The 252,299-nt window shown below is 45.5% G+C and overlaps 1 protein-coding gene across 7 annotated transcripts; it reads left to right on the top strand.

Moving 5' to 3' along the window:
- The first annotated feature begins 109,865 nt into the window (after positions 1–109,865).
- On the top strand, positions 109,866–245,672 carry AP1S2 (adaptor related protein complex 1 subunit sigma 2). Of its 7 annotated transcripts, none has more exons than XM_029603235.1 (6): positions 109,866–110,055; positions 110,578–110,756; positions 150,905–151,013; positions 163,395–163,532; positions 213,864–214,071; positions 244,901–245,672. In XM_029603235.1, the coding sequence occupies exons 2-5, from the start codon at positions 110,578–110,580 to the stop codon at positions 214,026–214,028; spliced, it is 591 nt and encodes a 196-aa protein (XP_029459095.1). In that variant the 5' UTR covers positions 109,866–110,055; the 3' UTR covers positions 214,029–214,071; positions 244,901–245,672. The 7 variants fall into 7 exon arrangements, with proteins under 7 accessions (XP_029459095.1, XP_029459094.1, XP_029459099.1 ...); XM_029603234.1 differs by lacking the exon at positions 244,901–245,672 and adding an exon at positions 230,142–238,420; XM_029603239.1 differs by lacking the exon at positions 213,864–214,071 and adding an exon at positions 207,915–208,010 and having other exon boundaries at positions 109,877–110,055.
- Positions 245,673–252,299: the final 6,627 nt, after the last annotated feature.

Here is a 252,299-nt window from a genome sequence, read left to right as displayed (position 1 = left end):
GCCGCAGAGCTGGCACGCCACTGAAGCCGCATGCGCTTAAGGGGCACGCGAGACAGCAGGCTTGCCGGGCTTCACTGGATTCGCCGGACTTCGCTCTCAGACTCAAGTAAGACTGTTTCCCTATCCTTCTTATTTGGGGTCATCTAGTTTGAAAGTCTCTAGTATCTTGAGGTGACGCTTGTTTTCTTGTGTGTTTTGGGGCTAAAGGAATATGCCTCCAAAATGGAAGGGGAGGGTGAGAGTGTTTCCTGCCCTCCCATTACCATCTTCCCAGCAACAAGAAATTACGAACTTCATGACCTCACCTATACCGCAAGTGAAAGGTACCAAAGACTCTGGTGTGCTGGGAGGTCAGGGAGGACCCCCCGTGCCTGCAGAGGAGGCATCCTTACGCCCTAATATCGGGCTACCACCAGAGCAAAGGATACAGGAAGGTTTCCCTGAACATGTGATAAATAAGAACGGAGATTCTGGATTGTTCAAGGACATTTGCTAACAGCAGGTCCTTCACCAATAAGAGACAATCGTACTGTAGGGCGAGTTTCCCTTTCACATGGGGATCACAGACTGTGGCGAGCATGTATGTGTTCTGTTCTGTTAAAGGCCTTAATCTCTCTTTCACCTGCTGCTGCAAAACGTCCAGACAATGCAGCACCTCAACTGTCATTCCCTCTTCCTGTTTAAAGGCCTCCAAACATTCATCCAGGAGATGAACTATAGGGATGATGTCAGCCAAGGTGGCACTTCTGGAACTCAGCACCTCCGTGACATCCTTGAAGGGCTGCAGGATTTTTACCAGCTGACTCTGACTAACCAGTCCATGATGCCCTAGGGGATTCTGCACACCTATGTCCATTGTACCAGAAAGTTAATGAAGGGGGTGTCTGCAACTCACTAACCTCTCCAGCATCATAAAGGTGGAATTCCACTGGGTGGCAATGTCTTGAATGAGATGCTTGTGAGGCATCTCCAAATCAGTCTGCTTTTTCGGAGAACCTGCCCCGCCTTCACACTCTGTGGAAGTATGCTGCTATGTTCCTGCAATTGTGTATTAACCTATGCAGGTATTCATTCTCTTTGTTATGGAATCCAACCCCAGAGCTGACTTCACTACCAGGTGCAGAGTGTGTGCAAAACATCGGATGTTCTTAAGCGCCTGTCGTTTATTGCCTTAACCATGTTTGCGCCATTGTCTGTGACAAAGAACCCTGCCTGAGTTTTCCTGTCTCGCTGGTGTAGTTGCCAGCCCCTCCAGCATCTGTCTGATGCATGCTAGAATATTGCTGCGGTATGGGCCGGGTCCGTCAGGTGGATGTGCAGTAAAGCCCACCTCCACCCTGATACTTCTTCAGTAATAGAGCTGCTGGCTGCCCCTGCCTCAGCCATGTCCCACCAGTGTGCTATCAGAGTGAGGTAAGCGTGTGCAGCATGCATGGCGATTCAGATATCGCAGGTGAAATGCACTCTTCCCTTCTGCCTTAGCTAGCAGTGCTTGCATGCGGGACTGCGACACTGCTTGTACAGACTGGGATGTAGTTCTGGAGGGGACTTTGTAATTTGGAAGTATGACCTTTAGAAAACGCTTGAAACCCACATTCTCCACTAACTGCAAGGGCTGGTCTTCAAGGGCAATCATTTCCCCAATGGTCCTGGTTACAACTTTGAGGCTGCCTGCCTCCTACCCCGGGATAGCATTACCGCACTCCACCCCATTTCCTCCACATGTCAGGGGGTTGCTGGCCTGCCACATGACAGCTAGAAGGGGATGAGGGCATGGGCTGACTCTGCTGCTTTTCTACCACTGCACACTGCTTGGAAGGGGTCCCCCGACTGGTGCTGCCACCATCCCCAGATGGCAGTAATCTTGTTGGGTGTTGCCTCTTCATATGATGGTTCATGCCAAAATTAGATAGATGTCCCATTTGCTTGCCTCTGCTAATAGCCCTGACACAGTAATTACACCGAGCATAACGCGGGTCTTCCATCACTTTAAAGTGGCTCCAGATCGCAGATGTCTTTCGTGATCCTCCCCCTCTCTAAAGCCTTGGGGGGGAAGCTGCCACTGGAGCTGAGGTAGTGGGTGCACCCTGAGAAGCAATGCCAGGGGGGGCCTCAGTCACCCTCTGTGCCTGTGCTGACTGCTCTTCCTCCTCCTCATCATCACTTTCATTCCTCCCCTGCTGCACTGAAGTGGAGGCTAAGACAGGAATAACTGATCCTACCGAGAAGATTCTTCACCTATTACTTCTTCCGTTTCTGATGAGAATCCCACACAAGAATATTCTTCATCTGAATCAGAAGCAAACAGTGACTGCGCTACCTTGTCAACGCTAAGTGTTAGTCGAGACTTCTGTCCCCTGCTGATTTTGGGTGTCTACATTTTGTCTGGCATGTTTCTGCCTCCCCTTCCCTCACCTCCAAAACTACACGGCCCAGAAACATGTGGTGGCGATGGCGATGCATCATGGTGAGAATTTCATTTTTTTCGGAATGGAACTGCCAGCCCCTACAAAGAGTTTAGATTGCGACACGTGCCTTTTTAACTGTACTGGTGGTGTTTGCACTAGCGTCTTTTGAGGTGCCTCCTCGCCAGTCCCAATCACTCAACTACATCTATCTTTCCCTGAAATATGGATTTAATGTCACTGAGTAGTGCCTACCACTGCCCACTGTCACGGTGCCTGGCTGTGCACTAATGTTTGTGGTGTGCACACAGATGCTGCTTGCTTGTAAGCACAAAAGAGGCAGACTCCCCGGGCACTTGACTGCACAGACCCACCCAATAATAAGGTTCAGTCTGTTAAAAATACCCACTGCCCACTGTCACAGTGCCTGGCTGTGCACTAATGTGTGTGGTGTGCACACAGACGCTGCTTGCTTGTAAGCACAAAAGAGGCAGACTCCCTGGGCACTTGATTGCACATACCCACCCAATAGTGCGCACGTTGCCTACACTTATCAACACGTCATGGTGGGAACCTCAGGGGCGTCCCCATCGCATGATGTCAGTTAGAGGTGTGAATCGTGTAATCGATCGTCTTAACGATCGATTTTGGCTGGGGGGGAGGGAAATCTGATCGTCGAGTTTTTTTTTTCTAAAAATCGTTAAAAATCGTAAATCGGGGGAGGTCGGGAAAACCGGCACACCAAAAAAACCCTAAAACCCACCCGAACCTTTAAAAACAAATCCCCCACCCTCCTGAACCCCCCCCCCCCCCAAATGTTTTAAATTACCTGGGGTCCAGTGGGGGGGTCCCGACGCGATCTCCTCCCGCTCTCTGCCACCGCTGCGTTGAGAAAATGGCGCCGGTGGCCCTTTGCCCTTATCATCTGACAGGGCAAAGGTAGCGCCGGCGCCATTTGTTTCCTGGCTCCCAACGTCACGCGTGCGGGAGATCGCCCCCGGACCCCCGCTGGACCCCCAGGGACTTTTGGCCAGCTTGGGGGGGGCCTCCTGACCCCCACAAGACTTGCCAAAAGTCCAGCGGGGGTCCGGGAGCGACCTCCTGCACGCGGGCCGTATTGCCAATCTTCAAAATGGCGCCGGCGCTACCTTTGCCCTCACTGTGTCATACGGGCGACCCGGACCCCCGCTGGACTTTTGGCAAGTCTTGTGGGGGTCAGGAGGCCGATCGTCGCCCGTATGACATACTGAGGGCAAAGGTAGCACCAGCGCCATTTTGAATCGTGGCGCTACCTTTGCCCTCACTATGTCATACGGGCGACGGGTCGCCCGTATGACATAGTGAGGGCAAAGGTAGCGCCTGAAAAAAGAACCACGGCGACTGTGGCGATTTCCTGGTAAAAAAAAAACAGGCCGGGAAAGTGATAAAAAATGGCAAAAAAGTGGCAAAAAATGGAGCCGACGCTAGGCCGGAGCACCCAAGCCAAGAAAATACAACTTTACATTTTTTTTTTACCTGGTGGGAATAGGTCCCTCTGAGGGTGAGTGAGCCGGGACCCCCGGTATCACCCTCAGCCGGGGCAGTTCCAGGGTTTCCAACTCTCTGCTCTCCAGCCTCAAATACCAGGGGGGATGGTCCCACCAGGACCTGCCAACCCCCTGGGAGGCTAACTTCAATAATCCCTGTGAACTAACTTTTTTTTTAACTAATTTAAAGATAAAGGGACAGTTACCTAAACTTTCTTCTAAAAAATACCTGTGCCAACCAAACCAAAATCAGATAGATTCAAACCTAACACCAGAAAAATACTGGCAGACACTAGGTGGCACCTCAGGGGTATAGGACAGAGTCCACAAAGTCTTTTTCTGTCTCCATCTGCTGGAAGGGAGACAAAACCCAGCTGTCCTGGATTGATCCGGGTACGTACAGGGAACTAGGAATTTCAGACTGCCTAATTTACCCATAGCCTGCAGTCAAACAACATTGACAGATGCTTTGCTTTGGGTACGAAAATGCTTGATTATGTGACAAATATAACAGTGGTCTTTTAAATCCACTCATGACTCTTTATTGTCTTAAAGGATCAGGGTCTGGGAGAGGGCGTTATTAGTAATATAATGATTTTTAGTGGCGGACACCTGTTTACTAAAAGCTGGACTGAGGCAATGAACGTCATAAGCCATGGAATGACTTTCAGATAGTAGTAATTTCCACCACCTGAGTTAGACTACTACTAAACCTCCTGGAAGGAGAGAAATCTTAATTTTCGTGCATCAAGTTCTTTTTGGCATTAGGAGAGTTAGGCCATGATTTCTAGTACCTACATGACTGACAATTCTCATTACTAGAAACTGAAAACAAAGCTAGCCACTTTACAAATTGTTTTTGATCTTGTTCTTATGCTTAAATGGAGACTGACAGTCAGATGCACTGCAATCCTGCTTAACTTTACCACAAATTAATTTGAAATGGATGTTGTTTCATTGGCAAAGCTATGTCAGTAAATGTGTTTGAAAGCAAAACAGCATGCATTTCAACTCAGTTCAAGGACAATTCAATGAGTTGTACTGGAAAGTATATCTGTAAAGTGAACTAAAGCACTATCAGGTCGATGCAATATTGTGCGCTGAGTCTAATGCACAGGTTAACAAGTACTTGGATGCGCATATTGGACGCCGGAGCAGGCGATAAGCCTTGAGGAGCCCCTAAAGTTAACAGAAAAGCAGAAAATAAGTAAGGAGTAAGGTAAAAAAAAAAAAGTCTTGCCAGCGGTCAGGTTGGGAAATGGATGCTCAATTAAATTGCCCAATTTCCCCTAGCTCCTCCTTTTTAACACGTGGCTCATTTGCCTACTGCTTCATGATCCCGGGAGAGGTGGATGGGCGCACGTTAGGAAAGTGGGCGCCAAATTTGGACGCACAATTTTAGCACGTCCGTATTGCATCGGCCTGTTGTGAACCGTCTTGATTGGCTTTGTAAGCTTGGTATGTGCGGCATATAAATAAATGAAATGAAGTGAAAGTCATTTTAGTGCCTTCCTCTGCTGTGGCCATTCACAGCTATAGAACAAAATGCACCAGCCGCAACAGAGAAAGGTGCTGTCATTTTGGCATCATGACCAGGTGGACAGTACCATTTTTAAGTGCCAGGACATGGACAGAAGCAACTGGGCATTGCTCCTGCCCATTTCATTGCTGGATAAGGAAAGGGTTAAAAGGGAGCCAGGGTGAGAGCTCCCCGGGCATGGCATTTCTGAAGAATCTGGCCCAGACCTACTTTGATTGGCTGGGGGGCTAGGCTTTGGCACTGGGTCCCACTGCAAGGAAGTGGGACCCAGGGTCTAGTTCCTGCAGTAGGCCTGGCATCAGGCCTACTGCAGGAACTAGACCTAGGCCCTGGGATTAAACTTAGAAAACTTTTTGGCCCAGGAAGACCAGCTAGGGCCGCCAGAGGTCAATTTTTTAATTTTATTTTATTTTTGTAGTTCTTTTTAAGTATAATGGGTTTTTGGTTTTTTTTTTGTTTTGGCAAACAAACCGAACTGAAAATACATTAAACAAACTGATAAAAAAAAGCTGAAACAAAAAAAGCAAAACAAACATTTGGGGGCTACATATCCTACTTGGAATAGTGCAGACAGCTAACAATTCAGCTCTTGTGAGAAATATAGACACAATTTGAGTTTAAAAACTTAAAAAAACAAAGCCTAAAACACAAATATAAACAAAGTCATGGTGAAAAGCACTAGTTGAGGTAGCTGTTTATTTGAGCACATGATAGATGTGAAAACAAAGTGGTTCTTTGAGTTTGTGTGACTGTCGGGACCTGTTGTTTTATTGTGACTGCTGCTTTTTGCCATTCCTCAGTAGCTGCTGCCCTGTGTGGATACACAGTTTGCATACTAGGTCGAGCAGACTTTGAAGAGCTGACATGGCAAAATGGAAATATTCTTTGAGACATGACACCTCCTACATGGAGTAGTAAAACATGAAAAGAAAACTAATAAGATAAGACCTTTATGTTTCGAAATGAATGCTCACTAGTTATTAAAATTTATTTATTTATTTATTTGAATAGTTTTATATACCTTTATTCGGGAAGCCATCATAACGGTTTACAAAGTGAACAGAATTTTTTAACAAGGAGGTTTTGAGATATCATAACATATTGTAATTACAGTAATAAACATAACCAAATATGTTTGGGGCAAAGGTGGGGCAAAGGTTGTAGTAGAGGGATGACAGTAGGAGGAAGAGGAAGCAGTATGTGACTTCCTATGTTAAAATAAAAATGCTTAGTATCAGGTTTACAGTAAGTTTCAAACAAAAGTAGGGCAAAGAAGTCCATAAAGCTTACTAGTAGCTATGCTTGAGCAATTATGAAATACTGCATTTTTTGCCAAAGAATTTAATTGCCTGCAATTTCAGGAAGGGAAATAAATTCACAGAAAAAAATGTAACTGCTAAATTTAAGAGCTTGGCAAAAATCCCACAAGAGCTTTTCGTAGAAGATTTCGCTTGCATGATTTTTTTTTTAAGGTGGATTATTTTCCTGAAGTTCCTTGAGTAAAAGATGCACTATTTCAAAATTATGTAAAAGAAAACTTGACTTGCAGGCTTTTTGTCCAATCCTTAAACCTGGCCCATGGAGGCTCCAGTTTCATAAGAGTGGGGCTAAATGGGAGGAAATCTTTTAGGGAACAGATAAGAACATAAGAACATAAGAAATTGCCATGCTGGGTCAGACCAAGAGTCCATTTGGCCCAGCATCCTGTTTCCAACAGAGGCCAAACCAGGCCACAAGAACCTGGCAATTACCCAAACACTAAGAAGATCCCATGCTACTGATGCAATTAATAGCAGTGGCTATTCCCTAAGTAAACTTGATTAATAGCAGTTAATGGACTTCTCCTCCAAGAACTTATCCAAACCTTTTTTGAACCCAGCTACACTAACTGCACTAACCAAATCCTCTGGCAACAAATTCCAGAGCTTAATTGTGCGTTGAATGAAAAAGAATTTTCTCCGATTAGTCTTAAATGTGCTTCTTGATAACTTCATGGAATGCCCCTTAGTCCTTCTATTATTTGAAAATGTAAATAACCGATTCACATCTACTCGTTCAAGACCTCTCATGATCTTAAAGACCTCTATCATATTCCCCCCTCAGCCGTCTCTTCTCCAAGCTGAACAGCCCTAACCTCTTCAGTCTTTCCTCATAGGGGAGCTGTTCCATCCTGTTTATCATTTTGATTGCCCTTCTCTGTACCTTCTCCATCGCAATTATATCTTTTTTGAGATGCGGCGACCAGAATTGTACACAGTATTCAAAGTATGGTGTCACCATGGAGCGATACAGAGGCATTATGACATTTTCCGTTTTATTAACCATTCCCTTCCTAATAATTCCTAATTTTCTGTTTGCTTTTTTGACTGCTGCAGCACACTGAGCCGACAATTTTAAAGTATTATCCACTATGATGCCTAGATCTTTTTCCTGGGTGGTAGCTCCTAATATGGAACTTAACATCGTGTAACTACAGCAAGGGTTATTTTTCCCTATATGTCCACATTAAATTCCCTTGCACTTGTCCACATTAAATTTCATCTGCCATTTGGATGCCCAATCTTCCAATCTTGCAAGGTCCTCCTGTAATGTATCATAATCTGCTTGTGATTTAACTACTCTGAATAATTTTGTATCAACCGCAAATTTGATAACCTCACTTGTTGTATTCCTTTCCAGATCATTTATATATATATTGAAAAGCACCGGTCCAAGTACAGATCCCTGAGGCACTCCACTGTTTACCCTTTTCCACTGAGAAAATTGACCATTTAATCCTACTCTCTGTTTCCTGTCTTTTAACCAGTTTGTAATCCACGAAAGGACATCGCCTCCTATCCCATGACTTTTTAGTTTTCTTAGAAGCTTCTCATGAGTGACTTCACCTTCTGAAAATCCAAATACACTACATCTACTGGTTCACCTTTATCCACAAGTTTATTAACTCCTTCAAAAAAATGAAGCAGATTTGTTAGGCAAGACTTCCCTTGGGTAAATCCATATTGACTGTGTTCCATTATTAAACCATGTCTTTCTATATGCTCTACGATTTTGAGTTTAAGAATAGTTTCCACTATTTTTCCCGGCACTGAAGTCAGGCTCACTGGTCTATAGTGACCCGGATTGCCCCTAGAGCCCTTTTTAAATATTGGGGTTACATTGGCCACCCTCCAGTCTTCAGGAACAATGGATGATTTTAATGATAGGTTACAAATTTTAACTAATAGATCAGAAATTTTATTTTTTAGTTCCTTCAGTACCCTAGGATGCATACCATCCGGTCCAGGTGATTTGCTACTCTTTAGTTTGTCAATCTGGCCTACTACATCTTCCAGGTTCACAGTGATTTGGTTGAGTTCATCTGACTCATCACCCCTGAAAACCATCTCCGGAACTGGTATCTCCCCAACATCCTCATTAGTAAACATGGAAGCAAAGAATTCATTTAGTCTTTCTGCAATTGCCTTATCTTCCCTAAGAGCCCCTTTAACCCCTCGGTCATCTAATGGTCCAATTGACTCCCTCACAGGTTTCTTGCTTCAGATATATTTTTAAAAGTTTTTATTATGAGTTTTTGGCTCTATGGCCAACTTCATTTCAAATTCTCTCTTCGCCTGTCTTATCAATGTTTTACACTTAACTTGACAATGTTTATATTTTATCCTATTTTCTTCAGATGGATCATTCTTCCAATTTTTTAAGGATTTTTTTTGGCTAAAATAGCCTCTTTCACCTCACCTTTTAACCATGGCGGTAATCATTTTGCCTTCCTTCCACCTCTCTTAATGCGTGGAATACATATGGACTGCGCCTCTAGGATTTTTTAAGCAATGTCCATGCCTGTTGAACACGTTTAACCTTTGCAGCTGCACCTCTCAGTTTTTTTCTATTTTCCTCATTTTCCTCATTTCCTCTCAACTTAGAAAGTACCAAATCCAATTAACCTCGTTTCAATGTCCTCCCATCTCCTCTCTTTCACACCTCAACCCTCAGAATAATATTCACTCCTCTATTATCCCCCTTATAGTTTGACTTCAGTCATATCTATTGACCAATATCACTCTACAACATATTTCCCCAAGATTTCTTGTTACCATGTTCCCTGTTATTTTCTTTTTTGTAATCAGTTATAATACAAATAACAGTTATGAAAAAAATCCCTCCCTCCCCCCTCACCTAAGTTATTTGTTATAATGTATTCAATTGTTGCTCTGTTTTATGTAATAAATTGTTTCATCTGTAAACTGTTGTGAACGCTTGCTCCAAATAACGGTATATAAAAAAACCCCCGATAAATAAATAAATAAATACAAATTTGATCAAAGTTTCCCTTTTGAAAATTTAGTGTTAAGAACTGTAGATTTACTTATTGTCCCCCTTCCAGTTATTAGTTTAAATTTGATCATGTTATGATCACTATTGCCAAGTGGCCCCACCACCATTACTTCTCTCACCAAATCCTGCATTCCACTAAGAATTAAATCTAAAATATCTCTCTCGTTTGTTCCTGAACCAATTGCTCCATGAAGCAGTCATTTATTACATCCAGGAACTTTATGTCTCTAGCGAGTCCTGATGTTACATTTACCCAGTCAATAATGGGATAATTGAAATCTCCCATTATTATTGCACTGCCAAATTGGTTAGCTTCCCTGATTTCTCTTAGCATTTCATCATCTGTCTGACCATTTTGTTCAGGTGGACAGTGGTATACTCCTATCACTGTACTCTTACCCAACACACATGGGATTTCTACCCATATAGATTCTATTGAGCATTTAGTTTCTTGTATGCTCTTTATCCTGTTAGACTCTGTACCCTCCCGGACATAAAGTGCCACACACCCCCACCAAGTTGATCCTCCCTATCTTGCGATATAATTTGTACCCTGATATAGCACTGTCCCATTGGTTATCCTCCTTCCACCAAGTCTCTGTGATGCCAATTATGTAAATCTCATCATTTGCTGCTATACACTCTAACTCTCCCATCTTACTTCTGGCATTGGCATACAGACATTTCAAAGTGTGTTTTTTGTTTGTATTAACAACCTGCTTTTCAGTTCTTAGGGATAATTTGGAAATCATTAGCTTTGGTGATTTTTTACATATAGGCACATGGACTACATTTGCTTTTATTGGAACCTCTCTGTTGGGATGCCCTAACTCTCCTGTTTCATTAGTATCCTTCAAGGATACATTTCTCCAAACCATGCACTGCTGAGTGACTGTCGACTTTCCCCCTTGTTCTAGTTTAAAAAGCTGCTCTATCTCCTTTTTGAAAGTTAGTGCCAGCAGCTTGGTTCCACTTTGGTTAAGGTGGAGCCCATCCTTTTGGAAAAGTCTACCCCCTCTCCAAAAGTTTCCCCAGTTCCTTACAAAACTGAATCCCTCTTCCCTGCACCATTGTCTCATCCACACAGTGAAACTCTGGAGCTCTGCCTGCCTCTGGGGACCTGCATGTGGAACAGGAAGCATTTCAGATAATGCTACCCTGGAGGTTCTGGATTTCAGCTTCCTACCTAAAATCCTAAATTTGGCTTCCAGAACCTCTCTCCCACATTTTCCTATGTCATTGGTGCTCACATGTACCATGACAGCCGGCTCTTCCCCAGCACTGTCTATAATCCTATCTAGGTGACGCGTGAGGTCTGCCATCGCACCAAGCAGGCAAGTTACCAGGCGGTCCTCACGTCCACCAGCCACCCTGCTATCTACATTTCTAATAATTGAATCACCAACTATGATGGCCGGCCAAACCCTTCCCTCCTGGGCAGTAGCCCTGGGAGATTTGTCCTCAGTGCGAGAGGACAATACATCACCTGGAGAGCAGGTCCTTGCTACAGGATCACTTCCTGCTACACCAGGGTGATGTTCTCCTACTGGGAGACCTTTCTGATCCAAGGCAGCACTGGGGCTGCCAGACTGGATTTGGGGATTTCTTAGGGACTGCCTCTTTGAGATTACTGTTCAGTGAAGGAAATACAAGTCCACAGTACATCAATTACCACATAAAATGTATCCTTTGAAGATGTACAGTAAGATTACCCAGCTTCAGTACTGCTGTGACTTCACCAGTTAGAAACACCTTCTTATCAATTGTTCTGTAGAGCTAATTGGTATTATCAATTCTAAGCTAAAACTGATCAAAGGGATAGCAGGGCCCAATAAATAAACTTGATTATTTTATCATTCCCTATAAGTACAGGAGATCCCAGGGCATTTGTCTAGTGGAGGGTGCTGCTCCTTTAAAAATGCCACGCTGTAATTAAATGCTAGGTTTGTTGACTGCATACGCCAGTGAGCAAAGCACCCATTCTCAGCCACCTCTAAATAATTTAAGTGCTGAGGAGTGCTGTTCTTTCTGCCCACTGCCTCTTTCTGTTGCACTCGAAGGATGCCCTGGCCTTGACACTTAATTAACTGACAGGATTTTCAGTGGCATTGTACAGCCTCATTAATGCAGCCATGCTGTTTTGTTTTACTACGAGAATTTCCAACAAACAAAAGACCTATTAATGTTGTATAAATGAGAAATAAATGGTCACCTGACCATGTCTTCATCATTCAAAATATTAAAAGAAAAAAACCTAATTCAAACCATATTGCACATATATATATATATATATATATGACACACACACATATAAGATATATACACACATAAATATTAATGACTGCCAGCACAATGAATATCAATAAAGTCATTACAACCATTGTAAATATGTTTTCCATTATTTGGAAGAAATGGAGAAATACTGAACAAATGCAGCATATGATGACAAGTCTAGCATAGCACTTATCTTCATGAATAAAAGCTCTATTCATTAATATCGGAGCAACACCATCCTATTCCTTCTAAATATTTACCATCACAGAGCGTTCTCTTGACGAAGGAGTCACCAAATAAGTTATCTATTGCTTATTATTCAGTATATTGTATGGAATCATAAGTTATAACAATTTTGAGGAATATTTACTGGAATCCCATTGGAATTGCTGCATGACTGTATTCTCTCTGCTTACTGTAAATGACAGCTGACCTTGGTAATGTAGATTTACTTTCAGGAGAATCATAGATTGTTCTGCATCTCTGTTTGATAACAGATTGCCCTAGATAACAATTTTCATCTGCATCCAACATAGAAAACCGCATCAGGAATAGGGATAAGGTTAAAGGGTAAAAGTACTCCTGTAATTCTTGTTGACAAGAATGTTTGTGGTATCTCGCTGCTTTCATTCTCCTGAATGTCTCTGCGGATGCCCAGGAAAAAGCGCTGTGTGTGGTTCGAGTACTATTTCTACATCTGCTTGTGCTTTCCCCTTTCAGTTTGGGAGCTATTCTCGTTTTGTCTTCTGCCCTGTTGACATTCTTGATTAGTTGAGCCACGGTCCTTCTGACTAGTTTTGCTTTAGCCCTGGGACATTTGTTGCCATTGCAATGGCTCCTTGGATTTGTATTATGCTGCTACTTGAGTATGGTGCTGCCATAATCTCTTGGACTTGCTTTTGCATGATCCCTTCCACTTGTGCCTTCACATTTTATATTTATGTACATAATCTTCTTTCACTCTCAGAAAAGTTGCTAATTCCAGTTAATCATCAGCTAGAAAAATCCAGCACCTGAATAGTCTGTTCTGCTTAAACCGCCAATTAGTATCAGTAAAGATTTCAACTAGGACAGCGTTTGCATTCAAATATTCTAGTTTGAGCAAAGCTTTCTGAGGCACAATAAATAAGAATACATAGACAGAGGAGAATTAGTTTAATTGAATAAGTCCACAAAAATGGTGACAACTTTAAGAAACCACAAATCAATGGAAAATAAATTGGAGCATTTTAAGACCCGTTTATCTTGAATTTTGCTTTATGATAAAGACTTTGGGCCTCATTTTCCAATATCGCATTAGGGGGCGTTACCAATGCAAATGAGGCTTCTTTCGTGCAGTGGGGAAACATCGCGTGCGGCGATGTTTTCGCCATTTGCGAAAACATTAGCACCGCACACAATGTTTTCCCAGTGTGCAATGATTCTTTTGGTGTTTCATCACAGTGCACAATATTTGCTGGTTTTGCACTTCAATCATCGCAGGCCATGATAGTCCCAGACAGCCTGTTTCAGAGGAGAGAGAGAGAGAGAGAGAGAGAGAGAGAGAGAGAGAGAGAGAGAGAGAGAGAGAGAGAGAGAGGAGAGAGAGAGAGAGAGAGAGAGAGAGAGAGAGAGAGAGAGGAGAGAGAGAGACTTACTATAGTGCCTGTGCCCTAGACAGGTATTTTAATCCCTATGGGAGGGCCACCTACTAACTCGGGGTGGGGATTAGGTATCAGCGTCGGGGGTTGGGGGCCACTGTCGCATTCCACATGAGACCTACGGAAAGAACAGTGGTCTCTAGTGAAGATTTGCTGGCCGTCGAAGTGAGGAAACTCACTCCAAGAGGAGATTTGGGCAACGTTCTCTCCACCTAGCTTGTTGTTGCCCAGGTAGAGTGTCCAGCAAGCTAGGTAGAGAGAACGTTGCCCAAATCTCCTCTTGGAGTGAGTTTCCTCACTCCGACGGCCAGCAAATCTTCACTAGAGACCACTGTTCTTTCCGTAGGTCTCATGTGGAATGCGACAGTGGCCCCCAACCCCCGACGCTGATACCTAATCCCCACCCCGAGTTAGTAGGTGGCCCTCCCATAGGGATTAAAATACCTGTCTAGGGCATAGGCACTATAGTAAGGCTCTCTCTCTCGCTCTCGCTCTCTCTCCTCTGAAACGGGCTGTCCAGAACTATCATGGATGGCGATAATCCTTTTCTGGCCCGTAGCGCAGTCCATATCTGCGCTTTGCGAATTTATCGCACGCGGTAAAGTGCTTGGAAAATGAGGCCCTTTGTTAATTTTTCTTTCAACTTTTGATCCCTAATTTATTACCCATGAACTCCGTCATAGTATTGTGGTGACAAGACAGGCCAGCTTATTGCTTTTGGATTTCTCAAAAACAGAATTATATAGTAAGGCCACGACTGAGAAACATGAGAAATCACAATTGCTCTTTGGAAACAATTCTTTAATCTGTGCTTTATTGTCAATAAAAATGTGCATATGCTGTCCACATAAATCTGAAGAAGTAGATTATTGTACAAGACACAGGTATAAATTTAGCTTAAAATAAAGCAACCCAAAGGAAACCAACACACTGCAGTAGGGTTTCTTGCCCTGCTCTCTTTGTTTTTTGCAATCTGTGCACTTATGTATTATGTTCATATCTATGTGAACTGCCTTGAACATTTGGAGTAGGCGGTAATCAAAACTTTTAAAATAAATAAATCTATATTTAATTGTTGTCATTAACATATATCTTGACAAACATATATCAAAACCAACAAACATATATCAAAACCAACAAACATAATTTTTTTTATGTCTTATATAGCAAATGTTACTTACCTGATGTAACAGGTGTTCTCACAGGACAGCAGGATGTTAGTCCTCACAAATGGGTGACATCGAGGATGGAGCCCACCACGGAAAACTTCTGTCAAAGTTTAAACAGAACTTTGACTGGCCCCTACTGGGCATGCCCAGCAAGGCACTGACCCTGCAGCCAGCAGGGGTCTCCCTTCAGTCTGATTTTCAAAGCTACAGGCAGTGCCTAGAAAGTAAAAACAAAACAAACCCAACACCGCGGGGTGGCGGGCGGGTTTCGTGAGGACTAACATCCTGCTGTCCTGTGAGAACACCTGTTACATCAGGTAAGCAACATTTGCTTTCTCACAGGACAAGCAGGATGGGTGTCCTCACAAATGGGTGAGTACCGAGCTGAGGATGTCCTGACTTGCACCAAATGCACCCAATGACGTGCAACAGGCACTACAACTGGGGTGGAATTTGGTAAAGGGCATCCGCACCCTACCGGGAAGGTGGAAGGGTGTTGGTACATCACGTTGGAAAAAGGTTACGCAAGACAGATTGGCCGAAGATGGAGTCCTGTCTTCCAGCTTTGTCCAAACAATAGTGGGCTGCAAAGGTATGGAGAGAACTCCAGGTTGCAGCCCTGCAGATGTCAGGAAGCGGCACCGATCGAAGGTGTGCCACTGACGTCGCCATGGCCCTCACAGAGTGTGCTTTCACACGGTCTTGAAAGGGAATGCCAGCTTGCTGATAGCAAAAAGAAATGCAGTCCGCCAACCAGGAGGAAAGAGCCTGCTTACCCACAGGATGTCCTAACTTGTTAGGATGAAAAGAGACAAATAATTGAGTGCTCTTCCTGTGAGCAACTGTACGGTCTAGATAAAAAGCTAGAGCTCGTTTGCAGTCTAGGGTATGCAGAGTCTGTTCCCCGGAGTTGGAGTGGGGCCTGGGAAAAAAGATAGGTAGTATGACGGATTGATTAATATGAAACTCAGAAACTACCTTAGGTAAAAATTTAGGGTGAGTGCGGAGTACCGCCCGGTCCTGCAGGAGCTTAGTGTAAGGCGGATAGGTAACTAGGGCCTGCAATTCACTAACCCTGCGAGCTGAAGTGATAGCCAAAAGGAATAACACTTTCCATGTGAGATACTTTAACTCACAGGAGTGCAGAGGTTCGAAAGGAGGTTTCATTAGACGACCAAGAACCAGGTTAAGGTCCCAAGATGGGGCCGGAGGACGTAAGGGTGGCTTCAGATGGAGCAAGCCTTTAAGAAAACATGTTACTAGGGGTTGTACTGAAATAGGGACACCCTGTACACCTTTATGGAAGGCGGCTACCGCACTGACATGCATTCTGATAGAAGAGGTTTTAAGACCTGATTCAGAGAGATGCCATAAATAGTCCAAGAATTTGGAGATTGGACAGGAAAGGGGATCAAGGGACTGAGAAGTGCACCATGATGTGTACCTTTTCCATTTGTATGAGTAAGACTTTCTTGTGGAAGGCTTTCGTGAAGCTATCAGGACCCGAGAAACGGAATCTGAAAGGTTGAAAGGCTGAAGGACTAACCTTTCAACATCCATGCCGTCAGGGACAAGGCTTGGAGGTTGGGATGGAGGAGGCATCCGTCGTTTTGAGTGAGCAGATGCGGGTCCTTTCCCAGAGGAATGTGCCTGCGGATGGAGAGATCCTGGAGTATTGGAAACCATACTTGGCGTGGCCAGTAAGGTGCTATCAGGATCATGGTTCCCCCGTCCTGGCGTAGCTTCACGAGAGTCTTTGACACAAGAGGAAGTGGAGGGAATGCATAGAGCAGACCGGTTGTCCACTTGAGGGAGAATGCATCCCTCGGCCGAGAGTGCTGGCTCCGAATGAGAGAGCAGTAATCGTTCACTTTGTGGTTCTGAGGGGACGCAAAGAGGTCTATGCGGGGAGAACCCCACTTGTGAAACAGAGAGGTCGCTACCAGAGGATCGAGTGACCACTCGTGCGGTTGGAAGACACGGCTCAGCTGGTCTGCCAATACATTGTCTACTCCCGGCAGGTAAGTGGCCCTGAGGTACATGGAGTGGGAGAGGGCTTCCGCCCAGATCTGCGCAGCTTCCTGACACAGAAGGAAGGAGCCTGTGCCTCCCTGCTTGTTTATGTACCACATGGCCACTTGGTTGTCCATCTGGATTAAGATTATCTGATGAAAGAGATGATCTTTGAAAGTGCGGAGCGCATAGCGGATTGCTCGAAGTTCCAGGAAATTGATCTGGTGTTCGGCTTCCTCTTTGGACCATAACCCTTGGGTTTGAAAGTCGTCCACATGGGCTCCCCAACCGATGTGAGAAGCGTCGGTGGTTAGGATTACTTGCGGATCCGATGGAAGAAAGGGTAAGCCCTGAAGGAGGTTGACCTGAGTCGTCCACCAGGTTAAGGATAGGCGCAGCGCTTGTGTGACTGTGACTATGGAGGACAGAGGCTGAAAAGCTTGAATCCATTGGTGTCGTAGAGTCCATTGTGTTACTCTCATGGCTAGTCGGGTCATGGGAGTGACTTGAACCGAGGATGCCATGTGCCCTAGGAGAATGAGGAACTGGCGAGCCGTGGCAGTGTTCTGAGACTGGAGCTGGCGAGCCAGGGACATTAGGGTGTGGACCCTCTGAAGAGGAAGGTAAGCCTTTGCCTGTAAGGTGTCCAAGTCTGCCCCAATGAAGGATAAGGTTTGAGACGGGACTAAGCAAGATTTCTCGTAATTGACGAGAAACCCTAAGGAAAGGAGTGTTTGAATTGTCAATTTTAGGGAGGATTGAGCTATCTGTTGGGTGGAGGCCCTGATTAGCCAATCGTCCAGGTATGGGTAGACGTGGACACCTTCCTTCCTGAGGAATGCTGCTACCACTACGAGACATTTGGTAAAGACTCGTGGGGCAGAAGCTAGACCGAAAGGGAGGACACGGTATTGATAATGGTCGTGGCCAACTAGAAACCGCAGATATTTGCGATGGGATTGTGTGATCGCAATGTGGGTATAAGCGTCCTTGAGGTCGAGAGAGCACAGCCAATCCCCTTTTTGTAGCAGAGGGAGCAGCGCGCCTAGGGTTACCATTTTGAACTTCTCTTTTTGAAGGTATTTGTTGAGGGCTCGAAGGTCCAAAATGGGACGTAGTCCCCCCGATTTCTTTGGTATTAGGAAGTATCTGGAATAGAATCCCTTGCCTCGTTGAGAGGGAGGAACAGGTTCTATAGCATTTGATTGCAGAAGAAGGGATACTTCCTGTTGTAATTGAGCCAAATGGGTGGATAGACTCCACGCTTGAAGAGGCGGGGAGTCTGCCGGAAGAGTTATGAAGTTGAGGTGGTAACCCTGTGCGATAATTGTTAGCACCCACTGATCTGAGGTGATCTGCAACCAAGGTTGTAGAAAATGGTACAGTCGACCTCCTACAGGGATGTCCGGAAGAGGGGTTTGGCATGTGTTCCCTACAGGGGAGTCAAAGGCCAGCCGCAGGCCCAGGAGGAGGGGCTACAGTAGGCCTTTGTTTCCTAGGCTGATGCGGCTGAGGCCTAGTAGAGGATCGAGCTGGACGAGGCCTGGCCGATGGAGGGTAATAACGGCGTGGTCGAAAGAATGACTTCTTAGAGTCTTTCTTTTGCGGTTGCTTGGAGGTCAGCTCAGGTGGGACAGATGAGAGTTGTTTCAACGTCTCATGGTGGTCTTTCAACTCCGCCACAATCTGCTGAATTTGCTCTCCAAACAAATTATCGCCTCAGCAGGGTAAATCAGCAAGACGATCCTGAACCTCTGGGCGAAGGTTGGATGATTTTAACCAAGCCCAACGTCTGGCTGAGATGGCTGTGGCTGAAACTTTTGTGGAAGCATCGAATATGTCGTAGGCAGTCCTAATCTCGTGCTTCCCTGCCTCAAATCCCTTGTGAAGAAGGGCTTGAAGCTGCGGTTGGTATTGGTCTGGTAACGTGTCAGCATAGTCTTGCATCTGCTTAAGGATGGCTCTGTTGTACTGAGTCATATAAAGTTGATATGAAGCTATGCGTGAAATCAACATAGCTCCATGATAGACTTTCCGTCCAACACTATCTAGGAACTTGTTGTCCCTGGTAGGTGGGGTAGAAGAGTGTGGCTTAAGACGCTTGGCCTTCTTCTGCGCGGACTCAACCACAACAGAGCGATGATCCAGTTGAGGTTTTTGGAAACCTGGTGCTGACTGGACAAGGTAGGTGGAGTCAGCTTTTTTGTTAACTGGGGACACTGATGAAGGAGATTCCCAGTTTTTCTTGAGCAGATCCAAAAACACCTGGTGTATAGGGATGGAAGCGATGATTTTTGGAGCATCCAGAAATTGAAGGAGTTCCATCATCTGGTGTCTGTCATCAGCTTCAGATTGTAGTTGAAAAGGTACAACTTCTGACATCTCTTTCACAAAATTAATGAAAGATAGATCCTCAGGAGATCTTTTTCTACTCTCTGTAGGAGATGGAGGCGAAGGCAAATCCGTGTCAGAAGATGTATCATCATCATCACCCCAGGTATCGTAGGGATCAAGTGGGGCTTGTAACCCTGATGGACCTGGCTGAGGCTCTAAAGGCATCGATGGAAACCGAGGTGGAATCGGTGCCGTAGGTGGAACCAGAAATGGCATCGATGGCTTCAGTGCTGTCGATGGAATCGGTGCCTGGCGTGGAATGGATGGAACCGAAGGATATATCGGTGGAGATATACCAGAAGGCACCGATGGAACCACCCCGGAAGGGGGAATCCGGAACGGTGTTTCTCCTGCCGATGAAAATCCAGTCGGAGACGGTGGTGTTGTCGATGGCACTGGAATCACCGATGGAAGGGCCGTCATGAGCGCCTCCATGCGGCTCAGTAGCGGTGCTAGCGCTTGTATCAACGGCTCGGTGGTCGGTTCCCTCCTCGGTGGTGAAGCCGGTGCCGGTGTCGGTGCCGGGGGCGGCACTGGAACCGATGCCGGAGACGGTGCCGATGGAGGTTGCAATTTCTTCATCGCTTTCTCGATGGCCTCCTGGACCAGCCGGTCCAGTTCTGCCTGGAGACCAGGGGTAACCATACCCGGCTCGACGGGAGAGGGAGGCTGAGGCAGGGCCGGAGGGACCACCGTAACCGGTGGGATCACGGCCCCCGCACCCCGGGAGGGTGAGGGTTTCCTCGATGCCTGCGAACGAGACGTGGAGGGTGTCCGGTCTGTTCGCGGCTTCTTTGTCGGTGGCTCGGCTTGAGCAGAGGTCGATGGCTGTGGATCCTCGACAGGCCGAGATTTGTGCCGTCGATAGCGGTGCTTTTCCTTCCGATCCCCTCGCCCATCCGGGGAAGGGACGGGAGTCAACGGCCGAGAAGCGATCGATGGCGGACGGTCACCGGAGGGTTGACGATGATGGTACAACTTCGACGGTGCCGGTTCCGATGACGTCGATGCTATCGATGGCGTTGGGGTGGGTGCATGGAAGAGGAGCCCCATCTTCTCCATCCTGGCTTTGCGACCCTTGGGTGTCATTAAGGCACATTTGGTGCAAGTCAGGACATCATGCTCACTACCCAAACACATCACACAAACCCTGTGGGGGTCTGTGATGGACATAGTCCGGGTACAATCCGGACAACGGCGGAACCCCGTTGCCATGGCCTGAAGCCAAAATTTAGGCTGGGGATTGGTAAGTGCCAACAGGCCTCAAGGGCCAAATTCGACGGTAGTCGATGGAAAAAGGCAAAAAACTTACCGGGTTCCGTAAGATGACTAAAAATTTGTCGAAGGGAGACCCCTGAGGGGCAAATTTTCTTAGGAAATTAACTTCCAAATTCCTGTCAGGAACGTGGTTAGAGAGCTCCTTTCACCGCGTGGCAACTGCTGCGCGGAAAAAAGAAGACTGAAGGGAGACCCCTGCTGGCTGCAGGGTCAGTGCCTTGCTGGGCATGCCCAGTAGGGGCCAGTCAAAGTTCTGTTTAAACTTTGACAGAAGTTTTCCGTGGTGGGCTCCATCCTCGATGTCACCCATTTGTGAGGACAACCATCCTGCTTGTCCTGTGAGAATACACTTTACAGGATAGAAAAGATATATCTCTGCCTTCATTTTCTTCTTCTTTTTTATTGGCCCGTATTTTCTCCTTTCTCCTTTTTCTTCTAGCTCACTCTGAACCAGTCCTGGGATGCTGGCTCCATGAGTGTTATGCTCAGGCTGTGTTCTGGTGTTGTGAACACCACCCAGAAGGGGTGATGCAGCAGGCTTGGACCCCTCTTGGGGTGATGCAACAGGTTCAGACCCCTCTCGGGGTGATGCAGCAGGTTCAGACCCCTCTCGGGGTAATGCAGCAGGCTTGGGCCCCTCTTGGGGTGATGCAGCAGGCTTGGATGGCAGAGCAACAAGGTTAGAAGTAATGCGCAGGGAGGACAAAGATTGTACTGCCATGAGCTTGATACCTCGAGACAGAGTCTGAAGCTCCTGCTTTGGTTTGTGGAAGAGCAGTTTAGAGAAGGTTCAGGCAGTTCTAGGACGTCTAGGGAAGGTGCTCGTTAGTGTCTCAACAGCAGCTGTGGGAAGCAGAGCCCTGCTAGAGTTAATTACTTCCCTCAGCTTTCATTTCTGAGGTTCTAGTGTGGAAGTTATAGAAGCCTTCTTAACCAGGTGAGTCTTGAGTTTTTCTGAAATATCCCTTACTTCTTGGTGAGATGTTTTATGAAAAGATGTACTGGAATTCTTAGTTTGCAAACTGCCAACAGTGAAAACCTTCTTAGTAGGACCAGAAGCATGATATAGTGTAGTAGAATTAGCTGAGCTTTTTGGAGGAACAGATGGCCCATTAGCTTTGCAGCGGGGGCAGGGTTCGCCTGGAGGCAAAAGGCTCGGAAGGCAAGGGCAGGTCCACCATCCTGGTCTAGAAGTACTACAATTTAAACACTCCTGGTAGACAGAGACTTTCCTCTTGTGACAACTGCTACATACCCAGTGTTCTTGATCTGAGAGCTGACAATTAAGACAGTCCTGGTAACTGGGATAGTTTAAGGCCTGGCAACGAGCACAGATATAAAATCTTAAAGACTGAGGCATTTTGTAATAGTGGGAAAAAAAAAAAAGTTGACTCACCGATTTAGCACAAAGACCTATCTCTTCCCCTGGAAATTGATGGCTTCGGCATTCTGTTACGCTCGGGCTGTGTTCTGGTGTTGTGAACCCCACCCAGAAGGGTGGCTCCAGGTGGAGAGAGACAGGGATGGCTGGAAACAGTGTCAGAGTCCAGGCTGGGTCAGGGCAGGTGGCAGGTAACAGTGTCAGAGTCCAGACTGAGTCAGGGCAGGCGGCAGGTAACAGTGTCAGAGTCCAGGCTGAGACAGGGCAGGCGGCAGGTAACAGTGTCAGAGTCCAGGCTGGGTCAGGGTACCTAGTATTAAGGCAAAGAGCCCGAAGGCCACACACACACGTACGGCAGAGCAGAGAGCCCGAAGGCCACACACGCACACACGGCAGGGCAGAGGGCCCGTAGGCCACACATGGACACAGGGCAGAGGGCCCGTAGGCCACACACGGACACAGGGCAGAGGGCCCGAAGGCCACACACGGACACAGGGCAGAGGGCCCAAAGGCTACACACGGACACACACGGCAGGGCAGAGGGCCCGTAGGCCACACATGGACACAGGGCAGAGGGCCCGAAGGCCACACACGGACACAGGGCAGAGGACCCGAAGGCCACACACGGACACAGGGCAGAGGGCCCAAAGGCTACACACGGACACACACGGCAGGGCAGAGGGCCCGTAGGCCACACACGGACACAGGGCTGAGAGCCCGAAGGCCTCACACACACACACGGCAGAGCAGAGGGCCCGAAGGCCTCACTCACACGGCAGGGCAGAGGGCCCGAGGACCGCACGTGCAGTAAGCAAGGCCAGGCAGGGCAGAAGGCCCGAAGGTACACACAGCGCAAGGCAAGGCAAAGCAGGGTAGAAGGCCCGAAGGCACACACAGCGCAAAGCAAGGCAAAGCAGGGTAGAAGGCCCGAAGGCACACACAGCGCAAGGCAAAGCAGGGTAGAAGGCCCGAAGGCACACACAGCGCAAGGCAAGGTAAAGCAAAGCAGGGTCCAAGGACCATAGGCACAGCAAGCAAGGAAGGCTAGAGCAGGGAGCCCAGGCAAGCTTGATGCCGAAGCACCGAGGGAACTGTCATGCAGGGTTATAAAGGGAAGACCAGAACATAGAGTGAACAAGGGAGATGGACTGGGCCTGTCAGGAGAACCAGCTCTAGAGGGACCCTTGGTGGTGAGGCAGTTGCACAGCAGCCATAGCCGTAACAATGAGACCTCATTCACAGCTACCCGGGGCTTTTTCCCCTGTGTTAATAGACTCATCCTCCCACTATTCCGTCTGGTCATTGCAGCAACAGTTCTGAGACTGGGAGGCATGCACCAAGATGTCACTCTTGTTGATGACCACACCTCCTTCCCCCTAGCAGGGGCTGGGAACACTATATCCAGAGCATCCCCATGCCCAGCTTCCCTGGGATGCAGAAGACCAATATCTCAGGTCAATGCAATAACATACTTGCAGGAAATGCACACTGAAACAGAGCGCCCATTTTCTTAAAGTAAGTGCAGTCACGTCCCCTGTGCGTTCGATGAAGCATTCAAATTATATTGTAATTGGAGTGGCTTAAAAAAGAGCGCACTGAGGGAAAAATGTGCATTTGTGGCATTCAGGAGTTTATTGCATTAGTTGTCTTTATTGCATCAGGTGTCTAAATTGTGCATTTGTATCAAAAGTATGCTTCTTTTTGGTTAAATTGCTGAAGTTTACAGGTTTATGGATTTTAATATTGGAAAATGCATTTTGAAAGCCATGCTTTCACCCCCACATGGTACTGGGAGTCTGCAGGCTATATAATGGGTTGCAGATAGACAATATATCCTTTGTCTCTTTTGTGTTCAGTACATACTCGTGTACAGATTGTACGAATCATGGCAGATCCTAAGAAATCTTGACACAATGTTCAAAATCTTAAGATGTGCATCACACTCGACCTGGACATTCATAGAGTAGCAGTGCTTTCTACTGTGGAATGCATCTTCTGCTCTGATGGGCAGGTGAGAGCAATATGTATTCAATCTACAGCACTGATCACATTTGGCATTCAAGCAATGTCATAAAACATGCGTCTTATCTTGTGCAGTTGCGCTTGCTGCTCCATATTGATGTATTCCTTCATGATCTTCTCATTGCCCCTAGTACTTGACCAAAGTGTCTCGAGAAAGGGGACTGGTCCATCCTGCCCACTATGCCAACTATATTTTGGAAATTTCCAGTGCCAAAAAAAATGAATAGTACCAAGCAGTTTCACCAATCTGCGTATAGCATGGCTGTTAGCCATGAGGGGTCTATGCCATTATGAAGGTCCTCATAAAGGCATAATAATTGCTCTTGAGCTTAATCAATACCTTCACACCACATCAATCTCTGGCAATCCAAGGAGTGTTGTCTGCAGTCTAAATATACATTATCTGCAGGGTTTCCAGAATATGGCTCTAGCCTAGACCGCATGATCCTCTCTCCTTCTTCTTCTCTCTTCATTGTTCTCTTCACCAGACGTAGAGGGGCGGAAGAATCCCTTCGCAAGATTTTCTTGAATGTACTCCGTCATGGCCTTTGTCTTGGGAAGAGACAGAGGGTAGGAATGACCTCGGGGAGGCGTGGTCCTAGGTAAGAGGTCTATGGGACAATCAAACCTCTGAAGAAGAGGAAGAAGGTCTGCTTTTGCTTGCAAAATACGTCTTCGAAATCCTCATAGGGAGCGGGTATACCTGAAGAAGTGGCAGTCAGAGGAACCACAGGTGGCGGTACCACTTTACATAGACAGGACTGGTGGCAGGTGGAACCCCATTCCACCAGTTGAAGTAAACCCCAATCGAATTGGGGAGAGTGATGTTGGAGCCAGGGTAGTCCTAAGACCACTGGATGAATGGATTTCTCCAGTACTAGTAATTCAATTTCTTCCGTGTGGAGAGCGCCAGTGCATAATTGAACTGGCTCAGTGGTGAGGAATATTCGACCGGGTAACGGTTCCCCATAAATGGAAGCTATGCACAGGGAGGTCTCCAGAGGATGGGTCTTTATACCCAGGAGTTGAACTAGATCCTTGAGGATAAAATTACCTTCTGCTCCGGAATCCACCAGAGCAAGGACTGGATAGGACCGGGAATCCCACATCAGCTGAGGGACCGGAGACGTTGCGCCCAAGTTCAGGACCTCTACTGAACTTAGGCCAGGAAGTTTCCCGGATGGATAGGGCAGGTCTGTAGATGGTGGCCAGGTGCTCCACAATACACACACAGACTGGTTTGTCTCTGCTGGAGGCGCTCTTCTGGGGTCAGTCGCCCAAGGCCCAGCTGCATGGGCTCTTCCGTCTTGGCCACAATAGGGACCCTACTGGAGGCAGGGCTGGTGGTTGGTGGCGAACGGGATCGAACCCGAGAGGGCTTCTTGGGCATCTGAATCTCCCGGTGACGCTCTTGGAGACGATGATCAATTCGGCCCGTTAAGTCTATAAGGTCCTCAAGAGAGGAAAGGAGCTCCCATGCTGCCAGCTCATCCTTCAGCTGCAGGGAGAGTCCATCCAGGTAGATAGCTCGCAGGCAGTCTTCCTGCCAAGCAAGTTCAGAAGTCAAAGTCCGAAATTCAATAGTATAGTCAAAAAGACTTCTTTGACCTTGACAAAGGTGTAACAAACTAGTGCTTGCCACAGCATGCCACCCTGGATCATCACAGCCACAAACCGAGACAACTCCCTTAGAAGGAAGTCCGATCGTTCCCACAGGGGAGAAGCCTAGGCCAGCGCTTTCCCTTCAAGACAAGACAAGATAAAGGTGACCTTGGTTAAGTCGTCCTGGAAGATGGAGGGCTGCAGAGCGAACTGCATATAGCACTGGTTGATAAACCCTTTGCAGAGCTTGGAGTCACTGTTGAAGTGCAGGGGCGCTTGTAGGGCCAACATGGCTCGAGGCATAGAAAATGACGGCTGTGGATGAGGAGGGGCCGGTACTGGAACCGGATTGCTAGTAAGGGCATCAAGCCAGGCATGGAGACGCTCAATGGAGGAGGCCAGTGCCTCGAGAAACTGCTGCTGTTCTTGAACTTTGGATGCTAGGCCAGGGATGGCCTGGATGGTACACGGCTCCGCTGAGTCCATGGCCTTTGCAACCTGTTGCACCGGAGATGGATCCTTGGGCCGAGGTGGGGTTGACGCAACCCGTAGGTAGGGACCTATGGGTCCCCACCGTCGGCAGGCGGAGTGGGCCAATGAACAGAGGCCAGCTGGAGCTTCACCAATACCAGCCCTCATTCCCCACGGGTCGAGCCTTTGGGTGCTGGGGCCAGCTGGACTTAGGTGAGCCTCTGTGTGTAGTCGATGAGGAGATTGATGATCAGCCCAGAGACAGCAGAAGGGAGATGGTACAGTCTTACACTGGATAAGGTAGTGTCCTGAAGACTCAGGCACCAAAGGAACGTAGGCAGACAGGGGGCACCTGAGCAAGAGCAGGCCGAAGCCTGAATAGACCAAGTCCAGGAAGTAGGCTGAAGAGGCGTCGAGGAACAGGCTTGAGTAAGGGCAGGCGGCAATTAGGAAGCAGTGGCAAGCAAGGCTGAAGTCTAATCACGGAGATAGTCAAGCAAAGTCAAACGATGCTGAGGTCTGGGTCTGGAGAGAGGCAACAACGTAGTCAGGCAATGCAGAGGTCTGGGTTTGGAGAGAGTCAATGGCGTAGTCAGGCAATGCAGAGGTCTGGGTCTGGAGAGAGTCAACGGCGTAGTCAGGCAATGCAGAGGTCCAGGTCTGGAGAGAAGCAATGACGTGGTCAGGCGAAGCAAAGATCTGGGCTTAGAGAGAGTCAACGGCGTGGTCAGGCAAAGCAAGGTCAAAGTCCGTGTAGGCAATCTGAGGAAAGGTGTAAGGCAGGAACGTAGGAACAAGGAGTAAGGAACCAGCAACAGCGAGGAACAGGAACACGGGAGTGAGACGAATCTCTCAGGAGGCAACGAGTACTCGACCAGTGAGGAGACCTGTTGCAAAGGCAAAGCTGGGGAGCAGAGCCTGCGCTTAAATAGTGAAGCTCCGATGACGTCATCATCCGGGGCTGTGGCTCAGTTCCCGCCGCGGGCCCTACATAAGAACATAAGAACATAAGAAATTGCCATGCTGGGTTAGACCAAGGGTCCATCAAGCCCAGCATCCTGTTTTCAACAGAGGCCAAACCAGGCCACAAGAACCTGGCAATTACCCAAACACTAAGAAGATCCCATGCTACTGATGCAATTAAAAGCAATGGCTATTCCCTAAGTCAACTTGATTAATAGCAGTTAATGGACTTCTCCTCCAAGAGCTTATCCAAACCTTTTTTAAACCCAGCTACACTAATTTCACTAACCACATCCTCTGGCAACAAATTCCAGAGCTTTATTGTGCGTTGAGTGAAAAAGAATTTTCTCCGATTAGTCTTAAATGTGCTACTTGATAACTTCATGGAACTTCTATTATTCGAAAGTGTAAATAACCGAGTCACATCTACTCATTCAAGACCTCTCATGATCTTAAAGACCTCTATCATATCCCCCCTCAGCCGTCTCTTCTCCAAGCTGAACAGCCCTAACCTCTTCAGCCTTTCCTCATAGGGGAGCTGTTCCATCCCCTTTACCATTTTGGTTGCCCTTCTCTGTACCTTCTCCATCACAACTATATCTTTTTTGAGATCCGGCGAACAGAATTGTACACAGTATTCAAGGTGTGGTCTCACCATGGAGCGATATACAGGCATTATGACATTTGCTGTTTTATTAACCATTCCCTTCCTAATAATTCCTAATATTCTGTTTGCTTTTTTGATTGCTGCAGCACACTGAGCCGACGATTTTAAAGTATTATCCACTATGATGCCTAGATCTTTTTCCTGAGTGGTAGCTCCCAATATGGAGCCTAACATCGTGTAACTACAGCAAGGGTTATATTTTAGAGAAGTGAATCGAAACCGGAATTGGTTCGGATTCCGGATCCGATTCACATCGTGGGGTTTTTTTCGTCCGGCCCGATCGCGGTTTTGTTTATCGGCTGCGCCCAAGCCGATAAACAAAAAACCCACCCCGACCCTTTAAAACTAATCCCTTAGCTTCCTCCACCCTCCCGACCCCCCCCCCAAAACATTTTACAGGAACCTGGTGGTCCAGTGGGGGTCCTGGGAGCGATCTCCCGCTCTCGGGCCATCGGCTGCCACTAATAAAAATGGTGCCGATAGCCTTTGCCATCTTTAAAAATGGCGCGGGCCAGCCAGTGCTCCTACCATGTGACAGGGGCCGGCCATGGTAAGGGCAAAGGGCATTCGGTGCCATTTTGATACTTTCAATTGTCCGAAGCCCGATTCACATCCCTATTATTTTTCCCTTTATGCAACACCTTGCACTTGTTCACATTAAATTTCATCTGCCATTTGGATGCCCAATCTTCTAGTCTTGCAAGGTCCTCCTGTAATGTATCACAGTCTACTTGTGATTTAACTACTCTGAATAATTTTGTATCATCCGCAACTTTGATAACCTCACTCGTCGTATTCCTTTCCAGATCATTTATATATATATTGAAAAGCACCGGTCCAAGTACAGATCCATGAGGCACTCCACTGTTTACCCTTTTCCACTGAGAAAATTGACCATTTAATCCTATTCTCTGTTTCCTGTCTTTTAACCAGTTTGTAATCCACAAAAGGACATTGCCTCCTATCCCATGACTTTTTAGTTTTCGTAGAAGCCTCTCATGAGGGACTTTGTCAAACGCCTTCTGAAAATCCAAATATACTACATCTACCAGTTCACCTTTATCCACATGTTTATTAACCCCTTCAAAAAAATGAAGCAGATTTGTTAGGCACAATCCTTGTTGACTGTGTTCAATTAAACCATGTCTTTCTATATGCGCTACGATTTTGATCTTGAGAATAGTTTCCACTATTTTTCCCGGCACTGAAGTCAGGCTCACTGGTCTATAGTTACCCGGATCACCCCTGGAGCCTTTTTTAAATATTGGGGTTACATTGGCCACCCTCCAGTCTTCAGGTACAATGGATGATTTTAATGATAGGTTACAAATTTTAACTAATAGATCAGAAATTTCATTTTTTAGTTCCTTCAGTAACCTAGGATGCATACCATCCGGTCCAGGTGATTTGCTACTCTTTAGTTTATCAATCTGGCCTACTACATCTTCCAGGTTCACAGTGATTTGGTTCAGTTCGTCTGATTCATCACCCCTGAAAACCATCTCCGGAACTGGTATCTCCCCAACATCCTCATTAGTAAACATGGAAGCAAAGAATTAATTTAGTCTTTCTGCAATGGCCTTATCTTCCCTAAGAGCCCCTTTAACCCCTCGGTCATCTAATGGTCCAACCGACTCCTTCACAGTTTTCTTGCTTCAGATATATTTTTAAAAGTTTTTATTATTAGAGATGCGCGTGCGAGCAACTAGGGAGGGGCGTGGTGCCGAGTAGCAGCGTCTCTCTGCGCGCCATGCGGAGATGCCCGACATGGAGCAATAGAAGTGGTGGCTGGACCTGGAACGCTAGGTACTCTAGCTGAGCCGGAGGCACCAGGGAAGGAACCAGGAGTTGGAGTCACTGCAGAAAGGTGAGAGGGCTGTGCTGCGGGTCTGCCGTGGACGGCACGCATAACACTGTAGTTTCATGATGTTAGGTTCCATATTAGGAGCTACCACCCAGGAAAAAGATCTAAGCATCATAGTGGATAATACTTTAAAATCGTCTGCTCAGTGTGCTGCAGCAGTCAAAAAAGCAAACAAAATGTTAGGAATTATTAGGAAGGGAATGGTTAATAAAACGTAAAATGTCATAATGCCTTTGTACCGCTCCATTGTGAGACCACACCTTGAATACTGTGTACAATTCTGGTCGCCGCATCTCAAAAAAGATATAGTTGTGAAGGAGAAGGTACAGAGAAGGGCAACTAAAATGATAAAGGGGATGGAACAGCTCCCCTATGAGGAAAGGCTGAAGCTTGGAGAAGATATGGCTGAGGATATGATAGAGGTCTTTGAAATCATGAGAGGTCATGAACAAGTAGAAGTGAATCGATTATTTGCACTTTTGGATAATAGAAGGACTAGGGGGGGCAATCCATGAAGTTAGCAAGTAGCACATTTAAGACTAATTGGAGAAAATTATTTTTCATTCAACACACAATTAAGCTCTGGAATGTGTTGCCAGAGGATGTGGTTAGTGAAGTTAGTTTGGCTGGGTTTAAAAAAGGTTTGGATAAGTTCTTGGAGGAGAAGTCCATTAACTGCTATTAATCAAGTTGACTTGGGGAATGGCCTCTGCTATTACTGGCATCAGTAGCATGGGATCTTCTTGGTGTTTGGGTACTTGCCAGGTTCTTGTGGCCTAGTTTGGCCTCTGTTGGAAACAGGATGCTGGGCTTGATGGACCCTTGGTCTGACCCAGCATGGCAATTTCTTATGTTCTTATTGCATTGTCTATCTTCTGCCAACTGTTCTCCTGCATTAATTTATTATAGTTTTCTTGTTTCAATTTATCTGTCAAGATCTTGAGGAGGTATGACCAAGTACTTGTAATATCTAACAGTAGCCATATTAAGGCTATGCTCTATTTATTCTTATTTTGGGGCATTGTGGCATTGATAACAAATGACACCTTCTGTGATCACATCATGCTAAAGTTAAATACACACAATATTCTGTACTCAATAGGTTTCATTATGCCCTATCCTGTTTTCTGCAGATTACAAGAAAAATTCTTAACACAAACTAGATGGTCTGAAAATAAAGAAATCTGCCCTTCACACAAAAAGATCAAGACGTACACAGGCACATAAATTAAAGACTCATATAAACCTTTCACCTGGAATCCAGCATCTTCATTGCCAATTTTGTTACAGGTTCAGACCGTGCACACTGGTATCCTGCCCAGGGGTTCTGACCTGGGGGGAGCTAATTTCACTGAGGTTTACACTGGGGCTGCCTGAGGGGATTATCCCATATAAACAAACACAATTTCTGGGATTATACCTGGGGACTTGAACTCAGGAGCTTATTCCCAAGACACAGAGCCACACACAAATTTTGATTCAGTACATCAGGTATTTAGGAAAGTGAATTTATTTGAGCAATAGGAGGACAGAACAAATAAAATCAGATTACACAGAAGAAGTAATGGTAGATACTAACAATTGCTACATAGATATAAAAAGCTTACGTTTCCAAAGGATCAGGCTGTACCATCACGTCCTGAGCTCTTTCCCCTCTCTCTCTTTCTCTCTCTCTCTCTTGCTTTCTCTCCTTATACACTACACATGCTTGTGGAAAACAGTGGTGTTCCCTCCCTGTGGTTTCTTATCAAATTTTGGGCACAGCTGTGGCCTTCATTTTCTCTCTCAGGCTTTCTCATCATAGACCTAGTGGAATAACTAAATAAACAGACTCTTGCCTATTCGTAAACATTTCACAGTGCAAGACAGTAAATAGGAGTTCACTCAGAGGTTGGCGTGTGGCCTTCAAACTAGTCTGTGTTTGGGTGAGAATTCTGAATCCATACGGCCTACCCTCTACATACATCCTCAGAAAAAGTAAAAAATAACTCCAACAGCTGGGCATGCCAGAAGATGAAGTGATTAGAAGGTATTGCTTCAGCTCTCAGGTTATCCTGGAATTATATGAAGAAATTCGAGAGGATCTGGATCCAGTCACAAAAAGGTCCCACGCTATATCAGGGCTCACCAAATTATTGGCCACCATATATTTCCAGGCATCCGGTTGCTTCCAGGCTACAGCTGGGGTCGTCGGGAGAATGTCCCAAACCACTTGGCCAGGTCATAACAGCTATATCTGACCGCATTAATCGCTACATCAAATTTCCTCAGGATAAACAGGACTTGATGGAATTAAAGAGAGGCTTTTATGCCATAGCTCACTTTCCCAATGTTCTGGGAACTATTGACTGCACTCATGTAGCTATCATCCCATCCCGTGACAGGGAGGAGATCTTCCACAACAGAAAGCTCTTCCACTCCCTCAACGTTCAAGTGGTCTGTGTCATTTGACTGCACATCCTTGATGTGGTGGCCAGGTACTGTGCACAATTTCTTTATACTTAGGCAATCAGGCCTCTGAAAATGTTTAAGACGGCCTCTAACATAACGGTTGGTTCATAGGTAAAAGCAATTGCACAGGGTGGCACACGTGGTGGGGCGGTGATGGGAGCTGGAAGAGGCCTGTGTTGCCACTGGTGGACCCGTTACCACTGGCAGCGGAAGACGTGGAGGCCCTTGGTGCCACCGTTGAGCTCGGGTCTGTGTGGCCCCGGAAGAAAAATGTTGCTGGAGCCGCACAGGCAGAAAGAAGGAGGAGCATTGCAGCTGCTGCAGAAGAAGAGCAGCATTAGTGTCAGGGCTGCCATATTACACGGCCACCCGAGAAAAAGCCCGGCAACAGGGCCGCCGCGCATCCCACCTTGCGGCAGCCTGAGCAGAAGAAGCTCAGTAGCAGGGCCGCTGCAGATCCCATCTTGCAGCAGCCCGAGAAGATCAGGGACACCGCGGAGCCCATCCTGCAGTGATCCGTGAAGTGGAAGCTCAGAGGTGAGAGAGAGGCTGAGGCCCTGTAAAATGTGTATGTGTGTGTGTGAGTGTGAGAGAGTGAGTTGAGAGACTGAGTGTGTGAGAGAGAATTGAGACTGTGTGTGGGAGTGAGAGCTTGTATAATCGGAGAGACAACATATGAGAGCCTCTGTGTGTGTGAGAGAGACAGCATGCGAGAATGAGAGCCTGTTTTTGTGTGAGACAGCATGTGAGAGTGATAGAGCCTGTGTGTTTGTGTGAGACAGCATGTGGGAGTGAGAGTTTGTGTGTATGAGTGAGACAGCATTTGAAAGAAAAAGCATTTTAGAGTGAGGGCTGTGTGTATGTGTGTGTGTGTGTGTGTGACTGCATGTGAATGAGAGAGCCTGTGTATGTGTGAGAGAGAGAGAGAACAGAAAAAAAAAGAGACCCTGTAAAAGGAATTGACAAAAGACCAAGAAAGGGAAGGTGGAAAAAAAAGCCTTTGACCAACCAATTAGAAAACTAAGATCAGACAGCAAGGTAAAAAAAATCATTTTTTAATTTTTAATGATTGGGAGATTGCCTGGGATGGGTGGGGAAGTGTGTGTGTGTGTGTGTGTGAGCGCACACATGCATGCATGGGAGCCTTCCTGGGATGGGCAGGGAGTATGTGTGTGAGTGGAATTTGGGTGGAGGTGAATGCGAGCCTGCCTGGGGGGTGTGGGTGTAAATGGGAGCTTGTCTGGGGGTGTGTGTGTGTGTGTGTGTAAGAGAGAGATAGAGAATGGGAGCCTGCCGGGTTTGTGGGTGTGTGAGAGAGAGAAAATGCAAGCTGTCTGGGTTTTATGTGTGTGTGTGTGAAAGAGAGGGAGAATGGGTCTGCGGATGGATTCTAACCTGCCAGCAGCTGAAATGAAGTTGAGGGCCTGATGCTGCTGGTAGATCCCAACCAAAAAAGAGCTGGAGATGCCTGTGGGTTTGTCTGAGAGGGAGCATATGTGTGTATGAGCCTCTGTGTGTGTGTGTGTATGTATATGTGTATATATATATATATATATATATATATATATATATATATATATATATAAATAAGTAAGAGAGGAGAAAGTTTGTGCATCCCTCTCCCACTAATCCATGGCAATCTCAGGGTGACTGGAAATCAAAGTTACCAGGTATGGAGAGCATGAATTTTTAAAATCCTTCTTAGTATTATTTTTCAGGTGTATTTTATGCGTCTGCTATTTTGAAATATTTTATTGGTGTTTGGGGCATTTAAAAAAACTTGTCTTTGAGTTTTTAATTATTTGATCTTTTATTCATCAGCTTTTTTTGAAATAATATTAGTATGTTTTTAGTATTATGATTGTGTATTTATTTTATTTCTTGATTTTATTGTTTGATATTTGAGGAGTGGTGATGGTTCTATTTTTTCACTGTTGCACTGCATAGAGAGTCTGGCTTATTGCAGTTTCCAGTTTCGTTTTTGTCTGTGCATTTGTATTTCTACTTTATGGTTGCTGTATTCTGTATTTGGTGAGGGCTTGTTTATGTTCTGCTTGTGTGATTGAGGTGAGGCATTCTCCTAGTAGGAAGTGTATTAGTGTTTTAGGGCTTTTGGAGGCTCAAATCCACACCCAACACACATCACAATAGGCCTAATACCATATGGGTTCCAAATGTCTTTTTTTGCAGGGATTTATGGTTGACATCACAGCAGTGCATGTAAATATAATGTAAGTGATGTTTTTACCTCAGAATACTGTACTTTGATAATTTTAATGTAAAATATAAATGCATAACTCTTAATTCTGTGTGTGGAATGGGGCAGGGGGCATTGTGCAAGGCTATAAGGTTCTCCTGGGGCACCTCATACACTTGTACCAGCCATGGGTCCTGGGGGGGGGGGGGGGGGTGATGGTGCCAGTTTTTAAAGTTTGTATCACTGTAGGGAGCTGGGTGTATTTTTGGTGGACCAAGATAGAGAATGAATGAATGGCAAGGGAGGGAGGCAGCACAGTAATTGTTCGCACAGAGCAGCAAAAAAGCTAGCACCAGCCCTGGGTAAGAGAAATGTTTCTTTCTCTCTTCCCTCTCTGGCTATATGTTTACAACAAATGGCTTGGTTGTGAGGGGCTGCCACATATTTGGTGGAATCCCCAGATGTATTCGACTAAGGAATTTTTTCCTGCTTTTTCTGTTTCACTGTAAACCGGCATGATTTGCATTTAATGCAAGAATGTCGGTATATAAAAGTTAAAAAATAAATAAATAAAAATGTATTTTCCTAGTCTGTAAGATCAGATCCTGATTCATCTAGTGCTATAATGTTCGTTTAGTGTCACTGAAAAAGGTGGCATGGACTTAGGTAGGGAAATAGACTTTTAAGCTCATGCTAAGCTAGAGGATAGGTTCCACTGTCTTATAGCATGCTGTGGGTTGCCAGTCATATCTCAAAGTGACAGAGTTTGAATGATGGCTCCATTCTGTCTTTGCCACAAGAAATCCAGGATACAGTTGCAGGGCATGGCTTCTCATCCCTCTTGCTATTCCCAACACACCGGCAGAGACGAGATACAATGAGGCCTTATGTTCTACCCGCTGTGTCTAGAACGCACCTTTGGAGTTCTCAAAAGTAGATTTCGCGGTTTAGACAAAACTGGTGGAGCTTTAATGTATTCCCCACCCAGAGTAGCAAATATAGTGCTGCTCTGCTGTGTATTCAATAATCTCACTCTACATTATTAGATCCCAATGGAGATACTTCCTCCGGATCCCCCATGTACACCCGTAGAAGCCCAGGACACCACGCTGAGTGGCAGCCAGCTTTAGCAAAGCCTCATAGAATACAACTTTGCCTGTTATGCCTCAACTAACCTTTCCCCTTCCATGGAAGGGAGGCCAATAGAGTGTTTGCAGCGTTCTCCTTTCTATCATCTTTCTTTGACTCACTGCTCCTCTGTCTGTGTCAGTGTGTAACAGAAAACGCATATGCCAAGTTATGCTTCATCTTGACAATGCAGCAGTAGACCGTAGTGGAAAAATTGTAGTCAAAGTAAAGATAACACCAAATACATGTGGCTGGCCTAATGTTTTCTGACTGATAGTGAGTCTAAAAGATGCATGTGTTGCAATAGTGTTTGTGTAGGAGTGCCCACATAGCTTAAATAGCTTGGCCTAGCTTCCGGCGTTTTGCTTGACAGGCTATCCCCTAGGACCCTGTCCTAGCCGTCACATGTGGGTGAGATAGTGCCCTACATCTGATGGAACTCCAGCTGGGCCTTGAATTTGGAGAGCAACAGCTCTCGAAATCCTATAAATCACAAGTAGCTCTGAAGCTTAAAGGCACAGCCTAAAGCTACAGGCTGACAGTTTAAAGTATCATTCACAGAGTTGCCATTTTACAACCCCATCCGAAAGATGACAACCGTGTGCCTGTGAAGTTATGACCTGTGCTTGGGATGCTTTCTGTCACATGGGCCTGCAAAGACATGCTGGCAGCACTGCCTCAACTGCTTCAGAGTCAGTGCTGACTTCAGATTGCTCACCTAGCAGGTCTTAAGTTATAGGTTTTAGTAAAGTGCCTGTCAAAAATTGCTCACAGTTCATTGCAAGCTAGCATATCTCTTTGGGGTTGCATGCACCCAAACACAGATGAACCCTGTTGTACCTACGTAGGCAAAATGTCAGCACCCCTATTAGAGGTTCCCTTTTTCGAGACAGTGGCCTACTTACCCTCCTTTCTGAGAACAATTCCTACACACGCAACATAGTGGTTGCCACACCAGGCTACATCATTTGAGACTTACTCTGCCATACGTCTAAGCTGCCAGGTTAGGCCTCCAAACATTCTGCCATATGTAGCTCAATATGTTGGTTTTTTTTTTATATTCACACTTTATTAAGTTTTCAAAGTATACATAAATTATACTTTACAGGAAAATGAAAATACAGATAAGCATATAGAAATTAAAGAAATTAAACATTCATTTTCATATTTTCCCAATCTCAACATATATGCTATCTCAGGAAACAAAAATTGAGAGCATGGCCAGAAACTTTAAAGGGAGATACTAACAATATCTAACAAATAGAAACTGGCTTAACGTTTTTTAGTGGTGTATAACTTTAATGATTTATTTATTTATTTTTATTTATTTATTTATAACTTTTATATACCGGCATTCGTAAAAAAAAACATCATGTCGGTTTACAGACAACTGAGAAAGGAAATTACAATGATAGATGGAGGAAGGATAGGAAGTTAAAAGGTGACAACTTTGCTGTAGAGCCAACGGGCGCCACAGTTATTAAATGAGATTACATGTGGTTAACCAGGTTGGACATAAATTAATTATATACAAGAGACGACAAAGTGGGGGGTAGCGCGGGGGTGGGGGATGAAGCGCATAGGGGAGGCGGGGTGGGGTAGGAACTGTACAAGGGGGCAGGGGGTGGCGATGGGAAGGAGAGGTGGTGACTGAATATCAGGAAGCCATAAAATGGATGGGGTGGTGAGGGAGGGAGGGTGTGAAGGAGGGCGGGGGGACACTGTACTAGGGAGAGGGAAATAATGAGTGTTGTGGAGAAGTCAAATGCTAGGGTTGAGAGGCGTTGGGATAGGCCTGTTTAAATAACCAGGTCTTGATTCCTTTTTTGAATTGATTAAGTGAGGGTTCTAGTCGGAGCTCGGTGGGGAGGGAGTTCCAAAGGGTGGGGCCGGCGATGGAGAAGGCTCTCGCTCTGGTGTTTGTGAGGTGAGCAATTTTGAGTGAAGGGGTGTGGAGGGTGCCCGCAAGGGAGTTTCTGGTAGGACGGTTGGCCTGGTGGAAGTGTGGCATATCTTCGATCCATAATGATTGCCTAAGTTTCTTGCCGTGGAACTAAAGCCACGCTTCTTGCATTTAAGAAAGATTTAAGTTGTTCTACTGCTGTAAATGCAAAATTTTCACCTTTACCTTTAATGAGACACCTGCAAGGATATCTCAATAAAAACGTATACCCTAAGGCCACTACTTGTGGTCTTAGTTTAATAAATTCCTGCCTTCTTAATTGGGTAGGTCTAGAAAAGTCAGGGAAAATCTTGACCAATTGACCATAGAAATTTTCTGCAGCATTTTGAAAGTATGCCTTCATAACGTTACTGATATTCTTTTCCATGACAAATGATACTAATAAAGTACCCCTGCCCATTATCTCAATGGCAGAACTTTCTATAAATTGTGTAAGATTATCTAAGAGACCTAATTGGTTTTCAATGATTCTCCTTTCAATCTTAGTAAGAAAATAGGCTTTGTTGACTATTGGTAGATTAGATTCTCCAAATTTTAAATTCTCAAGGAAAAACTTTTTTAATGTGCTTTGTACATCCTCCCCTAAAGCACGCGGAAAGTTCAGAAATCTTAAGTTCAAATGTCTACTATAATTCTCCAATGATTCCAGTCTCTTTGACTGATATCCCAGATCTTTAATCATTTTAACATTCACTGTTTGAACTTGTATAGATGTTTTCTCAATGTCTGTTAGCCTTTTTCCAACATCTTTAATATGACCTTCCGTTTTAAGAGTCAGGGAATGCATTTCAGCTTCCACTTTCTTGTATCTGGTGTCTGCTTCTTTCACAAATTGACCAATGCTGGCCATTAGTTCCCACAGAACATCCAGAGTCACCGTTGCCGGTTTAGGGGGGATAAAAAACTCACCCCTTTCCCGTTCCCTCGACGACCCTGAAGAATCCACCGTCAAAACTTTCAGCAGCCTCTGTCGTTCCTCACTCGGGTCACCAGGAGACAGGGAAGGCTCCAAGTCTTCCAAGCCCGGCGTCACTGCTGTTCCTAGCAGGCTTGAGGAGAGTCTCGAGGGCAGCACTGCCTCCCGGTCTCGGCGTCCCCCATCCGGGGAATGAGTGATGTCATCGGGAGGCGCCACTTGCTGGAGGTCTACCCGCGACACGGGCGCCAGTGGAGGTCGACAATCCGGGGGACTGAGAGTGACTTCCCCAAGCGGTGCTGGAGCTCCCTCTCCAGCTACCGAAGCGGGGATTTCGTCGCCCGTTTTCGCCACTAAGGCAGTTGTTGTGTAGCTTGTAATACGCGTCTGAGCAGTAGGTAGGGACGGCTCGGGGGGGGGAAAACTCAAACCTTGCCCTTCCTTTTCGCCGACATCCTGTTTCGAAGTAGAACTAAATTCTAGAGCGGCTAACCCCACAACTGCTCACGCTGCCATCTTCAGCTCAATATGTTTTATGTGCATACATAGAAGTGGTGGCACATTTCTGCTGTTGATTTTAAGGGACAGGTTTAACTGCCAATTTTTGCCACATCACTTGTCTACTACACAACCTTTGCATTAGGCAACTCTGTCTACTTACAGGCTGCTCTAACACTGTGTCAGCAGCTGTGTGACAACTGAGGAGGAGTGAGGAAGTTGTGTAGGCTAGAGAATCCCCACAGTCCAAGAGCAGATAGCTATGAGGCCTGCTGTTGCTTGTGATCAGGTAGACCTCCACAGACTGGCTGTCCCCCCCGAACTGGCCTGGCGTGTGGATCTCTATAATACTTGTTCACTAACGATCATCCTTAGCGAACAGATACTATACTGATTCAAATGCCAAGTCAGCATGGGGGGGAGGGGTGCAGTCAGTCTATGGAGATCTGTCTGGTCCCAAGCAATATGCAGGCCTCATAGCTATCTGCTCTTGGGCTGTGGGGATTCTCTAACTTACACAACTTCCTCACTCCTCCTCAGTTATCACACACAGCTGCTGACACGGTGTTAGACCAGCCTGCAAGTAGAAGACATTTTGTTTAGTGTGAAAACTTAAAAGTATTTTGTCCAGATTGCCTTTTAAATGGAGTGAGGACCCAAGTAAGGGGCCCAATGTTAAGTCTTGTGGGATGCTTAGTGTAACTTCCTTTCTTTAAGATAAAACAAGCTTTAGAATCTACACGCCACCTGCAGCTGCACATTTATGCTCCCTAGAGATGAAACACACCTAGGCCTTTATGTCCTTTTCAAGTAGCCCTCTGACTAAAGACTTATGTCATGATAGCATTTGGTGCCAGAGCCAGAGAGAAGGCCATTGTTTGGTCAGAGGTGGTACAGCTTCATAATGGAAGAGGCCAATGGTTTGTTATAGTTGCACTATGACCTTCGCATAGCTGTGCAACCTATTGGGCCTCCAACAGAGTGAATACATAGCTACTGCACCTCTAACCAAGCATTTCTACATCTATTTCACAGACTGCATATGAAGGTTAACACTAGCTAGTTAGTGCCCATCTCACATACAGGCCCATGTCCCCAAGAGTTAGCTAAGAGTATGCTCTTTGGAGAAGGCAACTGGAGCTCACCGTAAGGAGCTTCTTGTGTAGCTCTTGCTGTCTTCCTTGGAAGCATACTGTTATGGTTGAGCGGTGTTTGGGTGGATCCTTGGGTACTGTGGTAGATGACCATGCCCACGGGGAGGAGCCCCGTGAGGCGCCACAGTACTAGGCTAGACTCAGAATGCACAAACACAGTTAGTTCTTTATTATACAACTTGAAGAGTACCACCAGAGATGGCAGTAGTGAGGCAGTCTGGTAGTTGCAGTCTCAGGGACCTCGGCAGAGGGAGCCCTTCTCACCCCTTTGGTATTGGAAGGTTCTGAAGCAGGTTTCCCAGCAAGGAAGTACTGTGGATGAGATAGACTAAGAGTTAGAGTACTCACTAGGTGTTTGCTGTAAGTATGCGATTCTACCAGGTTGTAGAAGAAAGTACAGGCACTGAGGCAGTGAGAGCAGGCCCTCGAGAAGCGAGTACCTGTTCCCTGTAAGGCACCTGAAATAAAGCAGAGGGCCCCCGAGGAGCGGGTACCCAGGTTAGCAGTTACCCCGTAGGGCAGAGAGAGAGCTTCCAGCGGCAGCACGGAAGCGGCAGAGTAGTGTAGACAGGAATGGATCGAGTCCAGGAACAGGTCCGAATCAAGTCCTTGCTAACTCAATGAGCTAGCAAATTAGAAGAGGTTATATATCCGGATGGCGTGACGTCAGCAAGGGGGAACGCCCCTGAGGTTCGTGCCAAGGTTGGAATAAAGACGTGGGTGAAGCACGCATGCGCGCACCCTGGTAGGTACTGGGAGGAGCATGGTGGGAGACTGCACCATAGCCGTTCCGGGGACGCCGGAGAGGTCGGCTTGTAGACGCGGCGGTAGCCATCTTTCCTAGGTAAGTGGGAGGAGCCGTGAATAAGGTGAGGCAAACGGGGCAAAGCCGTCTAGCACCGATGGACGCAACAGTGCCCTCCTTCAAAGGGCATCCACTCTGTTTCCTACCAGGTCTTGGTTTCTGAGGATGCAATCTAAGGAAGTCTTGTAGCATCTCTTTATTTATTTATTTAGAATTCTTATATACCGACATTCCTTAAAGTATACAGATCATACCGGTTTACAATGTAACAGAACTATTGCAAGGAGCGCGATTACATAGAACATAACACATATTAGCCAATGGATTCCAAGAGTTTTCTTCAGATCCATAGCCTTCCCATGATAAGAGGTATTCCCATACTCTGCCTCTCTTTCTCACATCAAGAACAGGTCTACTTTGTATTCAATGTCTTCTTCTGCAGCTATAGGTGTAGCTTCTGGTGTCTTGTTGGAGAACTCACTAAGGATCAATGGATTCAATAGTGAGACGTGGAACGCATTGTGGATCTTCAATGTAGATGGTAGCTTCAGACTATAGGTGAGATTGCCTAGCTGTCGGAGAATGGGAAATAGTCCAACGAAGCGAGGAGCGAAGCGAGTTGAAGGTAGTTTAAATCTCAAGTGCTTAGTGGATAGCCAGACTTTGTCACTAGGCTGGAACTCTGGAGCCTTGCAATGGTGAGCATCGTATCCTCTTTTAGCTCGAAGTCCTGCTTTAAGAAGCATCTCTTTTGTCTGAGTCCAAAGTTGTTGAATATCTTTTGCAGTAGATTGAGCTGCCGGGGACGACACTGATAATGGAAGTGGCAGTGGTGGCAGTGGTAGTCGTCCGTAAACCACTTGAATGGTGTTGATCCAGTGGATGTTGTGGATGAGAATTGATGGCAAATTCAGCCTAGGGCAACAGTTCACTCCAATCATTCTGGCGAGTGTTCACGTAGGCACGAATGAACTGCTTGAGTGTCCTGTTCATTCTCTCTGTTTGCCTGTTAGATTGTGGATGGTATGCTGAGGTGAAGTCGAGAGAAATATCAAACTTCTTGCATAGTGCCTTCCAGAACTTAGCTGTGAATTGGGCTCCTCAATCGGAGACTATGTGCTTAGGCATGCCGTGGAGGCGGAAGATGTGCTTGATGAAGAGCTTGGCGAGCTCCATGCCAGTGGGTAAGCCAGGGAGAGCCACAAAGTGAGCCATCTTTGGGAACCAATCTACAGTTACCCAAATTGTGTTGTTTCCTCCTGAAAGTGGTAAGTCCACCACGAAGTCTGTGGCGATGTGTGTCCATGGTTCGTCTGGTACTGGCAAGGGTTGGAGCAAACTCCAAGGACGACCGGGTGGCGTCTTCTGTCTGGAACAATTAGCGCAGGAAGCAACGTAGGAGAATGTGTCTTCCTTCATGGTGGGCCACCAATAAAAGTTTTGTAGCTTAGCCAGAGTTCTGCATTGGCCAGGGTGTCCTGCCAGTTTAGAGTCGTGAAACCATGCTAACAACGTCTTTCTGAGGTTCTTGGGTATGATGGTCTTTCCTGCAGGTACTGCGTGAGTAGCTGCCAAAATAATCCTTTCTGGATCAATGATGTGTTGCGCTTTCTCTGGAATGTCCTCTGAGAGGAATGAGCAAGACAAGGCATCTGCTCTGCTATTCTTATCTCCAGGGCGGTATTTTAGCACAAAGTTGAATCTGTTGAAAAACAGATTCAACCATCATTCAAAATCATAGACAACCATCGCACTTGTCTATGATTTAGGGGCTGTGCGTAGTGAAGGTATTCCAGATTCTTATGGTCTGTAAAGACAGTGACTTGATGTTGTACTCCTTCGAGCCAAGGACGCCATTCTTCAAATGCCATCTTTATAGCCAGGAGCTCTTTATCTCCTATTCCGTAATTTTTCTCTGCTGGAGAGAAGCGACGGGAGAAGAATGAGCATGGTTGTGGAACCTTTGAATTACCAACCTGGCTTAGCACGGCCCCTACGGCAACGTCTGAGGCATCAACCTCAATGATGGAGGGCTTGGTGGGATCCGGATGTCGGAGGCATGGCTTACTCGAAAAGGCATCCTTTAATTTCTGGAATGCAGCTATTGCCTCCGGAGACCAATTTGCAACATTGGCACCTTTCTCTGTCATAGCTGTAAGCGGAACTGTAAGTGAGGAGTAGTTCTTGATAGTTGGTGAAACCTAAGAAACGTCTGAGAGCCTTTAGACCGGTGGGTTATGCCCATTTCTTGATGCTCTCCAGCTTCTGTGGATCCATTTGAAAACCTTGGTTGGAAACAATGTAGCCCAAGAAAGGCACTGATTCCTTGTGGAATTCACATTTGGATAGCTTGGCGTAGAGATGGTTCTCACGGAGTCTTTGCAGTACTCTTTTGACATCCTCCAGATGAGTGGTCATGTCTTGAGAGAATATCAAGATGTCATCTAGCTATATAATGACACACTTATAGAGGAGATCCCGGAAAATGTCATTCATTAAATTTTGAAAGACAGCCAGGGCGTTGCACAGGCTGAAGGGCATCACTAAATACTCAAAGTGACCATCCCGGGTGCTGAAGGCTGTTTTCCACTTATCACCAGCTCGAATGCGAAGTAAGTTGTAGGCTCCTTTCAGATCAAGATTGGAGAAGATCTTGGCTCACTGTAGTCTGTCGAATAGCTCTGAGATCAGAGGCAGGGGATATCGATCTTTCACTGTTATCTCGTTGAGACCCCTGTAATCTATACATGGACGCAATGTTCCGTCCTTCTTCCCCACAAAGAAGAAGCCTGCACCAGCAGGAGACTTGGAGGGTCTTATGAAGCCCTTTTGGAGGTTTTCCTGAATATATTCGGACATGGCTTTATTCTCTGCCATGGAGAGAGGGTACACCCGTCCCTTGGGTGGTTCAGTGTTAGGCTTCAGATTAATAGTGCAGTCATAGGGTCTGTGAGGCGGTAGTACGTCTGCAGCTTCTTTTGAAAAGACATCTTGGAAAGATGCATATTGAGGCGGCAACCCCGGCATTACTGGGGTGATTGACATGCAGGGTATAGGAGCGACCTCCATCAGGCATTTACCATGGCAGTCTGGACCCCAACATGACAATTCCTATGTAGACCAACTGAATTGAGGCATATGCTCCTGCAGCCACGGTAATCCCAGTACTATAGGGTGCATGGCCTTCTCTAAACCAAAGAAGGAGATAGTTTCAGAATGGAGAGCACCGGTCCGTAGACATACTGGTTCGGTGAGTTGGGTTACTTCACCCGGTAAGGGCTCTCCATGAATGGACAAAAGAAGTAGTGGAGACTTCATAGTGGTAGTGGGGATCCGCAGGTGCTCCATTAATCATAGAAACATAGAAATGACAGCAGAAGAAGACCAAATGGTCCATCCAGTCTGCCCAGCAAGCTTTCACACTTTTTTTTTTCATACTTTTCTGTTACTCTTGTCCCTTTAAATAACTTTTTTGGTTCTATTTCCCTTCCACCCCCACCAAATCATTGTAGAATGAAATTGCCTCCTGCCCCTGAGACCACTAGGGCAAGAGTCTGGTACTCTAAGGGTCCGCAGATCAAGGATACAGGAAGAGAGAGCGGAGGAGAAGGAGCAGTAAGACCTAAGAAGAGTCCTACTGCAGGACTTAGGTCTGCCAGTTTCCTGGACAGATAGGGCATGTTTGAACAGCATGGCCAGCTTGTCCACAGTACATGCACAGCCCTAATTTCTTCTGTGTTCTTCTCTCTTTGGATGTCAGATGGCTGCGGCCTAATTGCTTAGGTTCCTCCTCGCCAGCAACTGGGACCGAGGAAACAGGCCTGGGTATGGACTTAACTCGTGCTTCACCCTGGCAGGGTTTCTACTCCCTACCACCAAAAGATAGGTCCCAGCGTTCCGTGGCGGTGTGGCTTTGTGACGTGCTGGCAAGGGTTTCTCCCTGCCAGCAAAAGAGGTCTCAACATCCCGTGACGGCACGGCTTTATGATGTATGGCAAGGTAACTCCCTGCCAGCAAAAGAAAGGTCACGCAGCAGTGCCGGCGCAGTGTGCAGCATGGCAGAGAGAGCGTGGGGCAGGGCGGTGGCTGCAGTACAGAGTGCAGCATGGTGGAGAGAGAGTGGGGCAGTGTGGTGACTGCAGCCCAGAGTCCCGGGGATTGAGGTGGGGTGGGGGTGTGTGTGTATAAGAGGGTGGTGGGGGTGAGGTGTGTGTCTGTGTGTATAAGAGGGTTTTTGTGTATGTATATGTGTATTGCTAAATTAATAGAAAAAAATCGTACAAAATCAATTAGCAGAACACTTAGAGGATAACAATATTCTGTACCCATCACAACATGGATTTCGCAAAAACTATAGCACTGAAACACTACTACTTACGCTAACAGACAACATCATGAGAGGCTACGACAAGGGTAAACATTACATTTTAGTAATGCTGGACCTATCAGCGGCATTTGATACAGTAAATCATGATATCCTATTACATAGAAACATAGAAACATAGAAACATAGAAATGACGGCAGAAGAAGACCAAACGGCCCATCCAGTCTGCCCAGCAAGCTTCACACATTTTTTCTCTCATACTTATCTGTTTCTTTTAGCTCTTGGTTCTATTTCCCTTCCTCCCCCACCATTAATGTAGAGAGCAGTGATGGAGCTGCATCCAAGTGAAATATCTAGCTTGATTAGTTAGGGGGTAGTAGGGGTAGTAACCGCCGCAATAAGCAAGCTACACCCATGCTTATTTGTTTTAACCCAGACTATGTTATACAGCCCTTATTGGTTGTTTTTCTTCTCCCCTGCCGTAGATTAGAAGAAATAGGTCTATGCAACACAACAATCAAATGGTTCAAATCATACCTAAATGACAGATATTTCCAAGTACAAATCAAAAAAACAATGTCAGAAAGAATAAACCTTCAAACAGGAGTTCCACAGGGATCAGCCCTATCTGCCACACTATTCAACATATACATGCTGCCTTTATGCCACCTGCTAGCTGGTCTGGGCATCTCACACTACATATATGCTGACAATATTCAATTAATACTTCCAATTAATGACTCAATTGAGGAAACATTAACCTTAGCCAACATGTATCTAGATATAATAAAACAGCTCTTAAACCAGATGGAATTAGTTTTTAACATAGAGAAAACAGAATTCCTACATCTTGAACGAAAAAACATCACAATCATTCAAAACCCAATCACAATCAATAACAACCAAAAAATACAACTAGCAGAGAAAGTACGAAACCTTGGTGTGATTATCGATACGGAACTAAGTATGAAACAACATATATCTCTAAAAGTAAGAGAAGGTTACGCCAAACTTATGACTCTCAGAAGACTTAAACCACTACTAACACCAAATGACTTCCGGTCAGTACTACAAGCATTAATTTTTTCAAGCACTGATTACTGTAATGCCCTTCTACTAGGATTACCCCACACCACGATAAGACCACTACAGGTATTACAAAACACAGCCGCAAGAATTTTAACTGGTAAAAGTAAAAGAGACCATATCACCAAAACCCTAATTGAACTACACTGGCTACCCATTGAACAAAGAATTCAATACAAGACTCTTTGCACCATACATAAATTAATACACGACGAAAAGGCAGAATGGCTGAACACAGCCCTTCACGTACACGTACCTAATAGAAACTTGAGATCAGCAAACAAAGCCCTACTAACTATTCCCTCAGTAAAAACAGCCAGACTAACTCAAGTAAGGGATAGGGCCCTATCCCTGGCTGGACCTATAATATGGAACACAATGCCTTTAGAAATCAGAACACAAAGAAACATCAAAGCATTCAAAAAAAGTTTAAAAACATGGCTATTTAAGCAAGCATACCACAAAGGGAATGAAGAGTAGAATCCAGGGAATTGTATGATGCAGTCCGAAGAACTCACACACACACACACATCAGCTTACTCGAATGGTGTGTGTGTGTGTATATTTTTATTTTTATTTTACTTTACCTCTATTAGATTGCGACAACAGACTTAAGTGTTAATTTATCTTACAGCTGATATATTTAAAATAGACATGACTTATCACAACCACTGAATACTATTTAATATGAAACTATGTTACAGTATTTGATGGCACCTGTTTAATATAACTCAACACATTTAAGTTTGAAATTATGTGCCTTATTGTGAACCGTTGTGACGCCAACTAGCTTAACGACGATATAGAAAAGATTTTAAATAAATAAAATAAATAAATGTGTATGTAGGTTCGTGCGTGTGAGAGAGTACCTGCTGAATATATGTGTGTGAGAGGTTAAAGTCTGTGCACCCTCCTATAATCTACAACAATGTCAGGAGGACTGGAAATCCAAAGTTCCCAGGTATGGAAAGTGGGAGATTTTTTTTTTTATCCTTCTAAGTTTTAATTATTGGATGTAATGTATCTGCTGTTCTGAAATATTTTATTAGTATTTGGTAATATTTTAAACATTTTTGTACATATTTTTAATTGGCTGAATTTATCAGCAGATTTGATATTCTTTTTATTGGTATGTTTAATGTTTTTTATTTTTTGATTGTGTTTGCATTGCTTACAGAGTTTAGCTTCTTGTGATTTCCAGTTCAGTTTTTGTCTGCACATTTCAATTTATATTTTATGATCTCTTTATTCTGTATTTGGTGAGAGTCTGTGTTCTGCTTGTGTGACTGAGGCTTTAGGTATTCTGCTAGCATGTAGTTTCTGTGTAGGGATTTACAACAACCTGGCTTTAATCTGTTTTCCTAATAGGTGGTGAATTGGTGTTTAGGGCCTGATGTAATATTTGCAGTATGGCTTTTTCATAGGTTGAGTGCTGGCAATTATGATATGGAAGGCTTAATATCTTGTAATTGTAGTTCAGTTTATTCCTGGCTTTTTGTGGGCCAAGTCCACACACCCAATGCACTTTACCATAAGGCTAATACCATATGGGATCCAGTAAACTGTCTTGATTACTATGAGGAAAGGTATTTTATTAAGTCTATTGAACTATTTGTTATGCTCAGGCTTGTGAAACCTTGGCCTGATGGGAGGATGGTATACCTTAGGAGGTGGATTCGTAGGTTCTCCCATCGGGTGCGAGGCAGAACAGAAGATGCGAGCAGCTGACCCTCGGCACTGGAGACTGAGGTGACTGTGGAGGCAGACGAGGAGTCGTGACGTCGAGGAGACAACTGAGTCTTCGCCACTAGAAGCCCGCGGTCCCCCCTGGGAGGAGCCCGTAGGGTCCCGGGCAGCTGGATTTAGGTGGGCCCTTGGAGACGATGGTCCAGAAGAAGTCCAAGGTCAAGTGCCAGAGGGTCATCGCTTACCAGTCCAAGGTCACACACCAAGGGATCGCCGCTTGCCAATCCAAAGTCACACACCAGGAATCACCGCTTGCCAGTCCGAAGTCAGGAACCAAGAAGCAAGGGTCCGAAGACTCACCGAAGCAAGCAGACTCGACTAACCCGAAAGTTGCCAAGTCAAGGAATGAGCAGAGGAAGCCTCCTTTTATACTTCCTCTGCTCTGGCTCATTGGAAACAGCTGTAGGTAGTTAAAGGGACCAGGTCCCTTTAAATCTGGTGAGGAGGCACGGCCTCATGCCTAAGATGGCTGCTGGATTTCGGCCGCGGAGGAGAAGCTGCCTGATGCTGCGCGGGAGGAGCAGGGACGGTTCCCAGCCCCGTGCTCAACCAAGAGGCCCGCGCCAATGCGCGGGAACAACGGGCACCAGACCATAGGCTTCTCTCCCGACGCTGCCGTGGCTGGTTGCCGTCGTGGTCAGATAGGGGGGCGTGACCACGGTTGTCCACGGCCATGGAACACAACAGTAGCCCCCTCTTTAGGGCACCTCCCTGGAGGCCTGGGTTTAGATGGATGGTCTCTGTGGAATTGCTCAAGTAAGCCCCGGTCTAGTATGTTGGCCAACGGCTCCCAAGTGTTTTCTTCGCGGCCGAACCCCTCCCAGGCGAGCAGATACTCCCATTTCTTTCTATGCTTCCGCACGTCCAACACCTCTCGGACCTGATAGGTGAGGTCGTCTTCGGAGGCGATAGGTTGGGGAGTCGGAGGCTACTGGAAGACCAAGATAATACCAGGGGCTTCAAGAGGGAGACATGGAACGTGTTGTGTATCTTGAGTGAAGGCGGTAGACGAAGCTGATTTGATACCGTACCAACCTGTCGAATGATGGGAAATGGCCCAGTAAATCGAGGGGCCAATCGCGCTGATGGCAGCTTCAGGCGGATGAACTGGGTGCTCAGCCATACCTTTTGACCCGGCCTCAGAGGTGGGTATGGTCTTCGTCGCTGATCGGCATACCTTTTTGCCACCTGACTGGCTTTGATCAATGCGCGCCATGTGGAAATCCACAGGCAGTGTAGCTCGTCTGCAGAGAGTTGGGCTACCGGAGACGTGACGGAAATGGAAACTGGCAGCAGCAGGCGTGGCTGCTTCCCATAGACTATTGTAAGGAGAAGAGCAACAGGCTCCTATCCCGGAGGGACAGTAAGCGGGTCTAAACTAAACAGTTGTCAAACTATCCCAAGGGGAAACAGCAGGGGGCGTTGAGACAACCTGTAAGGACTACAATACCCAGAGTTCCAGAGCAGCAGTGGAAGGCTCGTGACCAGGAGGAGGCTGAAGTGGCTGCTGAAGGTGATCTGGGGGAATTAGATTCAGCTGAGTCCATGCTGTGGGAAGGAGAGGGTGTGTCCCTGAGTGAGGAGGAAAAGGAAGAGAGCAGTTTCTCTGAGGAGGAGGAGGAGGAGGAGATGGACTGGGAGATATCCACAGAGGATTCGTCTGTGTCCAGCATGGAGATAGAGTAAGTGGGGAAGTATTGTAAAGCTGAACTGAGAAAAAAAACAAACCAAAACCTGCAGGGGAGCAGTGTTTGTCTCACCTGGTTTCCCAAAAGGCACTAACTAAGGACAATGCTGATTGTCTTGGGGGTTAGAGGTGAAGCATTGCTTATAGCACAACTATAGGGGAGAAGGGGCGAGTTGTGCTGGATCCCCAAACAGGGCTGTCATGGCTAGGATGGAAGCCTGACAGCAGACATTTGGCCACGGAAGTTGGGGAATGTAGTTTTCAGTGAAGAGATATTAGAAGAAAGGCTTCTGCACAACCCTAAGAAAAGGGGAATAGACTGGAACTAATAATAAACTGTTCTGTGTTTTTTTTTTTTTGTAAATCCCTGCTCGGAGGGGGAGGGGAAGAACTGCTATTTTCCCTACCTGTTGGAGCTTTGAAAAAAGGACTTGCTAGGGGGACTAGCCCGTTCCAAGATTTGAACTTGGCACAAAAGGCTTGCCAATAACTGTTTTGGAGAGCTGCCAGAGTTTCTGATATTGCGGCAGAGACCAGTGGTTTCAGCAGTGCTACGGTGCCTGGATGGTTTGCAGAGATCTGGGAGAAGAAATTACGCCCAGCCGGGGAGATAGCTGGAGGAGCCCATGACACTATCTAGAAAGGCGAGGATCCTGTAGCCATGGAAAGATGAGAATTGAGTGCAAATTCTGCCCATGGCAGCAGACTTGCCCAGTCGTCCTGTTTCTCATTTACATAGATACGGAGGAACTGCTTTAAAGTTTGGTTCGTTCTCTCCGCTAGACCGTTGGTCTGCGGGTGGTAAGCAGAAGTATAGTCCAGGGTGACGTCAAACTTCTGGTAGAGGGCCCTCCAGAATCTGGCAGTAAATTGAGGTCCTCGGTACGAGAGGATACTTCTTAGTAGACCATGTAGTCTAAAAATGTGCTGGACGAACAGCTGGGCCAGCTGTGGTGCGGACGGCAATCCTGCGAGTGGCACGAAGTGTGCCATTTTACTAAATGTTCCCACTGGATGACGGCAGATCAACCACGAAGTCCACTGCAAGATGGGTCCATGGTTCCGAGGGAGCTGGTAAAGGCTGAGCAAGCCTGGGGTCGAACCTGAGATCCTCTTATGACGAGCACATGACTGGCAGGACTCTACGTAAGACCGGACATCTTTGTTGACCTTAGGCCACCAATAGTATCGGCGGAGGTTCTGTAAGGTCCGAGATTGTCCCGGATGACCGGAGCAACGGGAATCATGAGCCCATGCCAGGACTTGTTTCCGCAAGTGCGTGGAACCAGAGTTTTCCCGGGAGGGATTGTCGTGGTGGCGGACAGTAGGACACGTGATGGCTCGATGATGAACTGAGGGTCATCAGAAGTCTGCGTAGCCTCGAAGACACGTGACAAGGCGTCGGCCTTGAGATTCTTCCCGGCAGGTCTATAGCGTAGGATAAAGTTAAATCGGGTGAAGAATAATGCCCAACGTGCCTGTCGAGAGTTGAGTTGTTGTGCCCGATGCAGGTATTCAAGGTTTTTATGGTCCGTGTAGACCGTAAACTGGTGTTGTGCCCCCTCTAGCCAAGGATGCCATTCTTCTAGGGCCACTTTTATGGCTAAGAGCTCCTTGTCGCCAATGGTGTAGTTCCGCTCTGCCGGAGAGAACTGACGAGAGAGGAAGGCACACGGGCGTAACTTGTGATTTTTGTAAGTCTGGCTCAGAACGGCCCCTACACCTTCTGAGGATGTGTCTACTTCGATGATAAACGGCTGTTGCGGATCCGGATGGCGTAGGCACGGTTGTTACAGGAACGCCACTTTGAGGCGATGGAAGGCGACCTCCGCTCCCGGAGGCCAGTTCTTGGGATCCGTGCCTTTCCGGGTCAAGGCTGTCATCGGGGCAACAATGGACGCATAATGAGGAATAAAGGATCGGTAATAGTTGGCGAAACCCAAAAACCATTGGAGTGCCTTCAGCCGGACGGCTGCGGCCATTCCCGAATGGCTTTTAGCTTCTGGGGGTCCATACGGAATCTCTCACTGGAGACAATATACCCCAGGAAGGGAAGGGACTCCTGCTCAAAAAGGCACTTTTCAAGTTTTGCATACAGTCTATGTTCTCTTAGACGTTGCAGTACTTGGACAACATGCTGGCGGTGAGTGGTCAGAGAGTCTGAGAATATCAAAATGTCGTCCAGGTACACGACCACACACCGATACAAGAGATCGCGGAGTATCTCGTTTATGGTGTTCTGAAACACCGCTGGAGTATTACAGAGCCCGAACGGCATCACCAGATACTCATAGTGGCCGTACTCCATTCGTCACCCTCCTTGATGCGGATCAGATTATAGGCCCCTTGGAGATCCAACTTGGTGAAGACCCTCGCACCTTGCAGACGATCGAAGAGCTCGAAGATGAGGGGCAAGGGGTAGCAGTCCTTGACCGTTATTGCATTCAGGCCCCGATAGTCGATGCAAGGGCGAAAGGTTCCGTCCTTCTTCCCGACAAAGAAGAACCCAGCCCCCGCTGGGGACATTGACTTCCGAATGAAGCCCCTCTCCAGGTTCTCTTTGATGTACTGAGTCATGGCTTGCATCTCCGCAGGTGATAGGGCATAGGTGCGCCCCCGAGGGGGCTATGTGCCCGAGAGGAGGTTGATAGTGCAGTCAAATGGTCGATGAGGTGGAAATATCTCGGCCTTTTGCTTTGAGAAGACATCCGCGTACGAGGCATAGGAGGCCGGCAGGCCCTGAAGACTGGTGAGGGCGGTGGAGCATGAGACTGGAATCAATGATTGGAGGCAATTGCCATGACAATTCGGCCCCCAGTGGGATAGTTGCAAGGTCTTCCAGTCGAACTGGGGACCGTGTTCCTGGAGCCAGGGGAGGCCCAAGATATGGAAGGGTAACTGCTCACGATGAAGGAGTCCAACCCTCAACTGGACGGGTTCCGTGATGTGTGTCACACATCCTGGGAGGGGTTTACCCTGGATCGATGAGACGACCAATGGAGCTGGAACACGGACCTGTAGAATCTTCAAGTGCTCCACCAGACTCTTCATAATGAAATTGCTGCCGGCGCCAGAGTCTACCAGAGCTAACGGATGGAATTCTCCGGCCGCAGACATTAGCGCCAGTGGTAGAGTTAGTGGAGGTGCAGGTGAGGTTAGACCCAGGAAGAGACCTCCTTCAGGTCCTAGGCCCGGGAGTTTCCCTTTCACGCCAGGCATGCGGCTATTTGGTGGCCCGCTGCTCCACAATAAAAACAGAGTCCTTCCTTCATTCACCGCTGACGCTCTTGCGTGGAAAGTCTCCCACGGCCCAATTCCATGGGCTCTTCGGCCGGTATTCGGGAGGTTCCCGATCTACCCTTGGGGGAAGGTGAGCGTTGAGGGTGCCTGGAAGGAGTTGCTGCTTTTGGTGTCATCTGGGCCTCTTGGCAGCGCCCTTGGTGGCTCCGATCTATACGCCCTGCCAGATCGATAAGGGCGTTCAAGGACCTAGGTAGCTCCCGGTCCGTGAGCTCATCCTTAAATCTGGGGCTAAGCCCCTGAAGGAAGAGAGTTCATAGACAGTCGGGGCCCCAGCCGAGCTCTGAAGAAAGAGTCTGGAAATCTATGGCGAATTCAGCCAATGTCCTTGAACCTTGGCGTACTTGAAGCAATTTGGGCCCAGCGAAAACCTCCTGCATGGGATCAACGAAGCTCATCCGGAAGAGCTCCCAGAACTCCCTCAGATTGCTCAGAACGGGATCATCCTGTTCCCACAGGGGGGAAGCCCACTTGAGGGCCTTCCCTTCGAGGAGAAAGAGAATGAAGGTGGTCTTGGTAGCGTCGTCGGGAAAAAGGGCCAACTGCAGGCGGAAGTGCATGTTGCACTGATTAATGAAACCCCTGCAGGCCCGGAGTTCCCCTGAGAAGCGTGATGGTATAGGCAGGCGGATTACTGGACGGCCCCCAGAAACCACAGGCGGGGACGGCAGAGTGGGGTTCATGGGCCCCAACGCCTCGAAATGCTGGTTCAGGCCCTCCACTGCAGAGACAAGGGCATCCAGGATCTTTTGCTGGTCCATCAGACGCTGGGCCATTCCCAGAATGACCTGGCGGGCGGATGCCTCTGCCAGGTTCATGGACTTGGCAATCTGTTATGCTCAGGCTTGTGAACCCTTGGACCGACGGGAGGATGGTATACCTTAGGAGGTGGATCCATAGGTTCTCCCGTCAGGTGGCGAGGCAGAACAGAAGATGCGAGCAGCTGACCCTCGGCACTGGAGACTGAGGTGACTGTGGAAGCAGACGAGGAGTCATGACATTGAGGAGACAACTGAGTCTTCGCCACTGGAAGCCCGCGGTCCCCCCGGGAGAAGCCCTTAGGGACCTGGGCTGCTGGGACTTAGGTGGACCTTTGAGAGGTCAAGGAGTCGTGAGATCGGTGCAAGGGCTAACTGGAGCTTCACCCCTGGAAGCCCGCGATCCCCCTGGGAGGAGCTCGTAGGGACCCGGGCCGCTGGGACTTAGGTGGGCCCTTGGAGACAATGGTCCAGAAGAAGTCCAAGGTCAAGTGCCAGAGGGTCGTCGCTTACCAGTGAGAGGTCACACACCAAGGGATCGCCGCTTGCCAGTCCAAAGTCACACACCAGGAATCACTAAGACGACACAGGAACCAAGAAGCAAGGATCCGAAGACTCACGAAGCAAGCAGACTCGACTAACCCGAAAGTTGCCAAGTCAAGGAATGAGCAGAGGAAGCCTCCTTTTATACTTCCTCTGCTCTGGCTCATTGGAAACAGCTGTAAGTAGTTAAAGGGACCAGGTCCCTTTAAATCTGGTGAGGAGGCGCGGCCTCATGCCTAAGATGGCGGCGGCCATCTTGGATTTCGGCCGCAGAGGAGAAGCTGCCTGATGCCGCATGGGAGGAGCAGGGACAGCTCCCAGCCCGGCGGTCAACCCAGAGGCTCGCACCGACAGGCAGGAACAACAGGCACCGGACCATAAGCTTCTCTCCCGACGCTGCCGCAGCGGGTCACCAATACGGTCAGGTAGGGGGGCACAGCTGCGAATGTCCGCGGAACACAGCACTATTATTATTGAAAGTGTGGGTTTTTTTGCATTGTATGCCTTTATACTGTATATGTTGTTGAAAATAATATTTTTACTTCAGAAGAATGCACTTTGAAGGTCTATTTTCCATTTGCAATCTGCCTTTTTAGGTTAGGGAAGTTAATACATTTTAAAATGGAAAGGAATGCATAAGTATTAATAATGTGGGGAGGGGAGGGAAGGAGGAATGAAAGGCTGTAAGTTTTGTCTAAGGCATCTAATACCCTTGTATCAGCTCTAACAGAGAGTATGTCACACACACAGACTCCCACCATTCACCAATCTCTCATACCACCAGGGGGCAGATCCTAGAGAAGGATGGGAGGCAGGCAATAGGAAATGAAGGAGTTCTATTTCTAGACCCAGGAGGTGGGGTGGCCTTTAAACATTTCTCCAGTGCCCCCTAGTGTGGATGCCAAAGACTGAGAACAAAAAAATAACAGCCCCAAAAACTGAGTGATTAGAGCAGTGAGCTGCAAACAAGGGAAGCCAGGGTTCAAATCCTTTGCCATTCCTTGTGACCTTGGGCAAGTCACTTCACCCTCCATTACCTTCCCCCTGCCTTGGCCCTCGGGGATTTCACCTACACTGGGTCATGGAGGAGGGAGCGCCATTTCATCCTTTGCCTCAGGCAGCAGATTGCCATGAGCCACCCTTGGGTGAGGACTCTTCAACTTGGAGAAGAGACAGCTGAGGGGAGATATGATAGAGATCTATAAAATAATGAGTGGAATGGAATGAGTAAACGTTAATCGGTTGTTTAATTTTTTGAAAAGTACAAAGACTAGGGGACACAAAATGAAGTTACTAGATAATACATTTAAAACTAATAAGAGAAAATATTTTTTTAGTCAATGCATAATTAAGTTCTGGAATTCGTTGTCAGAGGATATGGTGAAAGCTATTAGTGTAGCTGCATTTAAAAAAGGTTTGGACAAGAAACTATAGAAAATGTCCATTAACTCTTATTAAGGTAGATTTGCAGAAATCCACTGTTTATTGTTGGGATAAGCAGCTTGGAATCTATTTACCCCTGGAATCTATCTTCTTGGATTCTGCTAGGTACTTGTGATCTGGCTTGGCCACTATTGGAAATAGGATTCTGGGCTTGATGGACCTTCAGTCTAACCCAGAATGTCAAGTCTTATGTTCCTATATATATGTGAATTATAAAATAAACGTATCTTTCCCCCAGTGTAGATGTGTGTATGTAGCTTATGCATGAATACATGCAATGCACTGAACGCGAGTATTTCAATGCATTGAACTCATACTTTTCCTATTTTAAAAATATATGCGTGCATAATTTACACGCAAAAATTAAGTAGTTGTATAAACCCTATTTGTGGCCTAGATTCATCAAAATGCTAGAAATATAGCAGAAATAGCACCTGTGATAAAACATTGGTGTGGTTAAGCTAATTTCCTGTGTACCACATCGCATAGGCACACTGTGTTATCACGTCGTGCATTGAGTAAGCGCAACACACATTATTTTAAACAGTGCATGTTGGTTTATGCATGGTGCATTATTTTTCTGGTTTATATATACCAGCTTCCTGCAGCTGCCTCTTTGAGGGTGTGTCAGGCATTTGGAGAGAGGAGATGAGTTGATGGTAGTTGATTGGAGGTATTTAGCGAGTTCTGAGTGAGGTGTCTCATCTGTTTCCCTTTCCCTTTGTCTATTGTCTTGATCTATGTGTGAAAGTTTTTGTTAGTTTGTCCTGTTTGTCTGTCTTTCTTTGTGTTTTGGTGAGGTATGGTGAGGCGTAGTGATGAGATGGAGGAGGAGTGAGGTGTGGTGGTGAGGCATGGTGGTGAGGTGGAGGAGAAGTGGTGAGGCGGAGGAGGAGTGATGAGGCATGGTGGTGAGGCACAGGAGGAGTGGTGAGGTGTGGTGGTATTGAGGAGTGGAGAGGATGGAACATGAGAGGTGTGGGGAGAGAGGAGAGGACAGGCATCAGGAGAGGGGGGGAGGAGTGAGAGTAGGGATGGGAACAGGAGTACAGATAGGCAGGAGGGAAAGGATAAGAGGAGGCAGGAGGGGATAGGCAGGTGAATATGGAGTGAGAAGGATGGCAAGTTGGGGATAGATAGAGAGGGCAGAGGGGGGAAAGGAGTTTGTAGGGCATGGGCAGGAGGGGGAGGAAGGGAGGGGAGAGAGGAGTGGGATCAAGAGTGAGGAAATGGAGGACAACTTCCTTCTACCTTTTCTAATGTGTGGAATACATCTGGTCTGGGCTTCCAGGATGGTATTTTTAAACAACAACCACGCCTGACCTAAACTCTTAACCTTTGCAGTTGCTCCTTTTAGGTTTTTCCTAACCATTTTCCTCATTTTATCATAGTCACCTTTTTTAAAGTTAAATTTGTAATAGATTTCTTTTTTGCGCTCCCTCCAGTTATTAATCAAATTTGATAATGTTGTGATCACTATTGCCAAGTAGCTCCAACACTGTTACCTCTCGCACAGATTATAAAATGCCATATATTTGTGTATATGTCGCTGCTTCATAGTTATTTGAAAGTTACCCTCTTAGGTTCTTAAGTTTGGCTGAAAATAGGAGCCTAACTTACAGGGTCATTTATCATTTTACATTTGGTATGCAAGTGGGAGGAGTTTGGATGGAGTTAATGGTAATGAGCAGCTCTTAAAGTTAAATTCGATAAAGTAATACACATGAATGAGTGTTTTAACACTGGAAATAACTACATCTTTTTGGGGGGTTTTGGGGGACAGTTTTACATGCACAGTCAGAGGTACGAACAGCAAAGGTGCCATCAGTGAAGATTTTCTGTCATTTGGAGTGATGAAAGGTAAAAGAGGAGTTGATTTATATAGTGTACTCTTTACCTAGCTTGATGGACTCTCTACCTCCCCACTGCCCAAACCTCACCCTGAGGTAATAGTTACCCCTCTTAAAGGGGTGTAAATAACAAAATGACATATTGATCCCTATAGAGGCATTCTCTCTCACTAGTGTTTTTTGAATATTAGCCTATAAGTGAATCAGGCTCTTAGTCAGTTTTAAACTTTTATCTCTGTGAAAGCCACTACAGAGCAACAGAAACAATCAGTGTTGCCGTAACTACTATTTGTATTTGAATTCATTTATATTCTGCTTTTCAGGCACTTCAAAGCAGATTACATTCAGGTACTTTTGGCATTTCCCTAGTGAGCTCTCAATCTAAGGACCTCATTCACGAAGTATTTTTCTCATAGACACAGAATGGGAGAAAAGCCTTAGTAAATCAGGCCCTAAATTTGTAATCTGAGACAATGGAGGGTGAAATGACTTGCTCAAGATCACAAGGAGTGGCAGAGGAATTTGAATCCTGATTTCCCTGACTCGCAGCCCACTGCTCTAACCACTAAGCTACTCCTCTTCCACTACATTTGTTGATTTGTTTTCTTTTTCTTCTGTCTAAAATCTTTCCTTCTAAAGTCTTTTCAATCATAAACATGCTTATTATTTATTTATTTACAATCTTATATTCCGCTAAATTCCATACAACAGTGTGTTCAGTGCGGATTACACATATAAAAGCATAGATTAACAATACAACTAAACAATTAAAAGGCTAATCCATAATACTTAAAACATAGGGACGGTAACTTTTAAACCGACACCCAGGAACACACCATTTTATAACATATGCATGTATATGCGCACATGTTATAAAATATGTGTGCTCAATTTTAAGTGGACATGAATCTATGCATGCAAATGCCGCTTCTACCGCATAAATGGGAGAATTTTAAAAGACACGTTCACTGACGCCATTACCAGTTTTACCAGTTTGTTTCCAGTTCACGCAGGTAAGGAATAAGAACTTCCAAACCTCCCTAGTTTAATAGCCTCCTTTCTCCCCTGTTAGCATCGACCTTTAAAACCCTGATGATCTACCTAGAGGGGTGGATTTTAAAAGGATTACGTGCATAATATATGCGCGTAACCCTTCGAAACCCGCTCCTGCGTGAGCTGAGCCTATTTTGCATAGGCCCGGCGATGCTCGCAAGGCCCGGGACGCGCATAAGTCCCAGGGCTTGAAAAAAGGGGTGGGGAGTGGGTGGGGTGGTCCAGGAGCGGGGCAGGGGCGGGGCCGAGGCCTCCGGCAGAGCGACCGTGCCGGGGGATCGCGCAACCTACGCCTGCCCGGAGGCAGGCTTAAATAAAAAAATTAAGGGAGGGGGGGATTTAGGTAGGGCTGGGGGCGGGTTAGATAGGGGAAGGGAGGGGAAGGTGGGGGGGGGGGGGGCGGAAGGAAAGTTCCCTCCGAGGCCGCTCTGATTTTGGAGTGGCCTCGGAAGGAACGGGGAAAGCCATCGGGGCTCCCCTAGGGCTCGGCGAGTGCAAGGTACACAAGTGTGCACCCCCTTGCATGCGCCAACCCTGGATTTTATAATATGCGCGCGGCTGCGCGCGCATGTTATAAAATCGGGCGTAGATTTGTGCGCGCCGGGTTGCGTGCACAAATCTACGCCCGCGCATAATTCTTAAAATCCGGCTCAGAATGTTTTGTTTTACAATTTACATGTCATCCAGAGCAGAAGTAAAGTTACGTGGCAGGGGAACCCGGCACTCTCCTCTGCGCATAAGTATTTATGCGCTAATTTCAATGTGAAATCCAGGAACGTCCATGCCCTGCTCAGACCCCACCCATTCCCCGGCCCTTTTAAATTTTTATTTGTGCGCCTAGTGGCAAGTACAGGCATATCTAGGTGGCTTTAAAAATCCACTCAGCACGCGCCTGCCCAATTTGCACATGTATCTCCTGGTTTTGGTGCATGCTGGGATTTTAAAATTCACCTTTAAGACAATAGTACTATTACATAACATTAACCTCCTGCAACTGTCTTCTGGAAAACTGAAGCCTTAACACACTTCCTAAACATTTTGACATCAATCTCTTTCCCTAAATTTAAAGGGAGCGTATTACATAGGGTTGGAGCTGCACAGGAGAAAGCTCTGGTTCCAGTTAATTGATGCCTATAGTCTCTAATAGAGGGAAATCGCAACAAACATTGGTTTTCTGAATGGAACGACCTGACAGGAAATACCATTGTAACTTGTGTCGAACAAGGCAATTTAAAAATTGTAACTAACAACTGGAATCTCAATCTCAATTTCACTGGCAGCCAAAATAAGCCAGATAAGGCTGGGCTAATCCCAAAAGCATATGTGCTGCTACATTTTGAATCAGTTGAAGTACATGTATGTACTTATCAGGCAAACCAATAGACACAATGCCACAGTAATCTGAATGCCCCAAAACCAGGGCCTGAAGCACTGTTCGGAACATGTCCTGTGGGATCAACAACTTTAAAGGCTTAAGCATTTTAAGTTATTAAATATAACTTTGGTTTGATGATTGATATGTGGTTTCATGGTAAACTGAGAATCCAGAAAGACCCCCAGACATTTTATTTCAGACAAAATTGCTATGACCGCACCATCAAGATATACTGGAACAAAATTCAATGCCTGAGGGGTTTTACTTACCCAAAGTAGTCTGGTCTTGGAAACTTTTAAGAGCAAACTATTTATAGACAACCATAATTATACTGCATGCATTTTTTAACCATTATTTTCTGGAATGATGCCAGGGGTCTCTCTTGGAATAAAAGCTGAATATCAGCATGCAGAAAGTAAAGTACCCCCAGATCCTGAAGAACTGGACCTAAAGGTGCCAAATATAAATTAAAAAGTACAGAGGATAGTGCTGACCCCTGAGGAAGGCCAGCAAGAAAATTGGTTGTTAATCTGAATACGCTGTCTTCCGCTTTCCAAAAAGGCCTCCTGCTCCTTATTAACTTTGGGGCATGAACTGTGAGGGCAGCAGGGCTCAAGCCCCCTCTGGCATCTCTCATTCCTGACCCAGTCCATTCTTGAGTACAGGGGCTCACTGGGAGCATCATGGACCAGACATGGCCCCATGACCTCCCAGGGTTCCTGCAAGGGAGATGTGGGAGAAACCAATCTTTGAAAGTCCTGAGGGTTTTCTTTGTCAGGGGTTCTTTTGCACGTCAGTCCAGTCTCTCCACAAATCACAACACTTGATTGCAAGGGTGCTGGTCAAAAACAAAAAGTTCTTTACTGGCATTGATAGCAAGCAAAACAAGGTCCAGAATATTACACCATTGACTAATGCACAAACAGTTCAGAAAAAAATAAAGACCAAAGCACAATAAAAAATAATTCAGTTTCTCACAGTTTCCCACTGCTGCACCCTTCTCTCTTGGCTCTCTTCCCAATAGCTGTATTCAGATGCAGCTTTCCTTCCTTCTTTTTCCTGTTACTTCTCCCACTTCTCAAACTTAGATGAGCCTCTGGCTGATTCTTTTCTGTCAGTCGGGGACTTTGATGACCTTTCCCTGGAAGGCCTTTATAGAGTAAAAACCTATCTGGCTCAAGCATGGGGCGAACCCGGCTCAATCACATAGCTATTCCACCTGGACATAAAGTGAGAGTGCAGGAGATGAAACTTCACATTATAGCTAATGAGTTCATCCAGGCAACACAAATTGGAAAAAAATACATTCAGTGTGGAAGAATTCTAGCAGTGCAGAGACTGAATGTATCTCTTCTCACTGACGCTCTCTGTAGTTAGCTATTCTTCAGTGCCCCCTCTGGTTAACTATATTATGTTTAAAAAATTATGAATTTTCTTGATTTTTATTCTGGATTTTCAGCTTCAATTTACCGAGTGAAAACAAATACATTTTTAAAACCACATGATCAATTGTTTATGAAGAGTGATTTCTAGAAATATAAATAACAAATACATGTAGCTGAATAAACCTGTGCCTTTCCCAGGTTTACCCTGTGCCTCCTCCTTCCCCGGGGAAATTGAGCAGTCTGTGCTGCTGGTTTACTCTAGTTTATCCCATCATGCTTGATTTAAATGATTTCATATATGTGCTTTCATGTGAGAATTGTTCTTTTTTTCTAATCGATTTTAGTAAAGGGTCATATTTAATAGCCAGGGACTGGGCAAAACCTCAAAGGGGTTACCTAGTCCAGACCCCTGCCTGTGCCTTCATACATATTGTTTATTTGATTTATATTCCACTTTTCAGATAGTTCAAAGTGGATTACATACAACTACTAGTAGGTATTTTCCCTGTCCAGGGAGGGCTCACAATCTAAGTTTATACCTAAGGCAATGGAGGATAAAATGCCTTGCCCAAGGAGCAGCATTGAGATTTGACCCCTGGTGTAGGATAAACATGCTCTTGTTAAACAGGTTGTGCAGCTCAGCTTTCTGGCTCCCTGTCAGGAGTACGGCAGTCTGATCAACTGCCTACATGCCAGGGACAGGGTGAGTCCGACTGGGCAGTAGCAACTGTTGATACATAACATGGGGGGATAGTGATCAATCATTTCTCTCTCGCATGCACACTTGTTTACGGCATGGTATAAAAGAGCAGGACTTTCCAATGTCCGGCGGGAGTAGGAGATATTGCCTCTATAGACGTATAGAGTGCTGGACACTGAAAACCCCCTTCTCGCCTTTGCTGACCTCACGACTCCTCGATACAAGGCTGATGACACGAAGGGTGCTGGATGGCATATGCAAGCATGTGGTATGTAAATAACTTTCTGTAAATAACGTCTATTACCATGATGTCACATTAATAAATGATGTCATAGATATTGTGTCAGAGTACCTTACTCTCTCATTCCCTGCTGCTCTAATCACTGGGCTACTCCTCCATGTTCTAGCAACAGCCATCTCAAGAGTGTGGTTTACTGAACCTATCTTCCTGAGCAGCACTTCTGTTTATTCTCAGTATTTTACTTTTTTATTGTCTATGAGTTCCAATGACTTAGCTTTATTGATTTCTAACCAAATGGTAGAATTCTAAACTTAATCGTCTAGGATTTTTGTCTCAGACTTTATGTTCAAACTTAAGCCTGCTCTATAAAATCTAATCTTCTTTGAGTGTAAACTCAAGCTCTTGAATACTTGTTAATAACTGTGGTGGTGATTTTGTAACAACTTGCATAAATTAGATGGTGAAATACATGCATAAAATTACACCAGTTGTCAAAGGGACAGTGTACGCCTATGCATATGCAACTGTCCAAGAAAAACTACACCTCTTTTGTCTGCAAGTGGGAAAAAAGGGTATGGGGAGGGGGAGGTAGGCAAGCAGGTTTAAAATGTAAATCTGTGTATATATACTTTACTCCAACTTAAACATGAACCATTCTTCCCCCCCCCCCCCCCTTCCCACTCCCACCGGGACTGCTACTTATTATTGTGTCTAAAAAGGGCCTACATTCTGGAAACCCATGCATACTTCCTAGCCACTCTGAAAAGGACAATTTCCAGCCAGACCTATTCACCTACGTAAATGGCTTTGAGAATTTATTTTTTATTATTTATAAACATTTGATGTTGTACACATTTACCAAGCTGATCTCAAGGTGGATTACAATCAATATATAATAATTTCCAGTTGCATTAGAGTCATAGTATACAATTATAAGTGAATTTTTAAAGGACGCACACGCGTAAAAGTGGCACATAACAAAGCAATTTTCAAAAGCTAATTTACGCATGTGAAACCTTTTGAAAATTCAGCCCTATGGCCTGAATTTTCAAAAGAGTTACACCAGTAAAAGTAGTAATTTTTAAAAGCCGATTTTCACAAAAAAAAACTTTTGAAAATTACCTCCTATGTTAGTGTATTTCACAATAGCATAGGGGGGTATATAAGAGATGATTAGAGTTTCAAGGAGGGCTGTAGTGGTAACCTAAAGAGTTGCATAAGATTTGGTAGTATTCAGGGACTATTAGTTGCTTAGAGCAGCGCTTCTCAACCGGTGTGTCGCGACACACTAGTGTGTCACCAAACACCGGCAGGTGTGTCTCGTCTCTCGGTGTACCACTACCCTGTTCTACTTTCTTTTTGCCTTTTTCCACCCCCCGCTGGAATTGGAAGCCTCCTTTCTTCCTACCCCCATTGACCAATGGGAAGCCTCCTTCATTCTGCCTGCCCCCACGCAGGCCAATCGGAAACCTCCTCCCTTCTACCTACCAGTGGGAGTAGGAAAAAGGGAGGAAGCCTTTGATTGACCGGTGTGGCAGGCATCAGAATGCTCGGGGGTGGGGTGGAAGGAATAGAAGTTTTGAACTCAGACGAAGCAAGGCTGCCACGGGACCGTGGCGGCGAAGAGGAAACCCAACCCCGACCGTGGCCACCACAGGAGCCCATTCCCATGGTGGCGAAAAAAAGAAGGCCCGCCGGAGTAAAGCCGCAGCGGAACTGGAGCCCATCCCTGCAGTGAAGGAAGAAGTGTTTAGTGAGAGCCGGTGCATCTGTGTGTGAATGAGTGTCTGGCTGAGAGCTGGTGTGAATGGATGCCTGGGTGAGAGCTTGTGTGGGTGGGTGTGAATGGATGCCTGGGTGAGAGCTTGTGTGGGTGGGTGTGAATGGATGCCTGGGTGAGAACTTGTATGTGTAGGTGCCGGGGTGAGAGCTTGTGGGTGTGAATGGGTGCCAGAGTGAGAGCTTGTGGGTGTGAATGGGTGCTTGGGTGAGAGCTTGTGTATGTGGGTGTGAATGGGTGCCTGGGTGAGAGCTTGTGCCTGGGTGAGAGCTTGTGTGTGTGGGTGTGAATGGATGCCTGGGTGAGAGCTTGTGTGTGTGGGTATGAATGGATGCCTGGGTGAGAGCTTGTGTCTGTGGGTGTGAATGAAGCCTGGGTGAGAGCTTGTGTCTGTGGGTGTGAATGGAAGCCTGGGTGAGAGCTTGTGTGTGTGGGTGTGAATGGATGCCTGGGTGAGAGCTTGTGTGTGTGGGTCTGAATGGATGCCTGGGTGAGAGCTTGTGTGTGTGGGTCTGAATGGATGCCTGGGTGAGAGCTTGTGTCTGTGGGTGTGAATGGAAGCCTGGGTGAGAGCTTGTGTCTGTGGGTGTGAATGGAAGCCTGGGTGAGAGCTTGTGTGTGTGGGTGTGAATGGATGCCTGGGTGAGAGCTTGTGTGTGTGGGTGCCAGGGTGAGAGCTTGTGGGTGTGAATGGGTGCCAGAGTGAGAGCTTGTGTCTGTGGGTGTGAATGGAAGCCTGGGTGAGAGCTTGTGTCTGTGGGTGTGAATGGAAGCCTGGGTAAGAGCTGGTGTGAATGGGTGCGAGAGCATTTGTGTGTGATTGAGAGCTTGGATATAAGAGACCATGAGTGTGATTGAGAGAGAGACTGGTCAGGGTGGTGATGTGTTTCTGTGTGAGAGAAAGAGACTGGTCAGGAAGATGGTCGTGGGGACTGGTCAGAGAATGGTAAGAGACTGGTCGTGGGGTCTAATTGTGTGTGTGTGTGTGTGTGAGTGACTGGTTGTGGGTGCTAAGGAAGGGGACTTTGAGGACAGAGCTTCAACAGCCCTTGCTGCTTCTGGTGAGTGCTATTGGCCTGGAAGGGAAAGGAGTAGCAGAGTTGCTGGAGAGGGTGAGTAAAGGTAGCTTTTTAAATGTATTTTTCTTGATTGACTGCCATTTTAATTATTGGGTATTATGCGATGCCTGCTGTTTTGAAATATTTTATTGATATTTAGACATGTTTTAATAATTTTTATGAGTTTTCAATTGTTGGATATTATTCTGTTTAGCAGCTGTTTTGTAACATTTTTAGTATAGCTTTACAATTATTTCTGTGTGGGGCTCTATAGCAGCTTGGCTTATTCTGTTTTCCCAATAGGAAATGTATTAGTGTTTAGGGCCTGGTTTAATAATTTTATTTCTTAGATAGGATTGTTACATGGGCGGGTGGGTGGCCTCTTCCACGCGCAATGGGGGGGATTTTAGAAAACAACGCCTGGCAACGCAAGTAGGGTTTTCCCAGTTACCTCCCAGTGCACTCCAATTAAGGAGCAGACTGGGAGGGAACTTCCCTATCCCCTCTACCTACCCTTCCTCTCTTTTCCCATCTCCTCCCCAACCCCTAAACTAACCCTATGCACTCTAGAATTTTTTGTTTTGTAACTTACCCATTCCTCCAAGCTATTGTAAGTTCCACACGCCAGCCAGCTGCCGGTGTGCGCTTCCCTGGGGCAGGGCCTATTAGCCGTTGTCCCAGCCGGCACCCACCCAGACCATACACCCCCGGCACGCCTCTTTGAGACAGGCTGGCACTTCTGCATGTATGGGGGATACGTGCATGGCCGGGCCATTTTTAAAATGCACTCAGCACTCGTATGGCCCGGCCACTCGTGTATCCGGTTTTAGCTCGCACAGCACTTTGAAAGTTTTGGTGATACTGTGTATGTTTTTAGCTTATTAACCTTTCTGTTCTTTATTTGGAAGGATGGTATTTACAATTATATAAATAGATAGATAGATAGATGTGTCTACTAGGCATAGGGATAATGGAACCTTGTTCCATAGTTTAGGTGCAAAGCAGCTGAATGTGCGGAGTCTGGTGCAAGCTAATCTAGCGGAAGTTGGGAGGGGGATAGGAAAGGAGGGTCATTTGGGCGGAACTGTATTCTCTTGTGATAGTATAGGATAGCAGTGGTTGAGAAAAAAACTCCAGTGCCAAATTATTTGCACATCTAAAGACAAAGAGTTATGAATTATATCAGGTAGGGATGTGAATCGTGTCCTCGATCGTCTTAACGATCGATTTCGGCTGGGAGGGGGAGGGAATCGTATTGTTGCCGTTTGGGGGGTAAAATATCGTGAAAAATCGTGAAAAATCAAAAAAACATAAAATCGCAAAACCGGCACATTAAAACCCCCTAAAACCCACCCCCGACCCTTTAAATTAAATCCCCCACCCAAATGACTTAAATAACCTGCGGGTCCAGCGGCGGTCCGGAACGGCAGCGGTCCGGAACGGGCTCCTGCTACTGAATCTTGTTGTCTTCAGCCGGCGCCATTTTCCAAAATGGCGCCGAAAAATGGCGGCGGCCATAGACGAACACGATTGGACGGCAGGAGGTCCTTCCGGACCCCCGCTGGACTTTTGGCAAGTCTTGTGGGGGTCAGGAGGCCCCCCCCCAAGCTGGCCAAAAGTTCCTGGAGGTCCAGCGGGGGTCAGGGAGCGATTTCCCGCCGCGAATCGTTTTCGTACGGAAAATGGCGCCGGCAGGAGATCGACTGCAGGAGGTCGTTCAGCGAGGCGCCGGAACCCTCGCTGAACGACCTCCTGCAGTCGATCTCCTGCCGGCGCCATTTTCCGTACGAAAACGATTCGCGGCGGGAAATCGCTCCCTGACCCCCGCTGGACCTCCAGGAACTTTTGGCCAGCTTGGGGGGGGCCTCCTGACCCCCACAAGACTTGCCAAAAGTCCAGCGGGGGTCCGGAAGGACCTCCTGCCGTCCAATCGTGTTCGTCTATGGCCGCCGCCATTTTTCGGCGCCATTTTGGAAAATGGCGCCGGCTGAAGACAACAAGATTCAGTAGCAGGAGCCCGTTCCGGACCGCTGCCGTTCCGGACCGCCGCTGGACCCGCAGGTTATTTAAGTCATTGGGGGGGGGGGGGTTCGGGAGGGTGGGGGGTGTTAATTTAAAGGGTCGGGGGTGGGTTTTAGGGGGTTTTTAGTGTGCCGGCTCACGATTCTAACGATTTATAACGATAAATCGTTAGAATCTCTATTGTATTGTGTTCCATAACGGTTTAAGACGATATTAAAATTATCGGACGATAATTTTAATCGTCCTAAAACGATTCACATCCCTAATATCAGGTATTCAACTGGGAGCCAATGCAACTGACTTAAGATTAGTGTTGTGTGATCAGATGTTTTGGCCTTTACTAGAATTCTTGCAGCTGTACTTTACAATAGCTGGAGATGCTTAAGAAACTGAAAGTCACAGTAGCCTATGTGGCTGGTTAATAATGTGGAAATCACAGTGGCAAGATTTGTCCTCCTCTTGACAACTGGCTCATCACTGTCAGGCCAATTGAGTAAAAGTCGCGGGAGAGCGGGCGAGCACCAGGCCACTCTCCTGTGCGTGCAATTCAGTATTTAAATGAGGGCCCTAGCACCGTCCCTAGCGCCTCTTTTTTGACAGGAGCGGCGGCTGTCAGCGAGTTTGACAGCCGACGCTCAATTTTGCCGGCGTTGGTTCTTAAACCCGCTGATAGCCATGGGTTCAGAAACCGGACGCCGGCAAAATTGAGTGTCCGTTTTCAACCCGCGAGCCGATTTTAAATTATTATTTTTTTAATTTTAAATTATTTTTTACTTTGGGACCTCCGACTTAATATCACCATGATATTAAGTCAGAGGGTGTACATAAAAGCAGTTTTTACTGCTTTTCTGTACACTTTCCCGGTGCCAGCAGAAATTAACATCTACCTTTGGGTAGGCGCTAATTTCTGAAAGTAAATTGGCTGCACATTTTACTTAGTGAATCGCGCGGGAATAACTATAGGGCCAACAACATACATTTGCATGTTGCGGGCGCTATTAGTTTCGGGGGGGTTGGACGCACATTTTCGACGCGCTATTACCCCTTACTGAATAAGGGGTAAAGCTAGCGTGTCGAAAACATGGGTCCAAACGTGGGTTAACAGTGCGCTCCGCCAGAGCGCACTATACTGTATCAGCCTGTGTGTAAGCTCTGCAGGAAAAATTTCTTCTGATTGTCTGTATAGACAATAAGATTGCTATTAGGAAAATATAATTACATTTGAAAATAACTTTTGTATAGCACTTTGTTCTGCAACTCCCAATTTCTTTGACAATGGATATCAACTTGCATTGCAAATGTTCAGTTGCAGTCATCAGCTCTTCTTGTATGAAACACAATGGAATGAAGGCCAGTGAAGGATTTAGGATTTTGGCAACCCTAGGCACTGTAGGTGCTATCACCCCTCTGTTACCTCCTCTCCCATTTCCCTCCATTCCTCCCCTCATCCACCAAGGTTGGACAACAGAGAGCAGAAGTTCTAAGTCCCCAGGTTTCCTGTGGCAGATTAGGGATAGATCCTGTAGCAAAAATTTAAAAATTCTGAAGGAAATTGGAAAACATTTCCATATTTTAAGAACATTAGAACATAAGAAGTTGCCCTACTCGGTCAGACCAGTGGTCCACCAAGCCCAGCATCCTGTTTCCAACAGTGGCCAATCCAGGTTACAGGTACTTGGCAATTTGGCAAATACCCAAACACTAAATAGATTCCAGGCTACTAATGCCAGTAATAGCAGTAGCTATTCCCTAAGTCAACTTGATTAATAGCAGTTAATGGACTTCAAAAATGTATCCAAATCTTTTTTAAACACAGCTACACTAACTGCTCTAACCACATCCTTTGGCAACAAATTCCATAGCTTAATTGTGCATTGAGTGAAAAAGAATTTTCTCTGACTAGTTTTAAATGTGGTACTTTCTAACTTTATGGAGTGCACCCTAGTCCTTCTATTATCCAAAAGAGTATATAACCGATTCACATTTACCCGTTCTAGACCTCTCATGATTTTGTAGACCTCTATAATATCCCCCCTCAGCCGTCTGTTCTCCAAGCTGAATAGTCCTAACCTCTTCAGCCTTTCCTCACAGGGGAGCTGTTCCATCTGCTTAATCATTTTGGTCGCCCTTCTCTGTACCTTCTCCAGTGCAACTATATCTTTTTTGAGATGCAGGAACCAGAATTGTACACAGTTCTCAAGGTGCGGTCTCACAATGGAGCGATACAGAGGCATTATGACATTTTCCGTTTTATTAACCATTCCCTTCCTAATAATTCCTAACATTATGTTTGCTTTTTTGACTGCAGCAGCACACTAAGCCGATGATTTCAATGTATTATCCACTATGATGCTTAGATCTTTTTTCTAGGTGGTAGCTCCTAATGTGTAACCTAACAATCGCCTCCTATCCCATTACTTTTAGTTTTTTTAGAAGCCTCTTATGAAGGACTTTGTCAAACGCCTTCTGAAAATCAAAATACACTACATCTACTGGTTCAGTTTATCTACATGTTTAGTAACCCCTTCAAAAAATGAAGATTTGTGAGGCAAGACTTTTCTTGGGTAAATCCATGTCGACTGTGCTCCATTAAACTAAGTCTTTCTATGTGCTCTGTGATTTTGATCTTTAGAATAATTTCCACTATTTTTCCCAGCATTGAAGTCAGGCTTACCGGTCTATCGTTTCCCAGATCACCACTGGAGCCCTTTTTAAATAATGGGGTTACATTGGCCACTCTCCAGTTTTCAGGTACAATGAATGATTTTAATGATAGGTTACAAATTTTAAATAGATCTGAAATTTCATTTTTGAGTTCCTTCAGAAGCCTGAGGTGCATACCATCCAGTCCAGGTGATTTGCTACTCTTTAGTTTGTCAATCTGGCCTACTACATCTTCCAGGTTCACAGTGATTTGGTTCAGTTCATCTGACTCATCACCCTTGAAAACCATCTCCGGAACTGGTATCTCCCCAACATCCTCACATTATATCGCATTATAAATATAAAGTCATTGTACTCTATAATTACTAGTATAATTTTAATTTTTTTTTATTGAGTGAAAAAAAAACTGATCTCACGTATCAGGGATGGGGAGAGGAAGAGAGGGGGATCAGGAATGGGGGAGGAGAAAGGGGGAGGAGTATGAGAAGGTAAGAACTAGGGATGGGGAGAACTGAGAAGATTAGGAATCTGAGATGGAGAAGAGGAGGAGGAGAGAGGGAGATTCATGGATTGAGCAAGGGGAGGAGAGAGTAGGAAGGGTTAGGGAGTGGCTCCAGGATCAGGGAAGAAGGGAGAGGTAGGAAGGATAGAAGGAAGGGAGGTTCAAGGGTCTAGGGGATAGAATCTAAGATCAAGGGAGGGAGGATTTGAATTGCAGTGGGTGGGGAGAAAAGAAGGGAGGTGTCCCGACCATGCTCATGTCCTGCTTCTTCTTGCCTCCCCTTTCTAACATCCCACCCAATATGGAATATACATATATTTGGCATCAATCCCTTCTCTCTCACACACACAAACAGTGCCATCCTACCCTAGTTCTCATCTCATGCACACAGACATTTGCTCCCCACTCGCAGCTGATACCCCTCTCATCCCATCCTTCAATGATCTCTACTCAGCCCTTCTTAATCTCTCCAGAATGATCCTCTTTTGTTCTGTCTGCTACAGGCTGTCCTGTTACCTGAATGCTGCCTGGAGGAGAGGGGCTGGATCAGGAAACAGAGGGCTGTTTTCTGCTGAGTGAGATTCAGCCAGCCTGTTACTCCAAAGATTTCTGCTGCTCCCCAGATTTCTGCTGCCCTAGGCACAAACCTAGTATGCCTATTGACAAATCCAGGCCTGATGATGGCTCTGGAATATAGATGGTTAGCAAATCAAATGCACACTGAGAAGTGCAGCCCATACAGATTCATCCAGCACCAAGTCATCCTTTTAAATACAACATAATTACATGTTTTAGTCAATTCCCTTAATGCTTAAGCAAGTTCACCTTTTTGGGATAATGGAATAGTTTCAAATAGGTCATTTAATTAAATTAACCTTAACATGGTGAGATTTTACTATTACCCCCCACTAGGATGAAAAGGTAGCTAGCTATGGGTGTTGCTAATTAATAGATCTACCGTTACAATAATTATAAAGGAGCTGAATAACAAAACGTTGCTGCCTTAACCAAATGCAGAGTCAGTGCTTTAAGCTAGTAGGCTTATTCATGTCAGTAAGCTTTACATTCATTTTCAATCAATTCTAGCCTACTGCGTGCCCATTAGGAAAGGAGATTCATAGAAAAATAAATCCACATTAGTATATACTTCAGAAAATACCAGCTTTTGCTTAACTCTTAAAAAAAAAAAGAGGATGTTAAATGGCATGGTTGAACCTGAAAAGCCAGATAGAATCAGGGAATTTACAATCTTAATAGCTTTTATTAAAGGAAAATTAGTTCTTACCTGTTAATTTTCGTTCCTGTAGTACCACGGATCAGTCCAGACTGAGGGGTTGAGCCTCCTTTCCAGCAGGTAGAGACAGACTAAAACTGAAAGGATATCCTATATGAGGACAGAGCCTATCCTGTAACCCTTCGGTATAACCATTGTCAAAGCAGAAAACAACAAAACCAGAATAGGATCAAGCAGGTAACCAGAAAGCTCAATGGAGCAGATGTAGAACAATGTAAGAGATATGGTATGACTAACCGCTCTTGCATATACTTGGTGCTGAGCAACCAAGGTTTCCGGTGTATTTGCTCAGTATTCATGCACAAAAAAGATGTATGGAAATCTACGAATCTGCAAAAGAAACAAGCTTCGAGAGGACAGAAAAAAGACAAACAGGGAAGGGCGTCTGGACTGATCTGTGGTACTACAGGAACGAAAATTAACAGGTAAGAACTAATTTTCCTTTCCCTGTACTTACCCGGATCAGTCCAGACTGTGGGATGTACCAAAGCTTCCCTAAACCGAGTGGGACCGAGACAGTCCTGCTCGAAGCACTTGTAGCCCAAAAGAATCAAGAAGCGGAGCTTGCACATCCAGGCGGTAGTGTCGAGCAAAAGTATGCAAGGATGTCCAAGTGGCGGCACTGCAAATCTCCTGCATAGAGACCGATTGACTGTCCGCACAGGAAGTAGCTTGAGAACGCAGTGAATGAACCGTGAGGCCCTAGGGAACCGCCCGACCTTGACAAAGATAGGCCGAGGAGATCGCTTCCTTCAACCACCCCACTATAGTGGTCTTAGAAGCCGGCTTACCCCCGATTGGGTTCACTCCAGAGGACAAGGATGGACCGAGACCCGAAAGCCATTGGTAACCGGGAGATAGTGAAGTAGAACCCGTATGGCATCAAGTTTAAGGAGATCGTCCCCAGTCGCAGGGGAAAACGCAGGGAGTTCTGCCGACTGGTTGACATGGAGGTTAGAAGAACCTGCACTAAGAAGGAAGGGTCCGTCATGAGGGATACCCCGGAATCAGAAAATCGCAAAAAAGGTTCCCGACAGGACAGCGCTTGGATCTCCGAGATCCGACGAGCAGAAGAGATAGAGACCAAAAGACAGTCTTAAGCGTAAGAGCGTTCAAGGTAGCGCGACGAGAGAGGTTGAACATAACCGCACAGAGGGCCCGAAAAACCAGATTAAAACTCCCCGACGGGCAGGCGGCCGAGAAGGTGGACGTAGATGCTTGAAACACTTTAAGCACCAAATCACATCCGGGTGGCCCGTGCAGTGATGACCTTCTACCCGACCCAGGAGAGAGCCGAGAGGGGAGACCTGTACGCGCAGAGAACGAAAGGAAAGACCCTTGGAGAGACCTTCTTGGATAAGAGAGGACTAACGAGAATGGGACGGAGTGCGCTGAGATACCCGACTCCGCACAAACAGATTCAAACACGTTCCAGATATGCACGTACGCCAGGGAAGTCAACTGTTTCCGGGCCTGCAGCAAGGTGGAGATGACTTCCTCCTAATAGCCCTTGCACCTTAGGCATCGCCGTGCAAAAGCTAGGCCGCTAGACAGGAGCGATCTGCCTGGTCGAAAGATACAGGTCCTTGACGAAGGAGCCGAGGAAGATGGCATAGCCGCAGAGGTCCATCCGTCGCTAGGTTGAGAAAATCCGCGAACCATGGCCTGCGTGGCCACTCTGGTGCTACCAGAACCATGGGACCCCGGTGGAGTTCTATTCTTTTGAGAATTTTCCCGACCAGGGGCCACGGGGGGAACACGTACAGAAGGACGTCCGCCGGCCAAGGGAGAGCATCTACGCCCTCCGAGCCGTGTTCCCTCCAGCGGCGGAAGAACCAATTTGCCTTGGCATTGCGAAGGGTCGCCTTGAGGCCCAGGTGGGGGGGGGGGGGGGGTGGACCACCTGTCGAAGATGAGATTCATGGCTGCGTCAGAGAGTTCCCACTCCCCGGGATCGAGCGACTGACGACTGAGAAAATCAGCCTGAACATTTCCCTTGCCCGGGATGTGGGAGGCCGCGGGCACTGTAGATGTCACTCTGCCCAGACGAAGAGACGGCTGGTTTCCAGGGCCACCAGGGGACTGAGGGCGCCTCCTTGGCGATTGATGTAAGCCACGGTGTGGAGTTGTCGGACAAGACCCGTATCGCCTTGCCGGTGGATGATGGGGAGGAAACTCCAGAAGAACTAGTAACACTGCCCGAGCCTCCAAGCGAATGATGTGCCCAGCGAGACTGAGCTGCTGGCCAGATCCCCTGAGCGTACTGGAGAGGCAGACCGCAACCCCAGCCCAAGTGTCTGGCGTCCGTGGTTACTATCGTCCACTGAGGGACTTGGAGAGGCATTCCCTGTAGCAAATGAGGAAGGGAAAGCCACAACTGCAAGTCGGCGACGGTAGAACCCAAAAACGGGAGGACTGTGTGAAAACTGTTCCGTCACTGGCTGCCAACGGGACAGCAAAGCTTTCTGAAACGGTCGCATATGAGCAAAAGCCCAAGGGACTAGGTCGATGGTAGAAGCCAAGGAGCCCGAGACCTGCAGGTAGTCACAAGCCGTCGGAGAAGGCAGCAAGATCAGACTCTGAAACTGGCCGATCAACTTGAGAGACCGCGCGCGAGACAAGAAGACCTTGCCCACCTGGGTGTCGAAGTGGGCTCCCAGGAACTCTAACTTCTGGAGGGCTGAAGGTTGCTCTTGGAGAAATTCAGTATCCACCCGAGAGACGCGAGAAGAGCTAACACATGACCCACTGCCTAGCGGCAAAGAGCCTCTGCCTTGGCCCTGACGAGCCAGATGTCCAGGTAGGGGTGAACAAGGATTCCTTCCCGGCGGAGAGCTGCTGCCACCACCACCACCATGACTTTGGTGAAGGGTGCTGAGGTGCTGGTCGCGAGACCAAAGGGAAGCGCCCTGAACTGGAAGTCCCGGTGGAGGATGTGAACGCAAAGAGACTACGGTAGCCGCAATGAATCGGAATATGGAAATACGACTCTGTAAAATCGAGTGAGGCGAGGAACTCTCCGGGGCGAAACAGGCACGAGGACTGCTCGCAGAGTTTCCATGCAGAAAAGCGGAATCTTGAGAGCCCGGTTGACTCTCTTGAGGTCTAAGATCGGACGAAGACCCGTCCTGTTAGGGAACGACGAAGTAAATAGAATACTGGTCTGCGGCAAGGTCGCTGTCTGGAATCGGGGCCACCGCGTCCAGACACAGGAGCCTGGCGGGGGTTTGCTCCACCGCTTGCTGCTGGGACCGACCACACGAGAAAGATCCCGAAATTCTTGAGCAAAGCGCAGGCGTACCCGTCTCCGAAAACGTGGAGGACCCACAGGTCCAACATGATTTTGACCCATTCCACAAAAAACAGGGAAGAGGCGATCCGCCTAGGAAGGGGACCGAGGAATAAGTCAAGTGAACTTCATTGTGTGGCAGGCATAAGGATGGAGTGCGTGGGCTGGCCCTCGCGAAGGGACGGTGCCACGAGAAGGCTGCGACCAAGACTGCGATGAAGAAGGAAAAAACCCCTGAGGAGTCACCCTGCTCCGCGTGGGGTATACCGTCTCTGGCCCCGAAAACGTGGACGAGAGGGTGTAAAGGAACGGGATGGTTTCAGATGGTCCTCCAGAAGCTTATGGACCTTACTTTCCCCTAAGGAATCCATAGTTTCTCAAGGTCCTTGCCAAAGAGCAGCTTACCTTTGAACAGCAACGTGCCCAACCGGGCTTTGGAGGACGGATCGGCCGACCAATGGCACAGCCAGAGGAGCCGTTCGGCGGACATCGCCGAAGCCATCACCTTTGCCTGGACGCGGAGAAGGTCGTATGGGCAGCCTCTGCCCACGGGAGGTCCCGGGTGCAGAGCAACTGTTGAACCCACCTGAGACCTGCCCGCAGAATGAGACTGCTGCAAATAGTCGCATGCACCCCCAGCGCCAGGTCATCAAAAATGCGCTTCACATGAGCCTCGAGCATGCGGACCTGGGCGGCTTTAAAAGCCGGGAAACCTTCCTGTATCGTGACTGCATAAGTAGTCCACAGAGGGATTATTGTTTTTTGTTTTTTTTTTAAATCTAAGCATACCTCCGGGAGGGGAAGCTTGTCCAGTGCACGGCCCGCCCGGAGTCTCGCCTCGGGAGCGTTCCATTCCAGCAGGCGCAACAACTTGTGCGTGAGATGAAAGGGGAAGGCGCTTGCCGGATCCCTGATTCCCGCCAGGACCGGGTCCATATCCTTGGGCAAAGAGGCTGTAAGGGTGTCCGTAAGACCCTGGGGTCGTCCCCCTCCAGGGATGGAAAGGTATCCCTCCGCATCCGGATTGGCGGCAGGATCCGGGGGGTACCGGATCCACCGGGAGGTCAGGGGAAGGGGGTGTGCACCCCCGGGACCACCCGCGCCCCAAGGAACCCGGGGGCTCCGCAGCCGGTCTAAACCGTCAACGGTGCGGAGCGGGGAAATTTTTTGCCAGGGGGGGGGCAATGGGAGGGACCTTCTTCCTCCTCCTGCAGGCTAGCTAAATAAGATCTACGCAGGAGGAGGGCAAAAATCAGATAAAAAACGAGCCCTGGAAGTCCAGGGTGGGGAAGGGAGAGGCGAGAGGGTGCCATAAACCCATCCTGGGGGCCACGGGGCTGAAATCAGGGGGTAGCTTGCTGAAAAAATCGGCCCCCCCCCCCCATCCCCAGGGAGCTCCGAAATGGAGCTGATAAAAAATCCAAAATGGCCGCCCGGGAACGGCCTGGCCAAGCTCTGGGGAGATGATCCCCGGGCTAAATTTGCCTGCCCTGCCGAGGAGGGACCTTCCCCACCCGGCAGAGAGGCAGAGGAGAGGCCCCCTTGCAAAAAACACGAAGGGGGCTGGCAGAGAAGAGATAGGCTGCCTGCCGCGGCAGAGAGAGCCACACTGAAGAAAAAAAGCTGCAGAGAAAAAAAATTTGATTGACAGCCTGGAGGCCCGGAGTGAAGCAGGGGGGAAACCTGCTGATTCAAGCCCAGGTGGGAACAAAGATAAAGAATATTGGTCTGCTGCTGTAGGTAAGTAATAAAAGTACTGGAAATACTTTTAAACTTAAACCTGTTTCTGTGCCTCTGGTTTTTTTTTTTTTTTAAATAGACTGAGCACAGCAGCGTAAATTTAAGACCCTTCGGCAGCCGGGGGGGGGGAGATGAGCACTGGACTATCAGACTCGGTCCCCACACCTGGAAGCGGTAACGGACACAGGCTATGCACTGCCCAAGGGGCAAAGTCCCCCTGAGTCCAGCAAGAGCCAGGAGACGGAACCATCTCCTGAAGAAAAATTCTACAACTTCCTGACTAACCTTTTAATTTTATTTTAACAGGAAGAAAAAACCACAAAATCCCTAAGGAATAAGTACTTGCTTGTTCCCAGAAGAAAGGAAGAAAAAGAAGGCTGACTAGCCTAGATCAGGAGACCGAAGGGAGACGTGCTGCACCTACTGGAGACAGACAAATACTGAAGGGTTACAGGATAGGCTCTGTCCTCATATTGGATATCCTTTCAGTTTTAGTCTGTCACCACCTGCTGGAAAGGAGGCTCAACACCCACAGTCTGGACTGATCCGGGTACGTAACAGGGAATTTGCCTTTAAGACCATGACGAATAGTGGTTATGATAAACTTGCAGAAGCCCATATGGAGGTGTCATTTGAACTGTCAAAAGAGGGCATATCAGGACCACACACTGGGAAAAGATGTCAACGGCAGGTATTCTTTTTTGTAGTTTCTCTCTCTGTGCTATGCAAGAGTTTCAACTAATTGGGCCATGCAATTAAAAGTAGTGACAATGTGATTATGAAATACAGGAACCCCTCAGACTTAAGACACAATTGGTTCCTGAAAACTGTGCCTTAAGTCGAAACGATGCAAGTCAAAATCAATTATCCCATAAGAAAAATGTTACCAATACCCAAAATAATGTAATAATATATATTACTGTAAAAAGCACGTTTTCTTTTTTGACTGAAGAGGAAAATGCCAAGTCATGCCTACAGGACATTGCACTGGAGCTGTTTTGGGGAGAGGAAGTCTCTAATACTCTTCTTACTGATATCACCTCGCCATCTCATGGTCATCAACACACCAATGTGTACCTGTTGGGAGATGCTCAGGCATCTTAAAGTAGAAAAAGAGTGTTGTAAGTTGAATAATAGGTACATAGAAGCACTGTAATTCTTACTGATGCAACTGATGTTAGACCCATGCTGTCCTCATGTCTAGGATTCCCTAATGAGTCCAGTAGAACTCTCTGTACCAACCATGCAAAGGTGAGACTGACAAAGCAATTCTCATGAGGAAAATACTGAACTCACAATAAAATTTTATTTCTATTTATTTCAGGAAACATTTGTGTAAATTCCTTAAAGGGAAAGCATTTCGATTTATTGATAGCTATTTTATTTCTCCACTGTTTCCATATGCCTAATAGCAATAATATCAACTACTATAGCCTTTTTCCTAAGGCAAAAAGCACACGTGTACAAAAAGTGACAATAAAACAGCATCCAATGTATAGAGAAGTTCATTGCACTAACTAAACTTTGGTCTCAACACCAGTTTTGTTTTTCTAACCTATATTGTAAAATTCAGATTTTTATTCTGCAGTTTTTAAGCAGGGAAAGATGCAGAGAATGTTTAGAAGCAAAAATACAACATAATTTGTAAAATAAAAGCAGATTAGCTATGTGTTATCTGCTTTCCAGAAATAATAATGCAACATCTGTTGTCCAAAATGGGCCCTTGATAATCTGGATAAATACTCCCACAAGATTGTCTGGGTTTCATTATAGGGAAAGGGGCAATGGAATGACTTTTTGGATTGGGGGGGGGGGGAGAACCAAGCTCCACCTCTAGTTCCACCCCTACTCCACCCACAGCTCCGCCCCCACTGCCAGTATTTTGCTTGGTTTACAGTTAATGGCATTCTTTCTTATGTACATTCTTTGCATAAATCATAGATTATAATTATTAATTCCCAGATCTACCAATAAAATACTTGATGCTAAAAACTGCTAAGGTTTTCTTTCTGCTACGGGCAGGGATGGTCTGTCCTTGAGACAGCAAATGTTGATTTCCTGTAACAGGTGTTCTCACAGGACAGCAGGATGTTAGTCCTCACATATGGGTGACATCATCAGGATGGAGCCCAATCACGGAAAACTTCTATCAAAGTTTCCAGAACTTTGACTGGCCTCTACTGGGCATGCCCAGCATGGTACCAACCCTGCAGCCAGCAGGGGTCCCCCTTCAGTCTTATTTGATAATTACAGGCAGTGCCGAAAAAATAAAACAAGAAAACGTTACGAACCCAACACCGCAGGGCGGCAGGCGGGTTTCGTGAGGACTAACATCCTGCTGTCCTGTGAGAACACCTGTTACAGGTAAGCAACATTTGCTTTCTCACAGGACAAGCAGGATGGTAGTCCTCACATATGGGTGAGTACCAAGCTGAGGATGTCCGAACATGCACCAAATGTACCCAACGGTGTGCAACAGGCACAGCAACTGGGGTGGAATTTGGTAGAGGGCATACTGAACCCCACCGGGCAGGCGGTAGGGTGTTGGTACGTCACGTTGGAAATAGGTTACACAGGACAGATTGGCCGAAGATGGAATCCTGTCTTCCAGCTTTGTCCAAACAATAGTGGGCTGCGAAAGTGTGAAGAGAGCTCCAGGTGGCAGCCCTGCAAATGTCAGGAAGCAGCACCGATCGTAGGTGTGCTACTGAAGTCGCCATGGCCCTTACAGAGTGTGCTTTAACATGGTCTTGGAAAGGAATGCCTGCTTGCTGATAGCAAAAAGATATGCAGTCCGCCAACCAGGAGGAGAGAGTCTGCTTACCCACAGGTTGCCCTAATTTGTTGGGATGGAAAGAGACAAATAACTGAGTGCTCTTCCTGTGGGCAACTGTAAGGTCTAGGTAGAACGCTAGAGCCCGTTTACAGTCAAGGGTATGTAGAGCCTGTTCCCCTGGGTTGGAGTGGGACCTGTGAAAGAAGATTAGGTAGTATGATGGATTGATTAATGTGAAACTCCGATACTACCTTATGTAAAAATTTAGGGTGAGTGCGGAGTACTGCCCAGTCCTGCAGAAGTTTAGTGAAAGGCGGATACGTAACTAGGGCCTGTAACTCACTCACCCTGCGAGCTGAAGTGATAGCCAAAAGGAAAATCACTTTCCATGTGATATAATGAAGATTTTGATTCAGAACTTTGGTTCATTCAGCTAGTACCAGAATCCTTAGCGGTCTGCTTCAAAATGAATTTACTGGGATATATTGAACCTCTGACTGACCTCAGCTTCAAGAATGTGGAAAAGTCCTGGGAAACCTGTAAGTTCTGCAAAGCCTATAATTAAAGGCCAGGAGGTCATCAATGGCAATATCTAAACCATAATACAAGCTTGGTCCTCACAGAAACCATAATACAAGCTTGGTTCTCACAGATTCCTATCTCGACTGACAGAAGCCAGGTGAACTGGAGATTCCCGGAGGTCAAGACTGATTAAAGACACGTGAGATATTTTAGGTCACAGGAGTGAAGAAGTTCGAACGGTGGTTTCATGAGCCGCCCGAGAACCAGATTAAGGTCCCAAGAAGGGGCCGGAGGACGTAAAGGTGGCTTGATATGGAGCAAGCCTTTAAGAAAACGTGTTACGAGGGGTTGTACCGATATAGGGACATCCCCAACACCTTTATGGAAGGCGGCTACCGCAGTGACATGCATTCTGATTGAAGAGGTTTTTAAACCTGACTCAGACAAATGCCAGAGATAGTCCAAAAACCTTGGGATTGGACAGGAAAAGGGATCAAGGGACTGCGCAGTGCACCATGATGTGTACCTTTTCCATTTATAGGAGTAAGATTTCCTTGTGGAAGGCTTTCGCGAAGCAATCAGGACACGAGAAACCGAGTCTGAAAGGTTAAGTGGCTGAAGGATTAGCCTTTCAACATCCATTTATTTATTTTATTTATTTATTTATTTGTTAACTTTTATTTACCGACATTCGTGAAGCACATCATGCCGGTTTACAATGAACTCAGGCGGGAAATACAGTAAAACAATATAACATTAATAACAATAATACAATGAACCAAAGGAGCAATAAAATAGGGAGGATAGGGGAGGAGAGGTGGGGGAGGATAGGCAGGGTAGGCGGGACAAGGGGAGGGAGGGAGTGGTTGGGGGGTTAGGAGGGGTTGTGGGAGGGAGGGGATGAGGAGGGGAAGGGGAAAAAAGGCAGACAGATAGATGAAGTAAAAAACAAATTAAAATAAATAGAATAGAATAGAGGAACTATGTACAGTTGCAAGTATGTACAGGTACCATTAACTTAGTAGTTACTAGGAAGTGTTGAAAAACCGGCCGCATTAACTGGGCGACGGTATTCACTAGGATATAGTTTATTTAAGGGGTATACTGGAGGTGTACTGGGGGTAAGAGGAAATACTGGGGGAAATGGTGGCGGCTGGGTGGTAAAGGGATCGATGGGAGGCTAAGGGGGGGGGGGGAGAGGGGGTGGATGGCTGAGCAGTGAGGAGCTGAGAGGCGGGGGAGCAGGGGGTGGAAGGTCGAGCAGGGAGGAGCAGAGGGGGGGAGACATTAGGTTTGGTTTGTGTCGGGGTAGGCCTGTCGGAAAAGCCATGTCTTGACTCCTTTCTTGAAATTGTGGAGGGATGTCTCTTGGCGTAGGAGGGTGGGGAGGGAGTTCCAGAGGGTGGGGCCAGCGACGGAGAAAGCTCTCCCTCTGGAATGAGTTGAATGTGCTGATTTGAGGGATGGGGTGTGGAGAGTGCCTGTATGCCGTAAGGGTCAAGGCCTGAAGATTGGGATGGTGTAGACATCCGTCGTTCCGAGTGATCAGAAACGGGTCCTTTCCCAAGGGAATGTGCCTGCGGATGGAAAGATCCCGGAGTATTGGAAACCACACTTGGCATGGCCAGTGAGGTGCTATCAGGATCATGGTTCCCTTGTCCTGATGGAGCTTCACGAGAGTCTTCGAGAGAAGAGGAAGTGGAGGGAATGCATAAAGCAGACCGGTTGTCCACGAGAGGGAGAATGCATCTCTGGGCTGAGAGCGCTCGCTCCGAATGAGGGAGCAGTAATTGTCTACTTTGTGGTTCTGAGGGGACGCAAAGAGGTCTATTTGGGGATAACCCCATTGCTGGAAGAGAGAGGTCGCTACCGAGGGATTGAGAGACCACTCGTGCAGTTGGAAGACATGACTCAGTTTGTCTGCCAAGACATTGTGCACTCCCGGCAAGTAGGTGGCCCTGAGGTACATCGAGTGGGAGAGCGCTTCCGCCCAAATCTGCGCAGCTTCCTGACACAGAAGGAAGGAACCTGTGCCTCCCTGTTTGTTGATGTACCACATGGCCACCTGATTGTCCGTCTGAATTAGGATGACATGATTTGATAGGTAATCCTGAAAAGCTCTGAGAGCATATCGCATTGCTCGAAGCTCCAGGAAATTTATCTGGTGTTTGGCTTCCTCTGGAGACCAAGATCCTTGTGTCTGTAGATAATTCACATGAGCGCCCCAGCTGAGGTTGGAAGCATCGGTGGTGAGAATGTGTTGAGGATCTGGTAGATGAAAGGGCAGTCCCTGGAGGAGATTGTTCTGATCTTTCCACCAGGCGAGAGACAGACGGAGTATGTCGGTGATGTGGACAATGGTCAACAGAGGCTAAACAGCTTGAATCCATTGTGACCTCAGAGTCCAATGCATGAGCCTCATGCACAGGCGGGCCATTGGTGTGACATGGACTGAGGATGCCATGTGTCCTAAAAGGAAGAGGAATTGGCGAGCTGTTGCTGTATGCTGAGACTGCAATTGGTGAGCGAGAGACACGAGGGTTTGCATTCGTTGTTGAGGTAGAAAGGCTTTTGCCTGTAAAGTATCCAAGTCTGCCCCAATGAAAGACAAGGTTTGAGATGGGGATAAATAGGATTTCTCGTAATTGACGAGAAATCCTAGAGAGATTAGAGTGTGTAGGGTCAAATCCAGGGACGACCGAGTGGCTTGCTGGGTTGGGGCCCTGATTAACCAGTCGTCTAAATAGGGGTAGATGTGAACACCTTCTTTCCTGAGAAAAGCTGCGACAACTACGAGACATTTGGTAAAGACTCGTGGTGCCGATGCTAGGCCGAATGGAAGCACCCATTATTGATAGTGCCTTGGGCCTACTAAAAACCGGAGGTACTTGCGATAAGCTGGAGCTATCGCGATGTGGGTGTATGCGTCCTGGAGGTCCAGAGAGCAGAGCCAGTCTCCTCTTTGTAGAAGAGGTAGAAGCGAGCCCAAGGTTACCATTTTGAACTTTTCCCGCTGGAGGTATTTGTTGAGGGCACGTAGGTCCAGAACTGGACGAAGCCCCCCGGATTTTTTGGGGATCAAAAAGTAACGGGAATAGAACCCTAGGTCTTGTTGTGAAAGAGGAACGGGTTCTATTGCTCTTAACTGGAGAAGAAGAGAAACCTCCTGCTCCAGAAGGACAGAGTGGTCGGTTACTCTCCACGCTTGTAGAAGTGGGAAGTCTGGTAGAACAGCAAGAAAATTCAGATGGTAACCCTGAGCAATGATTGCCAGCACCCATTGGTCGGTTGTGATTGATTGCCATATTCCATGAAAGTGTCATAATCGGCCTCCCACTGGTATGCTTGGCAGAGGGATCAGGCTGCTACTCTCCAAGTGAAAGTCAAAAACCTGAAGCAGGCCCCAGCTGAGGAGCTGCTTGTGGCTTTTACTTCCGGGGCTGGCGAGGCTGAGATTTTTGATAAGGCCTCGTAACTCGGGACCTTGCCAGTGGGGGATAGTACTTCCTTGGACGGAAGAATGACTTTTGGAGTCCTTCTTGAAGGGCTGTCTAGAAGGGAAGTCAGAAGGCATCGATGAGAGCTGTTTGAGGGTCTCATGATGGTCCTTTAACTCAGCCACAATTTGCTGAATTTGTTCACTGAATAGATTATCTCCTATACAGGGCAGGTCAGAGATCCTGTCTTGTACTACTGGGCGAAGGTCAGAAGACTTGAGCCAGGCCCAGCGTCTTGCCGAAATGGCAGTTGCAGACACTCTAGTGGAGGTGTCAAAGATATCGTAAGCTGTTCGTATCTCATGCTTCCCTGCCTCAAAGCCCTTGTTGACAAGGGTTTGAAGATGTTGTTGGAATTGGTCAGGCAGGGTTTCAGAGAAGTCCTGTATTTGCTTGAAAATGACCCTATTGTATTGGGTCATGTACAGCTGATAAGAAGCAATTCTGGAGATGAGCATGGCCCCTTGGAACACTCGTCGACCAATATTGTCTAGGAACTTGTGTTCCTTGACAGGAGGGGTAGAGGAGTGTGGCTTCGTCCTTTTCGCTTTCTTTTGAGCTGATTCTACCACAACTGAGCGGTGGTCGAGCTGAGATTTCTGAAAGCCCGGGGCTGACTGTACTAGATAAGTAGTGTCAGCTTTTCTGTGTACTGGGGCAATAGATACAGGATTTTCCCAGTTCTTTTTGAGGAGGTCAAGAAGAACTTGATGAATGGGAATAGAAGTAATCACTTTAGGGGCATCCAGGAATTGGAGAAGCTCCATCATCTGGTGCCTATCATCTTGCTCTGTCTGAAGCTGAAAAGGGACCAATTCCGACATTTCCTTCACAAAGTTAATGAAAGAGAGGTCCTCAGGAGGAGAACGCTTTCTACTTTCAGTAGGAGAAGGAGGTGAAGGTAAATCATCGGTGTCTGTGGAAGTATCATCACCCCAGGTGTCATAAGGATCAGCAGGCTGACCTGCAGGATGAGAAGGGGGTTGGATACCCGAAGGGCCCGGCTGAGGCTCTGAGAAAATCGAAGGAATCGCTGGGGGCACCGCGGATGCCCTGGGGGGGCATCGGTGCCGGCATCGATGCCGCCGATGTGCATATCACCCCCGATGAATGAATCGGTGGCGAGGGACGACATGGCATCGATGGCTGAGGCAGTACCTCCGAAAGAGGAATGCGAAACGGTGTTTCTCCTCCCGATGAAGCAGTCATCAGGGAGCGCACCGGAGCCATCGGAGACCCGGGAATCACCAGTGGAAGGGCTGTCATGAGCGCCTCCATCCGGGATAGCAGCGGTGCCAGCGCTGCTGGAATCGGGTCGATGACCGGTTCCACTCTCGGTGCCGGTGTCGGTGCCGGAGGGACCTGGAGTCGTTGCATCGTCTTGTCGATGGCCTCCTGGACCAGCCGGTCCAGTTCTTCCCGGAGACCTGGGACAATCAGCTCCGGCTCCGTGACAGAAGAGGGAGGCTGAGGCACAGTCAGAGGGACCACCTTTACAGGCGGAATCGCGACTCCCAAATCCCGATCGGGTGAGGGTGGCCTCGATGTCCCGGTCGCAGGAGTGGTCGGTGCCGCTCCTGGACGGGGTTTCTTCGACGGTGTCTCGGATGGTGGCGAGGTCGATGATTTCACTCCCTCGACGGTCCGAGACTTTCGATGCCGATGGCAATGCTTCTCCCTACAATCCCCTCGATCCTGAGGGGGAGAAACGGGAGTCGATGGCCGTGAAGATGTTGATGGCGGGCGGTCACCGGACGGTTGTCGATGGTGGTGCGACTTCGACGGTGCTGGTTCCAAGGACGTCGATGCGAGGACGGCGTCGGGGTGTGAGCATGGAAAAGGAGTCCCATCTTCTCCATTCTGGCCTTGCGACCTTTCGGTGTCATAAGGGCACATCATGCTCACGGCCTAAACACATTACACAGACTCCATGAGGGTCTGTGATAGACATGGTGCGAGTACAGTCTGGGCACCGACGGAAACCTGACGCCATGGCCATAGAAAAATCGATGGGCCCAAAAAACAGCAGGGTAGGCAATCCAGTGAAGCCGTGAGGAAAAGACAAAATAGTGGATGCCACAAAATAGTCTTTTTCAATTTTTAATCATGGAGACGTAAAGAATCATATACAAATGCCCGACTCTGGCCAAGTTTCGCCACCAATGGTGGCTGCCTCAGGGGCTTGTTAATCACAGAACAGTGTTCAGGTGATGGTCCAGAAAAGGTCAAATATGTACCTACATCAGTCATATATGTACCAACACGGTTCGTCTCCTCTCGATAGATAGTCTCTATCCTCTATCTATCCTACCGGCCATCGACCGTGGTACGGTCGATGGCCGGTAGGCCGCAAGGGCCAAACTCGACAGTAATCGACGAAAAAATGGTGAAAAACTTACTGGAGTACCGCGGCTTGAGAAAAGTTAGAAGAGGGACCTCTGTGGGGCGAAGTAATTTTAATTAAGTCCTTGAGGAAAATTCCTGTTAGGAATCTCTTCAGAGCTCCTAAACCGCGAGGCTACTGCTGCACGGAAAAAAGAAGACTGAAGGGGGACCCCTGCTGGCTGCAGGGTTGGTGCCATGCTGGGCATGCCCAGTAAGGGCCAGTCAAAGTTCTGGAAACTTTGACAGAAGTTTTCCGTGATTGGGCTCCATCCTGATGATGTTACCCATATGTGAGGACTACCATCCTGCTTGTCCTGTGAGAAAAAGTTGGACGGACTATGGCCTTGGTGGCTTACCCCATTCTGACGCCTATGCAGTGCTGCCAACTCTTACTTGAAGAAAGTCACTAGATCTACTGTGTAAAGTCTCCAGATTGGATAAAAAGCAGCAGAAACCATTTTGTTGCACAGTGGCTGGTGGGGAGAGGTGGCTCACACTCATACATACTCTCTTGCTATCTTCAGAAACTGACACACCATACTTGCATTCTCTCAGTCGCACACACTTTCTGAAACATGCTCAGACACTAACACAGACACTCTTATGCTCTCTCAGACACACACACACACACACACACACACACTTTCTTAAACACTCTGACATATCCATACACTGTCTCGGGCATACACTCACATGTTTCTACTGCTGCTCCTGTGCTCACAGGGATGGTAATTTTGAAGGTGGCGCACAGGTGTACATGTGCACATATTTGTCGGCCCATGCCCAGGGACACATTCATTTTATAACTTACACCTGTATATGCGCGCATGTAATAAAATAGCCTGGATACGGTTACATGTGCACTCAATTTTAAATGGACACACGCATGTGCGAGCAAATCCTATATCTACCTCGTAAGTGGGGAAATTTCACAAGGGATATGCGCCAACGCCATTTTCCCAGTTCGCCCAGTTAAGGGATAGGACTTCCAAACCCCCTAGTTTAATAGCATCCCTTCCCCCCATTAGCCCCAACCCTTAAAACCCTGCTGATTTTCCTAATTTTTTTTTTGCTTTAAAGCTTACACATCATCCATAGCAGAAATAAAGTTATGGGGACCCCAGTACGCGCCAATGCACATATGTATTCCTGCGCTCATCTCTTGGTCAGTTCCAGATAAGCCCCACCCAGACCATGCCCATGCCTCACCTCTTTTTGTAAACTTTTTATTTGGGCACACAGAGATATGTGCGTACTTGGGCAGATTTAAAATCTGCTTGCTGTGTGCCGGCCTGACTTGTATATCTCCTGGTTTTGGCGCGCACCGGGCTTTTAAAATTCACCTATTAGTGAGTATCTCCTCATCTGGACTGGCTAACTTGTCCTTGTTGTCAGGCCTTACCCGGCCTACAGTAGCCACCTTTACACTTCATCCTCCCTTTTCAGGCACTTACTGTCTCCATTCGCTCTGTCAGTCGGTCAGTCATTGCCTTTCTCTGAGATTAACCCAGAAAGCTCATACAGAGACCTGACAAGTAGGACAGAGAATGAATCCCAGCAGCACAGCAGTAAAAAAAAAGATACTGTGTATGTTTTATTATGTAAACCGCCTAGATGGATAGACTACTACCCCATGGCGCGGGATATAAAAACTTTTAAATAAATAAAATAAAATAAATAAATAAATACTGATGATAAAACATAGCCCTCACCTTGTCTTCTGTTCTTGTGCTGCTGTCAGCCTGTCATAAGAAGATAATAAAGTTGCAGCTCCTGCTTTTTTTTTTCTTTGCTGATTGTGATTTGTTCTCCTTCCAGCAGAGAGAGCTCATCTGCGATTTCATCAGAGCTTCCAGAGTAAGGGTTGGAGAAGGGGGAAGCTGAATCAGCAGAGCCTGTTCTGAGGAGAGAGCAGGCAGGAGCTGCAAGCACAGCACTCTAGCCAAAGGTCTCACTCTCTTGCACTTTCCTGCAGCACTCCAGCCAGCGGAGGTCTCACTCTCTTGTATTTTTCGGCTTCTGTTGAGCCTCGGAGTGGTGACCTTAGCTATAGCTGACAGTTTTGCATTAACATTTGGTGATAAATTACTGGCTGCATTTCCAGTTGGCTCTCTATTACTGAAGTTTCCTTTTTCTTTTTTGGTAACAATATCACTTAGCAGCATTTTCGATGGAGTGTCTGGTCACTGCAGTATTTGCTTTACTTTTGCGTTGAAGTAATTAATACGTAAATCTCACATGGAGTGGCCTGTTGCCGCTCTGTCTGCGCAGGCACCAGAGATTATCATTGTTGTCTTTCTTCTTCTGAGCCTGCAAGTTACGAGAAGAAGCATCATTTGATTTCACACTGTGCCTAATGTCTTCCACTTTTTCGCTGCCCTTTATGTACACTGATGGAAGCATACAGCTTGGAATGCTCATTTTAGTTTGACAGCCCCTTTGTTTTCCTTTGATGTAACACCCTATTTAAATGTAAGTTACAGAAAAGAGTACTCAACACCTACTATTGTCTGTTTAAAAATTATAATAATACAAGGGGTGTGTTTATGTGCCACTCTTGATGCCCAACTCTTTTCGTTCTAATTACCACTTTCTCTGAGTTAATTGGTATGAGAGGGATATATCTCCTTTCTTAACTTAGGGTTCCACATCTTGCTGGTTCATGGAAAATTTGCTGGGACACATCCTAAGATGAGAAGTGGTAATGCTATTGTATGCGGTCCTTTTAAGAGCATTGGGGTTTGTTGTGAGATGGGGTACAGATGAGCAAATATTATGTGTATGGATGATGAGTGGGGAATATGATTGTGTGTGTTTGATGGAGACTTGAGCGAATTACAAATAAATATATACAGTGAAATGGAGGTGAAAATATGAGTCTTTTAAATTATTGGGAATACTACACTCCATTCTCAGGTCCTTTAGGGCTGGGGGCACCCGGGAGCTGGTAAAAGTTGCACCATGGTGGTTCCTGACATTGCAATCTATATTTATGTTTCTCTGTAATAGGGGGAGTTAATATTGTCACTATGAATGTTGACTGCATTCACTCACCAATAAAATGCAAAAAAATTACTCAATCTGTTTAAAAACTTAATTCCCACATAATAATGCTACAGGAAACCCATTTAATGGATGTAGAGCATGCCAAACTTGAAAGAGAATGGATTGGGCAATGCTTATATTCATCCTTCTCCAAACACCAAAGAGGTGTGGCCACTCTCATCCACAAACAATTTCCTTTCCAGCTAGACCATCAAATACAGGATGAAGAAGGCAGATATATTATTCCGTTGGGCTCACTGTTTAAGTGCAAACTGGCCATATGTAATATGTATGCCCCAAATGTATATTCACCTGAGTTTTTCACTACCATAATTACTAAACTGCTTCAATTTCCAGATTACCATTCTGTGGTTGGAGGGGACTTTAACATAGAGGCAGATAGGTTCTTTGATCACAAACCACCCATGGAGTCAAGGAAGGGGGACAAAGATAAAGATGTTAATTTTTGTTTATCGGGAATTCAGGCTGCTCAGCTCTTGGCCAGTATTGCAACCTGGGGAAGAGGGTTATACATTCTATTTTAATTCCCACAACAGCTGTCAGCTACTGAGGCTTGACTACTGATTGCAAAAGGGCTATTTTCCAACTTAAGAGAGATCTCTATTGGTGTGATCTCTGACTCTGACCATGCCCCATTATAACAAGGGTGGAATTGGGTATCTCAGAATTTAAAGCGTTTAACTGGAGGATGAGCCCTATCAATTCAGGATACCCAGTTTCATTCTTATCTGCAAGAAAAGTGGAGGAAGTACCTGTCTATGAACCAAAACTCTATGACCTCTACATCCCTTCTATGGGAGGCTGGCAAGGCCATAATGAGGGGACATATTATTGCCTATGTGGCCAAACGAAATAAATGTAGGTATGCCAAAATTCTTAAACAAACTACGACCTTACAGGCAGTGCAAACTGTACACCAAAATACCCTAACAGATGCTCATTGGCAATCCCTCACACATGTGAGCATGCTGCCCTTAATCAGCTGTTATTTCAGGGAATGCAGAAATCTTTGTCATACTTTAAGCGCAAACTATATAAAGTAGGCCAGTAAACTGGTAAATTTAGTGAAAGTAAAGGGCCAACACTCGGTTATAACAGGGCCAAGTCCACAGAGGAGCGATTTTTTTATTTTTATCAACAGCTTTATGACAAGACCCCAGAAGATGCGGAGTTGCAATGGGAGTTCTTTGCAGGCTTTCAGTGGCCCTCCATACCAGATCAGCAAATGGCCAAATTAAATATGCCAATTCGAAATTTGCCAATATAAAAGTTTTATTTTCAGTGTTATCCAAAAATTGAAGCTAGGGAAAGCGGCAGGTTTAGATGGGTTAGGAACAGTGTACTATAGTATTTTAAGATTCCCTATATTAATGGTCTTGACTAAGTTTTACATTGATCTCCTATTGCAGAATAAAATCTCTGTGGAAATGAATCAGTCTCTGATTATAGTCCTACCCAAAAAATATAAAGTCCTTTATGAAGCAGGCTCCTACCACCCTACTTCTTTAATTAATGTAGACCTGAAACTATTCACAGCTGTCTTGGCCAATCTGCTCAATATAGTGTTTCCACTGCTAGCTGCGCCGCATTAGACAGGCATTTTCAAAGGAAGGCAATGGGGTGCACAATCAAAAGCTGATCGCAATCCTACTGCGGGCTCAGTTGCTGCAGCAGCCAAAAAAGAAAACAGAATGTTAAGAATTATTAGGAAGGGAATGGTGAATAAAATGGAAAATGTCATAATGCCTCTGTATAGCTCCATGGTGAGACCGTACCTTGAGTGCTGTGTACAAGTTTGGTCGCCGCATCTCAAAAAAGATATAGTTGCACTGGAGAAGGTACAGAGAAGGGCAACCAAAATAATAAAGGGGATGGAATGGCTCCCCTATGAGGAAAGGCTAAAGAGGTTAGGGCTGTTCAGCTTGGAGAAGAGACAGCCGAGGGGGGATATGATAGAGGTGTTTAAAATCATGAGAGGTCTAGAACAGGTAAATGTGAATCGGTTATTATTTGGATAATAGAAGGACTAGGAGGCACTCCATGAAGTTAGCATGTAGCACATTTAAAACTAATTGGAGAAAATTCTTTTTCACTCAACGTACAATTAAACTCTGGAATTTGCTGCCAGGGGATGTGGTTAGTGCAGTTAGTGTAGCTGGGTTTAAAAAAGGTTTGGGTAAGTTCTTGGAGAAGTCCATTACCTGCTAATAATCAAGTTAACTTAGAAAATAGCCACTGCTATTACTAACATCAGTAGCATGGGATATAAGAAAATTATTCCTTACCTGCTAATTTTCGTTCCTGTAGTACCATGGATCAGTCCAGACGGTGGGTTATGTCCCCCGTCCAGCAGATGGAGTCAGAACAAAACTCGAGGGGAGGCACTATATAACCTCCCTTCCCTTGCCTCAATCCTCAGTAATCTAGACTAGCAAAGCCAATAAGAGAAGAGACAGAGGGATCAAGTAACTAAACGCCCAACAAGACAAAGATAAAGAATTTGAGAACTGCCTTAAAAACACCCCAATGGGAACTTGCAAACAGAACGGAGAAAACAAACAAACCCTGAGGACCCAGGGCGCAGAGAGATAAGGCAAAAAAGGCACTCGAGCGGAGGCGTATCCCAAGAAAACCCCCAAGATCAGGGAGGGCGTCTGGACTGATCCATGGTACTACAGGAACGAAAATAAGCAGGTAAGGAATAATTTTCTTTTCCCAGGATCAGTCCAGACGGTGGGATGTACCAAAGCTTCCCTACTATGGGTGGGCCGTAGACAGCCCCGCTCGAAGGACGCTATCCCCGAAGGAACCGAACACTGGCGCCCTTACATCCAGACGATAGTGACGCGCAAAAGTATGGAGAGACTTCCACGTGGCCGCCCTGCAGATCTCCTGCGAAGACACCGCAGAACTTTCCGCTCAGAAAGTAGCTTGAGAGCGAAGTGAGTGCGCTCTAATAGACATCGGAGGCTGCTTTCCGGCACTGATATATGCGGCTGCAATCGTCCCCTTCAGCCAACAGGCAATGGTCATTTTGGAGGCCATACAACCCTTCTTAGATCCCGACCAGAGGATGAACAGATGATCCGAAAGGCGAAACTCGTGACCGCCAGATATTGCAGCAAACATCGCTTAACATCAAGTTTGCGAAGGTTTCTGGGATCCGTCGGAGCAAAGGAAGGCAATTCGATGGACTGGTTGAGGTGAAAAGCCAAGACTACCTTAGGAAGAAATGATGGGACCGTGCACAAGGAAACTCCCTAATCGGTAAATTGGAGATATGGCTCTCGACAGGACAACGCCTGAAGCTCGGAGATGAGACGTGCAGAGCTGATCGCCACCAGGAAGATCGTCTTGAGGGTGATATTCTTGATGGTGGCCGACTGGAGAGGCTCGAAAGGCGGACCACCAAGAACACGGAGTACCAAGTTGAGATTCCAGGAAGGGCAAGGTGGTCTCAACTGCGGCTTCAGGTGCCTAACTCCCTGTAGGAAACGCAAGATATCCGGGTGAGCTGAGAGAGACTCGAGTCTCGCCCATTGTGGAGAAAAACTCCCAATGCCGCCACTTGTACCCGAATGGAGTTATAAGCGAGGCCCAAATCCAGACCGGCCTGCAAAAACGAAAGAACCTGTGCCACTGGGACGGCAGAATAGTACGTGCCTGGCACCATATCTCGAATACCTTCAAAACCTGCATGTAAGTGATGGAGGTGGACGTTTTTCACGCCCACAGAAGAGTAGAGATCACCTCCTCCGGGTATCCACGGCGTCTCAGCTTGCGCCTCTCAAAAGCCAAGCCGCAAGAAAGAAGCGATCTGCCTCTTCGAAAAATATGGGTCCTTGACGTAGGAGACTTGAGAGATGACTGAGCCGCACCGGCCCCTCCACCACCAGGTGAAGTAGGTCCGCGAACCACGGCCGACGGGGCCATTCCGGTGCCACCAGTATGACCGGAACCTGATGGTTCTCTATACGCCGGAGTACCTTGCCCACCAGGGGCCACGGAGGGAAGACATACAGTAGAATCCACCGTGGCCATGGGAGTACCAGGGCATCGACTCCTTCCGCTCCTTGCTCTCTTCTGCAGCTGAAGAAACGAGGGGCCTTTGCGTTTTTGACTGTGGCCATGAGGTCCATGTGGGGAGTCCCCCACCGTCTGACTATCAGGCGCATTGCTTCCTCCGAGAACTCCCACTCTCCGGGATCTATGCGCTGCCGGCTGAGAAAATCCGCTTGGACATTGTCCACGCCTGCAATGTGGGAGGCTGCCATACGGCTCAGGTGGAGTTCCGCCCACTGCATCAGCTTGTCCGCGTCCAACGAGACGTGACGGCTCCTCGTGCCCCCCTGGCGATTGATGTATGATACCGTGGTCGCGTTGTCCAAAAGGATTCTGACCGCCCGGTGACGGACCAGGGGAAGGAAGCCCTTCAACACTAAGCGTACCGCTCTTGACTCCAGGCGGTTGATTGGCCATCTTGACTGATCCACCGTCCAACGGCCCTGAATGGAGCTCGACCCACAGGCCACTCCCCAGCCGGCTAGGCTGGCATCCATGGTGACTACCACCCAGTTCGGAACTTCCAGAAAGACCCCCTGTGCTAAGTGGCGAGGGTCCAGCCACCAGCGGAGACTGAGTCTTGCAGCTGCCGGGATCGGTAGAACCACCTGAAACTCCCGCGACACTGGTTTCCAATGGGATAGCAACGCCCACTGAAGAGGGCACAGGTGCGCAAAGGCCCACAGTACCAGGTCGATGGTGGACGCCATGGTTCCCAGGACGCTGTGGGGGCCGGAAGTGCCAGGAAACGAAGAATCTGCTCGCGCAACGCTCGTGCCCGTTCCGGACGCAGGAACACCTTGCCCACCCTGGTGTCGAAGTGTGCTCCCAGAAAATCCAACGATTGAGATGGAGTGAGGTGGCTCTTGGAAAAGTTGATGATCCACCCCAGGGACCGAAGCAATTGTACCACCCTGTCGACCGCCTGAAACCCCTCAGTTTGAGATTTCGCCCGGATGAGCCAGTCGTCCAGGTACGGGTGCACCAGGACCCCTTCCCGACGTAGGGCTGCCGCCACCACTACCATAACTTTCGTGAAGACCCGTGGAGCTGTTGCCAAATCAAATGGAAGGGCTCTGAATTGAAAATGCTGCCCCAGAATCTTGAAGCAAAGATAGCTGTGGTGTGCCCGGAGGATCGGGATATGAAGGTATGCCTCCGTGAGATCCAGGGAGGCGAGGAATTCCCCTTGATGGACTTCTGCCAAAACCGAGCGCAGTGTTTCCATACAAAAGCGTGGAACCCTGAGGGACCGATTGACCGTCTTGAGGTCTAGGATGGGTCGGAAAGTGCCTTCCTTCTTGGGCACTACGAAATAAATGGAATAATGTCCCCGGCCCAGCTCGGAGGCAGACACCAGGACTATCGCCCTTAGGGAGAGTAGACGGTCGAGGGTCTGCCAAATGGCCCTTCGCTTGTGAAGGGAGCCGCATGGGGAGAAGAGGAATCTGTCCCTGGGCGGGCGGACAAAATCCAAGGCGTAGCCGTGTCTTAGAATATCCAAGACCCACTGATCCAACGTGATTCGGGCCCATTCTTCGTAGAAGAGGACAATGCGACCTCCTACCCGGGGAATCGGATCATGGGTCGGCCTGGCATCATTGAGCTGATTTCGAGGAGATACTCGGGCCCTGCCTTTCCCTGCTGGGCCTGCAGCCCCGAAAGGACCAGTTCCAGGTATGTGCGCGAGACGACGGAGTCCGGGACTGCTGTTGCTGCTGCCGCGGAGGGCGGTACTGGCGCTGATTGCGGGACCGGTACCTGGTGGAATTGAAGGATCTAGTAGAGCGCGGCCTGTCCTCAGGAAGCTTGTGCACCGCATTCTCGTTGAGGGACTTGATGATCTGGTCCAGATCCTCCCCGAAGAGAAACTTGCCTTTAAAGGGGAGTGAACCCAGGCGTGTCTTGGACAAGGCATCCGCCAACCAGTTCCGTAGCCACAGTAGACGATGGGCCGAGACCGCAGCCACCATTGATCAGGCCTGGACCCGAAGGAGATCATAAAGGGCGTCCACTCCATAAGCTATCACGGCCTCCAACCGATCCGCCTGCTGGGCCTCCGCCTCTGGTAGAGCCTGGGAAGTGAGTAACTGTCCGAAGACCAGCCGTTTGGGCTAGTGAAGTACAGATAGCCGCCCGAAGGCCCAGCGCCGAAACCTCAAAGATTCTCTTGAGGTAGACCTCCAACTTCCTGTCCTGAAGGTCCTTCAGCGCCGTGCCGCCTGTAACTGGAATGGTGGTACTCTTTGTGACTGCCGAAACAGCGGAATCTACTGCCGGGACCCTGAGCAGCTCCAGAAACTCCTCCGGCAGGGGTTAAAGCTTGTCCATTGCCCTATTGACCTTGAGAGAGGCCTCCGGTGAATCCCATTCCCTAGAAATTAGTTGTAAGAAGGTGGGATGAGTTGGGAAAGCTTTCGACAGCGGACGGAGACCTGCCAGCAGGGGATCCCCTTTCCTCCCCTGGGGGGTGGCCACCACCGGTTCCAGGGGGGCATCAATGTCCATCTCCTGCAGGATGTGGGGAATGAGGTCATCCAGCTCCTCGTACTGAAAAATGCGGAGGACCCTCGGATCGTCTCCCTCCACCTGGGAAGCCAAGACGGGGGTCATCCCCCGTCGTATCCTGGAGAGGGTCCGCCTCCGGAGTGGTGTTGGATCCACAAGCTGGTGCAGGGGGGGACCCGGGAGGGCCCCGGCGCTCCTCCGGCTGGTTGAGCACTACCCTGAGGGGGGGTCCCTCCAGGGGTGGTACCATGCGCGCCAGTTTGAGGGGAGGGGATCCCACAGGAAAATCCATAGGCTGAAACCTGCACTGCAGAAAAGCCCAGTGCATCAGCACAACAAATTCTGGAGAAAACGAGGGCGCCCCTGAGGGGGGGCAATCCGGGGCCTCCCCTTCCCGACCAACTGGCTCCGGTTCCGAAAACGGCGCTAAAACGGAAGGCGCCGAAGATATAGGTCCCTCCGTGTCCTCCTCAGAAATGCCTGCCTCCGAATTGAAGAATAAAATGGCCGCCGTTCCCGCGCTCAGAGGGAACGGGGCCTGCCGCTTTCTAGCCACGCGGTCCTCACAGCAAGGGCCTGCGGCGTCCCCCTGCCGAGAGCTGTCCTCCCCGTTGGGGAGGCAGCTCGCGCAGAGCCCCTCCCGCGACAGCCGACCTCCCTGCCTGCCGCATGAAGAACAATCCGACGAGTGCGGCATGGCGGGATCGGCAGGGGAGGGTTGTGATCAAGGATGGCGAAAGCCTCACTGCCGAGCTCTGAGGACACATGGACCCCCCCCACCACCACCGACCCGAGAGAAGCGCCGGGGAATGGGACCTCCCAGCATCCAGCGGCCCCGGGAAATGAAGCGTTGCGGGGCCGCGGGTCGGTAGCGGCAGAGACAAGAAGAGGGGGGAGGGGGAGAAACTAGCCCCACTAGTGTGCACCCCAGGTCCAGCCCCAAACACAGCGAAACGGAGAGGAGGTAAGCCTGGAAAAAGAACAAAACACACAACACCCCCCAAAAGACGGGGGGAGGGGGGGAATGAACAGACCTGTCAGCAAGCCCTTCTGTCCCTCTAAGACAGGAAACTCTCTGAGTCCCTCTTTTGTTTTTTGTTTTTTTTTTTCACTTGATCCCTATAGAAAAAAAGGATAGAGAAAGCCTAAGCTCCTATACTGGGGACTGCACAGTCCCCTGCTCACATCTGCTGGAGTCAGAAGATACTGAGGACTGAGGCAAGGGAAGGGAGGTTATATAGTGCCTCCCCTCGAGTTTTGTTCTGACTCCATCTGCTGGACGGGGGACATAACCCACCATCTGGACTGATCCTGGTACGTTCAGGAAATCTTAGTTTTTGGGTACTTGCCAGGTATTTGTAGCCTGGATTGGCCACTGTTGGAAACAGTATGCTGGGCTTGATGGACCCTTGATCTGACCCAGTATGGCATATCTTATGTTCTTAAGTTCTTAATCAGAAAGCTATGATTCTTAGTCTAGATGTTGAAAAGGCTTTTGATTTAATTTCTTGGAAATATTCATTATGGGCTCTTGGGCCCTCCGTTATGTGACTGGGATAAGGTCTGGGGATTGGACCAGGTCAGCGCCATTTTTCAAAATAGTGCCTACAGGACTCAAGGCTAGGGGGTGCCCTGGGCCCCATCGAGGGAGCTTTTTCAACTTTAGAAGATTTGGGGGAGGGAGGGAAGTTGGGGGTGTAAGGAGTGGGGGTTGGGTGCCCACTGAACGCCAATGATTTTATTTTATAGATTGGGGGAAGAGGGAGGGGGCAATATACCCCCCAACAATTTTAAAACAGTATTGGGGTGGGAGGAGGACATGGCCAGTGGCAGTATGTATGTATGTGGAAAGGGGGCACCATTTATTTTGTGAGGACAGGGTTGGACGTGTGGGGTCCATCCCCACGTGAAGTATACATTTTTATTTAACTTCGGGGTGTCAGGGCCACCACTCGAGGCTGCCCCGGATGAGCCAGGAGTCAGCGCAGACCCCTGCTCAACTCTCATTTTTTGCTGGGCTACTTTTAAACAGCCAGCCCTTTAAGGTCATGGTGGTCCCTTGAGGTTCGGACCGCCAATACACCTAAAGGGCTGCTAGTCACATTGTTTTGTCCTGCGGTGTTTGACCGTGAGACAAAACAAAGCGCCACAGAGCCGCAATGTTTTTTTGGGGGAGGGGCCCCACTATCACTGTGCAGCCCCTCCCGTGATAGTGGGACCCCTTCCATGAAAAAACATTGCGGCTTAGTGGCTCTGGGGATAGGGAAATAACTACAATAACTGAATGTAATCTGCTTTGAAATGCCAAAAAATAGAATATAAATCAAATAAATATATATATATATGCGTAGTACCCTTCTTCAGATGTGACTGGATCATAATTTTTATATAGATCCAATAAAAAATATTTCATTCTGCAATGATTCCACTTTTCTCTAGGACCAGTACAGCTAATAGAACTCTGCACATGGCAGAAGCTACTCAATGAAGGTTAGACTTGTTGGACCTCTTCTTATCTTCCAACCCAGCCAACCTTGTAACGTATCCCTGGGATGCGAAAACGAATCCTAAAAATACTGGAATGGTTTAGAATGGTTATTTCTCCTCTTAAGGGAGCCTGATGCCCAACGAAATGCTAATATCAGAGAGGAGAAATATACGTTTCAGTTAGATCAGACACATGAAGCTCTCCTGCTAAGGAATCCTACCCCCACCCTTTTCTTTAGCAGCCACTAAAAGAGGACCCCCAAGAATGTTTTAAAAAATTCAACATTGTATTATCATAATAAAAAATCAACAGCTCAATGAAGACTTGGATTTCACATATAGGATGACTTCTGAATCTTTTTGTTTCACAATGAACTATAATCTAATGTAAGGAGGCTGACCCTTCTCTCTCACCAAATCACTAATTGCCAAATAGATATCTGCTTTGTTGGATAATATTGTGTAAATATTATAACTTGACCTTGTATCATTCTTTTAAAACCCTAAACTCAGATGATACATGGGTTTAAACCACATTGAAAGTGAATGTGACTATTTATTACATATATATACCACGATTACTGAGGTACAAAGACAAATGTAGTTCAACATTTGTCCACAAGATGGTACTGAATAGATAGAAAAAGCTATTTCAAAATTTTTCTCAATTTGGAGGATCTGTTCAAATTGACCAAACAGAAATAAATACAAGTTCGATGTGCTTGCTATACTTTGGATGTGTATCACTAGTTTTTCATTTTCATACAAAACTTTGGTAGCCAAATCTGCTTAAGGTTTTAAACACAATTTAAAATGTTGATGAAACAAATTGAGGGCCAGATATACCAAAGGGTTTTTACCATTTTGTGTCTATGAGAAAAATGTTCATTGTATAGTCCCCTAAATCTGTTTTCCAGAGCCTTCGCCTATGAAATGATAGTTAGTGGTGGACTATAAATGTAAGCGAGGTCAAGGCATGCTGAGTTTTGTAAATAAACTGGGAACAAAGAAAAAGGCAGGGCCCATGTTCCCTGTGATTCCACAACTGTGGCATCTAATGCCAAATCTACCTTTTACTACAAAATCACAGGGAACTGTCCACTCACATTCTCTGCACTAATCTAAGCTGTTCACCTTGCTAACTTTCTTTAGCCACTGAGCTAGCCTTTTGCTGCATCAGCTCAGCTGTTAATATTGCTGCTTCCATCTTGCACTGAGACAGGCTGCCAGCTACCTCCTTCTTTTCCACCTCGCTGGGCAACCTCTCTCTCCCTGCAGCACTATTTCCTTTCTGCTGGCTTCCAATTCCAGCTACCTCCCTCCCATGACAGCATCAGCTGCCTTCTTTAGGTGCACCAGGCTAACTCCCTCTTACTATGCTGGCCTGCTGACTACCTGGACTACCTGGGCCAGCAGCTGCCTCTTCAGTTGCACTGGGCTGTTTCCTTCTCTTCGGTCACCTACCTCATGCCATACTGAGCTGCCAGTTGCCACCTCTTCAACTGCAGCAAGCTGCCACCTTTCTTCTCTCTGGGAACTAAAGATGTGAATCGTGTGCCAGATCGTCTTAACGATCAGATTCGGCTGGGGGGGGGCCGAATCTGGCCAAAAGTCCCTGGGGGTCCAGCGGGGGTCCGGGAGCGATCTCCTACGCTCGTGACGTCAGGGAACAGGAACCAAAATGGCGCCGGCCCTACCTTTGCCCTGTCATATGACAGGGCAAAGGTAGCGTCGGCGCCATTTTCTATCAACGCACCCGACGCCCGAGAGTGGAAGATCACAACGGGACCCCCCTACTGGACCCCAGGTAATTTAAGACATTTTGGGGGGGTTCGGGAGGGTGGGGGATTTATTTTAAAGGGTCGGGGTGGGTTTTAGGGATGTTTTAGTGTGCCGGTTTTCCCGCCCTCCCCCGATTTACGATTTACACGATATTTAAAAACACAAAACCGCGACGATCCGATTCCCTCCCCCCCCCCCCCAGCCGAAATTGATCGTTAAGACGATCGATCACACGATACACATCTCTAGTAGCCAAATCCTTGGAGAAGACAAGGATATCATCGAGGATTAAATAAAGGATTTCCTAGCGTGTAGCCAGATGGACTCAGAACAAGTGGGTATAGTGTGCGCGTGCTAGCAGTTGGAGACGGATCTGACGTCAGCACGGGTACATATACCCCCACAGGAAGTGAAGCAACTCAGTAATTTCCGTCTCCAAAGCAGTTTGGAGAGCCTGCACGCTCGCTGATCGTGTTTTCCAATACTACTTTCTACTTTCTACATTCTAACTTACCAAATTTCTACAGACGACGAGCCCCGCACTCCTGCGGTGATACCCTCGGGTCCCTCCCCCAGTTGAGTTTCCCGGGGTGATTTCCGTGATCCCTCGGAGGTCTAGGCCTCGGTCCCGGCGTGGACTTAGCCCCGAGCGAGACGAGTTCGGCGGCTTAGAGGCAGCGGGTGCATTTCCTCAAGCGCGGCGGTGAAGGTATTTCCCCTCTCCCCCCGCAGCCGGAGACCGCCCGGGTTCCAGCCGGGAAGCGCCGTGGATCAGGTAAGGCGTACATCTCTTATTTTTTGGTCTCCGAGGTACGAGGATCGGCGGCATTGACCGCATGCGGCACGCCGTGGAGGTCGCCATTTTGTCGGCCTTGTTCAGGTATTGAGCGCCCATGATAGGCGCCTGTTGATGAGCGTATATTGCTGACCGCATATTATTGAGCGCATATTGTATATTATTGAGCGTATATTGCTGACCGCATATTATTGAGCGCATATTGTATATTATTGAGCGTATATTGCTGACCGCATATTATTGAGCGCATATTGTATATTATTGTGCGTATATTGCTGACCGCATATTATTGAGCGCATATTGTATATTATTGAGCGTATATTGCTGACCGCATATTATTGAGCGCATATTATTGTGCGCATATTATTGAGCGCATATTATTGAGCGCATATTATTGAGCGTATATTACTGACCGCATATTATTGAGCGCGTATTATTGAGCGCATATTATTGAGCGCATATTGTTGAGCGCATATTATTATTGAGCGATATTCTTGGCTGCATAAGCGCCGGCGCCCTGCATTCGCAAGCCGCGATGGAACATTTAAACGCCCCGGCGTCTCCTGTGGTGGCGCGTCCTGATTCCGGCGTGAAAGCTCTCGGCCTCTGCTCAGCATGCCAGCTTAGAGCCACGCAGAGCGAGGAGCCAGACTCCCTTTGTTCCCAATGTGAGGAGGCCGTGGGAGCCTCGGGCCAGGACCAGTCTCAACCGAGGTTTGTCGACAGTTCCCCAGGGGCCACCCCGGACTTAGCGGGCAGTCTCGAACAACCAGGGATCCCGGGGGACCTGGTACCCAGATGGCTAGAGACCGCTTCCATTTCCTGGGTGGATTTGTTTAAAGGGATCCATGCCTTTGTACAGATGCAGTCAGCTTCCCGGCCAGGCCCTGCTGCTGCTCCGGCTGACCCTGCCCCTGGGCCTTCTCGCCCTTATCGCAAGCACCCGCCTCCGGGCAGCCCGGCTCATGCGGACCCTGATGTTTCAGAGGACGAGTCCGAACCCCCCGAGGAGGGGGAACTTCCCTCGGGGATTGAGCCATATCGAACTATGCGGCGGTTCTTTCCCAAGGAAGATCTCTCCGACCTGGTTTCTCAGTGCCTGACGGAGTTGGCTATTCCTGGCCCCAGCACTATGGAGGCAGCTACGAAGAACCCCATGCTGGAAGGTCTTCGTCCTACAGCCCGCCATTTTCCCTTCCTGCAAGCAGCACAACAACTGATAGATTTGGAGTGGACTGCACCAGAGGCCTCATTCAAAGGGGGTCAGGCCCTGACGGGCATGTACCCCCTGGACCCGGCAATCAAGGAGATGCTGGCGTGCCCTCAGGTGGACGCCTTGGTTAGCGCTGTGGTCAAGCGCACTACCATTCCAGTTGAAGGGGGGGCGGCCCTCAAGGAGCCTCATGACCGGCGACTGGACGCCATCCTGAAACAGACCTTGAGGTGGCAGCTCTATCTTTGCGGATCGCAACCTGCTGCACAGTGGTGACGCGTTCCTGTTTGTCACAGGTCAGGAACAATGCTCCGGCAGTGGACATGGAGTCAGCTCTCTCGTTCCTCATGGATGCCGCATCCGACCTAGTCCGTACAACAGCCAAGGGGGTCTCATCCTCAGTAGCAGCCGGGAGGCAGCTCTGGATTCGGAACTGGTCAGCCGATGCTCCTTCTAAGACACGCCTCACCAGAATGCCCTTTAAGGGCTCTCTCCTGTTCGGCAGCGACCTTGATAAACTGGCCAGTACATGGGGCGTCTCTCCAGTACCTCGACTGCCGGAAGCCAGGTTTAAAAGGAACCAGCGTGCCTTTCCGAGGCCATCCAGAGGCAGAAGCTCCCAACGCTTCATTCCCTATAGGACTCGCTACCAGGCACCTCGTCCTCAGGCCAGGAACCAGTCCTTTCGGACCAAGCAGCACAAGAAGGGAGCCGGCTCGGGTTCAGGTCCCGGCCGCGCCTCCCAATGAGAATCAGCCGATCCATCCGGGGGACGGAGCCATAGGGGGCAGGTTAACCCTCTTCTACCGCAGATGGGTCGAGATTACGTCGGACCAGTGGGTCCTCGCCATCATCCAAGAGGGCTATTATCTGGACTTCCATCACATCCCTCCGGACAGGTTTGTGGAATCCCGGTGTCCAATCCACAAGAAGGCAGCATTGGAAGCTACCCTGGCGAGGTTCCTGTCCTTGAAAGCCATAGTCCCAGTACCTGCATGGGAAATGGATTCTGGACACTACTCCATTTATTTCATGGTACCCAAGAAAGAGGGCACTTTCCGGCCCGTATTGGACCTCAGTCAGTCAACCGATACTTAAGGGTCCCGAGGTTTCGCATGGAAACTCTGCGCTCAGTCAAGACCGCAGTACAGCCAGGGGAATTCCTCACGGCCTTGAACTTGTCAGAAGCCTACCTGCATATCCCGATCCATCGGGATCATCAGCGCTACCTACGTTTCAAGGTTCTGGGACGACACTTGTCCATAATTTCTGGACTCAGGGCCAGAGCAACAAGAACACTCAGTCTCAGTACAATAGTACAAATTGAAATTTATTTGGCTTTACCAAGTGTTCCTGGGAGATGCGATATGCCCTCTATCTGTAATAACTAGCATCTCCCAGAATAACAGGAATGGCTCTCCTATATAGTCAAAAATACATCATTACGAAGTTTCTAGAATCACATGACTGCCCAAAAACTCATTTACAAAAAACACATGATGCTGTTGTCATGATAACCTAGTATGCATAGAAAATGCTTGTGAGGACACCCTTCATTCATTTGTAAAAATCATACTATTTACTTGTCTTCCCTGAAACCACCCTTCCACCATAAAAGTTCCTTTATCAACACGGCTTTGATGCACTCTGTTCTTCTGTTCTTCTCTTGATATTCTTTGTTGTGTAAACAAATCGCAAGTCTATGGCTTGAATAGGAAGCTCAGCATGAATTCGTTTTCTGGAGCCAGGACTTAATTAAAACTGTACCCTCAGGTGCATCTTCATTCACCTGGCTCCTGTCCGTTGAGATAGGCATTTGTAAGACAAAAGCTTGCATCCTGGTTTCATGCGAACCAAGTTTCCTTGTATTATGAAGTAAATGTTGCCATTGAATAGGCCTCTCTTGTTGGTGCCAGTAGGTCTATCTCAGGGACATTCTACAAGTCATGCTCAGAAAGGCACTCAGAGTTCATTCACCTCTGACAGGCCACAGTACAGCAGAGGCGTCTGGGTATTTTTCCTTCCTAATATTGTGTATCTGATCAATCATATTCTTCACACTTCCAATTCCGGGCTTTGCCCTTCGGGTTAGCCACGGCACCGCGGACCTTCACCAAGGTGATCGTAGTGGTAGCAGCGGCGCTCAGACGGGAGGGAATTCTTGTCCATCCCTACCTAGACGATTGGCTGATCAGGGCGAAATCACGAGAGGAGAGTCATCGGGCAAACAACAGAGTGATCGCCCTTATGGAAAGCCTGGGATGGGTAGTCAACCTAAACAAGGGGAATCCTGTTTTCACTATTTCATTGATCGTCAGTACACATATATCCATAACAGCTTTTGCAAGGAAGATTACTGAGTTGCTTCACTTCCTGTGGGGGTATATGTACCCGTGCTGACGTCAGATCCATCTCCAACTGCTAGCACGAGCACACTATACCCACTTGTTCTGAGTCCATCTGTCTACACTAAGGAAAACGAGATTATCAGGTAAGTAATCTCAACATTAAATGACAAATAAAAATGGATAATAGTAAATAATTAAAAGTGATAAATAAAAATTTAAAAATAAGAAGGTGGTGGGAGGGAGGCAAGGGTATTCAGGAAGGGGGAAGAGGGGAGAGGGGGAGGGAGGGGAAAGTTTTGCCATGGAGGTGGACCCTTGGCCTGGTGCGGGATTGGTACGGCCCTCTGGTCGGATCCAGAGAGCGCCTGCCACCAGGAGGCGGAGCACAGGAGGAGACAGAGGCTAGCTGGAGCTTCGCCAATAGCAACCCCGGGTTTCCGCAGGTTGAGCCCTTGGGTACCCGGGCTGCCTGGTCTTAGGTGGGCCTCGCAGGGTCTCCTAGAGAGGAAGCGCAGGGGAGTGCCCACCACAAACAAGGGTGCATGGTCGATGTCCAAGCAAGAATGTCCAGAGGTCGCAGGAGGCCAGAATAGAGTGTCCGAGTGGATAGCGAGGATCAAGGCCAGAGTATCAGTTCAGATTGGTCAGCCAAAGCAAGGGTCAGTACCTGTAGTCAGTCCAGGTGTAGTCAGATCAGGCAAAGGTCATGTTCCAGGAAGCAGTCAGGAGTGGTGTGGGTACAGGCAGAGGTCGGTAGGGATGTGAATCGTTTTTTGACGATTTAAAATATCGTCCGATATATTTTAAATTGTCAAAAATCGTTAGGGCCACGATACAATACCAATTCCCCCGATTTATCGTCAAAAAATCGTAAATCGGGGGAAGGGGGAGGGCAGGAAAACCGGCACACTAAAACCCCCTAAAACCCACCCCCGACCCTTTAAAACCCCCGCTGAACGACCTCCTGCAGTCGATCTCCTGCCAGCGCCATTTTCCGTACGGAAAACGATTCGCGGCAGATCGTTTTCCGGACCCCCGCTGGACCCCCAGGGACTTTTGGCCAGCTTGGGGGGGGCCTCCTGACCCCCACAAGACTTGCCAAAAGTCCAGCGGGGGTCCGGAACGACCTCCTGCAGTCGAATCGTGTTGGTCTATGGCCGCCGCCATTTTGCGCCGCCATTTTGAAAATGGCGCCGGCTGAAGACAACACGATTCAATTGCAGGAGGCCGTTCCGGACCGCTGCTGTTCCGGACCGCCGCTGGACCCCCAGGTAATTTAAGGCATTTGGGGGGGTTTGGGAGGGTGGGGGATTTAATTTAAAGGGTCGGGGGTGGGTTTTAGGGGGTTTTAGTGTGCCGGCTCACGATTTTCACGATACTTTAAACACCCAAACGGCAACAATACGATTCCCTCCCCCTCCCAGCCGAAATCGATCGTTAAGACGATCGAGGACACGATTCACATCTCTAGAGGTCGGTTCCAGGCAGCAATCAGGATTGGTCAGTGTACAGGCAGAAGTCAGTTCCAGGCGGCAATCAGGAGTGGTCAGTGTACAGGCAGAGGTTGGTTCCAGGCGGCAGACAGACAGACGTAGTCAAGAGCAAGCAAAGGTCAGAACCGTGAAATCAGTCCGAAGGGTACTACCAGGAGAGACGCTGGAACAGGAGACGCTGGAACAGGCAAACTAGAGAACACCTGAGTGTATGACCTGATTGCCAAGGCACTGGGTTAGGGGCTGAGCCCTTCTATATATACCGGGTTTAGGTGACGTCAGAATCGGGTGCCACCTGTGAGTTTCCCGTGCTTGGCCTTTAAAAGTTAGAAGAGCTCTCTGTGTGCGCGCTAGGGGGCGGGGCCGACACCAAGGAGGATGCCGAGCCCCAGCGTGAGAAGCACTGCGAGGGAGACGACCCCAATGGGCCTGGGGACGCTCTTGGAGGCCACGGCTGAGCAGCACAGGGACTGAGAGAAGAGCTGGTGGACGGTCGCGCCAGGTGAGCAGGCCGGTCGCGGCACCAACGCGGCCGGGAAGCATAACAGAAAGGGGATGGCGGTGGGGTTGGGGAAGGGGCGGGAGTGGAGATTAATCAAATATCTGTACAGTTTCATTTGTCATTTAATCCTTTAAAGGTCTAACTATACTGTAAATGCTCTATCCATACACCTTGATAGGCAGAGCGGGAGTAATACCTTCTTACAGCTGTTTCGCATATACACAGTAAGCATCTTGTTCTGTCCCCAGCAGTGGGTACATGTTTGTATCTGTACATTTTGTAGTTTAACCTTGTTTAGTGCAGTCCTCCCTTCTGAGGATTCTTAATACTGAAACACTTTTTGTAACCCATGATAAAGGTCTGTGAGCCTTTGCCTTTAAGAGGAGCCTTTGCCCTTAAGAGAAGCTCCCTCTCCCCTCCACTTTCTCTCACTGTCGGAAGAGCTTGAATGCCCCTCAATCTAACTTGAGTCTTCCTAGGTGCCTTATAGGCTCAAGGGACTGCCCTTCATGCTCCCCCTTCATGCATGGTTCTTAGGCTCGCTGCCATTGGACCTTGCCCCCCTGCCCCCAGCTTGTGGAGGCATTTCCTTCAGCAGCTCTCGACGAGAGTTCAGTCTTGCCCATGCTTGCTTCTGAGCCAGCAGCGCTCCGTAACACCCTGTGAAACGATCAGGTTTTTTACCTTCTTTCTTACTGCCTTCTTCTGAAGACTAAATCAGCCTCATATCCCTCATGCTTCCTACCTCTACCATAAACCAACTCCTGCAACACAAGAGACCTCCTTCTCTCTCCTGCTACCCTGTCTCCAGTTACCAAAGATATTTGCCTAGGAGCTCATGTTTGAAATGCAACAATTGTAAGTTGTAGGGAGGAGGAATAGCCTAGTGGTTAGAGCAGTGGACTATGAACCAGGAAACCATGGTTCAAGTCTTGCTGTCACTCCTTGTGACCTTGGGCAAGTCACTTTACTCTCCATTGCCTCAGCTACAAACTTAGATTGTAAGCCCTCTGGGGATAGAGAAATACCTACAGTCCCTGAATGTAAACTGGTGTGATATCTCAATTGAGATCAAATGTCAGTATATAAAAAAATAATAAATAAATAGGTAGAATTTACCTGTACAATAAATAATTTCAAACTTAAAGAATCTTTGTCTTGAGGACTGATTGGAAAGAAAGTTTAGCTGCCTGAATAGGAAAACACACAGATGTTTACCTGATTCAGAACATGTCTTTTTATAGTTTTTTATCACCTCCATGAGTATATAGACATGCTTTACATTGACATCAAGTTGTCCTGTGTTTCTCTAACAAGAGTTCTGTATACCACTGCAGCATAGCAATTAAAGTGACTTCTTTTAAGTGTTTCCTTTTAAGTCACACTAAGATTTGTTTTGTTTGACAAGTATCAAATACCACCTCATTTGTATTTATTTATTTATTTATTTAACAGCTTTTAATATACCGGTGTTCGTGCGAGCACATCGCGCCGGTTTACAATAAAACGAGAAAGGATGAGAAATTACAAAAAAACAGGGTGTGGGGGCTGGAGCAGGAGCGAAAAAAGGGGGGGGGGAGAGAGAGGGGGGAAAGGAAAAGGAGGAGAGGATAGCAGCCGAGAAAGGTAAAAGGAACGTAACATTACCCACACGGTGACTAATGTGGGTAATTTGCTACCAAATTTGCTACCCAAATTATTTATGAGATCGTGGGTAATTTGCTACCAAATTACAACACCCTACCCGTGCGCAAACCATTCTTGTCTTTTGTTGCTTCTTTTGTTTCCATTATGATGCCCACACACATATATTTATTCTTATTTTTATGTATTCACATAATAGCTCCTTTCTATTCATGTGTTGATTTATACCTTTTGGGGTAGATTTTCAGACCGCGCGAATAGGCGTACTTTTGCTGGCGCATCAGGCGCCAGCAAAAGTACGCGGGATTTTAGTAGATACGCGCGGAGCCGCGCGTATCCGCTAAAATCCGGGATCGGCGCACGCAAGGCTATGGATTCTGTATAGCCGGCGCGCGCCGAGCCGCGCAGCCTACCTCCGTTCCCTCCGAGGCCGCTCCGAAATCGGAGCGGCCTCGGAGGGAACTTTCTTTTGCCCTCCCCTCACCTTCCCCTCCCTTCCCCTACCTAACCCACCCGCCCGGGAGGCGTAAATCCCCGCGCGCCAGCGGGTCGCTAGCGCGCCGGGACGCGACCTGGGGGCGGGTCCGGAGGGCGCGGCCACGCCCCCGGACCCGCCCCCAAAACGGCGCTGCGCTCGGTCCCGCCCCCAACACGCCCCCCTCCGTAAACCCCGGGACTTACGCGAGTCCCGGGGCTCTGCGCGCGCCGGTAGGCCTATGTAAAATAGGCTCACCGGCGCGCAGGGCCCTGCTCGCCTAAATCCGCCCGGATTTGGGCGGATTTAGGCGAGCAGGGCTCTTAAAATCCGCCCCTTTATGTTTTCTGTTATATGTAATCTTTAAACCTACATATATGTGTTACATTGTTTTCTATGTGTGCTTTAATTTCAATATTTATTTTAATTTTAATAGCCCCTGAGGCAGCTCTTCATATAGAGAGAAACTTGGCCAGAGTCGGGCTTGCATTTTGTCAGAATAACGGCTCGTTTACATACACCGATCCTGTTCTCCTGTTTTCTGGCACTAGTATACAGACATTTCAAAGTATGTTTTTTGTTGATATTAACACTATGCTTATCAGTTGATGGAGTAATTTAGAATTTTTTTTAACTCAGGTGGTCTTTACTTCTTCTCCTGACTCCTTTTTTGGTTCTCATTTCCATTTTATCTTTCATTCAGAACTTACCTTTCTTCTGATACTTCACCAGATGTGATGGCTGTTGTGGTTCTTATAGACTCATTTGTGCTTTCTTCAGTAGTGGAAACAGGGTTGTGTCAGTCAGGTGTTATCATCTTCTCATATCCTCTGGCACTGGCCTAAGTTTCTTTCATCTGGCTGCCCTGATGCTGCCTGTTGGGAGTGTTTGTGCAGGATGCAGTTACCTTTCTCTGCTTTCTATCCACTGACGTCTTCAGAATGGAGTTGAGGATGAGTGGTGGAGAGACGATGCTGAAAGATTGGATGATGAGTCTTGGAAAATAGGGAGAGATGGGTTGGGCCTATTGTGGGTTGGAAGTTATCAGATTGAGACCTCTCCTGTAGAGACTGCATAAAGTGCCTGACAGTCCAGAGAGACTTGCTGGACAGAGTCTAGGTGAGTAGAAAAATGTACTTGGCACTTCTGCTCTTATCATTTTCCTGACAATTTTGAAGGTAATTTTATTATTAGAAAAAACTGTAGTCCTTCAAAGTCAGAATTTTGCAATGTCTTTTTCTTGGAGGAGGAATATTTTAACTTGATTGTACTTTAGTACATTGCTATTCTGATTTTTATTTGTCCAGATAGGTTATCATTTTTGTAAGTAAAATGACTTTCTGAGCTGAATCTTGTATCTAGTTCTCTAGATCTCATAAATAATATTATTGAAACATTTCCTAAGCAGCCGCCCCCATCTTTTTTGCAATTACCTGTTTGAAAAAGCGCAAACTTCAGTTTTCCGTGCTGTTAATTTGACATCTTTCGAATGGCACAAAAGACAATTAACAGCCATGTATTTGCATATTTGAGCTCACTGTGACCAGCTCAAGCGGCTGTCCCTTGCACATTCTTTCACCAGATATAAAGAATCAAAAGCTATTCCCCTGCCAGACATCAGCTGGACTTAAATTTTAAGATGGAAGAAACGTTTAGAAGCAGACCCAAGCGATGTGGTTGAGAGCGGGAAGAGACATTTGGCGTTGGTGGTGTTACTCCTTTTTCACCTCACACCTTCTTCCCGCCTTTTTTCGGTCCTTGCCCCCACCGAACTAATCCTCCACTCTCCTCTCTTCAACTCAGCGCTTCATCAAAGAGACACGGTTCGCCAGCGTGCCTTTACGCGGTGACATCACGACGACGTGACGCGGCACGCCGTAATACGCCGAGAAGCAGGCGCCTGAGAGGAGGAGGGAATTTGGTAGGGCCGCTGCAGCTGAAGTAACGGATAAGTCGCGTGCGGTCGACGATATCTTACCTCTTCGTCACAACCGCCGGGACGGTGAGTTCCCGCGGCTCGGTGCTCCTTCTTGGGGATCTTGCCATTTCATGGCTCCTCTCCAACCTCCAGTTAGGACTCGTGTCTGTGGTCTCGCCGGGAACTCGTTCCCTTGCTCCTTGTTTCTCCCTGTGCGAGCTCAGGTCACGGGGGATGGTGAAGGATCGGAGGTGCTGTGTGAGCAGAGGCCGAGTTCATGGATTCGGTGATGTGCTGTGCAGTGCAGGGAAAGAGGGGAGGGGAGGGGGAGAATGGTTGGTGCTGTCTCTGACCTCCAGAACACCACCTTCCCGAGGCGGATCGGTGTGATCTCCCGGCCCTTCCCCTCGTCCTCACAGACCGGGGAGAGAGGATCTGTAGGAGTCAGATAAATACATCCATGCCATATCGAGCAAAAGAAAAAAGATTTACTGCATTATTGAAGCCACTTATTTTGGGCTTGAGACCCCCGCCTCTTGTTTTTTTTTTTTTTCCCTCCTGACGTGTCCCCCCCCCCCCCCCCCCCCCCACTTGCCCCTCTTGCAGATGCAGTTCATGCTGCTCTTCAGTCGCCAGGGGAAGCTGCGGCTTCAGAAGTGGTACGTGCCCTTGTCGGACAAGGAGAAGAAGAAGATCACCCGGGAGCTGGTCCAAACGGTGTTAGCTCGCAAGCCCAAAATGTGCAGCTTCCTCGAGTGGAGGGATCTCAAAATCGTCTACAAAAGGTTGGCATGTACAAAATTAAATGAACTCTGGGTTGGTACCTTCCTGGGTTTTTATTCTCTGGTCGCTTGTTACCCTGCATTCATGTGGGGCGGATTTAGTTATATTGGTTTTTTTTAAATGTTTGATAAATTGGTTGATACTGTATTTTTAAATGTCTGCTACTATAACATCTGACGCGTTTTATATCCTGTTTTCACATGTATCTGTTGACATAATGAAACGGTTTGATCCTGATGTCTTAAGCATTTTTTGCCACCGAGTTACATTTTAATCATACCGGTTTCGATCGAGTGTTCACAGAAGCACTTTGCCGACTGTTTTCTTCGGCTGTGTTGGAAAAAGTGTGAATCTCTGTAGAAAATGTCATGATTACTTCAAATCTGCTGTACTCAATGTATGTGGTGAATCCCTGTCTTTTCACCTTCACTTGCTTCTCTTCCATAGTATGAATGTAACAAAGATCTCTAGCACATTACTTATGGTAACTTAAAGGTCAAAAGTAGACACAATGGTTGATGTATTGAATATCCTCCTATTTTGCTATAGTATATAATCAACACAAATTATAGGCCACTTAGTCATGATACTAGCTTAAAATATTACAGGATTGTGGAGTGCAGCATTGTAATTGAAAGCAATATAGGAAGGGAAAGAAATTTTAGTTTGGACTGTTCTGTTGCAAGATGTGTACTGAACCATGACAGTTGAGTAATGGCAAGGTTACTGATCAAATCCCGGAGTTGGTTACTTATAAGGGAAAGCTGCAAACTTTGAACTTCCTGGTAAAGTTGGTACTTTTAACATTTCTGAACAATCCAAAACATCAGTATTTTTATACAGTGGCATTTTAGCTTTAGACTAAAAATGTCAGTGAAGCTGGATAGCCCCATGATGGCGGAGTAGGGCTATCTCCTTGGCCAGCTGAGGGTGTAGGGTCTTGGGGTTCCACAGCGTGAGATGGGGAATCTGGGGCTGGTGGACAAACTGAATTTGGTAACCATTATGCACTATTTCCAATACCCACTGATCTGAGGTTATGGACTTCCAGGCTGAGAAGCGAGCTGTGATTCTGCCCGGAGGTGCGTCCATTAACCATGGTGGTGGCCTGATCCTTAAGACTGTGCAGTCTTCCCTGTAGTCGCTGTTTGTTGCTGTCTCTGCCCTCGTGGTTTCCCTCTCCACTGCTGGTGTTGTGGAAGAGGTTGGGTCTGTTGTCTTTGGAATGCCAGATAAGACGGTTGTCGAAAGGGCTGATAATTCCGGTATGGACGTCTAGCGAATGGTTGTCGCCGATTTGACGGATAGTAGCATTTGGCTGATGTTGGTGTGGTTAAGGACTGCACTGCCAGGGCTTAATCCTTCAGTTTACTGACGGTATCGTGGAATCGGTCTCCAAATAAATAATCTCCCAGACATGGGAGATTAGCCAACTTTTCATGTAAGTCATCACGAATGGCACTGGCTTTCAACCATGCTATTCTGCGTGCTGCTATAGCTGTGGCTGATGCCAGAGAGGAGTTCTCAAATCCTTCGTATACCGCTCGCAGAAGATGGCGCGAACATTCCTCCATGTCTAAGATGGGCGTCGGAATGTTGTCCCCCGTCGAGGTAAACATGCCCTTTGTTGCTTGAATGCACCCATACATGTATTGCACCATGTAGAACTGATGATGGTGAATACGAGCGGCCAGCATAGCATTCTGGTAGACTCGCTTGGTGAAATCATCCAAGCATTTATTGTCCTTACCCAGTGGGTTGGAGGCATGCGTTTTTGACCTCTTTGACTTCTGTAACGCTGATTCCACTACGACGGATTCGTGCGGTAACTGCGGCATGGAGTATGTAGAAGGTTTCTGTAGTTTAAACTTTAGGTCTGTTTTCCTAGTCACTGCTGACACTGCGAAAGGTGTTTCCCCACGATTTTTGCAGAACTCCATGTAATACATTGTGTAGAGGAAGCGACGTCGGTTCCCCCGGTGTATCAAAAATTTTTAGGAGGCCGAAGGTTTCAGCCCTGGGCTCCGGCAATTTTTGCACCTCTATCTTCAAAATGGCTCCCATCTGTTCTACGAATTTCGGGTAAGAGAGGTCTTCCGGGGGAGAGTATGGCTCCACAGGTTGTTCCGGCAGGTCTGAAGGGTATCCTGTGGATGAGGAATGAGAAGATCGTGACTCCAGCGATTCACTCCTTGACCGGTGGGATGGTGCTGGTGAGGGTGGTCGCAGTCGGGTAGGAGTCAGTGCTGGTTCTCCCGGCAACGATGGCGGTTGTTCCATTGGTTGTGGAGGGTCCGATTTGGCCTCTGGCGGCAAAGTAAAAGACGACTGCAATGTCTCGAAGAATCCCGCCAGTGATTGGGAGAGATCCCAAAAAACTTTTTGTGTTTGTGGCAGCATTGATGGGCGGTCCTGGGAAGTGCCCCCGGGTCCTGAGTTGAGTGGTGACCGCCCAGGCCTTGCTTCGTCAGGTATAGATTTTGCGTGTCCTGTCGGGCTCCCTGTCGAGGCTTTTGAACAGGAACTCGACGACATAAAGGAGGAGATCGGAATTACTCGTATTCCTGATTGATCAGAGTCTATATCCTGACTAGAGGATGTGGAAAGTGTCGTTTATGTCTCCGTTCATGTCTATCATAGGAAGGGCTTTCTTTATGATGCCTGGATCGCTTCCTGGTGTGGGAGTGTAGGCTACTCGACGCGGAGTTGGATGTGGCCAGCATGTCAGACTTGCGAGCCCTATCCGTCGAGTGCTGCGCCCTATGACTCGAACTGGGCTCTCCTTGATGCTTGCGTTGCCCACCAATGTGAGTACGTCGATGCCTGTGGTCGGATTCCTGCCTTGAAGTGCTCTGAGCGCGCACCTTATCCTGCGGTGTGTGTTTGGCGCCGGTCTCTGTGTTACATGGCTTGTCGGGTGCCGGGTTAGCGTCCGCCCCCAGCCTCTCGGCACCGAGTCTCTCGAAACCGAGTCCCGTTCCCAGTCTTTCGGCACCGGTCCCAGCGCTCAGTGTTCCTGCGCTCGACCCGATCCTTTCAGCACTGATCTTCCCTCCGGCGCCGGCTCCCGTGTCTGTCGAGTTGGCGCCGACGGTGTATGAACCAGAGCCGGAACTGTTGGCGCCGATTGCAACGTGGGTATCAGTTGCTCCGGACTCCTCAGGCCTGTCGAGCGATGTTTCATTTTTGAAACCCCTGGCTCCGGCCTGGTCTTTCGCTCGGCACGCACGTCTGCTCTGTGTGTCGTCCAAGTGCGCTTGAGGGATCTGTGGTGGCGTCGTTTGCGGCCCAGTGGTGAGGGTTCACGTGGGCCTCTATGTACCAATACCGGTGGAGCCTTACCTCCAGTCCCGGAGGGTTGTTGGTCACATGATGAGGCTCTTCTTTTTTTGCATTGGCGGTCTTGACTCCTGTCCTGGGGAGGAATGAGTAGTGGAAGGCCTGTTTGTTAATGTGAGCTCCATCATCCAGTAGGCTCGGTGCCGCCTAGCTCGCGGGGACATGCGAGCGCAAAATTGACAGTCGGATTGCCTATGATTCAGTCCCAGGCAGTGGTAGCATCGATGATGTCTGTCGGTGACGGACATGATCTTACCGCAGGGACACGGCTTAAATCCGGAAGGTTTTTTGGACATTTCTTCGAAAAATAACGATGTCTGCTGAGGAGAAATAGAGCTCAGAGTGCGCTCCCTCACACAGAAAAAACAGACTGAGGAGAATCTGTTACTTCATGCGCGGGAACCCACGCGCAGCCGCAGAGGGAACAAAAAATCTACACTCTGCTACATAAGCTCTGCCTCCCGGGTACTGATGGACAGTTCCCATGACAGCATGGCTAATTCAGCCCTGCTATCGATGGGAAATGTGCTCTTACAGCTTCATATGTAGAAAATCACTTTAAATATTCACCTTTTAGATTTAAAAAGTACGGTGAGATGTATAAAAATACTAAAATCAATAGCATAAAAACAGAATATTATACCTTTCCAGGAAACCCAACCCCAAAATACTGCACAGAATTAGTACTAAAGTTGGCCAGCAAAATGAAGCTAAAGCTCCAGCTAGCTTTTGGCTTTTAATTTAACAGCTATTTGGATTCATGGTTCACTAAGGAAAACCTGTCGTGTTTTTTTTTTTTTTTAAATTTTTTTTCCGTATTGCCTATATGCTATATTCTAGGGATGCTAACTGGAAGTCTGATGTACAGTAGTTCTCTGATGGCTTCTGGTTGGGGTGTCAAATATATATTTTTTTTCTTACAAACACACCTTTCCAAATATTAAACAAGAAGAAATTAAGGAGCTAATGTTGTGCTGGATGTGCAGCAGATGCTAAAAACCATACTTTCTCTTAGCTGCATCAAATTCTCTTGTATGAAATTAGCTATCGGCAGAATACTAGCAAACTGTTAAGTAGTGTTCTTTAAACAAGAAACAAAGGGTATTAAAATTATTTTAGAAGAGTCTGGAAGTTTGAGATAGTCGTGAAACTGACTGCTAATGCTGCATTCTAACAGAGCAGACAATTAGATATGTGATAGGACCACTGTCTGTAATGCTGCATCTTCTGTGTAGACAGGCTCATTGGCGCATTTGGATTGTCTGGAAATATATTTTAAAAAGTTTGTCTTTTGATGTTTAGTTATTAAGATAGATGCCTTCCTGATGTAATGAGTTCTTAGAGAAAATAATTTTATTTGTCTTTTAGTATGAACTTGATGTTTAGTGTGAATCCCTGAGGCTTAAATTGCTGGTTGGGAGGAAAAACAGCTGAACTACAGATGTCTGCTGATATTCAGCTGAATTGACGTGAAGTCACGTCTTAGAACTGAATGTAAGGAAAGAGTAGCTTTTAGATGAATTTGTATTTGACTGCTAATAACTATGAACTAATCCTCTGTCTGATGTCAGGCTTGACATCTTTATTCCTTTGTGTTTTTATTTAAAAAAAAAAAAAAAAAAGCATCTGTTCTAATTTACTTTTTTCTAAATGTTATCAAATGTATATATTTAAAATCTGTTTATTGAATTTCCAATTAAACATTATAAACAATATAACATTAGAGATAATAAGCATAGGATATGAAGTCAAGATAATATATATAGACATATCAAAGCTGATACCATCTATAGACCTGAACATCAATCTCCATTTTCCTCGCATCTAGACAGATGGATTCAGGACCAGTGGGTTATGCGCCTCTACCAGCAGATGGAAATTGAGTGACGTCCGTTTGCTCAATTTCCATCCATATATATATAAAGTGCATTTCCCTACTGGGGATTGCTTCAAAATTTAGAGGAGAATTAATTGGAGATTTGAGTTGTGCCACTGTCCTGTGGTGATACATAATAGTCTGTCTCCCCCCAGTTGAGAATTCCTGAGGTGATTTCCGTGATCCCTCAGATGAGTACCTTGGTCCGTAGCTGGTTCTGCAGCGGGTGCAGGAAGCAGAGCGTGGCAATGATGGTATATGCCCTCTCCCCCCCGCAACCGGAGACCATCTCTGTACTCAGCCAGGAAGGCTGAGCTCAGGTACGTTTAAAACAAATCAGTATAGAGAGGTTTTTGTAGGAGTTTCTCCGGTCTCTGTGCTCAGCACGCCATTTTGACGTTCGTTCCTGTGGTGGTTAAGGGAACTGAGCAGCCTGGCCGGTTGAGCAGCCAGGATGGTCTAGACCCAGCTGTTAGGCTTCTTTCTGTGAACCACGTGGTAGGCTGCGGTAGGGTTTCCGTGCGATTTTGTTTTCTGTGCGTTCGGCTACCCTCTACAGCAGTGGTTCTCAACCTTTTTTCGGCCGGGACACACCTGACAGATGGTTCTCAAGTGCGTGACACGCTGAACATGTGACCATCACGGGACAAAATGTAAATATACATTCTGCATCCTCAGGAACCACGTCGACCCCCAAAAATGGGTGCAGAGCAGAACTAGGGCATTATCCGTACAGCTCACCATACAAAAAAAGATATTCTGGATCTGATGACATCTCAGTAAAAGCAAAACAAACTCTTTGTACTGGCAGGCACAATATCCCTCCTTATGAAAAGACAGTAATTTACCACTACAAATATTTAACCAGGCCCTAAACACTAATACGCCTCCTATTGGGAAAACAGAGCAAGCCAAGCTTTTATAGATACCCACTTAGAAATAATTGTAAAACTATACTAATAAATGTTACAAAACAGCTGATGAACAGAATAACATTCAACAATTAAAAACTTATAAAAATTAATAAAAATTGTCTAAATATCAAAATATTTCAAAACAGCAGACACATCACATAATACGCAATAATTAAAATGGCAGTCAATCAAGAAAAATAAACTTAAAAAGCTGCCTTTACTTACCCTCTCCAGCAACTCTCCTACTCCTTTCCCTTGCAGATCAATAGCACTCACCAGAAGCAGCAGTGGCTGCTAAAGCTATGTCCTCACAGTCCTCTTCCTTAAGGCCCACAACCAGTCACAACCAGCCTCTGTCTCATACAGACTAGTAACTTCCCTAACTAGTATCTCTTCCTCTCACACACACACACCAGTCACCTCCCTGACCAGTCTCTGTCTCTCTCTCACACACATATACACACACACACACACACACACACACATACACGTCACCTCCCTGACCAGTCTCTGTCTCTCTCTCACACACATATACACACACACACACACACACACACACATACACGTCACCTCCCTGACCAGTCTCTGTCTCTCACACACACCAGTCACCTCCCTGACCAGTCTTTGTCTCACACACACACCAGTCACCTCCCTGACCAGTCTCTCTCAATCACACACATGCTCTCTCACTTACATACAATCTCACACATACTCTGTCACTTACAACCACACACACTGCCACTCATGCACCCATTGTACCACACACACACAAGCTCTCACTCATGCACCCAGGCACCCATGCTGCCACTCACCACCCAGGCACCCATTCTATCACAGGCACACAAGCTCTCACTCATGCAACCAGGCATGCATTCCAATACACACACACACACACAAAGCTGCCACTCACGCACCCAGGCACCCATTCTAACACACGCGCACACACACACAAAGTTGCCACTCACGCACCCAGGCACCCATTTTACCACACACACACAAAGCTCCCACTCATGCACCCAGGCACCCATTCTACCACACACACACACCAGCTCTCACTCACGCACTCAGGCACCTATTCTACCACAGGCACACACCAGCTCTCACTCACGCACTCAGGCACCTATTCTACCACAGGCACACAAGCTCTCACTCACGCACCCATTCCACCACACACACACACAAGCTCTCACTCATGCACCCATTCTACCACAGACACACAAGCTCACATGGAGCCTCTTCTCATTGTTTGGCCCAATAAGCCTGGCCTCCACTTCTCAGCTGCCTCTGGCTTGACCTCCCGCGTGCACAACGTCTCTCCAGTCGCCTCCTGTGGTGCACAGGGTCTCTCAGCTCTTCAGCTGTCGGCAGCGGCGCACAGCGTCTCTACATTCTTCGGCCCCGCTGGCGTCAGTGCGCAGGTCTCTTCGTTCTTCGGCCCCGCTGGCGTCGGCACGCAGCGTCTCTTCATTCTTCAGCCGCCGCCGGCGGCGTGCAGGTCTCTTCATTCTTCGGCCCCGCTGGCGTCGGGGCACACGTCTCTCCGCCCTTCAGCCGCCAGCAGCGGCGCGCAGCGTCTCTTCTTTCTTCAGCCCCGCCGGCCTGGCCTCCAGCGGTGGCGCGCAGCGTCTCTCCATTCTTCAGCCCCGCGCCTGGGGAGAAGGGAAGCACAAGCGGGGCAGTGGAACACCAGGAGCCGCGACACACCTGCCGGTGCTTGGCGACACACTGGTGTGTCGCGACACACCGGTTGAGAACCACTGCTCTACAGGACCATTGGTGCACTCAAGTGCATCTGGCTGTGCGTCTGAATTGTGCGCCAAGTTTCTTTTAGGTGCATGGCATATGCACACAACCTGGCATATATCAGTTAGGTGAGGTGACAGGGCGCTTAGGTTTGCAGTGGAAAAGGCTTGGGATGCCTAAATTTTGTGCGCCTACATTTTTTTAGTGTGAACACCGTCTGGATGCACATCTTCAGTCGCCTGTTAAGTATACTGACAGACTAATGGCACCGGTGGCTAAGAAACCTAAGCACCTTTCCCTCTGTGCTGCCTTGTCATATTAGAGCATCTCAGCCTGGAGTGCCCTCTGACTTGTGCCAGCATTGCTTAGAGGCTCAGGGAGAACTATCTTACTCTGATTTTACTAAGCCTGGTTCTTCCCAGCCTGATGATGACCCGGTTAAGGGCATGTCAGGAGGGGCGCCTGACCTTGGAACTCCCTTGACTGGTTCTTCAGCAAGGGACAGCAGCTCAGTGGGTTCCACATAAGTGCCCTCTGGTTTTGGCATTGATCCCTTTGCCTTTTCTTGGGTAGAAATTTTTTCAAGGATTGCAATCCTTTCTTCAGGTGCAGTCCTCAGCCCCGTCCAATCCTATCAGGTCAGATCCTCAGGCGGTGGCCTCTCCCTCTCTCTGTATTACATTTTAAGCGCCTAAGTACACCTTGATTAGCTGCAGTTATTCCCCACAGGAATCTGGATGGCACTGACGAGGCAGATCCTGAATCTCTGGAGGATGGGGAAATTCCTCCAGGACTGGAAGCATATAAGACTATGTTGAGGTTCTTTTGTAGAGATGAACTGCCGGCCCTGATTTCCCAGTCATTGAAGATGCCGGGAGTTCCTGGGACAGTTTCCATGTCTGAGCCAAAAAAAATCCCATTTTGGTTTCTTTCCGTAAAGTCTCTTGTTTTTTTCCCTGTTATGTAGGTCGTTCAAGAATTGATTGATCTTGAGCAGGACGCCCTGGAGTCATATTTCAAAGGGGGTTGGACTTTGGAAGGCCTGTACCCCCTGGATCCAGTGATGAGAGAGCATCCCTATTTTATGAAATTGGATATGCTTGTCGGTGTCCTCTCTAAACGGACGACTATCCCCGTGGAGGGAGGAGCGGCCTTGAAGGAAGTGCATGATAGGAGGATTGAGGCCATCCTTAAGCATTTGAAGCAGTGGCAATGACATTCCTGTTGTTCCCTGGTGGTTCGCTCTTGTTTGTTTCTCTCCCAGGAGATTGACTCTGGAGTGAATCCCAGGGCAGATATGGACCTGCCGCCGCATTTTTAGCAGATACAGGCTGTGATTTGGTTCATACCTTGGCCAGAGGAGTGGCTTTGTTAATAGTGGCTAGGCATCTGTTATGGCTGTGAAATTGGTCGGCCAATGCAACCTCCAAAGCTAATCTTAGGAAACTGCCTTTTAAAGGCTCATGCTTGCTTGGGAGTGAGTTGGAGAAACTGCCAGTAAGTGGGGTGAATCCCCGATTCCTTGGTTGCCGTAGGATAAGAAGCAGTTGCTGCGCCCCTTTGGTATGAGGGGTCATCTCGGAGGTTGCAAGCTGTTTTGTCTCTTCAGAGGAATGAGCTTTGAGGATTCGGCCTTTTGGCAGGTCTCTGTCCTTTCTTCCTAGACACCCCAAGCGAGGCACGGGCTCCGATAGTGGTGTATCTCCCAAGCTGCCTAATTGAAGGTTTGCTGACCCACCCCCAGGAACAGGAGATGGGGGGGGGGGGGGGGCACCTATCTCTCTTTTATCAGAGGTAGGTTGAGATTACATTAGATCAGTGAGTCCTGGAAGTGATACGAGAATGATATGTGCTGGAGTTTCACAATGTTCATCAGGACATGTTCATGGTGTCTCCCTACCACTCCCCGCAGAAGAAGCAGGCAGTGGAGTGTATACTGTCAAGGCTTCTCAGTCTGAGGGCTGTGGTTCCAGTACCCACCTCTCAAGAAAATATGGGTTGATATTCTGTTTATTTTGATGTGCCCAAGAAGGAGGGCTTCTTTCGTCCCATCCTGGATCTCAAAGGAGTCAGCCATCATTTGCAGGTAAATCATTTTCACATGAAAACTTTGTGCTCAGTGATAATGGCCGTGCAGTCAGGGGAATTTCTGTCTCCTTGTATTTGTTAGAAGCATACCTCCATATTACCATCAGATTGTAGCACCGACATTTTCTGCATTTTGTGGGGTTGGGGGTGCCATTATCAGTTTCGGGTACTGTCTTTTGGTCTGGCTGATTCGGGCCAAGTCTGTGGAAGAGAGCTACCTGGTGACTTACAAGGTGATCTTCCTGTTGCAGTAGCTTGGTTGGGGGGGTGAACCTAGCTAAGAGCAGTTTTCAGCCATCTCAGTCGGAGTATCTGGGTGTTCGGCTTGACACGAGGCAGGACAAAGTTTGTTTTTTTTTTTTTCCTGCCAGAAGCTCGTATTCAGAAGTTCATGACACAGGTGCGTCTCTTGGTGAACACTATACACACGACAGTGTGGTCCTATCTAGAGGTACTCTGGCGGCAACCCTGGAAGTGGTGCCTTGGGCAAAGGCATATATATGTCCTTTTCAGCGCTCCCTGCTGCCTCATTGGAATCTGCAGTCTCAGGGCTATCTGATTCGGCACCACCTGCCAATGAAAGTCTGCTCTCGCCTCCAGTGGTAGTTGTAAGCGGATCATCTGAGAAAGGGAGTTTCCCTGACATCGCCAGACTGGTACTCGCTACAGATGCAAGTCTTCAGGGTTGGGGAGCTCACTGTTAGGAACTAATGGCAAAGGGTGCTGGAATACAAAACAGTCTCGCTGGAAGCCCAGGTGGTCCAGTTGGTGTGCTTGCAGTTCAGCGGCAGGCTGCAGAGTCGAGTGGTTTGAGTAATATCAGACAATGCAACAATGGTAGCTTACATCAATCATCAGGGAGGAGCCAAGAGCCAGCAAGCGTCGCAGGAGATAGATCAACTTATGGAATGGGCAGAAGTGCATCTTCAGGAGATATCTGCTTTGCACATTGCAGGAAAAGACAATGGAAGAGCAGACTTTCTCAGCAGGGAGAGACTGGACCCTGGAGAATGGGTATTGTCGGATGAGGCGTTTCAGCTGATAGTGGATTGCTGGGACCTTCTGTTTCTAAACTTGCTGGTGACTTCTCACAATTCGAAGGTTCCTTGATTCTTCAGTCACAGGAGAGATCTGAAGTCCTTGTGTAGCGATTGCTTTTGTGCAGGTCTGGTCGGAGGACAAGCTGCTGTATGCCTTTCCTTCATGGCCCATGTTGGGCAGAATAGTTTGGAGGGTCAAAGGCCAAAAAGGGATGGTGCTTTTTGGTGGCATCGGATTGGCCCAGGAGACCATGGTATGCAGACCTGCGAAGGCTCCTGGTAGACACCCCCCCCCCCCCCCCCCCCCCGGTGTCTTCTGGTGCACAATAATTTGTTGCAGCAGGGACCTGTCCTTCACGAAGATCAGACACCATTTTGTCTTACGATATGGCCCTTGACAGGGCTCACTTGAAGCATGAATTTTCTACTGTGATGATTGCCATGTTGCTATGAGCATGAAAGTTCTCCACTTCCTTAGCTTATGTGCAGGTTTGGCGAGTGTTTGAGGCTTGGTATGAAGATCAGAGTGCTTCCCTCATTCAGTTAGGATCCCGCTCATGTTGAAATTTTTGCAGGATGGGTTTGAAGGTACAGGTAGTGGCTCTTGCATGTTTCAGAGGCCAGGTGAATGGCAAACCCTTATTGTCTCATCTTGATGTGGCCTGTTTTCTTGAGAGAAGTGAAACTTTGGCCTCCCTTGCGGTTACCAGTACGCTTGTGGAGTCTTAATCTGGTGTTGGATTTCTTGGTGAGCCCTATGCTTGACTGTTGCATAGCCTTTCGTTACGGTTACTGACCTTGAAAAACGGTGTTTCTGGTGGCAGTATGTTCTACATGTCGCATTTCTGAGCTGCAGGCCTTGTCTTATTGGGAACCCTTCCTTCGGGTGACTCCAGGAGCAATACAGCTGCAAAGTTCCTTCTTCTTGCCTAAAGTTATCTCAGAATTTCACTTGAATCAGTCCATTTCCTTACCATCTCTGGATAAGGAAAGAGATGTGAAGGAATATTGTCTGTAGTCTCTTGGATGTCAAAAGACATGTCGTGAGGTATCTGGAGGTTTCTAAACCTTTCTGAAAGACGGATTGTCCTTCATTGTGGAGGTAAATAGGGCGAGCCGGTTTACAGTCTACAGTAGTTCGCTGAATTAAAGAGAGAGTCACAACCGCATATGTGGCTGCTGAAAAGCTGTTGCCTACTCAGGTTAGAGCTCATTCCACAAGGGCTCAGGCAGTGTTATGGGCGAAGGTTAGTTTGTTTCTTGTCATTTTCTGAGCTATAACGTGGTCCTTCTTATATACCTTTTTCCGGGTATTATCGTCTGGATGTGAAGGATCGGGAAGACGCAGCCTTTGCACTTGCAGTTTTGACTGGGCCACGGGCAGCCTCCTAACTATTTGGGAGTAGCTTGGTCCTGAATCCCACTGGTCCTGAATCCTTTTGTCTAGATGCTAGGAAATGAGAAATTACTACTTACCTGATAATTTCCTTTTCCTTAATCTAGACAGATGGATTTAGCTTCCCACCCTTGGTTTCTGAATGATTGTGTTATGGTCCACCTGTGTGGCTACGTGTTCCAGGGGTTACTAGTAAGTGTTCATCTAGTCCCTAGATTAGTATTCATACATTCTTTGCCTGAGTTCAGTGTTTCCTGTTGGTTGAGTACAGAAATGGTTATCTGTTATTAACCAAGTTTTTGCTAGTCTGTCCACAGTTGACTTTTGAAGAGAATACTGTACTCCTGGGAGAATTCTGCGCACAAAAACTTAAAATTCTGCAAACTTTATATTGGTCAAAATAACACAATTTACATGACAGTCTTTAAGTAATTACATTTTTAACTAATACAGAAAAAAGTTATTACTTAGAGATGCAGAATTTTAAATATGTTGAGCAGAATTTCCCTAGAAATTCACTGTAAAAGTGTCCCTTCCACTTGCTCTCCCTACTGCCCTGGCAACTTTGCCCTCTCAGGCCCCAACTCCTCCACCTACCCTTCCACTCTATCGCCAGTCCCAGAGTTTGACCCCATTCTCAGTACTGCCCCTCACACACATGCTCCCTCTCTCTAGTATACATACACACACCCTCATACAGGCTCCCTCATACACTCGTGCGCACACACACATCCCCTCATACAGGGTCACTCTCTCTTGCATACACACCCACACATTCTCCCTTTCTCTCTCACACGTATACACACTCCTTCACAATCTCCTCATAGGCTCCCTCTCTCTGGCTCCCACACTCAAGCATCGCATCCCTTCTCTCTCTCCTCTCACACACACACACATTCATTCTCATTGGGGGCCTTCATCTTCGCTGCGAGCGGAGCACACTCCGTTCACGGCACACAGGGGCCTTCATCTTCGCGCACTCTGTTCGCGGCATGCCAGGGTCCCCTCTACCACTTTCTGTGCAGAATTTGACATTTCTTTTGGGGAGGTGGGGGGAATTCAGCGCTCCACACTAGCGCAGAATTTCCCCAGGACTAATACTGGCAGGCTCATGTCACTGCAGGAATGTATATACTGTGACGTTAGTTTCCTCAGCCTCCATCTGCTGCTAGAGGAGCATAGCCCACTGGTCCTGAATCCATTTGTCTAGATAAAGGAAATTCAGGTAAGTAGTCATTTCTCATTTCTCAACCATGATTATCCCTCCCCTTTTTAGTGCTCTGCTTAGCTCTGTTTAGAAACCTATGAAAGATAAAAGCTAAGATATTAAGGGATCACATTCACCCAACTTTATTCACTTTGCTTCTTAAATCAGAAGGTAGAGTATTTACAAAAAATGTCCATAATCTATTGCAGCTGTTGTTGAATTTCAATTTGCTCAGGCACGGTCTTGCTCCATTAAGAATAGATCAAACATAGACCACTTCCAACAGTAGACCAGAGTCTTCCAGCCACTTCACAAGTATCGGAAGAAGGGCCACAAGACAACCTTTTACCAATAATCGTTTCTCATACACATTGACATGTAATGTTGGAGCTATGTGACGCAAAAGGCTATTAACCATGATTTTATAGAAACTTTTACATCTGTGAAATATTGAAATACTTTCTCAAAACCCCTGTACCTCCACATATTCCCAAAGACAATGCATGAAAGAATATCCCTCCTGAGCACATTTAAGAGAGGAATCTGAAGCAGTCAGTTTAGCTCTAAAAGCTTTATGTGACCAGAAAAGAGTTCTATGCAATATTTTGAAATTGTTTTCCAAAAATGACACACACATTGTCTTTCTAATTAGCCTGTTACAGTCACTAACATCCTCATCACATAACGTACAGGATAATTCTTGTGACCAAACAGCCAAAATTTTATAAATTGTATAATTCGAAGTGGTATGTAAAAATGTATAAAACATCGCAATCATTGAAATGGACCATTTTGATAAATTCTCACTGCCAAATCCCAATATTGATCGTATGTAACTATGTAATTGCAGATAGGAAAGAAAATCCACTGCTGTGAATAAATGTTGGCATCAGTAATCAAATGAATTGGCCACTGTTGGAAACAGGATTCTGGGCTTGATGGACCCTTGGTCTGACCCAGTATGGCATGTTCTTATGTTCATTTCACCCAACTGCAGGTTAATAAATGGCTGTAAGTTACTAAACCCCTGCGAGTGTAGCTTGTTGAAATGTGATAGACCCGGGGGGCGGGGAATAAAAGGTTCTCAATCAAAGGAAGGCAATAAGATCTCTGACAAGTTAATTCCAAATGCCCCCTGATAAAACAGTTATTCCTTGCTGCCCCCACTATTAACAATTCCACCAGGTAGGAAGGTAGATCCTCTCTTGTAGCATGCAATACATAGGCCAGACTGAGGTTTCGCAAGTTCCCCTTCTAAGTCTGCTAGAGTACCTGTCTTCCCAACCAATCTTTTTAAGGATCCATAATAAACATAGTTCATTATAATAGCGTAAAATTAAAAAGCTCTGCTCATTGTCCTCTAGGAGCCATTACAGTAGCAAATTTCAATCTCTTATGATTCCAAAAAACTGAAAGCAACTTTTCTGCAATAGAAGCATCTGCTTTCTCCACAAAGAAGGGAACCATTTAGTAGAATGTATAATAGCTTGGGAATTAAAATCATTTTTACTAGGTAGATCACGTGATGCACTGAGGGAGGAGGATGTGATTCCTTCCCTCTCGGCGTCCAGCCTCCGGCATCACCCCATCTGCATCACAATACCCAGATAAGTGGACTTAATTCAATTGGGGAAATAGCTTTTCTTATTGCCATTGCTTTGCCTGGCATGCCAGCTCACCCTGCGAAACCAGCCAAGGAAAAGGGGAAAGAAGTTCTGCCTCCCTACATTACATCTCCAGACCCTGTCATGGCCACCGCTGGCCCCGACGAACTGCTTGCCACGCCGGCGCTTGCTGAAATTAAAACCGCAGTAATAGAGGCACTGGGACCCGATTTAAAAACAATTTCAATGGCGGTCGCTAAAATCTCGGCAAACTTAAACAAGTTTGAGGGCTGTTTCGCTGATCACGAGAGCCATATGTCAGAGGTGCAAGATGGCCTCCAGACAGCGCAGCTCGATATTGCTGCATTGAGGGCAGAGGTGGAGAAAAATTCAGCTAAACTTGAAGACCTGGAGAACCGATCCAGGAGATCTAATTTACGGTTCGTGGGTCTGCCTGAATCGCTTGATGATCGCACCCTCCCTGCCCTGCTTGAATCCTAAAGAGCTCTCTCCCCAGCACATGGCCGCCTGCGCATTGAACGTGCACACCGGCTAGGTTTCTGGAAACCTGATGCCCCTAGGCCGCGAGTCGTGGTGGCAAAAATCTTTAACTTGGCACACAAGCAGGAAATTATGATTGCCGAGCACAACATTATGAAAATCACAGGGTGCTTATTTTCCAAGATTTCTCTACCACAGTTGCGGCTTAGAGAAGAGCCATGGCTCCGATTTGCTCCCAGCTACTGGTGCAAGGTGTTCGCGCCTCTCTGCTATATGGGTGGCGACTGATGCCGGGGTGTCGTGTCATACACTTCGCCCCAGGAAGCCAAATCTCTCTTGAAGGAGCCAGGGTCTGCCACACCCGGATCTAAATCTGCTTAGATCTGCAGATAGGACATTTGTCTCAGCAGTGTGTGTTCCTGGGCTCGCATGGAATCCAGGCCTGGCTGTCTTTTATTTTCATCCAGACCCCTTTCTTCACAGCCCAGGCGGTCTGCAGCCTTTTCCTTGTTTCTGGTTTTTGTGCTCTTGGATTGGAGGCTGCATAATTTTTCGTTTTTCCTCTATTTTTGCTAGCTGTGGCTCACTAATGCCGAGTTAGGGTTTTTTTCCCCCATCACATGGGCACGGTCTAGCTTAAGCAACAACATTGTTTTTTCTGGGACACTATTTTGGTTTTTCCTTGTTTTCCTTTCTTTGCTCCAGTGTGTAGCCTCTGAAGGGACAGGTTATCAGCTGCCGAAGGACTATCTGGACTGTTATCTTTTCCCTTATTTGTTCCTTTTTTTTTTTGTCACTGTTCCCCCCCCCCCCCCCCCCCCCCCCCAATACACTGTGGTGGCTGCTTATAGGCCTAATGCTCCTTTCTTATTTTGTTTATATTCAGCTCTGTTCTGCTATGTCTATAGCGTGTCCAATGTTTTTTCAGCCTCTTTGAGGAGTTCTATGTGCACCATCTAGGAGGTTTTGTGGGTTTATAATTGTTTATATCCCTCATAGTTCATGGAATTATGATTGTTCATATTCCTCCAGTGGACAATGGTTTTTTATTATCTTCTCATGGCTGTTCATATGTCATTCTGGGTAATCTTGTTGATATGATGTCTATTTTTTGCCATGTCTCTTTATAACTAGTTTATTGTTAATTATTTAATACTGATGCAGATGGGGGTGGGGTGGGGGTGGGATATGCCAGCATGGCAGTGTTCTCCAGGTTATATCAGGAATATGCTATCGCAAAAGGGCTTGCGAAGCTATGGGGAGGGGTATTTTTGGGGTCTTGGGGGGGGTCTGGTCCACTCTGTCATTTTTCATCAGGTATGTTCTATTATAGTCTGGATAAACAGATAAGCATGGGTGTAGCTTGCTTTTTGCAGTGGTTAATACCCCTAACTAATTAAGCTATTTCACTTAGATGCAGTTCCAACACTGCTCTCTACATTAATGGCGGGGGTGGAAGGGAAATAGAATAAAAAAAGTTACTAAGAGCCAAGAGAAACATAAGTATGTGAGAGAGAGTGCAAAAGCTTGCTGGGCAGACTGGATGGGCCGTTTGGTCGTCTTCTGCCGTCATTTCTGTGTTTCTATGTATCTTACTCAGTCATCTAGTACTATGTGGCTGGAGGTCCTGGCTGGGAGAGCCTCAGCTGCCAAAGAATTTGTTTGGTTCTTTTTTTGGGAAGCGTACATTTTATATCTCTCTAGTAATGTCACTGGTTTAATTACTTGGAATGTCTGTGGGATAAACTCACCTATTAAAAGGTCCAAGATACACTCTCTTCTTAAACGCAAGCGAGCGAATATCGCGTTTTTACAAGAAACCCACCTTAACTTATCATGCTCAAGATCAGTAAGTAGATCCTGGGGTGGGGAGGTCTATTATGCTTCTGGGTCCTCCAAATCTGTGGGAGTAGTCATATGGATTAATAAACACGTACCTTTCTGGGTCCATTCCACAATTAAGGATCCCCTAGGGTGCTATATTATTTTGGTGGCTGAACTACACCAAACTAGGGTGATTCTGTGTAATATATATGCCCCCAATAATTACAGCCCTAACTTCTACCAGGAGATACACCAATTGCTTTTACCATATGAGGAGGACTGTTTGCTGTTGGGAGGGGACTTTAATACAATCTGGGATGATCAACTTGACAGATCTTCCCCCTCGGGATCAAGGACTGGCTTTGGGAAGGGCCCCTCCTTTTTGGAACGGTCCCTGCACTTGGTGGATGTTTGGTATATCCTGCATCCAGGTGAGAGAGATTTTACTCATATCTCTCGTGCCCATGGTACTCTATCTTGCCTTGATTACTTTCTCATCAGCGCGCGTAGCCTGTCTCAGACAGGGGCAGTGACTTGAGGAAATTATAATCTCCGACCATGCTCTGGTATGTTTTGGATTTGCTAATTGAGAATCGTCACCCTACCACTTTTCGGTGGTGCTTTCCATTTTATTTAGCTAATGATGTTAAACTCCAAGAATACTTACGGGCCCGCTGGTTGGATTATACCACTTTAAATGCCCAACATGTGGAGACCCCGGTTTTGTTTTGGTATACTGCCAAGACTTATTAAGGGGCGATATTATCTCCTATATGGCTCACCGGAAAAAGGCTATTGATCATAGAATTTTGATGTTAACTATTAAATTGAATAGGGCTAAAGACTTGTTGAATAGTAACAATTCTCATGGTGCCAGGGTACAGTATTTGACAATTCAGGGGGAGCTTAACACTCTGCTACACCAGCGGGCTCGGAAGAGTTTTTTGTACTGTCAGTACAAGCTTTACCAGCATAGTAATAAAGTGAGTAGGATGCTTGCTAATCTAGTTTGCACAGCCTGCGGATCTTGATATGTCCCAGCTATTCGCTCCCCGACGGGTCAGATCCTTACTGCTACAGCTGACATTTTGCGCCGATTTCGAGATTTTTACAGTACTCTTTATACTTCCGAAGGCTGGGATTCTGCGGCATGTGCCCATTTCTGTGAACAGCTGCGTTTCTCCCACTTGACCGAAGACCAGCAAACCTTCCTAAATCTGCCGGTTACATTACCCGAAGTGACTTCGGTTATTAGGAGTGCTAAAGCCCTTAAGGCGCCTGGGCCGGACGGGTATGGTGCAGAATTTTATGTGTATCTCTGACCTGGTGGGGCCCCCCCCTTGGTTCAGGTCATTACTGCCCTATCCACAACTGGATCCTTCCCAGACCACATTAACACAGCTAATATTACTCTTATTCATAAGCAGGGAAAGGATCCGTTAGCACCTGAATCCTACCGACCTATTTCCTTGCTAAATTTTGATCAAAAGATATTGGCCAAAATCATGGCAGATCATCTGTCTGCTATACTTCCATCCCTTGTTGGCACGGACCAGGTGGGTTTTATCCGGAAGAGATATGCCCTGACTAACATACGTAAGGTGCTGGCAGCTATGACATTGTGTCAGCAGATGGATGCCCCCTTCCTTGCTGTCAGTTTTGCAGCAGATGAGCTTTGAAGGCCTGTTTCTAAATGTGGTCCGCCTTCTCTACCAGGCTCCTGAAGCTACTGTCAAAGCGAATGGTTCAAACTCTGAGGCCTTTTCGATCACTAGGGGTACTAGGCAGGGCTGCCCTCTCTCTCCTCTTCTGTTTGTCCTTCAGCTCGAGCCTTTGTTGCAAAAATTACAAATGGCAAAACCAGTTAATGGTATGCGCTTCCAATCGTCCACTTTGAAGTACGCCGCCTTTGTGAATGATATTTTAGTATTTCTCATGGACCCCCGGAAGTCTCTTCCCTCTCTCTTCCAGATCTTTTGGGATTTTTTCAGGCCTTCGATTAAATCTGTGGCCTTAGCATTCCCAGATTCTTTGGAAAACACCTGGGGAGATGCGGGGCCCTCGTTTACATACCTTGGAATCATTATACCCCGTGCGCTTTCTCACTTATACAAACTTAATGTGACTCCCCTATTGCAGCACACTCAGGATAAATTGCTCACTTGGGCTCATTTACCCCTATCCCTAGGAGACAGAGTTCATCTTTTCAAAATGACTATTCTGCCAAAATGGTTATACCTTTTTCAGAATTTGCCTTTGCAGCTACGCACTGTACAATTAAGACAGCTGGATAAAGCTCAGCATCAATTCTACTGGGGGGGGGGGGGGGGGGGAAGTCTTGCGTTCCTCTGGTGTGGATGCGAGAACTCTGGGGTAGGGGGGGAATTGGGAGTTCCTGATTTAGCTCTTTATAACTTGGCTAGTAACCTCCATGTGATGAGAGATTGGCTGTTGGATAGGTCCACTGCTATCAATCTATCTGCGGATGGGGAGTTGACCACTTCCTTTTCTCTCAAATTTGTTTTGCAGGCCCCGGCTGCTGCACTGCCTACGTTCTTAGTGCAGAATGCTCTTACCAGACCCATTCGGACCTCTTGGGTTAGGCTCACACAACTGTTGCAGGTCCCGCGTATCTGTGCCTATTTTCTCCCCATCCAGAGGAACCCTGATTTTACCCCTGGTTCCCAAACAGCGGTATATCAGCGATGGCGTACTAAGGGTATTCAGCTCTTAGGACATGTCCTGACTCCTGGCGGCACAATCTTGGCCTTCGCTGAACTTCGGGAGCACTATGCCCTTCCTGCTGCAGAGGTTTTTCCTTATTTACAGCTGCAACATTATGTGGGCTCTCTCTCCCCCCCCCCCCCCCCCCCCCCCCATTAGACAAGCCTCTCAATTTCATTCTCTTGATTCCATTTTCTCCTTTGAAAAGGAGCAAGTGCCTTTGCTATCACAGTATTATAAGCACCTTAAACAGTTGACTGTCATGGACTGTTGTTCCATTCTGGTTGATAGATGGAATGGGGATGGGGTCTTCACAGTCACTGCATATGTAATTAAAGCTTGTTTCAAACGAGTTTCCCAAATCTCTGTGAATGCTTATTTTAGAGAAATGCAATACAAATTTTTGTGTCGGAGTTATATTTCGGCACGAGGCCTTTCATCTTAAAATTTCACTGTCCCCAGCATGTGTGCGTTGTGGGAACGCCCGTGGCACATTATCTCGTGCCTTTTGGGAATGCCCTACTAGCCATAATCTCTGGGCTAAGATGGTTCGATATCTTGAGACCTTGCTAGGGATCCCTATTCCTGTTTCACCCCTGTGGTTACTTTTTGGTTGCATTTCTCCACTACGAATTTGTGGTTTGGGATCTCGATTACTTATTTGCAAAGCTTGTTTGGTGGGGAAGAAGGTTATTTTAATGCACTGGCGAGACCAGTCACCTCCATCCTATTGGACCTGGCGCAACTGCTTTCATTGTATGATGCTTCTGGATGCGGCAGCGATGCGGCTCTCTCCACGCCACAAGAAGCGTTTTCTGGATGTGTGGGACGTCTATCTAAAATCTCTTCCACAGAGTGCCCGCAGTTCTATTCTAAATGAGTGATTTCATGTGGATTTCTCCGGACTGAGGTTATTTATCCATTTTGCCTGATGGTTGACTATGCTTTCATAAGTGGACACTGGACCTTGCAAGTTGCTTGGGAGACTATGGGGGGGGGGGGGAGAGAGTCTTTTTTTGTATTAATTGCAATTTTTCTTATTGGGGAGTGGCTCAGAACCACACCACTCTCCTTCTGTTATGTTATTACTACAAAATAATAAAAACCATTTTAAACTAAAAAATCATTTTTACTAGAGCTAAACACCCAGAGAGTACCTCCAGCTATTTAGTTTCTTTTGAAAATCTTGTATAACGGGAATAATGTTGTAATTATACCACCTATTTATGCACTCTTATTTCCAGATATTTTATAGTCTCACCAGCCCACTTTAATGGAAATCTTTGCCATTTACTTTGCAAATGTCCCATTACATCAATAGCCTTGGATTTTGACTGACAGATTCAGTTTTAGACCAGAGAAACTACCAAAATTAGAGATCTGTTATTAGCGGAAGAGATTTACGGGCATCTGTATCATCATGTCATCTGCAAATAGCATCATTTTAAAAATGTGTTTGTCTATCTTAACACCTCTGATTATTGGCGTTTTTCTTAAGTTTGTGAATTAGAGGCTCCAAAGACAAGTTATACGAAAGCGGAGACAGTGGGCAACCTTGCCTGGTACCTATGCCCGATTGAAAGACAGAGGAAGTGGAGCCATTAATGCATATAAATGCCTTAGGCTGTGTGTATAGAATTTAGATGGCCATTAGTATTGGACTCTTAAAGCCAAATTACTGTAATGCTGCAAACAGGAATTGCCAAGACACACTGTCAAAAGCTTTTACAGCATCAAAGCTTACCAACAGGGTTAGCTGTGGAAACTTTTTTTTTTTTGTTTGTTTTGTTTTTTTACAACTCTCCAGAGCAGCTAACAATGTCTGTTAGCGGTTGAATGTCTACCAGAAACAAAACCTGATCTTAAGAGTTTAGGCAAGACTGGCTTAAGTCTATTAGTCCAGATTTTGGTGTATAGCTTAACATCCAAATTTAGTAACGAAATGGGTCTATAGGACCCTGGGTCCATTAGATCTTTACTTGGTATAAGTAAAACTGTTATGGCCCCCTGCTTCATGGTTTCAGGAAGTTCTTGATTTTGCACTGTATGATTGATTAACCCTCTCAACAGTGCTATCAAATCCTTTAGGGTCCTGTAAAACAAGCCTGTTAAAGCACCAGGACCAGATAGCCTATGGGGTTTTAACTCATTAATCACCTGTAATACTTCTTTTGCAGAAAACTGACCATTTAATCTCCGTCTGCTGGTCAGTCAGCTTCAGCCAATATATATTTTGAATAAATTACTCCTGATTTTGCATATTTATTTTATTTAAAAACTTTTCTATACCGTCGCTAAGTTATATACCATCGCAACGGTTTACAAATAGGCACATAGACTAAGGTAAGTAAATGTAGGATATCGGACATTCTAACAGGTGCCAGTAAAGTTTGGTTACAATTTCATAAATAAAATCATTATTTGAGTAATGTTGGTCAAGTCCAGGTATATTATTGAGTTACTATCGCTTTGAAATATTACTTCTTAAATGTAGGATTGAGTAAATTCATTCTCATCTGCATTACCCTGTACTTTCATTCTCTACCCTCCACACTCTTTAGTGAAGGCTTTTTTAAAGAGCCATGTTTTTAAATTTTTCTTAAAAGTTTTGAGATTATTCTGTAATCTGAGTTAGGGGGGCATCGTGTTCCATAGTATGGGCCCAGCCAATGATAAAGCCCTTTCTCTCACTTGGGTTAATTTTGCTGACTTTACTGAAGGGATTGTTAGTAGTGCTTTGTTTGCTGAGCGGAGGTTTCTTTGTGGAACGTGTACTCGTAAGGCTGTGTTTAGCCAGTCTGCTTCTTTATCATATATTAGTTTGTGTATGGTGCATAAGGCTTTGTATTTTATCCTGTATTCGATGGGTAACCAATGTAAGTCTGCTAGAGTTTCGGTTATATGGTCCCTCCTCTTTTTTCCCGTTAGTATTCTGGCTGCAGTATTTGAAGTATCTGGAGTGGTCTTATCGATGTGCTTGGGAGTCCTAGTAAGAGTGCGTTGCAGTAGTCAGTACTAGAAAAGATAAGTGTTTGCAATACTGTTCTGAAGTGGGCAGGTTTGAGTAATGGTTTCAATCTTCTGAGGACCATAAGTTTTGCGTAGCCTTCTCTTACTTTTATAGATATGTGTTGCTTCAGGTTGATTTCTGGGTCCATTATTACTCCCAGATTCCTTACTTTTTCGGCTAGCTCAGTTTTTTGGTTATTTCTTAGGATTATCGGTGTTTGAATTATTTTAGTATGTTTTCTCTCAAGGTGAAGGAATTCAGTTTTGTCAATGTTGATAACCAGTTCTGGTTTAGTAGTTGTTTATGTCTAGATACATGTTAGCCAGACTTAATATTTTTTCAATTGTCATCTATTGGTAGAATTAATTGAATGTCGTCTGCGTAAATGTAATGTATTATCCCTAGTACTGCCAGCAGATGACATAAGGGTAGCATATATATGTTAAAGAGGGTAGCAGACAGCGCTGAACCCTGAGGTACTCCTGTTTCAAGTTTAAATTTTTCTGATAATGTGTTTTTTATCTGGACTTGAAAGAACCTGTTTAGGTAGGATCTGAACCAGTTTATTGTTTTGTCACATAATCCAATTTCTTCAAAGTCTTTTTAGTAGTATTTTGTGGTTTACTGTATCAAAGACTGCAGATAAGTCGAGCATTATAAGGATGTAATGTTTACTGTTATCAAAACCTCTTAGTATGTTGTCTGTTAGTGAGAGAAGTAATGTCTCAGTGCTGTAGTGTTTTCGGAAGCAGTGTTGTGAAGGGTACAGTATGTTGTCTAGGTGTTCAGCTAGCTGTTTCTGTACTGTTTTCTCTATTTTAGCTAATAATGGGAGGTTTGAGACTGGGCGGTAGTTAATGAGGATTAATGGGTCACTGTTTTTCTTTTTGATGATTGGCTTAATGATTGCCCCTTTTAGTGTATCTGGCATTAATCCTTCAGTTAGGGATAGGTTTATGATATTAGTTAGTGTTGGGGTTATTACATTGGTAATCTTTTTTTATCTCAGTTGTTGGTATTGTATCAATTTTGTGTGGAGCAGGGTTTATATTTTTTATCATTGATTCAACTTCTTGTTCTGATATTTCTATAAATGAGGACCATATGTTAACATCTCTTTTTTGCATTACGATTGCTTGTTTGCTGTTTTTTGGGAGTTTGTTTCTTAGGTTTAATATTTTGTCACTAAAAAATTTAGCTAATTCATTGCATTTTGATTCAGGAAGACTTTGAGGTGATTCTTGTTTGTCATTTGTGAGATTCGTTACTATGGAGAATAATGTTCTTGGGTTATTGGCAAACTTTTCTATTTTATTGGAATAGTATTCTTTTTTAGTATTAAGGATTCTAACTCTACTATAGGCAACTGATAAAAACTTAAAAAAAAAAATTTCTCCTATTTGTTTAATAGAAGTAACCATAGCCTCTGTTGGATGTTTTATATTACCAATAAACTTGGAATGTGTTTGGGCTTTAACTAATTTGTCCAGCATTTGTCCAGATTTATTACCATGTAAAAATAATCTATGCCGAAGAAGGAACATCATCCCTAAAGCTTTTTGATGGACTAAATCAGTGGTTCTCAACCTTTTTTTTGGCCGGGACACACCTGACAGATGGTTCTCGCATGTGTGACACACTGAACATGTGACCGTCACGGGGCTAAATGTATATACATTCTGAATCCTCAGGAACCCCCTCAACCCCCAGCAATGGGTGCAGAGCAGAACTAGGGCATTACCCATCCAACTCGCCATATAAAAAAGATATTCTAATGACATCTCAGTAAAAGCAAAACAAACTCCCTTTACTGGCAGGCACAATACCCCTCCTTATGAAAAGACAGTAATTTACCACTAATGCATGTCCTATGGAGAAAACACAACAAATAAGATTGATACAAATATCTATGTGCTAGTAAAATACCTCACCTCAGTCACACACCCAGAACTGATCTTCGCCAAGTACAGAAAGACCACAAATTATAAATATGGAGACAAACTGGAATGGAAAACCAAAACAGCCACTCTGCAGTGTAAACCTGGAGAAACGGAAAGAGAAATATAGCACCAACCATAGTTCCAAGATCTGCAATAATGCACACAAACTAATCTGCACAAAGTTACACCTGCATTATGGAACACACTCAAACAATAACATCCCAACTTATGAAATGGTAGTACTACAAATATTAAACCAGGCCCTAACCACTAATATACTTCCTATTAGGAAAACACAAAAAGCCTAGCTGCTATAGATCCCCACACAGAAATAATTGTAAAACTGTACTAATAAATGTTACAAAACAGCTGATAAACAGAACAACATCCAACAATTAAACTCATAAAATTATTAAAAATTGTCCAAATATCAATAAACTATTTCAAAACAGCAGACACATCCCATAATACCCAATAATTAAAATGGCAGTCAATCAAGAAAAATAAACTTAAACCACCTTTACTAACCCTCTTCAGCAACTCTCCAACTTCTTTCCCTTGTAGGCTAATAGCACACACCAGAAGCAGCAGTGGCTGCTGAAGCTTTGTTCTCACAGTTATCTTCCTTAGGGCCCACAACCAGTCACTCACACACAGTCTCTGTCTTACACACACACACTCACACACACACCAGTCACCGCCCTGAACGGCCTCTCTTCCTCACAAACAAGCTCACGTGGAGCCTCTTCTCATCGTTTGGCCCAATAAGCCTGGCCTCTGCTCTTTGGCCCCGCCGACCTGGCCTCCAGCGGCGAATGCAGGATCTCTACACTTCAGCTGCCGCCAGCCTGGCCTCCAGCGATGGCACTCCCTACCAACTGCATCGGCCAGTCCACCCCTGGGAAGAGGGAAGCACAAGTGGGGCAGTGGGCCACTGGGAGCCGCGACACACCAGCCGGTGCTCGGCGACACACTGAGAATCACTGCTCTAGAGTAATGTGTATAATCCTGTTCTTCAGGGTGTAGAGAGATACAAATATCCAATAACTCTAGTGACTTAAAAACTGAATACCCTTCCTTATCCCTGTTGCATGCACACATGAATTAGAACATTTTATCTAGACAAGGGTCATTAATACAATTAAGATCTCCACCCAAAACAATTGGAGCAGTTCCCAATTCTATCAGATCAGTAACTGGTGTGGTGAATAAATTGCCGCTAAAATCACATCCCTCCCAAACACTTGTCCCTCAACCATAATTATATGCCCTTCTGTTTCAGACCATTCTTTATCAAAAGTAAAAGTAATCCATTTGTGTATTAAAATAGCTACATCATTGTGCTTAGAAGTTCCAGACAAAAAATCTGATGATACCTCATCTTGCCATTCAATTTTTTATGCTCAACCGCCATCATATGAGTTTCTTGTAAAAAAAACTTTGATCTGTGAATATAAACACCTTTTCTCTTTTGATAGGAGTCCTCAACCCTGCCACATTCCACATTGAGTATTCTACTTTAGATCCCATTGAGTAACTCCCAAGTCTTTAACCTGGATCTCCACCCCCATATCATGAAACAAACTAAAAGCCAGTGATACACACCCCTCTAAATAAAGAGCAAATAGTTTAATGCCCCTTTCATCCCAGACACACATTGTAAACAGATTCATCTCGGTGAAATTTACCTCCAATGGGAAATTCCCCTCTCTACTCTGGATCCCACCAAGCCAGGTACCATTCCACATTACAAATCAGCTACCACATAACCATCATTCAATATAACCCAGTATAGCGCAGAACAACTTAGATGTGTCTTTTCCAGGCAAAACAGCCTACTTTCCAGTATTGTAGCCCAATCATAAGTGCTCTCCAACAGACTCAAGTCTGCTGATCAGCCACCACTGGGTAAAACAATAGTCGCCTCTGGAAAATTGCTGAACTAAACATACAACTTCTCCAAGTTGCAACTGTCAAAAATGAAATGTAATATTCTGTCTGCAAAGCAAGGCACAGCTGGGCTGCCTGTTATTTTGGCGTCGTTGCACAAGCTCCTTAAACTGTCTTGTTGATTGCCCTAAATGTATAGCTCCCCTGACTCCCAGTAAGCCCCGAATAAAGTGTCAGGTTAACTGTGGCAACGAAAATAAATGCCCAACACGCATCCAGGGAAGCTCCTAGTTGCTGGGATACTGTGCTGCTCCGTGTATTCAAATCTCAGTGTAACCCAAGAAACTTTTTTTTTTTTTTTTTTAACTGCCAGAACTCAATTGAAATCGCTTCCAATCGAAAGCATCATGCGACACTTCGTTGAGTTGCTTGAAGAGTTATTTGCTGCAGCAATTTATCGGCAAACTTTTTCACTTCCGGGTTTTCAAAAATGAGTTGTGCCACCATTCCACATATGCAGCTTTGTGGGGAACTAATGCAAAGCAGACCTGTTTCTTCGCTGTTAGCTGTGAACATAATGGATTGAATTCCTGCCGTTTTGATGCCACTTTGCAAGAAAACTCTTGAAAGACTTAAATCTGGGCATTCTCATAGTTAAGCAAGGATATTTTACTTGAGGCCTGCCAAATTGCTTGTGGAGAAAGTTAAAAAAAAAAAATCTGGTGATTTCAACACGAGACCTTGGGTCACTCAATTTCCTCTGTCCCATCCTGTGCACGCTCTGTAATTAAGGTGTCTCTTAATTCTGGTAAACCCAACACATCCAGGATCCTCTGAGTAAGCATATCTGAGTTTTTCTCCTCAGTCATTTCCACAAATCCATTAAAACTCAGGTTACTGCATCGTGAGCAATTTTCTAATTTCTCCAGTTTTCATCTTGGGCCTCCACCAATTTCTCAAGTTTTTGCAGTTTCCGGGCCTCTTCTAGTGCACCATCCTCTGATATGTGGCCTTCTACACTCTAATCTCTGGCCAGTATCACTGACAGATTCTCTTAATTCTGCAATTTCAGCTGATATGGCCTTAAGCTTTTGAACAAGGGCCTCTTCTACTGCCGCACTCACCACATACTCATCGATTGGGCCCGATTGAATGTTGTTCGTTGTGGCCACCACTTTCTCCGTGCTGGTCTTTCTTTCTCCTTTTTCACCGGCTTAGTGGGCATACCAGTAGGAGATTTATACATATTTGTTGATATTTATAAGAACTTCCCGGCACAAGTTGCTGAACGCTTTTAATGTCATGGATGCAGCGGATTATCACAGATTTCAGGGGATGGCACCTGGAGCCCGGTTAGAAGCATCTTCCTAGGTTCACTGCATCATGTAATCCCCATCAAATGTATATTTAACTATAAGAGAAATTAGAGCAGCACCAACACACCACAGATAGCTGCTAGGAAGTAGTAGTAAACAAATGAGGCAAATTAAGTGATTTTGAAATCGGATTACATGAACCAAAATATGCAATTATTTTCTTATTTTGGAAGTCATAATACCAAAATTGAAATTGTCTAGAATTGCATGGAACTTATGAAAATAGAATCACCTTTTGATCTTGTAACATTTGTTAGTGTAAAGTGAGCAGCAAGCTACTGGATAATTAAAAAAAAAAGAAATTTAAGATGCAAGGGTAAAAGTATTAAATAGTAACACAAAAATGGAATTCTAGATGAAAAACTGATTTTTTTTTTTTCAGCATTTTATAGTTCTGGTGAGTAGTGAAAAGTTAAGGTGCTTGTGTACGTAAAATTGGCATGTGTGTGTAAATAACCTTTGTATTAGCTAAGTGCATTTTCAAGAGGCTGCAAGTTTGTGTGTGCTGCGTAGAAAGTATGCATAGAAAAAGCCATTACGAGGGCATTTCAGGGTGAGGTTGGAAAGTTATGTGTATATTGCGTATCGTATAAGCAGATTAAATGCATAAATCAAACGTGGATGCAAGCTTTTACATATGCTAATCAAGTTGTACAAATGAAATCTTGACTTTCTGTAACGGCAGGATGCTGAGTAGGTGCAGGGCAGAGAGCTCCTGCAGTGTTCCGTGACACATTGTTTCACTGAGAAAGCTCTCCTGTTCCTTCCAACAAAAATCAAAGCAAAAAGTGGTTAGACAGGAGCCACAGATACGAGCAATGGGATATGAGTGTGAAGGAATCATATGTTACTAATGACAAAGTTCACAGTAGCATGAGCAACATGGCTGGAATGGCAAGTGAAGGTGAGACCAGTTTACTAGCCTTACCCGAAGGAATCGTTACACAGATTTCTAAGAATGTAACTGCCATGATTGATTGAAAAATTGGTCAAGCTGCAGGTGACTGAAAGATATTAAAGAAGAGCTGAAGGGCCAAGTTAGGTGGCAGAAATGCCCATTTCCTCTCAAGAGGATACTGCTGCAGCTTGAGGCAAATATCTGAGCTACAGGCCCAAGCCACGAAATTAGTGGAAAAGGTTGAAGATCAAGAAAATAGACAGAGAAATAACCTTTGAATAACTGGCTTACCCGAATCTGTTAAGGATGCCGACCTATATAAGATCATTGAAAACTGGCTCCCAGAGCAGCTTGGGATAAATGAAGTCTGAACTGGGATGTTGTGCGAACGGGTACACAGAATGGGTCATGGAATTGATAGTCTGCCACAGCCCATAATGGCCAGAACATTAAACTGGAACCATAAAACAAAAATCCTGCGAGCATATTGTAATATGGAAAAAAACTGAGCTATGAAGGTCACAGAATTTTGCTATTTAATGACTATTTTATTTAAAAGTATTTATATACCGTTTTTACAAATGGAAATTTTATCAAAACGGACTAGTTGGTGCAAGTAGCGGTGCAAAGGCAGGAAATCGTGCCATTTTGCTTGGAGCTATGCAAGAAGATTCCCATGCAAGCTGCTGTTTCCCATGAAAATAAATGTGCAACATCGGGGGAAAACACAAAATTCCTTACCGAAAAGAGGCTGAAGAACTTGTGGTAGCATTGTCGAGCCTTCCTGACTGAGTGAAGGGAGGTGTGTGTGCAGTGTCCATGGTACATTGAGCAAAGGTTCAGCTTTCGACATGTAGGGTTGATTTTTTGTAAACTTCAACTTGGAAGACTAATGCAAACTGCACTGACTTTGAAATGAGGTTTTTTTGGTTTTTTTAGTTAAAGTATCTAAGAGGAAGTGGTAAGGCAAAGATCTTTCGCAAGGGGCTGGTGCTAGGAATGTTTGGTTGTATATTCCATAAAGTGGTTAAGGGCTATTGGGGGGGGAGGGTGTTTAAAGACCACCCTTCCTTCCTCCCAGTCGTTGGCATTGGCAGCGTTCAAGGAGAAGCTGGCGTGCTGAGTCCAGCTTGCAGTAGAACGGCGCTGCAGGGCATTGGTCCTGTGGCACTGACTGCACTGGAGCAGGCACAGTCTGTCCTGCATTACTGACAGCTGGTGTCTGATCCTCCCCCTGCTGATACAGTGGTTACTGCTGGTTCCTCCTCCGAGGAAGCTCCACCTAGGCCAGCAGAGACAGAGGCTTGTAGCCCTGCCCCCACCCCATTCCAGCTTTCCTGGTGCCTGCACCTATGGACAAATGCAGAGTGCCTAGGGCCCCATCTCTTGTGGCTTACAGTGAGGATGAGGGTCTCTTTTGACCCCTGGGGCAGGATACCTCTGAGTCCTCCCTCAGACCCTTCTTCTCCAGAAGAGCGAAGGAAGTCCCTGCCTGAAGACTTAACCTTCTCAGAATTTGTGAGAGTAATGGCAGAAGCCATCCTGTTTGTTACTGAAGGAGGTGGATGCTAGGCACAAAATACTTGAGATCCTCCAGTTTGTGGAACCTCCTAAGGAGATCGTGGCTGACCCAGACCATGATATCCTTAATGAGCTGCTGCTGAGGATATGGGCACATCCCCTTACAGTGCCTTCCCTGAATAAGGAGCAGGGGTTTACCTCTTCCAGGAGGCTCCCAGATTTGATAAGCGACAGTTGCTCCACCAGTCTGATTCAGTGGTCGAATTCGCTTTCAAGACAGCTAAACTTATTCCTTGGTGCCCCTGGGGAAGGTCCACAGAGTGGATGCTCTTGGGAGGAAAGTCTCTTTCAAGGGGCCATGCTTATTGCCTGCATTTCTTCTTACCAGCTCTACATGAGCCAGTACTCGTGGGAAATCTGGAAGCAGGTGCAAGAAGTAGCCAAGCAGCTGCCTCAACAGCAGCTTGACACCCTTATGTCACTGGTGCATAAGGACCTGGAGTGTTAAACACAAGATCTGAGCGACCTACCATGTTTTCGAGATGGTATTGAGGGTCTCTGCAGCGGGAATCGGTTCCCACAAAATGGCATGGCCATGGGCCTCGAATCTCTGACCAGAGGTACAAGAACAACTCGCCAAAGTGCCATGTACTGGGGAGAATCTCTTCAGAGATACAGTGGCCCAGCTCAGAGACCACCATGAAACCCTCCATTAGCACTTCAGACCTGTCGTCTTCTAGGAGGCTGAGAAAGGGACAGGATTTTTTTGCCTACTGCTAGCCTCCTATCAACACAATCAGGACTCCTGCGGCCTTCAAGCCCCAGCCGGCACCTCAGTCAACTCCAGGGACAAGGTTTTGACTAGGCTGAAGGAAGTGTGCACCAGTCGCTCGTACCTGAGATGTTGGACCCTCTATGGGTGGCTGCGATTCTTCGCAAACCTTGGACCAGTGGGTTCTGTCCATCGTCTGTCAAGGGTACAAATTGAATCTGTCGGGTGTCCCGCCAAATTGCCCTCCGAGCCCATTTTGGGGGGCCAGTAGCACATCAGCCGGTACTACTAAGGGAGCTCTCCTCTCTCAATGGCCAGAGCAGTCGATCCTATCCCACCAGGGCAAAGAGGGCAGGGATTCTACTGTAGGTACTGCCCAATTCCAAAGAGAACAGGGAGACTCCATCCCATCCTAGACCGAAGGGCCTTGAACAAATTTCTAAAAAAAAAAAAAAAAAAAAATTGTGACTTATTAGCGTCCTTTAAATGTATTAGTGCATTCACTATATATCTGGTAGTGGCCTATAAGGGAATGATCAAACTCTCTAAGGTGTGGGGAATTCGTGAAGTTAGGGCTGACTTTTTTTTTTTTTTTTTTTTTGGTTGTGTGTGTGAAAGTGGCACCTGCCTATAAAATAAAGGATGAGCTAGGGGTGGGAGGGTTTGGAAAACAAACACACTAACTTGTTTGTTAGCGGTCTTACCGACTATTTAAAAAACAAACCCTAAATAATATACCCCAATAGTTTACTTCTCCCCAGTACTTTAAAAAGCATTTTCCCAACAGAACTTACTGATTCCTTTCAGCCTCCAGCAAGATGATCCTCTCCTCTCAGTGCTCCAGGCCTTAGTGACTTATCCACCTTATACTAAGTTTTATCATGACAGGGTAGAACAAATACATTGCTTAGGGTTAATGCAATGACTGGAAAAAGCCTATCTGTCAGAAGCTGTGAAATCTTTCCGCTAGTCTCCAGCTGGTACAGTGATTAATACTGATGTTCTGTTTGCTTTGTAACTTTCTTTGTAAAGGCGTGGTGAAGAAAGGCATAGGTAAACAGTACAGGCACTGTGCTGCATTTAAATTTCTCATGCTGTGAGCAAATGGGCAAGTTTGCATAATCCTAATATAGTAAATTAAATATTGCTGAAAAACAGTAGACAACTGATTGTACCGGAAAGGGTAAAATGGCGAAGCCAGGAAGTAAGACAGAAAAACAGACAGGGAAGCAAGGCAAAGTCAGGAAAAGGGCATGTCAGTCTGTCACCACTAATGAAAGGAAGAGATTTGTGATGCGCCAAGGGGGCAGTGATAGGGGCAAGGTGACACACTCAGTAAGCTTAAAAGACAGTAACAAAGACCAGGAAGACGGAGAGCTGGCAAGTTATCAACTTGACTACAGACTTGTGCTTGATGCGCTGCCCACGATCCCCACCCTTGCTTGACAGGACAGTCAGCTCAAGGAAGTACACTGCCACAGATTTGAATATATATGTATATAGCTTGGCTTTTTATATGCTTCACTACTTGTATTCATACCATGCCTTTTTGTAATCTTTTACTGCTAAGAGAAAATATAATCACCTTTTCTATATCATTACTCTGAGTATTATTGCTGTTTATATAGGAATATACTACAATAGGAGAGGAAAAGAGCGGGTAGATGAATGTATGATTGGTTCTTATAAGCAGACACATTAATGACTTGGTGCGTGATTCACTAAGGCATTTCTCTCATTCTGTATCTATGGGAACATTTCTTGATGAATCAGGTTCTTGAAGTGCTCACACTGGAACCCTTCAGCACAAGTACAGAATTGGGCAAAAGATCCAGGGGACCCTCTGACCTGTGCATGCCACACTGTTTTTATTAACTATTGAGCCCTTGGCAGTCAAATTAAGATCTTGTGGGAATTATGGGGGATACAGATTGTTAGGATGCACTTAAAAATTTCTCCATTTGTGCATGAAATCCTGCTATTTTTGGGGAACCTTAGGGAGAGTGTGCCTGTGATTCAAGAGCTATTTGCTGATTTCTAGTTTTTTGCCAGATTGAAAATCAATGTTGATAAGTCAGAAGCTGTGCTGTTTGAGGACAGAATGATGAGCACTTAGCTGGGTAATTTTCTGTTTAAATGGGTGACGGGGGAAAAAAAAAAAATAAAATATTGGAGTGAATTCCGAAATTGGAGGACAAACTTTATGACCTTAATATAGGAGAGCCGCTTAAAGCTATTCAATCACAGTTAAAGAACCTGGAAAACACTTCCATTGTCATTTACAGGTCACTGTGATTTGTTTAAAAATGATCATACTCCCAAAATTTCTTTAGACTACATATGTTACTGTGTTGGCTGAGGAGGAAAGATGTAGCATGGTTAAAAGCCATGTTTGTTGCCTTTATTTGAATATGCAGAAGGTCTAAAATATCTAGAAAAATTGTACTACAGTATGGAGGAGGATGGTCTAAATTGACCAAATGTAAGATTTTATAATGTAGCATGCCAATTGAGGTTTATTGGTGAGTGGTTAATGGTGGGAAATATAAACACTTTGAACAGGGACTCGTTGATAACATGCTCAGCCCTTGGTCTCCACTTTTTCTCATTCATGGAAGAGAGGAGAGGACTAAGAAATTGGCTAGAGGTGATTTACTGATGAAAGCTTGCATGGATGCTTGGAGATGGATGAAAGCTTGGTTGGGGGCTAAAGGTAACCGGTCGCTACTACTACCTTGCAAGGTAATGATTTTGTCTCTGGCTATGAAAATCCTTAACTCTTTCAAAGGTGGGAGGCCTTTGGCTTAAAATGTATTATCCATCTATTTGAGAAAACAAAGATCTTGAGGTCTTGCCCAGCTCCAAGCACTCCATAAACTTCAGGGTTGTCAATTCTTTGCTTTATCTGCAGGCTCAACACTACATAAGCTTCATTTACAGGAATGCTGATGACTTGTTGAATGAATGGACATTGGTGAAACAATGTTGGATGTTGAAGAAATGAACTCAATAGCGCAAGGGCAATTGCATAAGCAAAAAAGTCCACTGCCAGTCTTGAGTCCCTCAGTAGCTTTGAAGGTCAATACTACAAGTAGCTATTCCACTTCCCAGCATACGGAGATGTTGTATACACCAGCCTCACAGAGACAAAACTCTGGGAGACAGCATATCAGCTTCTACAAAATTTGTATGTTTATGATGTAAAATGGTATCATAAGTTGGCTGATACCCCAATGTGTGGCAAATGCCAAAAAGAGCACAGGACCCTTCTGCATAAACTGCTCCATTGTAGCTGAGTACAATTTCTTTTGGACAGATAGTTTCAATGTTACAGGAATGCACTGGAAAGCAACTATTGCTAAATGCAGAGAGAATGATGCTATGGGGCTTTGTTCAAAAGCCATATAACTTGGATGGCATGGACAGATTTTTGTCTTGCACTGGTGGCATACAAATGCCACCTGACTTGATGGATTTAATCTCTTGGCCGTGCTATAACAATGTGGAAAAATGACAGAATATATGCAGATGGATTGTATGAATGCACAAATCAATAAGATAAGCTGGCCTACTTCATATAGTCAGGCATAGTGTTTTTTTCTTTGATATGCTACCAGCAGAAAAAGCTATCACACAAAGGATGTTCTACAGATTGTGGAGTCTTGAGACAACAGAACCATGCGATTAACAAGAACATAAGAACATGCCATACTGGGTCAGACCAAGAGTCCATCGAGCCCAGCATCCTGTTTTCAACAGTGGCCAATCCAGGCCATAAGAACCTGGCAAGTACCCAAAAACTAAGTCTATTCTATGTTACCGTTGCTAGTAATAGCGGTGGTTATTATCTAAGTCAACTTAATTAATATCAGGTAATGGACTTCTCCTCCAAGAACTTATCCAATCCTTTTTTAAACACAGCTATACTAACTGCACTAACCACATCTTCTGGCAACAAATTCCAGAGTTTGTGCGTTGAGTGGAAAAAGAACTTTCTCAGATTAATTTTAAATGTGCCACATGCTAACTTCATGGAGTGCCCCCTAGTCTTTCTATTATCCGAAAAAAACCGATTCACATCTACTCAAGACCTCTCAGGATTTTAAAGACCTCTATCATATTCCCCCTCAGTCATCTCTTCTCCAAGCTGAAAAGTCCTAACCTCTTTAGTCTTTCCTCATAGGGGAGCTGTTCCATTCCCTTTATCATTTTGGTCGCCCTTCTCTGTACCTTCTCCATTGCAATTATCTTTTTTTTTTTTTTTTAGATACGGCAACCAGAATTGTACATAGTATTCAAGGTGCGGTCTCACCATGGAGCGATACAGAGGCATTATGACATTTTTCCGTTTTATTCACCATTCCTTTTCTAATAATTCCCAACATTGTTTTGCTTTTTTGACTGCCGCAGCACACTGAACCGACTGTTTCAATGTGTTATCTACTATGACGCCTAGATCTTTCTTGGGTAGTAGCACCTAATATGGAATCTAGCATTGTGTAACTATAGCATGGTTATTTTTCCCTATATGCATCACCTTGCACTTATCCACATTAAATTTCATCTGCCATTTTGATGCCCAATTTTCCAGCCTCACAAGGTCTTCCTGCAATTTATCACAATCTGCTTGTGATTTAACTACTCTGAACAATTTTGTATCATCTGCAAATTTGATTACCTCACTTGTCTTATTTCTTTCCAGATCATTTATAAATATATTGAAAAGTAAGGGTCCCAATACAGATTCCTGAGGCACTCCACTGCCCACTCCCTTCCACTGAGAAAATTGTCCATTTAATCCTACTCTCTGTTTCCTGTCTTTTAGCCAGTTTGTAATCCACGAAATGACATCGCCACCTATCCCATGACTTTTTATTTTTCCTAGAAGCCTCTCATGAGGAACTTTGTCAAATGCCTTCTGAAAATCCAAGTGCACTACATCTACAGGTTCACCTTTATCCACATGTTTATTAACTCCTTCAAAAAAGTGAAGCAGATTTATGAGGCAAGACTTGCCTTGGGTAAAGCCATGCTGACTTTGTTCCATTAAACCATGTCTTTCTATATGTTTAAAATACTTTCCACTATTTTTCCTGGCACTGAAGTCAGGCTTAACCGGTCTGTAGTTTCCCGGATCGCCCCTGGAGCCCTTTTTAAATATTGGGGTTACATTTGCTATCCTCCAGTCTTCAGGTACAATGGATGATTTTAATGATTTTAATTTTTACTACTAGGTCTGAAATTTCATTTTTTAGTTCCTTCAGAACTCTGGGGTGTATACCATCCGGTCCAGGTGATTTACTACTCTTCAGTTTGTCAATCAGGTCTACCACATCTTCTAGGTTCACCATGATTTGGTTCAGTCCATCTGAATCATTACCCATGAAAACCTTCTCCAGTACGGGTACCTCCCCAACATCCTTTTCAGTAAAGAAATCATTTAATCTTTCCACGATGGCTTTATCTTCTCTAAGTGCCCCTTTAACCCTTCACTCATCTAACGGTCCAACGGACTCCCTCACAGGCTTTCTGCTTCGGATATATTTTTAAAAGTTTTTACTGTGAGGTTTTGCCTCTACGGCCAACTTCTTTTCAAATTTTCTCTTAGCCTGCCTTATCAGTGCCTTACATTTAACTTGCCAACGTTTATGCATTATCCTATTTTCTTCTGTTGGATCCTTCTTTCAATTTTTGAATGAAGATCTTTTGGCTAAAATAGCTTCTTTCACCTCCCCTTTTAACCATGCCGGTAATCGTTTTGCCTTCTTTCCACCTTTCTTAATATGTGGAATACATCTGGATTGTGCTTCTAAGATGGTATGTTTTAACAATGACCACGCCTCTTGCACACTTTTTACTTTTGTAGCTGCTCCTTTCAGTTTTTTTTTTCTAACTATTTTTTCTCATTTTATCAAAGTTTCCCTTTTGAAAGTTTAGCACGAGAGCCGTGGATTTGCTTACTGTCCCCTTCCAGTCATTAAATCAAATTGGATCATATCACTATTGCCAAGGGGCCCCACCACCGTTACCTCTCTCACCAAATCCTGTTCTCCACTGAGAATTAGATCTAAAATTGCTCCCTCTCTCGTCGGTTCCTGAACCAATTGCTCCACAAAGCTATCATTTTAATCCATCCAGGAACTTTATCTCTCTATCTTGTCCCGATGATACATTTACCCAGTCAATATTGGGGTAATTGAAGTCTCCCATTATTACCGCACTACCAATTTGGTTAGCGTCCCTAATTTCTCTTAGCATTTCACTGTCAGCCTCACCATCTTGACCAGGTGGACTGTAGTATACTCCTATCACTTTAGTCTTCCCCGACACACAAGGGATTTCTACTCATAAAGATTCAATTGTGCATTTAGTCTCGTGCAGGATGTTTATCCTGTTGAACTCTATGCTATCCTGGACATAAAGCACCACACCGCCTCCCGGGTGCTCCTCTCTGTCATTGCGATATAATTTGTACCCCGGTATAGCACTGTCCCATTGGTTGTCCTCCTTCCACCATGTCTCTGAGATGCCAATTAAGTCTGTCATCATTCACTGCTATACATTCTAATTCTCCCATCTTACTTCTTAGACTTCTGCATTAGCATACAAACATTTCAAAGTTTGTTTTTTGTTTGTATTTTCATTCTGCTTTTTAATTGATAGGGATAAGTTAGAATTTTTTAGCTCAGGTGAGTTTTTAGTTACAGGCACTTGGACTACTTTTCTTATTATTGGAACCTCAGTCGGGATGGAATTGAATCGAGGAAGAGCACTCGGTCATCTACTTGGATTTTAGCAAAGCTTTTGATACGGTCCCGCACAGGAGGCTTTTGAATAAAATGAGAAGCTTGGGGAGTAAGTGCCAAGGTGGTGGCCTGGATAGCAAACGTTGAAGGACAGAAGACAATGTGTGATGGTAAATGGAACTTACTCGGAAGAGAGAGCGGTGATGAGCAGAGTGCCACAAGGCTTGGTGTTGGGACCGGTCCTGTTCAATATCTTTGTGAGTGATATCGCGGAAGGGATAGAAGGTAAGGTTTGTCTTTTTGTGGATGAGAATGAGACGGAATTTTAAGGAAGCTGGAAGAGTGGTCGAAGATATGGCAGCTGAGATTCAATGCCAAGAAGTGCAGAGTCATGCATATGGGGTGTGGAAATCTGATGGGGTGTGAAGGGCTGATGTGCACGGAGCAGGAGAGAGACCTTGGGGTGATAGTGTCTAACGATCTGAAGTCGTCGAAACAATGTGACAAGGCGATAGCTAAAGCCAGAAGAATGCAGGGCTGCATAGAGAGGAATATCGAGTAAGAAAAGGGAAGTGATTATCCCCTTGTACAGGTCCTTGGTGAGGCCTCACCTGGAGTTCTGTGCTCAGTTCTGGAGACCGTATCTCCGAAGGGACAGAGACAGGATGGAGGGTGACCAAAAGGTGGATGGTCTTCAGCGAATGAGTTATGAGGAGAGATTGAATAACCTAACCATGTATACCCTGGAGAAAAGGAGGAGCAGGGGTGATATGATACAGACTTTCAGATACTTGAAAGATTTTAATGATCCAAAGTTAACGACAAACCTTTTCCATCAGAAAAAAATCAGCAGAACCCGGGGTCACGATTTAAAACTCCAGAGAGGAAGACTCAGGACCAATGTCAGGAAGTATTTCTTCACGGAGAGGGTGATAGACGCCTGGAACGCCCTTCCGGAGGAAGTGGTGAACACCAAAACTGTGAAGGATTTCAAAGGGGCGTGGGATAAACATTGTGGATCCATAAAATTTAGAGGATGTCAATGAGGAGAAGAGGCATGGGGGGTGGCTTGCGGGAATGACGGCTACTACCTGGTGATTAATACCCTTATTCAATAAACACAGACACATGGTTAATGGGACTCCAACATTACTCTATGCCTCAACGGCAAGAGAAAATGTGGAAAGAAGGATTTGCATTCACAAATAAGCAGGGGAGTAGCTTGCTTATTGCAGCGGTTACTACCCCTAACCAATTAAGTTAGATACTTTACTTTGATGTGGCTCCAGCACTGCTCTCTGCATCAGTGGCAGGGGGTAAGAAAATTGGAACCAAAAATTACCAATAAGGGCCAAGAGTAACAGCTAAGTATGAGAAAAATAAGTGTGAAAGCTTGCTGGGCAGACTGGATGGGCCATTTGGTCGTCTTCTGTCGTCATTTCTATGTTCTATGGTTTCCAAAGAATTTCCATGAAGTGAATTAAAGAATTTAAAAAATAGTGACTCAATGGAAACTTTATAATTGGAATAGGATGAGTATTACTGTTATGCATAATTAATACTGCAAAGTAAGCATAGATTATGATCATCTTTCATTTTCCTGAAAATTTGAGGAATAAATGGGTACATATCCAATACTGGTTTCATTGCTCTCTTCCCTGTTAATCTAAAGCATTAAAATAATGTTTGAATTTGAAGTACTGGAATGATCAGATATTAATAACATGCTTCATTGTTTCAGATATGCCAGCCTATACTTCTGCTGTGCTATTGAAGATCAGGACAATGAGTTAATAACCCTGGAGATAATTCATCGTTATGTGGAACTTCTGGACAAATATTTTGGCAGTGTGAGTCCATATTTATTTTATTTATTTATTTAAGTTTTTTATATACCGGCATTCAAGACAGCAGTCACATCATGCTGGTTCACAGGAAAACAGGAGTGCATAATAAACTTCAAACTAGAACTATGGTGCGGGAAAAAAAGCAGTTACATATTACAAGGGTGGATAGAACTGGGCGAGGAGAGAAAAGAAAGGACAGGTTAATATTGGCTAACGATAGTTACAGATAGTTAACATTGAAGTAACTGATATTTATGTATTGATGGTGAGATGTTAAATTAATTGGGGTCCGGAAATGCTTGTTTGAACAGCCAAGTCTTGAGTCTTTTTTTGAAAATTGAGAGGCAGGGTTCCAATCTAAGATCGGGGGGGATGGAGTTCCATAGAGGTGGACCGGCTGTAGAGAAGGCCCGATCTCTTAAGGTGATGTGTCTGGTGGTTTTGGTAGGAGGTACCTGTAATGATCCTTTGTATGCGTCTCTTGTCGGTCTTGAAGAGTTATGTAATTGGAGAGGGTTATGTAGGTCAATTGGAGTCAGTTGATGGATGGTTTTGTATATGGTGAAAATGGACTTGTAGATTATTCTGAAGTGGATTGGCAACCAATGGAGGTTTTTTAGGATTGGAGTGATGTGGTCTCTTCTCCTGGTGTTTGTCAGTATTCGAGCAGCCGCATTTTGTACCATCTGAAGCGGTTTGGTGCAGGAGGAGAGGAGACCTAGTAAGATGGAGTTATAATAATCTAGCTTCGAGAAAATGATTGCTTGTAGAATCGTTCTGAAGTCTTGAGCGTGGAAAAGAGGTCTTATTCTTTTCAGCACTTGGAGTTTGTAGAAGCAGTCTTTGGTGGTCTTGTTGATAGTAGCTTTCAAGTTCAGGCGATTGTCAATTAAAACTCCTAGGTCTCTCACTTGTGTGGTTGTTGGTGTGGCTGGATGTGTAGAGGTGATGGTACTATTCTCTGGAGAGATGAGCAGGATTTCGATCTTGGAGGAATTTAATACTAGGTTGAGGCTGGTGAGAAGGCGTTTGATGTTTTGGAGGCAGTTTTCCCAATGAGCGAGTGTTTTCGCGTAGGTATCTTTGATGGGGATCAAGATCTGGATATCATCCGCGTATAGGAAATGTTTTAAGATTGAGGTCGGTGAGAAGCTGGCATAACGGTAAAAGGTAGATGTTAAAGAGCGTAGGAGACAGGGAGGAACCCTGTGGGACTCCTACTGACAAGGCGTAGTGTGAAGATTCTTTGTTCTGGATCTTGACCTTGTACCCTCTATTGCTGAGGAAGGTTTTGAACCATGTGAGTGCGGTGCCTGAAATACCTATGGAAGCCAACTGGTTTATGAGGAAGGAGTGATTGACAGTGTCAAAGGCTGACGAAAGGTCCAGTAGGATCAGTAGGAAGGATTGCCCTTTGTCGAGACCCATGATAAGGTAGTCTGTCAGGGAAATGAGGAGGGATTCGGTGCTTAATGCTTTGCGGAACCCGTATTGTGATGGGAATAGGAGGTTATTGTCTTCAATGTAGTCCGAGAGTTGTGTGTTCACCAATTTCTCCATAATCTTAGCTATGAAGGGGAGGTTGGCGATCGGTCGGTAGTTGTTAGGGTCTTTAGGATCTAAATTTGGTTTCTTGAGGAGTGGTTTGAGGGGGAGGCCAGTTTGAGGTCGTCTGGGTAGGATCCTTGGGATAAAGAGCAATTTATGATGTCTGCCAGGGTTTTGGAGATGGAGTCAGGAATTGTCAAGAGAAGTTTGGTGGGGATATGATCCGAGGGATGAGAGGACGATTTCATTCTCCTTAGAATACCTTGAATCTCCATGGTAGAAATGAGTTCGAATGCTTCTAAGTGAGTGTTTTTGATGGAGATCTGATGTGGGGTCAAAAAAGAAGTGGCGTTAGAAGGTAGCTGAGTTAGAAGGCTGCTGATTTTGTTGCTGAAAAATAGCGCTAGTTCTTCAGTTTTAGATTTAGCTTGGTTATGAGCAATCTCCGGGGGGTTTATTTGTGTGAGATTAGATACATAGCTAAAGAGGGCTTTAGCGTCAAAGACTAGGTCGTGGATCTTGGACGCATAAAAGTCCCTTTTAGATCTTAAAGTAGTGGATTTATATTGATGAAGGGTAAATTTGTAGACGGATAGAGTGTTGGCGCATGGGTTTTTACGCCATTTGCCCTCTTTTTGTCTTAGCATTAGTTTTAACTTTCTTAATTCTGAAGTGAACCATGGCTGTCTTTTGGAGGAGTTGGGGTGGGGTTTTTTTTGTTACTAGTGGACATAGCTTGTTAGCTATAGATTCTGTAATGTTCCAAGAACGGAGAGCTGAGTTCGGATTCTTACAATGAAGTGAATAAAACAATTGATTATATGATGTGAGCATAAGAACACGCTGATGTAGCCTGTTCGAAACACTGGCCATCATCTGAGAATTGCAAAATCAGTTTCAGTGCATTGACTATCTTCAGTGCTTTCATATAAGAAGTTTTCACAACAGTTAATTTTCACACTTTTTGAGGACACATGTGGTCTTGATAGTTGGAGGTTTTTTTTTAGACTGATTAAGAAACCCCCAATCACAGTGGCAAGTTTTTGACCCACTTGGTTTCTGACGTCTTATTGCTCATTAAAATTTAAAAAAAAATTCACTCATGTACCTTTTGTGGTTTTCATTTGCAAGTTATGGATGGGTATTTTTTTTCTTGGCAACAAGCAAGGGGGCATGGGATCCTGGACCTTCTGCCAGGAATCTCAAAGAATTTTGGGAGTGGGCTCAGTCACTTTCCCTTCAGGCAGCTTACCTTCAGAGTCTCCAATATGATGGATCATCTCAGCAGAGGTTTTCAACCCCACAAGTGGTATCTAAACCAAAGTGTGGCAAACAGGCTATTCGAGCTCTGGGGTCAATTGTCAGTCGACTTATTCGCAATGTAGAGCAATAGGAAAGCTGGCAAATTTTGCTCCATTCTTCAAAGCAAATTCAGATCCACTCTGGATGCTTGTCTGCTGAAGAGGATGCAGATCTATATGCGTTTCCTCCACTTCTGTTGGTGATGAGCACAGTTTTGAAGGTATTCAAGGCATGCTTCATTCTTGTTGCCCTGACTTGGATTAGACAGGTGTAGTTCTACCTCGTCAGGTTGTCAGTCCGCCTGTCAATTTCTCTGGGATCTGACCCTACCCTGCTAATGCAGGAGGGCAGTTGTCTGAGCCTCCCCTCTCTCAACTTGACAGCATGAAAGTTGAGTGCTTAATAGTCTGTTATCACTACTCAAGTAACTTAAGGACATTGCGATTTCATTTAGGAATCTGGTCCACCCAGAAAGGCATACAGCCTTAAATGGAAGCATTTCTCATCTTAATATCCAGCAGGATCTCTGAACCCATTTACCTGTAGTACAAAAGATCTTAGTATTTGTTCTCCCTTTCCTTGTCAGGTTTTAGTACATCAAAGTGCATCTCCGTGCCATCACTGCTTAGCACTCTCATGTAGATGGAAAACCGATCTCCATCCATCCTTTATCCAAATTCATGAAGGGCTGGGACATACAAAGCCTCCACTTGCAAAACTACTTGAGCCTTGGGATCTCAACATAGGCTTGGCGTGATTTATGAAACTTTCCTATGAGCCACTAGTCTGCTTCCTTGAAGTTTCTTGTATGGAAGGTGGTGCTCTTAGTTGCTATCACTTCCGCCAGAAGAGTTAACAAACTACAAGCATTAGTTTCATACTCTCACAATAGAAAGGGGCTCTGTACCCATCTTGTGTTTCTAACTAAAGGGGCTTGTGTTTCATCTGAATCTAGCTGTTTTGCCTACATGCTTTCCAAGTCTATATTCACTGAACTGTAAAAAGTGCCTTGGTCTGTTATGAGGTGAACTCAATTATATTGTCATGTTCCCTGTACGTACCAGGACCAGTCCAGACGGTGGGTTATGTCCCCCGTCCAGCAGATGGAGTCAGAACAGAGCTCGAGAGTGGCACCTCATAGGCTAGCGCACCCTCTGCTGGAGCTCAGTATCTTTCTGACTCCAGCAGATGTGAGTTGGGGAAACCAGAGCTTCCCCAGAGTGACAGGTTTTCGTACTTGTTTTTGCTCTTCTTTGAGTTCTCTTCCTGTCATTTCTTTATTCTGGTAACAGGTTGGATCAAGTTTAAAAAAAAAAAAAAAATAAGTTTTCACTGCAAATTTTTGAGGAGGCGTGCCTTCCGATTTCTATTCTGCCTCCTCCTGCTGTTCTCTACTCACGTTTTGGGTAAGGGTTGAATTTTTGTACTTTTGCCTTTCAGCGCTCTTCAGCCGGTGGAGCCGGCTTCGGCATTCTTTTGCTGTCAGTCCCGCGGCCCGGCACATCTCTCTCGGGCCTGGGCACGCCGGCAGGGGGTTTTTCCCGCCGGTGCCTGAGGACTGTTTGGGCGGGTTGTGCAGGCCATTTCGGCCCCCCCGCGGTGCGATCCTTTTTCGGCCCCCCCCCGAGGCGTCCTTCTCGTCGCGGCGTTCCGATGCCGCGCTTCGCTCGTTGCGAGTCCTGCGGAGAGCAGGGGTCGCGTCTCTCGAGGGAGGGGGTTTGCCCGCGCTGCCTTCCAGGAGAGGAAGACGCCGCGCACGGCTCGGGGTCTCTCCCGATGCCCCCCTCCCCGCAGCCTGGGAAGCGTGGGCCGGCCATTTCCCCGCCGAGGGCGGGAATGGCGGCCATTTTGGAGGGGGACCCTGGCGCGGCAAACGGCCAGGAGGAGAATTCTGCAGCTCGGGGCGTACCTCGCCTCCCTCGTAGCTCCGAGGAGGGCCTGCTGGCGCGTCTGCCTCAAGAGTCATCTACTTCGGGCGCGCCCCCCGGTCTGCCGTTTTTCTCACCAGATTTTATTTTAAAAATGCACATGGCATATTTACAGGGCCTGTCTGATCCGGGGGGCGCTGCAGCAGGACCGGCTCCTCCCAAGATCCCTAAGCTAGCTTTACCACCCTCCGGGCCTCGGAGTCCGGCTGGGGCGGTTCCAGGGACCTCTGCTCTGCCATCCCCGCCTCGTGCTGTGGGAGCGGCTCCCTCGACGGCATGTGACCCCTCGGACCCTCCGGATCCGGCGCAACTGGAGGGCCAAGCGGAAGGCGACGACCCGCGCGCCCTACGAATCTTCCACAGGGAAGAGCTGCAGGATCTGCTCCAACAGACTCTGCAAGAGCTGGATTTGGATCCGCCGCCGGACCCTCCGGCACCGGTGGCTCCGGCAGTTGCGACGTGTTCCAAGAAAGGAGATCCAGTTCTAGCCGCCCTCAGGCCTCGGGCGAAGGCTTTCCCGGTACATGAATCCTTCCTGCAGCTACTTACGGGGGAATGGGACGCCCCCGAAGCGTCATTGAGGGTCTCCCGTGCCATGGAAAAATTGTATCCGCTGCCGGAGGATTTCTTGGATCTCGTCCGGTTTCCTAAGGTGGACTCGGCGGTATCAGTGGTGACGAAGAGGACGACGATCCCGGTCACTGGCGGGACGGCCCTGCGGGACACGCAAGACCGCAAGCTGGAAACGTTCCTCAAACGAGTGTTTGAAGTCTCGGCCCTAGGCATGTGTGCCGTCATGTGTACTTCGTTGACTCAGAGGGCTAGTCTACTCTGGGTTCAGCAGCTCCTGACGTCTCAGCAGTTGCCTCCGGATGAGGCCGCTCAGGCCGACAGTCTAGAATCTGCCATTGCATACGGGGCGGATGCTCTGTATGACCTCTTCCGTGTGCTGGCCCGGTCCATGGTCTCGGTGGTGGCCGCTCGGAGGTTGTTATGGCTTCGAAATTGGTCGGCGGACGCCTCTTCTAAGTCGAGTTTAGGATCCCTGCCTTTTCGGGGGAAGTTTCTCTTTGGCAATGATCTGGATGAAATCATCAAATCGCTGGGAGAAAACTCAGTGCATCGTTTACCCGAGGATAGACAGCGACCCTATCGGGCGTTTGCCTCCACCAGAACCAGAGCTAGGGCACAGCGACGTTACAGGTCGTACCGGCAGCCGGGCCCTCGCGCAGCCCCCAGCAGGCCACAGCCTTGGTCGCGGTCCTTTCGCGGGCGGAGGCCCGCGAGAGAGGGCTCGGGGCAGGGAATCCCCCGCCAAATCCACCCAATGATGCCAGAGCGGCCCACTCCTCCGGTCCGCCCATCGGGGGTCGACTCACGGAATTCTTCGAGGAGTGGGCAAATATTACCGCAGATCAGTGGGTCCTGGACACCATCCAGCACGGCTACGCCTTGGAGTTTGTCCGTCCGCCACGGGACAAGTTCCTCTTCTCCCCATGCGGCTCCGAGCTCAAGAGAATGGCGGTCCAGCAAACTCTAGACCGACTCCAGGATATAGAGGCTATTGTGCCCGTCCCCTTCGCCGAGGTGGGCTCGGGACATTATTCCATCTACTTCGTAGTTCCCAAAAAGGACGGATCGTTCCGGCCCATATTGGATTTGAAGGAGGTCAACCGGTCCCTGCGGGTCAGCCGTTTTCGCATGGAGACACTGCGGTCGGTAATTGCCGCAGTGCATCGGGGGGAGTTCCTGGCTTCCTTGGATCTGACGGAGGCGTATCTACACATTCCCATACGTCCGGACCACCGGCGTTACCTTCGCTTCAAGATTCTCGGACAGCATTTCCAGTTTCGGGCCCTACCCTTCGGACTTGCGACGGCTCCTCGGACCTTCACCAAGATCATGGTGGTAGTGGCGGCGGCCCTTCGAAAGGAGGGGATCTTAGTGCATCCCTACCTGGACGACTGGCTGGTGAGGGCAAAGTCCTTCTCGCATGGACAGGCCTCGGTGGCCAGGGTCTTAGACGTCCTGCGCTCCCTGGGTTGGGTCGTGAACCTCCACAAGAGTTCCCTCGTGCCGTCTCAACGCTTGGACTTCCTGGGCGCGACCTTCGACACGCAACAGGGCATGGTGTTCCTGCGGTCAGACAAGGCCCTCTCCTTAAGGGAGCACATACGTCAGTTCGCGTCCTTGGGGGACCCCACCGCTTGGAATTATTTGCAGCTCCTGGGTGTGATGGCTTCCACGATCGACATGGTGCCCTGGGCATTTGCACACCTGCGTCCCCTGCAGGCGTCTCTGCTTTCCCGTTGGAAACCGGTCTCACAGGAGTATCAAGTGATTCTGCCTCTTCCTCAGGCGGCTCGGGACAGCCTCAAGTGGTGGTTGGTGCCGGCCCACCTGGCTCGCGGCGTTTCGCTCGAAATTCCCACTTGGGTGGTGGTGACCACGGATGCCAGCCTCATGGGCTGGGGTGCCATCTGCGACCGCAGCGCCACACAGGGACTGTGGACCTCGGAGGAGTCTCGGTGGCCGATCAATCGATTGGAGACCAGGGCGGTACGTCTAGCGCTCCAGCGTTTTCTCCCTTTGATTCGGAACAGGGAGGTGCGAATTCTTTCCGACAACGCGACCACCGTGGCTTACATCAATCGTCAGGGCGGAACGAGGAGCGAGCACGTCTCCGCCGAAACCACTCTCCTGATGGCATGGGCGGAACTCCATCTCGCCCGGCTCGCGGCCTCGCACATTGCCGGGGTGGACAATATCCAAGCGGATTACCTCAGTCGGCAGCGGCTGGACCCCGGCGAGTGGTCTCTCTCCGACGACGCGATGGAACTCCTTGTTCACCGCTGGGGGACGCCGCGACTGGATTTAATGGCGACGGCTGCCAACACCAAGGCCCCGCGCTTCTTCAGTCGCAGACGGGAGCGCGGCGCGGAGGGAGTAGATGCTCTCGTGCTGCCGTGGCCAGCGGACCAGTTGCTCTATGTCTTTCCTCCCTGGCCCTTAGTGGGCAAGGTCATTCGCAGGATAGAGAACCACACGGGCCTCGTGATTCTCGTGGCTCCGGAATGGGCGCGACGTCCCTGGTTCGCGGACCTGCTACTCCTGGCGGTGGACGGACCGATTCGTCTGGGTCACCTTCCCCGGCTCCTGCACCAGGGTCCGGTATTTTTCGACCAGGCAGAACTCTTTTGTCTTGCGGCATGGCTTTTGAGCGGCGCCGCCTCCGCCGCAGGGGCTATCCGGAGGCGGTGATCTCGACGATGCTTAAGGCCCGCAAGGCTTCCACTTCGGTTGCCTATGTTCGAGTGTGGAAAGTCTTCGAGTCCTGGTGTTCCACTCATGAGGCCCGGCCCACGGAGGCGACGGTTTCTCTAATCCTTCAGTTCTTACAGGATGGTTTGGATAAGGGCCTCGCGTATAATTCTCTCAGAGTGCAAGTGGCGGCCTTGAATGTCCTGGTACGGACCACGACTTCTCTCCTTCAACATCCGGACATCGCCCGATTTCTGAAAGGAGTTCAGCATGTCCGGCCTCCGGTCAGGGATCCCTGCCCGTCGTGGAATCTTAATCTAGTGCTCCGGGCCCTGGCGGGTGCTCCCTTCGAACCTCTCCAAGGTTCTACTCTCAAGGATCTCACCATGAAGACGGTCTTACTCTTAGCGATATGCTCCGCCCGTCGTATCTCGGAACTGCAAGCGCTATCCTGCAGGGAGCCCTACCTACGTATTTCGGATGCCGGGATCTCGCTTCGTACAGTGCCTGCCTTCCTGCCGAAGGTGGTTTCTCCGTTTCATTTGAACCAGACAATTGAACTCCCGGCATTCTCTCCAGAGGAGTCTCGGGCTCTCCGACACCTGGACGTGAAGCGAGTGCTCCTCCACTACTTGGAGGTTACCAATGACTTCCGGGTCTCCGATCATCTGTTTGTCCTCTGGTCGGGACCTAAGAAGGGTGCCGCCGCATCAAAGACGACCATTGCCCGCTGGCTCAAGGATGCCATCTCGGCGGCCTACATTGGTTCTGGTCGGGATCCACCCAGGGGCGTCCGTGCTCACTCTACTCGCTCGCAGGCAACTTCCTGGGCTGAGTCTCGTTCCGTCTCGCCACAGGAGATCTGCCGGGCGGCGACATGGAAGTCGCTGCATACGTTTGCCAGGCACTATCGGTTGCACCTGGCTCCTTCGGGATCTGGCCACTTTGGCGATCAGGTCCTCCGAGCAGGGCTTTCGGGGGCCCACCCGGTTTAGGGAAGCTTTGGTACATCCCACCGTCTGGACTGGTCCTGGTACGTACAGGGAAAAGAAAATTATTCCTTACCTGCTAATTTTCGTTCCTGTAGTACCATGGACCAGTCCAGACGCCCACCACTCTGGGATTTTAAGCTCCTGCTCGGGTTTTGACTGTATAACTGTCTTATTGTCTATTTTTTCCTCGTCTACCTTGTTTTGTTCGAGGTTGCAGCTCCTCACAAGTTTGCCTGTTGCGACCTGGGTTGCTGGTCGCACCTGTTATTGTTCTTGATGTTTCACTTCAGGTTCTTGATCCAACTTGTTTCTTTACCTGGCTATTTTCAGCTTTGTTATTCATGATACTGAGCTCCAGCAGAGGGTGCGCTAGCCTATGAGGTGCCACTCTCGAGCTCTGTTCTGACTCCATCTGCTGGACGGGGGACATAACCCACCGTCTGGACTGGTCCATGGTACTACAGGAATGAAAATTAGCAGGTAAGGAATAATTTTCTTTTTCTCAACTTTTCATATCATATTATCCCAACAGACTGGGCATGGCTATTGCCAAGCATATTTTGTCTAATTTGGCTGGCAGAGTGCATCATACATTGTTATGCATTGGCAGGCCTTCAGATCATAGACCCTGTCAAGGCTCATCAAGTAAGAGCTATAGCTACTTCAGTTGCTCACCTAAGAACCATGCCCACTGGAAAAATCTGCAAAGCTGCAACTTGATCATCTGTTCACACTTCACATCCCATTAACTTGGACAAGCAGTTTTGTACTGCCTGTTCACTAAATAGTCCTACTCTGTCTATGGGTTACTTATTCAGTAAGTTCTCTTCTCACAGCTCTCAGCTTAGGACTCCCCAGGTGCCATAATTAATTCAGCCCTTCTTGTCAATGGAGAAAGCAAGTTTGCTTATCAGAAATGACGTTCTCTGTAGACAGCAGGATGACTTAGCCGTGCTTAATACCTGCCCACCTCCCCAGAGAGTCCACTACCTAGCTAAAATGAAGTTCTACAATCAACTGAGGATCTTGTAAGGCAGCACATGCACAGCGACTCTCATACATGCTCAGTAATGTGCCATGACAAAAAATGGGAATCGCTGTGCTAGCATTATAGGAGTAGAGTAGCAGCCTAGTGGTTAGAACAGGCTGAGAACCGGGGAAACCAGGGTTCAAATCCTGCTGCCACTCCTTGTGATCTTGGGCAAGCCCATTGCCTCAGGTACAAACTTAGATTCTGAGCCCTGTGGGGATAGAGAAACACCTACAGAGTCAATTTAATCTGCTGTGAAGCCTGAAAAAGTGGAATATAAATTAAAAAAAAAATAATTTTGAAACATCAATTTTTTTTCCATGATAAAGTGAATATACGGTACTAAGTATTTTCACTAAATGAAGATTTTACCTTACATCACATCTGCTTGTCCTTTAGTCCCATGATCCTTGAATCATAGTATATGATTTTTCTCACTGTTTGCCATTTAACTTTGTACTTTTGTTTTTACTTGACTAGTTTACACTCAGGAAGTTATGCAGTTTTTAGATGCTTAATTATTTTGGCAGTTTCCAGCTACCATGCACATTTCTAACTAAAATGTCAGTGACCCGGAACATGCCCTTTCTTCTTGCATACCGAGATCTTAATTATCAATCATGACGTTAATAACAATCTAATATACCCAGCTGTCCCACTCATTTCTACCACTCCTATAATTAATCACTCACCATATGTACGTGATCTAGGCGTCATGATAGATAATCAGCTTAACTTCAAAAAATTTATAAGCACCACCACTAAAGACTGCTTCTATAAACTTCTTGTCCTGAGAAAATTGAAACCACTTCTCCACTTCAATGATTTTCGGATGGTTCTACAAGCCATTATTCTAACAAAAATCGATTATTGCAACTCGCTCCTTTTTGGTCTCCCTACCTCATCCATCAAACCCCTCCAGATGATTCAAAACTCTGCAGCTAGAATCCTTACCAATACAAATAAAAGAGACCATATAACCCCCATACTAAAACTCCTCCACTGGCTGCCTATTAAGCAAAGGATTCTCTATAAAGTATACACAGCAATTCATAAATCTATTTACAACATATCCCCACTCCACTTAAGTACCCAACTTCGTTTTCACTCTTCATCTAGACCTATCAGAGGAGCTTATAAAGGCACACTCTTTGTTCCTTCAACAATATCCTTACATCAGAAACGTACCATCTCTTTAGCAGGACCCGTCCAATGGAACATGCTCCCGCCAGACATCCGTCTTGAGATCTGCTTCGCTTCCTTCAAAAAGAAAATTAAAACCTGGCTCTTTAGCCAAGCTTTTCCAGAACTTTGATTATTTTTTACCTCCAGCTATCAAGTTTTTCTCACCATCGCAATCCCTTCTGCAGATCACATTTATCTTAGACAATTACGCCTTATTTTATGATTTGGTTTCTCAAAGAGACTATACAATTTTCTCAATGTTATTTTTCGAACCTGTTTTCCATGTTTTCCAAGTTCTATAACCTTGTTATATGTACCGCCTCTTGGCGTAATTTTTATGTTTCAATGTAAACCGATGTGATCTGTATTTTAATACAGGAACACCGGTATATAAAAATCTAAAAATAAATAAATAAATAAATAACCAAGCTCATCATGTAGCCCAGAACATGCTGAGGAAGGGAAGAAGCATCAAGTGCATTAAATGAAATCCTGAGGTTTATATTCTAGAGAAGAAACAGGTGAAAGGGCTAGCTCAAATGCTAAAAAGTTACTTCTGCTAGAAATCATTGAATTGGATTGCTGAAACTTTATGGCCCTTTGTAATGCCCCTTGCTGACAAATTGAACCAGTTCATTTAGTGCGAGCATGATGTTTTCAAAGTTGAGATGTCTCCTTTTATCAAGGACTTGTACTACAAATTAAAAATGGGAGAAGCCTTTAATGGCCCAGTTTCTTATGGTGATCAGTATTTTACTTAAAATATTTCAGTAACTCAAAACTTAGATGAAGAATCAAACTCAGCAATGGGGGAAGGACAGAAAAAAGTATGGTGCTACCATCCGTGTTTTCCTTTTAATGCCTGACTTTGGAATATTTGGGGGTGGGGTTTTTGCAGAACTACTTAGCTGGTTTCTGTATACAGTCAAGTGAAGTTACTTTTGTCTCATAAAATGAAAAATGCACTTAAAGTGATTATTTCAGCAGGTGCAGTCTTATGGAAAGAAGAGGTTTGCCATGGGATCTGCTGTGTTAAGCTGATAACATCTGTGCTTTCAGTAGACTTCCTGCTTCCCTGTGCCTGGATATTGCTGCTACTTATGCATTCTATGCTGTTTACATTTGCTTTTTCTTTTAGGTGTGTGAGCTCGATATCATCTTTAATTTTGAGAAAGCATATTTTATTCTGGATGAGTTTCTGCTAGGAGGGGAAGTTCAAGAAACTTCCAAGAAAAATGTTCTGAAAGCCATTGAGCAGGCAGATCTGTTACAGGAGGTAAGCAGACACTAGCATCGCAGCCTAAGCACCAGCATGCTGTGCTTTGGATTCAGAAAGCTCAGTCATCTCTTCTTAACCCTTATGCAGAGTAGATGGATAAACTGCTTTTAGTGTGCATGGCATGACATCTTCACCTTCTAGCTTTGTTTACTTGTAATATGTACAATGATTGCTTTTTTACACGTAATGTGCAATACATGGTAATTTGGTGTGATTGTCATTTTTTCAGTGTGTGCTTAAACCTGCCTTATGTTGTCTGCGTTTTTAATGTTAGAATATTACTGTTCTTTTTGTATAGTTTGCTGTTTTGTCATTGGCCATTTCCTTTTTTGTTCACCTCATTGAATGATCTTATGTCTTGATCTCTGGTCAAGTTGATAATTGTCGTCAGTTTTTCTTTTCCTCTCTCATATACCTGATGTGTGTGTGCTTCTTTACTGTTTCTTTGCCGAAATCCAGAAGCTAGACTCTCTTCTTTGAGGCTTTTTCCAGGTATAGTTAATTAACATTAACTACTCTAAAGGCTGTTTGTCTAGTATTGCAGCTAGTGTACTAAAGTAGTTAATGGCTAGTGTTATAACTTATTTAGTCCATAGAAACGTAGTATGAAACAAGAAAAAATTCCCCAAGGTGAAACATAAAATTGAAATATTCTTTGTCCTCAATGTATTAAAGTTTTATCACCAAATCAACCCAAAAGCTTGAGGAGTTTTTCAGTGATACAGAAAATGGTCCACAATTTGGTAGTTCTGTATACTGTGTATGTGTTATGATTTAACAAAATGTATTTCCTTTTAAAGAGAATCCAAACCCCTGTGATGTGTTTTTCTGGAGATAAGTAGGCTGAATTAGCTATGCTGACTGGGGATGTCCTTCCGGGACGGCTGGGCGGAGCTTAACCAAGCTGACAGAGCTTTGCTCTGTGTGAGGCTGCGCGTCCTTTCCAGTGCGGCACCATCTTCTCCTTAATCTTCTTCCGCGCTGTAGGCTGCATGCAGAGCTCGCTCTCTCCTCAGATATCGTTGATTTTTTTTTTTCCGAGCAGTTGAACTTTTTGCTTCCAATCATGCTACCTCAGCTGCCGGGATTTCTCTACGCTTAACCCCCCGATACCACTCTTTACGAGAACTGTACAGAAGTGTATAGTGGACATTGCCGACCTCATTCTGATCGCTCCAGCGTGGCCCAGACACCCATGGTACGCCCATCTTGTGTCTCTCCACCGAACCACCCATTCTACTGGGCCACAGTGCAAGTCTACTGTCGCAGGACAGAGGCATCCTGCTTCACCCATTACACTCCTCCTTGCACCTCAGAGCGTGGAGGTTGAAAGGGCACTATTGAATCACCTGCAGCTGCCCTCAGGAGTCCAGGGCGTACTGATATCATCCTGGAAGTTCTCCACTAGACGTAACTATCAAGGGAAATGGCTGAGATAAACAGCTTGGTGTGACGCCAAAGGCATAGACCCCTTCTCTTGCTCCTCGGAACAAATTTGAGTACGTCCATTCCCTATATCAGGCAGGACTAGCGACTGCTTTGGTGAGGGTTCATGTCAGCACGATTGCGGCTTATCACCCCCACCATGGTCTATCGATATCCAATCATCATCTAGTCTCCCGCTTCATGAAAGGCATTCTGCGTCTCTGACCACCAATGCACAAGCCACCAGTAGCGTGGGATCTCAGTCTCGTTCTAGAGCAGCTGATGCTTCTGCCCTTTGAACCCTTGGAGTCTGCTCACCTGAGAGATCTCTCCTGGAAGGTGCTATTCTTAGTTGCCCTGACCTCCGCAAGAAGAGTCTGTGAACTACAGGCTCTGGTTCACTACTCACCATACCTGGGCTTTCCTCACGTCTGTGACCTTACGGACCCACCCGTCATTCTTGCCCAAGGTGGTCTCCGTTTTTCACTTAAACCAAACAATCACCCTGCTGATCTTCTTCTCGAAGCCACACAAAATTGAAGGGGAGAGGTGGCTCCACATGCTGGACTACAATCTAGCCTTGACGTACTATAAACAGAGAACTGTTCGTTTCCTTGAACCCAAATGCTCCATGTCTGCCGGTTTCTAAGAGAATCCTCTCAACATGGATCTCTCAAAGCATTAAATACTATTATAGTAGAAGATCAGCGACTCTAGCCAGTTTATCAAAAGCACATTAAGTAAGAGCATTGGCAGCATCGGTAGCCCATATACATGAAGTTCCAATCCTGGACATATGCAAAGCAGCTACTTGGTCATCCCTACATACGTTCACTGCGTATTACTGCCTAGATTAGCAAGCCGCTGCGGATGCAGTGATGGGTAGATCCATACTCCAATCAGGGTCTACATAAACTGTTTGCTGACGTGGACCAGGTTGAGCACAGCCTGTCACTCAGCCTTTCTGGAAAACTGCCATGTCTCCCCAAGGACTTCTTCATGCTGTTCTCACAACCTTCAGCTGGGAACTGCCAGACAGCATGGCTAATTCAGCCTGCTTATCTGCGGGGATAAAAGCAAGTTTACCGTAAATGGTATTTTCCATAGATAGGATGAATTACCCATGCTGACCCGCCCACCTCCCCGGATAGTCTCCACTTTATGCTTCACAGATACGCTTTGGGAACAGACTTTGAGGTGAAGATGGTGCCACGCGGGAAAGGATGCGCAACCTCACATAGAACAAAGCTCTGTCAGCTTGGCTAAGCTCCGCCCAGCCGTCCTGGAAGGACATACCCAGACAGCCTGGCTAATTTATCCTGCTATCTACAGAAAACACTATGGTAAGCAAACTTGCTTTTTCAGTCATAGAAAAACTTTTTCCTAACATTTCTAGAGCTAGTTGTCCATGAATCTATCTCCATTATGGAATGTTTTGTCTTATTATTATTTTTTTTTAATCAGACTTGTGGACTTTTAACTGGTCTACTCTCTATGAAGTTTTAGGATTCTCTTACCTGTTCCTTCATCATCAAGGTTGCCACCATGTCCTTTAGTTTTAGAAATGCAGTTAAATTAAGCCCCTTAATTTGTTTTTCCATTATTCTTTTCAGAAAATTGTACCAGGTGTGCCCTATATAGAATTTTGGAAGTATATAGTTTTTTTTATTTATTTTTTTAATAACTGCCACCTTATCATTCCAGTTTATGAAGAGGTAAATGTCTGTAGTACTTAGAGGCAATGGCACTCATTCCATAATCCAGCTGAAGCTACAGTGGGTCATATTTAAAACAAACTGTAAAACTGAAACAATTTACAAAATGTAGTTAAGAATTTTAAACCAGAACAGTTCTCATCTTTGGGGAATTCACTAGAAAATAGGGCCTCCCATAATTTTCCAAAAAGAGCTCTGTATTCTGAAATGCAGCCACTCATCCAGAAATCAGGGATGACTACATTTAATCAAATCCCTAGAACAAGTTAGCAAAATGTTAATGGAGCATTAACTGTGCACAGCTTATAGCTTCTAAGTGACTTAGTAGTTCTGGGTACCCAGATGGCACAGACTAACGTTTATACCAGCACGAGGAACACAAGCATTAGGAATAAATGAAATTTTAACATTTCATTTATTTAACACTTGGATGTTAATTTTCCTCTGCTATTTATAAATTAAGCAGTAGAAACATTCAATTGTTGAACTGTTTAACATTCCCTGCATGCTCTGACATTTGAGAACGAAAAAAGTTAATAGAATGTTTATGTATTGCCCAATTACTACTTCTGCAATCTAGTATCGCAGCTCTTGAATTGGTCTGCATCTAGATCCTGCAAGACCCATGATGATTTGTGTGATCCTAAAATATCAGCACTCTTCTGATGGGATTTCATTGATCATTTATCCTGCCCTTGAATAAACCTGAATTTTTATTTATAATATGAATTGCTTTCTCTTTGCAGTTTTTTTTTCTTTTATATTGTTTAAACGTCTGCTCATGGTGATCTTTGCCATTGAAAAGTGCAGACTTGCTGGCTTCATCTTTCAGATTGGTTGATACCCAGTGCAGAGGATTTAATCTTTGGAAAACAGTTATTTTAAGGGTCCTCATGCCCATCTTTTTGTACTGCTTCTATTCCAGACCTAGTTAGGAGCCAGCTGGTCAAACTGCCTCACATACTTTAATCTTGAGTCTTAAATTGAGATGACTTCTTGCTAAGCACTTGGAGAAAAATGGCATGATCAGCTGTTTATGCCACCATGTACATACTGTCTAAGATTTTCTGACAAGAAAATCTCTTCTATATATAGATGCTTCATCATAAACTACATTGAGCAGTAATTTACAGATCCAAAAAAGTTTACTTTCTGATTATAAGAATCATGAATCATTACAATTTAGGAAAGACCTGTCATTGAAACATTGGGAAGGGAGAGTTTAGAATTATGTGGGCAGTAAAGTACAGAACTCAAAATTTTTCAAAGATTGCATCATGTACAGCCATGTACCAGACTTGTTAACCTCATTCCGAAGTTTTTCTCTGATCTTCATAGTAGCTAGAACCATCTCATCATCCTTCCTCTACTTGGTGATATAAAATATTCAGCCTTGTCACATAGTACAATTGACTTCCTAGTTTACTTGCTAGTCTTTTTTTTTTTCCACACTGCATCCTAAAAAAAATTACGTAACTGATTTATAAAAGGTTTTGAGCCTTTGTGAAAAGCCTTTAAAACAAAAGGCCCTAAGTGTATATTTTCTAATTCTGGCTAATTCTGCTTGAGCCAGAATATTATTGGATCTTGCTGACAAACAGGCTCCTGGTTAAATTTAGAATTGACTATAAAATTTTGTCTTTTACATAAATCAATTTACAGTGATAAAATAGAATGGCTAAATGCTTCATTACACTTGCACATCCCGCAAAGGAACCTGAGATCGGCGAAATAAAGGCCTTTTAACTATTCCTTCTGTTCAATATGCACATTTGACTGAAGTGAGAAAAAGCTATCTTGATTACTAGCCCTAAACTCTGGAATTCACTTCCCTCCAACTTAAGACTGCAACAAGACTTTCGTATTTTTAAAAAGAACTTAGACTTGGCTATTTGAACATGCTTATGAGAGTTATATAATGAAAATGAACTAAGACTTATGTATTATGGCAATGACAAAAAAAACCAAAACATGAGATTGAAGTTCTATAATTGTTTTTATTTTTTTAGATTTTTTTTAAGTTCTTTTAATTCTAATTTTTATTGTATTTATAATTTTATGATATGGCTGTTTTTATGCTGTGAACCATTACAATTAAATACAGAGTGACAGTATAGAAATTTAATAAAGAAGAGAATTTGAAATGAAGTTGGCTGTAGAGGGAAAAACTCATAGTAAAAACTTTAAAAATATATCTGAAGCAGGAAACCTGCGAGAGAGTTGGTTGGACTATTGGATAATCGAAAGGTTAAAGGGGCTCTTAAGGAATATAAGTCCATCGTGGAAAGACTAAATTCTTTGCTTCCGTGATTACTAATGAAGATGGGGAGATACTGGTTCCAGGAACTGTTTTCAAGGGCGATTGGATGAACTGAACTATATCACTGTGAACCTGGAAGATGTAGTAGGCCAGATTGACAAACTGAAGAGTAGCAGATCACCTGGACTGGAAGGATTCTGAAAACTCAAATGAAATTTCAGTTAATAGTAAAAGTTTGTATTTTAGACTGTACAATGTAAACACTCCCCCCCCAATATTTAAAAAGGGTTCTAGGGATGATCCAGGAAATTATAGACTGGTGAACCTAACTTCAGTGCTGGGAAAAAATTGTGGAAACTATTCTAAAGAACCAAATCACAGAACATATAGAAAAACATGGTTTGATGGAACACTGCCAGCATGGATTTATCCAAGGAGAGTCTTGTCTCACAAATCTGCTACACTTTTTTGAAGGGGTTAATAAACGTGGATAAAGGTGAACCGGTAGATGTAGTGTATTTGGATTTTCAGAAGGCGTTTGACAAAGTCTCTCATCAGAGGCTTTTAAGAGAACTAAAAAGTCATGGGATAGGAGGAGATGTCCTTAAAACAAAAAAAAATGTAGCAGATTTGTGAGACAAGACTTTATTTATTTTTATTTATTTATTCGTTTTTATATACCGTCATTAGGTTTAGCCATCACAACGGTTTACAGAATCAAAACAACAATCAGATAATTATACATAGTTGCAAAAGAAGAAAACAATAACAATAGTGAAATGATAGGTAGAGGAGGAGGGGGAGAAGGGAAAGATGTAAAAAGGAAAGTAACAAATAGTATTAATTCATCTTAAATGAGGGCTTCATATTAAATTTCTGAAATTGTAATACTTAAGGTTGATGCCAGTTGTAGTTACTGTTTTTTGCTTGTTTGGGTTTGAATGGTTGAATTGTTTGTAGATGGATTGTTGTTAAGGATGATCATTGATGTAGACTGTATGTAGACTTCCCTTAGGTAAATCCATGCTGGCTGTATTCCATCACCTTTCTACTGAGAAAAGCGACCATTTAAACCTGTCTGCAAACTGGTTAAAAGACAGGAAGCAGAGTAAGATTAAATGGTCAGTTTGAAGGTAAATAGTGGCGTGCCTCAGAGATCTGTACTTGAGACCAGTGCTTTTCAGTATTCTGTGGCTTGCAAAAGTATTTGACCCCCTAAAAAATCAGCTGATTTTTTTATGGATTACAAATGGCACTTACAAAGATTGTCCAAGACAATATGTATGTTGCAAACCAGTACGCTCTTAAAGGAAATTTTCAAAGTCACAATTCATTCTCTGCATTTTTTTGTAAAATAACAAAACTGAAAATGCTGCTTGTGTAGGTATTCAGCCCCTGTGCTATGGAAGTTCCAAGTTTACACAGATGAAAGATATTGTCTTACAATTGGCCTCTACCCGTGAATCATTAAAGGTCAATTTTCTGGATAAGACCCCCTAATTCCAGTACCATTGGTCAGGCTATGAAAATGAAGACCAAAGAGCATTCAAAAAAAAATAAAGAAAGTTATAGACATGCACAAGATAGGAAAAGGCTACAAAATATCAAGTGCTTAGATAACCTAGTGAGCGCTGTTTGATCAATTGTGAGAAAATCTAAGCTGCATCATACTGCCTAGACAAAGCAGTCCCTCAAAACTTAGTGTCAGATCAAGGAGGAGGCTTGGGGGAAGCTACAGAAGCAAACAATCACTTTGAAGGAGCTACACAGTTCAGTGGCTGAGACTAGAGTGGGTGTACATCAGTCAACCATATCAAGAACTCTGCATACAACTAACATGCTTGGGAGGGTGGCTAGAAAGAAACAATTACTGAGGAAAAAAAAATCCACATCAAAGCACATCTGAAATTTGCCAGAAAGCATCAGTGTGACCCAGTTAAAATATGGGATAAAGTTTTGTGGTCAGATAAGACAAAAATTGAGCTTTTTGGCCAAAATTCAAAATGTTATGTGTAGTTCAAACCTAATACTGCCCATTCCTCAGCAAACTCTATCTCGAGTAAAGTTTGGGGGTGGCATCATGTTGTGGAGATGTTCCTCAGAGGGACTGGGTATCTTGTTAAAACTGAAGGACAGATGAATGGTGCATCATACAGGGAAATACTGCAAGACAACCTGCTTGTCTGCTAAAAAATAAAAAACTAAAACTTGGGTCAAAGTTCATTTTTCAAAGGGACAATGATCCCAAGCACAAGGCCAAAGCAACACAGGAGTGGTTAAACAAAAATTGTGAATGTTCAACTTCCGGCAAGATAGCTGCCTGAGGAGTCGCAGTATCATATTGCTCTTGGGATCCTCTGTTATCTTTGAGACTTTTCTGCCTCCCCATACTATTTTTTTTTTTTCTTAACTTCTTGCCGCCGCCGCCCCCCCCCCCCCCTTTTTTTTTTTTATTATCTGGGAAAGAATGTTCAACTAATCCGTGGTGCAGTTATTATGTCTGTGATATCTGCTCGCGGGCTTAGAGACAAACTGAAATCCGGTGATCACAAAATGGTGTCAGAAGGTGAAATCTCCCTGCATGTGTTTAAAGATGAGTCTGTCTCGGCTATCATGGATGACTGACTAAATTTCAGGCGGCTCTCGAAGATATTAGTGTCAAAAGACACGCTACAAAAATCTACGATATGGACCATAGACTGATGCAAGAAATGAACACAGAGCAACTTACTGCCCAGATTACAGCTTTACAGCAGGAGAATGTACTTCTTACTGCCCATATTGAAGGCCAGGAGAATAGAGGTTGCCGGAACAATATCAGGATTATTGGTTTCCCAGAAAAACTTAAGGACTCTGAACTCATGAATTTCATTTAAATATGGCTGCTGGAAACTTTAGATTTCTCTCTGGAAACGGAGCCAGTGCTAGCTGAGACATCATGTAGGTCCAGCCATTGAATCAGACTTGCGCCTGAGACCAGTGATGGCTAGAATTCTGAATTATGCCATTAAAGGACAAATAATGCAAGCCTGCAAGAAGAATGGCAGCTTGGAATATTAAGGGGGAAAAAAATTTCTTATTCACTGATATTTGGCTAAGGTCTCTGCAAGTTGCAAAGTCTTAAATCTGGTGTGCAAGTTTATACAAAAAGGCATCAAATTTGCAGTTCTTTTCCTGGCCAGACTTAAAGTATTTTGCTCTGGAGGTCCTATAGCGCTTACTTCCAAAGAGGAAATTGATCATTTTCTGTAGACCCTGGCGAGCTAATTTTTATTTTTTTTTTCTTTTCCTCAAGAATTCTCCAATCTGACTTGGAGCTGAGGTTTGTGATTTGAATTGTCTTGCTGGTGTCTGTGAGGATTGACTGGAATTGTGACTACTTATATGGAAAATTTATTTTTATTTTTGCCTCACATTGATATTTTTGGTTTCTGATTTTGGCGCTATTGCTTTTTTACTTTTCTATTGAGTAATATTTGTACTGCGTAATGGATCTTTTTTAAACAGCATCTTCCTTACACAATGCGAGGTTCCTTAATCTGGCTTGGGATGAGGAATATAGTTCTGCATTATTCTGTATTTAGCCATGTGGATACACTGAACCAATTTGAATAGTTTGGGGTGGGTTGTCTTGTCATTTTTTTTTTTTTTTTAAATCTATTTTGGCCTCTGACTCTCGGTGCCCTATTTCTTTAGACTTAATTCTGAGTGGTGGTATTTCTGCACCATGGCTGGTTTAACAATTATGTATACTGTTAATGATGCAGAGAGGAATCTGGATCTTTGACTTGTGTAATCTCCTTTTTAGTGCTTCTCATTTTATCCCACCAGTGTCTTATAATTCTTAGGGGATTGGGGGGGGGGGTTTTCCCCTCCTTTCTATTTCATACTAGCGGACCCCTGCCACGCGTTGCAGTGGCTGAGTCAGATTCTTTGCCCTCCCTGCCCCTTCCCCTTGCTCATTTAGCTCAGTCAGTCATCCTCTTCCCCCTTGGTCACTCCCCCCCCCTTCCCTCCCCTGTCCCCACTCCAACTCTGTCCCCTCACACTCACCTCTCCCCTCATTCTTCCTCCCCTGACAGTTACCTCCCTCCTCATTCTCCCTCACCTCACTGTCACCTCAGTGACTCCCCACCTGGTGAGGGCTGTTTTGTAACCTTTCGGAGATGGTGCACATTTTGTATATGTGTTTGTGTGTGCCCTCCCCCTTTGCACCCCAAAGTAATGGAAGTATTGGCGCCAGGCCCTCAAGGTGGAGCAATGGGAGCGGTCATCTCACTCAGATAGTAAGGGCGAAGGTGCGCCGGTTGCCAGTTCAGAAAATGGCGTCGACGGGCCCTCGCCCTTACTATGTCACATGGGCTACTGCCGCTATTGGCGTTCTCGAGTGTCCTAGTAAGGGAAAGAGCCGTCGGCGCCAATTTGATTGCTGGCAGCCGACAGCAGTAGTGTATGCGATGTGTCCCGGAGCGGTGTTGCCCCCCCCCCCCTCGCTGGAGCAGCCCGAACTATTCTGCAGTTTTCCGTGCGTTCGGAGGTTGAGGGCAGTAAGTAGAAAAGTCATGTGTGTGAGGAGGGTGTTTGTGTGTGAGTTCGTAGGGTGTGGAAATTGCAAACATGTGGCATGTGAGTGGCCTCCCGGTGTAGCATGCTGGTATTTAGTGGGTTTTTGTATGTTTTTTGAGGGTGTGTGAAATAAGTACAATTGGCATGTGTGCGAGGGGGTGTGAGGAGGGTGGATTTGTGTCTGCTCGGAGGGTGTGTGAATCGCAAACATTGGTCACGTGTGTGTGGGGTGTGAGCGTTTGTGCAAGGTGTAAGAGCCGCTTACGTCCACCAGATGTCGCTGTTTTGTGGAACCAAATTTTAAAACTTTTTTACAAGCCCCCGGTGTGACATATATGTAATGTAAGTGTAGAAGATCCTTGCCGTATGTGAGGTGAAACTTTTGTGTCCAAATTTGAAAGCAATCTGTTAAGTGGTTGCTGAGATTAGCGATTTGGTACAAACTATTTAACATTTTTATTTATATAGATTTGATCGCCTTATTAGGTGTGGGCACTGTACTTTTCCACGAAGGGAAGGAAATGAGATATTATCTCTGCTTTATTTACCAGAGGGCATGATACTGTTTTTTTTTGTTGTTGTGATCATTGGCTTCTTGCTAAGCTAAGATCAAGCTGGTCTTCTTTATGTGGATTTATCAAAATGCGGTAAGTACCACATGTGATAGCAAAAGGGGCGTGTTTTATGCTAAAATTGCATTTATCCCAATTTGTGCTAATTACCTGTGCGAAGAGCTATACCATTTCAGATTCTGCGATAAGTGCCAGACCTATTGTATTTCCGTCATTCAACCACCAGGGGACCATTGTTAATGGTCCTAGACACACGAGAGAGACTGACTGACCGACCGACTGGCCATAATATCATGGCCCATAGGTAGGTATATGTTTCCCTATGGTAGGCCCACCTAGTAACTCGAGGTGGGGTTTATGTAAGAGTGTAGGGGGTTAGGGGCCACTTTGACATTCTACGTGACACCTACGAACAGAACAGTGGTCTCTTGTGAAGATTTTGCTGGCCTTCGGAATGAGGAAACTCCCTCCAAGATGAGATTTGGGCAATGTTCTCTCAACCTAGCTTGATGGTCCCTCTCCCTCCCCCTCCCCCTCTCCCTCCCCCTCTCACACTCCCCTAACTCCTGCTATTTTCTGAATTTGCATCGTTAAACACGTTTTCGCATGCGAAAACGCCTTATCGCATTTTTGATAAATGGTCCCCTATCAAACCCTCTAAGGATGATATCTGATAAAGATATTAAAAGCGTTTCTGTGCTGTATAATTTTCTAAAACCATGTTGCGACGGGTATAAAATCTCATTTATTTCCAGATGCTCACTTAATTGTCTGTTAACTACTTTTTCAATTAATTTCGCTAAAAATGGCAAACTTGAAATAGGTCTAACGTTTTTTAAATCAGTGGTGTCTAGCTCTTTTTGTTTCAAAATTGGCTTTACAATGGTATTTTTTAAAATAGGGTGTAAATTTCCTTCTGCAAGAGATTGATTTACTGCTATTTTCAGGAATGGGCTGATAATCTCTAAACATTGTTTAAGAGCTGCTGTGTTAATCACGTCTAGCGGATGGTTAGCTGGTTTTAGCTTACTTACCAAGCTTTCAATTTCTTACTTAGAAGTATTTTCTAATTCTGACCATGATGGTAAATCTCTCTTGGTCATGTTTATTTTTTGTTTAGGGATATGCTCTAGGGTTCCTATTAGGGTGTCAACTTTTCTTAAAGAATATAGCTACTTCATTGCATCGGGATTCTGGCAGTGTTTCATAAAGGAGGAGTCATTCGTTAGTTTATGTACTATATCAAATAAAACTTTAGGATTATGTGTGAATCTCTGAATTTTAGCGTCATAATCTTTTTTTGTGGTGTTTATCAATTTTCTATAGTAGGCTAGGTGTATGCGATAATTGGTTATTATTATTTAAATTCTTTTAATATACTGATGCTCAAGACCAGGTCTTATCGTACCGGTTTACAATAAACTAGGGGGTAAACCAGTTAACACTGAAAGCGAAAGTTACATTACAACAGGGAATGTGGAACAAGGCTGTTAGAAATTGTTAATCTATCCCTTTTTTTCTAACTGGAGAGCAGTGCATGTAAGCAGAGAGTAATTGCTTACATGGTAAGAATAATATACAATTTACATAGTGGAGTCGATTAGGCAAGTTATGAGAGCGCAGTTAGCAGAAAAACAGTTCCTTTGTGCGGCGGAAAGAGGACGCAACCGTGGGGTGTTGGTCCGTGTGGGTTACCATAAGGCTTCTTCAAGGATATGCTTGGGCGAACAGCCATGTTTTTAATTTTTTTCTGAATGTGATACGACAATGTTCCTGGCGGAGATCTGGCGGGAGAGAATTCCAGTGATGCGGACCGGCAGTTGATAGCGCTCGTTTTTCAATGACGTGTATAGCGGATTTGTTCGGGGGAACCTGGAGGGAGTCTCTGTATGCAGATCTGGTAGGTCTTGCTGAGGAGTGTGGTTTGAGGGGTATGGTGAGTTGGAGAGAGGATTGCTGAAATATGGTTTTGTGAATGATGGTCAGTGTCTTGAAGAGAATTCTGTAGCGGATGGGTAGCCAGTGAAGTATTTTTAGAATCTTTGTGATGTGGTCCATACGGCGAGAGTTTGTGAGGATCCTGGCTACAGCGTTTTGCAGCATTTGGAGAAGTTTGGTAGAAGAGGCCGGGAGACCAAGCAGCAGCGCATTACAATAATCAATCTTTGAGAATAGTATGGCTTGAAGGACCGAGCGGTAGTCATGGAAGTGTAGGAGAGGTCTTAACTGTTTTAGGACCTGTAGTTTGTAAAAGCCTTCTCTTGATTAAACATGTCTTGGAAAGATTAAACACTTCTTTAGTGGTGGTGTTAATGAATTTTTTAAGGTTCATTCTGGAGTCTAGGATGGCTCCAAGGTCTCTCACTTGAGTTACTAATGGTGTATTAGTAGTGTTGGCTAGTGTGTTATTATCATAGGGGGAAATGACCAGCAGTTCAGTCTTGGACGTATTGAGAACAAGGCTGAGGCTTGTGAGAAGGAGGTTGATGGCGTGAGGGCAGCTATTCCAATAGTTTAGAGTGTCGGAAACGGGATCCTTGATGGGGATTAGGATCTGCACATCGTCCGCATAAACGAAGTAGGTGAGGTGGAGGTTATTGAGTAGTTGGCAGAGGGGGAGAAGATATATGTTGAATAGGGTTGGCGAGAGCGAGGAACCCTGGGGAACGCCTTGCTTGGCCGCTACAGGGTGAGACTCTTTGATTATTTTTCCTTTATAATACCTGTCGCTTAGGATTTTAACTAAAGGAGTGCAGAACCTGAGATTTATTTAAGAGCTTTTACTATACCGACGTTCGTAGGGCACATCACGCCGGTTTACAAATAACTGAAGCAGGTAGAAAATACATTGAACAAAGGGAGGAGGGTAAGGGGAGCAGGCGAGAAGGGGGGAAGAGGGGTAGGGGGTAAAGACAGCTGGAAATATAGAGGCAGCCGAGCGAAAAAGACAGGAGTTAACAATGATGAACAGTAAAAAACAATAGATATTTAACTATTTTACATAATTTCCTTGGAGCATGTCCAAGGCAGGCAGCGTACGGTGGGGGGGGGGGGGGGGGAGGAAGAAAAACACAAGAAACGAAACCGAGGGAAGGGGGGGGATGGGGGGGGGGGAGGTGGATGAGAAGGGGAGGATGGGCTATGTTTGATTGATGTCTGGGTAGGCTTGTCTGAAGAGCCATGTCTTGATGCCTTTTTTGAAAGTGTGTAAGGAGGGTTCAAGTTGTAGGTGGGGAGGGAGAGAGTTCCAGAGTGTGGGGCCGGCGATAGTGAAAGCTCTCTCCCTGGTATTGGTAAGGTGGGCGGTTCTGAGGGGTGGAATGAGCAGGGTGCCGGCAAGGGTGGTTCTAAAAGTGGGGCGGTTTGAGATTCGGAAGCGAGGCATGTCCTTGATCCATGTGGTGTTATTTTTGTGCAGTGTATTATGCAGGATGGTGAGGGTTTTATATTGAATACGGAAAAGGATCGGGAGCCAGTGCAAGTCCTTTAGAATGGGAGTTATGTGTTCAGACTTGCGGGTATTGGTTATTATTCTTGCCATAGCATTCTGCAAGATTTGTAGCGGTTTGATGGTGCCTATTTCCATCAGACGGTTGATGAGGATTGTGTGGTTAACTGTGTTGAACGCTGCCGAGATGTCTAGCAGAGCTAGCAAGTATGATTGACCTTTGTCTAGGCCCATCAGGATGTTGTCCGTTAATGAGAGTAGGAGAGATTCTGTGTTTATGCGTTTCCTGAAACCAAATTGTGATGGGTATAGAATGTCGTGGGAGTCGAGGTAGTCTGTGAGTCAAGTATTGACCAGTTTTTCCATTAGCTTGGCTATGAAAGGTAGGTTGGCAATGGGGCGGAAATTTGTAGTGTTGGATGGGTCCAAGTTAGGTTTCTTTAGTAATGGTTTCAGAGAGTAATGGTTTCCGGGACTGTTCCGTGAGTGAGGGAACAGTTTATGATGTCGGCCAGAGATTTGGCAATGATGTTTGGGATTGTGAGAAGGAATTTTGTCGGGATTTGGTCTATTGGGTGCGATGAGGGCTTCATTTTCTTGATGATAGATTCGATTTCCAAGGATGATGTAGGATCAAAAGATTCTAGTGACCGTTTGTGTATCGATGGGGCGTGGTTTTGGTCAGGTGGAGGCTGGGAGCTTGGAGTGGGGTTGGAAGATGTCAGCGGAATAAGTAAATTTTTGATTTTGTTGTCTAAGAAAACTGCCAGCTCAGAGGATTTGTTTTGTGCTGCTTCTTCTGGGATGATTGGTGGAATAGGGGTGGTGAGTGCTGCAGCATATGAGAATAGTGTTTTTGGGTCGTATAGGAAGCCGTGTATTTTTTTGGCATAGAAATCCCTTTTGGTACGAAGAATGGTGGCCCTATAGTAGCTCATTGCGGTTTTGTAGGAGGCCAGTGCGGTGGAGGTGGGATCCTTCCACCAGTGTTGTTCTTTATGTTGTAGGTCTTGTTTGAGTTTTCTTAATTCTGATGAGAACCAGGGTTTTTTGTTAGTACGGGCGGGATTGATATTTTTGGATGTCAAGGGGCATATTTTATCAGCTGCTGAGCAGGTGATAATTACCCAAGAGTTCATGGCGGTGTCCGCATTTGTGAGGTCCAGGTTAGTTAGGTCCTTGGTGAGGGTGTTGCTGAGGGCTTCCATGGAGCATGGTTTTCTGAATTCGATCGAGGATTTAGGGATGTTGGTGGTCAGTTTTTTCTTTATGGATAGTTCAGTATCTATCATCGAGTGATCTGACCAGGGGATGGAGGTACAGGAAGGAAGAGACGTGGGCGAGATCGGATCATTTGTGAATATTAAGTCTAGCGTGTGTCCTGCTTTGTGCGTGGGTTTGTTAATAATTTGAAGCCCATGGCCAGGAAGGAAGAGGGGAGGGCTTCGCAGTTGGCGGAGGGAGATGGGGAGTCAACATGAATGTTGAAGTCTCCTAGCAGGATCGCTGGGGAGTTGGTATTGATGTGTTTAGCTACAAGTTCTATGAGAGGCGATGGGTCTGAGTCTAGGAGCCCAGGCGGGGCGTAGATGAGACAGATTTGGAGCTGGGTGGATTTGAATAGTCCGCTTTCAAGTTTGGTTGAAGTTTTAATTGCGTCCTGGGCTAGTCTTAGTTCTTTTTTTTCGGCTAGCAGTAATCCTCCCCCTCTTTTTTTAGTTCTGGGGATAGAGAAAAAGTCATATAGTTGTGTTGGTAATTGGTTGATTAGGGGTGTGTTCGTGTTTTTCAACCATGTTTCAGTGATAGCACACAGGTCCGGTTGGGTGTCCAGTAGGTAGTCATTGAGCAAGTGAGATTTTTTGACAGGGATTGGGAGTTGAGGAGGATTAGTGTGATTAAAGATAGGCCTAGGAATTGGGTTAGAGGGGAAATCATGATGGGGATCAGAGATCTCTTAGAGCATTGTAGCTTGAATAAGGGTGAATTAACTCTGTTGAGGGATGAGTGTGGGATAATAGGGATAGGGAAGGTTTGTATCATGTTGATTGTTGTAAGAGTTGGGATGATAGTTAGAGCCAGCGGTGGGTAGGTTGGGGAAGGTAGAGGTGAGAGGATGGACTGCCGATGATATGATATTGGGGCAGGCAGGAATGGATGCTGGGGTTGCTGGATGAGCACTAGAGAGGCTGGATGAGCGCTAGTTAATTAGCTGGTTAATGCTAATACCAATTTATTTCTTTGCCATTCTCTTTCCTTCCTTCTTAAAATTAATTTTGTTTGCCTCAATTTGTTGTTGTACCAAGGATTTAGCTTTTTTGACTCCTTTATATATTTCACTTTTAATGGGTTTATTTTATCTGCTATTTCCTGAGTTATTTTATACCATTCTTCGGTTGCCTCTTCGTTGGAAGTAATTTTTATCTCTGTTAAATGCTCAGATAATTCTTTCTGAAGTGCTTCTATATTAAATGGTTTTCTATATTGAAAACAGTTTCTTGTTTGGTTCCTTCCTTGTATGATTTATAAAAGTGATCTTAGATTGAACTAAAAAATGATCTAACCATGGGACTGGCTTAATACAAATATTAGCGGATTCAATTAATTTAGTATTAACTATCAAATCTAATGTATGTACACCTTTGAGTTACATTCGGTAATAAATCAAAACCTATTGCTTGGAATGCTTCAACTACTGTGCGGCAGGCTAAAGAGAGTGGTAAAACATTCATGTGTAAGTTAAACCTTCGATTTTACTGGGAGATTTTATCAGGATTCAAAATTGTAATCAGGCTTTCAATCATTGGGGAAATATTAAATTCTTAACAGTCCCGGAGGGCAATAAACCAAACAAATTTGTAAATTATGTGCCTCAAATACACTAATTTCATGTTTTTCTGGCACTTCTATCGAAATTCTATTTAACTTCAAACATTTTTTTTACTAAGCATTAGTCCTCCACCTTTTCATAGTGGTCTAGGGACGGAGTCTACCTTGTATTTTTCATTAGCTATTTGATTCAGCACTACAATGTCAGTCTTTTTAAGCCAAGTATGTTATTGCTATAAAATTAGGTGAATAGTCTCGTAACTTATCATCTTTTTCTTAGTTATGGCTTGAATATTAATCAGTATGAATGACAAGGCTAAACAAATTACTCATAAAATGCAGGCTTTTAGTATTGATAATTAAATTTGTGTTAAGATCTTTTTTCTTTCTTCTGTTCGCTTTGAAGTGGAGCGATTTCTGTCACCATTACTAAAGGCAGTTTAATTTCCACGGTTCATCATAACAGGAATTTTTTTTAGGTGAAATCGATTGATCCATTTTAGTCTTCACAAGTGAGTGATCCATTATTTTCAAATACTACGCTCAGGTGCTTCACGAAGGGGCAGGCCCCTTTGTCGCGCTCCCTTGGCGCACTTCGCCTGTGGTTCCCTGGGCCGCACTTATGACCCCCTTGACGCCCTTTGCTGATGTCATGGGGGCGGAGTCAGCTCGCGAGGGGGGAATGGTGCGATGCGCAGGGAGGGGAACCGGAGCGGGTGGTGAGACAGCTGCTAAATCCAACAAAAGAGAAGCCTCAATGGTCCGGAGGCAGCAGCAGGCAAGTGGAGAGCAAGCAAGCCTTTGAGAGTTCGAGTTATGCCTAATGTTTGTATTGGATATCTATCTCTTCTCAGTTGTATTGTGGGTGAGAGCTATTTTTATATACTTTATTTTACTTATTTTTAATTGTCTTTGATAAACAAGGGAGACAAATTTTTTCAGGGCCTTAGGATGTACTTCGTACATGTATATATAGAAAGTACAGTCCCTTAGAGGTTTATAGTGGGATGTTGAAGGGAATAGTCTGTCTGTTGTGCGAATGTATTTGGTTGTGCATGTGGAAACTTGATGGGTCTCTTGTGGCTTTGGAACCAATGTTTTTTCTATATGGCACTTTGGTTTTGGTTGGGACACCTATTGCTGTGGGGTGCTCAGGTTCGTGGAATCTGTCTATTCATTTTTCTTTTTAAATTGCTGTTCTTGCTATGGCTGTTCTCAATATTTTTTCTCTAAATGTCAATGGCATACATTCCCCTATTAAGAGGAAAAAAGTTATCCTTCAAAGGCTAATTTTCATGTGTTTCTTCAGGAAACTCATTTAAATGGAATAGAATATAAAAAAAAAATTCTGACTGGGTTGGACAAGTAGTCTTTTCCTCTTTTACTAGTAGACAGAGGGGTGTTGCTATTCTTTTACATAAGGAATTACAGTATAAACAGGTTGAAACAGACCTGGAGGGGTGATTTGTAATAGTCACTGGAGTTACAGACCATAAAAAAATGTTTTTTGTGATGTTTACGCACCTAATGTCTGTGCACATGGTTTTTACATTTGGCTAGTGACCATATTGAGCAAATACCCAGATCATTTGAAAATCCTAAAGGGTGATTTTAATATTCCAGCTGATCCATCTGTTGATGCGCTGCCACCTTGACTGCCTGGGAGGTTTCCTGAAACTACTGGAATATCATTTCTCCTGAAAGAACTTTAGCTCTTGGACATTTGGAGGGTACTACACCCAGGAGAACATGATTATTTTTATTCTCACCTATGCTACTCGCACCTAGATTATTTTCTGATATCCAGTGTTATGTTTACCTCTGTTGTGAAAGCTGATAATAGGAATTTTTCTTTGTCCGATCATGCACCAATTCATTCAAACTTCAATTGGGAGACTATCCCAAGAGAGCTTTTAAACGGCATCTAAACCCACTATTTTATGGTAAGGAATTTAAAACATTTCTGGTTCAAAAATGGCAAGGGTATATGGGTTTTAATTCTACTATGGGGGTCACCCCTGAAATATTGTGGGAGTTTGGAAAGGCAGTCAGAGGTGAAATTATGGCACAAACCACTCGTAAGCATAAATGTTTGGATGCTGAGATCGTGAGGCTAAAGGGAGAATTGACGCTGTTAAAATCTTTGCATCTTACTACTATGCATGCTGTGGTTTTCTCCCAGTTAAATGTTACACACTTTGAATCAATTGCTACACCAGAGGGCACTTAGATCCAATTATAGATTCTGTAGTCACCTTTTTTGTTATGGTAATAAAGCCAGTAAGCTTTTGGCTTGCATGGTTCATGGGACTTTCTCTGATGGTGTTAATCATTCTCTCATCAGTCCTTCCTAAACCAGGGAAGGATCTATTGGAACCTGGATCTCTTAGACCTATCTCATTAGTCAATGTTGATATTAAAATATTGGTGTCTATTCTAGCCAAGAGTATGAGTATCGTACTCCCTAATTTGATGACAAAAGATCAAACAGGATTTGTGAAAGTTAGACATGGAGTTAGTAATATTAGGAAGTTGTTTGATGCTCTTTATTCAAATTCTGCCCAGGCTTAGTAATAAGTGTAGATGTGGAGAAAGCAGTTGACAAGTTCCAGTCGGTTTATATGTTTCGGATTTTGGAGAGAGATGATATTACTGGCTCTTTCTTCTCCTGGATACTGCCTTTATACACTTTTCCTCCAGCCAGAAATACGAGTAAATGGTTCTATTTCCCTTTATTTAGTGGTACACATCAGGGGTGTCAACTGTCGCCGCTTTTATATTTACTTACAGTGGAGCCCTTGGCTATTAAAATTAGAGTTGTTGGTTATTCTTGGTAAATGTTCAGATTCCCTTGAATATCGTATTTGTTTTTCTCACAGGACAAGCAGGATGGTAGTCTTCACATATGGGTGACATCACAGAATGGAGCCCAATCACGGAACACTTTTTTCAGTTTCTAGAACTTTGACTGGCTTCTACTGGGCATGCCCAGCATGGCACTAACCCTGCAGCCAGCAGGGTTCCCTCTTCAGTCTTCTTTTTTCCGCGCAGCAGTAGCCATGCGGTTAAGGAGCTCTGCAAGGATTCCTGACAGGAATTTTCCTCACGGAATTATTTTATTTATTATTTATTTATACTTTTTTATACCGACCTTCATGAAAAATATCATATCAAATCGGTTTACAAGGAACAGTGTGATAAAACCTTAACATAAACAAGTTGCAGGAAAGTTACAATAAAACAGGGGTAATGGGGCTAAGGAGTAGAAGACGTTAGAAGCGGAAGGAGTAACTCAGTAACAATAAATTGCCCCACAGGGGTCCCTCCGTTATCTTTTTCAGTCCATGGTACTCCGGTAAGTTTTTACCCGTTTTCCGTCTATTTCCGTCAAGTTTGGCCCTCGCGGCCTACTGGCCGTCGACCGTACCGCAGCTCGATTTTTTTCTATGGCGTTGGGGTTCCGTCGGTGCCCGGATTGTACTCGTACCATGTCCATTACAGACCCTCATAAAGTCTGTGTAATGTGTCTTGGACGAGAGCAAGATGTCTTGACCTGCACCAAATGTACCCTAATGACACCAAAAGGTCGCAAGGCCAGAATGGAGAAGATGGGACTTCTCTTCCATGCTCCAACCCCGACTCCGTCCATTGCATCGATGTCATCTGAACAGTCAATGTCATGCCAGCATCGATCGGTGACCGTCCGGCATCAATAACTTCTCGGCCTTCGACACCCCTTCTCCCCCTCAGGACCGAGGGGATTGTAAAGAGAAACATCGCCACCGGCATTGAAAGTCTGACCATTGAGGGAGCGAAACCATCGACCTCACCATTGTCCGAGCCACCATCGAAGAAACCCCATCCAGAAAAGGCACCAACCTTTTCGGCGACCGGGTCACCGAGGCACTTCTCGCCCAACAGGGCATAGGGAGCCGCGACTCCGCCTTTTAACAGTGGTCCCTCCGGCTATGCCTCTGCCTCCTTCTTCTGTTCCGGAGCTGGGGCTGCTTGCTCCAAGTCTCCGAGAGGAACTGGACCGGATGGTTCAGGAGGCCATCGACAAGGTGATGCATAGACTCCAGGTTCCCCCGGCACAGACATCGGTACAGATAGTGGAACCGGATACTGACCAGATTCCAGCAGCCTTGGCACCGCTGCTATCGAGAATGGAAGCGCTTATAGCCGCTTTTCCACCGATAGACCCCGGGTCACCGATGGCTCCAGTACCCTCCCCGCTTACTTTATCATTGGGAGGAGAAATACCGTTCCGCATTCCTCCATCAGGAGTTCTGCCTCAGCCATCGAGGTCGGTGCCGATATCTCCATTGGCGCCTTAGTCATCCACCGATGCCTGCGCCAGGGCCTTCATTGCTTTCATCGGTGCCTCCGGTTATTCCTTTGATGCCTTCGGAGCCTAGACCGGGACCTTCAGGTATCCAACTCCCCCCGTCCCTCTCCAGTTCCTAGAGGGACAGGTGCTGATCCTTATGATACCTGGACTAATGATTCCTCACCAGACACTGATGACTTGCCATCACCTCCTTCAGCCACTGAGAGTAGAAAGCGTTCTCCTCCAGCGGACCTTACTTTCATAAATTTTGTGAAGGAATTGTCTGAATTGGTCCCCTTCCAATTATTAATGGAACAGGACAGCAGACATCAAATGATGGAGTCACTTCAATTCCTGGATGCACCCAAGGAAATCACCTCCATCCCTATCCACCAAGTTCTTCTACATCTCCTCAAGAAGAACTGGGAACATCCTGGCTCCATTGTACCAGTCCATAGGAAAACTGATTCTACCTATTTGGTACAGTCAGCTCCAGGCTTTCAGAAGCCTCAGTTGAATCTGCGCAAAAGAGAACAAAAAGGTCGAATCCTCATACTTCCTTTCCCCCTGGCAAGGAACAGAAGTTTTTAGATACCATTGGTCGCAGAGTCTTTCAAGGATCAATGTTGATCCTCCGAATTTCCGCTTACCAACTCTATATGACCCAATATAACAGGGTCAGTTTTAAGAAGATGCAGGAGTTAACAACCTCCATGCCTCAGTCACTTCAAGAACAACTCCACACCCTAATTAACAAGGGTTTGGAGGCAGGAAAACATGAGATCAGATCATGTTATGACACCCTGACATCATTTCCAAACCCATTGCAGATGTTATCAATTGCTCCCTCTCCTCAGGCATTGTCCCTGACCCACTCAAGCATGCTGTGGTCAAACCACTGCTCAAAAAACCTGCACTTGACCCCAAGGACCCTGCCAACTTTCGCCCTATCTCCAATCTCCCTTTCATCTCAAAAATCATGGAAAAGGTCGTCAACTCGCAACTTACAGAATTCCTTGAAACTCACAACCTTCTCCACCCCTCTCAATTTGGCTTCCGTAAATACCTCAACACTGAGACCCTCTTACTTTCCTTGACTGACTACTTACTCAGGGGAATGGATCAAGGTCACATCTACCTTCTTGCTCTACTGGACATCTCAGCAGCTTTTGACACCATAAATCACACCCACCTCCTTGCCCGCCTAACCGACATTGGCCTTTCTGGCACAACCCTTAAGTGGTTCTCATCCTACCTCGACAATAGGAAATTCACCGTGAAAATAGGCAATGCTGAGTTCTCTCACTACGCCCTCGCCCAAGGAGTCCCCCAAGGCTCCTCCCTCTCTTCTACCCTCTTTAACATTTACCTCACCCCCTTGTGCAAACTCTTATCAGAACTTGGCCTCAAATTCTTTCTCTACGCTGATGATGTGCAAATCATCATACCCATTCAAGGCTCCCTATCTGACACCCTTGAATCCTGGGGATACCATCTCGCTGCCATCAACTCCTTACTTACCAACCTCCACCTCGCTCTAAACATTGCCAAAACTGAACTCCTCCTCATATCCCATCACCCCCCTACTAATCCCGCACCCTCAATTGACTCTGCTATCAAGATTCCTCATGCACAGCCCTGCGCAAGGAACCTGGGGGTCCTAATCGACCAACAACTGAACTTCAAAAAACATATCAGTGCAATACTCAGAGGGTTTCTTCAAACTTAAAGTCTTAAAAAACCTGAAACCTCTCCTTCACGCTAGTGACTTCCGCACTGTCGTCCAGACTACACTGGCATCCAAGATGGATTACTGTAACTCCCTCTTTCTTGGCCTACCCTACTCCTCCTTAAAGCCCCTCCAAATGCTACAGAACACTGTAGCCAGAACCCTCTCCAACGCTCACAAATACGACCACATTTCCACTATACTGAAGGACCTACACTGGCTCCCTATTCCCTCCCGCATCCTCTTTAAATCCCTGACCATTATACATAAAGCCTTATATTCCCATCACTCCAACTGGCTGGCAGATCCCCTCCAATTTGCCTGCTCGAATCGGCCGATAAGGACCACTAACAAAGGGTCCCTCCATGTGCCATCCCTAAAGAAAGCGCACCTCACAGCTACAAGGGATCGGGCGCTCTCCATTGCTGGACCTATGCACTGGAACTCACTCCCAACCCACCTCAGACTTGAACCTTGCATCACCAAATTCAGAGCCCAGCTCAAAACCTGGCTATTCAAACAAGCCTTTCCCCAACACCCTCAACCTCCAGGACACATACACTCATATTGCCATAACTCCATCTCATCGCAAATACCTGAGGTTTCTCGTAGGCCCCAAGCACTGTCAGTATCGCGTGCTTCCATTCGGCCTTGCATCTGCACCACGAGTCTTTACAAAATGCCTCGTCGTGGTTGCTGCCTTCCTCAGGACTCAAGGTGTTCACGTCACCCCTGGGTGGATCTCTTTAAGGGGATTCATGCCTTTGTACAGATGCAAACGGCGTCCCGTGCAGGCCCTGCGGTTCCAGTTGTTCCTGTTGTTCCTGCTGTTTCTGCGGTGACTGCTGCGGCTGCGGTGGCGGCTCCCGTGGATCCTGTTCCTGGACCCTCACGCCCTTATCGTGAGCGGGACCTCCCGCCGCTGGACAGTCCAGATCAGTCAGACCAGGAGGTTTCACTGGACGAGTCTGAACTCCCGGACGAGGGGAACTTCCCCCAGGGATTGAGCCATATAGAACCATGAGGCGGTTCTTCCCTAAGGAGGATCTCTCGGACCTGGTGTCCCAGTGCCTGGCGGAGTTGGATATTACATGTCCCAGCGCTACGGTGCCCTCTGCGCAGAACCCCCTGCTGGAAGGTCTTCGTCCTACAGCCCGCCATTTTCCATTCTTGCAAGCAGCACAACAACTGATAGATTTAGAATGGGCTGCACCAGCAGCTGCATTCAAAGGGGGTCGGGCCCCGACGGGCATGTACCCATTGGCGCCGGCTATCCAGGAGCTGCTGGTGTGCCCTCAGGTGGACGCCTTGATTAGCGCTGTGGTCAAGCGCACTACCATTCCAGTTGAAGGGGGGGCGGCCCTCAAGGAGCCTCATGACCGGCGACTGGACACCATTCTGAAACAGACTTTTGAGGTGGCAGCTCTATCTTTGCGGATCGCAACCTGCTGCACAGTAGTGACGCGTGCCTGTTTGTCACAGGTCAGGAACAATGCTCCAGCAGCAGACATGGAGTCTGCTCTCTCGTTCCTCACGGATGCTGCATCAGACCTAGTCCGAACAACAGCCAAGGGGATCTCATCCTCCGTAGCTGCCAGGAGACAGCTCTGGATCCGGAAATGGTCAGCCGATGCACCTTCAAAGACACGCCTCACCAGATTGCCCTTTAAGGGCTCTTTCCTTTTTGGCAGCGACCTTGATAAACTGGCCAGCACATGGGGCGCTTCTCCAGTACCTCGACTGCCGGAAGATCGGTTTAGGAGGAATCAGCGCGCCTTTCCAAGGCCCTCCAGGGGTAGAAGCTCCCAGCGCTTCATTCCCTACAGGAGTCGATACCAGGCACCTCGTCCTCAGGCCAGGAACCAGTCCTTTTGGACCAAGCAGCGCAAGAGGGGAGCAGGCCCGGGCTCCGGTCCCGGCCGCGCCTCACAATGAGAATCCGCCGATCCATCTGGGGGACGGAGCCATAGGGGGCAGGTTAACCCTCTTCTACCCCATGTGGGTCGAGATTACGTCGGACCAGTGGGTCCTCACCATCATCCGAGAGAGGTATTATCTGGACTTTCATCATCTCCCTCCGGACAAGTTTGTGGAATCTTCCTGTCCCACACACAAGAAGGCAGCATTGGAAGCTACCCCTGGCGAGACTCCTGTCCTTGAAAGCCATCATCCCAGTACCTGCCTGGGAAGTGAATTCTGGACACTATCCATTTATTTCATGGTACCCAAGAAAGGGGGGCACCTTTCGGCCTGTACTGGACCTCAAGTCGGTCAATCGATACTTACAGGTCCCGAGGGTTCGCATGGAAACTCTGCGGTCCGTCAAGACCGCAGTTCAGCCAGAAGAATTCCTCACGGCGTTAGGCCTGTCAGAAGCCTACCTGCATATCCCGATCCATCCGGATCATCAGCGCTACCTACGCTTCAATGTTCTGGGATGCCACTTCCAGTTCCGGGCTCTGCCCTTCGGGTTGGCCACGTCACCGCGGACCTTCACCAAGGTGGTCGTAGTGGTAGCAGCAGCACTCAGGCGGGAAGGAATTCTGGTCCATCCCTATCTAGACGACTGGCTGATCAGGGCGAAATCTCGAGAGGAGAGCCATCGGACAACCGACAGAGTGATCGCCCTTCTGGAAAGCTTGGGCTGGGTAATCAACCTCGGCAAGAGTTGCCTACAGCCTTCCCAGTCACTGGAATACCTGGGAGTACAGTTCGACACCCCTGGCAGACACAGTCAGTCTCACTGCCAAGAGGAAGTTGAATCTTCAGTAGCGTATCCAGTACTTGATGGGAGCCAGTCGGCCCATAGCTTGGGATTATCTGCAGGTTCTCGGTCTCATGGCATCCACCCTGGAAGTGGTAACTTGGGCAAGGGCCCATATGAGACCTCTACAGCACTCCCTGCTCTCTCGCTGGAGCCCCCGGCTACGGAACTATTCCACGCACCTACCTCTGCCGGCCAGAGTACAGACCCAGTTACGGTGGTGGTTGCAGTCCAACCACATGAGCAGGGGGTCGAAGATGTCCTCCCCCACGTGGACTCTGCTCACCACAGATGCCAGCCTGAGCGGCTGGGGAGCACACTGCGAAGAACTCGCCGCACAAGGGCGGTGGAACAGAGAAGAGTCAGCGTGGAACATCAACCGTCTAGAGGCCCGGGCAGTCCGATTGGCATGCCTTCGATTTGCTCACAGACTGAAGAACAGAGCAGTCAGAGTGATGTCTGACAACGCCACCACGGTGGCATACAACAATCGTCAGAGCGGAACCAGAAGCCGACAGGTATCGCTGGAGATCGCCCTACTGATGGCTTGGGCAGAGGCGAATCTTCAGGACATCTCCGCCGTCCACATTGCCGGGAAGGACAACATCACGGCAGACTTCCTCAGCAGAGAAAGCCTAAATCCGGGAGAGTGGCAGCTGTCACCCACAGCCTTCCAGATGATTGTGGATCACTGGGGGATTCCGGACATGGATTTACTGGCGGACAAGTCCAATGCTCAAGTACCCAGATACTTCAGCCGCAAGTGCGACCCATTCGCACACGGAATCGATGCCCTGGTTCAGCCATGGCCTCCAGGGACTCTGCTATACGCCTTTCCTCCGTGGCCTCTGCTGGGCGCCATCATCCACAAGATTCAGAAACACCGGGGCCTAGTTCTTCTAGTGGCACCAGACTGGCCAAGAAGACCCTGGTACGCGGACATGAGAAGACTACTGGCAGGGGAGCCTCTTCCCCTGCCTCCTCTCCGGGACCTTCTACGTCAAGGTCCCATCCTCCACGAGGATCCAGCTCAATTCTCTCTGGCCATTGAGAGGGCTAGACTGAAGAAAAGAGGTTACTCTGAGCCCGTGATAGATACACTCCTCCGAGCTCGCAAGTTTTCCACATCCCTCACCTACATAAGGATCTGGAGAGTATTCGAAGCATGGTGCGACACTCATGGCACCAATCCACATGCGACCACAATCCCTATTGTGTTGGATTTCCTGCAAGATGGACTTCAGAAGGGTCTCTCCCTCAGCTCCATCAAGGTTCAGGTGGCTGCGCTGTCTTGCTACGGCCCCAGGAGGGTTGGCAAGACCATTGCCAAACACCCAGATGTTTCTCGCTTCCTGAAAGGAGTCAAGCATATCCGTCCGCCACTGCAGTGGCCTGTGCCCTTATGGAACCTCAACCTTGTTTTGAATTTCCTCGCGGGATCCACCTTCAGACCCCTTCGGGGCCTGTCTCTCCGTTCTCTAACCTTGAAGATGGTGTTCTTGCTGGCTGTATGTTCAGCACGCCGCATCTCAGAGCTACAAGCACTGTCCTGCTGGGATCCCTTTCTGAGAATCACTCCAGAGGCTATCCATCTTCGCATGGTTCCCTCCTTTCTACCTAAAGTGGTCTCACAGTTTCACCTTAACCAAACTATATCCTTGCCTACCACGGCGGTTTTGAAGAAATCTGAAGAAGGGCGTTTGCTACGCCATCTCGACATAGGCAGACTACTGCCCAGATATCTGGAAATGACACAAGAAGTACGAAAGACGGACCATCTGTTCGTCCTGCACAGCGGGAAACGCCAAGGGGAAGCGGCCTCTCGGCCCACCATCGCCCGCTGGATTAAAGAAATTATCAGAGCAGCTTACGTGGAGGCTGGGAAATCTCCGCCTCTACAAGTCAAGGCTCATTCTACCAGAGCACAAGCGGCATCTTGGGCAGAATCCAGGATGCTGTCGCCTGCAGAAATCTGTAAAGCGGCGACGTGGTCCTCCCTCCATACCTTTTCCAGGTTCTACCGTCTGGATGTCCAGGCCAGGGAGGACTCAGCATTTGCGAGGGTGGTACTACATGGTCCTCAGGCAGCCTCCCACCCAGGCTGGGAGTAAAGCTTTTGTACATCCCATTCTTTCTGAGTCCATCTGGCTACACGCCAGGAAATGTTGAGATTACTTACCTGATAATCTCCGTTTCCTTAGTGTAGACAGATGGACTCAGCATCCCGCCCAGCTGCCTGTGTACATGGGTTTCACCGATTCAAGGTAAGCCATGTCATCTGTTTCCATAAGAGCGTACACTCTACCAGGTGTCAACGCCTTCCGGTTGGGAATGCTGGCGGTCTCCAGCTACTATCAATCGGTCAGGGGAATCCTGTTTCACTTTTCACTGAGTGTCAGTACACACATCCATAACAGCTTTTGCAAGGAAGATTACTAAGTTGCTACGCTTCCTGTGGGGGTATATATACACCCGAGCTGACGTCAGATCCGTCTCCAACTGCTAGCACGAGCATACTATACCCATTCGTTCTGAGTCCATCTGTCTACACTAAGGAAAAGGAGATTATCAGGTAAGTAATCTCAACATTATTCAAATTATTTAAATCACAAACAGATTGTGAGGAATTGGAAGAAGATCTTGCAAAACTGGGGTAAATGTCAGATGAAATTTATTGTGGATAAGTGCAAAGTGATGCATAAAGGGAAGAATAATCCAAGCTATACATGCATGATGCTGGATTCTGTTTTAAGTGTTACCATCCAGAAGGAAGGATCTAGGAGTCATGGTGGGCAATACTTTGACATCCTTAGCTCAGTGAGCAGTGGCAGTCAAAAAAAAAAAAAAAAGCTAATAGAATGTTAGGTATTAGAAAGGAAATTAAAATGGAAGATATAATGCCTTTGTTTCAATTCATAGTGCAATTGCATCTTAAGTATTGTGTGCAGGTTTTTTTTTTTTTAATTTTTATTCAAGAGATAGATTATACATATGCCAAGTCATGATAAAATTGTGCAAAAAAAATTTTTGAACAGTTGTATAGCAAACATGCCCCTTTGTCTTTTTATTTTAATAAGAATAACCAAACTACCTTAATTACCCTTAAAGCCTACAAAAAAACTCTTCCCCCATAATTAGGCATTCAAATTCTCCACTCAAGCCCATGCATGCCCACCCTCATACTTGCCCACATTCTTGATTACAGACTTGTTAATTGTTGATTTAATGCTACAAAACTAGCAACAGAAGATTGAATTTCTGCTGGCAAAGTTTCACAAAATCTGTCGCAAAGTTGTAGAGCTTGTTTTGCCCTTATAGCTTTCTTATGCTTAAGGAGCAGAAAATCATTTTAAAAGTAATTTACTGAGGAGGAGGGGATATGGGGGTGGGGGGAAATGTGGTGAGAATGGAAGGGGACATTTCTGTTATTGCTCCGGGAGATATTTTAAAATTCTGTTCATTGTTCCATTTAGAGTAGCTTCTGACTCGGGGTTCAAACCTGGGCTGGGGGGGATCCTAACTTTAGAATTGCTATGATGTCGTTAAGGGTGAAAAGGGATAATGGGGAGAAGATATGTTGAAAACGCCTATCTTGCGTTGCTCTTTGTAGAACGTTTGTGGACTTGACTCTTGTCATTAAAAGATATAAAATTCTGTAGGCAATAGAGCGCAAATTGCTATGCTTCAAGAAATTAATCATGCAGAGCATATGAAACTGAAAAGGCAGTGAGTGGAGGAAGTATTTCAGCACAGTCAGTCACTCATAAAGCTGGAGTGGCTATCCGAATAGGGAAACGGATTCCAATTCAGCCTTCAAAAGTGACTGCAGATCCCGAAGGTCAATATTTGGTGATAGCTGGAACATTATATGGGCAAAATGTGGTATTATGCAATGTGTATATACCAAACCAATCTAATCCTAGGTTTTTGTTTTTTTTATAAAGCTAGTTCAGTTATACTCAGTTATTGGTGGGAGGGGACTTCAATATTCATGATCTGACGCTAGATAAGATCAGGATAACCCACTGACTTAGGGCTGATAAAGGCATTGAATATCTTATGTTGCAGTTTAAATTTGGTGGACACATGGCATGTGCTGCACCCCTTAGACAAAGAATTCACTCACATCTCCAGAATGCATTCTATTCAACCTAGAATCAACTACTGGTTAATTAAGTGAGAGGGGTTCTTGCGGGTGTTGAAAGCTGAAATTAGGCCTTTAGAAATATCGGACCATGCCACAATATGGTTGGACATAGAGGGGCTACAACCCCCAGGTAATCAGATTTTTTGGAGATTCCCCAAATATTTATATAGGGATAAAATATTTTGAGAGTTTTTAGAGAAGCAGTGGGGGGAGTTCTCTATTCATAATGGAATTCATAAAGAAACACCAGTATTATTCTGGGAAACCGCAAAGACAGTGTTAAAAGGAGATATTTCCTATACTATAGCACAAAAGAAAGCAATGTTTAAAATACTGCAATCGGGGAAAACTCCTTACAAATGGCTAAGCAGAAATTTGCAACACAGCCCACTACAGTGAACATAAAGATGTGAGATTTAAATTGTTAAATACCCTATTATATTAAAAGAGCCAAAAAAAGCTTACTTTATTATAAACTAGCCGTTAAGCCCGTAATAAAGGGCTACATTAAAAACATTTTTTTTCGGTCCATTTCCTTCCCCCTCATTCTCCCTCCCACCTCCCCCCTCATTCTCCCTTCCACCTCCCCTTCATTCTCCCTTCCACCTCCTCCCTCATTCTCCCTTCCACCTCATTCTCCCTCCTCTCCCTTCCACCTCCACCTCATTCTCCCTTCCACCTCCCCCTCCCCTTCCACCTCCCCCTCATTCTCCCTTCCCATTTCTCCACTCCCACCTCCCCCATTCTCCCTCCCACCTCTCCCTTCCACTTCTATTCTCACCTCACTCTCTCTTCCCTCCCCCTCCCCTCAGTCACTCCCCTCCTCTCCCAGCTCATTCACAACCCCTTCTGATGGTGCGCGCGCCACCGCCGCTACGAATCCTGGTCCTCGCCGCCGGTCCGGGTCCTCGCCGCCGCCGCTGCTGCTACAGGTTCTCCCAGCGCCATTCTTTTAAATAGGCCAACTCTGGCCGACGTGCTCGCATGCGCGGTAGAGCTGCTCTCTACTGTGCATTTGTGGCACGTCGGTCCCATCCCATTTATATGGTAGATGTAGCTTATTTCATTTGGGAAATAAATCTTGGGAGACTTTTAGCAAATTTAACAAACTTGGCAGGGCTCGAGATATATTACCACCATGAGACACAAAGCTGGCGTCTTAGTTAACTTTACTAAGGTGACGAATAACACATTTTGCATGTACTATCAAGAATTATACAGTGCCCCAGAAGCAGCACAGGAATATTTGACCATAGTAAGATTGACATATTTGGAGAGGTCTAAATAGAGAAATTGAATGCACCCATACAGATGCAAGAAATTGAGCAGGGAATCCAGGAGGCTAACTTGTTTAAGGCACCAGGACTTGATGGCTTTTCTGCAGAATTTTACAAAATTCTGCTGCACAGGCTGCTTTTGCCACTTGGTGGGATGTTTGAGCAACTGATGGGGGGGGACGGGGGACAGTTTTCCTATGTGACCATTCTGACCCATATATTGGTGTTACCTAAGATAGGCAGGGACCCCAGAGTCTGTGAGTTCATACCGACCAATTTCTGCCCTGAATTTTGCTACAAATGTTTGGCAAAAATAATGGCCGACAGGCAGGCAGGGGTGCTACCAACATTTGTAAGAGAGGACCAAGTTGGATTTGTGAAGGGGAGGAGTTCCATGGTTAATGTGCAGAAAATCACCACCTCCCTGGAAACTAGTAGATGGTGGAAATTGTTTAGATTCTTTGTTTTAGATGCAGAAAAAGCATTTGATAGAGTAGACTGGCCATTTATGTTTGCGATGTTAGAAAAAATGGGATTTGAGGGACTCTTCCTATGTGTAATAAGGCTATTGTACAAGAATCCTAGTGCAACCATCTTGATAAATGGGACTCAATCAGAATACTTTGAGCTGCAAAGAGGCACCAGAGTTGCCCACTATCCCCTCTTCTTTTCCTGCTGACATTAGAATCTTTGCTACAAAAAATTTGAGATAATGAATGGATATTGGTGGTACCTACTGGCCCTCGGGGCACTCAAATGTTCAAGATGATGGCTTTTGCAGATAACATTTTAATACATTTGGTAGATCCTAAACAGACTAGTTGTCCAGATATGGGGCCGTGGCAGGATTGTGCCTCAATTTGGATAAATCAGAAGCTGTGCCTATAGGTTGACACAGTGATAGCAAACTGTAGACCAGATTTTCCAATGTTATGAGCAAAAGGGTTCCTTTTTCTATTTGAGGATTCTCTTACATTCCCTACCAGCCCAATTGCAGGTGGTACATTTTCACTTACAGAAACAGAAAAGATTTTGCTGAAATGGAAAGGATATCCACTGTCTTTAATGGGTCGCATTAACCTTTATAAAATATTACTACCAAAATGGTTGTATATATTTCAGATGGTCCCTATCTACTTTACCAAACTTCAGCTGAGGTCTTTAGGGTGCTTAATTCTTCAATTATTGGCAATCATCCAAACCGTGGATAGCTTTTTCAGTGCTTATGAGGTTCTGGGGTAAAGGGGAGTTGGGTCTTCCTAATATAAAATTTTATTCACTGGCATGCTTGATGCATCTCACGTAGGAGATTGGTTATTGGGAGCAAACTGCACTCCGGTGGCAATGGAAAGAGAATTGATAACTCCTCCGGACCTGCATTTTATTTTGTATGTAACTCAGACAAATCTACCAGCCCATGTTCAGGGGAGCATTTTATTTGTGCTAGTAATCGGAGTTTGGAGATGGTTAAATACATTGCTCCACCTGAACTACAAAATTTCTCACTATTTGCCATTGGTAGGCAACAGAAATTTCATAATGGGCTTGTTTACACAGTGGGCTAGAAAGGGGCTCTTGACTATTTATGCCTTGTTAGATGAGGGGAGCACTTTAAAATCTTTTGTAGCACTAAACAGTAATATATCACATCACAAATGAATAATTTTTATGCATGCTTGCAGGCAAGACACTGTTTGCTCCTTGGAGCTTCCAGTGTTACAAGGGAAAGATTGTGAATTGATGCTGGATGTTTGATCCTGAAGACCCCCAGCTGTCATAGGATTTTTTTTTTTTTTAAAGATGTTTAAGAAACAAAATCCCCTTTTGTTGGGGAAAGTCATAAGGGCTTGGAAGAGGGAATTGGGAACTACATTGGATGACAGTTATTTAGTTGCATGTTTTGGTAGAATTTGATCCTTATCAAACTTACTGCTGCTACTAAAGAGCGTAATCCCCCTGCATGTGTTAAATGTATTGGGGTAGACGGCACATTGCATCATCACTTTTGGTCTTGCCAGTGTGTGATGTAATTGTGGGAAAAGGTACATAGCTACCTTCAAGACATAACCAGTGTCTTACTACCCTTGGAGGTGGTTCCTTTTTATTTGACTTGTGTGAATATCCCTTTTCAAATAGATACATTATGATATGGAGTAGGAAAGTTATGTTGCTGTCAAATTATTTTGCAACATTGGCTGATACCGGACCCACCATCAATTAAGCACCTGAGAGGCAGTATGTCACTTGTGTATTATGAAAAAATGTGGAAAAGATGGACAGTTTTAAGACAATTTTATGAAAATCTGGGACACATTTATACTGAACGACCTTGCTTTTCTATGAGAAAATGACACTGAGAAGGGGGAGCAAGTTGTCCCCTTTTTCTTATGTGATTGGTTGGACACTTGGAGGGGACTATTCAAGCTATTGTTATAGTTTAACATTTAATGTCTACAGAAGGTTCTGGGCAAGGCAAAGATATAATTGTTGCCCAGTGCTATGGTGCTGCAAATGTTTTTGTTTAGCAAATAATTTAAGAAAAAGATTTGAATAATTAAAAGTAATTTACCATTAGGTGCTCACAATGATAAACGTGGAGGAAAGTCTTTTGCCCAGTGCGTTAAGACCACTTTCTTACCTAGTACTATAGCCAAATACAAAAATCACTTTTCTGCAAAAGCATACTTTTCATTGCTGAGAAGGAGATATGCTAGAAGTCTATAAAATCATGAGTTGGGAAGGAACCGTTATTTACCCTTTCCAGTAGTACTTAGGACTAGGAGACACACCATGAAGATGATAGCTAGCTCCTTTAAAACAGGTCAGAAAAAGTGTGATTTTCACTCTGTGCACAATTTTGGTGAAAAAAGTTATTATAAAAGAATTTGGACAAGTTCCTGTAGGAAAAGTCCATAAACCTCTATTGGCCATATAGACTTGGGAAAGCCACTACTTATCTTGGTTATGAGCAAGAAGGATTGAACCTATTCTTTTGGGTACTTGCCAGGTTCTTATGGCCTGGATTGGCCACTGTTGGAAACAGGATGCTGGGCTTGATGGACCCTTGGTCTGACCCAGTATGGCATTTTCTTATGTTCTTAGATCCTATGGGGTACTTGTGAATTTGATTGGCCACTGTCAGAGACAGGATGCTGGGCTTTATGGACCATTAGTGTGACCCAGTATAGCTGCTCTTATAATTTTCATAGAAACTGTGACTTGCAAGATAGATAAAATACAATTATAAACATATAAAACAGACTTCACAAACAATATTACATGATAAATTAATGGACTTCCTCATTTCTTCCAACAGTTATCCATACTGTCTCCCAATAGCTGCTAGTCTAAGATTAAGTACAGATTATCACCTAAACTTTTTTAATAAAAAGGTCTTTAAAAGTTTATAGAAGTTTAAATATTCTTCAACAAAACTATTTCCTTCAAAGAGTTCACAAACTAGGGCCAACTGAAAAAAATGCTGTGTTGTGCATAAGAACTAATCTCACTTCTGCTAAGGAAGGAGCTATTAATCACATCTTGTGAGATGAACACAAAGCTCTATGAGACTGATAAGCTAAGTCTCATAAATGTTATGGGCCTGAGCCATAGATCACCCACTGTGTTATCCTTGTAGTCATAGGTATCCAGTGCAATGGTTCTAAAGCACGAGAAACAGTATTCGCCCTGTAATTATGCATGCTGCCATGTTTTGTATATATTGAAGCATCAATACCTGTTTGTTTTTCCAACCTAGCCAAAAGAGCCTTCAGTAATTTAAGCATCCTAAAATGAGAACTTAAGACTACAAGTCCTTTTTAGCCAAATAAGATTAAAGATTGTGGATTAATGCAGCTACCAAATACCCAGTTTTGCTAAATGTATTCATCTGACCTTGTATTGTTAAATACAATCTAAGGTCACCTCAAGAAGTCTTACCTCTGATTTTAATTGTAAGGGATGACCTTCCCAACACAGAGGATGGTGATAATTCCATCATTGGTTGTTTAACCCATAGAACCTGTCTTTTGAAGATTAAATGATAGTTTAAGCTTTTTGGCTTAATTTGCTACCAGAAACAACATAATGACTGACAGATTTATTTATTTATTTATTTATTTATTTATTTATTTAAAACTTTTATATACCAACATTCGATCGAGATATCACATCGGTTTACATGAAACAAGAAACCAATAAGGCAGGGACTGCTTATTTTACATTGTAACATAGTAACTTACATAATAGTTAAAGCGGAAAATATGTTAACTGATTAATATTGAAAAAAGCATAACATTTAAACTTGAAAGGATACGTGAGCTATAGAGAATAATGTTTAGAAAGGAGATTGGGAGGAAGCGTTGTAGTTAATAACCTGTTAGGGATCCCTGAATAGGGATGCGGGGGAGGGAGGGTGGTGGGGAGAGGGGAGGTAGATATATAAATAATTAAGGGGAGGGTTAGATCAGGGCGGAGCAGTGGAGGGGGGTCTATTTGGAGGCAGGTTGGATCCCAGTGCAGGAGGTTGGATCCCATTGCAGGGATATTTTCAGTCAGTGGGAGATTGTAGAATTTGAGGTCCTATAGAGAATTAAGAAACTCCCAACCCTGGGGCTCACAATTATTATAGCTGTCCAACTAGAAATTTTTGAATTAAACATAGTGAAATAACTGATATGTTGAGCTTTTTTTACTTTACCTGTCCTTAAGTGTTGTCAGGTGGGCTTCACATTCTAATATTCTAGACCACTCATAATATGACATGGACATTAACATCCCCCAATTGGATGTTTGAGTATGTGAATATCTGCTGTACTTAATGTTCTGTATTAGTGCTATAACCCAAGCTTGGAAGACAGTTTATGCTTTTTGCTACTTAAACCTATATCTCTTCTCCTGCTAGCTCTCTTGTATTTGTCTGATGCTATTAAGCTATTTCATAATAGCCTTAAGGCACTCAAGGATGCAGGCAACTGTTATTTACATCCCTGAGTGATTGTTGTGATGCTTTTATGAGATTAGAATGAATATGTTTAAAATAGCTAGGCCTACTTGCACCCTCTGTTGGGCCCTCATGTTTTAATGGTTCCTTTCATTTATCAGTTTGGTGTGGATCCCTTGATTTCTTTTCTTTTGTGCAATGCAAAACCCAACCTGCCATAGAAGGCAGATAAACTTTGAACTTGATGGTAATGAATTCCCTCTTCAAAGGGTAAATGTGCACATGGGAATTTGTCACCCAGTGAATACTACTACCCAAAAAGTGCTATTTTTGTTGTGTAACCGTCTCTCTTTAGTCAGTAAGGAGGCCCAGACAACTGATCCGTAAAGATAGACTTTTATTGCCAGCAAGATGCAGCTAAGACAAAGGCTCAGTACAACTGCATGCCCCTCCCTTTCAGGAGCAGACTCTTATGCACTTTACAGTTCTTATCTTTTACACATGCGTTCTAAGCACTGCTGAGCGAGCATATTCCGGCTGAAGGGGCTACTGACCCCCTCCCTAGACACCCTGGAACTTTCGTGAAACTTCTCCCATGTTCTGCAGGAGAGGCTGCTGGGACTTGCAGTTCTGGAAAGGAATTCGCGAGTCTGCAGTAATACAGCCCATCACATAATACATCCATTGTTCTAATCTAGGTTACAGCAGTGAAAGCTTATCAGAGAATAAGAACAGCGAAGCCAAAAAAATGAAAATGTGCAATGTGCTGACAGAGAGTTTCTCAATGTCCTAATTACAGCTGTATTGCAGACTGTAAGTAAACCCGTCATGAAGCAGGGAATTCTGGTACATGAGTCCTTTGTCAGGTTGAAGCGTTCAGACTCCTTCATTCCCCCCTTTGATACTTATCATTCTCTATGAAAAGTATCACACCATCACAACGCAACTGTGGAGCTGAAAGAAACAGAAACAAGAAAAATTAGCAATTTGAGTTCTCAGGGGGCCCTAATTTCCCAAACAGTCCAATGGTTTCTTCACGGGTTTGAGACGGATGGGCCCTAATGGCTCCACCCCCCTTTGTAGCCCGAACTTGTCATGTATGGGAAGATGGCCCAGGATAAAACATGAGGATGGTTAAACAGGTTCTATAGGCTCAGAGGAATACATGTACAGTAACAGGAGCTGCGTGGCTGTTTTGTGTTCAGCAATGTCCTTCATCACCCGACGAAGGCGGTTTGAGCAAGAAAGGAATAATTCAGGGTCCTAAAAGACAAAACAGAATTAAACTGGCTGGGATAACAAACAAGCTCTTAAATCCATCGATCATGGAAAACCAACCACGGAATCCATTGGTCCAGTCCCATGCACTATTCCACTGCTGGACAGGGACGTGTGCCATCTTGACCATGCGATCAGTGATATCTTGGATAACCTTGCTTTGGTCATCTACCTGTAAACAACAATTGGAGAGGTTAAATGTTCCACAAACCCTCCTTCCTGGGCCAGAGGGTAATCTAAAACCAATCTATTCTAGTACACTGCAGTCATAATTTTGGTATTTTCTTTTGCCCAGAGTTTAAGAGCGAGAGCAGTCGTTGGTGATGAGCTCCAGGACTGCCTGAAGCCTGATTGTTCAGTTGTTTTCCCTCTATAATGCTCCATGCACTTGAATTGTAAGAAAGGCATATTTAGAGTCTGTTTAGATATTTACAGTTTTCCTTCTGCCAACTGCAGAGCTCGAGTAAGAGCAATTAGTTAAGCTTTTTGTGCAGACGTTCCTGGGGGAAAAGGTTGAGCCTCAATGATTTCATCTTCGGATACAACAGCATATCCAGCAGAACGTATCTCATGAATGATTTGGCTGTTCCCATCAGTGAATAAAGTCCAAGCTCCCTGCCAGGGTTGATCCCTCAGGTCTGGTCTACTGGAATGTATTGTAGTCATGACTTCTTCACAATCATGGGCAACTGGTTCAGGTGCCGGCATAAGAGTGGCCGGTTTCAAGTTTTTGCTGTCCTGTATTTGAAGTTCAGGTGTTTCACACAGTAAGGCTTAATACTTGACGAGACGTGAATTAGTCATCCATTTTGGTCCATGGGTCTCTGGTAGTCCTTGAATAGTAAGAGGAGTTGTTACTTGTAAAGTCTGTCCAAATGTTAGCTTAACAGCTTCGGGTATCAGTAAGCATGCAGCAGCAATGCTTTGAAGGCAACCAGGCCATCCTTTTGCAACATTGTCCATTCCTTTTGACAGATATGCAACAGGTCGTTCCTATGATTCAAAAGTTTGAGTCAATACCCCAATGGCCATTCCTTTCTTTTCATCGACGTATAGATGAAATGGTTTCATTACATCTGGTAACCCTAGAGCAGGGGATTCACTCAAGGCATCTTTCAGTTGTTGTAAACTTGTCAGTTCATGGGTTTCCCACTGAAAAGGCTGGGATTCTGCCTCCTTTCCCCGCAATTTGTCGTATAGGGACTGAGCAATAACAGCATAGTTAGCAATCCACAGCCTGCAATATCCAGCAGCTCCAAGGAACGCTCGGAGCTCTTTTTTGCAAGTGGGTACAGGTTGACCTCGTATCGAACTGGTACGGGATATTCCAAGACAACGGGTACCTTCCCGGATCTGGAATCCCAGGTATTCTACTTCCAATTCACAAATTTGCGCCTTCTTTTTACTTGCACGGTATCCTTTTGAGTACAACGTCTTTAGCAGGTGAAGAGTGGCTACTTCACATTCGTGATACGTTTCACAAAACAACAGAAGGTCATCAACATATTGTATGACTGGCCCATACATGACTTGGTACATCTTCAAGTCTTTTGCCAGTTGCTCACCGAACAGCGTAGGTGAGTGCTTGAACCCTTGCGGCAAGCGAGTCCATGTGTACTGCTGCTTTATTCCAGTTTGTGCATTTTCCCATGTGAAGGCAAAGATCTTCTGGCATTCTTCTGCTACTGGAACGGAGAAGAAAGCATCTTTGAGGTCAATGACACTGTACCACTTGGATGTAGGGGAAACTTGAGCCAAGATTGAGTATGGATTGGGTACGAGGGCTACTAGATCTGCTACTTGATTGTTCACTTTCCGTAAATCTTGTACAGGTCGGTAGTCAGAAGAACCGGGTTTCTTTACGGGCAGCAGAGGGGTGTTCCAAGCAGATCGGATTCGCCTGAGAATACCCAAATCATACAGTCTTTGCAGATGTATCTGGATTCCTTGCCTGGCCATATATGGAATTTGGTATTGAGGTTGATTGATCACCTGTGCATTCTGTTTCATCTCTATCCATATGGGGGTAGCGTCGATAGCTATTCCTCCCGGGTTCTGTTCGGACCATACTTGGGATACACTATCCATCAGTTGTCTTCGTTTTTCGTTGAGGGGGGTGTTGTTTTCATATCGATGTTCGATGGTTCGTTCGACTATGGGAAGATGTAGTCTCCATTCTTCTTGGAGGGGATAGATGAGTATCACTGGATGGTCCCCGAAGGAGGCTTTAACTTCCCCTGTTGGTTGAAATCTCAATGTGGTCTGTAGCTTACACAGCAGGTCTCGTCCGATAAGGGATACCATGGTCCCGCCTACTTGTATAGTTCATTCTTTCTGCAGAGGGGCAGTGAGTACCTGACCTGAGGCACCCACTATAGAAACAGTCTCTTTCGTCGGGGGGGCCGATTGGTGCAGTCATGACAGATCGTTGGCCTCTGAGTCCAACAGGCCCCTGATTTTTGTTGTTACCTCGTGGATCTCCACCAGAGGGTCAGTGGGGATTCTTCCCTCCCGGTCTCTTCAGGCTGTATGCTCCTTGTCGCCTCCCCCGCCATCTGCCAGTGGGGGTTGTCCAATCTCCTTCCTCCTCGGCCCCTTTGTGTCGGTGCAGGTCCATTTTTGTCGTTAGTATTCACTGCAGGGCTCCCGTATTTCTTTTGCCATTCTTCACAGTCTCTCTTCCAATGGCCTTCATTTTTGCAGTACGCACACTGATTCTTTCCAAAGGGGGGGTCTTGTTCCCCCTCCTCTTCGCGGTCTGCCATTGTCTTGGCTCCTTCCCGTCCCGAGTGTCCTCGAGAGCGGCGGCTAACAGTCACTTTCTCCTTCATATGTCTACTTGCTTCTCTCTTTTCTCTTCCACTTCTCTATTTCCACATACCTGGTCTGCTATAGCTTTTAACTGGCTGAGGCTCATGCCCTCAAAGCCCTCGGCCTTCTGCAGGTTCTTTCGGATGTCAGGTCTATTATTAAGTTCCTGGTTGCAGGGACGGGCCCCTTTTCTTCTCTTCCTGATCCCTGTTCCCATACATCTCAAAATACGATGAAAGATCACAGTCCATCTGGAAATTGAATAGGTGACCTGCGCCTGGAGGCAATCAATTCTGACGAGGCTGAGAAGCTGCAAAACATTGCTTCCTTCATACTTGTAAGTTGGCATTGGGTTAATTCAATAAAGTCAACCTGGATCTGCAGGCAAGGATCCAGGGGGGGCGCTTTAGGTGTGCAGGAGTGATGATCAAACCCTTGGAAGCCTTGTACCAATTACATTGCAAACACTAAGAACATATGGTAATAGCCAGAGCCCAGCCCCCACCAGAGGTAAAAGAACATAATTGCAATATATATATATATATATGTGTGTGTGTGTGCTACTACTTTATCATTTGGGCCGACTCATATTTGCTCTTGTTCCTAATCTTGCATAGTGGCCCCTTCTCTTGCCCACAACTTCCAATAATCCTTATCTTGCACCTGCCACTGAATCAAAATTTGTAATATTAAGTCTTTGTTTTCTCTGTGGTTTTTTTTGTTTTTTTTGTTTTTGTTTTTTTTTACAAACGGCATCCTGTAATTCCCACAGTCAGAACTGCAGCTGTCTTATCTTGCCGCTTGCTATGCTCTGTATATTTAACAAAGCTTTAACAAAGGTCCCATTCTTAATCATTTCTCCTCTAATTTTCCCAGAGACAGCTTCAAAATAAACTGCGTCAGCAAAAGAGAGTTCATACTTTATCATGCGTTCCAATGTAACTTTTAAATAACAGATAATATATAGGAGACAAGTAAGAACAATAATTAACATGGTATTAGAGAATAGAAAGATAAGCATAGGGAGGACACTGGGATAGAAGATATGAGGAAACTAAAAACTTCTGATTAGCAACGCCAGCATTGAAAAGCACAGCCATATTGAATGCCTACGCACTATGTACTGACACGCAGTGGGACGCACCACCATTCCACTTTGTACTGTAACAATTAATTTGCTGCTATAAAATGTCTTAAAAATAGCCCGCATCATAAGGCACTAAATGATTTGTAAGGGACCCTTGGTTCTGGTATTTCTTTGCAAGTAGCAATCCTTTGTCAGATTACAGACAGTTTTAGCCAGAACCTTGGAGAATAAATTTAATCAGCAGAAACTCGGAGCTACAATCTTCCTTTCTTTTAATTAACATACCACAATTCTATCTTTATTCACATACGCACACCATCAACTAACTTTCAATAATGTTCTGTTAAAACAAACGAAACAATTTTCATTCACCCAGGCTAGCCCAATGTCCCCTTTTTTTTTTTTTTTTTCCTCTTCTCTCTCTGGCTCGATCCCCTCCTCTCTCCTGTAATTATCTCTGCCGTTAACCCTTAACTGCCATCAAGTTCTAAACTTCAACACCAGTAAATGCATTCTCAGTAATCAAATCAGTATTTTAACTTAACACTGTAAATTAATTTGTTGTATAGTAGTCTTGTGCAGCATCTGTAAACCAAAATCTCTTCTTATTAGGGTTTAAAACAATTAAAAATCCCTGGTACATGTGCTTGCAATTCACAGATAGCAGTTACATACATTACAATCCTTAATTAATAATTTGAAAACCCAAACGTACCAGAGAAATGTTATAGGGGTTAAACTGTCCCGCTGAGAAGCAGTCTCTGCCCAGCCAAATTAATTAACTCTCAAGCTCCCAGCACAGCTAACTGCCGCTGTTCAGCACACATATACAGATAAATAATTCACAATCACTTTTAATAAGTTTTCCTTAAGTAAAAATAGTCTGCATCACCAGAGTAGATCAAAAGAAATAATGCATTTGATCACAAAAAGAAATTTGTCTAACCGATCTACCACAGTAGAATTTTTTTTTTTTTTTTTTTTTACACGTACCTTACAGACAGACAGACACTGGGGACTTCCGGTTCCCCATTTTGCATACTTGAGTTACCATTACGAGGGCGGCTCCCTCTACTAGCTTCTTTGCCCACGACAGAGGATTTTCAATAACTGCAATCCAAGCGGTTATGTACGGTATATCCTCAGGGCAACCCGGATTCCCTTCTTTGTATAACTATATTCTGGACCCTTGTGGCCGTTTGGAAATTGAAAGTTCCTGCCGGAGGCCAATTTACACACAAACTGGGCCACCTATGGGTACATTGTTGAATCATTCCGGGTTTAGTACATTTATGTCTATCGAACACTTCGCTATAGTGCTCCGTCATGATTTTTAATGGAGTAGAACCGCCCCCTCCCATTAGGATAGAATCACAGACAAAGGAGGGAAGGGAAGACGGATAGGTAAGGGGTCCGTATCCGTCAGACACAAAGGGTCACAATCGCCCCGACTAGGACGCGGTCAGCCCGGCCTAGAACTGCGAGGCCATTCACTCTCTTTCACACAACAAGAAACCTATTCCCACTAGCATATGCTTTACTTATTACTTGTACATGCGCGTGGTCTTCGGAACGTAATTCCTACTAGCACACTGCGTGGGGTGTGATCAAGGCCCCCTCGGTCCGCCGATGATGGACCGGTTATTTCCTTATCTATTCTTTACTTATTTCCATGTTCCCATAATACTCGCCTGCAGGGTTCTTCCGATCGTCATGAAAGCCTTCTTCCCGGATCACCAGCCCAAAGGTCTCAGAGGATCTCCGTGGAATGACCCCCTCAGATACCTGATCACTGAACTCAGCGGTGGCCACTCACCAGGCAAGTCTGGGGGATCACTCCGCCACAAAATCTCCTGGACCAACTGGGGGGCTAAAATAGCGTCCCCGGTACCTCCTGGCTGGCTCGCCAAAATGTAACCGTCTCGTTTTAGTCAGTAAGGAGGCCCAGACACCTGATCCGTAAAGATAGACTTTTATTGCCAGCAAGATGCAGCTAAGACAAAGGCTCAGTACAACTGCATGCCCCTCCCCTTCAGAGCAGACTCTTATGCACTTTACAGTTCTTATCTTTTACACATGCGTTCTAAGCACTGCTGAGCGAGCATATTCCGGCTGAAGGGGCTACTGACCCCCTCCCTAGACACCCTGGAACTTTCGTGAAACTTCTCCCATGTTCTGCAGGAGAGGCTGCTGGGACTTGCAGTTCTGGAAAGGAATTCGCGAGTCTGCAGTAATACAGCCCATCACATAATACATCCATTGTTCTAATCTAGGTTACAGCAGTGAAAGCTTATCAGAGAATAAGAACAGCGAAGCCAAAAAATGAAAATGTGCAATGTGCTGACAGAGAGTTTCTCAATGTCCTAATTACAGCTGTATTGCAGACTGTAAGTAAACCCGTCATGAAGCAGGGAATTCTGGTACATGAAGTCCTTTGTCAGGTTGAAGCGTTCAGACTCCTTCAGTTGCAGGCAGTGAGGGGTAAATGGTGTAGCCAAGGGAACTCCTGATACCCTGGAGTTTGTTTGTAAATCTTATTAAACTTATTTTTCTATAGTAGTAGTGGTGGAAGATATTTGGAAAAAGAAATACGTAACACCTTTTTATACTGATGTACAATATCTCTGACTTGAAAATGTTACAGAAATCAGTTTGTGTTAGATTGTTCAAGGTAAAAAAAAAAATTGATAGGTCACTCTTTATTCAAGCCCTGGGGAGAGAAAAGAGAGGGAAGGTAGTCTCAGCCATAGCACAACAGCAATATCTAGTGGCGGGACTCTGCACATGTACTGGGTTCTGGATGAAAATATGGTCATTTGCTCCTGACTAAAGATTGTATCGGCGATAACTGCACTGGATGGGAAGAAATGGGGGGAGGGGGATCCTCTGGTAATTGTAAATAGACTTCTAGTGCTGGAGCCTGAGAGTCCAGCTCTGAATGAGCTGGAAGTCCGAAGAATTGGGATATTGCCAGTTCAAATAAATAATTATAACATGTATAATTTTGGTTGGTTAGTATCTGTCCAATAGCAGTTCCTTTTGCTAGATTTTTGTGTTCATAATCTAGATGATGGAAAATTATAATAGTTTTCTTGAAGTATATGAAACAGTTTTCTTAATTTCTTAAGCATCTTGAGAGAAATCTGACCAAAGTTTAGAATTTACTTTTTCACTTTATTACTTAATTTTGTATTTGTAGAGCCAGAATGAAGACTGGGGAGGTTTGTCTGAGGATATCTTATGATTAAGAGCAATCTTAAGGCATTAGCCTTTTTGACTTCCTTCTAAACAATTGGTACAGTAACTACTAAATTTACCATTTTGGTGGCATGAATAAAATTGGGTGCTATGCGGAGATTGTTGCACGTGAAATCCCTTGCTTGTTCAGTTAAAAAAAAAAAAAAAAAAAAAAAGGAAAGTGCAAGGTGTTGGGCATAACCACCTGCAACATTGCATGATGGTATATAGTGTGCTTTCAAGCTTTCCTTTCCTTTTCTTACTAACAGCATCAGTTGATATTTGGATGGGTTAGTTACTTTGTGGTGGTTGGTATTTTACTAAAGTTGCCCTTTGGAAATCAGGGTAACATGGTTTGCTACAGTGTATATAGATTTCTCTCAGGACAAGCAGGATGGTAGTCCTCACATATGGGTGACATCACAGGATGGAGCCCAATCACGGAACACTTTTGTCAAAGATTCTAGAACTTTGATTAGCACCTACTGGGCATGCCCAGCATGGCACTAAACCTGCAGCCAGCAGGGGTCCCCCTTCAGTCTTCTTTTTTCCGTGCAGCAGTAGCCACGCGGGTTAAGGAGCGCCACAGAGATTCCTGACAGGAATTTTCCTTAAGGAATTATTCAAAACTTTCATACCCACAGGGGGTCCCTCCTTCAATTTTTGACTCCGCGGTACTCCGGTAAGTTTTTACCCATTTTCGGTCGGTTCCCGTCGAGTTTGGCCCTCGCGGCCTACTGACTGTCGACCGCATCGTGGCTAAATTTTTCAAAGGCCATGGCGTCGGGGTTCCATCAGTGCCCGGACTGTACTCGCACCATGTCCATAACAGACCCACATAAAGTCTGTGTAATGTGTCTCGAGTGCGAACATGATGTCCTAACTTGCACCAAATATGCCTTAATGACAGCAAAAGGTCGCAAGGCCAGAATGGAGAAAATGGAACTTCTCTTCCGTTCTCAGACTCAGACACCGTTCATTGCATCAATGTCGTCTGAACCGGCACCGTCCACTTCAAATCATCGACTTCGCCATCGTCCGAGCCGCCATCAAAGAAACCCCGTTCAGAAAAGGCACTGACCCTTTCTGTGACCGGGTCACTGAGGCAACCCTCACCCGGACGGATATCTGGAGCCGCGACTCCGCTTTTAACGGTGGTCCCTCCGGCTATGCCTCTGCCTCCTTCTTCCCTTCTGGAGCCAGGGCTGCTTGCTCCATGTCTCCATGAAGAACTGGACCGGATGGTTCAAGAGGCCATCGATAAGGCGATGCACAGACTCCAAGGTCCCCCAATGCCGAAATCTGTGCTGGTCACAGAACCGACCATCGATCCCATTCCAGCAGTGTTGGCACCGCTGCTCTCGAAGATGGAAGCGCTCATAGCCGCTTTTCCACCGATGGATCCTGGGTCACCGATGGTTCTGGTGCCTTCCCCGCTTACCCTGTCATCAGGAGGGGAAACACCATTCTGCATTCCTCCCTCGGGAGTCCTGCCGATGCCTCAACCATCGATGCTGGTGCACCCATCGGCGCCACCGATCCATCCAGTATGCCCTCAATGCCTGCACTGGTGCCTCCAGTACTTCCCTTGATGCATTCAGATCCTAGACCAGGACCTTCAGGAATACCAATGTCCCGTCCTTCTCAGGTTCCTGCAGGGACAGGTGCTGATCCCTATGACACCTGGACTGACGATTCATCTCAAGACACAGATGACTTACCATTGCCACCTTCTACTGAAAGTAGGAAACGTTCTCCTCCAGAGGACTTGTCCTTCATAAATTTTGTGAAGGAAATGTCTGAATTGGTTCCCTTCCAATTACAGACTGAGCAAGATGATAGGCATCAAATGATGGAGTTATTAGAATTCCTGGATGCTCCCAAGGAAATAACCTCCATCCCTATTCACCAGGTTCTTTTGGATCTCCTCAAAAAGAACTGGGAACACCCTGGTTCTGTTGCTCCAGTCAATAGGAAAGCTGATACCACTTATTTAGTCCAGTCAGCCCCAGGATTCCAGAAACCTCAACTGGATCACCAATCTGTGGTTGTAGAATTGGCCCAAAAGAGGGCAAAAAGATCAAAACCCCACTCTTCCTTTCCCCCAGGTAAGGAACAGAAATTCCTGGATGCCATTGGCCGGCGTGTCTTCCAGGGATCAATGTTTATCTCCCGGATCGCCTCTTACTAGCTGTATATGACCCAGTACAACAGGGTCTTATTCAAGCAGATACAGGACTTTGCAAAGTCCCTGCCTGAGCAATTCTAGGAACAGCTTCAAGCCCTGGTATACAAGGGCTTCGAGGCAGGGAAGCATGAAATCAGATCCTCTTATGATATCTTAGACACTGCTTCCAGGGTATCTGCAACTGCTATTTCGGCAAGAAGATGGGCCTGGCTTAAGTCGTTGGATTTGCGCCCTGAAGTACAAGACAGATTATCTGATCTGCCCTGCATAGGTGACAATCTGTTGGCAACAGATTCAGATTCAGCGGACGGTGGTGGAACTCAAGGACCATCATGAGACCCTTTGCCAGCTCTCTCTGATGCCCACTGTCTCAGATACCACTGGGAGGTCAATTGTGCCATTTTCAACAACAGGTGGCACACAATCACCTCAGACTAGTGGGTCCTTGCCCTAATATCTCAAGATTATCGCCTGAACTTTCTCTCCATTCCACCGGACTCCCCACCTCTACCGGTGTGGAGAACATCCGACCACTCACTACTCCTGTAGCAAAAATCAGGCGGCATTTGTGCAATTCTGGACCTACGTGCCCTCAACAAGTACCTCCACCGAGAAAAGTTCAAGATGGTAACCTTGGGTTCCCCCCTCCCTCCTCTGCAAAAAGGAGACTGGCTCTGCTCTCTCGATCTCCAAGACGTGTACACACACATTGCGATAACTCCATCTCATCGCAGGTTCCTCAGATTTCTGGTAGGCCCCAAGCACTATCAGTACTGAGTGCTACCATTCGGCCTGGCATCTGCACCACGAGTCTTCACAAAGTGCCTCGTAGTAGTAGCAGCCTTCCTCAGGAGTTCACGTCTACCCCTATCTAGACGATTGGCTGATCAGGGCTCCCACTCAGTAGGCTGCTCTGTCATTCCTATGTCTTACTTTACACACTCTGACTTCGCTAGGATTTCTCGTCAACTACGCAAAATCCTGCTTAGTCCCATCTCAAACCTCATCATTCAGTGGGGGAGACTTGGACACCTTGCAGGCAAAGGCATTTTCTGCCTTGACAGCGAGCTCTCACTCTCATGCTCTCTCGCACACTAGCTACCGTCTCGGCACCGCACGACTGCACGCCACTTCCTCATTCTGCTAGGACACATGGCGTCCTCAGTACAGGTTACCCCAATGGCCTGCTTGGCCATGAGAGTCATGCAGTGGACTCTAAGATCACAATGGACCCAGTCCGTCCAACCTCTGTCGACCACTGTCCGTATCACCAACTGCTTCGTCAGTCTCTAGCCTGGTGGCAAAATTTAGACCAATCTCCTCCGAGGCCTGCCCTTCCAGCCTCCAGACCCTTAAATAATTCTCACACCACCGATGCTTCCAACCTCTGTTGAGGAGCACATGTCGCTGATTGCAGACGCAAAGGGACATGGTCTTCAGAGGAAGCCAAGCACCAAATCAATTTCCCGGAGCTGCGAGCAATCAGATATTCTCTCAGGTATTTCAGGATCACCTTTCCAGCCAGGTCATCCTCATTCAGATGGACAACCAGGTGGCCATGTGGTACTTCAACAAAACAGGGAGGGACGGGCTCCTACCTACTGTGTCGGGAGGCTGCGCAGCTATGGGCAGAGGCCTTCTCCCACTCAATGTACCTCAGGGCCACCTACTTGCCGGGAGTGGACAATGTGTTGGCGGACAGCTGAGTCGCGCCTTTCAACCACACGATTGGTCCCTTGATCCCACTGTAGCGGATTCACTATTCCACGTTGGGGTTACCCCCACATAGATCTCTTTGCGTCACCTCAGAACCCGCAAAGTAGAGAACGTTGCTCTCTCACTCGCAGCCAACACTCTCAACCAAGAGATGCATTCTCCCTCTCATGGGCAAAACCGGTTCCTATATGCATTCCCTCCACTTCCACTTCTCTCGAAGACTCACGTGAAGTTAACGTCAGGACAAGGACGCATGATCCTGGTTAGCACCTCACTGGCTCGCCAGGTGTGGGTTCCAATTCTTCAGGACCTGTCCATTTGCAGGCACAATTCCTGGGAAGGACCCGTTCTCTGATCACTCAGAATGACGGGTGCCTAAGCCACCCCAATCTTCAGCCTTGTCTCTGACGGCCTGGATGTTGAAAGGTTAATTCTTCAGCTTCTTAACCTTCGGAGCCATTTCCCGTGTCCTGGTTGCTTCACGGAAGCCTTCCACGAGAAAATCTTATCTTTACAATGGAACAGGTTTACATCTTGGTGTTCGCCTCAATCCTTGATCCCTTTACCTGTTCCACCCACAAAGTTTCTAGACTATCTCTAGCACTTGTCAGAAACAGGTCTTAAACCTCCTCCATCAGAATACAATGTCAGTGCGTAGCGCCTTCCATAGAGGTTATCGGGGATGTTCCTCTTTCAGTTACAACCTCCGTAACACGTTTTCTGAAGGGCTTGGCTTCACCTCCAAGCCTCCACTACGCCCTCCACGGCCCCCTCCTTGGGTTCCTCAGTCCTGGTTTGGGAAGGCTCATGAAACCACCATTTGAGCCTCTCCAATCCTGTGATCTTCGCTATCTCACATGGAAAGTGATTTTTCTTTTGGCAATAACATCTGCTCGCAGAGTTTAGTGAGTTAACAGGCCCTAGTTACCATCCGCCTTACACTAAACTTCTGCAGGACCGTGCGAGTACTCCACACTCACCCCAAGTTCTTACCTAAGGTAGTATCGGAGTTTTCACATAATCAATCCATTATATACCTACCTTCTTCCCAGGCCCCACTCCAATCCAGGAGAACAGGCTCTGCATACCTTTGATTGTAAACGTGCTCTAGCATTCTATCTAGACCATACAGCTGCCCACAAGAAAAGCACTCAATTGTTTGTCTGTTTCCATTCCACCAAATTGGGGCAGCCTGTGGGTAAGCAGACTCTCTCTCCTCCTGGTTAGCGGACTGCATATCCTTTTGCTATCAGCAAGCAGGCATTCCGCTTCAAAACTGTGTTAAACACACTCTGTGAGGGCCATGGCGACTTCAGTAGCACACCTACGCTCGGTGCCGCTTCCTGACATTTGCAGGGCTGCTATCTGGAGTTCTCTCCATACCTTTACAGCCCATTATTGCTTAGACAAGGCCGGAAGACCAGATTCCATCTTCAGCCAATCTGTCTTGCGCAACCTTTTTACAACTTGACATACCAACACCCTTCCACCTGCCCATTAGGGTTCAGGATGCGCTCTACTAAATTTCTCACCAATCCTTGTGCCTCTTGCACATCTTGGGTACATTTGGTGCATTTCTCAGACATCCTCAGCTCGGTGCTCACCCATATGTGAGGACTACCATCCTGCTTGTCATGTGAGAAAGCAAATGTTGCTTACCTGTAACAGGTGATCTCACAAGACAGCAGGATGTTAGTCCTCACGAAACCCGCTCGCCATCCCATGGTGTTGGGTTAGTTTCTCTATTTTATTTTTGGCATTTCCTGTAGCTTTAAACAAGACTGAAGGGGGACCCCTGCTAGCTTCAGGTTTAGTGCCATGCTGGGCATGCCCAGTAGGTGCCAGTCAAAGTTCTAGAAACTTTGACAAGTGTTCTGTGATTGGGCTCCATCCTGTGATGTCGCCCATATGTGAGGACTAACATCCTGCTGTCCTGTGAGAACACCTGTTACAGGTAAGCAACATTTGCTGACTTTTATTTTGCTTTTTTTTTTTTTCTTTATGGAGGTTCCACTTACAAAGAAGTATGATACTGAAAATAAGTTGGTGCATCTACTGTTACTACTTCATGTATTAACTGCCATAGTTGGACTTTACGATAGTGGATTTTGCATGACAGAATGGAATCTATTTGTATTCAAATGCCATGTGTTTGGCAAAAGTCATATATGATGCGAAAACTTTATGGTACTGCTGCAGACAAGGAAGAAAAAAGGTAAGCAACTGTTTCTTCAAAATCTGCATCATCAAAATCTGTATTTAAGCCTTGATGTCACATTAGCTTTTGTTTGTATTGGCTTCCCATGAAGAAAATATCTTAAATGTTTTCAGAATAAAATCTTCAAAGTATATAGCCAAATCTAAATATATTTATTTTATACCCCCTTTATCTAAGCCCACAAAATCTATTTACATTGGAGCCAAACCAAGAGCCTGTGTCCTAATGTAATATTCAGGCTTGTAGTATCTGAAAACTGTTTTCTGGCAATAAACACATCAGTCTAAAGTGGAACTTTTGATGTGTCCTTCCTCTAAACTATTTAAAGATTTTGAATATCCTATATATTATATAGGAATCTGCACATTAGATTCTACAGAACACTTCTAATTAAGCCTTGCACTAGGTTTAATTAAGAATATCAACTTAGTGCAAAAAATGTATTTAGACTTTGCTTTGGCTACAGCTGTTTAACAGATATACTGGGGTGCTTACTCTTTAACATTTCTTATTTTAATGAAAATGTGCTTTCTTCTGGTAATCTAGCAGGGTGGCATTAAATCTAACCACCTCTGAAACAGCTTCCTCTGCTGATCAGTTTCCCTCTCAAACGATGGACATCTGCTAAAGGGTGCCTTGGAGAAAGACATGACACTACCAAATGCAGGTTGTCTAGTCCTGGCAGGAAAAAATGATCTACCTACTTGCAGACAAAGTCCAGTCAAGTACTAGTCCAGAAGCTTAGTATGAAGATTTTGGGGTTAATGAAAAGATCCAACAGTCTAGCTCTATTGCTGCCCTCAGATGAGGCTTCCATTAGCTATTGTAGGCACTTCTGGGACATTTAAACTGGGCTCTGGAGTCGGCTCTCTCTACTTCATGTGAAGATTGGCAAGCACATGCTCTAGGGAATCTTTTCATTTTTGTTTCTACTCTTTGCTGCTTGATTTCTGGGTTATTGTTTCTCTAGTAATAGGCATTTTATATTAGGATATCTTTCTTTTTCCTCCTCTGTTTTTCTTGGTCAGAAGGGCTCATTCCAAACATATGGTAGAAGAAACTTGTACATTTTCTTGTGCTTCAAAAGAAACAGAAGATTATAAACTACTTCAGTCCAGGGGAAAAAAATGATTCTTCAGGATGAAAGCAACATAGTAATTCACACGCAGTAAATGCAGAGTAGTAAAATCACACAGGTAATCATACGGAGCAAGGAAAAATATATGATTAGCAAGTGGAGCTTTCAGAGTTGGAGACATACTCTTCTAAGTCTTCAAAGAAGGCATTTATTTTTAAAGTTTTAGCAGTCAATTCATACAGAGTACAAGTTCCCCACATATTCTTGTAAGTCAACTTTGAACACCTTTACTTGTTAATCGCACATTTTTCCTTGCTTCATAGTAATATACATAACAAGTAGATAACGGTAGATAAAGACCAATTAGCCCCTCTAGTCTGCCCAGTTTTTTGTTTTGTTTTTTTTCCTGTTGTAGAAGCTTGGCCCCTTGTAGTATGTTGCTGCTCATCTAAACTGGTTCTTGTTATCTTCCTCTTTAGGTCTCTACCATCCTGGGTAGATGAGCATACAGATTTCCATATTTATTTATTTAATACTTTTTTTTTAATTTAATACTTTTTCTATACCGGCATTCGTGGTTACATCAAACCGGTTTTCATCTGAACTAAAGGTGGAAAATACATAAAACAGCTACTACACCCAGGTAATACATAAAACAGATCCTACATCCAGATTCTCCCACCTCTCCCCAGTCTTCTTAATCTAAATGGCTACCAAAATTAGTGAGGCTGTTGTCTTAATGTCTGGCCACTGATCTCCTTGATGGTAACCAGCCACTACTGACCTTGTTTTCTGGGGAATTGTAGCTTGTTTGTGGCCAGCAGTATCATTAACTTGTGCTTCCTCTATCCATGCCTTTTCTTCTTATCTGCTCTTGAAGGAGTGAAGTACGGTAATTATGTATCATGGTGTAGTCCTGCAGAAATCAATTAAATCCCTATTGTTGAAGGAATTGAAAAGCCAGTAAAGCATAAGAATTCCTGTGTGTGTGAGGGAGCTTAAATTCTGCTGCTTTGAGGATCTAGGTCAGTTAGAACTAGAGCTGAGATCTGGCACTATGAGCTACCTTTCACAACTTCCCTGGGACTTTCCTCCCATTTTATATCTCTACCCAACTTTAGTTTCTGAACTCTGCAGTCATATCCTTAAATCTAGCCACTGTCACCATTGTATTACTGCCTTTCCAACATCTCCAGCCAATCTGGAAAGTGGAAAACCTGAGCCAGGTCCCTCCACATGGAGCACTACCCTGACCCATTGTTGGTAATGAGGAAGATATGTCCAGCACCACGTTGCCTCTTAGATTTCCTAGAATATCTTCAGAGGAGACTTAGTAGTTACTTAAGCAAGGTAAAGTGCCTCAAATCCCCTCAAACAAGAAAATAGAATTAGATCTAAAAATAAATTATATTTGTGCAGCAGTCATAGGCGAGCGTCCTTACATGAGCTATATATTTTAAAATTTCTTCTCCAGTATTCAGAGATTCTTTCAAGTGACCACCACCATTTAAAGAACTGAAGGGATTCCAGAAAATTGTTTGATCAGACAGTGTTCTATCTGAAGATTCCTGTTATAGCTATAAATTAGTAAGCAGAAGACACTAGTCTTAGACTGTGCTTCTCCAGCTAGTCAGCTTGCCCTTTAAAGGAAAGAAGCTGTTCAGAGAACCCCTTTGGTACCATGAAAGAGACATTAGAATACAGAAAATATTTCTTCTCTCAATTTGTTTCAATCACAAGTCATTGAAGAATAAAATGTTTAAAACTAAGTGCAGAAAATACTTTTGCTCAAATCTGTATCAGAAACCATATTACTGCGGCAAAGAAATGAAAATACAAAGAGCACAATGCCCACACTCTGGTTAGGAGCTCTCTGCTGTTTCAAAATTCAGACCGACCCTACTTCAGATCTCCAGTAGCTGATGAGTTCTCCATTTTATTATTTATTTATTTATTTTTTTACATCAATGGTAAATCACCACCTGGACAAATCTATTCATTGATTTCTAGGATATATCACAAAACCAGACAAAGAATTTGACAAGTCTGACAGCTCCCTTCTTCACTATAGAGCAATTGGTATTCACAGTTAATCCAGATGTCTACAAAATCATCCAAACGATAATCTGCTTTACCTAGGAGAATTTCTGACATCCAAACCAGGATTTTAGAAGGTGGAGCTGGGGGGGTGGGTTTACTCTACCTGAAATATGTTAAGAAAATAGTACAGATAATTCAGGTTTCTATCCTAGATGGCATGTACTGGAAAATCTCACTAGTCTGTGTAATAGTGCATTCAGAAAGTATTCAGACCTTCACTTTTTCCACATTTTATATTATGTTACAACCTTATTCTAAAATGGATAATATACCGGTACATTCCCTTCTCCCCCCCCCCCCCCCCCCCCCCCCCCCCCCCCCTCCCCAGTCTACATCTATAATGACAAAGCAAAATCAGGTTTTCTTAGCATTCAGATAGGTGAATCCAACCAGTGGGTTACGTACCTCTACCAGAAGAGGATTATGCACCTCTACCAGCAGAAGTGCATAACCCACTGTTCGTGGATCCACCTATCTTCATTAAAGAAAAGGAAATTATCAGGTAATTAGTAATTTTCTTCTTGTAGAAATTTGTACAAATTAATTAAAACAAAAAAAACCTTGAAATATCACATTACATAAGTATTCAGATCCTTTACTCTACTTTCTTGACAGACCTTTTGCAGTGATTACAGCCTCAAGCTGTCTTGGGTATGACGCTGCAGTTTTGGCACACCTAGATTTGGGGGACTTTTCTCCCATTCTCTGCAGATCCTCTCAAGCTATATCAGGTTGGTTGGGGTGTGTTGATGCACAGGCTATTTTTAGATCTCTCCAGAGATGTTCTGGTTCAAGTTTGGACTCTGGCTGGGTCCCTCTAGGACGTTCACAGACTTCGGACGAAGCCACTGCTGCGTTGTCATGGCTGTGTGCTTAGGGTCGTTGTCCTGCCCCAGTCTGAGGTCCAGAGCACTCTGGAGCAGGTTTTCATCAAGGAACTCTTTGCTCTTCTCCATTCATATTTCCCTGGATCTTGACTAGTCTCCCGGTTCCTGCAACTGAAAAACATCCCCACAGCATGATGCTGCCACCACCATGCTTCATTGTAGGGAAGGTATTGCTAGGTGATGAAGCAGTGCCTGGTTTCCTCCAGGACATGATGCTTGGCATTCAGAACAGAGTTCGGTCTTGGATTCATCAGACTAGAGAAACTTGTTTTTCATGCTCTTAAGAATCCTTTAAGTGCCTTTTGGTAAATGCCAAGCGAGCTGTCATGTGCCTTTTTCTGAGGAGTGGGTTCCATTTGGCCACTTTACCATAAAGGCCTGATTGGCGGAATGCTGCAGAGATGCTTGAACTTCTGGAAGGTTCTCCCATCTGCACAGCAGAACTCTTGGAGCTCTGTCAGTGACCTTCAGGTTCTTGGTCACCCTCCCTGACCAAGGCCTTCTCCTTGGATTGCCTCAGTTTGGGTGGGTGGCAGCTTTAGTAAGAGTTCTGGTGGTTCCAAACGTCATAAGAATGATGGAGGCCACTGTGTCCTTGGGAACCTCCAGTGCTGTGCAACAGCTTTTTGGGGTTTTTTTTCTATCCTTCCCCAGATCTGTGCCTCGACACAATTCTGTCCAGAGATCTACAGATAATTCCTTTGACTTCAGGGCTTTGATTTTGCTCTGACATGCATTGTCAACTGTGGACCTTATATAGCCAGATTTGTTGCCTTCCAAATCATCTCCAATCGATTGAATTTACCACAGGTGGACTCCAATCAATTTGGAGAAACATTTTAAGGAATGTCACTGGAAGCAGGCTGCACCTGAGCTCAACTCTGACTGTCACAGCAAAGGGTCTGAATACTTATGTAATGTGATATTTCAGGTTTTTCTGTTTTCAATTTGCACAAATTTCTACAACCCTAATTTTCGCTTTGCCGTTGTGGGGTACTGTGTATAGATTGGGGGGGGGGGGGGCATATTTATTTTAGAATAAGGCTGTAACATAACAATGTAGAAAAATGAAGGGGTCTGAATACTTTTCTAAATGTACTGCATGGAAAGAAACTATTCCTGTAATTCTTGTATGGATTCCCATATTTGTGTGCACCAATAAAGTGGATTTTATATTGTTCCTAGTATTGCCTTTTTAATGCCTCTTTGGTTGCTCTGCGCTGTCTAATATAAATATAGCATTGCTTTATTTACTGCTTTCACTCTTTTTTCATGTTTTTATTTAATTGTACCAGATATACCATCTAATTTATAGAATGAAAGCAAGTCTGACTTGTTATTTCCCATAATCATAATTTTATTGCATAGTTTTGTTGCTATTTTCTTACAGCTAGGCCATCTAATTTTAGAATTAAAGCTGAACAAACATGAAGGCAAACATCTGACAGGCTAATTCTAGCTTTTTACTCTGCACAGCCTCTAATCCTAATAATCTGGATAAACGCATTTACCAAACTACACCGTATATTACAGCTTGTATATATCACTGTCCTCAAAATTCCATATTTTCTTAACTGATTCCCCCCAGAGAGACTATAAAATAAGATTTTCCAGTGACCTAATTGCAACTTAAGAGCCTTTTATAGACAGTTTTGAGAGAGGCATTAAATGTTTTTTATATTTATAGGTTTTTAATATTGCTTTCTAGACCAACTAGACTGCCCAAAGCAGTGTTAAATAGCAGTAAAAAATAAAAAAAAAAGCAAAATGCATACAAATAACATTGAATACTCAAATCAACTACAAGCTGAAACAGAATAGTAAAATAATAAAAAATAGAAGCCAATGTTGCTTAATTAACAAAATGCAAGAATTTCTTCATATGAAACAAAGAAGGAAATCTTTGTGATGCAAATTTGACTAGGGAAAATTCTGTCTGTAGAAAGATCAACATTGATAAGTGTCCGTTCTAGATGAGTCTCTGAGAAATAGGGTTTCAAAGATGTACTTGCCTGGGATGAGATGAGCAGGTAGCAGCAGAAATGTCCTTTAGGATGTGGTGCCTGGGAACAGTTGGGAAGCAGCATCAGAGTTTGGGAGGAGAAGGGAGACAGCTGAGAGAGGAAGGGAGAAGAGGGCTGCAGTGGGGTGGGGAGAGGGGGAGGATGGAGTATGGATTTGCCAAGTCCCTAATTTTTATTAAAAAAAAAAAAAAGTGCACAACTTCAACACTTCTTTTTTTTTTTTTTAACCTTGTGCTAAGAGGGAAAAAAAGTTAACATATGATAGTGTCTAATAGTATGCTAGTGCATTGGGAGTTTACAAAGAAAAGTACTAACCAGAAATCTGTACACAGACACATTTAGCATATATAAAATATGCTTTTGCATATGTGCACAGAAAACACAATTCGGGCACGTGTGCATTTTGTACAAAAAAAACATCAGTTGTGCTCATAAAGTTGTGTGCATAAAACAGGTACAAACTGTTTTATATGCATAAAATATGATTTGTGTATAAAACATTTTATGCATATAAATGCCAAGTAGAAAACTCCCCCACACTGACTCTGGGTTCAACCCCATAGACTAGCCCTAGCCCTAGAAACTTTATTCTACCTCTGATCAGGAATTTAAATTGCCAGTGTTAAGCTTACATACCTCTCTGCATTGGAATAAGAGTTAATGTCTTGATTAACATGGAATTTGCATCAAGGAGCGCTAATTTGTGCTCAGGGTTTTACTCACATTTTTGTACATGTTTTTTGTGCACTAAACTCCTTTCTCCATCATGAATAAAGTGATAACACAGAAATGTGTGCACAGCCAAGCACACCTTCTCACATCAGGGCTTGAGGCAGCATGTCTGAGTGACTCATTTTCCGCTAGCAGTAGAAGCATATATATATACTGAGAAGCATTGGTAATACAGTGGCTTGCAAAAGTATTCAACCCCCTAAAAAAAAAGTCATCAGATTTGTGTGGATTACAAATGACACTTAGACAAATTGTTCCAGACAGTATGTTTATTGCAAAGCAGTATACTGTTAAAGTACATTTTCAAAGTCACAATTCATTATTTCTCTGCATTTTTTGTAAAAACTGGAAAACATGCTTGCATAAGTATTCAACCCCTGTACTATGGAAGCTCCAAGTTTACACAGATGAAAGATGTTGCCCTAAAATTGGCCTCTACCTGTGAATCATTAACAAAAAAAAAAAGTCATTCTCAGAGGACAAGCAAAATGGTAGCCCTCACACGTGGGTAACATCAACAGATGGAGCCCCAATGCAAAACATTTATATCAAAGTTCTAAAACTTTGACTAGGCACAGCAAGCATGCCCTATACCTCGCGTCCAACACAGGGTCCCTCTTCAGTTTCTTCTTTTCCACAGAGCTGTAAGCCTCGTGGTGTGATTGAGCTCACTGGCTGTATTTAGCCTTGTGGAAAACTTTTTTGCTCTTTGCATTTTTCAAGGTCTTTCCTCTCTAATCTGTTGCCAGGTCTCTCTTGGTGCCTTCCCAAAGTTTCTCTAGTCAGTTTTTGGCGTGTTGGGTAAGTTTCCTTTTTGCGGTCAATTACCCCTATGGTGGCAGTGCCTACTGGCTATTGACACCCTCCGCCATTGCTTTTGACTTCACAGCCTTTTTGTTTTGCCCTGTCATGGCCATGTCCAGTTTTCGCCGGTGCCCAAGAAACATGTCCATCACCAACCTCTCATGAGGTATGTATCCTCTGCCTGGTGGCATCACATGATATCTGGTGTTGCTGCTTATGTGCCCAGATGAGCCTGAAGGGAATTCTGCTTTGACTTGACAAGATGGATCAGCTCTTGGGGTTGAAGTCCGGGTCATTGGCATCAATGGACCTTGGAGTGGTTCCATTGCCACTGGTAGATAGGGGTACCAGAGACCGACCATTGTTTATATCTGGGCTGAAGACACTGGGTTCGTGGTCTGACTTCAATACCGGGGAATAAACTGGGCTAAGCATCAATGGAAGCCTAAGAAGCATCGGCACCGGTTCCCATCGATGCACAGGGATGCACCGGCTTTTGCCACAATGTCCCTGAAGAAATTCTGTGGCAACGACAGCCCATCCTCTTTTGGTGCCAGGGGTCCGCGATGGACTCCACCATTCCAGTGGCCGATCCACTTCGTGGGTACAAAGAAGATCTGGCCACCCCTCCTCCTTCTCAGTCAGTGTTGGCATTGGCAGTTTTTGAGGAGCTGGCAGGTTGAGTCCAGATAGTGTAGATTTGGCACTGCAGGGCATCAGGCCTGTGGCACCGAAGGCACCAGAGCCTATGCTGCCAGTTATCCTACTGCTGCTGGAGAAGCTCAATGTGCTCATTGGTGCTTTACTGACCAAGCTGGCACCGGTGCCCAACGGAGCACCAAGGCCTCCCCCTACCGATATGATGGTTGTTACAGCTCCGAGGAGGAGGAAGCTCCACAGAGCTCAGCAGAGATGCAGAGGTCTGTATCATCCCGTCCAGTTCTACCGGTGCCTGCACCTCTGGATGTAGGCCGAGCAACTGGGGCCCTATCCCATGTAGCTACATCAAGGATGGGGTCCCTATGACTCCTGGGGAGATGATCTGATGGGGGTCCTCCTCCGAGGACTCTGGTCTCCCATCAGACCTAAGTAGATCGTGCCTGTCCCGGTACACGAGATCCTTAAGGAAGTGCTACTGAGGATATGGGAACACCCCCCCACAGTGCCTCCCATTAATAAGGCGGACAGGGTCTACCTCGTCCAGAAGGCTGCCGGATTTGATAAGTGTTTGCTGCCCCACCGGTTATTGGTGGTCAAATCTGCTCTCAAGAGGGCCAAGCGCTTTGACCCATTCCTCTGTGCCTCCACATGAGCCAGTACTTGCAGGATATGTGGAAGGAGGTGGCTGAGCAGCTGTCTCAACAGCAGTAAGACACCTTCATGCACAAGGGTCTGGAGTGCAGGAAACGAGAGGTCCGTGCAACCTATGATGTTTTAGAGGTGGAATCGAGAGTCTTTGCAGCAGGAATCAGCACTCACAGAATGGCATGGCTATGGGCCTCTGATCTCTTTCCATAAGTTCAGGACGACTCACTGATTTTTCATGTACTGGAGAGAATCTCTTCAGAGAGAGAGAGTGAGGAATGTTGTTCAACTCCTGGACCACCATGAAACCAATCAACAACAACTCTGCCAGTAATCTGGACCCGTTCTCATCCAAGAGCCCAAGACTAGGGCCAAGGAAGTCCTTCTTTCGTCAAAGGAAGTACTATCCTCCGCCTCCTCACTCCCATCAACACCATCAGAGCTCCCAAGCCCCAGTCAACTTCTCGCTCAACTCTGGGGACAGGGTTTTGACTGGGCTGCAAGGAGCATAGGCCAGTTGTCCATATCAAGGTGATGGACCCTCTGATCTGGGACAGGCTATTGTTCTTTGTGAGCCAGTGGCTTAGTGTAACCTCAGACTAGTGGGTTCTGTCCATCATCTGTCAGGGATACCAATTGAATATATTGAGTGTCCTGCCATACTGCCCATATAGGGTGCCGGTAGCACATCAGGAGGTACTTCTAGCAGAGCTCTCCTCCTCCTTAATGGCCAGAGCAGTCAAGCTTGTTCCACCAAGGGAAAGAGGGCAGGGATTTTACTGTAGGTACTTATGATTCCAAAGAGAACAGGACTTTCTCTCATCCTAGATCTAATGGCCTTGAACAAGTTTCTAAAAAAAAAAAAAAAAAGAAAAGTTCAAGATGGTTTCCTTGAGCACCTTGATCCCCCTTTTTGCAAAAAGGGGTCTGGCTACGCTCCCTGGACCTAAAGGTTGCATACACCCATATCGAGATCTTCCCCGGTCACAGGATCTCCGATTCGTGGAGGGAAATGTTAGGTTCCATATTAGGAGCTACCACCCAGGAAAAAGAACTAGGCATCATAGTGGATAATATTTTGAAATCGTCAGCTCAGTGTGCTGCAGCAGTCAAAAAAAGCAAACAATGTTAGGAATTAGGAAGGGAATGGTGAATAAAACAGAAAATGTCATAATGCCTCTGTATCGCTCCATGGTGAGACCGCTCCTTGAATACTGTGTACAATTCTGGTCACCACATCTCAAAAAAGATATAGTTGCGATGGAGAAGGTACAGAGAAGGGTGATCAAAATGATAAAGGGGATGGAACAGCTCCCCTATGAGGAAAGGCTGAAGAGGTTAGGGCTGTTCAGATTGGAGAAGAGATGGCTGAGGTGGATATGATAGAGGGTCTTTAAACATCATGAGAGGTCTTGAACGAGTAGATGTGAATTGGTTATTTACACTTTCGGATAATAGGAGGACTAGGGGGCACCCCCATGAAGTTAGCAAGTAGCACATTTAAGACTAATTGTAGAAAATTCTTTTTCACTCAATGCACAATTAAGCTCTGGAATGTGTTGCCAGAGGTTGTGGTTAGTGTAGTTGGGTTTAAAAAAAGGTTTGGAAAAGTTCTTGGAGGAGAAGTCCATTAACTGCTATTAATCAAGTTGACTTAGAGAATGGCCTCTATTACTGGCATCAGTAGCATGGGATGATCTTGGTGTTTGGGTACTTTCCAGGGTTCTTGTGGCCTGGTTTGGCCTCTGTTGGAAACGGGATGCTGGGCTTGATGGACCCATGGTCTGACTCAGCATGGCAATTTCTTATGTTCTTATCTTAAATCAGCACTTCCTTTACTGGGTGTTGCTGTAAGGGCTCATTTCCACCCCATGGGTCCTCACAAAATGCCTGGCCTTGATGGCGGTCACCTCTGCAGACTGGAAGTGCATGTTTTCCCACACCTAGACAATTGGCTGATCAAGAGCACATCTCAGGCAGAGGCCATCAGGTCCATGAGCTTGGCCATTCGGGTGTTGGAGTCACTAGGGTTCGTTCTCAACTACCCAAAGTTCCATCTCAGCCTGTCACTTCATAAGAGCCATGCTAGACAAGGCTCAGGCCAGGGCCTTTCTGCCTCGCCAGAGGACTGTCGCCTTGGCGGCCATTGCAGCAGAGGTTCAACAGCCAGCAGGTGTCAGCCTGGCACATATTGAGGTTGTTGGGCCATATGGCCGCAACTGTCCATGTCACTCCCTTGGTACATTTACACATGTGCAGAGCCCAATGGACCCTGAGTTACAGTGGTACCAGGCCACTCAGAGCCTCCAAGTCACCCTGTCTCTCAGGGACTCTTTGTCCTGGCGGCAGGTACTCTCCAATCTGGAACAGGGGATTTCATTTTGGAGTCTCCCCACTCAAATTGTGCTAACCACACATACATCTACCCTGGGGTGGAGAGTTCATGTGATGGGCTCAGCACTCAGGGCCTGTGGTCCACTCAGGAATGTTCTTGTCAAATCAACTTCCTGGAGCTTCGGGCGATCAGGTACGCGTTATGGACATTCAGAGATCGGCTGTCCAAGAAAGTTCTCATCCAGACTGACAACAGGTAGCCATGTGGTATGTCAACAAGCAGGGAGGCATGGGATCCTACCTCTTGTGTCAGGAAGTGGTCTAGATCTGGTTGTGGGCCCTGTCCCATGGGATGGTGCTCAGGGCCATGTACCTGGCTGGGATGGAGAACGTGGTAGTGGACAGGCTCTATGAGTGGCCCCTGGACTAGGGAGTAGCAGATGGGATATTCCACCTCTGCAGGAGCCCGAACATAGATCTGTTCGCATCCCCCCTGCAACAGGAAAGGTGCCTCGGTTCTGTTCCCTGCACAGGACAGATGGCAGATTAGCCTTGGACGCCTCCTTCCTGTCATTGGGGCAAGGGTCTTCTGTATGTGTATCCTCAGATTCCCTTAGTGGCAAAGACTCTCTTGAAGTTTTATGAGGACAAAGGGACTAGGATTCTCATACCCCTCATTGGCTGAGACAGGTCTGATTTCCACTCCTTCAGGAGTTGTCCATCCGGAGACCGATCAGTCTGGGGACTTCCCCAGATCTCATCATGCAAGATCAAGGCAAGCTGCTGCATCCCAACCTCCAGGCCCTGTTGGTCACAGCCTGGATATTGAGAGGTTAATCCTGCAGCCACTTGATCTTTGAGGATGTGCCTCGGGTCCTGGTGGCTTCTAGAAAGCCTTTCACTAGAAAGTCCTGTGGACTGAAGTGGAGAAGGTTTTCTGTATGGTGTGAGCAGAAGGCCCTAGATCCATTCTCCTGCCTCACATACAAAACTACCTTCTACACCTATCGGGGGCTAGCTTAAAAACCAACTCTTAGTTCATCTAAGTGCAATTGGCACCTACCACCACAGTGTAGATGGTGCACCCATTTCTGTACAGCCTATAGCTGAATATTTCATGCGGGGCCTGCTTCATTTGAAGCCTCCCGCTGTGTCTTGGGACCTGAACGTGATGATAGCTCAGCTGTTGAAAGCTCCTTTTGAGCCACTGCGCAACTGTGACCTGACGTACCTGATCTGAAAGGTATATTTTTGGTGGCAGTCACTTCAGCATGCAGGATTAGCAAGCTCCAGGCATTAGTGACTTATCTACCTCCCACCAAGTTTTATCATAACAGGGTGGTCTTGTTTATCTGGCCTAAGTTCCTGCATAAGGTGATGATGGATTTCCATCTTAACTAGTCAATAGTATTCTTTCCCAGGCCCATACACATCAAGGCGAATGAGCCCTACACAGGTTGGACAGCAAGCAAGCCCTAGCCTTCCGTCTGGAGCGGGCAGAAGCCCATAGACAGTTCACCCAACTTTTTGTTTCTTTTGATAAGAATAATTTGGGCATTGCCAAACAAACACTATCCTACTGGCTAGCAGATTTTCATCTCCTTCTGTTATGCCCAGGCAGGATTGCATCTTGGGTGTCATGACAAGACTTATTCTGTCAGAGCCATGGCAGCATCAGTGGCCCACTTGCAAGCAGTTCCCATGGAGGAGATCTGCAAAGCTGGGATGTGGCGTTCTCTCCACACATTCACATCACATTACTGTCTGCATTGGAATGGCTGATGTGACAGTAGGTTCAGCCTGTCTGTTCTTTGGAACCTGTTTGAGGTGTAGAACCCACTCTCTCCCAATCTAAGGCCCATTGTTTGGGTTCAGACTGTCTTCCCCTCTGTTACCAACAGCACCAGTGGTGTTGTGCCTGTTGGCTCTTGGATTAGGTGTCTGTTAGACCCTTTTGTGTTGGAGCAGCTTGTAGCTAGGGATTAACCCATGTATGAGGACTAACCATCCTGCTTGTCATCAGAGAAAGCAAAGTTACTTACCTGTAACAGTTGTTCTCAGAGAACCGCAGGATGTTAGTCCTCGGAAACCTGCCCACCTCCCCGCGGAGTTGGGTTTCTCCTATTTTTTATTTTAATCATAGTTCTGTGTTACAAGACTGAAGAGGGACCCCACTGGACACGTGATAGGCATGCTGGGCATGTTTAGTGTGCCTAGTCAAAGTTCTAAGAACTTTGACATAAGTTTTCTGCATTGGGGCTCCATCTGATGATGTCTCCCATGTGTGAGGACTAAAATCCTGCTGTCCTCAGAGAACACCTGTTACAGGTAAGCAACTCTGCTGTTTTTCTGGATAAAAGACCCCCTAATTCCAGTACCATTGGTCAGACTATGAATCTGAAGAAAAGCTGTGAAAATGAAGACCAAAGAGCATTCTAAAGAAAATAGTTATAGGCTTGCACAAATAGAAAAAGGCTACAAAATAATATCCAAGTGCTTGGCTATCCCAGTGAGCATTGTTGGATCAATTGTGAAAATATGGAAGCTGTATCATACCACCCCAGACACTGCCTTGGCAAGGATGTCCTTCAAAACTCAGCATAGGAGCAAGGAGCAGATTTGTGAGGGAAGCCACAGAGGCCCACAATCACTTTGAAGGAGCTACACAGTTCAGTGGCTGAGACTGGAGTGAAGGTGCATCAGTCAACCATATCAAGAGCTCTGCATACAACTGGCCTACATGGCAGAGTGGCTATAAAGGAGCTATTACTGAAGGAAAAACACATCAAAGCACATCGGAGTTTGCCAGAAAGCATATGAGTGACCCAGCTAAAATGTGGGGAAAGGTTTTATGGTCAGATGAGACAAAAGTGGAGCTTTTTGGCCAAAATTTAAAATACTATGGGGCGGATTTTCAGAGCCCTGCTCGCGTAAATCCGCCCAAAACCGGGCGGATTTACGCGAGCAGGGCCCTGCGCGCCGGGAAGCCTATTTTACATAGGCCTCCCGGCGCGCGCAGAGCCCCGGGACTCGCGTAAGTCCCGGGGTTCTCCGAGGAGGGCGTGTCGGGGGCGTTTTGGGGGCGTGGCTACGGCCCGGGGCGGTCCGGGGGCGTGGCCGCACCCTCCGTACCCGCCCCCAGGTCGCGGCCCGGCGCGCAGGAGGCCCGCTGGCGCGCGGGGATTTACGCCTCCCTCTGGGAGGCGTAAATCCCCCGACAAAGGTAAGGGGGGGGTTTAGACAGGGCCAGGCGGGTGGGTTAGGTAGGGGAAGGGAGGGGAAGGTGAGGGGAGGGCAAAGGAACGTTCCCTCCGAGGCCGCTCCGATTTCGGAGCGGCCTTGGAGGGAACGGGGGTAGGCTGCGCGGCTCGGCGCGCGCCGGCTATACGAAATCCATAGCCTTGCGCGCGCCGATCCAGGATTTTAGCAGATACGCGCGGCTCCGCGCGTATCTACTAAAATCCAGCGTACTTTTATTTGCGCCTGGAGCGCAAACAAAAGTAGGCTATTCGCGCGCCTTTTAAAATCCGCCCCTATGTGTAGTCCAAACCTAATACTGCCCATTCCTCAGCAAATACCATCTCAGCAGTAAAATATGGGGGTGGCAGCATCATGTTGTAGGCATGTTTTTCCTCAGCAGGGACTAGGCATCTTGTTAAAATTGAGGACTGATAGATGGAGCAACATACAGGGAGATACTATAAGACAACCTGCTTCAGTCTCCTAAAAAAAAACAACTAAAACTTGGGAGAAAGTTCACCTTTCAGCAGGACAATGATCCCAAGCACAAGGCCAAACACCACAGGATTGTTTGAACAACAAAAAGGAATGTTCTACAATGGCCAAGTCAACGTCCAGATCTCATTCCAATCGAGAATGTGGCACTATTTGAAAATTGCAGTCCATAAGTGTCATCCAACCAAACTGTACAAACTAGAGCAAATCTGCCAGGAAGAATGGAGTAAGTTTTGCACACTGGTAGAAACTTACTCCAACAGACAAAGCTGCTGTTGCAGCAAAAGGTGTTTCTACTAAGCACTAGTCTGAAGGGGGTTGAATACCTATGCAAGCAGCATTTTTTTTTGTTAATTTTATTTTACAAAAAATGCAGAGATAATGAATTTTGACCTCAAAATTTTACTTTAAGATCATACTGGTTTGCAATAAACATACTGTCTGGAACAATCTGTGTGTCATTTGTAATCCACACATCTGCTGACTTTTTAGGGAGTTGAATACTTTTGCAAATCACTGAGTGCTGTATTCTCTGTATAATCCTTTTTATAGTATTCCTATATTTTGCTTGTGCTAGTCTGATAGATTGTCTTACCCAGGTGGCAAAGAATCTTTAGATATGTTCATTTCTGCTCTTGCAGGTCCAATTATTAGACTGCTTGCATTTGCATTCTAAACTAAAAAAAAAAAAAAAAAAAATATGGCGTGTATCTGCCAGTCATTGGACTTTTACTATGATCGCTGAGTTATAAAGGTAAAAACGACAGGAAAACCTCCTCAGATAGCTGCTTATGGCAACATAACTCCAGTAGGGGGCCAGTTCCAACTGACCTAGAAACCCAGAGGAGTGGGTGGAAACTGGGGATCCCTGAGTTTCTTCTGCTTGCTTGGATAAGATGGGTAACTGTTCCTTTCTTATTAAACTAAGACTGTTTGATTCTGATGCCTGCAATTATTTTAACCTATTTATAGTAGCAATTCCACTGAAAAGTCCTGTTAGTGGATGTATTTATTGTGACTATATTAATTTTGTTTATTATGTTAAGACGTTATACATTTCTTTTTTAGCCACGTCATGAATACTTTAATGTCCCTGTGTACTAAATGACGCATGCAGACTTTCAGAGAGGCAATAGAGAGCTGACTTATGGCAGAGCATTGTCCTGGGCTTGCTGAATCCATCTATTTCGTGCAGAATAGAACTTATCACAGCCATTGTCTTCACTGCTATTCTCTGCTTAGTGTCTCTTGTTTTTGTAACATCTTTCATTGTGGTATAACATGTTGTTTGCATCAGAAATAGTCCTGTGTTTAACCATTTTTGTGAAATGTTCTTCCCTAATTATCTTAAAGAAAAACAAAAAACCACTGCATGTATAGATCTATTTAAAATATTAATTTAAATTTAATGTTATCTACATTTTAAGAATAAACATTGTAGTTTTGAGAGCTTGTAATATAAAAGCTGTTTTTAGAGGAAAAAATATAATAGTAACGCTTAGGGTTTTTTTTTAAATGTAAAAAGTATTTTACAAATGTATATATACACAGTTTTGTATGTGGTCTGTTTTGCTCATGTGTCATGTCAAAGTGTATGTACCATGGCAATTCATCACTTAGTGTTATCCATAAGATTTGCTTTTATTAGTTATGCCTATCTGTTACAACTGGTGGAGATCACAGTGAGTGGAAATAAGACTTCTCACTTGCTGAAATAACTTTATCACATTTTGAGTATGTATTAACTTTTTCAGCTTCCCTTGTTTACTGGTGGGTTTCTATTTTGGTGAGAGGGAGGCCGAGGAGGCTCAAAATCAAATTATCTGTTACTACTGTTTAGTTTTCACCTGCCAAAACAATGTGTAAATAGTTGCTTTAAGTGTTTTTCTGTTCTAAAGGCTGTGTGCCTAGGAATGATAAGATCAGCTGTGAGGGATGTAGACATTGCTTCTACTCTTATTGATGTCATTCAGCCATAAGATCAAAACTCTAGCTCTCATTTCTGGTCTGACATTTGTAATGTGAGGTTTTATAAAAGTCTTAATGGAGAGCTAATCTCAAAATGATACCCTGTAGCCCTCCTACCTTGCTGCATAAACTTCTGAAATTTTAGAAAGGTATCTTAGAGTAAATGGATTCTAAGAACTAGTCCTAGTAAACTGGGGCTGTTTGGTACAATGAGTTAGTGCTCTGGGATCCTGGCTGCTATAAAACTATGGAAGTAAATATATAGTAGTAGAAAATTCTAGTAATAAGATGATGCTACTACTATAGGAGTAAAGAAGCCAAACACTATAAGATTAAGAAGAAATAGAATATAATTGATTTTGAACAGAAAGCTAAGTCACTAGGAAGTACTATTTTAGTGAATGATTTAAAGCTTTATTTTGACTGGTTAAATGAGTCTGCAATCCATACAATGAATCCATATAAGCAACTCATTGTGGTTTTATGTACACATCTCCTGAAAGGATATTTCTCAGACTATCTTAAAAGATTAGGCATATGCTTTAAATTTTGTGGAAGAAATAGTTTATTATCTTTATGTAGCCTGTTAAAAAGTTCAATCCATTTTCTGTCAAACAGATTGAATTAGCCATTGCATGTGGGTAACATCCAGTAGCACTGAATAGACTTGTCTCTCCTGGCTAGTAGAGCTTTGAGCCTTACTGAGCATGTGTGGGAGTTCCTGCATGAGTATTGCTTTCATGAGCTTTCTCAGTCATTTGTTTGTCCAAGCACAAGTACAAATGTGTGTACTTTCTCCAGATAACTTTTTCTCTAAATCTTTAAAATTCAGATTTTCTCAATATCTCTCCAATTTTTGTTCTTTATATTTGCCTTGCTGCCACTGCAGCAACACTTTTATACTAAAAATAAAACAAAAGCTTTGCCTCCTCACAGCTTAAGTCCCTCATGGAGAGCCATGAGCTTGTACTGTCGATGCCTCGGGCTGGTTCTCGACCAGGCAAAAATTCTATGCCTGCACCCAGCGTAGTCTGCCTCTCCAGGAAAAGAGTTGAGCAGGAGCTCCTCTAAAACTCCCCCATTAGCCCTTCCAAAGCAATGAAGTTGAGTATTGCATGCTGCCCTGCTTCAAAGAAAAAATAGCATCATTCCATGATGGAACCTGTTCTGAAGAAGCAAAATACCTCAAAGCAAGGCACACTTCCATTGTCTGTGCATGGAGCACTTGCACACTTTCACTGCAGGATGCTTTATGACCCACACTCTATGGAACCCATTTGCCTGTGACACATCTCTGTGCATAGATGCAATTTCTGCTTGATCCACCTATGCACAGTGCCAGAACACATGGCATCATGATTTCCCTGTAAGATAACTCTGCAATTGATGCACGCACAGTCTTCTGTAGCTTCCAGGAATTTGACTTCATTGAAGCGATCCAATCACAGTCGAGCTGCATTACCTAAACAGCTTTATGCAGGGCATCCTAAGTCAGTGGTGAAAGGGGTCAGTTTACCTCTACCCCCTCCAATTACCAGAACTCTCACCAGGTCCTAGAACATATCTGTCACTCGACCAGATTGTGGGTTTGGTGTAAAATTGCTTTTCCTATTTGACTAGAGAGTTGGAGTGGGCAATCAAACCATGCTTTACAATTGTTGCAGTGATACCTTGAACTGGAATACCAGTTTCGCTTATAGGGCTGAACCCATCAAACTCTTGGTACAGGGTTCTTATTCAACCTATTCAAGTTGGACAGATGTGATTGACCAAAGTATTTCTCCTCTGAGCTAACCGTGCGATCCTTCAGATTTGCCTTTGCCATTCATTTCAGAAATAGGATCTACATGTATATCTTAACTCATTCTAGAACCTCCCAACCCCACCTTACCTATTCTGAATTGGTGGTAAAGATGGGAACAACATTGGGTGCAAACACATGTAAATATGAACATCACCATGCCAGAGTTTTCAAGCTGCTCCTCATACTGGACACACCATCAGAACCAACAGCTCTTCCAGTACAGTTTTTTGAGTCTGTTGTAGAAGAGAGTGTTGGAAATGCTGAGTTCTGGTGTTCCACTTGCTAGGAAACTGATCTGAAATACAGAATCTGGAAAGCTTTGGAGTTTGCATCGTGCAGCTGCTTCTCTGCTTTATAGAAGGTGCATTCCAGTTCACCTCCAAGGAAAGACCATAAACTATTGGACAATTTTGACAGGAAAGATGTTCAAAGCTTATGCTTACTATTTGTATCGCTATTCTCCAATTCTGTATAGTGCAACATCTTCATACTTGTATGCAAAAACTAAAACTCTTTTTTCCAAATGATGGAATGTGGGAGTTGCTACCCATTACCTCTTTTGGATGTTGAAGAGTATATGTCACCACTTTCAACCTGTCTTGAGCTGTTCCACTCTGTTTCTTGTACCATGGAATCTGGGCTAACCTCCCTTGGCTGGGAGGTATCCCCTTTGGAGAAAAACTGAGAAACTGTTGCTCTAATAAAGAAGCAAAATCTAGTGGTCAGTCATTTTTAGTGGGTCCCAAATAAAACCCCTACTTCGATGCACCTTCTATCCTTCTAAAATGCCACAGTTTTAGCAGTCAGCCTAAAGCCATGCAGCAGACCTAGCGAAGCTTGTGCTCAAATCTTGATTCTTGTGAACAAGTCATCCCTCCGTTCTAGTGGGGAATAGAATCCAAGCCTGCTTTGGATGCATGGTGCCAGATAACCAAGGACTTCTGGTTCTTCAAAATTGTGGAATTTGCATGTTTTTACCCCATTGCCATTTCTTCTACATTGCTTGACTCTCAATCCATATCAGTTTTGCTTGACACAGCTTCATCTAGGGGTGCACTGATTTCTTAAAAAGTAAGCGATAAAGCCAATCCCTGCATCTCAACATGGACTAAGCTTCTACTCCCACTAATCCCTTATCCCAAAGGATTGAGGCCCATTCTGGATCTGAGGCTCTTGAATGAACATCTATGAGAGAAATTCAAAATTCCCTCCGCATGAATCTACCTTCCATCCAGAAGGAGATATGAATGTGTACATATGATCATATACCCATCCATCCTTCCCACTGGGGCTACCTTTGTTCCAAGAGTGATGTTCTTCTCCCCCCCCCCCCCCCCCCCCCCCCCCCCCCTCCATTACTAGTACAGGCTACTTCTGTTTGGCCTTTTGGCAGCCCTGAAAGCCTTTACCAATGCCTTGTAGTGATAGCAACACACATCTGTTAAAGGATTCAAGTTTCCTGTACCTGGACAACTAGCTAACCACAGCATGTTTATTTATTTTATTTAATGCTATACCAGTATTAGTAGTACATCGTACCAGTTTACATTGGAACTGAAGGTGGAAATTACATCAAACAGGTACAAGGGATGGGACTACAGAAACAAAAGGGGAAGTAGCTGAAACTGGCAAGCAAGAGCAACATCCTATGTAAAACTAACAAGTAAAAGATGGAGCATAACGTTATACATGGGTTCAGATCAAGTGCTGATGCAACAAAGGGTTGAAAGCAGGGGATCTATTCTGGGTAAGCCTGTTTGAAGAGCCAAGTTTTTAATTTATTTTTGAATTTGATGGTACAAGGCTCAAGTCGGAGGTTTGTGGGTAGAGTGTTCCATCGGGTGGGACCAGCAATGGAGAGGGCTCGATCCCTCGTGGAGGTGAGGTGTGCCTCCTTGAGGGATGGCACGTGAAGTGTTCCTTTATTGGTTGCCTGCTACAACAGTTATGCTTTTTGATCAACTTCAAAAAGTCAAGCCTAGTGCCATTCAGGAGAATAAAATCCATCGGGACATGAATAGACTCTTCTAGTGACAGCTATTGTTCTCAAACTTCTGGCCTATCACCAGTCTACAGGTAGAATATTCCTTATATTAGGTGTTATGTTGGCAGCCATCCATGTGGTCCCACTAACCTCCCTTTATCTTTGTCACCTGCAATGTAGTCTGCTTTCTCAGTGAGATCAAGTAACAACTATTTGCACTTATCAGTACAGATTTCTGATGACATGAAGTGGGAGTTGAACTGGTGGTTCTGCTCCACTTGTTCCCTCAACAACTAATACTAGCAATGGATCCCTTGATGAAAGTATGAGTGCTCACTCAAGATCTTTCTGAATCCAGGGCACTTTTGGATTAACATTCCTGGAACTGAGGATGAGTAGATAAGCTTTTTTGACATTACTACAGTGCCTTCTGCAGGTTATCATCCTGATTTAAATCAAGTTGCCATATTTTTTGTCAACAAGCAAAGAAGCACAGGATCATAACTTCTCTGCTAGGAAAATTCAATTATTTGGAATTGAATCAGGCTGCCCATCTTACAGGAATGTCCAATATACTGAAAGGTCACCTCAGCAGATTATTCTGCCTTCATGAATGTTCTCTGTGACAATTAACAGCAGACAATTAACAGCAGACACTTCTGACGTTTACTGACAGTCAACATATTTCTATCAGTGCTAAACAAAAAGCTAGATCTGTTCTGCTCAGTACTTTCCAGCAAAAGCCTGGCTCAAGATGTTTTTCTTCTCTATGGGGGAAGAAAACGTCATGCATGTATCATTGATTGCCACAATAATGCAAAACCTGTTGCAAGATTGTGCATGCTTGATCCTCAATAGCTCCAGCATGCCCTAGACAGATGTGATTTCCATATCTAATACAACTGTCCAGTAGCCTCCTCCCATACATCTGTGAAGTGATTCTATGTTCTTATGTCAGGGCGAAGGTATGCTTTATCTAAACCTTCCATCCCTCAATTTAACAGCTTGAAGGTATAACGCTCTGTAATCGCAGATGTTTCTGCCTACAGCACCCGAAGACATGGTTTTGGCTCATTTCATCTGCTAGGGAACGGCTATGCTTTCAGACAGAACAACTATTCCAAGTGGTGTCAACAAAATACTCTAAAACCATTTTCATGCAAGCCTAAGTATTTACTATTGTATTTCTCCTGTCTGGTTCAGGCCTCACCATGTCTTTGGTAAGAATACATCTCAGCTCTTTAGCAATGCAACATGTTGTACTGGGTGCTGAACCTACATTTACTTATCCACTGGTATTGAGATTTATGAAGGGGTTAGTACATCTTAAACCTCTGGTACAAAAACTTCTGGTTTCAAGGGACTTGAATGTGGTCCTTTTTCAACAGCTGAGGCTGCCTTTTGAACTTCCAGAGATGGCTTCTCTAACATTCTTGGAATGGAGTGTTCCTCATCGCCACTACCTCATTTAGAAGAGTCCAAGCTCATATACATTATCCACTACATGCAGTTCTCCCGCAACAGGGTGATTCTTCATGCTCACCTGATGTTTCTGCCAAAGGTTATCTCTGCTTTCCGCATCAATCCATTACTTGGCTTCTTTCCTTGCAAGTAAAGAAGTAAAACTCCTTTACACTTGGGATTGTAAAACAACCATGTGCCACTATAAGAAAAGACTAACCACACCGCCAAGCTTCACAGTTACAGGGCCATACGCCCCTAATAGACTTGATATAGCAGTTGCCAAATGTACATTGTCTATCTGAATGGTGGATTGAATTCAACACTGCTACATCTTAGGCTTATAGATTGAAGACTTCATTAAAGCTCATCAAGTGAGGGCTATGGAACTTTGTTGTTCATCTGCAAAGCTACCACCTGGTTATAGGTTCACACCTTTACATCCCATTACCATCTGGTCAGTCAGTCAGAGTAGCAGTAAATTTGGACAGGCAGTTTTGCATAACCTGTTGCAGAAGTCTACTACTCTCCATGGTGGGGTCTAGGTTGCTTACTTAGTATGTTCTCTGCTGCAACCCTCAGATTGGGAGTCCCCATATGTAATGGCTAATTCAGCCTCCTTATAGAAGGAAAAAGCAAGTTTGCTTTACCATAAACTGTGTTTTCCATAGCAGGATGAATTAGCCATGGAATGCCTGCCCACCTCCCTGGAGAGTTGATTACATAGCTAGAATTATCTCTGATGTTGATTGAGGTGGCTCATGAGGCAATACCTACAGGGGAGCTCCTGCACATGCTAAGAGACTAGGCTGTTCTGTGCTGCCACATATCACCCACATAGTATGGCTAATTCATCCTGTTCCCTATGCGAAAACACTAGAGTAAACAAACTTGCTTCAGTTTCTGGTTCCATTCAGTAGAAAATGTATTTACACACCCCTTTTCTTTCTTGTAAGTTGTAAAAACTGAGCAAAACTTCAACCTGTGCATTGGCTGCTTAGCTATTTGAAAATGAATGAAATCCTACTTAGCAGCAGCCTGGTAATGCCAAATAATTGGCATTTTATAACACCCTTGTGCAATTGAGAATGTTATTTCTTGCTGATAGTTGTCTGGTGACTCTCATGCAAATGGTGAGAGCAACCTCCTGTGAAGAGGGGGATTGTTAAAATTCTTTACATTTTCAAGCAAATTGTAGTGCTTGTCTAGGTGACTGCACTGAAAACTTAACTTTTGCATGATTTTTCAGTTTAATAATAAAACAAATAGCTTTTCCCTTGTTACATTTTCTTTTCCCAATGTGTATAAGCAAATTATTCCCTGACTTTCCACAAATCCATGGCAACATGCATATCACTAAGCTGCTATAACTGTGCAAATGAAAATAGTAGGTAAAGATCAAACTGGCCCATTCACTCTACTCCTTGACATTTGTCTATTCTGGGTAGATGTGCATACACATTTCCTGTATCTGTCAATTCCCAGTATATCCTAAAGAAATCTAATTTTGTGCTGATCCTAATTCATTTTCCAGTAAGAATGCACTGGCAAAACGCCTTCCAGCATATGACAGTCTTGGAGGGTTGTTTTTTTTCACTCTTCAGCCCTTGTTAAGTATATATTTGAAGAGGCCCAGTTCAATGAGGATCTTTTCAAGTACATAAAATCACTTTATTCAAGGGGATGCTTACTGAAAAAAGCTCAGACTGAAAACAAAATAATCTGGCCAGACAAGTAACAGTTAATAGCTGTAGATATTCATACAGCTTAATTTAGTAGGTATGTGTAATAAGCAGAGATGAAACAATCAGCTACAGATTAGTTATTTCCCCAACTTAAAATAATTAATTGATTTCTAATCTTTAAATATTGTGACATAGTTTTTAAAATACAGAAATCTCTGCAGCTGCACTCCAGATAAAAGGGTTTATGTTCAAAATATTTGCAGTATGCTTGAAAAAAATATAATTAACATTTGAGCATGAGGTGAACTTCCATATTTTCTTTGATAAAAAATATTATAAATACCAAAACAGATGTTTTAGCTTGCATTCTTGCATACCTGTGGGTTTGATAGTGTAAGCAGACTTAAAAGAAATACTTTCCTCATGTCACACCCCCCCCCCCCCCCCCAACACACACTCACTTATCTCTGTACAGCTGCTTGCTTTAAATAACCAATTGCTAAAATGACTTTCCTGGCATGTCTTAAATAAAAGAATTGCATGCATTTTGGTCTCCTGTGAATTACTTTTGTTTCATTATCCTCTTTGGATGAGATGTACTGCAGTTGCATTGCTTGACCTGTGTACCAGTCTTTACTTCAGATTCTGTGTACATTGTCACTTGTTAATTTATGCCTAATAAAAAAAAAAAAAAGAAAGCCGTTTAAACTGACAGCATGTCTACTTAGGCTTAATATTTGGGTGCCTTGATCCATCTATATCGTGCATGACCAAACATCTTGCAACAAAGTAGTGCTCTTGTAAAATTAGTCAAGGTTTGAATTTTAAACATTGCAATAAAGAAAAAACAAATATAGGGCATCTTTTAAGGCAGGGATTTTCATCTGCTGGTACATGAACAGCCATAGGGAAGTCATGTGAAAGTGCCTCTCCAGCAATTCGTTCCTTCTGCCCATTTCCCAAACTGCCACAGTGTGCCTGCCTGTCTGCCTTGTGCTCTGGCTCAGCTCCTGCCCACACTTCCTCAAGATCAATAAATGCCACTATCACAGTGGCCATGGGACTGGTTCCTGCTGCAAGAAAGGACTATGGAATCAGGTTGAGGAAATGAAAGGGGGCCCAGGATCCACATTAGGTGAGTGGGGGGGGGGGGAGAATGAGCGATTGGGCAGCAGGGAAGGGCAAGAAGAAGAAGAGACAAGGGAAATGGGAAGGCAAAGGGACCGAAAGGGGGAGATACTTCAGGCTATACCTGGCCAGGTTTTCAGCATGGATGAAAGAGATTGGCTCTCAAGTGCATCTAACCCTCCACTTGAGTGCTTCCCTGTCCTCATGCATGCAAAAGATGAGGAGAGATGGGAAAGGCAAGTGAAACAGAGAAAATGAGGGAAGGAGTAGGAGATGGAGGTTAGAGATACTGTTAGACAAGTGTCATAAATGATGATTTGACTTGGGAGATGGTTAGAGTGAGAGGAGAGGTAGAAGGGAGTTATGAGGACAAGATGGGGAGAAGTGAAGAGGAGTTGGACAGCAGAAAAAGAAGAGCAAAATAAGTGAGATGAGAGAATGCTGGTGGGAGGGGGAGAGAGATGGAGAATAAGGAAGGGTAAAGTGAAAACCTGGAAAAGGTTTAGAAACAGGCAGGAGCAAAGATTGCTAAACCTCATGATGGAATAAAACCCTTGGACAACAGAGGCAGAAAAACTTTTTTTTTGTTAGTATTTAAATATGCAGGGGGCTGGTTGTGTGGTGGTGTTCTCTCCACCCACCCCTGCATGATATTGATTGAGTATATGGGCTGAAACTGAGATAGAAGGGGTAGGCTTTTTAAGAAGGTTGAAACCCTCTGCTTTAAGGCAAGAAAGTGAGTTGCAGTATGTGAGAAGGCAGGGCCAAAATAAGCTTCTAAAGAAGAGGTAAGAATTAAAATGACTGCAGCTTTCTGGCTGCACACTGTATATGTAGCACAAAGGGGGGGGAGGAGGAGGAGCTGGCAGGCTTTGGCAGACAGCTGCCAGTAAGAGGAACAGGTGCTGGAGAGAGAAGGCAGTGGAAGAGGCATCTTGGAAGGAAACAGAAGGAATACCACAGAGTACCTGAGAGAATCGAGACAAGGGAAATGGGAGAGAAGCAGCAGTGAAAGTACTATAAAGGGGGGGGAAAAGAGGGTGCCATGATTTTATATATAATGTGTATGTATATTTTTTATATATTTTTACATATAAAAATATATTTATATAAAAAAATCATCCCATATATATATAGAGAGAGAGAGAGAAAGAAATAGATATGGATGCTAGGCTTGATGGACCCTCGGTCTGACCCAGTATGGCAACTTCTTTTGTTCTTATAAATTTTATTATTTATGTTTAAGCTATATCTGAGAGGTTTATAAAATCCTGAGTGGTGTGTAACAGTTTAACAGAGTAATTATTTATTCTTTCAATTAACAATAGAACTAAGTGGTAGCAGATATAAAACAAATTTGGGAGTATTCTTTCAGCCAGCACACCATTAAGTTGTGGAATTTGTTGCTGAAAGATGTGGTGAAGATTAATAGTATAATAGGGTTAAGTTTCTGGAGGAGAGGTAGATGGGGAGAATTGTCATCTCTTGCATCTGGAAGTAGTGAACTTCCCCTGTTAATATGGGCTGAGTGCTTTGACTGTGATCAGCCCAGGTCCCTTGGGAGACAGAATACTGGGCTCCATGGACTGTTGGGCTGACCAAGCTTGGCACTTAACATTCTTAACTTAGAATTAAGTAACGTGACCATCCCAGGTCTGTCAGATGTAATTGAAATCACAGACTCTCTTACAGTGATGTAAAGTTTATTCTGTTTAAAGGTTGGGTGGAAGTGTTTCTATAAGGTACTCGCAGCTTTATACTTCCAGAAATCCCTCCCCAACCGCATTTTATACAGAAAATGTATTTTGTATGTATCTTTGTGGAGAATTGGTTGAAATAGATGTCTAGCTTCTCATGGAACTTAAGAGTTGGTCAGGAAGCCAAAAGCTCAACCAGTCCTACCTTCTTATAATTGGCTGTCCCTAGTCCGTAAGGGGAGGGGAACTGCTGCTGAAGCCATTTCTGCAGCAGGGCACTAAACTGAGCTCCTTATTTGGGCAGTCAGGCAAGAATTTTAAGTCCCTATACACTGCATCATCAAGGATATGTGGCTGTGTAAATATAAATGTCTCTTGTGCATTTTCCCAAACTTAGGACCCATCATAACCCCACACCACTACCTCCTGCTGGAGACATGGCTTCCCCTCTTTTATAGGGCTGCTTTCTTTTAGTCTCCTTGCTGTGAGCTGGGCTTGCAGAAAGATCCAGATTCTTCAGCGGTGAACCTCTTTAAAGGCCTGGATATGAACTACACTCAAACTACAGCATTGTTTTTATACCCCTGTCTCATACAGGACTGCCAGATTTACATTAGAGGCTCTTCCAGTGCCTATCTGCATATCAGTCCAAAGTGAATCATTTATCTGGCACTACAAAACCTTTATTACACTAAGCACAATTTCTGTAGCACTCTGCCAGCTGTTCAGGGTTTCTTGATTTGTAATTCAGGTTGTATCTTGAATATCAAGTAACCCAGAGCTGGGTGGTTACTAAAGTGCTACATCTTTCAGCAGTTGAAGCATAAAATGCACTTTAAATGTACCTAACTGCTGCTCAGAAATCATGGAGTAAAATAGCTCTAATAATGTCCCATGAGGGTCCCATGTACAAAAAAAAGACGGCTAGTTTTTAAATATTATGTAAAGTGTTTTTCATACTCCTCTACACCACTAACAGACCCTTTTGTTGAAAGCTGTTAGTTCAGCATCACTTGGAAATGTAAAACACAAAACAAATATGTTGCAAAAAAAAAAAAAAAAGTGTTTCCTTGATGTGTTTGGTTCTCAATAAGTGATTTCTCACTCCAGGTAGCTCCACGGTCCCTTAGAGTAGGGGTGGCCAACTTTGGTCCTTGAGAGCCACAAACAGGTCAAGTTTTCAGGCTCTCCACAATGAATATGCATATGAGAGATTTGCATACAGTGGAGGCAGTTTATGCAGATCTCTCATATGCATATTCATTGTGGAGATCCTGAAAACCAGGCCTGTTTGTGGCTCTTGGTCAGGAGCTGGCCACACTTGCCTTAGAGGGTGCCTGTACTGATGGTTTTAGATTATATGATATGTGAGCACACCTTTGTGCCTTTCAGCTTGTTTGTGTGTCCATCAGCTCTGGGGCTTCACTACGTGATTCAGTCCCAGCAGTCTCTTCTTTGCATAAACACAAGTATACAAAACAAACCTAGGGATTTTATTTTCTATAAATGTTTGCCTTTTTTTTTTTTTTAATTTAAGCTTCCAGGTAGAATTTATTTTTCATTTATACAGCAATATGGTGCTATATACAGTGAAACTAATTTACCAAATGCTTGGATTGTAGCTGTCATATCATGAGAAACACAAATTGATCTTCATAATCTGTGGTCACCAAGGAACCTTTAGTAACATGCAACCTGAGGGTCACATTGTCTCGGTCCATTAAGTTTGATTTGTAAAAGGTTTTTCCCATGGACAGAAAGACCTTTATAAATCAGGCTCAAAGGTACCTTCCAAATAAGAATCCTAAAATCAATGACATTGATTGAAGTACCATTGCAGTTTGAATTGTAGCAGAAGTGTAGGTTTCTTGATAAAGCAGAACACAATATAACGTTTTGAATGTCTGATCATGGGTTCTGGCAGTATGTTTTGACCCCTCTAAAGCTTTTTATACACCACATGTTTAGGTTAATTTTGTAAAGGATTTGCTTCTTAATGTAATTTTTCTTTTCCTTGCTTTGTGCCATGCCTTGTTTTAGGATGCTAAAGTAAGTTTTTATTCTCTCTGAGCAAAGTATGATTCTTTCATGAGAAGATACAGTATCCCTTTTCACAAAAAAATGAGACTTCAAATAATGCAAATCTTTACTGGTAAACTGTGCAGTTTGGCCAAGATTAATCTGATTTACATAAGAGGATTGTGGAAAGCATTTTTTTTCTTGCTCTTATTTAACTTTATGTAAAATAACTATGTAATTCCTTCTCTGTCCCCTCAATATAAATTCCCTCCACAAAATGTATGCTAGCAGGCTCATCTGTAAGGTGCCATGGGCAAATTATATTAAGCATCTAATACTGGACTTTCACCCACCATTCCAATACATTTTTGCTGACATGACCCTTAAAAAAAACAAATAAATAATAAATGAATAAAAATTAGACCCATGTTATTGCATAAACTCATTCCTTACAGGGCAAATGTGGGTCAGGCCATAGCCCTGCACATTGCAGTGCAGGGGGATCTGAGTTCAGACCCCACTCCGCCTCATTCATCAGCGCCAGTCAGGACCTGGGTGTCGGAGGTGGTGCACGACAGGAAGATAGCTGCCATGATGGTGGCCACTCCTTCCAGAGTGTGAGGGTGTGCCACACAGGCTGAGCAGGGTCCCGTGAGCCATTAAAGCATGCTTTCTGGGGGGGCGGGGGTAAAGAAAGGGGTAAAGAGGAAAAATGTTTGACTTTCAGGTTCTACTGCAATGAAATGTAGCTGAGGACAATTGATCTGTGGTGGTTGTGATGTGACATCAAATGAGAAACGGGTTCCAAAATGTGCAATACCTATCATGGGTAACATGAACAGGAAAAGAGAAAGCTGCTTGGTTAGTGGGACTTTCTGGTAGTTTTGAAACTAGCAACTAGTAAAACCCAACATAAGTCAAGTTTGTTTTTTGTTGGGTTTTTTTTGGTTTTTTTTTTAAACAGGCATTGAACTTTACACTTCCTTATATTATAGTACTAGTTTTAATCCTTTATCAATTTAAACCATTCTACTTCAGCTTTGCAGTTTTGGGATTCTTTCTAAACCAGCCGTGCTATGTGTTTGGATTGGTCATGGGTCTTATATCCTCAGCAGCATTCTGCGCCTTTCTTATGCACGGCTTCCGATATTACCTATCAGTGGCACAGTAATCCTAGAGAAATGAGTTTAGTGCAGATTTTGAAGGGATACTGTATCAACAGGCTACATATTAGCATTTTAGCAGCATCTTTAGGACTATCTGGCCCTTGCTAAAGACCAATAGAATCAGTGGCATTACTTGGCTCCATTAGTCTGTCTTGTTTTGTGGCTTGTTCCTGCTTGTTCAGTCTGTGTTGAAATATGTTCTGTTTGCAATCTTTTGTGATATTCAGGGACTAAGCCTCTTTTAATAACTAGAACTTAATTTAGTGTTCTAATTTTAAATAAATGTGTGGGTATTATATTATATTACAAATAAATGCTGCAAGTGCATAGGCCCAGAACAAAATCCAAATGTGAAACAAATTGAGTAGTGATTTAAAAAAAAAAAAAACTCTAGAAACAAAATTTAAAGCTAAAAGCAAGCTGGATAGATATATAACCTAGCTTTAACATGCACTAAAAAAAATTGTCACAAACTGGTGGCTGCAATGACCCAGCTAATAATGTATACAGAGTGCACACTCCAAGCATGGCCACGAGGGGAAGCACTTGGCAATCTAATTTTTGAGTCTCTCATCTTTAGTTAGCTAATGTCTGGGTCTATGATTATGCATTTTGATTTCATTTTTGTTGTTTCATGTTGGATTTTTTTATAGTTGTGGCTTTTGCAGAATTTACTTTTGATGGATTTCAATATCCATGGATTTTCTCATTTGATTCTCCCTGACTTCATGGGGTTTTCTTGAATTCTCCTCTTGTTCATAGCTTTATGATTATAGTCCTGCTAAATCTTTGTTTTGATTGATTTGAGAAAATGTTTAGTTCCAGTTGGCCTTGAAACTAGATATTGTCTTCATTAGCAGCTTGACCCTGTTTATCACTATCTTGCTTTTTTTTTCCCCCCCTCTGCCCTGGCAGGAAGCAGAGACCCCCCGGAGCGTACTTGAAGAAATTGGATTGACATAAAAGCCTCTTTCCTGCCGGTGATGTCCTGTGCTGTCTCTACATCAGATATCCACTGCCTCCATTTCTGTGTTTAGCTACTTGTGTAAGATGCTGTGTTGTCAGTATTACTGTTCTGTTGAGCTGCTTGGGTTAGGCCTTCTGCACAAAGTAACACTTGTTGCTAACAAAAGGGAACAAAGTATTACAAGAAATGTCAAGGAAAGAAGACAAACTTTAATTATGGTTAAACTTGATAATTTTCAGAATATTTCTATGAGTATTACATGAGGGCAAAATTCTTTTTGTAATTTTTTGGTGGGTTGGCAATTTTTTTTTTCTGTGTATTAATGTTCTGGAGATCAACAAGAAAATGCAGTAGCAATCTTTCCGTTTGAAACACTTTCACAATAGATACTTAATGGCTATACAGTGCAAGTACTATTTTTACTGCCATTGTAGTTTTGGTATACACGCCATATGGGTTTTTGCACTAAATGTATTTCACCTGATCAGACAAGTACTCCAAAGGGTTGTGGATTATGCTTTGTCAACTATCAGTTCTGAGTGGCATCCAGTTTGGAGTTGTGCACCAACTACAGTACCCTGGCTGAAGAACATTTGAACAAAAAAAAAACTGCAACCTGGTTATATGCAACCAAAGATGTATTTGTCCAACTGTTTTATTGTTTACAAAATTGGGAGTTTGCTTTTTACAGAGAACAAGGGATTAAAGGTTTTACATGTTTACTGATAATAAATGTAATTTTTTGTTCATTATACCAAAGAAACTTTACTTTAGGAGTTACCGCTATATGTGTTAAACAGATGTGGCAGTCTCATCTCAGATTATTGGATCTGCAAATGTATCTGTTAATAAAATTTAAAAGAATTCTCACAGGACAAGCAGGATGGTACGCCTCACATATGGGTGATATCAGGATGGAGCCCAATCACAGAACACTTTTGTCAAAGTTTCCAGAACTTTGACTGGCACCTACTGGGCATGCCCAGCATGGCACCAACCCTGCATCCAGCAGGGGTCCCTCTTCAGTCTTCTTTTTTTCGCGCAGCAATAGCCACATGGGTTAAGGAACTCTTCAGAGATTCCTGACAGGAATTTTTCCTCATGGAACTTTATCAAAAATTTCTACCCCATAGGGATCCCCTTATCAATATCTTGCTCCGCGGTCGAACGGTAAGTTTTTTACCTGCTTGCGGTCAATTCCTGTCTAGTTTTCCCCTTGCGGCCTTCCGGCCTTCTGGCCATCGACCGCACCGAGACTAAATTTTGTCGAGGCCATGGTGTCTGTTTCCGTCGATGCCCCGACTGCACTCTAACAATGCCCATCACTGACCCTCACACGGTCTGTGTGATGTGTTTGGGGTCTGGCCATGATGTCCTTACTTGCACCAAATGTGCCCAAATGACACCAAAAGGTCGCAAGGCTAGGCTGGAGAAGATGGAACTTCTCTTTTGGTCAAAAACCCCGACTCCATCGATAGCTTCAACGTCATTCAAACCAGTACAGTCGACTTCGTGCCAGCACTGGGAAACCACTGCTGCCCAACCGGCTTCGACTCCGTGGATGTCAACCCCCTCTGTTCCTCCTCACAAAAAAGACAGAGGAGAACATCGAGAAAAACATTGACACCGCCATCGGAAAGCTCAGGCCTCCGATACAGGCAAGCCCTTAGCATCAACGTCGTCTGAGCCACCGACAAAGAAGTCCCGTACAGAAAAGGCCCCATCCTCTTCTGTCTCTAGGTCACCGAGGCGTTCCCCCACCTGGACAGGTGTCGGGAGCCGCGACACCACTTTCACCGATGGACCCTCCGGCTATGCCAGTGCTGGCTCCTACTCTGGAACTGGGTATCCATGCCCCAGGTTTCCATGAGGAATTGGATCGGATGATCCAAGAGGCCATCGGTAAAGCACTCCAGGGGTTCAAACCTCCGACGCCGGTTCCTGAGCCAGCCACCAATCCGATTCCCTTGGCGCTAGCACCGCTATTGGCAAGAATGGATGCGTTAATCGGTGCCCTTCCACCGGTGGATCCAAGGGAACCGATGGCCCAGATTCCTTCCTCACCGATACCCTTGTCATCTGAAGAAGAAGAGGAAACACCGATCTCCATTCTGCCCTCCAAGGTGCTGCCACGGTTACACCCATCGATGTCGCGGCCCGGGCCTTCAGGATTAACACATACTCCCTTCTGATGAACATATGGGAGCTGATGATGAGTCTTATGATCACTGGACCAATGATTCGTCCCAGGATACCAATGATCTACCTTCACAGCCCTCTCCTCCTGATGAAAGGAAGCGTTCTCCTCCAGAGGACTTGTCCTTTATCAACTTTGTAAAGAATGTCTGAAACGGTTCCATTCCAGCTTCAGACTGAAGAGGACTCTAGGCATCAGATGCTGGAGCTTCTCCAGTTTCTTGATGCTCCTGAGGAAATCATGTCTATCCCTATTCATGAAATCATTCTGGACCTTTTTTTTTTGTCTAAGTAATTTTTATTGTCAGTCCAGCAAAATGCCAAACAGAATTAGAACATGGGAATTACAACCTCATATCAAAAAAGCGCTTAAGTACATTAAGAACATGTTCCATGATATATCTATAACAATTGACCATTTGTTAATACTTATACCCACCCACACCCACACTTCTGGACCTTTTAAAGAGAAATTGGGAGCACCCTGGCTGTGTGGCACCTCTCAACCTAGTTCAGTCAGCCCCTGGCTTCCAGAGAACTCGATTAGATCATCACTCAGTGGTTGTGGAGTCAGCCCAGAAGAGGGCACGATGCTCCAAACCTCATTCTTCCATTCCTCCAGGAAAGGAACAAACATTCCTGGATGTGTTTGGAAGACGTGTATTCCATGGCTCAATGCCGATCTCTCATATTGCTTCCTACAAATTGTACATGTCCCAATACAACAGGGCCCTGTTCAACGATTCAGGAATTTGCTGAAGCCTTACCTCTGCAATTCCAGGACCAGCTTCATGCCCTAGCACAAAAAGGCCTAGATGCTGGCAGACATGAAGTACGGTTGGCGTATGACATCTTTGACACTGCCTCCAGAGTTTCGGCGGCAGGAATTAGTGCGAGGAGATGGGCCTGGCTAAAGTCTTCAGACCTCAGACCAGAGGTGCAGGACAGGTTAGCTGACTTGCCCTGCGCTGGGGATAATCTCTTTGGAGAAAAAATTCAAGAAGCAGTGGTGCAGCTCAAGGACCACCAAGAGACTCTGTGCCAGCTCTCCTTACTGCCTTCTGATCTCTCTTACTCTTCCAAAAGATCTTTTAGAAGAGACTCCAAGAGACAAGTCTACCGGCAAAGGAGATACTATCCCCCAGCATCCAGGGGTCGGCCTTCTAAGCCTTACCACAAAGGCCAATCCAGGCAACCTCGAGTACAAAAGTCACAGCCAAGGCCAGTGTCTGGATTTTGACTCCTTCCTGGAGAGCAGTACCCAGCCTCCACTTCTGGCCATTCCTGTTGGAGGCTGGTTGTGCCACTTCTCCAGACCATGGCACACAGTCACCATGGGTCAATGGGTACTTGCTGTAGTAACTCAAGGCTACCAACTTTCTCTGTTCCACCGGATTCCCCACCTTGGCTGACGTGGGGAACATCTGACCACTCCTGGAGCAGGAGGTCTCCCTCCTGCTCCAGGTGCTAATGTTCTAATTCTGTTTGGCATTTTGCTGGACTGACAAATTACTTAGACAAAAAAAAAAAGGTCCAGAAGGATTTCATGAATAGGGATAGACATGATTTCCTCAGGTGCTAGCCCAATACTGGATCTTCGCACCTTAAACAAACCTACAAAGAGAAAAGTTCAAGATGGTGACCTTGGGTTCTCTTCTTCCCCTTCTCTAAAGGGAAGACTGGCTCTGCTCTCTAGACCTCCAGGACGCCTACACGCACATTTCAATTACTCAGTCACAGTGCAGCTTCCTCAAATTCCTAGTTGGTCCAAAACACTTCCAATATCGAGTGTTACCATTCGGCCTAGCATCTGCCCCACGAGTCTTCACCAAGTGCCTCGTAGTCGTAGCTGCCTTTCTCAGAAGTCAGTGTCCACGTCTACCCCTATCTCGACGATTTGTTGATCAGGGCTCCCACTCAGCAAACTGCGTTGACGTCCCTAAGTCTCACTTTGCATACCCTGATCTCCCTAGGGTTCCTCAACCTATCCAAAATCCAGGCTAGTTCTGTCTCAGACCCTGTCGTTCATAGGGGCTGACTTGGGCACTCCAAAAGCGAAAGCCTTCCTACCTCTGGATCGAGCTCTCACTCTTGCTTCTCTGGCCCATCGACTGCAGTCTAGACAACAATCAACTGCATGTCATTTTCTAATCTTACTGGGTCATATGGCCTCCTCGGTGCATGTCACTCCCATGGCCCACCTTGCCATGAAAGTAATGCAGTGGACTCTAAAAGCGCAGTGGATTCAGTCTTCTCAGCCAATGTTCACATCACCAAACAGCTCCGCTTATCGCTGGCCTGGTGGGCAAACCAATCCAATCTGCTACAAGGCTTTCCATTTCAGGTTCCAGAACCTCAAATAACCGTGACAACAGATGCCTCCAACTTCGGCTTGGGTGCACGTTGGAAACCTGCAAACTCAGGGCATTTGTTCTCCAGAGGAAGCCAAACACCAAATAAATTTCCTGGAGCTTCGTGCAATCAGATATGCTCTCAGGGTTTTTCAGCATCACCTTTCTAACAGCCAACCACGTGGCCATGTGGTACATCAACAAGCAAGGGGGAACGGGGTCCTCCCTTCTGTGTCAGGAAGCTGCACAGAGATGGGCAGAGGCCCTTTCCTACTCTATGTACTTCAGAGCCACCTACTTGCCGGGAGTGGACAATGTGTTGGCAGACAAGCTGAGTCGCACTTTTCAACCGCATGAGTTGTCCCTCAACCCCACTGTAGCAGACTCAATATTCCAACATTGGGGTTACCCTCATATAGACCTCGTTGCATCAATTCGCAACCGCAAACTAGGGAACTTCTGCTCTCTCACTCGCAGCCAACACCTTCAGCCAAGAGACGCTTTCTCCCTCTCGTGGGCCAGCGGTCTCCTTTATGCGTACCCTCCACTTCCACTCATTTCAAAGACTCTTGTGAAGTTGCGAAGGAACAAGGGACTAATGATTGTGATAGCCCCTCATTGACCATGCCAGGTCTGGTTTCCAATTCTCCATGACCTATCAGTGCACCGGCATATTCCTCTGGGACAGGACCCACTTCTGATCACTCAGAACAACGGCTGCCTTCGTCACCCCAACCTCCAGGCCCTCTCCCTGACTGCCTGGATGTTGAAAGGTTAATACTTCAACCTCTTAACCTTTCAGAGCTGGTTTCCTGTGTCCTGGTAGCTTCATGAAAGCCTTACATATAAGGCAGTCTTATCGTTGTAAATGGAATAGGTTTACTATATGGTGTACTTCTATGTCCATCGATCCCTTCACTTGTTCCACACCAAAGTTTCTGGACTATCTCTGGTACCTGTCAATCAGGCCTCAAAACTTCAGTGCAGTGCAGTAGCCGCCTTCCATAAAGGTGTCGGGGATGTACCTTGTAACATGCTTTTTGAAGGGCTTGCTCCATCTTAAACCTTCACTGCGCCCTCTTTGTGGGACCTCAACATGGTTTTGGGGCAGCTAAAGAAACCGCTGTTTGAGCCTTTCCAATCCTGTGATCTCTATCTCACTTGGAAAGTGATTTTTCTTTTGGCGATCACATCCACTCGCAGTTAGTGAGTTACAGGCCTTAGTCACCTACCCGCCTTACACTAAACTTCTGCATGATAGGGTAGTACTCCGCACTCACTCTAAGTTTCTGCCTAAGGTAGTATCGGAGTTTCATATCAATCCATCCATTATACTACGCACCTTTTCTAGGCCCCATTCAAATCCAGGAGAACAGGCTCTGCATACCCTTGACTGTAAACGTGCTCTAGCTTTCTATCTAGACTGTACAGCTGCCCGCAGAAAATCCACTCAATTGTTTGTTTCCTTCGATTCCATCAAATTGGGTAAACCTGTGGGTAAGCAGACTCTCTCCTCCTGGTTAGCGGACTGTATTTCCTTTTGCTATCAGCAGGCAGGTATTCTGCTTCAAGACCGTGTCAAGGCACACTATCAGGGCCATGGCAACATCAGTAGCGCACCTACGCTCAGTGCTGCTTGCTGACATCTGTAAGGCTGCTACCTGGAGCTCTCTCCACACCTTCGCAGCCCATTATTGTTTAGACAAGGCTGGCAGACAAGATTCCATCTTCGGCCAGTCTGTGCTACGCAACTTATTTGCGAACTGAGGTACCAACATCCTTCTGCCAACCCGTTAGGGTTCAGGATGCCCTCTACCAAATTCCACCCCAGTTCTTGTGCCTGTTGCACGTCTTTGGGTACATTTGGTGCATTGCTCGGGCATCCTCGGCTCGGTACTCACCCATATGTGAGGACTACCATCCTGCTTGTCCTGTGAGAAAGCAGAGTTGCTTACCTGTAACAGGTGTTCTCACAGGATAGCAGGATGTTAGTCCTAACGAAACTCGCCTGCCACCCTGCAGTGTTGGGTTAGTTTGTTTTATCTTATTTTTGCATGTATTTTTTACTATAAGACGAGCCTGAAGGGGGACCCCTGCTGGATGCAGGGTTGGTGCCATGCTGGGCATGCCCAGTAGGTGCCAGTCAAAGTTCTGGAAACTTTGACAAGTGTTCTGTGATTGGCCTCCATCCTGATGATGTCACCCATATGAGAGGACTAACATCCTGCTGTCCTGTGAGAACACCTGTTACAGCTGCTTTACCACCACTGTAATGTTAAAGTAGTAGTATCTGAAATTCATGTTGGATGCAGTTCCTTTCTTGTAGGACAACCCTCTGATTTTACATTTCAAAGATTTTAATTCTGCTGTTGGTTCAGTGACACACAGTGCTCTTTTCTTGAAGTAATTAAATTAGCTCCACTTTCTCAGACCCTTTTTTTTTTTTTTAAATGTATTTTTCCCCACTGTTTCCACCTTGCCTTGTGTGTACTTGGCTAGATTAAGCTTTGTTGTAATTGTGACCACAGTCTCCATGCATTTGTAATAAATATCAGTTTTTACTCCATTCTCAGTGCATTTTAGACTTTGTACCTGCTTGTCAACAATCAGAGAGGCGGATATTGGAAGACCATGCAGACAGATGCCCACAGGCAATGTGGGGGCGGGCAAGAGAATATAACAAGCCTGTTTCTTTTTTAATGGAAGACTCCTTGGCTCACCATGAAATTACTTATCTAGAACTGACATTTGAAAATGTTTCTTCCTCTTAGTAAGGGATTGGTGTTACAAGCCCACCAGG

The sequence above is a fragment of the Rhinatrema bivittatum genome, chromosome 5, assembly GCF_901001135.1.
Source record: "Rhinatrema bivittatum chromosome 5, aRhiBiv1.1, whole genome shotgun sequence".
Lineage (NCBI taxonomy): Eukaryota > Metazoa > Chordata > Amphibia > Gymnophiona > Rhinatrematidae > Rhinatrema > Rhinatrema bivittatum.
The sequence above is the reverse complement of the archived record's forward strand: the minus strand, read 5'-3'. Positions and strand labels throughout refer to the sequence as shown.

Bases quoted from the DNA above. Each gene is read 5' to 3' on its own strand.
- AP1S2 (XM_029603235.1), top strand. From the start codon at position 110,578: ATGCAGTTCATGCTGCTCTTCAGTCGCCAGGGGAAGCTGCGGCTTCAG. The intron at 151,014-163,394 runs GTGAGTCCATAT...TTTTTCTTTTAG, and splicing joins TGGACAAATATTTTGGCAGT to GTGTGTGAGCTCGATATCAT. The intron at 163,533-213,863 runs GTAAGCAGACAC...TTCTTTATGGAG, and splicing joins AGGCAGATCTGTTACAGGAG to GTTCCACTTACAAAGAAGTA.